Here is a 255,052-nt window from a genome sequence, read left to right on the forward strand (position 1 = left end):
AAGTGTGGGGAGGGGGGGAGGGCTCCAGCTGCAGGGTGCAGGCTCTGGGGTGGGACTGGGGATGAGGGGTTTGAGGTGCAGAAGGGGGCTCTGCCTCCGGGCTGGAGCCAAGGGGTTTGGAGTGCAGGAGTGGGCTCAGGGCTGGGGCAGGGGGTTGAGGTGTGGGAGGGGGTGCAGGCTCTGGCTGAGGGTGTGGGCTCTGGGGGTGTGGCCATGGATGGGGGGTTTGGGGTTTAGGAGGGTGTGGGCTCTGGGCTGGAGCCAAGGTGTTTGAAGTGCAGGAGGGGGTGCGGGGTCTGGGAGGGAGTTGTGTGGGAGGAGGTTCCGATCTGGAGCAGAGGGTTCGAGGTGCAGGGTCTGACTGGGCGGCGCTTACCTCAAGCGGCTCCCAGTTGGTGGTGCAGCAGGGCTAAGGCAGGCTCCCTGGCTCTGCACCGCTCCCGGAAGTGGATGGCATGTCCGGCCGCTAGGCGGAGAGACCAGGGGGCTCTGTGAGATGTGCACTGCCCACGCTCGCAGGATCCGGTCTCGCAGCTCCCATTGGCTGTGGTTTCCAGCCAATGAGAGATGTGGAACCAGCGCTGGGGGCGGGGATAGCATGTGGAGCTTCCCTGATCACCCCTGCACCTAGGGGCCGGACATGCCGTCCATTTCCGGGGAGCTGTGCAGGGCCAGGGCAAGCAGGGAGCCTGCCTTAGCCCCCCTGCGCCGCCAACCAGACTTTTAACCACCTGGTCAGCAGTGCTGACCAGAGCCGCCAGGGTCCCTTTTCGACCAGCCGTTCCAGTCAAAAACCAGATGCCTGGCAACCCTATGGGGGGTAGCCTTCCTCTGCAGCATTTCGATGCAGGTCAGTTGCAAGGATTACCTGGTTATCTCTCACTTAATCATTTCCCTGCCATTGCAGAGGCCTCAGGCACCTTGATTCTTCCTATTCTCTTTCAGTGGTACATGACAGTCTGATCTACTGTGGGCTGTAATACTTTGGTCTAGTTTCAGTTGCTAGGTTTAGTGTGCGGGTGCTGGGTAGTGTTGGTGACCTATGATACAGGATGTCAGACTAGATGACCTCACGATCCTTTCTGGCCTTAAACTCTGACAGAACAAAGTAAGAAGTTAGAATATGTAGTAGTTGCAATTGTGGGTCAGCCTTTTATTTTAGGTATGTCCAATTTGCTTACTGCTATATTATCTCACTCTGTTTATGGATATTCTAGCATAACGCAAAGTATAACACATTCTGCTGTATTTAGAAGACCATAGCACCATTCCTTCAATCAGTTAATACACAACTGAAACTAGAATCATAGAATCATAGAATATCAGGGTTGGAAGGGACCCCAGAAGGTCATCTAGTCCAACCCCCTGCTCGAAGCAGGACCAATTCCCAGTTAAATCATCCCAGCCAGGGCTTTGTCAAGCCTGACCTTAAAAACCTCTAAGGAAGGAGATTCTACCACCTCCCTAGGTAACGCATTCCAGTGTTTCACCACCCTCATAGTGAAAAAGTTTTTCCTAATATCCAACCTAAACCTCCCCCACTGCAACTTGAGACCATTACTCCTCGTTCTGTCATCTGCTACCATTGAGAACAGTCTAGAGCCATCCTCTTTGGAACCCCCTTTCAGGTAGTTGAAAGCAGCTATCAAATCCCCCCTCATTCTTCTCTTCTGCAGACTAAACAATCCCAGCTCCCTCAGCCTCTCCTCATAACTCATGTGTTCCAGACCCCTAATCATTTTAGTTGCCCTTCGCTGGACTCTCTCCAATTTATCCACATCCTTCTTGTAGTGTGGGGCCCAAAACTGGACACAGTACTCCAGATGAGGCCTCACCAATGTCGAATAGAGGGGAACGATCACGTCCCTCGATCTGCTCGCTATGCCCCTACTTATACATCCCAAAATGCCATTGGCCTTCTTGGCAACAAGGGCACACTGCTGATTCATATCCAGCTTCTCATCCACTGTCACCCCTAGGTCCTTTTCCGCAGAACTGCTGCCTAGCCATTCGGCCCCTAGTCTGTAGCGGTGCATTGGATTCTTCCTTCCTAAGTGCAGGACCCTGCACTTATCCTTATTGAACCTCATCAGATTTCTTTTGGCCCAATCCTCCAATTTGTCTAGGTCCTTCTGTATCCTATCCCTCCCCTCCAGCGTATCTACCACTCCTCCCAGTTTAGTATCATCCGCAAATTTGCTGAGAGTGCAATAAATAGAAATAAGGTTCTGAATGTAAGTATGCTAAGGAGGCATGTTCTCTATTAAACTGTATTATGGACACCTTTTGCAATGTTTAAGGACTCAATCTGACAAGATTCTGAGCACTCTGAGTGTTTTGATGGATCTGGGAAGGAGTACTCAGCATATTTTGGGACTTTTCACTTGTTTAAAGTTAATCACGTGCTTCAGTGCCTTACTAGATCAGGGCCAATGTGCTCCACACCTTGAAAGATCAAGCCCTAACGTGTTTGCGTCAATCTGAGCCCTCATGAAAGTGATATGACATCTCAGTATAATATTATGACACACACAAAACCACCTTCCTCCCCTCCACCCAAGAAAGAAAAAATCCAGAAGGAAAGTTTTGCAGTAAAATGTAGTGCTAAGTCAGAAAGCCAATCAAGAAGAGGAGGTGGGTTCTCTGCACATGAATGGGATCAAAAGATTGAAATCAAGGTAAAATGCATGCTCAGAAGAGAACGAAAAATAAAGTTTGGTGCAGGATGAAATATTCCATCACATTTCGTGCCCTGCTGCTGTAAAGATTAGCACCATGCTTGTGCTTTAGCTCATTGGGAAGGTGCCAAATATCACAACCTAATATGAGAACCCGTGGAAGCACTCATAGCAGTAACACACATCACTCTTCTCACTGAGGGTTCTGGTATCTCAGCATGTGTTAAATGAAGGTCCCGTTAGGTGGAATTCTTTAATTCTGTCTCCCCCCCCTGTTCTTCTATTCCAGCAGTCCCCAAACTTTTGAGGGTCATCGCCCCTGTTCCCTCTAAGTTGTGTGCATGTGCACACACACACAGATCCTAAACTCCATGCACACAGCAAAACACTGCACACACAACAATTTGCACAGAAGAAATTTTTGCGCACACGGCCTGTCAAAAATTAGAGGGAACATTGGTCATGGCCCCCCCTTACCCCTGTCCATGCCCCCCTGTCCCCCCAGAGCCAGAGCTGAGATTGGGGCCACAGCTTTGGGGTCAGGGGGGAATGGACAGGGTAAAGGGGCTGGGGCTGCAGCCAGAGGTGGGACTGGGGCTGGGAGTGGGGTCATGGCCGGGGGCTGAGGCTGGGGGCAGGAATGGAGCCACAGCCAGGCTGCAGTGTGGGCTGGCAGCCAGGCCGGCAGCCAAGTGTGGTTTCAGTCCCAGGCTTGCCCCCAGCCTCAGCCCCAGGCTGGCGACAGAGCTGTGGGCAGGGGCTGGCATGGGGCTAGGAACAGGGCCAGGAGCCAGGGACACAGCTGTGGGCAGAACCAGAGCACAGCTGGGGATGGAGAGGGGCTGGGTGGCACTCCCTCCTCACCTCCCCCCCATGGGGGCTGGCCTGGGCCCTGTTCTGCCCCCATGGATGTTCCTCCAACCTCCCTCCCCACCCAGGGGCGCGCCCCATAGTTTGGGGAGGTCTGTTCTATTCCTACATCTTCCTTCTATCAGTTGCCTGTTATGTTCAGATTTCCCTCTGAAATCAGCCATCTTGGCTCAATGTTCCATATTTTACTCCCTTTTATCCCACCTTTTGGTGATATATATCCCACATTAGTAAATCAGCTGGTTTAGAGAGAGTACGAGGATTACTTGCTATGTGTATCAAATGACGTTTTGTAGAGCCTTAGACTTTGATCCTTCCTCTGTAATGCTAGAGTCTAATGTCCCCATTTACACCACATGATTGAGTTACATTACAGCTGTTGGGAACACTGGGGCATGGCCACTAGGTAACTCGAGGGGATGGAAGACCACAAGTGTCGATGAAGCCCCCTCGCACTAGGCCCCGGTGTCCTTGGCCCCCCCCCCTCCTGCCTGGAGGCACTCGCAGCAGCTCTGTGTGCTAGGCCCAAGTGTCCTTGGCCCCCCCGCCTGGAGGCACACACAGCAGTTATGCTGAGAATCTGCAACAGTATGTTGCAGAGTCAGACTGCCTGAAACTAAGCAAGGCCAAACAGGGGAGATATGGAAGAACAATGCTGAATAAAGCAGCTTTATGTATAGTTTAACAAATGATACAGAGAATCAGGGAACTAGCTGGGAACTGGATTGGCTGGCTATATGGATACTTGGAGCAGCTTGCTATTGGATAAGTATGCTGGAAAAAAGGATGTATAAAAGCCTGTGTAACTTCCTGCTCTGTTGTACAGGATTTGAGATTCAAATCTCCCTGTACCTTTTTGAAGCTTCAAATAAACTTTTCTGCTTCTCCACCCCGTTGTGATTATTGGGTGTAGCACACCGGGTAACGAACCAACTCAAGCTGTTGTTCAGCCTCTCGGCACTGGGTGCCGGCAACAGCTTTTGGCGTCCCTGGGTGGGCTCGAGGCTGCAATTTAGCCTTGCCCGGACCCCTCCTGGAGGTCGAGGATTGCAGCGAGAACCGACGCCCAGCGCGCACCGGTGAGTTCATCGGGGGCCTCGGAGGAGACGCGATTTGATCGACCCCAGAGGGCACAACGGTGCAACGCACTCATATAGTGGAGAAGCTGTTGTGGACGGCGGTGAAGAACCGGTCCCTTAGACATGGGGGAGGAGCAGCTGCAGGCCACGGTGAAGAACCGGTCCCTTGGATAAGGTAGGATCCTTTTAAAATCCGGATTATATGCTCTGTTGGAACCTGGGGACGCCCAGAGTTACCCTGTAGGTATGGGACAGGGACAGAGCTCAGAGGTTAGGGCACGGTGTACGCCCCTAGAGTGCATTCTAGCAAACTGGAAGGTATTTGGTGCGGATCCGATGACTAAGAGCCAATTAAAACGATTCTGTACAGTTGACTGGCCTCAATATCAACTAGAGGACCAGGAGTGGTGGCCACCAGGAGGGTCAATTAATTACAACACGATCCTTCAGTTACTCCTGTTCTGTCAGAGAACAAGGAAATGGAATGAACATATGTATGCGCATTTGTTTCTGACTTTATGTACTCGACCAGATATTTCACAGCGCTGTAATCTGACTCCAACTGGTTTGGTAGCAGCTAATGTTAGTCCCCAGACCCCCACCCCCACTGTAATGGCAGAGCCGGTGTCCCCTTCGGCCCCTACACCCACACCTTGTAAGTCCCCAATGGTTGGCCTATACCCCTTAATCACTGAAACTAAAGTCACCCGGTCTGGATCAGACAGGCGTCCTGCCACAATTATGCAGGTTTATACTCATGTGCCCTTTAATCCTGTGGATTTGGCTGCTTTCAAAGCACAGGCAGGAGAGTTTTCCACCAACCCAAGCAGGTTTATATCAGTCTTTGAGGGGTGCCTCAGTAGTCACAAGCCGGACTGGGATGATTGTAACGTCCTCCTGCGAACCCTATTGTCTGAGGTTGAAAGACAACAGGTTGTGTCCAAGGCAAGGGAGGAGGCTCAGAGACGGTACGACCGGGATCGTATTAATGTCCCTGACCCGGATGCACAAGTCCCCCGAGCAGACCCCAGGTGGGATCCAAATGATCATGGGGATATGACCCGCCTTACCTCCTATAAGGAGTTGCTTTTGCATGGACTCCGTCACTCGGCTGTCCGACATAATAATTGGGCAAAGCCATATGAAGTAATGCAGGATTTAAAAGAAAGCCCAGGGGCCTTTCTACAGCGTATTCGGGACACCATTCGACAGAACACTAATGCAGACCCCGATGATCAGGCAACTGAGTCAATTATTAAGGGAATTTTTACGAGCAGAGCAGCCCCTGATATTAAGAGAAAGTTACAGAAAAAGGAGGATTTAATGGGTATGATCATGGCACAAATTTTAGAGACTGCAAACCGAGCTTATAGTCTGAGAGAGACAGAGAAGGAGAGAAAGCAAGTGAGATTGATGGTAACAGCGGTACAGGTCGGCACTAAGAGAAGTGGCCGGGGAGGAAGGGGCCGTGGACGCGACCGTCCGGGCCTGCAGGAGAGACGACTGGGTCGCAACCAGTGTGCCCTGTGTCGACAGGAGGGACACTGGAAAAATGAGTGCCCAAAGAGGAAAGAAAAGGGGGGTGCCCCTATGATGGCGATGGTGGAGCAGGAATAGGGGTGTCAGGGGAGACGGACCACCCTACCCCCGGAACCCCGAGTAAAGATGCGGGTGGGAAGCTCAGAAATAGATTTTTTAGTGGACTCTGGAGCGGCCCGAACTGCCGTAAATCAGCCTCTTCAGTTGCCAGTAGCAGATTCCCTTACTGTGGTGGGAGCCACAGGCAGGGACACCAAGTGCCCAGTGTATGCCCCAGCGGAATGTGCTTTGGGAGACAGGACTATATCCCACAAGCTGGTATACCTCCCTGAGTGTCCAACACCTCTGCTGGGACGGGATCTACTTTGTCGCCTCGGTGCCACCCTGCATTTTACTGAGGACGAAATAACCCTTACCTTACCCCCTGAGAATGCCTGGATCATGACCCTTGCAGTTGAGCCCTCAGCCATGCAAGCCCCAGAATGGAGCCCGTGGGAAGACCAGGTGTACCCCCTCGTGTGGGCATCAGGGATTCCAGGAAAGGCCACCCACCAGACCCCTATTACTATTCAGCTCATACCAGGGAAAGGCCCAGTGCAAGTAAAACAGTATCCAATCAAGAGGGAAGCCAGAGAAGGTTTACAGGAAACTATAGATCGATTCCTAATGTATGGTATTCTCCGGGAATGTCAGTCAGCCTGGAACACTCCCATTCTACCCGTACAGAAGCCTGATGGCACGTATCGGCTGGTACAGGACCTAAGGGCAGTCAATGAACGGGTTAAGACTCTGCATCCTCTTGTCCCTAACCCGTACACCTTATTGGCTTCTATAGGGGGACAGTATACCCATTTTTCAGTCCTTGATCTGAAAGATGCTTTCTTTACCATCCCAGTTGCCACCCCATCACAGGAGATCTTCTCCTTTGAGTGGGAGGACCGAAAAAGGGTTAAAAAGCAACTTTGCTGGACAGTGTTGGCCCAGGGATTTAAAAACTCTCCCACCCTTTTTGGCCAGGCTCTGGCCAGGGACCTACAGGAGTGGGATAATGAGGAGGCTCTCCTTCTGCAGTATGTAGATGATTTGTTAATTGCCACTGTGGGCCAAAAACCCTGTCTTAAAGCCACCGTGAGCCTCCTGAATTTTATTGGACTCCGGGGATATCGTGTAGCACGGAGTAAGGCTCAAATTGCCCTCCCAGAGGTACGGTACCTCGGGTTTCACATACGGCAAGGGGAGCGTCAGCTTTCAAGCGAAAGAAAGGAAGCTATCTGTCAAGTTCCTACCCCAAGTAACCGTAAGCGGCTCAGGGCATTTCTGGGTATGGCAGGCTTTTGCAGGATATGGATCCCAGAGTTTGGACTGTGGGCTAAACCCCTGTACGACTGTGTAAAAGGAGCAGATCATGACCCCTTCTATTGGACCCCAGAGGCTGACAGGGCATTTAAAATCCTGAAAAGAAAATTGATGGAAGCCCCGGCTCTGGGCCTGCCAGATCTCTCTAAGCTGTTTCAGTTGTATGTACATGAACGAAGGGGGGTGGCACTAGGAGTGCTTACACAGCTGTTAGGAGCATGGAAGCGTCCTGTGGCTTATTTTTCTAAGCAATTGGATCAGGTTACAAAGGGTTGGCCGGCATGTTTACGGGCAGTCGCAGCTACTGCCCTATTGCTTGAGGAAGCCGAGAAGCTAACATTGGGAGGGGTTATGCAAATCTATACTCCCCATATGGTCCGAGCCTTATTGGATGCAAAGGGAGGGCTTTGGCTCACCCAGGCTCGGATTGCTCGGTACCAGGCTAAGCTGTTAGAGAACTCTGAAGTCACCCTACAGCCTTGCCCCTCCCTTAACCCAGCCACTCTCTTGCCAGAAACAGAGGAACAGAAACATGACTGTTTAGAGATCATAGATGTCCAGTACTCCAGCCGTCCGGATTTAAAGGATGTACCCCTCCCAAATGCAGATTATGAGTGGTACACTGATGGTAGCAGTACTGTAATAGATGGGCAAAGGAGGGTGGGTTATGCTGTTGTGACCCTCCATGACACTGTGGAAGCTGAAGGTTTGCCTGCTGGGACCTCTGCCCAGCTTGCCGAACTAATAGCCCTGACCCGTGCACTTGAACTGTCAAAAGGAAAGCGGGTCAACATTTTTACTGATTCAAAGTATGCTTTTGGTGTGCTGCATGCTCATGCTGGCCTATGGAAGCAAAGGGGAATGCTGACAGCCCAAGGCTCCCCAGTCAAGTACGGGCCCCAAATCCTCCGGCTCCTAGAAGCCGTACAACTCCCCTTGGAAGTGGCGGTGGTACACTGTAAAGCCCATCAAAGGGAGGATCAAGATGTGGCCAGAGGTAACGCCCGGGCAGATAGAGAGGCTAAGCATGTTGCCACCCTGCCATCCCCTCAGGCTGAGAACGCCCATATGCATGCCCTTATCCCATCAGTAGAGGAGTTTCCAACCCCTCAGTACTCTGGGGAGGAGAGACAGCTAACTGACAAACTCGGTCTCTGGGAAAAGGAGGGATGGCTCCATTCCCCAGAAGGGAAGGTCCTCTTACCAAAGGGCCTAATCCGGCCAGTGCTGCAGAAACTACATCAAACCACTCATGCTGGCAGGGAAGCACTTATCCAGCTAATGGGAAAATACTTTATCACTTCCGGACTCCGACCCCTGGCTGCCCAGGTACAAGCGGACTGCTTAGTCTGCCAAAAGAATAACCCCCGACCGGGACATCCTGTGCCACCAGCTGCCCTAGAACCTACTCCGGGCCCCGGACAAGTGTGGCAAATAGACTTTACTGAGTTTCCCCGGACTCAAGGGTTCAAATAACTCCTTGTTATAGTGGATCGGTTCAGCGGATGGCCAGAAGCCTTCCCATGCCGTAACTGCACTGCCAGGACAGTGGCCCTCAAGTTTGTTAAGGAGCTCATTCCTCGCTTTGGACTCCCCCTGTGGATGGAATCTGACAACGGGACACACTTCACGTCAAAAATCATCCAAAGCATCTCACATGCCTTACGGATCCCCTGGAAACTCCATACGCCCTGGAGACCGCAAGCCAGTGGGGTAGTGGAGCGTACCAATCAGACCCTTAAACAACATCTCCCAAAAGTGTGCCAAAAAGCCTCACTGTGATGGCCTGATGCTTTGCCCCTCGTCCTACTCCGTATCCACGTTCTCCCAAAGGGTAGATTAGGGCTCAGTCCCTTTGAAATTATGTTTGGAAGGGCATGGCCCATGAATGGCACCCCGGTTCTGTCAGGGGAATGGGAGTTGGGTAATGTTTTTTTGTCACAGTATATGTGTTCCCTGTCTGCTGTTCTCTTGTCTCTTCACAGGTATACCAAGGATTCCCAGCCTCTCCCCTTGGACTCTCCCGTTCACTCCTTACAGCCCGGTGACTCTGTGCTTGTTCGCACCTGGAAAGACAAGCCTCTCCAGGAAAAGTGGAAAGGACCCTAAACCGTCCTGCTGATCTCCCATACAGCGGCAAAGATCGAGGGACACAAGAACTGGATCCATCACTCTCGTCTGAAGGCAGTACCTGCCCCCTCATCAGCAGAACAGTGGACCGTCCAACCTGCTGACTCCTCATCTAGTGACGATCTCGGGCTAAAGCTACTGTTTAAAAGACACAAATAGCGGGCACCTTAATGCTAAAATGGGCCCACCCAGGTACTGGAGACCCTGGGTTGGGAAGACTCTGGTAATAATTAATTGGGTAACATTGTTATTCTTTGTATTGGTATTTCCAAATTGTGCATATCGGGTGCATAACTCCTTTGTTTTGCTTGCGCACCATGTTGCTACTTTAACAAACCAGACTGATTGCTGGGTGTGTGCTCCGACTCCACTGTCCCCCAAAACGGGAATGCCCCTTGACATGCTGCCCTTGACCCTAGCAGAATTAGCCACCACCAAAGAGCAGGAAAGAACGGACTCACCGTTCTGGAACAAGACCTCTTTACAGCAAGCCACCTATCAGGACCAGGAGTATTCAGTTGCAGTACTCACTGAGGGAGTGTTATGTTTTACCCGAAACCAATCTGATCCCTATGGGCATCCTGTGGGAAAGAGCTCCTGTGTTATTACACAGTGGGCTGATGGGTATTGGATAAAGACCAACAGGGGAGGCCAACGGTGTGGGTGTAATGGTTCCTCCCCTTTTAGGGAAACACTTACAAATAATCTTACCACAAAAAAGGGGTTTGGAAATGTAACTTGCCGTCCAGTTAATATCTCCAATGTAGCAAGCCAATGGTGGGTTTGTAGTGGTCCCTATGGCGAGTGTAATTTGAACGGCACAATTAGAAATGCCCCCACTTGTACCCAATCAGGAGGATGGGATGCCCCCTAGGGGCATATGAACTGTTTGGAAAAGCAGCCTTAAATATCCCAGGAATCCCCTTAAGAAACAGTCCTTATTGGGCCCTACAGGGTCACTATTTTGTATGTGGCCGAAAGGCTTACAAGGTGCTGCCAGCCAACTGGACAGGTAGCTGTTATATAGCTCATGGAGTTCCTCATCTTTCCATAACTGCCACACTGCCCAAAGAAAAGATTAGAAATGCCCGAGACACCTCTGTTGAATCACGAGAAAAGACCCTGCGGCAACTGACTAAGGCATTGGCGGGCAATATGAAGAATCCCCTCACAACCGAGAAGCTGGTAGGGTGCTCTGTACTGGGAATAGCGCCACTGTTTACCGGGCCAGCCCTGGCATGCATAGGCCGCTATACTGTAAGGCTGCAGATGGTACTTGAGAAAGTGGCCTTAGAGTTAGAGGACTCGGTTAGTGATTTAGGGTCAGCAGTAAAAACATTAAATAAAGAGGTACAGCAGCTCAGGACGTTTTCCCTCCAAAACAGGCTGGCTTTGGACTATCTCTTGGCATCCCAAGGAGGGGTTTGTGCCCTTATCGGGCCCCGATGTTGTGTATATGTAAATGATAGCAGTTATGAGATCTATGAAAAGGTGGTACAGGCTGAGGCCCATGCCCGAGCCGGAGCACAGGTTGCCTATACTGCCCCAGAGAACGATTGGTTGCAAACCTTGTTTTCAGGCTGGGGTTTGTCATCTTGGCTTGGTGGTTTATTTAGCCTGCTATTGAAATTTCTCTTTCCTGTACTGCTTGTATTACTGGTATTATGCTGTGCGGTATCATGTGTCAGGGCCCTTTTGCAAAAGTTAATAAGTCATTCTCTTCAGGGCTATCACAAAGTGCTTATGCAAAGTCATATTGTAAAGAAATAAGTAGCCCAAGTGAGAAAACTCAGAGCCAAGGCTGTTGAGTGTTCTCAAAGGGGGGAGTTGTTGGGAACACTGGGGCATGGCCACTAGGTAACTCGAGGGGATGGAAGACCACAAGTGTCGATGAAGCCCCCTCGCACTAGGCCCCGGTGTCCTTGCCCCCCCCCCTCCTGCCTGGAGGCACTCGCAGCAGCTCTGTGTGCTAGGCCCAAGTGTCCTTGGCCCCCCCGCCTGGAGGCACACACAGCAGTTATGCTGAGAATCTGCAACAGTATGTTGCAGAGTCAGACTGCCTGAAACTAAGCAAGGCCAAACAGGGGAGATATGGAAGAACAATGCTGAATAAAGCAGCTTTATGTATAGTTTAACAAATGATACAGAGAATCAGGGAACTAGCTGGGAACTGGATTGGCTGGCTATATGGATACTTGGAGCAGCTTGCTATTGGATAAGTATGCTGGAAAAAAGGATGTATAAAAGCCTGTGTAACTTCCTGCTCTGTTGTACAGGATTTGAGATTCAAATCTCCCTGTACCTTTTTGAAGCTTCAAATAAACTTTTCTGCTTCTCCACCCCGTTGTGATTATTGGGTGTAGCACACCGGGTAACGAACCAACTCAAGCTGTTGTTCAGCCTCTCGGCACTGGGTGCCGGCAACACAGCTGATGGTATAACTTTAGATTTCTCTTCTAGATCAGATCTTTCTGTGTGGTACAGACAGTGATACCATTGGCTGTCATTAGTTTATAGGAAATAGTTGACAGAAGAGGGAACAGAACTCAGAAAAAAGGAGTCGTACATTATTATTAATATGAAAAACAACCTCTGGTTCCTATCAAAAATATTTTCCACGTTTTTGATAAAGGATACCTTTTTATTGCAGAGTGCAATTTTTATAATACCAATCCTTCAATGTCCTTCTGTGCCAATTCCAGGTATTGGATACAAGTCCTACTGATAAGTGAAGACAAAAACCACCAGCACTCTTGTGAATTCACTCCCAAAACAGCAGAGTCTGGCTCACTCCCCGATTGACTCGGCTTAGTTGTTATTCCATTTCCAGGAAATTAAGGGAGCTCTTTTGGCTTATCAGGTTAGATTGTGGGGTGTTACCCTTTTCTCTAATAAATGTTTTCCCTAACTCTTTCCTTTATTTTTAGGTTTTGAATAGGTTACTCTTGTAGTGAAGAGGTTGTTGTTATTTTTTAATTCTGCTCAGAGTAGTTTAAGACGTTTAAGGCCTTTTTACATTTGAACACTGTAAATATAGGGCCACTTTGGTATGGGGGGAAATAGGCACATACCTCTTTACCTCCATCGCAATCATTTGGACTAATGAGCATCCTGGAGGGGAAGAGTAGGAAAATGGTCAGTGTTTTACTGGCAAATAGAAGCTACGTCTTCTAAATGGAGACAGGTTTCAGAGTAACAGCCGTGTTAGTCTGTATTCGCAAAAAGAAAAGGAGGACTTGTGGCACCTTAGAGACTAACCAATTTATTAGAGCATAAGCTTTCGTGAGCTACAGCTCACTTCTTCAGATGCATATCGTGGAAACTGCAGCAGGCTTTATATATACACAGAGAATATGAAACAATACCTCCTCCCACCCCACTGTCCTGCTGGTAATAGCTTATCTAAAGTGATTTCCAGCACAAATCCAGGTTTTCTCACCCTCCACCCCCCCACACAAATTCACTCTCCTGCTGGTGATAGCCCATCCAAAGTGATAACTCTTTACACAATCCAGCTGTCCAAGATCAACTAGTGAGCAAGCAGCCTCCATTTGTGACCCTGCTTTCTCTTCATGGCCACAATATCCCATACAATCAACTAGGTGGCTCTGGTCACTGCTCTCCAGGAGAGCCCTGGATGATTGGTTGGGCAGCTAAAATCAAGAAGAAAGGCAACCCTGGCAGTTAGCAGGATGCCATTTTTTCTGGAATCTTAGAGCAGGGTGATAAATCAAGCCAAGAACTCTCTCTGTCTCAGGAGCCAAGTCCAATATTCAGGTCAACAAGGGGTTCCTTCCAGAGCATTTCATCATGAAACTGAAGATTGAAGTCATCTCCTTGATTCAATGAGTCTGAGAGCCTGGCTGGGTCTTCAAGTGCTGGGCTACATGGGGAGGTCTCTGGTGCGACTGCCCTGGGTATATGCAACCAGTCCTGCTTTGGCATCTCAGCCATTGTATCTCTTCAACCAAGCTCCACTGGCTCACCTTTCCTTGCCTCTAGAAATGAAGCCTGCTGTAATCTGTGGGTTACACGATGAGAATATTCACCAGGATTTGTCCTTCGATCTCTCTGGTCCACCATGATGGAAATGAACCTTTTGGAAGAGGAATCCATGTAGGTTACTAGGGGGTACAGGGCCATCGGTCTTGTCGTCAGAACAAACTTTGAAATTGAGCCTGTTTTCATTTCCTCCCCGAAGCCTCTTTCCTGACTGTTTGTCATCTTGAAATGAGAAACAACCTTTATGTGAAGAGGGGACTGCATATTAATCTGATAATACTGGCTTCAACAAAGATTTCTGAGCCTCACTGGGTTCAAAACTTTATTCTGTTCAGGATTCAAATGCTTCACTTTCTTTCAAGGCCAATTCCATGAAAGCAGTCTGTCTCTCAGGATGAGAAAGGGGGTGCTTCCCACCTAAAGTAGTATAAAGCATAATTCCATATAATTTCCATTAAAGACTTGTGGTGGCAGTTTCTGCTGGTGCCCCAATTGAAAGTTGGGTCCTGTATGCTGTACTCATTTGGCTATTCCGGATAGCCTGCGCCTGTTCTGGCCTTAGCCACTGCTGTTTTCGTTCTCACCCGGTGGACTGGCACAGTAGGATGTTGGAGAATACCAATTTCTTTTCTATTCATTTGTTTTCTTTATGTCCTTCTAGGCAAGCCAAGTTATCCCATCTGCTTTTTGTTTTGTTGTGTGATAGGATGTTTGCCCCACACAGGTGTGGAAGGGATTAACCCTGTCCTAGCCCCAGAGTGGAGGTGAGTCCTCCAAGCAGCCTAGAGAGGCTGCATGAGCCACAGGCAATCAGGGAAGGGCTGACAATCAGGGCCCAGTGGGCTTACATAAAAGAGGCTGCAGGGCCAGAGACTGGGAGTTGCTTCAGCGAGTCTAAGGAGCAAGGACTGTGTTCCTAGGGGGCTGCAGGAAGGTAACATCTTTGACAGCGCAGTTGCTGACATGGACTGGGGGAGTAGGAGGGAGCTCCTGGCTGGTTGCTGGGACTTGTGGGCTGGAGGCCTTGAGAAGGGGGGAAAGAAGGTGCTGGGGCTGTAGTGAAGTAGCCCAGAGAATTGAAGCAGCACTGGTGGAGAAGTTAAGGAGAGGAAGCAGGAGGCTACTATCTACAAAGTGCCTGGGTTGGACCCAGAGTGGTGGGTGGGATGTCCCCTCCTCTTGCCAGTGGGGAAGTGTCTGGACTATAGAACCAGGAGACACTCCCTCTCCCCTTCCCCCACCAGCGGGGAAACATGGATGGTGGCATGGCTGGAGGGCTGAGTCATGAAAAAGACATTGTAGTTCCTGGGCTGAAATGGATCTGCAGGTGAAGGCAGCAGGAAAGGCACCACACAGGAGAGGGCATGCTGATGACAGAGATCTAATCCCTGAGACAACCAGCAGGAGGCACTGCTCTGGTGAGTGAACCCTGTCACATGGTGGTAGACTTTGGCCCATCTTTTCCTGAAATATTGAATTAAAATTAATGGAATTTGTTTTGCTTGGGCAGTCTCTAAGGGTATGTCTAGACTACAAAAAAGTATGCACTTAGCTTGAGTTAGCTAACCCAGGTTAAAATAGCAGAGAAGATATGGCAACTTGGTTTTTAACTTGGGTTAGAGCACAGGTGGGCAAACTACGGTCTGCAGGCCACATGTAGTGTATTAAATTGCTCCCCATAGGAATGTGCTACTTATGGTGTACTACTTATGGCTGCCAGTCCTGGTGCTCTGAGTGGCATGGTAAGGGAGTGGGGAGCGGGGTGGTTGGATGGGGTGGAGGTTCTGGGGGTGGTGGTCAGGGGATGGGGAACAGGGGGGTTGGACAGGTATGGGAGTTCTGGGGGGCCTGTCAGGGGGCAGGGGTATAGATAAGGGTCAGGGCAGTCGGGGACAGGGAGCAGAGGGGGGTTGGGTGGGGTCCTGGGGGGGGGCAGTCAGGGGACAAGTAGCAGGGAGGGTTGAATGGGTTGGGGGTTCTGGGGGGGGCAGTCAGAGGGTGGAAAATGGGAGGGGGCGGATAGGGGGCGGGGGCCAGGCTGTGCGGGGAGGTTAGCTAATTCAGGTTAACTATCCCAAGTTAAAAGCACTTTTTTAAAAAAAAATTTCAGTGCAGACATACTCATGATCTGATTCAGCCAAACCTCCCTATAAAAAGGAATTACACTGTAAAGACTTTTTCTTTGTGCTGGTAGGAGAACCCTCTTGATCAGGATCGGCAAAGAGGGACTTGAAGAAACCAAATTATCAGGTAAGAAATTGCCATTCCTCAATTTGCAGGATTTCATTTTGGCAGTGAGCATGATATGATAGCTTAATTGAAAGAAATTTATCTTCTAATACAACTCCTGAAGCTCCTAATTTCACTAAAGCTAATTATAAATCTCTCTCTATAGCATTCAAGATAAAGGGATTTCAATGAGAGAATTTTCTCAAATTCCTTTTATCTGTCATTCTGCCAGCTATTTTTGCATGGTACTTCAAGACTTAGATGTTTGTTACTGTGCTGAGATTTACATATCAGCTTGAGAACTTTTCCTGAACACACAATACGGCCTAGTAAGTCATATGGTTTCTAATGATATATGCAAATGCTGAGGGCCAAATTGAGGTCGTTGCTTGGTTTGGCCTTGTGTATAAGAATAGGATTTGGCCCTGCATGAGTTTCATCTCTGGCACTAGCTAATGTCTGGAGGCAAACTGTCACAGGGTAAGCTAGCCCTTCAAGGGGATTGGGTTTCAGCTTCACCTGTGGTAGGCTTAGCCCCCTTCACCAGAAAGAGGAATTAATTCAAGCTTCATGTGATAGGAAGCATGTGACTAAAATCCAGGCCTGCTGAGGGGTGTGGATGCATCCTGAAGTCATTTAGGAGAGAGACTTCAAGGAGCTGGTATGTTTTCAGAAGAAAAACCTCAGCAGGGACAGGTCTAAGATCCCTGAGAGAGTGAGTCAGCCAGGAAGGCTGAGTGGAAGATTTGGGCTGTTTTGAGCCAAGCCTCTAAAATGGAAGGATTATTGAGAAAACACTTACAGTGTGAAATCTGATTAACTGGGGAAGAAAGATAAACTGAGGCAACAACCAGGCCTGAAGTCAGACTGGCCAAGTTGCTGCCAACAGACATACAGCTAGAACTTGTTTAGTAGGACTGAAAGGGAGAAAACTCGCAATAGTTTCAGTGGAGAAGATGCATCAGTATAAACAAAACCTTTGGGCCACAGAAGAGAGACCCACAGCTCTGATTATTTTTTTAATCTAAAAATAAGAATTATTTTTTTAATCTAAAAATAAGAAAATATTCATTCAATTCCAAGCACCTGGAACCTGCAGTGCCCCTCTCAACTCTTTCTCTGCCTCTTGCTTCTACAGGTCCCTTTCTTTAAAGCAGTGGTTCCCAAACTTGTTCCGTCACTTGTGCAGGGAAAGCCCATGGCAGGCTTTGTTTACCTGCCGCGTCCACAGGTTTGGCTGATCGTGGTTCCCACTGGCCGCCAAACCTGCGGGCGCAGCAGGTAAACAAACTGGCCTGGCCCACCAGCACAAGCAGCGAAACAAGTTTGGGAACCACTGCTCTAGAGCTGTTAATATACTGAAATATTTGCTGTAGAACCTGCAAACATTGTATTCAGTTTACAGAGGTTAAAACGTACATATTTTGTTGAGAACATTCCTGTATATGCCAGATCTGTTTCTATGAACCTAAAGTTAGTGGTACTGGGATGGGGACGTGCGGGAGTCTTGACCCCCCCACCCCACTACCTAATTCTAACCACTTCCTCCTTCGGGCTTTTTTCCGGTTGGGAATTTTTGTCTTTGATTTACTGATAAATAAAATCTGTCACTTCACAGAAGTATCACTATCCCTTTTTTGTTATCCGAGGACCAGATTTTCAAAGGCAAGTGTCATAAATATAAAGGGAAGGGTAAACCCCTTTGAAATCCCTCCTGGCCAGGGGAAAGCTCCTCTCACCTGTAAAGGTTAAGAAGCTAAAGGTAAACTCGCTGGCACCTGACCAAAATGACCAATGAGGAGACAAGATACTTTCAAAAGCTGGGAGGAGGGAGAGAAACAAAGGGTCTGTGTCTGTCTGTATGCTGCTCTTGCCAGGGACAGAACAGGAATGGAGTCTTAGAACTTTTAGTAAGTAATCTAGCTAGGTATGTGTTAGATTATGATTTCTTTAAATGGCTGAGAAAAGAATTGTGCTGAATAGAATAACTATTTCTGTCTGTGTATCTTTTTTGTAACTTAAGGTTTTGCCTAGAGGGGTTCTCTATGTTTTTGAATCTAATTACCCTGTAAGATATCTACCATCCTGATTTTACAGGGGGGATTTCTTTATTTCTATTTACTTCTATTTTTTATTAAAAGTCTTCTTGTAAAAAAACTGAATGCTTTTTCATTGTTCTCAGATCCAAGGGTTTGGGTCTGTGGTCACCTATGCAAATTGGTGAGGCTTTTTATCCAACATTTCCCAGGAAAAGGGGGGTGCAAGTGTTGGGAGGATTGTTCTTAAGATCCAAGGGTCTGGGTCTGTAGTCACCTAGGCAAATTGGTGAGGCTTTTTACCAAACCTTGTCCAGGAAGTGGGGTGCAAGGTTTTGGGAAGTATTTTGGGGGGAAGGACGCGTCCAAACAGCTCTTCCCCAGTAACCAGTATTAGTTTGGTGGTGGTAGCGGCCAGTCCAAGGACAACGGGTGTAATATTTTGTACCTTGGGGAAGTTTTGACCTAAGCTGGTAAAGCTAAGCTTAGGAAGTTTTTCATGCAGGTCCCCACATCTGTACCCTAGAGTTCAGAGTGGGGGAGGAACCTTGACAGCAAGTATATCCATTTTGTTAGCATATCTTTACATGCACACTTGTGCATGTGTGTTTAGTAAGGTGGCACGAATGTGTTGGGTGTGCTATGCTGTATGCTCAGTGATTGCTACCCCAGATATGGCTACATTAGAGGTGCTTTACAGCATACATATAAGTGGTATTAGAGTAAATGTCTGCAAAAATATGGATATACACTGAAATCTTATTATACTTAAAATTCTCTCATATTTAAAAATTTTAAAAATTGCCCCTACTAATTCCGAATGCCTATATGTAAATAGTGTAGGGTATTTATTCAAGTAAAAATATCCATACAATGGGATTGTTAATCAGCTCCCCTGTTTGTGTCACTCAGTTCATAATTACTCATTTCCATTTTCTTGATCTGTCTCTGACGCTCAAGGGAAAAATAAATCTGCTTTTTTGGGATTTAATCATTACATCCCACTCCCTTTTCTAAACATTTGAGCAATAAAGGTTTTGGTAATCATATACAATATGTAGTATGACTGTTCTCTTAGGGCAGTCGTTGGTATTCAAGTTTCATGACTAATATAAAACTTAGGCACAGCTGTTAGAATAGAAAGGTATGGCACCAAAAGTATAGACTGAAATACAGAAAAGCTGTGCCATTAGCTCCAAGTATCAAATTGAAAGTGCATTAGCAAATCATGACTTCATCAAAAGCATTAGTTAGTATTTACAGGAAGACAAGCATTAGATTGGCAAATGTGTCAGTGAAAATGAACAACTTTTATGTTTGCAGTGTTGTAGCTGTGTTGGGCCCAGGATGTTGGAGGGACAGAGTGGGTGAGGTAATACCTCTCCATGGACCAACTTGTTGGTGAGAGAGACAAGCTTTTGCACTTACACGGAGTTGTTCTTCAGGTCTGGGAAAGGTACTCACAATTAAAAAGAAGATTAATCTGTTCCACCTTACATTTAGCTGTGGCACTGTGGTATTACCTCACCCACCTTGTCTCTGTAATGAACACCTTTTAGTTATTTATGAAAGTCAAATGAAATGTTCTAGCAGAATCGAGCTCCAAGCATCTCTTCTAAAAGCCAAGTTGTAAATCTATAACATTCATCTCTAAATGATATGAGGGACCATTATCATTTTCATTTTTTACTTAAAGGAGGCATTGCAGAGTATTCGGTATTACTAATGTCTATCACAGCTGTCCGTCGTATCTGACGAGGATGTCTCTGCATCTAGTGTGTTCTCTACTAATGTTGATGTATAATTAAAACCACAGAAGGAGATCTATGTTCTTTCCTGTGGCTTTAATTATATATCACTAATGTTGGTCTATAATTAAACCATAGGCAAGAACATAAGCATCCTCATTAATCATATTGCCAAGTGTCATAGTTCTTTAAAAGATTATTTAAAATGATGCTGTGGTGGGTAAGTGCCCCACCCCCATACCAGATTGGGCTACAACAGGCCAGAGCGGCTGTGCAAGGCAGCAGCCAATCAGGGCCAGTATTACAGCCAGCCAATCAGGGCTAGGCTAGGCCCTATATAAAGGCTGCCCAGGAAGGGAGCAGGCAGTCTCTCCCAGGCCTTCAGAGGGTGAAGGTCTGCCTCCTGTGTGAGGAGACTAGCACCAGGGACAGCGCACTGCTGAGCAGGCAGGGGGAGCAGAAGGGAACTCCTGCCCAGTACCTGCCGGGCTGCGGACCCTGAGAAAAAGGGCCTAGCCAGTGCAAAGGGACCAAAGGGGAAATGGCCCAGGGAGAGAGACAAAGGGAGAGAAGGAGGGTAGGCAGGAAGGCTGCTGCCAAAGGGTACCTGGGTCGGGACCCAGAGTAGAGGGCGGGCCTGGGTCCCTCTCCCTTGCACTTCCACCTGGCCATTTGGAGTGGCCATCACGGACTGCACCAGACCCCTGCCAAAAGGGGTTAGACTTTGGGGCGTGGTTGGCCATTGTGGCTGGGGCGAAGAAAAGGACTGCTGATAACACCAAACCCCCAGAAGGGGGTGAGACCAGAGCAGTGGACACTGCCCTCTGAAGAGGACGCCAGGAGCAACACGGGTCGAGACACCAATCTAGGGTGAGAGACAGATGGGACACCCACCAGCAGAGGGTGCTCCATATGAACTGAGCTAATTTCCAGAGTGAATGGCAGGAGGCGCTGCGGTGGTGAGTCCCAACCCTGTCACAGATGCTCAATATTATTTTAAAATGATGCTCAGTGAGAACACTATTAAAAGGACACGCATGGTTTGCTGCTCTCTAACTCTTCTAGTTTTACTGTGGGTTGACTCAAGTTTGTGACCACAGGGTACTAGTCATCTCTCAATTTTTATTACTTTCTGTTTCTCCTCTGTCCCCAGCTCTACACACAATACTTACATAATCTTCCTATCTGCTTCCTGCAGTGCTAGCTGACGTTGGTTATGAACTCTCACTTGTAGCTAGCTGAGAACCTTCTCCAAGGCTGTTCTCACTGCTGCTTTGAAGTTTAGCTGTCATGGCATTGTCCCCCCTTCTGGGGACAAACTGCTTGTATGTCTGCAGCCCCTCTACTCTGCACCAAAAGTTAGGAGTTAGTGTTACTCCACCACTTGGATATTTCACACCGCAATTCAGGGCTGGTCTGCACTTAAATATTAGATGAACCTACCTACATTGCTCTGGGGTAGGCGGGGGTGAAAATGTACACCCCTGAGTGCCAGAGTTAAGCCAACCTAACTCCCAATGTAGACGTGGCTAAGTAGATGGAAGAATTCTTCCGTCAACCAAGCTACCGCTGCTTGGAGGTGTAGATTAGCTATAGTGATGAAAAAGACCCTTCCATCACTCTAGGAAGTGTCTACATTGTGGCACTAGAGGGGCACCGCTGCTGCCCTATAGTTGTGCCACTCTAGTGCCCATAGACGCTGCCACCGTCTCCAGCCAGTGTAGCAGTGGTTTTGCGACAGTCTCTTTGTTTGCCAAGTGATTTTTTTTTTCTTTCAGTTCGGTATAATTTATACACTGGTAGTTTTAACAACTTTGATTTAAGATAGCAAGAAAATGTTTGAGAAAATTGGCATCCATTTCAGTTAACCTTTTCCACTTTTGCCTGTGAATGAAAAAAAGCTAATAAGCGCTGTATCATATCTCGGGGGATTTCTTGTTTACAATTGTAGGGCTCGATTCTTCTCTCACTGCTGTAAATCAGGCATAATTTTAATGACACAGGTGTAAAACCAGTGTCAAGTCTGAAAAGAATCTGCCCCCGAGAGGAGTCAAGGAGGCCGTACTGAATCAGTATTGGGTTTAGATTAAAATATGGTCGATGCCAAGCCAGACCTAGGGTTGGGGCAAGCCAGTTTTGGAAGATCTTGGCCTGAAGCTGATGAAATATTGTAAGACCATATGAGCTTTTTTTAGATCCGAACAGGAGGTGGAACGAGGACCACTTCTGATTCTGGACCCAACCTAGGAAGCAGAACAATAAGGAGGATTTTGATGCAGGAATTTGAATTCAAAGCCTCCCAAATTAGGCTGGGGTGAGTGGTTGATCTGATGATCCAAGTCAGCCTCTGCCATCAGACCAGCTATTTATAAAAGCACTTAACAGAGGGAAATGGAGTAGAGCAATAACTTGAGAGTTTGTGATGCGTGTCCAGGAGTTGCAGCTCAGAACTTGAACCTTTTGTGCCCTCTCTGATTCTGGGCTGCTCTTGAGGCCAAGATGGTTCCCTAGGGGCTATTGTCTGTTCTGGCACGCCGCCTTCTGGACCATCCCCATAATGCTGCACACGTCCTGCCCTCCCCAACACACCCTTTATGCTGGGGTTTGTGAGGGGTTGTGCAGAGAGCACTCTTCCCCCTATTTCAGCTAACAGACTTGGATGGCCCTTGTCTGCTGCCACAGCAACTTATGGGGACCATAGCAGGGAGTGACAGTCCCATCTGGAGCACTTTGCAGAGTTGGGTTCTGCAATTGTCACCAGACAGGAGTGAAAACATATGTAAAACAGGAGTAAAGCAAAAAAGGCTGAAATGTAAATACATGAAAGGTACAAGTAAGTTTTTTCTTGCAGGCTAGTTACAATGAGGTGGGATTCACAGTGGTAGGAAGACAGATCCATGGAAGGAGAAGAGCATCTCCAATGGGAAATTGAAATGCCTCCACTTTGTGTTTTCAGTGCTCACCTCCCTCTCACATCCAATTTCTTGCTGCTATTAATAAAAATGGACAAAATCCATTTTTAAAATGTCACTTACTGTGGAAATATCTCCCGTCCTTTAAGTGGATAGGGGCAATAATGGGGCTGAAGCACTATCGGGATCTGTTGAAGAATTGTCTTTGCAGCTTACCAGGTCACATTCCCTTTCTCTGTTACTTCTGTATGTTAATGAATGTCTTTAGATTATGGCCCCTGTGACATCCATAGCAGTGACACCATTGAAACAGCCAAGATTTTTCTGAGGCTGTCCTTAGGGGCAGCGGGCAAGCATGGAGGAGAGGGATGCTAGGAGTTGTGACCGTGGCAGGAGGAACAGGGGGTAGGGGAAACAGACTGGCTGGCAGAGGAGGGGGTGTTCAGGACCAAGGGGACACAGAAGCAAAGGCAGGCTTAAGGATGGGGGGGAAAGGCTAGGGACCTACATGAGGAGGAAGGGGATCCAAGGGAAGGAAAGGACCAGAGATTGTGGAAGGTGTGGAGAAGGGACATAGAGCAGAAAAGAAACCACAAGGGAATTAGTTAAGAAATCAGAGCAGTGAATGGTGCTGTTAATGGGGGACAGCACTGAAGGAATGTCACGTCAAAGAGAATAAAGCTTTAAAGAAAGGGTAAGGCTTTTTCCCTGAAGAAATAGAGAGAAAAAAAGAATAAATGTTCAAAGGGAATGAAGAATTTAAGGCTGACAATCACAAAGAAGGAAGATCCCACAATGCCTCAGTAAGCTATTTCTGTTTTATTGAACATTTGTTTTATTCAGCATTCTACACCTCTGACTTAATGGCTGATTGGTTGTTTTCTTCCCTTGATTCAACCTGCTTTAAACCCCATATAGATCAGCCTCATTTTTCATTCTGAAAAGTTGACAGATTCCCCCACTGCTTACAGAGGAAAATCAAACTGAAATAGAGCTTTTGAATTGTACTTGTTCTTTTCTGTTGTAAAGGGCTTTTGAGATGCTCCTTGCAGTATGAGACCTCTTATTGTGGTGGCAACAACGGGCACCAGCTCTCCGCTGAGGCCCTGATCCTGCAGTTTGCTGTGGGCAGGTGGCCTGCCACACCCTCACAGAGCCCCATAGAAGGAAAAGGGATTCTGCATGGGCACAGCACAGTTCATGCCCCCAGGCAATGAATTGTAGGATTGGAGCCTAATTCTCACTTTGCTCATCTGACAATATGATCATTCTCAGATGCGTGTGGCCTCACCCTGCCTGCCAGCAAAGATGGAATAGCTGACTACTATGGAGAAGTCTAATATTACTAAAGCTTCACTACTCCTGCAAAATATACTACAGGAGAATACTTCCCGGCACACTGAACTGCAAGAGTAAATAATTCACTTAAAATGAATGAACAATTTACATTTTGCTGATACAGTTTGTTTTTGTATCATGTTTAATCCTTAAGTTGCCTCATCACTCCTTGGAGGGGCTGATCACTCCTGACTCCATTTTCTCCACTGGAAATTGAGCATGCTGGGTATCTTGAGGTATACAACACCCTACAGCAGGGTTTCTCAAACTTCATTGCACCACAACCCCCTTCTGACAACAAAAATTACTACACCTCCCCAGGAGCGGGGACTGAATCCTGGGCCTCACCGCCCCAGGTGGGGGGACAAAAGCCAAAGCCCAAGGGCTTCAGTCCCATGCAGGGGGCCTGTAACCTGATCCCCATACCCAGGGCTGAAGCCCATGAACTTGGGCTTTGGCCCCAGAACCAAGCAAGTCTAATGCCAGCCCTGGTGACCCCATTAAAATGGGGTCACGACTCTCAGTTTGAGAGCCACTGCCCTATAGGATTAAAGCCTTTCATGCATCTGATGAAGTGGGTTCTAGCCCACGAAAGCTTATGCCCAAATAAATTTGTTAGTCTCCAAGGTGCCACAAGGACTCCTCGTTGTTTTTGCTGATACAGACTAACACGGCTACCACTCTGAAACCTGTAGAAATCTAGTAATTGTCAATGGATCTTCCAACCATTGGTACAAATTAGCGATTGTCTACTGTAATTAAAGTCTCATTAGAAAGATTTGAGAAAAACATGGGGGAAGGGGGAAATGACACGATGTATTGTCTCATTATCCCTGTTTAATAATACTGGCCTATAGTGTGGTAAGTAATGAGACATTAAGTACAAAGGTGTGTGTAAAGTTTGTATGATGCGGTATATCTCCTGATAATGTGTAATGTCTGAGGTGATCTTGGTGGACATTATTTTTATTCTCATCTAAAATTATTTAAGAAACTCTTGGGTATTACACAATGCAGGGCCATTACTAAGTTTCTGGTGAACAGTGGGTTAATACCAGCTCAGCTTCACCCCCTGCCCTGGCACAAGTGCTTAAAGGAAGGTATCTAAGAATTGTTGCTTGGGAAACAGGGAAAATACCCCGGGACGATAGGGCTCCAGGCTCTGGCTTAAGCCCTAGATGGGAGATCTTGTCTGCTTTTAACTTACGGTTTTGGTTTGGGTTTTTTGGTACCAAATATTGCTTTGGGAGGGAAAACACTCCTGACTGCTTCCATAGTCTTCCCTCTGAGTCATCAGGTCAGTGCATATGTTAGCAACCCATGTTCAAAAGGTGGCTTTCTCCACCATTATGCAAGTGTATATGGTCCTAGCTGTGCTCAAAGGGAGTGGGGCCTGTAGGGAGACCTTGGCAACTCCTGTGTGCCCCATCTGACTATCTTGGGGGAAGAGGGGCTAGAGGGTGTGAAAATTGGCAGCCTTAATCTGGGCACTGTTTATGTGATCTTAGACTGAGCAGAGATGGGGTATGCTCTCCTTTACTGGCTCTGAAGGAGGCACAAGCAACCTGTGGCTGTTTCAAGTGGTTTGCGAATCTATAAGGTGAGATTTGGCCATCCTCATTCCTAATGAGGAGTACCTTACTCTGAGTAGCCTCATTGATTTGGGGCCAACTTATGGAGTAAAGCATTAGTCAGCATAAGGGTAGCAGTATCTTGCCCATGAGTGAGTTCCAAGGCACTGACACAATGTTCGTGGTGTCTGAGGTCATGTTGCTACAGGGGAATATTTAAATTCTTCTAAAAACTGTTGTACCTTCTTTGTCAACTTTTTTTTCCTATTAGGAATTTTAAGAAAAGCTTTCGCTCTTTTTGTTCAGAGGCATCACAAATCCAAGTCAAGTTTCCTCAAAAAGACACATTAGAGAAAATATCAGATCTGCTCCAGTCTAGGCTCAACGAAGTGAAATTAGTGCCGTACTCATCAAACTGATAAGAATGCCTTTTGCCAGGCCTAATGCAGGGAAAGCATGTACAATCTTTCTCCTTCCCCTCCATTTTGCTTGAATCACTCTTCTATTCCAGTCAGAGCATCTTCTGAGAGAGATTGAATATCATGCCAAATTTTGTAAGTGTGTACAGTGGTGCAAGTGGCATAATTATTTGGCTAGATCAAGGTCTGAGGCAGGTCTAACTTAGCAAGATATTCCTGCCTTCTGTGCATTGCTATGTACCCTATAAATTCTGGGGCATATGAGGGCCATGTTTGACACCTACCATATGGAGATTCAATGTAGAAACTCATTTCTGAGGAATACTTACTTTCATACACCCAAACACATAGAAATTCTATTTTGGCAATAGGATAGTGACCATGCAAGTTCTGCAATGCAGAAATAAACAACTTGAAAATCTAATTTAACAGTGGGTAGCAGCCTGCAGGCCATACTAGTTTTCCTAAGCACCGAATTAGATTTATGATTCAGTTTCTCCTGGACAACCACAATTAATGTTTAGACATAAGGTAATGGCCAGTTTCAAAAGGGAGCAATATGTCTATCTGTGTATCTCCTAAACCCAATGTCCAGAACATATACAGTCCTGCCTGACTTTCCACAACCTCCACTGTGAAACTTAAACCAAATGTTCCAGACATTCTCCTCTACAGTGATGAGCAGAATATAATGAGATGAGAATGGTTGTGATTTGCAGCTGGAATCAGTTGTTGAGAGATTTTTTGACCCCGATTCTCCCCTGCCTTAGGGCTCCTTTGCACTAAAGGCACACTAAATTGACATGGCTAGCCCCAGGAGTATTCCACATTCACACACCCCCACTATTGATCAGTGGCTAGCACTGGGGACATGATATGGGGAAACGGGCACCTCAGCAGGGCTTTGCTGTACCTCAGCAATCCCTGATTGCTGAAACAGCCCCTTGGTAACTAGCCTGGTGCACAGCAAGCCCAAATCTGGATAGTGCAGAGATGATTTAATGCCAGTCTGCATCCCAACCCCCTCCGAAGTTTCTCTGTGAAATTGCCTAGCCACAAGTAAAGATCTGGGCCTTTGTAACTCTTGTAATGTCACGGCTGACAGGCCCCAACTTTGGATCTCTCCTCATTAGAAAATAATGTGTTAATTTCTTATCACTGGGATGTTTTGAAACAATCACCCCTGAGGGCCCAGTACTGAAGTCTTTAAAGTGGCAACTCTTAGACTGTGCACTCTACCCAAAGCAAATGCAGGAGGCTGAGTTTGTTCTGAGAGGGAGGGGGATGTTTGTGTGTAAGGTGCAGTTCCCTGCTGCCTCTGCCCTTGGTGGCTGAGAAGGGACTGGAATTCTCCCCTTTTGGTTTCCATTCATTTCAATTTGCTGGCTGCTCATGATACAGTCCTTTGATACAGCTGTTTGGCCTATGTGAAATTAACATGTGTTCTCAGTCCAGTTCCTAGTGGACAGGTGCTCATATGCAGAAATCAACATAGCTCGCACTCATTGGCACCCTCATCTACAAGTCTCAGCTGTGAGGCCCACAAACTGGATGTGCCCGAGGACTCAAGTGCCCTGTCCTCCCCAGGGGTGGTGGTCTTAGGTCAGGATTGTGACACATCAGCAGGAGGCAGTGTGGGGAAGCTAACATGATTGCTGCCCTTGTTGTACCTGTTCTATGAATGAATATTTAATATTAAGCTGTATCCAGGATTCCTTACTCTAGCACTGGGTGAAAAGGCACATGTGTAATTTACCAGAGACTTTCTCTACCCTATCATTCTGACTACCACATCTATACATCCTGTTCAAACTTAGGGTATATCTACACTGCAGGCTTGCCATGTGTTTTTGCCCAAACCCCCTTACCATCCACACTCAAAGCCCTTAAATGCATGTGAGGATGTAGGATATGAGGCACATGCCACTCTGCAGTGTGGATGCTCTGAGGCGGCCTTGGCTAATACATGTCTGCCTTCGTGTGAGTCAGGTATAGTCTGGTGTGCAGATATACCCTGAATCTCCTTTGCCTCCCTGTGCTGCAGTGTGACATTTTGGGGTTTACCCAAGCCGGTAAAGGGTTCAGTCACCATCTGCCTTGTAACCCAGGGTGTCTTGTGGCTGTGCAGCTTTGGTCCAGCGCTCTGACCCCACCAGCAGCCCATAAACCCAACCCTGGCATATTTTTTTTACAAATATTACTGCAGTAGGGTGTGAATAGAGGGGCTCTTCGTGTCACATGCACAGTTAAGGACTCCTGTGTTACTTCTCCTTCCCCATCTGTCTGAAATTCCCTCCCATCTTCTAAGGCACTGACTCTTCCTTCTCTTCAGCCACTGACTTTCACTGACTAGTTTTACATGCTGGATGCAATATAAGGAAACCAGTCCTACTGAAGTGTATTGGCAAACAGGCTGTTTGTTTGATTGTTGTTTTATTTTGGTTCTTTAGTTCAGCATTAAGAACAATTTACCAAACCCTTCAAACTTTCTGAAAAGACTGACTCATGCTGGTGACTTAGAGGGATTACGTAATGGCTTGAGACAGCTGTATGCGCCAAATGTCTTTCTCCTGCATTCATTCGTTCCCTTATTCAGTCTTGATCATTTTCTCTGAAATTATTCAGAGGATGCTATAGTTAGCATATTTCATGTAGAACTGAAGACTCAATTAACTTGTTCCCTATAATTAGACAGAAAAGGAACACCTCTGAAAATAAATGGCCAAGAGATGGTGGCTTTATTTTATTTTTGTGGTATGTTACAAAACAAGTGGGTGGACAGTCAGACAGAACTGTGGCTATGGGGCCAGAGCTGCAAGTGGTGTAAATCCACATAACTCCATTGGTTTCAGGGGAGCTACACCAGCTGACATCAGCTGTGCATCTGTGGTGCAGTTGTGATAAGGGCGTAAAAATTATAATGATGATATCAGTGGAAGCCTCTTCTGGCAAGGAGTTCTACACCTGGAGTCCCGCCAATGCAAATGCTGCCTGCCAGCCTGATCATCTGAACTTTGGGTCTCTTGTTGCACTGTCCATGAATAGCTTTGGGACTGCTTTGGGCAGTCATGGCTGATAATGACGTCTGAGGTAACTAGGTCCCAATCCATTAAAGCAGAGATTTACAAATGATGCCCTTGGAGCATTTACTGAGGCCCCATGGGGAGCTGACTGGTCACAAGATACTGTTCTCCTCATTTTCAGGAGATTGATGTATTTTTAGCTTCTTTTAATACAGCCAAATACTTTCCTGATGTTACTTCTTCATGTACATGCCTAGGTGATCACAATTCAGAGACAATGCATCAATGAGACCAGCTCTATATTAAAATGTGGTCCACGCTGAAAATCTGCATTAATGGCTGCATAGAGTTAGGCCTAGTTTTCACTAGTAATTTTTGCTGGTATAATGTCATTTTTGACAACATCTTTATAATGGCAAAAGCCCTGGTGTAGACAGTTATACTGGCAAAAAAGTGCTTTTGCTGATATAGCTTATTTTTCTCAGGGAACTGGTATACGCTACACTGGTAAAAGCACTCTTCCCCCCTGCCCCCCAGTATAGATATACTGGCACAGCTATTCTGGCAAGCCCTTTCTAGTGTAGGCAAGGCCTAAGACTAGGTCACTGAAATATCTCTTGAAACGGATAAGGAGGCAATGGGATTTTCTAAACTTAGGTGTGGTGTATTCTCATTGGCTACTCTCCTCAGGTATCGGCCTCGTTGTGTTTCCTTCAATATCAGGTAGGAACAGTTGCAGTACCTGGAGTCTAACATGAAGGACAAAAGCATCACCACAGTGGCTAGGCCCTTCTCCTCCTTAAACAGGAGTGCAGCTTCCAGACCACTGGAAGATGCAGCATTACCAACCCTAAACATTCACAAATCGTGAGTCAGGAGATACACACTCATGAGATCAACTTAAAAATTGAGATAAAACCACAACAACAAAAAGCACATTTTTGGTTTCATTTTACTTGTAGTTTTTGAGCCTTTTGGGCAGTCTTGGGTCACAACTTCATTGTTTTGTTCACAATCACAAGAACTAGAAACATATTTTTCTAATTAATGATGATTCTCACATAATCACAGGAATCCAGGAGTTGGGACTTTTGTTTTTTTCCTTAATCACTACACGACTCGCAATACAATCACTAGAGTGGGCTACACTGAAGATGCATAAAGGAATGCCTTGCTACTGTACTAATCTGTACATCCAGGAACAGTGATGATTCAAGCATGGCCTGAGGCATCATGATTTTTAGTCATATGCCCTTAATCACTTTTGAGGTAAGAATATTGACATATTTCCCAAATGTTTTTTTCTCTTCCTACTAACATCTCTTCTCTGCCTTTCCTGGATTAAGTTTTGGAGTAAAAAATTCAAAAAGCAGATAAGCCACTTTTGAAAATTGGGGGGGGGCCTCTTAAATCACTTAGGAACTCTGAAACTTTTACTATTATCCACTGCATATCCAAATTCTCCCATGCTGTAGCATTTGTTTATGGCATCTGACAGACGGATCCTCAGCTGGTGCAAATTGGTGAGGGCTCCATTAGGAGCTGCTAGGAGCCTATGTGGAGAGTGGGAGTTAAAATGAAACCTTTCAAATCCACATCAGTTCTCATTTTGTTTGCACTAACCGGACCAAAGCAGATCTGTGGGGGCTTACTTCAAAGTGTAGTACATGTTTCTAAAATTTAGACATCTTTCTTGAAAAGAAATCCATAGCCACTTGTTTTGCCATTTGAGAAAGTAAAACATTGTTAAATATGGTTATTTACACTGGCCTTTCCAGGTATGTGTTGTCTTTCCCATTTTTCTAAAAGTCAAAAGATTGTGTGACAGCTGTTGCATCTAGAGGATGCTCTTGTCACTGCACTTCAGTATTTATTACTCAGCAGTACCATAACACATTGTTCTTTTCATCTTTAGTTTATTACTGCCTTTGGCTTATCACAGCTCTGCATATTGCATATTATAATCCATGTGTAAACCTCATGAATTTATAGAAATTGGAGCACCAGATGAGAGCTATGTCAGTAATCAGACTGGTCACCAATTTTACAGACTCAATTAAAAAGTTGCGAAAACAAAGGATGCACATAGGAAATTAGTTCACTGATTGTTGGTTTTTATTAAAAACCTGACAGCACTGCTATGTGCTTCTGTAGTGTATTCTAAACATACACTATGATCCTTGCCTATTCTTGCTCCGAGCACTCAGGGCAAGTCAACACTATGGTGCTACATCGGCACCGCTGAAGAATGTCTGGTAAAGATATGCTATGCCGATGGGAGAGCATCTGCTGACGACGTAGTGCCTGTGTGGACGGCACTTAGGTCGCTGTAACTTGCGTTGCTCGGGAGGGGTCTTTTTCACACACCCTGAGTGACGTAAGTTACATCCACTTAAGCGGTAGTGTAGACCAGCCCTGACTTATATCTCTGCCAGCAGCAAGGTCTCATCGATTTTGTTCTTTGCCTCTGCATTTCTGGAGTACATCTGACTACCCATGTTGGAGCAAAGGTTCATTTCTTAGTGTTGGCCTATGAATTTCAGGCTTTGACCCCAACCCTGTCCAATGTCCTGCATGGACAGACCTCACTGTGCAAGCAGAGCTCCAATGAATTGTGGATGTGGTGGTGCTAATGTTATAAGGATTCATTGTGAAGCGTAAAGACTGAGAGCTCTTGTACATTTGGTCTTCGCTAGGGTGACTGGAGGTGATTCACTCACTCCTATAAATGTCTAATGTTTCTCTTAATCTTAAAATGTTTCTCTTAATATTATCTGGTGGGATTAATTCTTCTGGAGGGGCTCCCTAGTATACACCAATTACTTGTACTTGGTAGATCAAGCAGAGATGGACCCTGGTGAGTAGAATTGATCAGTACCGCTAACATTAATAAAGCTATGATATTTGAGGCCCTTGAGACAGTCTGCAGCCTTTGGTAAGAAGAAACAGTGAGATTGAGGCTTTATTTCCCAAATTTATAGTGATGTGTGTTTTTATTCTAAAAGAGGTTTCATCTGACAGTCCTGAATGCCCAAAATACTTCTCTTTTAAAGAAGCTGGATTGCATGCTAAACAGTATATTAATGCACCTGTTAATGACTTGGTCTCTTTCACTTCTCCTTTCTTGTCTTCCCCCCCTCCCCAAATCCTGATTTCCATTCTCTGTTATATTGGCTTCTTTAACAGCAGTGGCTGGAGGGACAGATGCAAAAGGGCAAAGCTGTTTGAATTTTTAACACAATAAGAGCCAGTGTTTTCTTGCAAGAAAACAGCTTTGCATCCTGAAAACCAGAGTAATGAGGTAAGAGAATGGAAAGAGAGGGTATTATTGAGCCACAACTCTAAGGGGAGTGCTCAGGTGGTAGTTCTGTTCATCATAGTTCCTTTTCTTACAGCAGGCTGTACAGAGCTGCCTCCTACAGGTAGAAATTGAGACCAGTAGTGTACTCTGGGTTGGGATGGTGTGCAAATTTGCAAAAAACCCACACAATATACGGGTCTTATCTAGCAGTGACCTTGAGAATACTGTTGTTCTCCAGGAGACTAAACCATGAGCATCAGTGCAGTTAAGGCAGAAATGCTGAAGCCCTACACTGGTAGTCCAGCACAGAATTGTTTCCTATTTGATTGATGTGTGGTTGTTCTCTCACCTGGCAGTACTCGTGGCTCAAAGCTAATTCCAGTCAGATATCAGGGGCTAGACTGGATCAGTTCTGTATTTCCGAAAATAAGAGGTCAGTGGTCTTTCTCCCTCTTGGCAGGTCAGTGTTATGATTAAGGACTTCAGCTTCACAGAAGTGTTCACACTTTGGGGGAGAACTGTCAACAGCAGAAACATTTCTTTGCGTCTCTGAGACAGTGGTGGGATGTAGGGAAACCGCAAATGCAACTGTTTGTGGTAAGCTGGATGTACTATTCACAAATCTACTTGACTCAGGCCATGCAAGGTCTGGAATGGGGTATCCTGGAACTTGACAATACCCTAAGCAGGGAGACTAGTATGAGGCTATACCAGACCTTATAAGAGAGGAAACCACTTTGGGGAAGCCTGTTGCTGGAGAGGTACCAAAGGCTCCATGTAGGGCCCATTTTACCAGATTGAAAGATGGGCTGCAGCAGGGTTCTTGTCTGGTTTGGAAAGCCTGGAACACAAAGCATGGCAAGCTGGCCAGTGGTCAAGAGAGAGAGCGGGTGCTGCAGAATTTACAAAAGCTGCCCATGCTGATTCAGGACTGTGAAGCACTGGCAATGGAGGAGCTGCTGCACCCAGAATTATCCGGCCCTGGTTTGTAATTCCCGTCTGAATGATCAGTTGGTTTTTCCTCATCTGTGTAACGAGAGCTTCTGACAGCTAAGGTTGGTCCAGTATGTTCTCTAAACAGCTTTGCACATAATTGGTAATGACTTATTATGTATTCCAGGAATGTATTCAGGAGAACGAGCTGCCTCTCCACTGCTGCCAGAGAAAGGAGATCTGTAATTTAAGGAACTGGAGACCTAACTCTTTACCCAGCTCCAATTACAAGCTATCGTTAAACTCTAGCAAATTGTTAAAGCAGAAAAAGGTACACGCTCAGCAGCACCAGGTGATCCATCTTATTGCATTGTAAATCCAATTTTTGAGAAATTGTTTTTAATCCGACATGATTTAACTGTTTGCAGACTTCATAACATTAAGCTCCTTTCAGTACATCTGGAAAAAGCGCTTCTTGGGGTTGATCGGAACTCTTGGAACGGTACCAGTTTTTACCTCTTGTGTTACAGTACTGTAGCACAATGTAGGTAGCTTTAAAGATTAATAAAGGCCTCAGCCAGTGTCCACTGTCTCTAATGCATTTGTTGATAAGCCTCTCGGGTGAATTTTCTGTGCGAGGTAGGTCAATAGGCACATCTGCTTGTCAGGGTAATCATGTCACTTTTTTTAAAAAAATTTCCACAGACTGATATGCAGGCTCTTTACTTCTGTGCCTGTTTGCAGTCTATTCTGTCTGCCCAAACTGGGCTAAAAAGAATACCTTTTAGCAAGTTCTTGGCAGGGCGGCAGCTCGCCAGCTACTCCTCATGGCAATTGCTTGGGGTGTTCTTTGGGTGCGATCAGATTATGACTGAAAACTGGGAGGAGCCATGAAATGAAGATCTCATTGCAGAACTGTTGCTTGGGCTCTTTCAGAGGAAAACCTTTTAGCTAGTAATAGTTTGACAACTTCCATGTGGGGGCACAGTTGAGTGTATGTAGGCTGTCCTCGGGGGGGCTGCTGGGACATTACTCTTTTTGTAATGTTTATTACTGGTTAAAATCCACTTCACTGTGTTTGACATTGGCTAAAGGAAGACAGGAGTTGATTGATCAGGTTGCTAGGGTGGCAGCATTTCACGTGCAGTCTGCTCTGTTGTTGCATTTACACTCTCCTTTTGCTTTTTCTTTCCTCTGTCCTGCTGGGTGCTGATTTAAACACTTATTTCAGCGGGATAACAGTGGGTTGTATAGCAGGAATTTGCACCCTGTAAAATAGAATCTTCTAAATGCCTGGAAACGATTACAATGTCGTGTACTCAGGTTGAAAAGAGACCCTACAACACAACGGCCCATGGCATTCAGAGGAGCATTGTTTTTTACTTTTCTCTTGCCTTCTGGGGTTTCTTCCCTTAAAGTTTGTTGCTATTTTTACTAATGCTGGGTTAGCAAAGCTATCTCATGTGAATGACTTTGATCTTTTAGGTTGGAAGACTGGAGGAAATCATTGCTGTTCAGACAGGGATTAGATCTTTGTTTTCTGGATAAAATCCTCCACAGGCTACTCAGTTCTTCCAGCACATTTTCAAGGAGAATATTTTAGCAGAGAGAGGATGCTGTTTTTCCTTCATTGGTTCACTCTTCCTCAGTGGACGAGATTAATGTGCAACAATGGAGTGGAATTGTCTAGGGCACTAGCCAAGGACTACAGAGACCTGGGTTCAATTTCTTGCTCTGCCACAGACTCCCTGTGTGCCCTTGAGCAAGTCACTGTGGCCCAGATCCTCAATGAGAGAGGCGCCTAACTCTCATTGATTGCAGTGGGAGTTAGCCATCTAAATATCTTTGAGGATCTGGGGTTTAGTCTCTCTGTGGCTCAGTTCCCCACCTGTAAAATGGGACAAAAGCACTTCCTGACCTCACAGTGGGGTTATGAGGATAAATATATAAAGATGGTAACCGGGACTGTACACCCATCATAGAAGGGGAAGAAACAGTTTTGTGGCTGTATAATGTTGCAGCATTATATCCATTGCTTAAAGATTTCCTTACTACCATTTGGCGGACTTATTTGTCCCTGTATGATTCCATCTCCTGTCTGCAGAAAGCTGTTTAAAGCCACCTTTATCTGCACCCTCTCCCTGAACTGCACTGGGGGAGACCACACAGAATCTCAACCAGAATATTTCAGGTGTGTTTTTTTTCTGATTGTCCATGCCTCTTTCTTCCTTCATTCTGGAAGTTGTGTGTGTGTGTGTGTGTGTGTGTGTGTGTGCGTGGATACACACACATACTTTGTGCTTAGCCAATTCTGCACTTAGGATAAATTTGGCAGTTTTGCAATGGCAAAAGAAAAACTTAAGCAGGAGCTAAGGCATACAGGGTATATTTCATATGTAAATCATAACTAGAATGAACACAGAGTATGCATTTTATAAGTGTATAATTTAGAAACACTTCAGATGACCTTCCTGATTACAGACATATTGTCAATTGACTATATTCAACAATGTCTGATTTGTAGATCTGTTCTGTGTAGAAATTTAACTGCTTTTAAAATTTTAGGATGTTTTTTACATGCCTGTTTAAATCAAGGTGTCTTTCAAAGTGAAGTCTCTCTCAGAAGTGAGGGAGAGTGTCTGGAAAGGAAGAATGGGTGAGAAGGAGAGGAATGGTAGAGAGGAGACAGTGAATGTGGTTATGGAATGAATGGGGGCTGGGAGGGAGGGAATAAGTGATTGCAGGGGTTGATGGAATGAAAGGAGTGGGGGAAACTGCACTCATAGGCCTTGATTCAGGAAAGCACTTAAGCCTGTGCTTGAATGCTTTCATGAATAGGGATGTTTTCCTGAATTGCCTTTTAGTTTCAAACTCTTTCTGTAGCAGTTCTCTGTTTCTCTCCTAGGAGGAGAATAGAGGGGAGCATTGAATGACATTGTGCTATGTGGGGTTTTTACTCATGATTCCCTTCTTTATACATTTCCACATTTCACTCACTCTTTCTTTGATATCTGCTGAGCCAGATGTTGACTGCTCATTGAAAATGGTAACACTTAGCTCTTTCTTGAGAGGTACAGCTAATTCAGAACTCAGTGTGCTGTAGTTCAAGTAAGTTCCTTCCAATGAGCATCACCTCTTTCTCCACAATTTCATTTACAGTTATGTCTTCCAACTACTTACAGTAGTTTTCTTAGATCCTTCTGGTGCTCTTAGTCATCCTGCCTAGTTTTGACAAACCAAAATAATTCTGTATCTTGAGCAAATTGTATTACCTCACTCTTTATCATCACTTGCAGACCAGAAATAATATACTGAACATTGGTTCCAACACTGATCATTGGGGCATTTGGTTAATAACCTCTTTCTATACTGAGAACTAGTAATCTATTCCTTCTTTCTCCAAACTAGTTTTTAATTCATGACAGGACTTTACCTCTCACCCCTGGTTATCAAGTTTCCTATGTAGTCTCTTGAGAGGGACTTTATCAAAAGTTTGAAGGTCTAAATAAATTATATTCACATTTCTCCTTTATCCATTATTTTAATTTATTTTTAAAATAATTTTAATAGCTTAGACTTGATTTGCCATCATAAATGTTATGGTTGTTTCTCTATTCTAATATACTCATCTACCTGCCTTAGAAATGCATTATTTCTCCCAATGCTGAGGTCAGGCTCACAAGTCTATATGATTCAACAATTCACCTTGGCTCCTCTTTTAAAAGTGAGCATTTATATTTTCACCTTCCTCTGAGTCCTTCTAAATTACATAGTAAAAGGCCTGATCCAAAACCCTTTTCCACTGTTTTAACTTGGTTCTGGATCAGGACTGTAGTGAGAAATTTAGTTACTTCATTCTTTAGTTCTCGGAGAACTCTCTCCTATAACCTGCTCCCGGTGATGTAATGGAATTTAATCTCGCTAACGTTTGCATTACCTTTTTAAACACACACCTCTGACGGTGTGTCCCCTTCTTTACCTGTAAAAAAGTAACCTGTGTGTAGATATGGCCTCCCTCTCCCCTACCTTTGACTGGGGTGAAGAACAGTGCAAATAAATCATTTGGCTTTCCTTCTGTTTGTTTTTCCTCTTTGACTGTAAATGGAGGTGTTTTGAAGAACTTCACTATTTTTAAGATTTTAAAAATGCACTTGTTGTTGTTTTTCTGCATTCTTTAAATATGTACAAAGCAATGCATTGCAAATGTTTGCCCTGGGATTTAGTATAGCTGCACAATGGGATTGAGGAGGTTTAATGCTAGGGGAAGATTACATTTCCCATAGTTAAAGACTTTCCTGCGGGTAGTGGTTTGTTGTTTTTTTTTAAATGCTCATGTGGTTTCAAATGGTATCATTTGAGATTACCAAGTAATGATCGGGTTTCAAAAGCTTTCCACCCTTTGTCTAGGAGGTTGCAGAATGGCGAGGCCACTGTATATACTATTATGCCTGTAGGGAGGTGTGGCTGCACACATTCCAAGCAACCATTTGCCAGGTCCATGATTTGACTGGATTGGGGTGACCACATTGACCTGACTACATATGGGCTGCAGGTGAATGAGTCCCTTTCAAACCTGTAAGCAGTGACCTTTATCTTTGCTTGCTCACATACTGGACCAGTGGGAGGGATGCTTTTTTTTGTTTGTTTTTTTGCTTGCTTTACTCCTGTGTTAGCCTTGTCAGTCACTTGTGTCAAATTCTAGTAAAATGTGCCTGTTATGGAAAGGAAGGGATTAAAGAGCAGCTCCAGGTGACTCCACCCTGTTCCACATGCAAAGCTTGCACAGACTTGAGGAGTTCAGTAATGGTAAAGAATGGAGGTGGGATGACCTGCACTCTGAACTCCTGGGAAGGAGTCCCACAGGAGCTCTTGCTGCATGAAGCCTGGTGGTAGTGACTTTGCCAAGCCAACAAAGAAGGGTCCTGTGGCTGTCTGAAGGTTTATCTTTGTGTTCAGTTCTGTAAGATCTTTACCCACTGGAAAGAGAGAAGGTTGGGAGGAAGTGATCCAGAGAGGCAGCTGCATTGCACTCTAGGGTGTGGGACTTATTTGCTTACCAGTGGTCCCTGGACTGGAACTGGGTTCCCTACCAAACCCTCAGGAATGGTTGACTATGGAAGCCTAAGATTGGTGTGGGGAATATAGTTGAGGGAAGGCCCTGAAGCTAGAAGAGCGCAGATCATGAGACTGTGACCCAAGGTGAAGCCCAGGGTCCCTTGCCTAACCCAGAAGGCTATCCCATTGCTGGGCTCTTTACATGTACTCTGAATGAGGTGGACTTGAACACAGGACCTGGATGAAGGAGCAGATCTTTGCAGGGCCAGAGCAGCCATAAAAAGGGGAGTGCCTGGGAAGAGAAACGTCTGCCATGCCCTTGCCTGACCCCTGGGCAGTGCCAGCAGTGAGTATTCCCTTCACAGTACCATGTATACTTTTTCTCTCCTCCCCACCGATAAATGTGTTTCTATACAATTGGTGGTGTTTGCGGCTCTGCTGCTACAGCTTTCCTCCACGGAGGGACTCGGAGGCTCATCCCTCAGCAGCCAACACTGCTGCACAAATGGCATCTGCAGAGTAAAGCATGGATGGAGGTGTGCCTGTACAATGGCCCTGTTTTATATGGTATTGGGCCAGGGAAGGGCTTGGCTGAATTATCACCAATGGGAGGTCCAGCTTCCAGTTCCTGACTGTAGAGATGGTTTCTCCTTGAGGGTTGGGGACACAAGGAGTACTGGTGAAGTTTCAGCTGTTAACTATTTTGATCCTTTAGCATGAAGTGCCTAATCCAATATTCATGCTAGTGAAAATGAGGTAGGATCAGATCTAAAATAGGGAAAGAACAAGTTTTTAAATTACTTTAGACAAGTTAGATGTCTTCAAGTCACCAGGGCCTGATGAAATACATCCTAGAATAATCAAGAAGCTGACTGAGGAAATATCTGAGCCATTAGCAATTGTCTTTAAAAAGTTATGGAAGATAGGTGAGATTCCAGAGGACTAGAAAAGGGCAAATAGAGTAACTATATCTATAAAAAGGGAAATGAGGACAACCCAGGGAATTACAGACCAATCAGCTTAACTTCAATACCTGGAAAGATAATGGAGCAAATAATTAAGCAATCAATGTGCAGACACCTAAAAAATAATACATAACAGTCAGCATGGATTTGTCAAGAACAAATCATGTCAGACCAACCTAATACCTTTCTTTGACAGGGTAACAAGCCATGTGGATGGGGAGGGAAGAGGTAGATGTGGTATATCTTGACTTTGGTAAGGGTTTTGTTACTGTTTTACCTGACCGTCTCAGATCTAAACTAGGAAAATCTAACCTAGATGGAGCTACTATAAGGTGGGTGCATAACTGGTGGGAAAACATTCCCAGAGAGTAGTTGACTGTGAACCACTGATAAGCTGGAAGGGCATATCAACTGGGGTCTGCAGGGATCAATTCTGGGGTCTGTTTCTGTTAAATATCTTCATCAATGATTTAGATAATGGCATAAAGAGTACACTTATAAAGTGTATGGATGATACCAAGCTGGGAAGGGTTGCAAGTGCTTTGGAGGACAGGATTAAAATGCAAAATGATCTGGACAAACTGGAGAAATGGTCTGAAATAAATAGGATGAAATTCAATAAGGACAAATGCAAATGCACTTAGGAAGGTACAAACTGGAAAATGACTGGTAGTACTGCAGAAAGGGACTTGGGGGTCATAGTGGATCACAAGCTAAATATGAGTCAGTGAAACACTAACATTTTGGGATGTTTGGGGATCATTTTAGCAGGAGTGTTGTAAGCAAGACATAAGAATTAATTCTTCTGCTCTACTCTGCACTGATTAGGCCTCGGCTAGAATATTTGTGTCCTGTTTTGGGTGCCACATTTCAGGAAAGATGTGGACATATTGGAGAAAGTTGGAGAGCAAGAAAAATAATTAAAGGTCTAGAAAACACCACCTATGAGGGAAGATTGGAAAAAGTGGGTTTGTTTCAGCTGGAGAAGAGAAGACTGAGTGGGGACATAACAGTTTTCAAGTACAAAAAGGTTGTTAAAAGGAGGAGGGAGAAAAAATTGTTCTTAACCTGTGGCGATAGGACAAGAAGCAATGGGCTTAAGTTGCAGCAAGGGTGGTCAGGTTGGACATTAGGAAAAACTTAACTGTCAGGGTGGCCAAGCACTGGAATAAATCACCCTGGCAGGTTGTGGAATCGCCGTCATTCGAGACTTTCAGGAGTAGGTTAGACAAATTCCTGACAGGGATGGTCTAGATAATACTTAGTCCTGCCATGAGTGCAGGGGACTAGACTAGGTGACCTCTTGAGGTCCCTTCAGTCCTACAATTGTATGATTCATTGATGTCAAATGGTAGAGGGGTTTTCCCCATTATCTTTAGTGACTTTTGGACCAGCCTCTAAGGCCCAGATCCTCAAAGGTATTTAAGCTCATAACTGCTATTGATATTCATAGAATATCAGGGTTGGAAGGGATCTAAAGAGGTCATCTAGTCCAACCCCCTGCTCAAAGCAGCACCAATCCCCAATTTTTGTCCCAGATCCCTAAATAGCCCCCCCAAGGATTGAACTCAGAACCCTGGGTTTAGCAGGCCAACACTCAAACCACTGAGCTATCTTCTCCCCTCTTGCCTTTTAGGAGCTGGGCCTAAGTAACTGCCTGGAATTGTAATGCTAGTTTTTCCTCCCTTTTGCTGTATCTTGCCTTTGGCAACAAACTTTGCCTGGGGTAACTGACCTGTTCTGTGCAGTCAGGGTCAAGAAAGATTTGTACTTTTCCTATCCTCTGAGGTCTACAGCCAGGTGTTAAAATGGGAAATATGCCATTCTAGCTCACTTCTAAATCTTTTTAAAACTCAGCCCCTGAAGCTAATGGAAGACTTATAGGTGAGGTTTCTACAGGACAATAGCAGAATTCTGTCTATCTAACTTCACCTTTCCACCAAGGAAAAACTAACTGCAGCTTTCTGTTAATGCAGCAAGGTTCAGGCTGGACTGAAAGTGTTTCCTACCAGAACACTCCACTCATTTACTTAAGCTGTGGGCAACCTTTCCAGTTTGTTCTAGTTTGGTTCTTACATGGTGCTCTATGAGGGCTGGGTACAAATGTGGGGGTGGTGGAAAGATGTATTATCTTTTATTCAGGTGTTATGGTGTAGGTGGTGTGGCCTATGCATGCTGAGACTCCCTGTAATGCAGCCCTGGTATAAAGAGAAAGGGGGAAAATGTAAGTCAGAGTGCATCTTTTATTTAAAAAAATAAAATGGTGAGCTAGTGTGGGTGGAGGAAGGAAAGGAGTGTCGAAGTAGGGGTGTAGCTACATTGCCATCATAGAAGTCATCAGCACAGGCATGAATTCAACAGACCCAACCAGTCAGTAACCACCACAACTAACCAACAAAAATCAGGGAAACCGTGAGGACTGATCCAGTACAAATACCCACCCAGTTACTATGTACTGAGCTGTGGCTATTGCAGCAGTTCACTGTTTACCAGTAAGGATCAGACTTTGCATGTGCACGAGCCTGGAACAAATGCCAAGTACAGAGCCTTCAGCTGCTTCCTTATAGGGACTGGCTATACACCGCGCAGGGCAGAGGTAAGCAAGCATTCAGTGTCCTAGCACTTCTTCAGGATGAAGGGTAACCATAGAAGGTCTCCAGGCTGAACAACATCACGGTGCACTGACCAACACAAAGGGCAAGCCAGGAGTAGATGTGAGACATATGAGCAGCCCTCACCAACACACAACATGCAGCCTAGGCACTGACAGCATTAGCCAACCAACCATTTTCAGTGTTGCCAACGCCATGCGTACAAAAACCAGGATTTAGACCCCAAAATCATGAGATGGCTTAAATAACTGGATTTTAAAAATAATAAACGGGGGCAAGGGAAGGTATCTTTCTTCTCAGTTTTGAGGCTTCAGGATACTCTTAATTCATGTTTGCTGGCTCTTCTCTTTAACTCTGAGGGTTAAAAACTCCTTAAAACGAAAGCTGTGACTCCCACAAAATCACTTCATCCAGGTGCTAGGCTCTGAAGAAAAATGTCATCTTGTGACTTACCTGATTAAAATCACAAGAGCTAGCACCAGTGACTTCTCCACAGCACCTGTGAAGCCCAAGCATATAATAGAATATCAGGGTTGGAAGGGACCTCAGGAGGTCATCTAGTCCAACCCCCTGCTCAAAGCAGGACCAATCCCCAACTAAATCATCCCAGCCAGGGCTTTGTCAAGCCTGACCTTAAAAACCTCAAAGGAAGGAGATTCCACCACCTCCGTAGGTAATGCATTCTAGTGCTTCACCACCCTCTTTCAACACCGCTTTCCCACTTGCTGCCTTTGCAGATGCCCCCGGCTTGTGTGTGAAAATGTCATTCTTGTGGGTTTTATCAACCTGCGGAGCATCTTCCCTGACAGTCCTGGTAGTGAACCACACCCACTGATTTGGGCTACTAAGACACCATAGCAGCATCCCATTTCCAGTTTTACATGCTCCAGAGTATCTACTTTATATAGTGGGGGCTTGATTCTTTGCTCTCCCCCATTCAGTGTTAATCAGAAATAAGTCTATTAAAGTCTACAAGGTTACACTGGTATAGGAGAAAAGGATTAATTAGCTTAATTTACAGTGCTTGTACATATGATTTTTTTCAGCATTCTTTAGACCACTGCAGATCAAATGTACCCCTTTGGTGTAACACTATTGCTTTCACTGGGCACACATCAGCGATGAATCGGTCCCAGGCAATCAGTAAACCATCTCATTGTGGTTGTGCCTCTGAGCCCCAGTCAAGGAACAGGACCCCATGGTGCTAGGCCCTGTCCATTCACAGAACACAAAAATAGTCCTGGCCCCAAAGAGCTTACAAGTACATTTTCCATTTCTCATGTCTTTTAAAGGAATTGATATTGCATTTTATTTGAGACTCCTTCCTTAGGAATTGGCTCATTGCTTCCTACTTTCCAGGGGTAATGTCCAGACCATGAATGTGAAAAATTAATTTAAAATAATGGAGGCATCCACTGGTCTGGACAGACCCTCTCTATATATCAAAACATATGTGATAAAAATTAAATCTTCTCTTCGGTGGGGTTAACAACTTTTCTACTCAGTTTATATAGTTCCAGCTTTTGGAAGGGAGTTGCTGGGGTCAGAGTATAGTTCTGCGGGACTCCAGCAGAGGGAGTCTGAACGTGAAGAGGGAAAAAATCCTAGGCTGCCTCCTTTGTGGAGGAATCCGCAGGTCTAACCTATGGGAAAAGGCCAATCCAGCAGAAAGTGATTTTTCTCTTTCATTCACCTCCTTCCTCTTCATGTGATCGCTTCTGGTCAAGTTCCCTTCCCCTGCCCCTCCCTTGCCAAAATGGAAATTTCCAGGTTTCCCTCCCATTTTGTGTTAAAAAGCTGGGGGGCCAATCAGGTGATTTGCATGCGGGTAAGGGTTGGTGCAGCAGATGATCTGGTTGCTTGCCTCCACAGCTATAGACAAGCTGAAACGTCCATTGCAAACTTAGTAAGGCAAAGACAGAGTCCTCTTTTTCTTTTTTTTAAACTGGTATGAAATATTAGGCAAAGTTCATTGTTCTTGGAACAACATGGGTAAGCAGCAGGGCCAAAGGCATTGACACTGTGCCATAAGTGCTCGAGAGGGATAACTTGCACCCCAGAGACATTCAGCAGAAATGTAACAGGAGTATAATTGCACATTGACTTGCTAGAGAGCAGGGGGAATAAGTGAAGGAGGCCATGGCCAGGTGAAAGGAGGGACAGACAGATTAGGAAGATAGCCACATTCAGCAGTAGTGCAAATGGCTGGAAACATAACTGAGGGGGAGATGCAAACTAGTTTTACACAAGATCATGGAGCTACTTAGTCTGTAAACACAGCAGAGTGACTAGACACCTTACTGTGTCCAGCCATTTAACACAACAGTGTGGATGAGATGTTATCCTTCCCGGTTCTCAATGGTCACCAACACATACTGGAAAGTAAGGCTACCACTAGGTGGTTAAGATGAGACTCCCCAGGGAGGAGGAGGAGGAAAAGGAGTACTACTAGGGGAGGATGAACAGATTTCTGACAGTGAGCCTGGAGGGAGGCTATAAAAAAGGGTAACACGCAAAATGCTCCGACAATAAGCAGTGATGAAGCTGGTCACTTCACTGCTCACAAACCTCTGCCACTATTCAAACTGCCTAAGCCACCAGGACACTGCACTGAGTGTAGATGCTTTGCACAGGTGCATTTTTCTTTCTCTCGGTTGCCTAACTTACACTTGGCAGCGTAACATGCACCTGGCACACCATGCCTTTTTCTGTCTTTGGCCTACTTAGTAACACACAAGTCTGACAAAAATGAAAAATCTTAACATCTCATTGAGTAGGATACAGGAGAGGTAATTGTGTTAGGGTTGGAAAGGCTGGAAATCAAAAGGCAGACTCTTTCATTGGACTAACTGGACTTTAACTGTGTACTTTTGAGAATCAAAACCTGGGAAAGAGCAAGATAGATACACACAGGTAGTGTCAGGGTCTTAATTCAGACCATATAATTTAATTTGGAATTACATTAGATCAAAGGGAAAGTGAACAAGGAATATGTAGAATGAAGTTCCTCTTCTTAATAGCTCGGGAAGAATTACAGTGGCATACAGCTCTATCAACCAGAAGAGGAAAATCAAAGCATGAGGATAAAGTGAAGGTTGAGTGCACAAGACCGAGGAATATCTCCCCAGCTTTCCTTTCATTATTGTAAATGGGATGGTTTTGTGGTAACAGATCTATTTAAGAAGAAAAACACCAGTCTATATGTGTACCTGATTTTTGTGTGTCCACACAGTTTCCTCTGATGAACGATAGATACATCTAACTTTAATTTTGTGGTCTGAATTTACATACTGCCATTATATCTCCGTCTTCCCATATCTGGTGGAGATAACAATGTGATTCTTGAAAGCGTGTCCATTTAATGTTTATTTTAGTTAGTCCCACAAAAGGGATCACCTAAAATAGCTGTTCATTATTTGTCAAACTGTAGAGTAGAACAAAAGAAAAGGGAGGGATAGCTCAGTGGTTTGAGCATTGGCGTGCTAAACCCAGGGTTGAGAGTTCAATCCTTGAGGGCCATTTAGGGATCTAGGGCAAAAATTTGGGATTGGTTATGCTTTGAGCAGGGGGTTGGACTAGATGACCTCCTGAGGTCCCTTCCAACCCTGATATTCTATGACTCTGTGAAAAAGAGGCAGACATCTGAGCCCTCAAAGAGCTTTGTCTTGTCCAAGGTTATTGCTGTCCAGAGGGACCGATTTACACATGTAGGCCACATTCCTTCCTGGTAGAACTGCAGTAACATGAACCCCAGAGATGTGTTTGGTCCATGATGAATAAGAGAACATTAAATCTTGGTAAGAATATATGGAACTCTAAATATCCCTGCCTTTAAGACAGGCTGAAAATCAATATTTTAGACTGGAATTCAGTTTGTCTTTGTTTAGCGTTTGGCTTTGATTTATTTCTTATTGTAGAGCTCTGTAGATATCATGGGCACTTAATCACTTTGCAGCTGGAGGCCATCATAACTTCAGTGCAGTAATGGCAATCTTTAAAGGGGTATTGCCAACTTTAATATGCCCCAAAACTTATATTTGGGGGAAAAACAAGCTTTTATATGACCTAAAACCAATAGAAATCTTTACTCATTATTTTAAAATTCCAATTGTTTTCAGACCAATATACATTTCCTTGCAATGTTTGAAACCCATACACTGCAGCACTTGCAACCTAAAAGTAGAAAAATATAAATGAAAGTGAAACTGACGTCAGTGCTTTTCATTGGCCAAGAAATGTAAAAATTGGCCATAAAAAGTGACAAATTATTTGTCTCCTGTAAAGCATTATGAATTATAGTCTACGGTGATTTTAGTAGCATAGGTAAAATCTATATTGTGTTACAATATAGTTTTTCCGCTGCCTGTCTTTTTTTAAAGTGCCAGCATTCTCTGATGTATGTACTTCGAACAAATTCATAAGGTACATAGTACAGCGCTGCACGAGTTTTCCATTAAACTGCAGCCAAATAGTTAAGCTGTATTATTTGACATAAATATGATACTGAGTTGGGTCCCACACATTCATGTGGTCGACAGAGTTCCCCCCAAAACTAGGGGCACTGCCACGCTCTCTTTTTTTTTTTTGCCTGCATTGATTCCTGTCCCTGAAAACCTCTCCTCTCCCTCTATCCCTCTTTAACTTAAACCCCACTGCGATGGGGCACATTAAGCCCATTTTGTCAGCCTGCCTTTACTCTTCCCTAACAGCTTGGCACTGAACCCTGCAGGGCTGCACAGAGGTGTTTGAGGGCCCCAGGCAAAATCTGAAACTGAGCCCACCCACACCCTTCCAAAAAAAAAAAAAAATTAACACTGAGGGGGCTTGGAGAGCAAGCCTGCCACTCACTCACCCCATAGGGGCGGCTCCTGTCCTGTGGGGTTGGGCCTGCCTTCTCACTCTGGGTGGTGCGACCTGGCATATGGGGTCACAGGGCCTCTGGGGTTTGGCCCAGCTGCTCCTCCATCATGACAGAGGACAGTGGGGCAAATTTGAGTGAGTGGCATCAGGACCACCATGTGCTACATCGCAATGCCAGTAGGGCCCTCTCAAATGGGCCTTTTGCTTTCCCCCCGCATGCAGCCCTGGAACCTGGAATAGTGGCATATCTGAGCAGGAACTTTGTCCACTTACCACAATCATCCCAATTAAGGAAAATGCAAAGCTCAGAACATAAGTTGAAAGTAACTGATTTCTTGGTCAAAGAAAACTGAGTACAAACCCCCAGTTCTCTCTTCCAAGCCCGGGCGTAGCAAGTATTTACTTTGAAAATAAAAATTGTGTGCCATGGCACACACCTGCCTACATCCCTGGAAGCCTTGAGCTAACAATTTGGGAAAGATTTAGAGCACCCATTAAAGAGTACATAGAATCCGCCTAGCACTTCTAACCACGTTTGAAGCACCAAAAAAAAAAAAAAAAACCAACAAAAAAAAACTCATTAGTGATTCCCCTTGCTTCTTTTTCAATACAACTCAGCCAAGCATGTTAATTTTAGGGTGTTAATGGCTTTTTTTTCTGTGCGGGGGAGGTTGGATTTTTTTCTTAATTGAGTCTACTGCCTTTTAGAGAGCCCTACAACTCAGATTCCTTGTTGACCCAGCCGTTCTCAATCTGGAAGTTGAGGGAGCAGATCTTAACCTTAGCATCCAACATGTTCTTGTTGGCTAATGGAATATTTATGTCCTGTCACTAAAGACTCCAAGTATTTAATGCGAGGACTAGAAAAATGCAATGTGCAAGCAACTCCCCCTCCTTCCGAGGAGCCAGTAGCTGCAGCCGCCCCAGCGGAGGCGGGACTGGCTAAGGCTGTTCTTCGTTAGTGTACCGAGCGAAACCACAGGATGGGCAAGGACGGAGCCTGTTCGGGGAAAGGCAGACAGAAGTTAGATCTCTGCCTGAAACAGTGTAACAGGGGCTGGGGACCATTCCTGCCTCCTTTTAAGAATTAAGGTATAATCTTGACTCCTTCCCTTACGTTGCTCTTCTTTTCTAGCTCTGCATTGTACTTGTTGGTGTGCGCAGTAAGGTGGGGGTGCGATCCTTGCACGTGTTAACGGACATGGGTAATTCAGCGCATGGACCTTCCTGGTGTCCTCTGAACGTTCCGGGGCGTGTTTGTAAATGGATCTGCCTGGCAGCGTCTGGACAGCCCGGTCCTGTCCGCTCCGCTCCGCGGCTGGGACCGGAGCCCTGGCAGCTCGCGTGACACTTCTTGTCCGCGCCCTTGGGGGAGAGCCCGGTCCCCGCGAGTGTGCCGCCTGCTGGGGGCACGGTGACCGGCCTCCAGCGGGGGCTGCGCGGGAGGAAGGGCACCACACACGTGCCAGGGGTGCTCAGGTCTGCCTGTTACCCCATGGGCAGTAGGCATGCTCCGGCCACGGACAGACCGCCCCAGTGGTTGTGGAAACCGCCGTCTCTTGGCTCCGACAAAGGTGCAACAAAGTTCGGAGTCAGTTTGGTTCACTGAAATCCAGGCTGTGCAGCCTTCGGCGCCAGGCTGCTGGGGGCCCAGACCCAGCCAGCTGGGTGCTGAGCCCCAGAAGCGCTGGAACGAGGGGTGCCGCCGCACCCCCTGGCTTGAAGAGGTTTCTGTTATACACAGGGCTTGCGGGTTTGGTTCAATGGCGCTCAGCACCCCGGGCGTAGAAACTGATCCAGCACCTCTGCTGAGCACGGGGCTTTGCTGTGCTGCCGGGGGAGCCGGCCCACCCCGCACTTGTTTCCACTAAAGTGCCAGCTGCTGCTCAGAGAGGGGCTGGGAACCTGTCCCTCCGGTTGGCCCCCTGAGTGACAGCTCCCCACGCCGCTGGCAGCAGCGTATTGACCGCCCGCACCCCATCCTCTTTCTCCACCTGTCCGAGAGGCGCCTCTCGCTGACATCATGGAAACACCCGCCCTCCTCAGACTGGCCGGGAAGGCGGGCGCTAGCGCCTCCTTTGCGTGGCCCAGAGTAGAGGTTCTCGTTGGTCAGTCCAGCTGTCAATCAATGAGATGAAGCCCGCCAGCTCTGGAACCTCCCTTGGACTCAAGAGACCCGAAGAGCCGGTCCCACTGCTCCCCGCTCCAGCAGGCACCCAGGTGGAGCCGCTGAGTTTATGATTCTGGTTGCCATCCCCCGCCCACCTCCTTTTTTGCTGGCGCCTGTAGCGGCCGTTTGGGGAGAAGGGCTGAGCTGCTGGTGTCTGCCTGGGAGCTTCCATTAGCCCGGCTGCGGGCACGCGCTCAGGTAGGTGCCCGGCTCCCACCCCGCTGTGACCCTGCGGGGGGGTCAGGGACCCGGCTGGGGTTTGGCACCCCCGACCGCTGCCTGCCCTTGGGGCTCGGCGCCCTGGGAGTGAAGGGACCTTGTTCCCCTCCCCAGCCGGTTGGTGTCCCTGGGGTGGGTGCATTGCTGCCCCTGAGGGGGGTCTTCCTGGGGTGGGGGCTTGTTGCATCTTCTCCCGGGGATGTGAACTGGGGGGCTTCCAAGGGGCGTGGGATGTTGCTGCTAACTCCCGAGGAGCCCAACGCGCGGGGGATCAGTCGTACGGTACAGGTAAATGGGTCTGGTTAGATTTTCCCCCTTGCTCCGTGACACCCCCCCACCCCCACCCCCCAAAGCTGAAGAGCTGGCTTGGCTTACTGGGAAAAGAGGAGCTGTGCCTTTTGGGGTGTCCCCTGCCAGCCCGGAGAGAGAGTGAAGAGGCTGCGAAAATTGAAGAGGCACCAAGGAAACTTCGTAACAACGAAGTGGCTCTTAAAAACAACCACACACACACTTTTCAGTACGTGGCCGTTGGGAATTAAGGTTAGCTGGAGACTTGGGAGAAAAGAACTGGCTTGGGGGCGAGCTACTTATGCTCAGCCTTCATGTCGCTGCTTGGAAACCTTCGCCTTGCCAGAGCTATCAGCTGTCCTGTAAGTTTCAGTGCAAATGTCTGAAGAGGGTTTAGAGACTGTTCCCTCTTGTGAAATACAGCCAGTCGGGGAGAATAGTTCCTTTCTTCCTCTAATGTATGGGGAATCTTGACTTGAGATATAAACAAAACACATTACCATGTCAGTCGCTGTATATTCTGGCCCCTCTACTAACGTGTCCTAAAAAGAAATAGGATTTATATATCAGTCTAGTCATCTCTTGAAATTCATTGAGATCCTTAGATGTGCTGTTACAGTACGGAGTATTTATTTTGTTTTGATCACACAATTTTAAAAACAAATCTTGACCAGCTTTGAATTGTGCACCATTCAAGATTTTCATTATTTGTTGGGTTCATTGTGTTTTCTTTGTGGCATTGAAATAGACCTAATTGTAGATTAATTGATATATTAAGCATCTGTTTCTAAAACATAATCCTGTATCAATTACTAAGTCTTCAGGGTTGAGAGGTGAATTTCCCGGGAGTCTTCAGCAGGGAGCCACTGCAGATTTTCCCCTCTTGCTGTGTGCTTTGGAAAATATAACTGGAAGCCAGCTGGCTGCTAAATGTAACTTCAGAGATCTTGAGGATATTTCCAAGTTACTCACTCTCAGCTGATTCTGTGATTCTCTTTAGTAGTAAAAAAACAAAAGTTGCCATGATTTTTCTTCTCTCCTTGTCCACCTCTTTAAGGAAAAATAGGTTAATTAAATCCAATCACTTCAGTACAATTTCCAAACCTGTGTAATTTCCATCAGGACTTTGAGTCCAAATGAGTAAATGAGCATTTAAGTATTCTACTGCATGAAATCCATCTGGTACTCTCAGCTCTCACTTGCTGACTTTCAGTAGTTTAATATTGTGTACCATTTGGAATGGATATAGAAAAGACTATTTAACTACATCCATCTCTTCCTTGGGAGGTAATGTGTCTGGCTTCCCTGTCTTTCTCCCCCCGCCCCCTTCCCCTAATGATTGTGAGAGTGCTGTTCAGCCTTGACTTCCTTGAGAAGAAAGGATGTGGGTGGCTGTTTTGTTTGTTTGTTTTTATCTTTTCATTTTCATTTTCATTGATTAACCACATATTTTATAATGACAGGTTTCAGAGTAGTAGCTGTGTTAGTCTGTATCAGCAAAAACAACAAGGAGTACTTGTGGCACCTTAGAGACTGACAAATTTATTTGGGCATAAGCTTTCATGGGCTAAAACGAATGTAATGTAATGTAATTTTGACCCTACTGAATTTCAGAAGAGTATGCAGGTGTAATTAAGTATTTAAAGCATAAGAAATATTCAGGCAAACAGGAAACCATTCTAATTTCCATGATCTTTAATGTAATTATTGGGACCATCTCCTGGTTGAAAAATGTAACAATAATTAACAAATACACTTTAATCTTTTTTTAAAGTTCTTCCTAGAATAGGAAATAAATTAATGTAGTTCTTGTTAAATGAATTGGTTGAATGTTCTGTAATTAGATTTCACCAACCAAGTAGCAAGAGTAAACTCCACAAGCCCTATCACAGCCTTACCATGGAATCACAGACAGGCCCTTGGGGCACTTCAGTCTATCTTGCCACCCAGGTAAGCCTGCCTTTGTGGTAGCTGATCCTTGCACCAAAAATCACAATAATATTCAGGCTACTCCAAGTCCCAAAGGATGAGTCACTTATCTCAGGTCAATTGTGCCCCAAATCTCTCACCAGAGACAACTCTTGTAGCCAATACTGTAATTAACTAAAGATTTATTAACTGAGAAAAGAAATGAGTTATTTACAAGGTTAAAGCGGGTGACATGTACACACAAATGAGTTACAATCTTAAATTCCAAAAGATAACTTCTATAATAAGCAAACTCCATATATTCTCTAGGGCTAAACTGGGTAGTGTGGGGTGGTGTTTTTTTGTGCTTAGTAATTCTTCCCCTTTAGGATATGTCTACACTTCAATTAGACACCTGTGGCTGGCCCATGCCAGCTGACTTGGGCTAATGGGCTGTTTAATTATGGTGTAGACATTTGGGCTTGCTGGAACCAAGGCTGTGGGACCTTGCAAGGTGGGAGGGTCCCAGAGCTCAGGCTGCAACCCAAGTCTGCGTATCTACACTGCAATTAAATAGTCCCTTAGCCTGAGTCAGATGGCATGAGCCAGCTGCAGGTGTCTAATTGCAGTGTGGACATACACTTGTAGTCCAAGCAGCCAAAAAGAACCCAGTTTCTCCTTGTCAGAGATGTTTATCCATTTCTCCCCATAGTCCAAGCTGGTGTGATGAGTTTGTGAACCACTCTCTTCCTGGAGGGGCTGAAGAATGCAATTAACAAAGTCTTTGTTCTTTGACCCTCACATCTGCTTATTTGGTTTCAAAGGCCTTCTTGTTGGCCGGGGCCCTAAAGTTTTCTGGAGGAAGCCAGCATTTGCATTAGAAAAGGCTTCTCTTCTGTTTGAGTTCCACAGTTACAGAGGTTTACAATGCAAACACTCAATGTAACCTTATACCATGGGCTACCGAGGTTATAAGTGAGATCAGTAATGTGGCATCCTATAACACTAAACACATTCTTATCAATTTAACATCAATTCTAACAATGCACCGGGTCTGCTGATGTCACACGCTACTCCACAGGGAAGGTGGGCCTATTCGTGGAATAAACTATTACTCAGTGGTGCATGTGTGTGCTAGGGGCTGGTGCAGAATCAGGCTCAGAACAAGGAGGTCGCAGCTGAGAATTATGAGCTTACATACCAAAGACAGGAAACGCTGGTGAGACTTCAGGTGGGGTTTATTTAGTACAATGATTAACATATAGTTTTTGTGGTGCACTTTGCAAATGCAAACACTATATATAAATGCTAAATATTTGATATTTGTCTTCTCACTACAGCTTGAGCAGTTAAAAGCACAACTATAAATAAGAGTACATTTCATTCAGTAATGGGCCTCCCCTGCATACATTTGCTATATTATATGTACTTTTGTCGCATACCATCTAGAGAACAGATGAAAAGTTGCATTATTCTGGCATGCTTAGATTTCATGGATTCTAATGGCAAAAAATGAGTTCTCAGTTGCTACAGTGGTGTTAGCAGTTTATATATTAATTAGTGTTTTGAGTATCAAGGTTTCTGTTGGTTTGTAGCAATTAACCTTTTAGCTAAATTTCATCTTGCTGTGGTGGTCAGTTCAAAGGAATGCTATGATGAATACGGCTGCAGTAGGTTATAAAATTATGGCTAGCTTTTCTCTTAGAAGAGGCTTATTTACTTCACCTGGGGACACTGAAGCCAGTGGAAACTTTTGCCATGGTTTCAATGGCATTAGGATCTGATGTTGGTGAACATCTTAGTGGTAAAGGCCTGGAAACTCTGCAGTATAGTCATGCAGCAACAACACTCATACTACATATGGACTGTTAGCGTAAAGGGCCTTCTAATTAGATCCTCTTTCCCATTCACACACCTTCTCTATTCAGGGCTTTAGGGAAGGTGCCCCATCATGTGATTAATGCAGAATTAGATTGGATAAAACAGTAGCACATATTCTGTTGTGCAGGGACCCAGAATCCATGACTGTATCACAGATTGTGCTCTGTAATAAACATTCATTTTTAAATTAAAAGGTTTTTTCTTTGCAACAATTTTTTATCACATTTTGTTCATGCTTTAATTTGTCCTCTTCTGTAATCTGCAGATAGCATGAAATGGTAGCTCAGAAATGTGAAATGCATTTCAAAGTGATGTTAACTCTGAAATCTAAAGAGGACAAACTGAATGTCATTTAACTATTTCAATGTTGATCATTTTAGTTTCCTATTAATGTACTTATCCCAGAATTCCATGCTGCTTCTCATGCCTTCTCCGGTACCAACAACTCACGGGTGTCTCCTATGCACCTGCCAAAAGCTTCAGCTTCCCCTGATGGATTCTAGGATTGCAGTTGTGCAATATATTTTTGTGGTGGTTCTGGAAAATTAAAGATTTGGTGATAGCTTGTTAAATGTAACATAAAAATAACTTGGGGCTACAGTACTGATTGTTTCATATGTAATTCAACAAAATACTTGGCTTCATTTATATTAAAAAGCAGCTACAAAACTTCCAATCTCCTGCACCAGAGTAAAGGAGTACTTGTGGCACCTTAGAGACTAACCAATTTATTTGAGCATAAGTGAGCTGTAGCTCACGAAAGCTCATGCTCAAATAAATTGGTTAGTCTCTAAGGTGCCACAAGTACTCCTTTTCTTTTTGTGAATACAGACTAACACGGCTGTTACTCTGAAACCTGCACCAGAGTGGCACAGAATCTAGGGCCAGTTTGATATGGAGTTCACAGGGCCTTGACCACAGAGAACAATCCTGTATTGACAAAGAAAATGAGGTCACTTCCATATCTCGCTTCAGAGTCTGTAACTTGGCATTGGAGCTAATTTGTCTCTTACAAAATGTTACCGGACCAAAACTTTGCTGGTTTGGCACTTTCAGTCAGTTACATATATAACTGGCTGAAAGTGAGTGGGATATAATGTATATGGTTTGTTTTTATATACATCAACCCCTACTGGTATTTGGAAGGGGTACATTCTTCAGGTTGTGTGGATTTAGACTTGTGCAAGCTAATCATTTGTGGTGGAGGCATTTAAATCCTGACACACCACAAAGGTGCCTGGAAGTAAAGAGGAAGCTAAAATAATGAAACAATAGCCTCTCTGGGAGAGGAGGAAGGGTGTGTGTGAGTTAATATAGAAACAACTAAGAGAAATTTGGTTAAATTAACCCTGAGCACCTAGACTGACATACAAATCAACAAAAGTAAAAACTGGGATATTATGGTGATGAGTGTGCTATAAGTACCTGTACAGAACAGAAAATATGCCTCTTACCATTGGCCTGATCCTGAGAGATGCTGCATTTCCTTAACTCTTATTCATTCAGCTTCAGTTCGTAGTCTGCTACTCTTGAAGAGTTCTTGAAGCTGCTCATCTCTCTTTATATAAAGAAAAGGAGTACTTGTGGCACCTTAGAGACTAATCAATTTATTTGAGCATAAGTTTTCGTGAGCTACAGCTCACTACAGATGCTTATGCTCAAATAAATTGGTTAGTATCTAAGGTGCCATAAGTACTCCTTTTCTTTTTGCGAATACAGACTAACACACTTACAGGCTACTCTGTAATACAGACTTACAGGCTACTCTGAAACCTCTCTTTATATAAAATCTCTTACTTGTGATGTACTTAAGGTTGAGACATGAGTCAATGTTATACTTTTTGCAGCTTCTGAGTGCTACCATAATACTAATAATGAAAGTAAAGAGCTAGTGACTTGATCCAGTTTTAGTATTGCAGGTACTGTGCAAGCTTTACTGTGCAATTCTGCTAGTTCTCTTCAGATACAAAACCCCTACTACTCAATCCTAAGTCATTTCTTAAGAAATTCATATTCCCGTCAATTGTATATCTGTGGTGTGTACAGATGGAAACTAGAATAAGTCTGGAAGCTAACTTTCATTGAGATCTAAGGCATCACTTGAAATGGAGCAGCTAGCCCCATTGTGAATTTCTGGATTTCAAAGTAAATCTCATGTTCATTCATTTCAGTATCGTCTCAAAACCCTTGTGCTTTCAAGAATGGCTCAACACCTATGGAATCAGTAAAATCTAGATCTTAGTGTGCTGTTGATGAGCCATTCAAAGACTGTTGCATCTGTCTACACTTTTCTCGTAATGAATTATGACGTTGCTATTGACAGTAGAGGCAAGAGAGAGCATCTCTGACATCAGTAAAAAGAAAAGGAGTACTTGTGGCACCTTAGAGACTAACCAATTTATTTGAGCATGAGCTTTCGTGAGCTACAGCTCACTTCATCGGATGCATGCCGTGGAAACTGCAGCAGACTTTATTTATACACAGAGAATATGAAAAAATACCTCCTCCCACCCCACTGTCCTGCTGGTAATAGCTTATCTAAAGTGATCATCAGGTGGGCCAGGATTTGTGCTGGAAATGGCCCACCTGATGATCACTTTAGATAAGCTATTACCAGCAGGACAGTGGGGTGGGAGGAGGTATTTTTTCATATTCTCTGTGTATAAATAAAGTCTGCTGCAGTTTCCACGGCATGCATCCGATGAAGTGAGCTGTAGCTCACGAAAGCTCATGCTCAAATAAATTGGTTAGTCTCTAAGGTGCCACAAGTACTCCTTTTCTTTTTGCAAATACAGACTAACACGGCTGTTCCTCTGAAATCTGACATCAGTGTTTATTTTGAACCATTCATTCAAGTCTGTTTACCTTATCAACATGCCACACGCAGTTAAAAAGCCTAGCTGGTGGTGGGTTTTGTTGGCATACCATAACACTGCAAGATGTTGCTGAGTGAATCCTGATGGAGGCTGTCGAACATTTTCCTGAAATCTATGAAGTTGGTGTAGTTTTTGCCATTCAATGCGCTCTTCAAGGATTGTTCTTAGGGTGAAAATCTGGTCAACAATGAACTTCTGGGTTGCAGTCCAGTCTGATCATCCCTTTGCTTTGTCTCACCTACTTGCTTTATTCTGCCTAAGATGATACAACCGGAAATTTTACCTGTCACCTGAAAGGACTGTTATGCTTTGCCAGTTGTTGCAATTGCTTAGGTACCTTTCTTTGGTGACTTATTATAATGCAGTTTCCCCATTGTTCTGGAGCTTTTCCTCATCCCAGTTTCTATAAATGTGGTGGTGTTCTGACCTCAATCTGGTCTGTCATTTAAAAAAAAAAAATTAAAATTACTTTTTTTTTTTTTGCTTGTATTTGTTTAATTGCTGGTAGAGTTGTGTTAAGTTCCAGGACGTTACAGTTAATTATATGCTTTCCGTCATGCAAGCCCTACAACCGACCACACACAAAGCACACCCACACTGTCACTTCTCCCTTGACGTACATTTGTACACGGTTTGCTCAAACAATAGAGGCATCCAATGCAAACACAGACTCTTAACATCACATCAGCCACAAGTGGAGCCACATGTATGCATGAGACTTCGCTCATCTCTGCTTGTGCACACATCCCATGTGTCATTCCCATGAAGTGGGAACCTTTGAGTTTCCTTTCCCTCTTTCTTCTCTCCCCTGCTAGCTTCCTGAATGAAACGTCCCATGAGCCATTATGTTACAAAGGGTTGAGAATAGCAAAGAAAAGCAGGAGGCTCATATCTTGCTACAAGAAAGCTTGTTTAATAATCCGCCTTTTTAAAGTGCTGTGGATTTTATCTTCTGCTTCCCCATCACTTGTCTGTTGCACAGATGGGACTGGATTCTCATTTACCCAAAAGCCCTTTTACACTGTCTTGGCAGTATAAAGAAACCATAGAGTGAATGTAAATGTAATTTTTGCTACCAGGGCCTTCATGTAAATGTGAATCAGGCCCCTGGGACTATTCTTCCCAGAAAGATGGAAGCATTTTATTGTAGGTGGCTGGTTGGCTGAGTTCCTCCTTGAAATGACTTATTTTTAGTGCTACTGAGATTTTATTGTATTACAAGGCTTGAGGCATCCTTATATGTAATTAGTATTTCAATCTAAATAAATCTAGGAGCTGGACTGCACAGGGAAGAAGAAACCAAAGTGCATGCCCTGCGTACCGCTGTAGATAGTGGCAGGGTAGCAGGGGGTGTTTGCCTGAAACCAGATGTTTATCCTTGTGGAAAACTGAAGTGGGTTTTGCTGGCTCACTGATGCAGGTCCCTTATTACCCCGCTTAGATATCAGAGAGGTAGGTGTGACTCTCTAAGGGAGGGGTAGATCCAGCTGTGGGCAGACCAGACCTACTAGCGAACACAAGGAACGGCCAAGTCTGAGAAGAAAATTTTGAGCTGAAATATACTAACGGAGTAAAAATAACTTAATTTCAAACTCCTAGATAAGGCATTAGAACTTTACATGTGTGATATCTGTGCCTGTGTTCACTGCATTTCACAGCTAACATTTCTATATATTTGAATGACACCTTAAAGTCCTAAATTGAAATCCTGGTTCTGTTGAAGTTAATGGTAAAACTTCCATTGATTTTAGTGGTGCCAGGATTGCACCCTCGCATGAAACTTCTTGAAAATAAAAAATCTAGTAGCAGTCTCCTTTTTCTTTTGCGGAATACAGTATGTTAAGGGAAACGTCTGAAACATTTCCCCCTGTACTAAGTAACAATAACGTGTACAAGCTGGCTGCCTGCTACCATGGCTTCTGTATGTAACTCCTTGTGCACTGAAGAACCCTTATTGATCTTCCCTTCTAAAAGATCAAATTTCAAGTACTAGGACATCATTTGATGTTTTCTTATGCATCAAAAAAAAATGGTCAGGCTTTACAAAAGCTGCTTTCAATCTGAGTTGATTAGCTTGATTAGCTGTAACAGGAAAGAAGTACAACTTCCTATTTAAGATCTAGCTGTGCGTTCAGCTATCTTTTATTTTCAAACAAACAGCTCATTAATGTTTCATTGCAGTTGAATTGTAAGGTATTGTTAATATCCTGGTGTCGTCATGAGTTGAATTTTCCCATATTTGGAAGTAGTAGGCCACTTGCCTAAGACAACAGCTACTCTCCACTGCAGAGCTACAAGAAGGATAAAGTGGGTCTGTGATGAAAGATCTTCTGTGAAGATTCTTAACTAATGGTTCCACTTCACAGCCTTGATAACTTTGATATAACATCACTACAATAATGACCATTCATATTATGTTGCCATCCATATCTTGCAAAATGACCTTGCATTATTTATTTTCCCATGATTAGGTTATGGGGGAAGCATAAAACAGTCCTTTGTTTAATGCAGAAAGACAAATGTTTACCTTTGGTACTCTCAAGCTGAACTATTAAATGGTAGGTTTCAGAGTAGTAGCCGTGTTAGTCTGTATCTGCAAAAAGAACAGGAGGACTTGTGGCACCTTAGAGACTAACCCATTTATTTGAGCATGAGCTTTCGTGAGCTGCTTCCGATGAAGTGAGCTGTAGCTCACGAAAGCTTATGCTCAAATAAATGGGTTAGTCTCTAAGGTGCCACAAGTACTTATTAAATAGTTGTTGCATATGGAATGGCTATTCAGATTAATCTCAACTCACTGCAGAATAGAATGCCTGTTTCATTAGAGCTTTGGCTGAAAGCTTTTTTGTTTGTATCTTGCATGTTGGCAAGGATATAGTGCTGTTTTAGCATGGTCTGTTATCTGCTGACTTTATCACTAAGGTTGAACTCTGAAGGGAATTTCTTTCCTAGTATCATTGCTCAACAGTGGCAAAACTTGTTGCCACTTGCCCAACTATGAGACAATGTTTCTGAACTGCAGGAGGGAACATGTGGGCATATGTTGAGCACTATGCTTCACTTGTGCCTACATAACTAGAGACTAATTAGCTTCTGTATTTGTAGACTGATATTCCTGAAATGAGGGAGATGGGGAAGGCAGGAGCTAGGAATCAAAATGGAATATTTTTAGAACTGTTGTCTTCTGTTAAAATGTACTTTTCATATTGCTTGACTTCTTTCCACTTCCCCCCACGGCTCTGCCTCCCTCTGTAAGCATTCGCGTGTTCTGGCCTATCTAGATAACTGTATGGTTCTCTTTCCCACTATGTGGGTGCCTCAGCTGCTCCTGCACATAGCCCTTCCAGGAGCAACAACATGAAAATGACAATGTTTGTGGTACTAGGGAGCACGTTATAGACAACAGATACAAATCACGAGACGGGGATTAAAAAACAGTGCTAGTGATTGTGAGAAAAATCAAGTATTTCCCTGATGCCAGTGCTAAAATTGCCCTAGGGTATATGAGTAGATGTAAAGAAATGTGTATTACAATTAAGGCTTCTGATTTTTGGTTTTAACATATAAAACACCCACAAAACACAAACACACACAATGAAATCGGTGTTTATCCAATAAACCCTGGAAATGGTTACTTGTATCTAAGGGTTTGTCTACACAGTAGTAATGTGGACTACTGGGGTGTGATTTTTTTTTTATTATTATTTTTTTAAAGCACACTAACATGTTGTGCATTGATTGGTCCATGAAGACCCTGCTGGTGTGCACTAAAGGTTCACTAGTGCACTTGAACATAGTGCTGTTTGAAACAATAGTATGTTAAAGCACACTAGGGAACCTTACAACAAGATTACACATTACAATATGGACTACAGTAACGTATATAATATACGTAAATCATTACAATATATTAGATGAGCTCTGAAAGCCCCCAATTGTTTTACATCTACATAAAACTCAGTGCCTAAAAAATGAAATTAATAAACCCCCCAAAACAAGCCCTAATTATAATATGTATGAGGTTTAAAAAAAACTAATATGGAACTACAAATAAAAATAACTTTAGGACAGAACAGCAGTTTTAGATTTGAGACTTTACAATCTAAATTTATGACAGAAAATATCCGGTGACTGTATGGAAAGCATATGACCAATGAATCAAGGGACATTGCATTCATCCTACTGTATATTGTCAAGAGAAATGGACTGTATGGAGGTGCACAGAAGATCGTATATGGATATGACCTTCTAGTATATCAAACTGTTCCATTAGGAGTGGAAGGAAGAACTCATGTGATTTCTAGAGCAGTGACCTAATGAACATGGTGTAGCTATGACCATGTACGTGAACAGGGATGTAGAATTAATTGGCCCAAACTATCAACTAAACAAGACACCCAGATGATTGGGGGCAAGGTGGAAATAACTGTACACCTAGTTAGAGGGACTATTTTAATATGTGGGTTTTCTGAACTACAGTACATGCAAGCTATTCAATTCGATGGTAAGTTGTTTTTTTTGTTTTTTTTGTTTGTTTTGTTTTTCTTAAAAATGACCTATAAATTTTCCACAATGGCCTCAAAATGTAGTAATAGGTGCTGCTGGGGCTACAATTTAGTCATTCTTGTAAGAATATTAAGAAAAGGAACTGGACAGTGAACAACTTCTGGGATGTGTATGTATTATTGCTGGAAACATTAGATACATTTGTTTTGTTTTTTCCAGGAACAATTTTCTGAATAAGCTTAATATCAGTAGGCCTCAGCTACTGGAGGGTGACTTGTACATACTGGTGAAATTTAGGTTATTTTAACCTTGTAAAAAAATGAGGGGGCTTCTATAAAGTCTTAAGAATCATCCAGATTTCCAGATGCTTATCAAAGCCTATGGAGCTTGGACTCATAAGATTCATTTCCCCCACCCTCAGACTCATACTTGGAGGAGGAAGATAAATCCTTTCTGGTGTGTTCAGAGGCAGGACAGCAGATCAGTTTCTTCTTTCCTGGTGGGGGTTCCTCATCTTTAGAGCCCTGGTGGGTACAAAATTTGTATCTTCAGCTGATCTGCGATCCGCAAACATGGTCCATGGATATAAAGCTGAAATCCGCAGATTTGCAGGTCTCTACTCTTCTTTCTCGCCTGCTGAGATCCACCCGTTTCCTTCCTCAATGCGTACTCTTTTCCCCCCCCCTCCCAAAAATCTGTCATCTCTTTTCTCGCTTAGCCCTGGTCTACACTAGAACTTTAGGTCAAATTTAGCAGTGTTAAATCGAAGTAAACCTGCACCCGTCCACACGATGAAGCCCTTTATTTCGACTTAAAGGGCTCTTAAAATCGATTTCCTTACTCCACCCCTGACAAGTAGATTAGCGCTTAAATCGGCCTTGCCGGGTCGAATTTGGGATACTGTGGACACAATTCGACAGTACTGGCCTCTGGGAGCTATCCCAGAGTGCTCCATTGTGACCGCTCTGGACAGCACTCTCAACTCAGACGCACTGGCCAGGTAGACAGGAAAAGAACTGCGAACTTCTGAATCTCATTTCCTGTTTGGCCAGCGTGGCAAGCTGCAGGTGACCATGCAGAGCTCATCGGCAGAGGTGACCATGATGGAGTCCCAGAATTGCAAAAGAGCTCCAGCATGGACCGAACGGGAGGTACGGGATCTGATCGCTGTTTGGGGAGAGGAATCCGTGCTATTAGAACTCTGTTCCAGTTTTCGAAATGCCAAAACCTTTGTCAAAATCTCCCAGGGCATGAAGGCCGTAACAGGGACCTGAAGCAGTGCCACGTGAAACTTAAGGAGCTGAGGCAAGCCTACCAGAAAACCAGAAAGGCGAACGGCCGCTCCGGGTCAGAGCCCCAAACATGCCGCTTCTATGATGAGCTGCATGCCATTTTAGGGGGTTCAGCTACCACTACTCCAGCCGTATTGTTTGACTCCTTCAATGGAGATGGAGGCAACACGGAAGCAGGGTTTGGGGACAAAGAAGAAGATGATGAGGTTGTAGATAGCTCACAGCAAGCAAGCAGAGAAACCGGTTTTCCCGACAGCCAGGAACTGTTTCTCACCCTGGACCTGGAGCCAGTACCCCCTGAACCCACCCAAGGCTGCCTCCTGGACCTGGCAGGCGGAGAAGGGACCTCTGGTGAGTGTACCTTTTTAAAATACTGTACATGGTTTCAAAGCAAGCATGTGAAAGGATTAATTTGCCCTGGCATTCACGGCTCTCCTGCATGTACTCCCAAAGCCTTTGCAAAAGGTTTCTGGGAGGGCAGCCTTATTGCGTCCTCCATGCTAGGACGCTTTACCACTCCAGGCCAGTAACACGTACTCGGGAATCATTGTACAACAAAGCATTGCAGTGTATGTTTGCTGGTGTTCAAACAACATCCGTTCTTTGTCTCTGTGTTATCCTCAGGAGAGTGAGATATCATTCATAGTCACCTGGTTGAAATAGGGTGCTTTTCTTCAGGGGACACTCGGAGGAGCCTGTTCCTGCTGGGCTGTTTGCCTATGGCTGAACAGAAATGTTCCCCGCCGTTAGCCACGGGGAGGGGGGAGGGTTGAGGAGGTAGCCACGCGGTGGGGGGGGCAAAATGCGACCTTGTAATGAAAGCACATGTGCTATGTATGTAATGTTAACAGCAAGGTTTACCCGAAAGAGTGTAGCCACTGTTTTATAAAATGTGTCTTTTTAAATACCGCTGTCCCTTTTTTTTTTCTCCACCAGCTGCATGTGTTTCAATGATCACAGGATCTTCTCCTTCCCAGAGGCTAGTGAAGATTAGAAAGAAAAAAAAAATGCACTCGTGATGAAATGTTCTCTGAGCTCATGCTGTCCTCCCACACTGACAGAGCACAGACGAATGCGTGGAGGCAGACAATGTCAGAGTGCAGGAAAGCACAAAATGACCAGGAGGAGAGGTGGTGGGCTGAAGAGAGTAAGTGGCGGGCTGAAGACAGGGCTGAAGCGCAAATGTGGCGGCAGCGTGATGAGAGGAGGCAGGATTCAATGCTGAGGCTGCTGGAGGATCAAACCAGTATGCTCCAGTGTATGGTTGAGCTGCAGCAAAGGCAGGTGGAGCACAGACTGCTACTACAGCCCCTGTGTAACCAACCGCCCTCCTCCCCAAGATCCATAGCCTCCACACCCAGACGCCCAAGAACGCGGTGGGGGGGCCTCCGGCCGGCCAGCCAGCCACTCCACCACAGAGGATTGCCCAAAAAACAGAAGGCTGGCATTCAATAAATTTTAAAGTTGTAAACTTTTAAAGTGCTGTGTGGCATTTTCCTTCCCTCCTCCACCACCCCTCCTGGGCTACCTTGGTAGTTATCCCCCTATTTGTGTGATGAATGAATAAAGAATGCATGAATGTGCACATGCATAAAGAATGTGAAGCAACAATGACTTTATTGCCTCTGCAAGCGGTGATCGAAGGGAGGAGGAGAGGGTGGTTAGCTTACAGGGAAGTAGAGTGAACCAAGGGGCGGGGGGTTTCATAAAGGAGAAACAAACAGAACTTTCACACCATAGCCTGGCCAGTCATGAAACTGGTTTTCAAAGCTTCTCTGATGCGTACCGCGCCCTCCTGTGCTCTTCTAACCACCCTGGTGTCTGGCTGCGCGTAACCAGCAGCCAGGCGATTTGCCTCAACCTCCCACCCCGCCATAAACGTCTCCCCCTTACTCTCACAGATATTGTGGAGTGCACAGCAAGCAGTAATAACAGTGAGAATATTGGTTTCGCTGAGGTCTAAGCGAGTCAGTAAACTGCGCCAGCGCGCTTTTAAACGTCCAAATGCACATTCTACCACCATTCTGCACTTGCTCAGCCTGTAGTTGAACAGCTCCTGACTACTGTCCAGGCTGCCTGTGTATGGCTTCATGAGCCATGGCATTAAGGTGTAGGCTGGGTCCCCAAGGATAACTATAGGCATTTCAACATCCCCAACAGTTATTTTCTGGTCTAGGAATAAAGTCCCTTCCTGCAGCTTTTGAAACAGACCAGAGTTCCTGAAGATGCGAGCATCATGTACCTTTCCCGGCCATCCCATGTTGGTGAAACACCCCTTGTGATCCACCAGTGCTTGCAGCACTATTGAAAAGTTCCCCTTGCGGTTTATGTACTTGCCAGCTTGGTGCTCCGGTGCCAAGATAGGGATATGGGTTCCCTCTATGGCCCCACCACGGTTAGGGAATCCCATTGCAGCAAAGCCATCCACTATGACCTGCATGTTTTCCAGGGTCACTACCCTTGATATCAGCAGATCTTTGATTGCGTGGGCTACTTGCATCACAGCAGCCCCCACAGTAGATTTGCCCACTCCAAATTGATTCCCAACTGACCGGTAGCTGTCTGGCGTTGCAAGCTTCCACAGGGCTATCACCACTCGCTTCTCAACTGTGAGGGCTGCTCTCATCTTGGTATTCATGCGCTTCAGGGCAGGGGAAAGCAAGTCACAAAGTTCCATGAAAGTGCACTTACGCATGCGAAAGTTTACGCAGCCACTGGGAATCGTCCCAGACCCGCAACACTATGCGGTCCCACCAGTCTGTGCTTGTTTCCCGAGCCCAGAATCGGCGTCCCACAGCATGAACCTGCCCCATTAGCACCATGATGCATGCATTGGCAGGGCCCATGCTTTCAGAGAAATCTGTGTCCATGTCCTGATCACTCACGTGACCGCGCTGACGTCGCCTCCTCGCCCGGTATCGCTCTGCCAGGTTCTGGTGCTGCATATACTGCTGGATAATGCGTGTGGTGTTTAATGTGCTCCTAATTGCCAAAGTGAGCTGAGCGGCCTCCATGCTTGCCTTGGTATGGTGTCCGCACAGAAAAAAGGCACGGAACGATTGTCTGCCGTTGCTCTGATGGAGGGGCCACTGACGACATAGCTTACAGGGTTGGCTTCAGGGAGCTAAAATCAACAAAGGGGGTGGCTTTACATCAAGGAGTATTTCAGGCAGGACTTCACGGAGGGTTCCAATAAGAAATGGTGCACCTAAGTTATTGTTCTTATTGGAACAAGGAGGTTAGTCTGGCCTCTGATTGGTACATGGCTAGATGTACCTCGCTGCACCTTCTCTGAGTGACTGCAGTGTGACCTAGAGGAATGAGTCCCCTAGACAGGGGAAGGGGGAAAAGCAAATGAGTACAAAACAAATCTGGTCTATTTCTTGTTTTGATACACTCCATCTATCTTTTACATCTTTGGCTGGCAGCAGACGGTGCAGAAGTACTGCATGCCATCTACATCTCAGGGCTGCTCGGCAGAAGATGGTACAATACAACTGCTAGCCATCCTCATCTCTTGCCTGCCCGGCAGAAGATGATGCAATAGGACTTCTAGCAATCCATATCGCCTGCCTGCTCACCATAAGATGGTTCAATAGGACTGACTGCAGGACTAAAGAGAATGACTTGATCAAGTCACTCCAAATTTAGTCCCTGCACCCATGTCTGCCCAGGCGCTCCTGATCGACCTCACACAGGCGACCAGGAGCACTTCAGACATGACGATGACGGCTACCAGTCCTATTGCACCGTCTGCTGCCACAAGGCGATGGGTTGCTGCTACTGTGTAGCAATGCAGTACCGTGTTTGCCAGCACCCAGGAGACATACGGTGACAGTGAGCTGAGCGGGCTCCATGCTTGCCGTGGTATGGCGTCTGCACAGGTAACTCAGGAAAAAAGGCACGAAACGATTGTCTGCCCTTGCTTTCACGGAGGGAGGGAGGGAACGGGGGCCTGACGATATGTACCCAGAACCACCCGCGACAATGTTTTAGCCCCATCAGGCATTGGGATCTCAACCCAAAACTCTAATGGGCAGCGGAGACTACGGGAACTGTGGGATAGCTACCCACAGTGCAACGCTCTGGAAGTCGACTCTAGCCTCGGTACTGTGGAAGCACGCCGCCGAGTTAATGCACTTAGAGCATTTTCTGTGGGGACACACACACTCGAATATATAAAACCGATTTCTAAAAAAACTGACTTCTATAAATTCGACCTAATTTCGTAGTGTAGACATACCTTTAGATAGGAGGCAGGGAGTCTGAAGCTACCCACTCTGGTACTAGGTATGGGGAGGATGTAAGGTGCTTGGGAACTCAAGTCACTATACAAAGCATGCCACTGTCTGACTCTTCTCCATCCACTCCTTACTTAGCTGCTCTGCTCATATCTGATTGGTCTCTGCTATCAGAGAATGTAAGGCAGGGAGGAGAGTGGAAAGCCCTTGTCACCAGCCTCGCATTCACTCCTTGGCAGCATTATAGGCACACTTTAAAAGTGTGTTTCCTTATAATACACTGAACATCTATTATTTTAAAATATATATGAATACGCTGAAAAGGCCACTCCGCCTTGGCTGGGGCTGGTTTTAAAACCGGAATGACTCCTACCAAAACAGAGCAGTTTGTAAGAGTGTGAGGCAAGAAATTACAGTGTAGAACAGGGGTTCTCAACCTTTTCCTTTCTGAGGCTCCCGCAACCCGCTACAAAATCTCCAGGGTGGCGGGGGGGACGGGGACTTGGTGCTCCAGGCTGGGAGCAGTGCTTGGGCATAGGTATAGTTTGACTTGTATTTTTGGGGGGCAGGGGACAGAGGGGCTTGAGCAAGCTCTGCATGCCAGGGTCTGGGGAGGGAGTGCCACCTCTACCCCCGACTCACTTCAGCAGGCCACCCAGCCTGTCTGGGTTGTATGTGTGTGTAGGGGATGGTGCAACCAAAAATTATAACTCAAAGTAGGGTGCGGGGGCGCAGTTCAAAAAGTTTGAAAACAGCGCAGGGAGAGGGTTGCTAGGGGCTGTGTGTGGGCTGGGGCGTAGCTCAGGATACAGGGAAAGGGATAGCTAGGGGCTGTGCAGGAAGGGTGTACCTCCGGGTACAGGGAGAAGGGTAGCTAGGAGCTGTGTGCAGACAGGAGGGTAGCTCATGATACAGAGAGGGGGGTAGCTAGGGGCTGTGTCCCGGGAGGGTCCCCTCTTGCGGCTGCTGTTTCCCAAGGGCTCTGCCGGTCCTGGAGCAGGTCCTTCCTCCTGGGAGACTCTTACCAGCTGCCCAAGCAGTCAAAGAGGACTGGGAGCTGAGGAGCAGCCACAACCCTGGGCAGCAGCAGGAGACAGGGGGAATGCTACGGCTTCCTGCTCCATGGCACCAGGAAGTGCATTGCCTGGCTCTGGCTTCCCGCCTCCAACCTGGCCAGGGAGCAGGGCCTCCGGGGTTGGGAGAGAGGAGGAGAGGGGTGGAGCTGCTCTTGGGACTGCTCTGCTCTGGGTAAGGCACTGCGGTTTGGGGTGGCAATGCTCCCCATGCCCTCCAACTCCACCCATGTGCTCAAGGCTTCTGCCCTGGGAAGAGCATCAGGGCTGTGGGATTCAGCCCCATAACTTCTGGCTTTAGCCCCATGGGGGCCGACGCAGGGCTACGGACCCCTCGGTTGAGAACCACTGGTGTAGAAGGCGCCTACAGAGCCCATGAACTATATACTGATCCTTATTTTATGAAACTGTTTAAATATTTTAAGTAAACTATTAGGTCGCTGTCCTAGCTACTTGTAGTAATTTCCTTATTCAGAGAGTAAATTGAGGTAACAAAGTCCATCTAAACCAGTGCTTCTCAACCATGGGTTCTCAGAGGCCTTCCAGGGGGTACATCAACTCCTCTAGATATTTGCCTAGTTTTACAACAGGCTACATAAAAATCACTAGGGAAGTCAGTAGAAACTAAAATTTCATACGGACAATGACTTATCTGTACTGCTCTAGTATAGTATACACTGAAATGTAAGTACTATATTTATATTCCAATTGATTTATTTTATAATTATATGGTAAAATGAGAGAGGAAGAAATTTTTCAGTAATGTGCTGTGACACTTCCGTATTTTCATGTTTGATTTTGTAAGCAAGTAGTTTTTAAGTGAGGTGAAACTTGGGGATCTGCAAGACAAATCAGACTCCTGAAGGGGGTACAGTAGTCTGGAAAGGTTGAGAGCCACTGATCTTAACAACTTTAGTAGCCTTTTTATGCTCTAATGCAGAACTTTGCTTAAGTTCTCAGTGTGCCTCCTTGGCTTCCTTTTAAAGGGAAATTAAAGAATAAACAACATTCCTCTGAGTGTTTTGCCAGTCCAGTTTGTGGGTGGGGGAAGGGCCAGGGCAGTGAACAGAGTAAGTTGTAGCACCTTGGATCCACCTCTTCTTAATGCAAACATGCTGCTGTAACTATGTGTAATGCAGGTGACAGCTCTTTGAAAGCCACCTTCCTTCCTTTGCAACTCCCACATTAGTCCTTAAGGCAGATGATCACAACCCTATGACGTTGGCAAGGCTGCACTCTTAGGCACAGATCCATGTTTTTTCTCTGCTCCCGTGGCACTCAGCTAAAACTGTATGCAACTAAGCTTATGGAGCCCCCAATGAATGCCCATGCCCACCTTAGGTAGCTTTCCACCTTCTGTGAGTGGGGAACAAAGAGGGGAAACCCCAAAACAAGAGCAAAAGAACAAAAATAAGTTCAACATATGAAAGAAAAAGAGGTGGGTTGGTGAAATGGGAGAGAAAATAGGCAGTGGGGAGAAGTTGGTGACAACTGTGCAGCAACATGCATGCATGAGAGGAAATGGGGTACCTAACTGTCAGTTATTAGGGGTCTCCTTAAGAAAAACATTGGATGCCAGTGCATCTTGAAAAACAGAAGAGGTGTTGGTAGGGTATCTTGCTGTCTCACTTCAACTTTTATAATTTGCTTTTTTTTAATTACATGAGAAATGCTGAACCCATATATTGTTAGCTGACAGCTAGAAATAAATCTTCAGAGGTAGGTACTGGTTATGAATTCTTGAGATTTATCATTAAAACTGGAATTCGCAGATATCTTTGTTCCGTGCCATGAGACAAGAGTCTCTTTAGTGCTTTTGCATTAAGTCATAGAGAGGACGAATGGCTGACTAGGTTTGAAGAAGGATAGGTGTGCACGTTGCAGTGTAGACCAGCATTTTTCAAACTGTGGATCCTGCCCCAAAAGGGGATCCCAAGCCTGTTGTAGGGGTTGCGATATTGCCACCCTTACTTCCGTGCTGCCTTCAGAGCTGGGCTGGCAGAGAGCAGCGGCTGGGCACCCAGCTCTGAAGGCAGTGCAGAAATAAGGGTGGCATGGGTAGCACTAAATACTGACTTCTTGTAAATAGCTTATCTGCGGTGCAGTTCATGCAAACTACTTTAATGTGCAGTTTCTCTTAAAAATCAAGTCCACTGATGGCTTTGATACATAAGCCTTAGTGTGATTTTTAGAATGCACTTAGATCACTCCAGGTACCTGTTGAAGAATGTCTGCCTTTATTACTGTGCAGTGTTTAATTTTTAATGTTGACTTAGTTTTGTTGGGCTCCGTGGTGGACTTTTTTGCCCCAGAAATACTTTCAGGAATGTGCAGTTTCTGTGAAACTGGCACTGTAGATAAAAGCTTGATTGCTTTGTGGTTGTGAAATGGGCAATTGTGTTGCTGGTTCCTTTTTCTTTGGTACCAAACAATTCTTTTGTATCTCTTTCCTTGGCTGTGGTCACCCATGGGCAAACATACTTTATTTCTTAACTTCTTCTTCAATGACTCATATATTAAATTCTTCTGAAATCTCTCTTTGGAAACTTGTGAACTTGGCATACATATGTGTTTAATCTGTCGGCGACCCCTCAATTCAAAGATGACCTTTACCACAGATTTACATATGGTCTTGAGATGACTCAGGAGTCCGATCCTGGATCCACAGATCTGTCCGTAGTAGGCACAGACATTTTCTGGCAAGGCAGCTGCCTGCTGGGAGAAAATTTCTTCCTTCTCTCTGTCTTTTCAGCTTCTAGGGCCAGGCTCTTCTCCTCGAAGCAGGCCACTGCCTGATGGAGGATGTGGTGCCATTGAGGTCAGTTGGTGGCTTGCTCCTCCCAGCTTGTGATATACTTTGTGTGTCTTTGTAGCATTTCTTCTGACCACCATAGGATCTCAGACCATAGGTGAGCTGAGAGTAGAGGGCTTGTTTTGGGAGGTGAGATACAGGACTTAAGTGGCTACTTGTGTGGAATTCTTTCTTCCTAAAACTAAATAAAAAGGTGAAAAATTGTCTGCCATTCAGAGTTACAAAATGTTTGGAGGTGGATGCAGTCAAATTAGTTTGTATATTTCAGTGGAGATTCAGAAGTGCACTGCATTGCAATGGTATTCAAGAATTCAGTTTGTGTAAACGTGGATTATCAATTGGTCCAACAAAAAACAAGCAAAGTGATTTGTGGAAAGAACTTGCTGGGGTATTCAGGAGATGAAGAGCAAGCTCTATAGTCTTATCAGGCTGGTTGATATATCAACAGATAACTTGTATGTCACACAGGCATGTTCTGTGTTACAGGCTGAAGTTTTGGGGTCTTGCTTACAATGCCAAGAAGAGAGCAGAGGTTGGCTGAATGGAGGAAATGCGCTGTGTGCTGAGGTATCTGACCAAGGGTATATCTTCACTATGGAGTTAACTGCAGTGATGCAGACTTCAGTTACTCCTCTCCCGTTAGTGTCGCTCAAATGAGAATCACTCCACTGCAGGGCAACCCTCAAGTTGTTGTATCCACACTGGTGCTGCACTATTTGTGTGTGTTGCTAGGACTTCTGGGGCGTGTCCCATGGTTCTTTGTGCTGCAGTAAGCTAGGCTGTTCTATAAATTCTTTCCCAGTGAATTGTGGGAGAACTTGTCTGTTCTTTCTGGGTATATTGGCGAGGGGTAGGGGTGGATCGGAGAACTAGTTGCACTCAAGTGATGCTAGCCAGCATCCATGCTACAGAGCGGTTGTAGCATGCTAGCAGCTGAATAAGGCTATGTCTACACTAGCACTTTTGTCGGTAAAACTTTTGTTGGTCAAGGGTGTGGAAAAAACCACACTCCTGACAGACATAAATTTCACCGACAGAAGTGCTGGTGTGAACATAGCTCTCCTGCCGACATAACTACTGCCGCTTGTTGCGGGTAGTTTAGTTATGCTGACAGGAGAGCTCTCTCCTGTCGGCACAGAGCAGCGGTACAGCTGTGCCACTGTAAGGTTTTTAGTGTAGACATAGGCTAATGCTTGAGTAAGGCTATGCCCCCAATGGGCCAGTCAAAAAGAACCACCACATCCAAGTTCTAGGTTGTTGGGTGTGGGGAAGACTCAAATTAGGAGCAAAGCTCTAGTTATAACTCAAGTTAACTTTGCAATAAAGACAAGGTTGAACAGTCCTTCCTACGCAGATAGGTCTGCTCAGAAAGCCACCGCTGTAGGGCTGTGGAAAATTCTCCAATTTTGTTTTCTGTGGCTTTTAGTGAAGTGGGATTTTTGGTTTTTAGGCAGAAAAGCAGATTTTTGGAGAGCAAAATAGTGATGCTTTCTACCTGCAACTCCCTTCTATTCCCTTGACCCATGAAATTACTGTCTAAGGCCTGGGCCTTGTAGGCCATGCTAAAACTGCAATTGTTTTTGGTTTTCTTTGGGCTTAAGCCTCTCCCATTTTTTTTTCCTGGTTTGGTTTGGGGATGACTTACTAATGGCAGGGTAGGTGGGAAATCTTTCCTGCCAAAACCTAATTGCTCATTTGTTTTGTTTTAAAATAATCAGGCCAAAGTCTACATATTTTACTTTTTGGAAATTTGAACACTTTTGCTATACATGTTAATTCATCAAACACTTCTGTGGTAGAAGTGCATTAAAAGGTACTCTTCTGCATATGTCACTTTGCTGAGATCCATATTAGAGTCTCTAATGGAATGTATACAAAATATATCTCAATTATAGTTTGATAAATAGCCTGTTTCTAATCAGAATATTTTTGTTTTAATTTTTACAGATATAAATGGTACAAGGAGTTGAAGCTACAAGCTTCTTAGTTTCTCAAGAAGGAATTTTATTACCTAAACAGTGAGGGTATTTAACATAGGATAGTCTAATTTGTGTGTCATTTGGAAAAAATGCTAACCAATGGATTTAGAAGTGTCTGACTAATAAAATTTCTATGTCACGCTATTTCAGCCACCCCTACACATTGCAAGTTCCTGCAAGTGAAAAATGCTGGTGGTCTTTTGCTTTGTTAGCTATTTTAATTATTTAATCTTGTAAGGCAACACAAAACAATGAAAAAAAAAGTTTGGATTGATAACATTTTGTAACTGATTCTGTCATACATCACTTTTTTTTTAATCTACCTTTTTAAAACGTCCATCCCTGGTATTTAACTGCTGCTTTTTATCAAAAATATATTAAGAACTAATAAAGTGAAACAGCTAGTATAAAAATACCAAGGAGTCTAGCTTCACAGGCAGCTTATGACTCGGTAGTGGTAATTTCAGGAATATAATATAACAAATGGGAAAAGGGAGAAGTTGATAGCAATGGCTATACGTTAGCAGTTATGAAATGTAGACAACTGGTGCGAAAACCTAAAGTGTATGGGTTGATGACAATACGGTTTTTTTTTTAAAAGAACTCTTAGCCATCAGCAATGATGTAAGCCAATTACTAGACAGGGATGGTAATATCAATAATGATTCCTAAAAGGCAAAAGTGCTTAATAAATAAATATCTTCTTTAGTTTCTGTCAAAATAGAAACAGCAACTGCTAAAGCTAAATATTTTCAAGTCTGCTGGACTAGAGAAATGAAAAGATCTCTGAGCCATTGATGTTAATATTTAATACATCTTGGAATACTAGGGAAGTCCCAGAGGACAGGATAAAAGCGAATGTTGCTCTAAGAGTTACAAAGGGTAAATGGGATGACTCAGATAAATTGGCTAGCTTGATTTGATCCTGGGTAAAAGGCTGATATAGGATGGCAACGTTATTTTCTTCATGCAGGAAGCACTTTTAAGTTCTATGCTTAGACTAGATGATAATGGTCCCTTCTGGCCTTAAAATCTATGAATATAGTTGTAACCTAAAATTATTTATCATCTACCCAAGACCTTGTCAGAAAGGCTTTCATTACTCTACAGGTGTATCTCTGGGTATGTCTACACAGGAATAAAAAGCCCATGACTGACCTGAGTCAGCTGACTCAGGCTCTTGGGGTGAAAAATCTGTGTAGATGTTTGGGCTCAGGCTGGAGCCCAAGCTCTGGAACCCTGAGAGGGTGCAGCGTCCCAGAGCTCAGGCTCAAGACTGAATGTCTTCATAGATATTTTTTGCCCCACCAGCCCAAGTCAGCTGACCCAGGCCAGCCATGGCCATGCCGTGGGTCTTTTATCCCTTTGTAGACGTACCCAATGGTGCCACTCTTCAAGCCCCTAAAGCTACAAAATGTGATTGTCTTATCAACAGGGGGTAGCTTTAACTAAAGGTCAGAACTGAAAACCTTGGGTATATTTTAAGGTAACCAATTTAATAATAGGTGGCGGAGGTCAACATAGGTCACTTTTTTTCCTTTTCCTTCTTTCCTCTGTTTGCTAATATAACTCTGAAGCCATTGTACAGTGTCCTGGAGCCTTGGGGGTAGGGATGGCTTCCATTAAGAAATCCACTACTTATTTATTTTATTGACTTTAATCTCACTCCAGGCTAAAATTTCACGGTCTTCCATGGCAGCGCTCTGCTAATTTGGACCTTTGATGCGTTATGATTGGAGAGGGGATCTTAAAGATTCAGAATATGTTAAGAAAAGTCAGTAATGTACTTTCAGCCTTGGTAATGCCTTGAAAATGCAAACCAATCTTCATAAGGAAAAGAGCTAGAAGCTAGTTACATTTTTTTTTTTTAAATTAGAACTGACACTGATATTTGTAGATTTCCCCTTCCTCCTCCACCAGTCATAGTGGGTCACAGGCTTCATGGGACCCCAAAGGCCAGATGTGAGAATCAACTTTCCTTTTCTCCTCATATGTTATGTCTCTTTCTAGTCTAAAATCAGTTTAATGTGTGAGGTTGTCAGACTTTCCTGACGGGATTGCTTGAACTCAGAATGGCTAGAGAAAGTAGATGTTTAGATTCATTGCACTTGTGCAAGTAGAGGAGTGATCCAGTGTAAGTTCTTTGTTATGGTTGTGAATTCTCTCTCCAGACTTCAAGTAGAAACCAAGTTATTAGGGAGCCTAATTTCAGCCCAGAGGATGGACTTTGTTGCTCTGACAAGCTTTCATAAAGAAAGAAACTTCCTCAGACATACAGAGCTGGAGACAACTAGGCTTTAAATTTTCTCAACCATCAAAAATAGGCGAGGGGGGGAAAATCTTAGACATGGGGAGAACTTTCATTTTCTTTTGGGATGATGCATTATACTTATTGGTGCTGCCTAAAATGGAGGCCTGGGGTGGAGAGGAGGAATGAGCTTGTTCATAACCTTGGGGCACACGGTGTGTATTTTATGGTCTGCCAGTGGGAGGGAAATTGTTCAATTCCCACCCATGAAGGTATTGTCTAAGGTTCATTACTTCCCAGAGATGACTAGGAAGATATTGTGCATATAGATAGTGTTCTGGAATCTTTGAGAACAATAGCTCCATGTATCATCTTCTCATAAAAATGTATATACTTCTGTCTTGCTTTGCTAGTTTATTGCAGTGTTTGTCGTATTAACCAACAGTTCTGAAGCTCGGCAAATGAAAGAATAACAGACAAACTTTTCTGTGGTATGCTAAACCTGTAATTTTAATGTGTGTTTTGAGTTGTGAGCATGTGCAGGATTGTTAGCCCCTACTTGATCTGGCAGAGCTTATTTCACATTCTGTCCTCAATAGTTTCAGATAAGAGTAATGAAAAACATAAATATGTAGCAGGCCCCCAGCTATGCCAGTGATATTGCATCTTTCCTGGAAACTGCCCATCTAAAGAAAATATGACTTGTAACGTCTGAGAATTGAAAACAGACTCACAAGACAAAGAATAGCTGAAGGGGGTGGGGGGGGGGGAGGAAACCTAAATTGTGCATATATTTTGTTTCTAGAAGTAGCCAGAAATTTTCAATAATTTTATTAAAAAGAAAAGGAGTACTTGTGGCACCTTAGAGACTAACCAATTTATTTGAGCATGAGCTTTCGTGAGCTACAGCTCACTTCATCGGATGCATGCCGTGGAAACTGCAGCAGACTTTATTTATACACAGAGAATATGAAAAAATACCTCCTCCCACCCCACTGTCCTGCTGGTAATAGCTTATCTAAAGTGATCATCAGGTGAGCCATTTCCAGCACAAATCCAGGTTCTCTCACCCCCCTCCCAAAAACCACACACACAAACTCACTATCCTGCTGGTAATAGCTCATCCAAAGTGACCATTCTCCCTACAATGTGCATAATTAAGGTGGGCCATTTCCAGCACAAATCCAGGTTTTCTCACATCCCCCCCACCATTGGTTAGTCTCTAAGGTGCCACAAGTACTCCTTTTCTTTTTCCCACCTTAATTATGCACATTGTAGGGAGAATGGTCACTTTGGATGAGCTATTACCAGCAGGATAGTGAGTTTGTGTGTGTGGTTTTTGGGAGGGGGGTGAGGGGGTGAGAGAACCTGGATTTGTGCAGGAAATGGCCCAACTTTATTATCATGCACATTGTGTAAAGAGTTGTCACTTTGTATGGGCTATCACCAGCAGGAGAGTGAATTTGTGTGGGGGGGTGGAGGGTGAGAAAACCTGGATTTGTGCTAGAAATGGCCCACCTGATGATCACTTTAGATAAGCTATTACCAGCAGGACAGTGGGGTGGGAGGAGGTATTTTTTCATATTCTCTGTGTATAAATAAAGTCTGCTGCAGTTTCCACGGCATGCATCCGATGAAGTGAGCTGTAGCTCACGAAAGCTCATGCTCAAATAAATTGGTTAGTCTCTAAGGTGCCACAAGTACTCCTTTTCTTTTTGCGAATACAGACTAACACGGCTGTTACTCTGAAACCAATAATTTTATTGCTAGTTGTAGGAAAGGCATGTGAGGATTGCAAATATTATTTCTTATAATACTAAGAATTAATACTTAACTTTCCTATAGCATTTTCATCCATAGATCTCAAAGCACTTTACAAAGAAGGTTGGTATCATTATCCCCATTTTCTTCAGGAATTTGTGAGGACTGCCTCATTCTCAGCTGTCTGGCCTAAGGGAAATTGATGAGTAGGTGCTGGTTTTTTGTTCTCCATGCTTCCCTACTGTGATGTTCTATAGCTACACATTATTTTCTAAGGAGGATCTAATTAGCTAGAAATGACAGGTTTCAGAGTAACAGCCGTGTTAGTCTGTATTCGCAAAAAGAAAAGGAGTACTTGTGGCACCTTAGAGACTAACCAATTTATTTGAGCATGAGCTGTAGCTCACGAAAGCTTATGCTCAAATAAATTGGTTAGTCTCTAAGGTGCCACAAGTACTCCTTTTCTTTTAGCTAGAAATGGCTGCCTTGAGCTATTGACTCCCTTAAGGCTTGGCTCTCTCTCCAATGCGCTCGTAGTATCAGGTAGCCTGGAACTTTTATCTGATTAAGTATCAGGTATTCCTCATATTAAAAACTCTTCTCCAGGACTACAGCAAACAGGACACTTTTAGTATCTCAGACTCTCCAAGTTTGATGCACAGTATCAGACTTTCAACCTCTAAAGCAAGGACAATTCTCTTCTTTTTACACTGAGAATTCTCATCCCAAGAAGTGCACAGTGGTTTTTAGTAAGGCTGGAAAGCACAGGACTCAGTCTGGTATAAATGCATGCATACACACACACATGCTGTTTTAAAAACACTGGTTCAGCAAATTTTCATAGTAACTATATTAAGATAAAATTATAGTGTAAAATCAAATCAATTGACTACATGGGCCCACTGCCTTGTGCAATTGGAGACCTACTTTAAAGGCCAAGGCACTCTCTGACTCTTGGTCCAATAAAGCATAGTCATGTAGTGAGAATGACACACCTGGATTCTGTTGAGGGAAATGTCTGGGTGCTGCATGAGCTCTTTACCCTGACAGAAAGTTGCATTGGTCTAATGCCTTTTAATCAAGAATTTCAATGAACACCATTTAATAAAAAAGCTTCCCCCCACTATGAGGCAAGTAAATGGACTCATTTCACAGACTGGGGGGGAATGAACAGAGTGAGTGGTTTGTACCCAAGGTCACACAAGAAGTCTGTGACAGAGCCAGGGCCATCCCTAAGTCTTCTGCCCCCAGTTCTTTACCTTAAAGAAAAAAAATAGACTGGAAGAGGTCTGTTACGGTAGGGTCACTAATATCCTACCTTTAGCCTGTTTAAAAACAAAACAAAAAAAGGTCTAAATATTTTAATTCCTGAATTTGTAAATAAATGGCTGCAACTCTTCCATCAACACTTATTTCTCTTGACTGGTACTAACTAGAACAAGTGGCTAAGGTTTTTGTCTAGTGGGTAGTTTTAAATGTGTTTACTGCTGCTCTCAATGCCCATAATCCTGTGTAATTAATCAAGGCCATGACATTTTTTTTCTTGATCCTTCTGTATTAGGCTATAACAAACTAGTGCCTAGATTCAGGATGGATTGCAATTGGTCTAAACCCTCCCGTTTCAATGCCTTACAATTGTTCATACTCACAAGGTAGAGAGGAACAAAGAGCTTGTAACAGAGTCATTGTAACAGAAGCAGTAATTAACATAACTAAACACAATAGATCTATAAAGAATATGAGCCCTGTGTACTGCATTGCAAACTCTTGCAGTAAAGTTTGCGTGCAAGGAAAACTATGGAAAAGTAGTGTCTGATCATTTTAGAAGGAAGTTTTCTTGGCTGGCCTGCACTTTAGGAACAGGAGTAAGTTAACTTCTGGAAGCATTACAGTAGGACTTAAAAAGAAAAGGAGTACTTGTGGCACCTTAGAGACTAACCAATTTATTAGAGCATAAGCTTTCGTGAGAGCTGTAGCTCACGAAAGCTTATGCTCTAATAAATTGGTTAGTCTCTAAGGTGCCACAAGTACTCCTTTTCTTTTTGCGAATACAGACTAACACGGCTGTTACTCTGAAACCTACAGTAGGACTTGTGCAACATGGGATTCTTCACCACCTTTCCTAAAGGCTTTGGAGGAAGCCAAAGTTCTTCCCACTCAAAATTCTTCCACCTCTCACTGAAGTTGTGTATACCCTTTTATCTAGAGCTTATCCACTAATTCAGCCCCATGATTAGATAGACTTTGTGGTTAAAGAAGCCAGTAGTAACCTAGGCACTGTGATAATACAAATAGCAGCAACTTATGTTCCTTGTACCTCTGGTAATGCAAAGATGTCCTTATTTGCATGTGGTTGAACCCCAGTCTTCAATAAGTTCACATCCTAGTAAACATGGTAGACTCTACCCCGATATAACGCAGTCCTCGGGAAACAAAAAATCTCACCACATTATATTGAACTTGCTTTGCGCCCCCACCCCCCCCACCCCGTTCCGCATTCCCTGACCGCCCCCTCCAGAGACTCTCATCCCTAATCACTCCCAGGACACCCCCCCAACCCAACCCCCCTGCTCCCTGTCCCCTGACTGCTCCGACTAGAAGATCTCCTAAGGTCCCTTCTAACCCTGATATTCTATGATGTACGCATGTCTATAGTGTGTGTGTGAGTGTATATACACATAATTATAGAGGGAGCTGGTAGAAAACCGCTATAGTTAAATTACCTAATACTTTCCATTATAAATCCCTATCCACACCCCCTGCCCCCTGACAGGCACTCACCGACAGCGGCAGGAAGCAGAGCGACGCAGCCCCAGCCCGCTCCACTCTGCCTCCCCGCCGCGGCGCTCCACTTCCCGCCGCTGGTGAGTGCAGGGAGGTTGGGGAAAAGATGCCCCCCGTACTCACCTGCGGCGGGAAGCAGAGCGCCGCGCCTGGGAGCTGGCAGAGTGGAGCGGGCTGGGACCGGGCTGCTCCGCTTCCACCGCTGCCGGTGGGTGCGGGGGCATCCCTTCCCCCAAGCCTCCTCCCCCGAGTGACACGGCTGGGGCTGGGGTGAGGGAAGTGGAGCGGGCTGCTCCCAGCCCCCCAGCTAATCTCCCGGCCACCAAAAGTGCCCCCCCCCAGCTTCTGCCTCCCAGACCCGGGGTGGGGGGAGAGAGTCCCTGACCGTTCCCAAGACCCTCTGCCCCTTATCCAACCCCTCGGCCCCCTTAACATGCTGCTCAGAGCAGCGTTTGGGAGCTTTACCGTGTTGTATGCGAACCTGCCTTATGTCATCACATTATATTGGGGTAGAGGTGTACATTCTATCTTGTTTTATTAGAATGAATATTTACCCAACCCTTCCATGTTCTTTTAAATCTGCCGAGATTCTGAGGAGCTGCTTACAGCAGGTCTACACTTAAAACGCCACAGCAGTGCCACTGTAGTGCTTCAATGCAGACGCAACTACATCTGTGGGAGAGCTTCCCTCGTCTGCGTAATCAATCAACCGCTGTGAGAGGCAGTAGCTGTGCTGCCAGGAGAAGCCCTCCCATCAACTAGCACTGTCTATTCCGGGGGTTAGGTCGGTATAACTGTGTCGCTCAGGGGTGTGGCCTTTTTCACACCTCTGAGCGAAGCAGTTCTACTGATGTAAGTTTTTATAGTGTAGACCTGGCCTTATTTGTCTACCAAGAATGGATGGATTAGCAAAGAAGAGATTTGCCACTTTCTAGGTGTGTAGGTCTGAGAAAAATATCAACAATGAATAATTGTCACACTGGAATTTTCAGAAAAACGAGACCTCTTATTGGACTGTATAAGATATTTAAAGGAGTAAAGCAAACGTGGCTTAGATTTAGAAACAAGTGCAATTGCTAGATTTCCCCTTTCAGTTTTGTAGTGATGTTAAGTACTGCAGTGTGGAGACAAGGAACTGAAATTGTGGTCCTGGCATGGGAATTTAGTTGGTGAAGGAAATATATTTGGCTGTTCTCTAGTGACTCCCATTCTCTCTCCCTTTCATCCTCCAGGTAAATGTCATAAGTACTGTTGTCTCCCTTTAGGAACGGTCATATCCAGCTCCGCTTCCAGATGGAGGGTCACAGTAACAGGACTCGAGAGGCATTTGGGGGAGGAGATTGGGGTGCCAGCATCTATTCGGATTTCAGACGTATGGTATGGAAGCTCTCCTGCGTCTCTTCTGTTAACATGACAGACAGGGGAAAACAACAGGTCATTAAATATGCAAAAGCTCTAACAGTGTCACACAAATAAAAGAATGAGCCAGTTACTTGGTTTCCAAGAGTATATTATAATGGTGGAAACTATAGAAGGCTCTTACATAGGAGCTAGTTAGATCTCAGTGATATAAACTGGCATTGTTGCTTTTTGAGAGATCCAATGAGTACAATGAGTTTCCTTACAGAATGGTCATGAGTAAAGCCTTCTAGAACAATGGAAATGTAGATTATGGGGAAGTTTCTCTTACAGCAGTCTAATGGGCACAAGAATGATTTGTGGCATGCTTTCTCAGACATGTACAGGATATGTATGTAAATGCTCTGCACAATGAGTGAATGAAAATGTTTGTCTTAATTTGAAATGTGGGGCTATAGCATGGTGTGTTGCTTTAGAAAATTAGCAAGTGGAAAGGAGACCAGTTGTTTCTTTTGTGTGACCAAGTCTACATGTTTTATTTATTATATCTCCTAGAAATGCATTGTCTCTCTATTCCTCGTTTTTGTTTCTGAACCATGGACTACATCTGCAAAGTAATATTTTTTTTCTTTAAATTTGACACATCCAATCAGTAGTAGTGGATGCTGCACTTATTTTTATGGGAGTGGTTAGTGCATGGCTTTGAATGAAAATGAGCAAAGTCCTTTCAATCAGTAATTTTGAAACTTTTTTTGAGCTTCTAATCTATAAAATGTGAAAACGGTGTACTCCCCCCGCTCCCTCCCACCTTCTTTGTGCTGTACCTTACACCTGGATCATCTTTGCTTTCTTCCTTCAACTTCATTAATTCACATTTCACTCCATAAAACTCTCTGGCTCTGTTCTTGATCTAGTGCCTGGTCAGACCATTTAAAATGAAATAATAAAAATGAACATAAATAATTGTAAATAACTGCAGAGACAACAGGTGATCGCTCCTGAGCATGTATCTCCTTTCTATTGTGCAGTCTCCCTTTCCCTCGCTAACCAGCATGCACATTGTCATCTTTTGTGAAGATTTCTGCCTAGCCTAGGTTATGAACTTCTTAATGGAAGGGCAGTGACACAGGAACATAGAAATTATCATACTGGATCAGCCCAGTGCCCCATCTATTTCATGATCCTGTCTCTAGCAGTGGCCAATAACAGATGCTTCAGAAGAGTCCCTGTACTGGACAGTTACGGAATAACCTGTCCTTAGGAAAAGTTTCTTCCTAACCCTCCTTAGGTGGAGGCTGACTATATAATATTATATATTGTAATATACAATATTATAAATATTGTGGCAGCATCTAGAGGCCCCAGTTAGTATCAGTGTCGCATTGTGCTAGGCACTGTACACACATGTAAGAGAAGATTGTCCCTGCCACTAACCGCGTACAGTCTAAGTCAGTGGTGTGCAAACTTTTCCAGTTGTGCACAGCCAAGGCTTCCTCCACAGCAGAGCTGCGGGAGGAGCTGGGGCTAGAGGCAGGGAGGGAATGAAGGCAGAGCTGGATTGGGGGCAGAGCAGAGCTGGGATGGAGTGGGATTGGGGGTGAAGCTGGGCCTGGAAACGGACCAGGACTGGGGGGCTGAGCGGGGTTGGGGGCAGAGCAGGGCTGGAAGTGTGGTGCTCCCTCCCCACCCTCCGTAGGGTCTGTCCTGGGCACCCCTTCTCCCCCCCCACCCCCAAAAGTTACTCCATGCTCCTCTGGTAGGGCACCACCCCCTAGTGTAGGATAGTTACTGTTGATTTGGAAAGGGTTAACTGCACTTTGAATCAAACATTGTCAATGTTAATTCACACCTAGTTTCTTTATTGCCAGTATGAGTTATCCTGACCCTCTGACTTCATCCAGGTGCTACTACAAAAGTTCTCCTGTTGATTGGGTAGAACACAGCGTCATCTGGTAACCAAAAGCTGACCTAGAGGAACAGTAGTGTCAGCTTGTCTCTCTTGTAGGCTGGGGTAAGAGTGTGGCAGATCTGCAAGAACAATGTCCAGGGCCATAAAAATGTGAAAAATTGATACAGATGTTCAGTCGTTGTTGTCATCTTCCACACTAAGCTAATCAGTCAGCTGCAGCGTTCCTTTGCCATTTGGTCTGTTCCTGCACAGACGCTAGGACTGAGTCCAACATTGGAACAGACTTGATAGATGTTCAGTGAAATGTTCAAAGATGTTCAGACTCTTCAATGACAAAGTCTTAATTCATAAGTTAGTTGCCTTTTAGTTAAGCACTTGAAATATGTGCTACTTTCTCTGACCAGCATCATCTAATGTACGGTGACATTTAATTGTCTTTAGGCCCTGAGGAATGGGATTGAGTGCAAGACTTCAGTATTGCTTAGTTAAATGAAATTCTAGTCTTTGACCTAGAGACGGAGAACATAAATGTTTTTAATTTTTCATTTCAAAGGTTGGCTTTATTTGTGATCCAGCTAGGAGCCTTAACATGGTCTCCAGTTAGGATGTGGTTGTTATAACAGGGGACAAGATGCTTGCTGGAATTATTATTTATGCAGGGTATTCCTGCAACACTCATTTAACCATAAATTCCTTTATTAAACCCAAAGGCCAAATGATATTTATGCAATTGCTGTAAACATGCATAAAAAGCCTAAATCAATTTACTACATCCAAACAGTAACAAAACACTTATCTGCATTTGATCAAGATCTTTACAAATGGGTGAAACCCAGGGGTGCTTATACCCATATTGGCTTGCTCCAGTGTGGTCAGTCAGGTATTGGCAATGAATGCATTAAGAGTTTACTTTTTATATACCTTTCAACAAACAAGTGATGTCATTGCCAAGTACTGACCTCCGCTAAAAACCTGTTTGAGCCTGTTGACCCCTTTTTTCCAGACTTAATCCCAGATAAGATTTGCAACCTCCTTTCCTCCCTATCTCTTCTCCTCCTCCTCCTCCTCCTCGAGCAACAATTTTTCCTTTGCACCTGGGTTCAGAGGCCCTAATTTTTGAGATAACACTGCTATGTGGGATGGGCAGGACCATATTGGCTCATTTTAAGATGATTTTTTGTTTTATTTAAAATAATCTGCAGTTATCCCTGTTGATCAGAGGCCTTCTTTTTAGAAACCTCCCCATGTTTCATTATTCATTCTTTGAACCAGACCTTCCCCCTGCTTCATTCCTTCTGACCTTGTAACTGATTATTGAAGTACACCCTTGAAATTTTGAGATACAGGATGTTGATTTTGTCTCTGAAATATGTGAGTAAGACCTAGTGTTATACCAATAAAATAACAACCAGCAGGATCTTATTAAAGAGGAAAAGGCAAAATACCACATTTATTGTGAATACAGAAAGAATCATAGTAAGCAGTTAGTTATAGCTGTAACATTCCATTCAATCTCATTTATTTATTCACACACACACACACAGATTCTACAAGGTTGTTATTATAGTTACCAGCCTTAGAGTTGCTCATGCCAAGCCACTGGCCAGGTGGCCTGGACATGAGGAGGGAACAGGGCCTTGTCAGATGCTCATCTGATGCTCCTGGAAGTTGGTTTGCAGAATCAGACCCCAAAGTTCTCACTTTCTAGAGTCCATTTTTATAGGAATTTCTTCCTATGCCAGTCTGTGGGAATTGCTTCATCATGTGTTGCTGAATCAATCAGCAGATGGCACATTCCTGATGGCTCCGTGCTGCCAGATGTTATCTTGTTCTTTGGTTCTCCCATTCTTGAGGCTGTTGGGTGGATTCCAGTCTGCCCTCCGGGGGTCCTCGGGTTATTTCCACTTGACACCTTCTTCAGCCACCTCCCTGATCATTCAGTTATTATCCACACCAAGCATCCATCCACATATATCCTCTATCTCTATTTTAATCACAATTGTTAATACAACAAAAGGGTGGGGAGTCTCTGGGTGCTGTTTCTGTTGTTAGAGTATTGCTTTGAGTCTCTCTCTGTGTGAATTGCTTTGAGAACAGACTCTGTCTTAGAATGTACTAATGCAATTAGCAGCTTGCAAGTTTCACACAGAGGGAGAGAAACAGTACCAAAAACCAAGAGACCTCTTAATTAGTAATACCCTGGAATTTAAACTATGGGGAATCAAATTCATTTGTGATTTTAATACAGAACTTTTTTAATATGATCCAACACTAGCCTGTGCAAGATAGCTCTACAAAAGCTCAGATACAATGTCATTTGTTCATTGTATTTGAACTGTATGGTAGACAACTTCGAGACCTTAATATTTAACTCACTATCTAGGGGAGAAACCTATGTTCTTGCATAAGGACGTGAGGCCTGATTGTCCTTTTTCATTTACATCAGGGTAACTCCTTACTTAGATCAGTGTTGAAGGAAGGAAAACCAGGCCCATAGCATTTCTAGAATTGATTTTGCAATGTCCAAAATCTAAACATACTAACAAATGTTATCGCTCTCCTGGTGTAGACATAGCCAATCTGTGTGTATTCAGTTTCATTTACGGAGAGAGAGAAGGAGGAATGCTTGGTTTTTAAATGAACAGTAACTGGATTACTGTGCTCGATTTACTTTCCTATGCACGTTGTGTGGCATCCAACTAATGACAATTCTCGTGTGCTCGTTTGTGCAAGTGCTGCTAGCTTCTTAGATTTGCCTGGGAAGCATGGGGAAAGCGGTATGACCTCTCCCATGTGGGGAATGTAGCTAGCTGTGACACCCACCTGAAACGCTTCTGTATCCAGTGTTCTGGGCTACCTGTAGAAAAGAATTTCAAAAATTAGGTATTTGGGAGGGAGGAAAAATGAGGCTGATAGTAGACAGATTGGCCGTAACAGTTGAGAGACTATTAAAACCACGTGTGGAGTCCCCAGGCAAACAGGAAGACGGACCAATTTGTGGAATGAGGCATAGGCAGTAAGTTACAGCACTTACTGGACGCTGTTTATGCAATTCCAGTACACGGCCCTTCAGGGTAACTGAAGTGCAAGACCTGACTTAGGCTCTCTAAAAATCAGCTTGTTAAACACCACGAAGAATAAATGCAACTTTATTTCTAGTGTTTGGAAGCAAGAAAGAAATTCAGAGATGGATGGGAATTTGGGTGCCTACGAACATGGTATCATTTACAGCATATTAAAAATCCAAAGTGGGATAGAGAATGCAGTTCTTGGGTCAGAAGAGTATTTTAAACACAAACTGAAAACTGAGCTAGAATTAAGGGGAGATTCTCAAAACGTACAGAAGGCAGACAGGTGCCCAGCTCTCATGGAAAGTCACCAGGAGTTGGGCACTCAACTCCCTCCCATTCATGCCTTTGAACCACCCCCCCCCCCCCAAAAAAACCCACCCAAGCTAAAACCTAATTCTACAAAGATAAAAGTTCAGTGTGAAATACCAGAATCTCTCAGTCTAGGTATTTGGCAGAATACAACTATTTTTCCCTGCTCCTGAATCGTTCAGGTTACTATTATGTAAGCGGGGGGAATGGTCCCACTATTGGGGGGAACTTTCCTGGCTTCTGCACTACCCCGGTGAAGTGGGCTGGCAAAAGGATCTGAGTCTTCACTCCCACTTCCTTTACCCAGTGGCCTCCCTGCCCTTGAGGACTCCCCTTCCACTCTCCTGTCTGGCAGAGTCCTCGTAACTCCAACAAGGCTGGGCCCAGGATTCCTGGGGGCACTCGACCCCCAACCCTGTTGTGGTCACCTAGGACAGGGGCTAGGGTGTCCCCACTCCAGGATACTCTCTCTGCACTGGGCACTTCTGACCCACTGATTATTACATGCAATTTGAAGCAAATGCAAGTTATTTAATCCACAATTAATTTTCAAAAGAAAAAGGGGAAATGGGAAAGGTTAGAGGAAACACATCAACCCACTCTGTGGCAGGGAACATCACAAACAGTGTCTCTGGAATGTCAGGGCAGTTCAGTCTGTTCCTTGTAAGTCCCAGGCCTTCTTCTCAGGCCCTGGCTGTGCCGCAGGGATGCTGCGGGTTGGACACTTGCTCTGGTGGCGGCCACAGGCTCTAGGTGGCGGCCACAGGCTCTAGGTGGCAGGGCCCTTCTTCCCAGTGTTGCCCCCGCCCTGTCGGGGTTACCAATCCCTCTTCGAGTCTGGCCTGCAGAGCCTCCTGGCTGAGGCATCTCAGCTGCTCTGCCTCCAGCTCCCTGGGCTGCTTTTCTGGCCCCTCTGGCTCTGGTTGCTGCAGCTCTGCTCCCAGGACAGGGTCTGCTCTCTCTGGGCTGCTTTTCTGGTTTCTCTGGATCTGGCACAGTTCTGCTTCCCAGCTCAGCATGGGCCCCTGCTTTCTCCTTAGCTCGGCCCCACTCTGTCTGACCCAGGCAATTCCAGCTCACACGGAGGACGGGACCTCCCTGGCCTCCTGACTCCCTGATTAGCCTGCCCACCCTGTCATTCAGGCTGACCTGGAGCATTAGCCTCTCTCCATTGTTCCTGGGGACTGGCAGTCTCAGGGTCCTGATTCCCCATCGACCCTTCCCCTTTGAGTACTGGGAGCTAGCAACTAAAACACCCCCACTGAATGTTAGTAAGGGGGCAACAGTCCCTTACATATTATTGACAGAACTCAGTTTACTAAGATGGATCCAAATCAAAGGTACCGAATTGTGTCCTGCCGCAGTCTGTCTTTTTTTTATTATTAGCTTTTGTAAACTGCTGAAAGCAATGATAACCTGTTAACATGATGAAATGTCCTATATCTTAACTGTCTTCTTCCAGAAGTCACAGATGGAACTAGAGCAGAGGTTCTTACAACAAAATTTGGGTGGCCTCAGAATGCAGCCATCAACTCTTGCTGGTGGGCACTCTGACCCTGAGAAGTGGGGCCCCCACCAGCCCGAGCCGCCCTGCCCCAGGAAAGCTGGGTTAGGAGCTCACTGGCTGCCTGCAGAGTTCCAGGTGCCCTGTGCCCCAGCCAAGCTGCAGCTGCCTCTGCTGTGCCACACACACTGGCCCCATGTGTCTCCAGAGGCGCTGTCCAGAGCCACCTAGGAGACTGTGTGGTGCAGGGTGCAGATCCTTGCTGGCTGCACCAGTGCAAACACCAAGGCAGTGTATCCAAGAGCAACACCTGAGTGATTCAGGGCGGGGCCGCAGCTTTGCCTCCCCTCTCCCTAATCTCCGCCATCCTTTGAAGTCTGTCATGGCCGCAGTAAACTCTGCTGCTGGCTGCATGCGGTCACAGTGGCCGCCTTTGAGAAATGCTGAGCCGGAATGATGCAGGAGGCCTGTTGCTTGTGCTTTTCATCAATTTTATGGTCCAGCCTCCTGGCCACTGAATGATTTGGCAGGAGTTCTCTCATTACTTAATCTCTCCACCCTCAGCAGTTGGTATTGTAAACCCTCCCTTCTCAGGCTCTAAATCGCTGACCAATTTAGTAGTAGCAACAGCAGCCTGTCTGTTAATTCTCCAGATTAGGGCCAGCTTTAAAGCACAAAATGTCATTCTGACAAAGTTCTGGACGTACATGGCCTTTAGTTATCAGCAGAACTGCTTGGGCTGTAATTCTAGTCTAATTTAAGACCCTCTCCTCCTTCACATTGAAGTACACAGATACATTGAGCGTTCTTTGCTATGCATACTGTGCCCTTTCAACAGCCGCAAGCTGCTAACAGCAAAACTTGTTTGGTGTATGTCAGCTACAGAAATATGTCAAAGTGAACCTTTTTCCTCATCTTTAAGGAAAGCCTAGAGAGATGAACCAGGGATTCTTTTCCCTCATTCACAACAATAAAGCTTCTTTTCAGAGCAACCCTTATCTTGCAAATGAAGGAAGTGAAATCTGCTCAAACTCCTTCCAGTTTTGCTGATCTTAGTGGGTGGTGGCAAGTAGTAGTGAGGGAGTTGGTAATCGGAAATCTGAATTCAGTGGGACTCCCCACTCTTTCCTTTGCTGCAGCGACAAGCATATGACTTGCTTTCTTCAGTTTGAGCGGAGGTGGGAAGATCTACTGAAACTACAAATGCTGATTCATGTAACGTCTTCTAATGTAATCTTTTCAGCTATTGCTCATCTCTCAACATTTATATTTAAACAAGCTTCCTGCAGCAATGCTTGTCATTTTGGGATGATAAAAATAAAAGCTCAGCCATTTTGACATATTTTGTGATATCTTCCCAACACAGTACAATAAGATGTTGTTAAGCAGAAACTGAACTTGTCTTTTCAAAGACACTTAAGTTTCTTAAAGGAGAGCTTAGGGAGCCGAGTGGCTTTAACACTGGTGTTTTGAGTTCTGTTTACTTATGTTACTATTCAAAGTAATTTTCTCTTTACCTTTACTCTTCCGTATCTTTGTTTTGCTGCAAATGAAGTTTCATTTTTCCTTTTCACAATTAAGGATTTTTTGAATTGAATATACATTATATTTTAATGTTAATATCATATTGTTTAAAATAACAATCTCAAGAAATGCAAAGCTAAGGTTCCAACGGCACTGTTAAATTGTCTGCATTGCATGTGTATAATATCTATTCCTGACAAAGTCAGTGCTCGAGTTATGCATAAACTTAAGTGTTTGCTGGAGAGGAACCTTATCCCCCCCCCCCCCCCCTTAAATCAAGCAAAGGCAATAACCTTCCGTGGAAACTGTGTATGCAACAGGTTTCAAACTTCATGTTTGTCTGAAAAACTTGGGTCTGTGTTTAAACATTTCCCCCCCTTTCCTTCTACACACACTTCCATATATATATATATAATGCCAGAGAGATTTAACAAAACAAAAATTGCATGCACGCGCTCTGTCTCTCTCTCTCTCTTTGGTTTTGGGTTTTTTGTTTTTAATTACATAAATATCTCTTCAGCTAAAGACCAAGCATAGAAAACAATCACCGAACATGAATGTTTCAGAACATTGTCTCTAATAAAAAAAAAAAAGTTCTTCCTAGAATGGACACAATCAGCACCGGCTTAGAAATTTACTTTCAATGTTGATGTTTCCTCAACTTTACACCCTAGTCTTGTCATGTGTGGAATTATTTTTGTGCTTTTAGCTCTTTGCTTCTACTCAATAGGTCTTTTTGCCAAAGCACATTTTAATTAGTCAGATGGATTAGTACAAATAAAGGAAAATCTTTAAATTGGTCAGGATTAAAGCTTCGGAAAAGTCTAAAACCATAGGTGTAACTATCTTTGTGGCAACCATATTGATTATCTAGAAAGCCATCTTGCTTATTTCCCCCCACACACACTTGGAAAAATAGAAGGGAGGGAGGAAGAAAAAGAAAATGGTGGGACTTCCATTTTTTTGGCGGTGTTCAGAAGCAAGTTTAAAACAGGAATTGAACAAATTATGGAGGAAGGTTGCATTTGCTCTTCTGTATAATCTAAAAATAAACCCCAGATAACTGAGTTATAATAGAACCATAATTTTAAAACCGCCATGGAAATGCTAAGCAGCGAGAAAAATAGTAAACGGTGAATGAATTATAAAGTGTCCATGACAACTCTGTTGCTAGTCTTCTCAGTATTTCCATTCAGCGGTGACTGGAGCTAGAATTGAAGTGATAGAGCTCTCCCTAGCAGTAATAAGACAGATTGTTAAATTATAGTACTGACATGCCCGACTCAGTTGAGGTGCATTGTGAATTCTGTTTTAAACACAGTGCTGGTAACTCATTTTAGAGCCACTTCAATCTTAACTTCTAGAAATACCAGGAAATGAGGAATGCATCTGCAGCTTCTTCAATTACTTAAAGAAAAGGCAGTTATCCAGTAGCCTGCAATAACCTATACAGATCTTGATTCTGCAAAGCGAGCCACCAGTGCAGACCGTAGGCCTTCATGGAAACCCATAAAAGTTTCCATAGGAATAAGGATTTGTACCACTGGCTCCTCTTCCTGGAGTGGCACCATGGTTTGCATTTGAGTGCTATACTGTAGTTGGAAGGATTGACTCTTTGGGAATAAGGCAAGTCCATTAAGGCTCACGTACATCTTTCATATTCTGGTCTGTCTGCAATAGTGCTAAATTCATTATTAACTCAAATCCTTCCTTGTTGGCCAATTTCCTATTTACAATTTACAGACATCATAGATATTAAATTGACCTAGGTAAAAAAAATTTAGCTTCTCAAAATCATGGAATTTACTACCTTCAATATAAAAAGGAGTATCAGACTTAAATTTAAATTCTAATAATGCCCATCTTTTCAAATAGTGCATCCCCTTAGTGGGACTCCAAGGCATCCTGGAAAGGGCAGTGGAAGCGAAGGGTCCTTTTTCTTTTAAGTGAATCTCTTTAAATTACACTAACATTTTCCCAAATTCAGGAAAGGCAGGTCCTTCACTAACAGACAAAATTGAGTAAAATTTTCAAAGGCAGCTAATTCTCATTTTCAAAAGTAACTTTAGGCTCCCAAGTCACTTACATACTTTTGAACAGTTTTTTTTTTTAAAAACAGTACAGTATCACTTAATATAACCTTTGCTTAAACTAGAAACTTTATAACCAAGACTTCACAGACTTGTACATTACTGTAACTGTATCAGTGGGTAATCTTGTCACAAACCATGAAGAAAAGAGTGAAAGATCTGTTGGATCAATAAAATGGAATTGCCATCCATCTCCTTGCCTATTTTAGAAAAGTGAGTTTCAATCCTACGTGAGGTCGCAACAGCTGTTTAGAAGATTTTTTGAGACCGTGAAACCATTTTCCCTTTGTTTTACATCCTGCTTGTCATTAGGCAATTTGGTGTGCAGGAACGTGTTTATAATCTAGCTGGAACAGGTTCTGTGTTCTACTGCATAAAAACAGCCATTGTGACCTTTCCCTTCCCTTTAATGTCCAACTCTATGCTTAAGATCATATTTGCTCCATCAGGCAATATTTGTAAATTGAACATGTATATATGCAGTTCTATATTTTGTGGCTGTTTTGTTTTGCAGATTTTCCAGTGTTCTTACAAAATAAAGATGAGATGGTGACCAGGGCACTTAGTTCCTTTATCTAATAAATTACTATATTCATAGCACATTAATTTAATAGTACAGAATCTAGTAATCCTACAATCCAGCAAGAGGGTTCTTCATGGTTACAATGACAAAGAATCAGTCAAAAGCTATGTAATGGGTATAATTATGTTATTTCAGTTTATGAAACAGAATTTGAGGGATGTAAGCACACTAAAATAAAACTGATGAGTGGGAAAATTGATAGTGTGTGTGCGTGTGGTGGCTGGAAGGAAGGACCATAATTAGATAGGAGGAGGGGAAAATGTTTTCCTGTCGCCATTTGTTGTTGTCTGAGTGCTGTTGAATGGAGAATCCTATATTTATTCTGAAGTATGCTTCTGGGCAACTTCCCTCCATGCATAACTATACCAAAAACATGAGACCTCAATCCCACAAAAGCCTAAGCATATGCTTAACGTTAAGCATATGAAAAGTCCCTTGGAGTACAGTTGCATTGAGTTTAATGGGACTACTCTCATGCTTAAATTTAAGCATGTGCTTTGTGTGATTGGGGCCTTTGCAAAGAGTGTTTGTTTTTTGTTTGCACGCTGGCTCATTTCTCCGGGGCAAATGTTTTTGTAAACACAGTATTATTGCAATTTTCCCATGGCCCACTAATTTATGGGGGAGGGGGGAGAGAATTTTCAGATACAAGTTCAAGAGCTCTTTCAGACCATTTTTTGTCATGTTTATCTCGTTATTGTATATGAACTAGAGTTCTTAGAGGGTTGTGTTTTGTTTTTTTTAAACTTTCCTGGCATTAAGGGAATAGCTGTGGAACTTTTCACATACGAGTGCAGTTGATTGAAGTGGTGAGATCCTCCAGTAACTCCCTCACTCTGTGAGCAGAGCAAAGAGAGAATGAAGCCATGGCATATTGAGTTGTGGAGGATTAAATTATCTTCTGTAGATCAAAGGAAGACCTGTGTCTAGTTACCATGCTCATTGGTGGTGAGCTTTAAAACCCTAGGTGGTGATAGAACTTCTCAAAGAATGGAAAAATTAAAAATCTGCAAAAAGTGCAGTTTTTTTCCTAATTTATTTTAATTGAACCTCCATTTTCAAAAATTTCCTGTGATGTCCACTAGACAGGTATGTAGCAGAGTTCCAGTAGGAATTGGAAGAAAATACATTCTGCTTGACAGTATTTAATTCCTAGGATAGATAGCCCAGTCCTCTCAAACCTTCGTGTTCCTTCACTATTTCCAAATTATTGCCTCCAGAAGACAAGCTGGAAAAAGTAACCAATGCTCCTGAGTGATACCCAATATTACTGCTTGAGAGGGGTTCATTAGGCAAGTTACTGTAGGGTCCAGCACCCTTTTGTAAGTATGTGCACTTCCCTAAAGTGGCTGAAGCATCTCTGCTCTTGGCTTACCTTTAATAAACCCGGAACTATCTGTGTCATAATCACACCCTGTTGCTTTTTTTCCCCCTTTTCTCATTGCACGTCAGGATGTAGTCTTGGAATTTCAGAGAATTCCCCACCCCCTTTTTTTAAGGCTCTCCAGTGGGTTCTGATATGAAATGATAGAATCATAGGGTTAGAAGGGACCACAAGGATCATCTAGTCTAATGCTGCCAAGATGCAGGATCTGTTGTGTCTAAACCATCCAAGACAAATGGCTATCCAGCTTTTGTAAGCCTCCAGTAAAGGAGCTTCCATAACCTCCCTAGGCAGTCTATTCCATTGTCCATTGATAAAGAGACATTGATGCTTCCAGAGTTCTAGCAGCAGAAGTGACTTTGTCTCAGTTCACAGACACTACCAGCTTAAGATGCTGATTTATTTTGCTGGCATCTGCCATGTTACGTGGCCACGGGAAGGCATGCCACTGAACATCAAAGTTTAGGTATGTTTTCATCAGGCTGTGGGTATTGAAATAACCCTGTAGAAACAGGGCGAGAACTCATTTTTAGAAATCTGGGATGAGGGAGAGATTGCTGCTTTAAAACTTAGTTCTGTTCATTAGATACACTACTTCCATTATTTCCCAAGGCCTACTCCTTTTTAAACAGTAGGTGATGACTCCCCACCCCACCCCCCAAAAAAAAGCAGCCAGCCACTTCTGAAATCTGGAAGCTTAGTGGTAAACATTTTACATTTGTAACCCATCTCTGGGTTCTAATAATTAAGTATCATAAGTGATTGCTTCAGAGCGTTCTTACTGTAGATGAGGTGGGTGTATGCCCTAAAGAGTTACATCGTTTTCAGATGTGCTTTCCTCACTGAAAACTACACATTGTTCTCCTGTATGCTCCCTTATCTTCTGTTTCTTGCTGCTAGTAAGGCACTGCCTCTAGCTGAGGGTAAGAAATGCACTTTCTGCTGCAGCTGTCTTTGGTACCTCTGCATTAATTGGTTGCAAGGGAGTGCTTCAGAATAATTCTGTCTGGGTTCCCTATTTATGTAACAGCCTTGAATGCTGTATGTATCTTGTGTATCAGCTGTCAAGTGATGGTCTGGAGGCTTCTCTTGTGGAAGGCCACCAGAACACATTATAGTGCAATGTACTGCCTACCACTAGCCAAGAGTCTTAAAAAGGATATTTTAAACTCTTAAGGCCTAAGACTGGCTGGAGGTAACTTTGGTCATATTACTTAAATGTAGTTGAAAATGAAAACACGTTATCAATTGGATCATATGGCTAGTATGAGTGAGTTGATTAGATGTATGATACAGTCATTACAACTTGCAATTTTGTCTCGACAGCTTTTTTTCTTTATTTACAGATTAGTGCAAACTATATATGCAATATTTCACACATCTGTTGGATAAAAATTAATGCCTGTATAGTACATTCACAATTATCCTTGTCACACCATACATCGAATACTCAATTTCTGGGGTGGGCAGGAAGGAGGTAATTTAAATATTTTTAGGGAGTGCACATTGACTGACTTCCGAATATATGTAATATATGTAACATCTTGCTAATATGAAAGACTGAATCAACCCAAGGGTTAAGGAAACAGCAGAAATGCTTGTCTAGCTCCCCGAGAAGCTTGACATTAAGGAAAATATCAAAGAAAAATATGCCTCAGACTTATTCTAGTGCAATGTTCCTTAAATTCTAATTCTCCTGTTTCCTTTTGGATTAGAATAGGTACTGTCTTTTCTCATGGGTGATTAACTACAAGCATTATCCATCAGCTACCAAATGGTCTTTAAATGGTTTATGCTTTTTGAAGCTAGTTTGTAAATAACCTACTTAACTTTCTTCATTAAAATAGTGGTGCCTAGGTACTATGAAAGCCTGACCCAGGACTCAAGGAAGGGTTTAGGTAAGGGGAATAAATTTATATTGCAGTAGCTCTCAGGAGCCCCAGTCATGGACCAGAACCTCCTTGCTCTAGATACTGTACAAACACCTAACTAAAGAAGTCTCTGTCTCAGAGGTTACAATCTAAGTAAGCTCCAGTCAGGCTCTAGCTGAAACCTGTTTTGATGAATACAGCCTGTTTATTTTTTTAATTATGGGTTTTTTTTGTTTCCAGTGGAGTTTAATAAACTGGTACTTTAACCATCAGAAATGCTTCTACAAGCATTTTCTTCAAAAGGCAACCTAGAAACTTAACAGTATATACATACTACGATTTGTCTTTTCTCCTTCAAGACTGAATCTTGTAATCCCTTGGAAATACAGGTATCTTCTTCCAAAAAGACACTACCAATATTTCTCAGTTTGTATTCAATTCTTTTCTATATAGATGACTCTTACCTTTGGGGAACTATGTTAGGCTGTCAGATTAAAGCTGATGTTTTCATAGTTTTCTGTGACACTTTACAATTTAAATTTTTATATGGTGGAAAAGATGTTTAAACTAATTGACTTATTTTCCAGCACATAGACTAGGTAGATATGAAAGCACTTTAATTAGATTAACACTAACTTTCAGGGCAAAAATCTGGTTTGTTGGTTGTTTTTCATCTCCAATAACATTTATCCAACAAAATAATTTGAGAATTTTGTTTGCCAGCTAAATGTATTATTTTAAAATACCACCACACAGAAGACTGCTGACTTAATGTGCAAAGGTTAGTGCACTAGGAGTGCTGCAATGACTTCCATTGGTTATTTTTTTTTATTTTCCCCTGCCTTCCCTGTTCCTCCATTCATAAAGTGGATTTCAGTGACAGAAAACTTGCATCTTACTCTGTCTCCACATTTAAATGCTCACTATAGCACTTTTTACCCTAATTGCAGCTGGCTCAGAGTTAATTAGGGTAAAAAGTGCTATAGTGAGCATTTAAATGTGGAGACAGAGTAAGATGCAAGTTTTCTGTCACTGAAATCCACTTTATGAATGGAGGAACAGGGAAGGCAGGGGAAAATAAAAAAAAATAACCAATGGAAGTCATTGCAGCACTCCTAGTGCACTAACCTTTGCACATTGAGTCAGCAGTCTTCTGTGTGGTATTATTTTAAAATAATACATTTAGCTGGCAAACAAAATTCTCAAGTTATTTTGTTGGATAAATGTTATATTGGAGATGAAAAACAACCAACCTTCCCCTCCCCCCGGACTATTATCAGATGCCTGAGCCATCCAGTCTTGTGAGGACTTTGTTTTAATTTGACTTTAAAGAATGGTAGGGCTAAGTATCTCATTTAAATATAAGGTGAATTAGGTAAGAAAAATACTGTGGGTTAGATGAAAAAGGGGTATTTTGGTAGAAACTTTATAGTAAGTCTTCCATTAAGTTTCCTTAGAGGAAAATAAGTTTTTGATTTTCAAAAAGATCTTCTGATATCTAAATTCTGGTTTATAGCAGCACAGAAGATCTGGGGAAGACAGCACTGTATTAGGTTACGTTTGGACCTTATTTTAAACTAGCTTTTTCAAAAAGGAAGCTTGGATTCTTTAAAAATGTGTGCCTTAGGCCTCTCCATTTAGTAGGGTTGCTCTAATTCATCTGGCCTCTGAATGTATTTCAAACAAAACCAAATTAAACAAAATAAAAAAACCCTGCTCAGTGCACACTGAGACTAATGTACTACTGGAGTGTAAGCTGGCACAACTATTTATTTAAGGCAGTGATTTATTTAAGGCAATGGAGTCACATGCACTTACATCAGCAATAAATCTTCCTCCACTGTGTAGAAACTTCCTTACTTTTCTAAGCCCTTCCTCCTATCATGGAAATTCTTAGGCTGCTTTGTCCATGAGCAGTCAAGTATGAAGTGATACACAACTTGCACAATACTTTTTTTCCCCAGGTTTTGAAAAATATGACTGTCTCCTTTGTTGGGTGAAAAACCATTGCCATGGCAACCATTGCCAACACTGCAAGTCCGTCATTTGGGGTTTCCATCAAGTTTTTTTTTTTTTTTTACGCACACTGCAACCACCACTGTTATTAGACAAGTTATTAATTAATCTTCCTGCCATTCAGTCACAGAAGTGATATAGTTACCAATTTCTAACTCCAGGTACAGTTAGTCATGCCCACCTGTAAGTAGCTAAGTTTGCACAATTCTTCACTAAAAATGAAAGCAACTTCTGGAGCTGCAAATGTGCACTGTATCAAAATTCTCAAGGAACCTGGGAAGTTAATTGTGTTCTGGTTTTTCCCTTTTTGTGGGATATTTAGTTTCTCCACACCATTCACAAAGGTTCTGTTCTTTTCTAACTTTCTGAATTTCTTGTTTTTATGTAATAGCCTTGTTCAGGTATTTTTTTATATTTCTTGTGATGGGTTAGGACTCACCACCGCTGGCGCCTCCCACTGGTTGCTCCGGGAATTAGCTCTGTCCAGTCATTGAGCACCTTTTTCACATGGTGCCTTGCCCTTCATCCGCTCTGTTGCTTCGGGGACACTTGTTGCTCCCTGCTCAGCAGGGTCCTCTTCAGGACACTGCCCTCCGCCCATGCCCACTGCTCCGGTCCCACCTCCTCCCAGGAATTTGGTGTTACTAGCACTCCACAATCTGTACCTGTTGTAGTGGCCGGCTGCAGCCTGGAAGTCTAGCCCCTTATCGCAGGGACCAGCCACAGCCTGGATCAAGCCACGCTCCTCTTCAGCCAGGTGTAGCACAAGGGGAAGAGGGGGACCCAGGCCCCACGCTATTGAGGGTCCTTGGGTCGGGACCCATAGCAGCAGCCTCTCTGCCCTCCTTCTTTCCCCTTGCCCTGCTATTGTCCCTGGGCCACTTTCCCTTCGATCCTATGCCCCTGCCTGGCCTAGGCCGGCAGCCTCAGGTTTTCCTTGGTCAGAGCTCCCCAGCACTGCTCTGTCCAAGATGCTACCTTTCAGCCTAGGAGCCAGTCCTCCTCCTCCCTTAACCACCAAAGAGAGACTACCCACTCCCTTCCTGAGCAGCCTTTATATATGGCTAAGTCTGGCTCTGATTGGCTGTCTCTAACTCAGCCTCTAATTGGCTCCCTAGCAGGCCTTCTCTGATTGGCCGCCCACCTGCACCGCCTCCCTGGCCTGCTGAAGCCCCATCTAGGATAGGAATGGGGCAGTCACTCCACTACATTTATATATAAATAAATAATGCAATATGAACTTGCTCATGGTTTGGGATAATTTAATCTTTAAAGAGACGCTTGATGCTGCATTTGAACTGTGTTCTTTACAAGCAGTCAGATGGTATCATAACTTTCAAATGTCAGAGAGAAACAACAAGACAGTGGGCTCTAACTACTTGTTTTAAAATTATCCTAAAGCAGTTGTTCAGTTAATTTCTAATAACAAATAGTAGTGCAGTCCAACTACATAACCAAAGACTTTCTTATGAATTCTCATGTTTCCAAATAACGTGGACTATATCTGCTGCTCATGTGTTTTTGGTTTGTTTCTCTTAGGAATCTCCTTGGGGCTCCAAGGATGCCATTGGAATGCATATGGGTAAACAATGACTCTTGCCCATGTCTCTCCCATGTCTTCCAATACACTTGCTTAATTCCCTTCAGATGGTGTTCTAACTGAATAGACACAAAACAAACTGTCTCTGGGATCATGAGTGAAGAAAAAAGCTTGGGTATGTCCCAGAAAGTGTTGTCACCTTCAAGAAGTACCAGCAGCTGCTCCTCCAAACAGGGAAGTCGACAGGTAAAGTAAACTTCACTCACTCCTATTTGTTTGGGGGGGGGGGGGGGCGGGAATTCAAAGTATTAGGAGAAATGGTCCGTTCTAGTAACCTTGATGAACAAAATTATGTGTTTATGGGTCTGTTGTGCAGTTGTTTGATCTTTTTTCCTTTCTTTTTCCATTTTTCTTTTTTTTGCCAGTGGCAGCATCTTGTCTTCAGTCCAGTGAAATAAACAGATATTACTGAGTAGCAGATACCTATAACATTGGAAAGGGCAACCGGGAATTCAGTTAATGCCATGCTCTTGCTCTCTAGATGCAGTGTGCCTATAGCAGGGGTGGGCAAACTTTTTGGCCCGAGGGCCACATCTGGGTATGGAAATTGTATGGTGGGCCATGAATGCTTGTGAAATTGGGGGTTGGGATGCGAGAGAGGGTTCCTACTGGGGGTGCAGGCTCTAGGGTGGGGCCAGAAATGAGGAGTTCAGGGTGTGGGAGGGAACTCCGGCTGGGGGTGTGGGCTCTGGGGTGCAGGAGGGTGGGACCGAGGGGTTTGGAGGGTGGGAGGGGGATCAGGGCTGGGGCAAGGGATGGGGCACAGGAGGGGGTCAGGGTGCAGGCTCCATGTGGCACTTACCTCAAGCAGCTCCCGGAAGCAGCAGCATGTTGTCCCTCCAGCTCCTACGTGGAGGCATGGCCAGGAAGCTCTGCACACTGCCCCTTCCGCAGATGCCGCCCCTGCAGCTCCCATTGGCCCCATTTGCTGGCCAATGGGAGCTGCGGGGGGTGGAGCCCCCTGGTTGCCCCTCTGCATAGGAGCCAGACGGGGGACATGCTGCTTCCAGGAGCCACACAAAGCAAGACCAAGACCCTGCTCCCCAGCAGGAGCTTGAGGGCTGGAATAAAACATCTGAAGGGCCAGATGCAGCCCCCAGGCCGTAGTTTGCCCATCCCAACCTATAGTCTGCTGCTGAATGCTTGGCTTCTGTGGTTTGGTGCTTAGAACCCCTAAATCTCCTGTAGAAAAGGTCACCCCAGTGATAGCTGCCTACTCAAGCCTTCAGTGGCTTGTGTGTGTGTGTGTGTATTTCAGTTAGGAACATTCTTTATCTGCCTACGTTGCCAATATTGATACTGAAAATCTGCCCATGAGTGCAGATTGCTGCAGTGGCACTAGGGTGGCCAACTGTCTAATACACAAACCCAAACACCTGTGCCTCTTCTCCGAGGTCCCACCCCATGCACTTCATCCTCCCTCCCTCTGTCGCTTGCTCTCCCTGACCCTCACTTACTTTCATGGGGCAGGGGGTTGGGGGGACCTAAATGTGGCAATACTTCAACAAAAAAAACTTCAAAAACAGACTCCAACGAGAGACTGCTGAATTGGAATTAATTTGCAAATTGGATACAATTAACTTAGCCTTGAATAGAGACTGGGAGTGGATGGGTCATTACACAAAGTAAAACTATTTCCCCATGTTTATCCCCCCTACCCACCCCCCACTGTTCCTCAGATGTTCTTGTCAACTGCTGGAAGTGGCCCACCTTGATTATCACTACAAAAGGTTCCCACCCACCCCCCATCCCCCCGCTCTCCTGCTGGTAATAGCTCACCTTAAGTGATCACTCTCATTACAGTGTGTATGGTAACATCCATTGTTTCATGTTCTCTATGTATATAAATCTCCCCACTGTATTTTCCACTGAATGCATCCGATGAAGTGAGCTGTAGCTCACGAAAGTTTATGCTCGAATAAATTTGTTAGTCTATAAGGTACCACAAGTCCTCCTTTTCTTTTTGCGAATACAGACTAACATGGCTGCTACTCTGAAATCTGTCATTTGCTTTTAAGATACTTTTTTCTTTCAAGCATTCTTTTTTTTTTCATTATAAGGTTAACTTTAAAAAATTACAAGATATAAATGAAGTTTGTTCTTAGAGATAATGTCAAGCAAGCATTATTAGCACACAGGATTTCAGTTATAACTTAATAAGATTTACATGAGCATGGCTAAATCCCACTAAAAGTATATTGCATAGTAAAAGCATTCGTACATTTGCAGGCACAATTTCTGTAAGAACATGCACAATAAGACTTCAAAATAAATACCCACTGGCATGGCTCAGCTTTGCTGGCCAGAGCATTGGGGTAGAACTCACTATCCACCCACTCCATGCCTACCTTCTCTATGAGGATGGGGGGGTTGCGAGGGAGTTGGTGCTGTGTATTCTTACTCACGGTCTGGGTAGCCTTCACACAGGGATTTAGGGAAGGGAGTGTTTCTTATATGGGCATATAATCCAAGCTATAATCTAGCCCTGAGTGTGAAAAGATTACAAGTCTAGCACATGGAGCATACCTTCACCCTACAAACCTTTGTCTGGGTTGTCTTAGCCATCTAGCCTTCAACCAAGCCATGTTGTCTGTTAGGCACTGGCTAAATTGCTCAACCGCACCAACCAGGTCAGGTGAGATGGAGGTATAAAGCTGGATGCCAGTTGTATCCAGGAGGCACCACAATTCATATCTCCTCCTCATAAGAGTATGAGACCTAGTGATATACCATCTTCCTGATTTAATTAATACTTAGACCTTTCCTCTTCTAAAGAGTCTGATAAATGTAGTCAATCATCACAACACTCTAAATGGATATTATCCCGATTTCACATATGGGAAGCTGGAGCATGAAAGTTGAGTGACTTGCCCAAGACCTCGGAGAAAGTTAATGTCCGAGTCAGAAACAGAATTCAGCAGGTTTCTTTGGTAGAGGAGAACATTGGTAATTGGTAGAACATGTGACCATTAAAGCATGCTATCAGGCTGAGATATGGAGGAGGAATGCTGAAAGCTGGGGCCAATACTGCATTATACAGTTGAAATGCAGAATGCTTATTTCTTAGAAATGTATTGCTGAAGAGCATATGTTATCAAGTGTGGGTGGCAGTGAAATCTTTTCTGAAGGATTTTTTTTTAAATGTGGATTTGTAATTACTTATTGCCAGATATTTTTCTCCCCTTTTTGGGGGGGCAAATATAATAACTTAGTAGGCTTGACACTTAGAGTACAAGCTCTACCCAACTGCCCAATACAAGCAGGAGATCAGGAGGCCTTCTCTCAGTACAGTCTATTCCTGTCAGAAATGTAGTACTTTGAATTGAATTGGTGGACTTTCATCATCAGTTGTCAGAGTTCCCGGAAGTGAGCTTGTCTTGACTACTACGTTACTGGTGCTCATTGTTTAACTCCACAATGATGTTGGTGTGCCATAAATGACTGATTCTACACTAGACTGTACAAATCAAGATCTGTTTTGTGGAATATTTTAAATATTGTTTTGATTCTACACAAACACGGTCTTTCCCGTTTGGATATTTACCTGCTAATAACCAGTAGGTGGGAAATACAAGAAATATAAAATTTGACTAAGAAAGATGGCTTGATCACATGTAACTTTTAAAAGTTAATATGTTAAGTATGACTGTCAAGTGTTCATGAAATTCAAAAAATAATGCAATGTTATAGAAAATACTTCTTTTCTTTCTGTTGCATATGAAAAAAAGACACACTTTGGACCAAATAGTGCAGTATTCTACACATTGTAGATCAACTAAGAAGGAGGAGGCATGCTGCTAGATGACTTGCTGTTCATGTTTAAATAGAAATGTATTCTGTTCTCTAACTGTTTCAGTGCTAGTGAGGAGAGAGTAATCTCTATGTAGCTCAATTTAAATGGGTTCTGAAGTTGATTCTCCCAAAGAGAGGGAGGGAGCCCAGAAAAGAAAAGGAGTTATGAGTCTTCACAAAATCTGCTCATTCACCCTTTAACCTGATACTGATGCTGATGATAGCCACGCTGAAAGTTATGTGGTGGGTTTTTCTGGTAACTTGTGGGGGAGCAGAAATTTGTGAGGCTGGATTATATGGGGAGTTTCTATTTGGTACTGTCAATTGGATTTGACAGAATACACATCGCATTGTTAATTAATTGCCCTCTTCTCCCCAAACCCTTCTAACTGGTGAATAATTGCTGCGTTCCCATCCCTGCCACTGTCCAGACATCAGACAGGCATTTCCCTCCTTCCCCATCCGTAGAGACAACACCAATCCTTAAATGAAAGAGACTGGTTATTTTTACTAGGTATTTAGGTTTCTTCTCCATCACTGCAGAATTTAATTTGCTTAAATTACAGCATTTACATTGCTTGTTTTTCTAAAACAACTTTTTTTTTTTAACCAGGGTAGTTTTATGAAACTATAGGAACTAAAACCACACTAGCTGAGAGAAAAGGTCCAGCAGTGCTCCAGAGGGACAAATAGAGTACACTCCACTATTTTTATGAGAAGGAGCCCCAAAACTACAGCTTACAATTTCAGATCCTCTGTGGGAAGGTGAAGAATATTGTTTCTAATCATCTAGTATTCTCCCCTTCTTCCATTCCAGTGAGGAATTTATTCCCCCTCCTCCCTGCACGCACACCCATATGCCCCTTCCTGATCCGCTTCAGTCAGAACTGTCCTCTTTATTTTCTGCTATATCGAGACAGTGTTGGCCGGCCACCTCTTTCCCCTTTGCCTCAGGGTCTCTGCAGCTGATCTCATAGGACAGGACAGTCCTTTAATCAGATTAAGTGAAAAGAAACTGTTACAAAGCACAGGGGAGAAAGGGATCTTGGCAGACGTTTTGTGGAGCAGTGGGGTACGCGTTACCAGTTTCTCAAACTCAAGCAAGCAGGGAGTGCTACCACAAGTGCACTCGGGCCCCAGAGAAAGGGAAATTTATTTGGGACTGCGGTATTGTGCGACTGATGGAATAAGGGCACCTCCTGGGATCAGAGTATTTTAGTCTGATGTGATGTGACTGCTCCTTCTCACAAAGCAGCATATGGCACTGGTGACACTTATGTAAAGATCCCCGTGATGCAGACCAGAAATCGTTATGGCTTGAGAGATTGGTTCGAGTGGGGTTGCGGAACTTTCATTTTAGGACAGTCTTCCTTCCATCGCTAATCCTAGTGCCCTGTTTCTGGCAGCCTGAATACATTTGCAGCATGACCCTGAAAACACTGACAATTTAATCCCTTCCCAGGAAATGGGACTGACCTTCACCTTTAAGCCTCAGTAGCTGATGTGAAATGATTTCCATTTCCACACCTCCCATCCCCACCCCCGTAATGCAATATAATATTAGGCCATAATTTTAAATATATTTGAGGGAGGGAAAAACATCATTATCTTTTTCAAAGTTTAAAATTGACATACAAAATAAATAGTGTGGATGGGAAAGCAATACATTTGTGAAATAAGCAGATACAGTAAGGAAAGGCACTGAGAGCTATATTAAAATCTTGTACTAAAAAGAAAATTCAGTAACTTTTGCCAAAGTTATGAACCATAACAAATGCTTTAGTTGCTGCTGATGCAAAATCTTATCCTCCACGAAGCCACTTTCTATTTTTGGCACTTTAAAACATGCAGTACATCTGGCTGCATTTTATACTAGAAGGAAGTCTGGCTTCAACTATATTCAGGCATCGATCTGAGAGCCACTCAAACTCGTTACTTCATTCTTTTCTCCAGAAACAAAATATAGCCTTGAGGAGTTTCTGATGTGCTGTGTGGTAGAAAATCAGGGGTTTTTTATTTGATGAGTTAATTTAATGCCAGGTTACCAGACCTTGAGACCAAAGTCCTTCAGAACTGTTCCATGGCTGACCCAGACCGCAGCAGTGCAAATTTCTTCTGCTGACCTGCCTCAGCCCTTGGCCTTTGTTGTCACTGCTGTCAGAGATAATGGTTTTGCTCATTCTGTGTTGATGTTGGTCCACAAGGAAGTCAATTTTTGTTCTAACTGAAGTCGCTTTCTGCCGCAGCATTGCATTTTTGCATCCCCGCCAGTCTGGACCCGGACTGTGCTGCTGCTATTTACTTTTTTTTAATGTAATTGAGCTTCTCCAAACTTAACCTTAGTTTTGAGTCCCCAGCAGGGGTAAGAATCAGCAAGAGAACATGCTATAAATGCTGCCTGCAACTGTGAAGAAATCTTATGTTCCCGCTCTGATATTTCAGACAGATTAGAACAGAGAGACAGCCAGACTGATTTATTTGACTTCATTTTAAGATCATTGGCTGAGCAGACCTGTCTAACTGCAGTAGTTCCTTCGAGCAGCATACAACCATAGATCCTTTTTCTCTTTTTCTTTTTTTTTTTCTCAAGATGAGACAAGTTGTGGATAAATTGCAGGCCACATCAGCTCCGTTCTGTTCAGCGTGGTGTGCTCTTTAAGGGGCATAAGATTCAGATCAAGGGAAAATTGCATCTTCCAAAAGAAAAGGAGAGACCAAGGAAATCAAGGGTTCATCTGGGAGTTATTTGATTCCTGGACCTTCTACATGTCTGAGGTCTTTCATCGTTGCTCAAGTGTTGATTATTAATGCAGGACAAGAACCTGCTAGTGGCTGTGTGATCACCCACCTCTCACCCTAACCATTTGGGAACTATAGAAACTGCCTTTTCCTATTGCCACATATCTCTAGGGTGACCATATTTCCCTATGCTGAATACGGGACACCTGGTAAAATTACTCCTTCAAGCGAGTTCAACGACAATCGTACAAACATTCAAATTAACATTAAGTTGACTGAGCCTCTGTTAAAAAGAAATACTGGGTAGTTGGCTTCTTTTTATTTACCTTTTTACATGGGGAGGGTTGACACACACATACTCCCGCTGTGTGAGAGAGGAGTATGGGAGTGACCGACCAACCTGACCCTCCATGCCTGGCTGGGCCCCCGGACAGAGCTGCCTCTTCTGGTACCTGGCATCACGTCTTCCTGAGGTAACACATGGGGGGCATGCATGGTCACATGCCCCCCTGCCTGATTTCTGCCAGAATGTGGCCAGCAGCAGCCTTTCGGCACTGTGCAGGAGGGAAGGGATAGGAGCTGCTTCCAACTGCAGGGGAGGAAAAGTGGGGGTGGGGGGAAGGGATGACCTGGCCTGTGTCTTTGCAGAGCTCATCTCTCTCCCACTGCTCCGGTGTGGCTGGAAACAGCTTGTCCCTTCCTGCCTGCATAGTGTCAAAAGGCAATTAACACCTCCAGGTGGTTGCTGGCCCCACCAACATAATCCAGCCACCTCCTGTCCCCTGGTTACCGTGCAGGCAGGAAGGGGTTAAGCCCTCAGGATGCATGGTGGCACCAGGGCCCAGGGAGCCTCACTGCAGGGCAGTGCCTTAGCCAGGTTCTAATATCGGGGAACGAACACACAAAAAAAGGCACCATCCAACATATCAAATTACTAATTACATACTTTTAAATTCATTATACATATTTATTTTGTACTTAAAATAAAAACACAAGAATAATATTGTTTTACAAGTACATGTTTTGCATTTAAAATATAAAAACAGTTTTACAGTATGACATCTATTTATATTGTATATAAAATCAAAACATAATAAAAACGTGTTGTTTACTTATTTTATATTTCAAAGATAAGATCAAAACAATATGATCTATGAAGCAACTACAACAGCCTCTTTCGTCTAAGCTTCATTCTAGCAAAGTTATCTATTACTTTATAATAATCTATTTCAGTAGCCAATTGTCTTTCAACGGAGAGTAAAGCAAACCCAGACAATCTATCTTCACCCATTGTAGAGCGCAGATAGGACTTCATAAGTTTGTTGGCTAAAGGATCATTCCGCCAACTGCTCTACTTATTGGCAAGGTCAGAAAAATGTGGGACAATCTCGAAAGGTTAGGATAAATGGAACACATCATTGGCGATCATGAATTTCAGTACACTGTTGATGGTGAGTTTCTCGTCGACGCTTGACTTTACCCTACTGCTAGTGCTCATTATCTCTTTGTACATGTCTTTAAATGAAAGAAACTCTTCCACAATTTTGGTTTGACTGTCGATCACATCTGAGTATGTCTGCCAAAAATTCTAATTTGTTCACATTATCCTCTTTGTCAAAATGCTTTGGATCTAAACCACTAAATTTGGCAGCCACATTTTTAAACTGCTTGAATCTTTTACTCGTGCTATTTATAATAGAATCTAAGGACACTAAGTAGGATTCTGAATTTCTCCCGGGCATCAGATATTCCTTCTTCATCCTCTGCAATTTCCTCATGGAATCTTTTTCTCTCTTACATATTCTGTGCTGCTTATATTCCGTAGTAATATCACATTTTTGAGCCAACTCAGTGGCTTCATTTTCAATCTGCTTGAATTCAGATTCAAATTCACTTTGAATGTTTTGCATATCATTTTAAAAAATCTGAAGCAAATGAGAAGCTGTTACCAGATCTAGACTACTTTTCTGTAAATATGTGGATAAATGGAAAGCCTTCTCTAGCACTTTACTCCAGAATATAAGAACAACTAAGAATTCGTAAGTATCGACTGTTGCCAGAATACCCTTTGCCTCAGTGAGCTGTTTAGGCGTACGGTTTATCTCACCATCCACAATTCTTTGCAGGGCAATTACTAGTGCTGGAAAATTTTGCAAGACTGCCTCTACTGCTGACTTTCTAGACGCCCATTTGGTATCACAAAGTTTCTTTAGAGTTAATGCAAAAGATTTGATAAGATTGCATTGTTCTTCTTTTAGTAAACTGCCAGGAAAAAGAAATATACAGACTTTCTAGAGTTCCAAAAAACAACCGAGTTTGAATATTGGAGCTTAATGCATCAATCAGAATTAAATTAAAAGTATGCGCACAGCAGTGTGTAAAGAGTGCATTTGGAGCAATTTCCCGTATGCTAGTTTGGAGACCTGATATTTCACCCGACATGTGCTTGCTCCATTATAAGACTGACCATAACACATAGTTATTGATAGCCCCAAGTTTTTGATTGCTGAAAGAAGAATGTTGAAAAAATCTTCAGCACTTGCTCCAGGTAATTCGCTGAATTGTATAAATCGTTCCACTGCATCACCGTTTACTGTTCCATATCATAAGGATAAAGAAAATTGATCAGTAGAGTCAACAATTAAGGCAAAGTACTTTGATTTCAGCTACTATCTTTGATAGAAGTTCGGCTGATAAGGACTGTATCAGATCATTTTATGTGTCAGGACTGAGATGTTGCATTTCGATCACTCAGTAATAAATGTTGTTCCAGTAATGTATCATTTTTAGCCAACAGCTTAATAAGTTCCAAAAAATTGCCGTCATTTGTACTTGGGGAACCTAAATCTCGATACTTGCGATGACCGCGGAATGCCAATCCCTGAATTCCCAAAAAGAGAACTGCATCTATAATACGTCATAAAATCATCCTATTTTTTCTATCTCTTTCCTTTCCGCTGTTAGAAGACCAGCCAAGACTGTTCTATCATTGAACAAATGGAATTTGGTAAGGAAAAGTTCTTTCTCTTTTTTTTTATGACTTTCACTTTTTTCATGATTTTCAGTTTTGTGCATACCTTTAGCAAAATTCTTGCAACCAGTTTTTGGATCACTTCAAGCATCCGACCGATTTGCAAAAAGCCAACAAGCAAAACAAATCATAGTGTTTGCTCTTGGTGAATAAACCAGCCAGTGCCGGTCAATTGTACGAACACTTGTTTTTGTTTGTACCAAGTTGCACTGAAATGACGTCCAGCTTCATCTTTTGGAAAATTGTCAAAATTGTCTTTAAGTCCTGGCTGATAAGGGCCTAACTCAAGCAGAGCACGTACTAGATCAGGTGTTACAGGTGTGTCACAAAACAAGTGTGGATCTGTTGGGTATTCCCTGTGTGTGTCAACGATAGCACGGAGTCTTATTGTGTCATTCTTGTCCTCTGCATGATAGTCTGCTGAAGTAATCAGGTCTTCTGAGGACTCTACTTCCACTACCTGTGTAGCCGCAGCAGCCCGGATGCTGTAAGCAGCTCCTAGGTTGAAGGTAGGTACTAACAAGTCTTCAGAGGGTTTTACCTCTGGTGAAGCTGCAATGGCCAGGGCACTGTCTCCAGCTCCTGGGCTGAAGGTAGGTAGCAAGTCTTCAGAATGTTCCACCTCTGGTGCAAAAGACGTCGTGGGTGTGTCGAATGAAAAGTAGGCCTCCAACCTCACATATTTTGATGATTCTTTTACTCGATTTGCATCTTCCTTCATCTTCTTTCTGTCCCACCCGGATAGTTTCTTCTTAGTGCACTTATCCATCCCTTATCAGAAACAAATAAAATAAATATGAACAATATACGATTGTTTTAAAATGTGATTTATTTAAAAAACTGTCCACACAGCAGCCAGGTCAATTTCACAGCTCTATGAAATGGACGCCCGTCAAATTGGGTCGCAAAGTTGAAAAGGCACCACTTCATTCAAAACTAGAGGAGAAGCGAAAACAATCCACACACTAAGAAGTAATCAAACAGACTGAACTATTTGAAATTATCCAAAGGGTTCAGCATTTCTTTACACTGCAGGAAACAATTCTTAGGAGTATGCACAGTTGTGTGGGTGCCTGGGTGAGTGAGTGTACATGTCAACCGATTTAAAAAAGCACTGACAAAAGGGCAAAGACAAAATGTTTAAAAAAAAAAATTGTGGGCCTCTTGGCTCTTGCAAGGGATTCACGTGTTACAAGACTGATGCTGGAGTGGTAAAGTGTTACAGATATACAGACAACATTTCTACCACATTTGATTATGGGATGGAAGCTTGTCCAGAAGAAAATGAGACCGCTCAAAAATTACTTGGAGGTACCTGTATCGGAATGTGCTCTTTCGTCGGCGTTCTTTTGTCAGCACATTTTTTTGTCCTGCATCACACAGGCGCCAACTTTCCTTGGTGCCGGTGGGTGCTCGTGCCCCTGCCCTGCCCTGACTCCGCCCCCTCCCTGCCCCTATTGGACCCCTCCCCAAATCCCTGCCCTGGCCCTGCCTCATTCCCCCTCCTCCCCCACCCCCGGCTTGCCGCACGAATCGTAAGCGCTGGGAGTCAGGGGGAGAAGCAGAAGGCGGCGGTGCAGTCAGGGGAGGAGGTGGAGCGGAGACGGAGGTGAGCTGGGTGAGGGGGCAGAGCAGGGACTGGGGAGCTGCCGGTGGGTGCTCAGCACCCACCAGTTTTTCCTCATGGGTGCTCCAGCCCTGGAGTCGGCGCCTAAGGTGCCACTTTTGGAGAATGTGCTCAGTGGGAGCGGCTGCTTCCCCCTCCGCCCCCCCTGAGCTACATTACTGCTGCAGGGGCTTCAGCGAACCCAGCCAGAGAGGTGACTCAGCAGGGGAGGCTGCCTAGGGGATGGAGCAGCCCCGTGTTCCATGGAGACAGGACCCGGGGGAGGGGCGGGGCAGGTGGGTGGTGAAGAGGGTGCTAAGCCCCTGGCTTGGGAGCTGCTGTGGAGCCTGCAGGTTCAGGGTGTGAACAGGCTGGAAATCGCTCCCCGCCCCCGACCATGCCAGAGCTTAGCTGAGGGGCGGAGAGGCTTCTCCGTGCCAGCACTGTGCGGGGCTTTGGCATGTGCAGGGCTTGCCTCCTCCTGGCCAGTGCCCCAGGCCCAGCCAAAGGCAGTGGGGGAAGGAAGGGGGCTGCAGGCCAGGCTGTTAGTAAGCTGGATGCTCCGACCAGGGGCTGGTTCTCTGCACAGTGCTGGGAGCGAGAAGCGTCCCATTGTAGGGAATATGGAGGAGCAGCAGTTCTGGAGGTAAAGCAGGGAGAGAAGAGCAAGAGGGGGAGCATGTAAAGGGTTGATGGGTGGGCAGCAGCTGCCACCTGCCCACACTCGCCAGCCACTGGAGCATGCAGCCAGTGCCAGCCAGAAACAGGACAGGGGCAGGGCCCTGCTGGCTGAGAGCCGGTACACAGTGGGGGCTGCGCTGACAGACTGGCAGAGGGAGCGGCTGGCTCCATGTGCTGCATCTTCACACTACCACCAGCCTTGCATACCCACCCCCATTGTCGGCCACTGGACATGCCCCCCACTCCTCCCCCAGCCACTTGCTGCTGGTGGGCGAGTGGTTGGCGAGCAGGGATCCAGCTAGCGGCAGGACCCGCCAGTCCTGATGAGGGGGAGACAGCAAGTACGGGACAATTTGTCTGTTTTTAAGAAAAAGTCGGGACACCTGCAAAAGGGCTTAAATACGGGACTGTCCCTTTAAAAACCAGACATCCAGTCATCCTACATATCTCTGAAAGTTCAAACAAGAAGTCTTGTGACCTTAAAAGCATTTTCTTGTGTTTTGCCAATCCAGATTCCTATTGGAGCTGATGCCAGCTCCGACTGTTGTTCAGATTTGGAGAAATATGAGATCTGAGAAGACCCCTCTCCTGATCTCAGCTTTTCAATCACCCTGACCCCGAAGAGCATGGCAAGAAGCGTGTGCTATTCCTCAATGCATTTACTTGAGCTATTGCAAACAAGTTTATGCCTCCAAATTGATGCATTTTGATGAGCCTTCTTTCTAGTCTTTCCTCATCACCTCATGTGCCCCCATCTGCTATGACCCTCTCGTCACCTGTGGACTCCACTTCTTTGTAACCTTCCCCCTATACAAGTGTCCTGATTCCCCTGTGCTCAGGTGTTTTCCAACCTGGAAATTGGATAGTATTCTGAGGAAAAGATTAGACATGAGCTCTATTATGCTCTGATCCTTTTCAATATGTTCTTGTTGGTTGAGAGGAGTGCAGATTTAACTATGAATAACTAATTTGAAATAAGGTTCAGCTTCTCTCCCACCCATCCCAAGTGAAGGTGTTTGTGGTTTGCTAAAGAGCTTATGTGAACATGCTTGGTTTGTTTTCTTCTATGACCATTAGATCAGTAGAAAGTACTGTAAATCTCCTGCACTTAGGAAATTATTTGCCTTCCAAAAGATTGAAGACCTTTCTATCAGATCTATTCTCTGCTTATGCTTAACAAAAATGCACAAGGACTGAACCCAGATGATCAAGGACTTCCTCAAACTTGTCAAAAAAACAAATGATCTGTAGTGTACTAAGAAGGCTCCATGTTCAGTAGTTCAGTTCTTATTGGATTTATTCTTTTTCATTATAGGCTGTGATGTTGGGTGCTGCTATCAAGTATGTTTGGGCTAAAGCAGTGGGCGACAGTTGCTATGTATAATGCTTGCTTGGGAATTTTTTTCTCTGAAGGGAGTAATTTAATTGATGGGGAAGCCAATACAACTCTTAAGCAGTTGGCTCATTCCAAGGATAAAAATCTGTAGAAATACCAAGTACATTTTCAGTCTTTTAGCTACATTGGTAGGCTCTCCAGCCAAGGAAGACTTCAGTTAAATCCAGCAGCTTTTCTCTAGGTTTTTTTTCTTGAGCACCAAATTCGAAAGCAACCCTTGTCAAGCTAAGCTTAGTGGAAAATTCTTCCTTAACAAGGAAATTTATCCATTAACCTTTTGCAACGGTTAGTATAATTGTGACATTTTAACGTATTCCCGTTACTTAACTAATGTAATTGAAAATCACTGGTTTCCTGTTGAAAACAGCACTTGCTGTCAACTACTGTACTTGCATTCTGTTGTGTGCAGTGTTTCAGTTTACACTGCATAACTGTATGCTTTAGTCAGATTACAGTGCTGAAGCTAGAATGAAATTAAATGATTGAACACTTCTGTAAAGCATGTCCACTTCTCTGATATATGATGCGGACAGCTTGGAGCTACTCCAGTGATGCAAAGATGTTGTTTAGGTTTAGGACTAGTCTCTAAAACTTGGGTGGTGCAGTGTGAGGCTGGACTTCCTTATGCCCAGCTGCCAGAACAGCCTTTTCAGGCCAGACTAGCATCCAGATGGTGCCAGGATTACATAGCACTGCTTTCTTCTGGGGTGGCACCTGGGGCTCTTTGACAACGTCTCTGTGAGTCACTTTCTGTTTTTAGCCTGAGAAACTTACTGAAAAATCCTGGATGAGGTCAGAACGTTTTTGGGCAGAATGATGACGACATGAAAGAAGCCTTGACTTTTTTCCAAACCAAGTGTAGCAGCACTTCACTGGGCAAAAGAACCTTCAAGACTAAGTAGGGAAGACGTAGTCTATGTTAAATCATAGTCTCCAGCTTCATAGCCTCATACAGCATTTGCTGAGTTTCCTGGGAGCTGCTTCCTAATATCATGCTTCTTCAATGATTTAAAATGGCTGGGATTATGTGAGAGTCAATAGACCCCAATAGACTCCAACCCCTTAGAGGTTGGAGTATTCCATCCTGCGTCACCATGGAGGCAGTTTCATTATAGACTCAATCACCTTTAGTATAGAAAGGATGGTGGAACATACACTTTCTTTGGCTTTAAAGAGTATACATTAATACATGTTGTTGGGATTCCCTCGGAGACCTACCTACACACACCGCGAAAAACCCACAACACCTTTATTTATGAAATTATAGCCTGCTTTAGTTTTTGCATATATCTCTAGCAGTAAATAGTCAACTAAGGCCATGGTTCTCAACCAAGGGTACCCCCTGGAAGACCTCTGCATATGCATACATCAACTCCTCTAGATATTTGTCTAGTTTTACAACAGGCTACATAAAAAGCACTAACTAAGTCAGTACAAACTCAAATTTCATACATACAATGAATTGTTTATACTGCTCTATATTCTAGACACTGAAATGTAAGTACAGTATATATATTCCAATTGATTTATTTTATAATTATACAGTAAAAATGAGAAAGTAAGCAATTTTTCAGTCATAATGTGCTGAGACACTTTTTTGTATTTTTATGTCTGATTTTGTAAGCAAGTACTTTGTAAGTGAGGTGAAACTTGGGGTATGCAAGACCAATCAGATTCCTGAAAGCGGTACAGTAGTCTGGAAAGGTTGAGAACCACTGAACTAGGGGCTAGCTTGATTGATTGATGGGAGGCCCTATGCCTCAGGGGTACCCATCTAAGGCCTAGTTACCTCTCTGCTTGGATCCTTGCTCCAGAGGAGAAGGGTAGTAATTTGCTGTGATCCTCAACCAGAAGCAAACTACAATGTCCACTACTCTGGCTCACTTTTGGCTGGTTCATTGGAGGACAGAGCCAAGAGTTCATCAATTCACCAACTACTCCATGTCCACCTGCTCTGTGTGTCGTGATTAAAGGTCCAGGTAACTTACTTAGAAGTGTAAGGGGGCAGAGAGCCTCCTGTGGATGTATAGTTCAAGCTACAATCTAGCCCAAATGAGGAAAGATTAAAAGGATAGAACATGGAGCATAACTTCTGATTTCTAGTAAGGAAAACCATGTTTTTATAAGTCTTATTATAAATAATACTTAAGTGATCAGTTAAAAATATTGCAGATTGGAAGGGGTGAGGAAAATATTCTTCTATAACACAGCCAAAAAAGGAGGCATAACCAACAAAGGGCAACATGCAAAACTTTTCCTATAATAGGAATTTAAATTAGGGAAACTGGACATTTAGCTCATCTTTGGTTTGTGGAATCCCATTGTGAGTTAAATATTGTGTTGTGTTATGAGACCTGATTAGTGCCACCCTTCTAACTCTTGTGGACTGTTGTTTAGTGCTGGGGAATATTGATTCTCAGTGCAGGAAACTGTTCTGAAGTGCAAGGCAGGGAAAATAGAGGAACAAATTGAGGAATCCTCACCAGGGACACAAGTAAATGGGGGAATAATTTTGCTTAAACTGTTTATGGAATGCCTGCTTTGTGGTATCTTGCTATTCTACATCATTACTTTATTAATGAATATATTGCTTTACCTAGCTTCCCAAGGATTGTGGGGAGTGGATTATTGTACCTAGACACTTGTATTTACTGTAGCTCCCATGTCAACTAACGTTGCACAAAATGAAGGATTGATGTGCCTCTATATTTGTTGACCTCTTGTCTCTATGTGCTGGTCTAGTTTGGCTCTACCGAAGGGGCAGTGTGATGGTTCAGACTAAACTCTTGTTGGGTGTTCTAGATATAAAAATCTTTTGCAAACCAGAATTGTTTGAACACCGAATAAATAGAGGAATGCAACAAATACCATTTTAGAATTTTTTTGTAAAGATTTCTTGGATCAAGGAAGTGCTGTGTGACCCCTCTGCATGTTACTGCTTTGTATAATTTAAGTAGGGAAGCCAGGTACCTAAAATATTCCCCTTCCTGCTGTCATTTGGTAGGGCCAGTGTATTCCATTACAGTAGTGTTCCAAATCATTAAAAGCCAGAAGGTAAAGGTAAGATTATCTAGATTTTTTTCCCTCCCTCTTTTCCTCCCTCATCCTCCCCCTCCACTCCTGCTAAATATGTGGCTATGACACAAAGATCATGTATGTACTACTGTGAAAAATAAATTTCCCCCTATATATAGAATATTTTTCACATCAACACCTAACCAATAAAATAAAATAAATTGTCTGGTCCAATGATAGTTGAACCAAAGTCACTACTTTTATAGGAGGATACCTCTGGTCAGAAATCTGGGAAGTTGTTATACTTTCATTAACATTTTTCTATAAATAAAAAATCATGAACAAAAATCGTAGAATCAGCAGCAGCTCTGTTCCTACCTGTATGTCAGATTACTTCAAGGTCACTCCTTTAGGACTGTCATGCAGAAGAAGAAAACGTTTTCTGTTGGCATTTTCATTTAGGTTTTCCTCCTTTGCTCCTGCCTCTTGCATGTCTCAGTACTTGAGTTGCTCATCTAGCTTTGGGTTTGTTGGTTGGTTGGTTGGTTTTTTTGGGCGGGAGAGGGGAGGACCTTGAGTTGCTCACGTGTGCTGAAAAACATGCCAGAAATCTAGGTTTTTATGGTCTGCTTTACAGGCAATGATGCACTAAGGAGATCTTTTTCAGTAAGAGTTGTTTTTACCCATATTAATATAAAGGTTTTATACTAAACTGTGGTGTCTCCTGTGGCTATGTACTATATGTAAATAATCCTGGTAGGCACATACATTCAATGAGACATGGTGTCAGAAAAATTGCACTTCTTTTACTTTGTGTTGTCTCTCTCAAGGTGAGACTCTGGTCTCACTGGGTTTTATTCAGAGAAATGTTTTCATTCTGTTCCTTTATTTAAAAAAAAAAAGCAGGTTTGGATTTTGTGTTTTAATAGGACAGCTGGGAAGTTGTAGAAGGACTGCGAGGAGTCATGAATTATACTCAGGAACCACAGAAACAGGAAGGCTACCTGCTGAAAAAGAGGAAATGGCCTCTGAAAGGCTGGCACAAGGTAGGAAAGAAGTGTGTATCTTAGGGTTAGTTGCTATTTAAACTTAACTCACTTGGTGTGTTGTCCTTTGTTGAAAAGTTAACAGCAGAAGATGCCCTTTTAGTGGAATATATTGTATCATTTCCTGCTCTGCTATAAAAGGTTTCTTTGCACTTCTGATTACAGAGATACTTCTTCTTGGACAGAGGAATTTTGAAGTATGCCAAGTGTCAAGCTGATGTAAGTTGTGTCTCTCCCTCGATTTTGTGGTATTTCATATGAATACCAGGACTTGGGTCATGTTGTGAAAAGGAAAGATAGATTTTGAATTTCTAAACTACAAGATGAATTAAAAATATTGGTCCTGCCAATCAGTGCATCTCTTCTCCTACCCTGCCTCAGGCATTAATGCTAATTTTCTATATAAAATCTTTCTTTGCAGGTAGAAAGAGAGAAGCTGCATGGCTGCATTGATGTTGGACTTTCAGTGATGTCTGTAAAGAAATCAACAAAATGTATAGATTTGGATACAGAAGAATACATATACCATCTAAAGGTAATTCTTCAAGGCAATCGTATTCTGTATCTTACCAATCAAATTGTAAAAATATTAAAACATTGTGATGTACCTAGTGATCTCTGTGTGTGTGTGTGTTGTTGGCCTCTTAATAAAGGGTGCTGGAAATGTAGGTTAACTTGAAGGAAAAACGTTTTAAATTCTGCAGCAGTTGTCAAATTTGGCAAAACTTTATAGTTTGCTGAGAAGCAGTTGATCTCCTTTATTTTGCTGTAGTTCAGTTTCTGGAATTTGTAATTTCTTTAAAATCTCTCTAACTTTAAATTTTGTCAAACACAAAGTCTCATTGTTGGCAGCAATTTTTTATACTTAAATTAGGTACTCCTTTTTGTGAGATGAATACGTTGGGGGGGGGCGGGGGGGAGGAAATGGACCAGAGTAATTAGATGCTGCTGTTGTGCCCTCTGGCATCTTTTCCATTATGTGAGCGTACTTGCACTTATCTAATCTATTAATAGGACATAATTAAGAAGGAATGTATTTATTTTATCTGTGGACTATATTCTGTCGTTTTAAAGTTGTAAGTTTATCTTTTTTTTTTTTTTTTTTAAACTTAAAAGCAAATAAGTTTGGAAGTAAAACTGAAAACATATATACATATACACACACAACTATGGCATGTGCAAAGATTTAATGCTGCCATGCTTCTGTGAGTCTAAGTTGAGCCTGTCTTCTAGATGACAGGCTTACAAGACTTGTATTTAAGTTCACACTATCAGGCCCTATTTAGTAAGGTACACCTTTTTAGGATAGCACTTAAGCGTGTGCTTAAGTCCTATTGAAGTCAGTGAGACTTAAGCATGTGTGTCAGTGTTGCCCTGAATAGGGATGGACTCAAACATTTGTTTGTGCTTTCCTGAATTGGGGCCTTACAGAGAGACTTCAGCTAACATAGTTTTCCTCTTAAACTGCTCCATGAATTTTTTTCTATGTTGTATTCAGGCAAGTGATGAGTACTATTTAACAGGCACACTTTATTGACGCTTTGTCAAGAATTCAGAACCCTTTGTGGCCACCTTATAAGAAATAAGAAAAAATAAGATCTAGTTTTGTCTAGTAATTTAAGGTTGAACCATGACTCCCTATCATATAACTTAACTATTTTCTGTAGGTGAAATCTCAGGAACTGTTTGACGAATGGGTAGCAAAACTGCGTCACCACAGACTGTATCGTCAAAATGAAATTGCCATGTTTCCACATGATATCAATAATCATTTCTTCCCCGCGTCCTCTACCGCAGACTCTGTACCTGGTGTGTTCGACTCTGTCTCAGGTAGAAAGGTAATGATGAGCTTTCATCAAGGATTAATGTAGCTTGAGTTCCTCTACCAAACCAAAAACTTAATTACGGTCTTTCACAAACTGATAAAGATTTGGTGTAAGATGTAAACAGTAAAATGGTCTAAGGCAGGTGGTCTCAACCTTTTTCTTTCTGAGGCTCTTCCCCCCCCGCCACCCCCCACCAACACACTATAAAAACTCCACAGCCCACCTGTCCCACAACAACTGGCTTTCTGCATATAAAAGCCAGGGCTGGTTTTAGGGGGTAGCAAGCAAGGCAATTGCCTGTGGCCCCCATGCCACAAGGGCCCCTGCGAAGCTAAGTTGGTCAGGCTTTGGCTTCAGCCCCAGATGGCGGGGCTCAGGGCCCCAGGCTTCAGCCCCATGTAGTGGGGCTTTGGCTTTCTGCCGTGGGCCCAAGTGACTGGCCATGCTTGATGGACCCCCTGGAGCCTGCTCAAGGGGCCCCGGAGCCTTGGTTGAGAACCACTGCTATAGAATACTGTACAGTTATCCTGTGTTTTTAAAATATCATTGTTTAAAGTTGTATTAAAATTTAATTTTATTTTGCTTCATTTAAACAGTAACAAGGCCAGTATCGGAAAAGTTATAATCTTTTTATGGTTGCATAATAAATATCTTTGGTACACATGAGTTTTGCTGTCAGAATGGGAAAAGTAACTCTAGATTTTTACTTAAATTTAAGCTTTGTCCATTCATGCTAAAGTGGTGAAAATGTGTGGTTAATGGTTTAATGGTTTAACATTAAAATTTAGATACTTTATGAAATTATTTGCTATAAGAACTACAAAACATTAGCAATCCAATATTATAAGTAATTAGGCTTCCTTTAAAAAGGTGCAGTGATGATAAAACTGTAAATCATAAATTTGCCAGTGTGTTTAATTGACATGAAATTTTCTTCAAGATGAGTTGTTCACACAGATTCTAGTCTTACCATGCATGCACCCCATGTGCACGAGTTTGGATTCTTTTGGCCAGCCGCAGCAATTGGGGCCACGCCTGCACCATAGATATCCTTGTGCTAACCACCCCATACGCACACGCTCCTGTGGGAATAAAGGGCAGAATGGGTCTTTTGGTTCCTTTTTTACCGCCTGTGGCAGCAAGTCAAAACTCCTGCAGTGTTTGCCTACTTTTCTGTATACTGTGCTAGCGTTAATTAGCTAGTACTCTCGCTAATTATTTACTAGTTGGTTATTGCCCACTTCTTTTTTTTTTTTTTTTTAAACAAATATCAGTTTAGGCTAGATGCACCCATCCTACCAATATAGCAGAAGCTTTAAGACCTGTAAATGCCGGGTACTTCTGGTGCCTAATCTGCCTAGGATAGGGACATGTAGAGCATTTTGGGGGAGTATGTCACTCTTTCTCTAGCTACACTCGGAAAACTAGAAAAGTCCATCTGAGCTGTTCCACCTTGAGAGCCTGATGCTCTCCTCCTGGGACACTGAAGGAAGTTCGGAACTGGACCATAGTCATCTGGGCGGCCCCTTTCTATTAGTGCACCGGTGAGCCAAGATTCTAATCTGCGCTCCCAGACCACTACTTCTTAGAGGCTTTGTTTGCTATTCCAGCATTAACAACTTCTGATGGGCAGAAAAGAGCACCACTGCGGGGCCAAGATAGGTGCAGGTCACCTTCACCCTAGCAAGCAGAGACAGAAGAACCATCAAACTTCTGGCTTGGCTTGGTTTAGGCTCAAGTTTAGGCTCAATCTCCCAAAGCCCAAAAGCATAACCAGGCCTCTTGAAGTACCCTAGTACCAATTACCAAGACAGCATCAGCAGTAGTCCCAGAGTCTATGGACCTCTGTCTCTCTCTCTACCAGTCCTTCGGCATCAATCTCAACACTGGGTATCTTGGTATCCAGAGCCTTGGCACAGTGTGTCTCAGTACCCTGAGTCCTGGTACCTATTGCCTCCATACCAGTCATCTCAAAAGAGTGTTCCCCAGTACTAGCTATTTTGGTACCCAAAGCATACACTGTACCCAAGTGACTTAACCGTGAGCCCAATACCCGAGTCACCCCTCCTTAAAAGATTGAAGGTGGTGATATTCAAGCCACCAGCTTCTGAGTATCAGTTTATCAGGTTAAGAAAGTATTTGCAGTGGGGTGGGCAGCCATACTCTAGAAAGCCTGCATCTTTTACTGTCTCCAGAGCTAGATCCTCCTCCCCAAAGAGGTAATATAGGTCATTCCAGCCATGCCATCTGGTGCGGTCTCAAATATTGGTAAGGCAAGAGTTGGAAAGTGAGGAAGAGCATTAGCTGCAAGGAGGAAAATCATCTCGTCTTCCGTGCCATCTTCGCATCCTCCCCAGATGGGGCAGTGAATTCTGCAATGTCTTCCTCAGTGGATGACTTCAGGGTGTTCCAGGAACATGGCAAAGACCCTGGGTATACTACTTGAAGTGGTACAGGAGAAACGATATCAACTCATGGACATCTAATACCTTTCCACACCTGGCAGGCTCACCAGGCCCACAAAATGAGGGACTATTGGAGCCTGAAACACACCCAAGTGAGCCAATAGATCATTTTCAGATACTACCTCCTTTCCAGGGAATTTAGATATTTCTGTTCAGAGCCAGTACTGGGTTTGCTTGTAGTGGCCACTGTCCAGGAAACATAAAAACAGGGACCTCCCAAATGAATACCCTGAGAGAAGACCCCAAATAAATTGGACCTCTTTAGGTGTCAGAGATACTCCTCAGTCAGCTTCCAGATGCATATAACTAATTATCAGGCCCTCCTCTCCAAGTATGGGATCTAGCTTATAGATAAGCTTCCAAAAGCACATCAAGAGAAGATGAAGGACCTTTTGCTGAAGGACCAATTGACAGACTGTGCTGAACACATTTAACATATGTAATATGGCCACATTGGTGGCAATGAGTAGGTCTTCCTGGCTGTAGTCTGTAGGGATCCCCTGGAAGGCCTAAACAACAATTGATGACCTTGCATTGGCGGATAGTGAATCTCTTAATTCTAGGATGGATGAGGCCCTCCGTTCCCTGAGACTTGAGGACAACTCTGTTCTTGAGACTGGAACACAGCAGCCCAAAGAAGGAAGCAAACATGTCAACAATTGTCCTTCAAGCAGTGCTTCTCTGCCTAGTGCTGTTGTCAGCCCCAGAGGACCTCAAAAACACAAGAAAGATGTAGCTGAAACAGGAGAAGTAGAAGTTCCACTAGAGATGAGACTCTGCCCTTCTCTCTGCTTCTGCACATGCTGTGATGTCCACCAGGCAGCAGGTCTGATGCCAACTTCAAGAGCCCAACAGAATTATCTGGAATCTTTGCCAAAGGGGGGTAAAAAAGGAAATTGCATCTTATTTTTGGAAAGCCTGGACTGGATCACCTTGGGCTGGTGGCTCCTAGAGATTGCGAAAAAGGGATCTTTCCAGTTCCAAACCCTTCCTACCCTTTATCCCCACCCCATCAATTTTCAGGGACCTGTCTCACAAGATACTGTTAAAGCAAGAAGTGGACTGCCTTCTACAACTGGGAGCAGTGAAGGAGGTACCTTCAGGGACAGGGGGTCTATTTCTATTATTTTTTCTTCCCAAAGAAGAAAGGGGGTGTCTCAGACCTTTAATGTCTGAACGAAGTAATTTTGTTTCAAGTTCAGGATGGTGACTTCCCTCATCAGAGCCTCAAGACTGGTTTGCAGCTCTTGACCAGCAAGACACCTAATCATCCAGCCCACAGGTAATTGCTCAGAGTCTTGGTAGGAACACAGTAGAGTATCCTGCCCTTTGGTCTTTCCACAACACCAAGGGCATTACCCAAATGCTTGGCAGTTGTGGCTGTTCATCTAAGGAGACAAGGAATCCAGGTTTGCCCACATCTTAACTGTCTGATCCAAGAAAGATCACACCAACAGGTGACCAACTTGAATCCAAGTAACCTTAAAGCTCTTTACCTTATTGAGTCTCAAAGTCAACAGAGCGAAATCCACACTGACTCAGACTCCAAGCGTAGCGTTCATAGGAGCAGTGTGAGATTCCAGGTCAATGAGCTTACCTTCCCAGCTTCAAGCGCACACATGAGCATCCATGAGAACTTACCTGGGATTTATGGCCTCATGAACCTAAATGATATAGTTTGCCAGACTTCACCTCCACTCCATACAAGAGTGGCTGAAATCAATGTATCTACAGCAGGCATCACATAGACATAATGGTCCCACAAGAAGCCCTCTTGTCATTAAACTGGTGGAAAGACCCTCTTCATGTGTGCAACCCCTTTGCATCTCTACCCAGTGAGACTGTGAGGATGGACACCCTGGGGAGCTTATCTAGATCACCAATCCCCCACTACAATAACCTTGCAACCTCCCCTCCACACACACACACACACCCCTCTTTAGGTCAGGACCCCTTCAGTTACAACACTGAAATTTCAGATTTAAATAGCTGAAATCATGAAATTTACTATTTTAAAAATCCTATGACCATGAAATTGACCAAAATGGACTGTGAATTTGATAGGGCCCTAATTATGACAACAGACAAGGGGAAGCAAGAATGTCTTTGCTCAGTAAGGAGGGCATGCAGCTCTGGAGTTGGTGCATTTTGAATCAAATTGCACCATTGGCTGTGTACCTTCCCAGCCTTCAGAACAGCTTGGCAGATCAACTAGGCAGACAGTTCTCAGACAACTAGTGGTACAGTACATCTTTCACAAGTAGGGATTCCCAGAAGTAGATGTTTGCCCAGACCATGACAAGTGTTAGGCATTCTGTTTCAGAGCGGGGGCGTCAGCTCAATGGCCCGTGACAGATGCTTTTTTCACCCCTGGACACTGGGACCGATCTATGCTTTTCTGCTGATCCCCACGATACAGAGGATTCTTCAGAACTAAGGCAAAAGGCAGGACTGAGGATTAGGATAGCCCTGGCATGAGCCAGGCAGTTCTGGTATTTGGATCTGATGAATCTCTCAACATAGCCACCAAGCACATGACTTGCTGTGGCTGACATGGTCTCACCGAATAATAGTCAGATCCGGCATCCAGACCCAACCTCCTTACATCTGGTAGCCTCGAAAGAAGCTGCCCAGCTGGAGTTCAGAACAATCTGATCCACAGCAGAAAAGCCTCCGCTGGACTTATTTAAAGCAAAGTGGAGGAGGTATTCCAGTTGGACATTTCAGCACCCGCTTTCTCTCCTGACAACACCCATTTCAGCAATTATGGACCATCTATTAGCCCTGAAACAAGTTTGACTTTCTATCAGCTCCATGCAGCAGCAATAGCTGCACTTACAATATGACCCTGAATAGGAGTGTATATTCCCACCCTACAGTGGTAGGGTTCCTTAAGAACCCTCATTCATGTATTTCTCCCAGTTCAGGAGCTCCCTCCCCCTTGGGACCTCAATATACTATTAGCAGGCTTGTTGGATTCTCCCCTCCCCTTCCCCCTTGAGCCAAAGCTATTTCAGAATTCTGGGTGAACCTATTCACTCATCTCCCAGTATTCTTCCCCAGGCCTCGCTCCACCTCCAGGGAAGCAAAACTTCACCCACTTGATGGAGTGAAGGGCACTGTTTCTTTACAGTGATGGGACAAAGCCATACAGAAACATACCTAGACTGTTTGTAGCCTTTGTAGAGAGGGTCCTTTCAGGCTAGGTAAGTGGGTCTCCAACTGCATAAGGCCGTGTTATGAGTTAGCCAGGCTAGAGCCAGCCCCCTAAGCACATTAGAGCTCATTTCACTAGAGCTCGTGCAGACTCTGCTGCCTGCTTGAAGAATATCCCTATTTCTGAAATCTGTAAGGCAGCTACAGGAAACGCAGTCCACATCTTTAAAAGACGCTATTCTTTTGTAGCTGTGTCCAGATGGAATTCCTGCTTTGGTAGGGATATCTTGCACTCACTTGTTTAGGTAGCACTCCTACTACCCACCTCTGAGCAGAGACAACTGCTTCCTATGGACGATCACTCAAAAGAATGGTTACTTACCTTAGAGTACCTGTGGGCCTTTGAGATGTGTTGTCTGTATGGATTCCACGAACTGCCCTCCTTCCCCGCTGCTACAGAAACCTACTCCTCTGGGATTCTGTATTGGCAAAGAAACTGAAGGATGGTTGGATCCACTCCACCCTTTATGCACACGGGTGGGGAAAATGCAAGGATATCTAAGGCATGGAGGCTCCCCCAACGGACACTGCTGCCTGAAAGAATCTGATCACATGCATAGCAAGAGTGGAACCTGTGTGAATAACGCTACTTGAAGAACCAGAGGTACAGTAATGTAACTTTATTTTTAATATGAAATACTTTAGTGTACTGCCAATTTATTAACCCAGCTTTGAAGTCAGTGGAGGCATGCCAGTTTACACCAGCTGAAGATTTGGCCCATGGGCAATGTTCTATGCTACACATTGTAACAACTTGTAGAATGTTTGCATTCTAAGAGTTAACGTTCTCTTTGCGAGTCAGTGTGTCCAGCTAGATGGAGCTATAAAGGCGTTTGCTTCCTTTCCTGCCTCTTTTTTGGCAACTTCTCTTCCACCCCCCTCACTCCCCCAATTTGTATATGAATTGTAGGGCAAAAGTAAGTTTCACATTATGAATTTTGGAGAAGTAAATGTGGAATGTGTGTACAAAGTTGTTCTAAATTGTACATCTTTATAAACTCCATCTGTACATTCCAGAAGGTGGGTAACATGTTTAATACATATGGATGGTTACAGCTTTCTGCAGTGATTTTAACGAACTAGAGCAGCTGTATGGCTGAGCAACCAAACATTAATTAATGATAAAGTTACTAATTGATATTTACTGTCTTGGTTCTGACTAAACAAGCTGTATTTAATACAGTTATTCTAATGTCAGTATATAAAACCAATAGTATCAATAGATATAGTGTATTCAGTTTTCTTCCCACTCCATAAGTAAAAAGGACTAAAGAAAGGCAACAAGCTTATTACTATAGAGGGATAGAAGAGACTTTCATATGAAGATGGATTTAAGGCTTGTATTGCTTGGTTTAGAGAGGAGCTGAGCAAGAGGAAACATGAAAGAAGAGTATAAAATAGGTGATAGAGATTATCTAGGCCCTTCCAATTAACCTTTCTCATAATACTAGAATAAAGGGGACACACAATGAAATTGCAAAGGAAGCAATTTAAAATGGATTTTAAAAGAAATGTTTTATGAAACTTCTAAATTAGCCTGGGGAACTTGTTCCTGCAAGAGTCTACTGAGGGTAAAAAGCTTACTGGGACCCAAAAAAGGCTTAGGCACTTGTATAAATAAGAAGTTCCTCTGTAGTTATTCTAGATAGGATAAGAGTATTATCAACCAACCACCAACTCATTTTAGTGTTAGGAAGAAACTTCCCCCATAAGCGTGTTACTGCATAATTGGCCTTTATGGGGGATTTACATGTTCTGAGGCATGTGATACTGGTTGCCGTTGGAGACCAGTAATAGAATAGCAGACTACATCAGCTATTGGTGGATATAGCATGGTAATTCTTATGCAGCAGAGGCATATAGTCAAAAGGATACTAAGGACTATCATTCAAGATCCTCATAATTGAGTCAGACCAATGGTCCATCTAGGCCAGTATCCTGTCTTCTGACAGTGGCCAATGCCAGGTGCTTCAAAGGTAATGTAAAAGGTAATTCATTGAGTAATCCATTCCCTGTTCAGAGGTTAGAGATGCCCAGAGCATGGGGCTGCATCCCTGACCGTCTTGGCTAATAGCTATCGATGGACCTATCTTCCATGAACTTATCGAATTCTTTTTTGAACCATATTATAGCTTCTCAGCATCCCCTGGCAATAAATTCCACAGGTTGACTGTGTGGTGTGAAGAAGTACTACTTTGGTTTTTAAACCTGCTGCTTATCAATTTCATTGGGTGACCCCTGGTTCTTTCCTTATTCAATTTCTCCACGCCAGTTACAATTTTATAGACCTTTATGACATCCACACTTAGTCATCTCTTTTCCAAGCTGAAAAGTCCAAGTCTTTATAATCTCTCCACATATGGAAGTTGTTCAATACCTTTAATCATAGGAATATGAACATTAGTCAGCTCTTCAGATAACATCTGGTGAAATTTGCCCCTTTCTTTAAAATCTTCCTAACATTTAAACTATTTGTGGTTTGTTCCTTGTTTTGCTGAGTCGGAAATGGGGAGAACATTAAAGGCAGATGATGTGCTATTCAATTTACTACTCTGACATAACTGGTTTCAAGTGTTTAAACCTTTTTAAATCTACTTTTTAGCAAACCTAGTTCTTGTTGGGTTTTTCTTCTGTATTTGGCTTTCTGTTGCTAGTAGCTGCTAGTCAGCTCACTCCCTTATTCAGATTTTCACATATCTATAAGGGGTGGTATTAAATAAAAAATGTGCATATCTTTGTTGACTCATATATTTGTGACACCTTTGGTGCATATAATCTTCACCAGCTTCTGAACCTGGTCCTTTGCATCTGGATGCCATAATGTATCTTCACCACAATAATAGATTGTCTTTGTATTAATCATTCATTTCTGTTTCTTTGGAACAGGCAGACAGCATGACAAACCAGAACTCATTGCGAATTGGAAGTAGCTTACAGTTTTCCTGTCCAAGTAGTGAGTCCAAGATTCCACCTTGGCTGCAGTCTTCTGAGGATATGGAAAAATGCTCAAAAGGTTATGTTATTTGAAGGAACTTCAAACTATTGGGTTATTTCAGATTTCCTGACTGTACCTGGAATTGACTGACTCTGTAAGGGCTGTCCTCGTGTAGTGTTTACGTCTGAAAATGATGGTGGTAGCTTTTTTTTTAAGTGAATGATGTCCACATTTATAGGAATAGTCATTTTCGAGTACTTCCATTTCTGGGCAGCCAACATGAGACCTCTTAAAGAGGCCTGACTTTTTCAGAAAGTTTTGGGCATCAATCTTCCGATGATCAGGCTTTGAGGTGTCTCAAACGAGGCACCCAGAAATTGAAGCATCCAAAATTACTAGCCATTTTTGAAAATCTGGGCCTTCGTGGACATCACAAGTGCCAGCCATATTTACAGTCCAAGAGCTTGAGGTTCTTTTGAAGTTATTTCCCTGTAGAACAAAAATACATCAGGAGCAGTTTAAGCTTGCCCAATCAATATGCCTCTATCCTGACCTAGAAGGACCCACATCTAGGGGTGAGAAGATAGTACAGTCTCCAAGCCTGTGGCATCATTGCCCTCTCCATTAAGGGGGCTGACTAATGCCAAACTGTGGTAACAATCTTTGTGCTGCTGACACCAATCTGTTACAAACTAGACTGCAAAGACAAGGTGAATCAAAGTAAGACTTTAACTCTGAGGTGGGCAAACAACGGCCCACAGGCCACATCTGGCCCACAGGACCGTTCTGCCCGGCCCTTGAGCTCCCAGCCGGGGAGGCTAGCCCCCAGTCCCTCCCCTGCTGTCCCCCTTCCCCCGCAGCCTCAGCTCACCGTGCCACCAGCGCTCTGGGCTGCAAGCTCCTGCCAGGCAGCGCGGCTGCCAGTCCTCATAGAATCATAGAATATTGGGGTTGGAAGGGACCTCAGGAGGTCATCTAGTCCAACCCCCTGCTCGAAGCAGGACCAATCCCCAACTAAATCATCCCAGCCAGGGCTTTGTCAAGCCTGACCTTAAAAACTTCTAAGGAAGGAGATTCTACCACCTCCCTAGGTAACGCATTCCAGTGTTTCACCACCCTCCTAGTGAAAACGTTTTTCCTAATATCCAACCTAAATCTCCCTCGCTGCAACTTGAGACCATTACTCCTTGTTCTGTCATCTGCTACCACTGAGAACAGTCTAGATCCATCCTCTTTGGAACCCCCTCTCAGGTAGTTGAAAGCAGCTATCAAATCCCCATTCTGAGTGGCATGGTAAGGGGGTGGGGCGTGGGGGGGGTTGGATGAGGGGCAGGGATTCCCGGGGGGCAGTCAGGGGACAGGGGTGTGGATGGGGTCGAGGCAGTCAGGGAGCAGGAGGGGTTGGATAGGGCTGGGAGGTCCCAGGAGGGGGCAGTCAGGGAGGGTTGGATGGGTTGGAGGTTCTGAGGGGGGCAGATGGGGGTGGGGGCCAGGCTGTTTGGGGAGGCACAGCCTTCCCTACCCGGCCTGCCATACAGTTTTGGAACCCCAATGTGGCCCTGGGGCCAAAAAGTTTGCCCACCCCTACTTTAACTGCATGTAAAAAATTACATCCCATGTCTCCATTTCTTGGGAGAAACTGGAAGTATTTTCTCTTTCAAAACAGATCTCTCGTATTGTCACACATATTTAATGGAAATGAGCCAGCTGTTACAGAGCATGGAAGTTCTCCACAGGACATGTTCAGCACCTGCTATAAATGCCATGCAGGTCAGTTGTGAAAATTATTACGTCAGGGAAGTGGGAGGGGTGTCAAGGTGTTGTTTCTTCTTAGCAGTATTGTTTTATGACACCTACCATTATTCTTGTTCCCTGTGTTGTTAAAAGGGGGTACCTTTTGAAAGTCCAAAAAAGGAAAAAAGAATTCACAGGAGGTGGCGGCCTAGAGTTATTGGGAAAGATGCTAAAGGAATGTTGCAGGTAACTGGAACAGCCTCTTTCCTGCCCTAACCCAACTTTCTCAAAATACTAACCTGCTTATTGATCCTTTCTTGCTCTATCGCTTTTAAGGACATTTGAATCCTTCTAAATGAAGTAATATGTAAGATTGGATTTCACAGTGACTGACATCCATAGCAAAAATCCCATTGATTTAAAAGTGGCCAAGATTTCACACACGGTCTCAACTGACCCTCTGTTTCTGGGCACAGAAGCCATTGCAAATCTTACAGTGCTGTTTAACTATCTGTTTACCTAATGGCTTCCAGAAATCATGTTGTTGGGGAGTAATAAGTTTAAACCATGGTACAACAATATTCTCTCCAGCACTCCCCAGACCAAAAATAATGTTTCCACTAAATTTTTGCCAAATCTCCAAGTTTGAAACCTTTGAGCATGTTCTTTCCTATTCTTTGGTTTGCCAAATGTACTATCCATGCAAAAAACCATTGCTGATCAACAGCAGTTCTTCCCATGCTGTTGTCTAAGGCCTGATTGTACATTGTCTGCAATGTAAATGTAAAACTTTGTCTTGTCATATTTTACCAATTGTAAATGTCCTCCATGTAGGTACCTACAGTATTTTCTGCCCCCATGCGACTGCATGCTTCCAATCCTAATTTATCTACAATAGATTTTGGGGAAGAGAAAAATTACTCTGATGGCTCTGAAACATCAGAATTTTCTAAAATGCAAGAAGACTTGTGTCACGTTGCACATAAAGGTGAGTGAGATTCTATGTGTTTCTTGTATGGCTATGTGAAGTGTCAGCTAAAATAATAATGTGATACCTGAGCCTGGCTTATGTGAAAATAAGTCCTGGATAACGTCACTTCCCATCCCCCTGCTTCCCAGGATGTGACAGGCACTGAAATGCGGTGGGCTCAGGTCATCAAAATAGTAGCTTAACTGTTGAATTATTTTCTTTTCTTCAGAATTTTAGATTTGGAGCCAGAGTACAGTCTGAGCCCTGTCCAAGTCCAGAAAATGTTGTGGTTTCACAGTTAGAGCCCTGTGCAATGCAAAATGTGGATCCCACATCTGATCTGCAATCTGTGGCTATAAAGTGAATATCTGCAGATTTGCAGGGCTCTACATGTAATACATAAATTGAAACTCATTTTGTGTATACTTTTTTTAAAAGTTGATTCTTTTTAAATAGACTTCAGTTTTCCTTTAGCTGCTTTTCAGTTCATAGTACACTCCAGTGGTCTCTTTTCAAGGGCAGAACCCCATCAAACCCAGAGACCTCAGAGTAATAAGCCAGTTTGAATGGAATTGTTGGAATTTCCACTCCCCGTTGAATGATGGCGGCCTGCCTTTCCACCCAGTTTTGTGTGTAATCACTCAAGACTCTGTTATCCTGGGAAGAAGCAGTTGTTCTAAAATCAGTTTCTATAAATGCAGCAGTATATTGCTCCTGTGTGTGTGAGCGAGAGAGTGCCAACTCTCTCGCTCATGTGCGTGTTTTCTCTCGCTTGCGTGTGCACACACACAGTAGGCATTCAGGATGGTTTCAGTATTTCAGAGCTAACATTTGTTTGTGATGCAAAGGTTGCTATGGTAGTAACCTATTTTTAGTGAATACCGAAGAGTAAAATCTCATGGTAAGCAACCACTAGTTCAAGCTGCCACTGAACAGCCGTCTCTGCAAAAGCTCTTTTTTCCATAGCTATGCTTTGCTAACATGAAATAGCCAGCCAGCCAGTCTTTCTCTCTCTCTCTTTTCTCCCCCCACATCCCCACCCCACCATCTACTGTCACACCCTAGCAGTATCTTTTTATTTGGAGGGTGGGGGGAGTAAGGAGAGTCCTAGTAAATAAGGCTGTTATGAACAGGAAATAAAATGACTTTTTTTTTTTGAAGCATTCCACCATTCTCAGTGGTTTGAGCATTGGCTTGCTAAAGCCAGGGTTGTGAGTTCAATCCTTGAGGTGGCCATTTGGGTCAAAAATTGGGGATTGGTCCTGCTTTGAGCAGGGGGTTGGACTAGATGACCTCCTGAGGTCCCTTCCAACCCTGATATTCTATGATTCTGTGATTAATAAGGACATCTCACAGAAAACCCACTTTCGCTGGCTATGCAGCAATGTTATCATAAACATTCCTCATTTGTTTTTCCCCTGTGGTGGAGGTATGTTTTAGATACTGTACTTACATAAGTGAACTCTCTTACCATTGAGCTTTGCAAAATCACATGTGGTCAAAATTAGATGTTTTTTTTTTTTTTAAAATGCAGTAGCACCAAATAAGATGTTTTAAGAATCTTCTTCCTTGAGATAATCATGGCAGAAATATTGCTCTCTTAGAAATGAAAATATACATCATGGCTATAGGCTTTACGCTAGAAACCCAAGTGCAATACCTATTTTTTGCTGGGGTGATTGTTGGCTCAGTGTCATTTAATGCCCTTTTGTGAAGGGTATATAATAATTTCTTAATGCTGCTTTATTTCGCGCTGCCTCATCTATACTTCTGAAATAGGAAAATAATATTTTGAATGGAGGAGAGGTTTGTTTTATCTTTTGTGAATTAAACAAAATGTAGCATTTAAAAGGCATAGTCTCTTTAATAAGTCTAAATATGTGCTGATACATCTCCTGGAGAGTAGAGAGAGAGTTTTTTTTTAAGGCATATATTATGTAGTTGGAGATCAGACATGTCGTCATTTCAAAATTAAGAATTTGGGCAGTGAGAGTAAAATCAGCCTTTAGTTTCACATCTGAAGTAATATTTTTTTGAGAGATTACACAAATACACATTCTAGAATGTTATCTAAAATGGTTCTGCCCCTCTGACTCTGAGTATATTCTCAAATAATATTTGAGGAGAGAAGAGTTCCTGTGGGAACTGCACTTGTAAAACTAGCTACAGGTGATATACTTGTCTTTCTGGTGCATTTCTCTAAAACATTTGAGAATGGTATAATGAATAAAAGCTGAGAACCAGAGCATGATGATGACTTACAATGCGGCATTTTAGCATAAGAGCTCAAGAATAGTTCCTACTCCTCGGGGAGTTTAGATACACCAGCTCACATATTTAACTCAATCCCCAGGTGGGTCGGTAGAGGGCCCGTCTATTTTTCCATCTGCCAGAGGTAATCTCAGCTTACCAGTCAAGGTCTGGAATGTGGCCAAAGAGCTAGTACACTTCTCGGTCTGCCCTGCCTGTCTTGCTTTCCCATATCTGGTTCCAAATGTCTACTGGCAGCCACCCTGAACTGTGCCTCAGTTTCCCCAGGTTTGATCCGTCCATTTCATCTGTAGTCTTGGTCACAGCCACCCTGAGCTAAGCCTCAGTTTTCCTAAACTTGGGCTTCAACTTCAGGTGGTGCCTTGGATGCAGCCAACTTTGACCTGTCCCTCAGTTCCCTCCAAAGGTGGTCCTCAGTTATGGCTGTAATCTAAGCCACAGCTGCCCTGAGATGTGCCTCCATTTCCCCAAGAGTGGTGTCAGTTATGGGTGGAGTCTTTGGCCACTGCCACACTGAGCTGTACCTCAGTTTCGCCAGTTTTTGTCACTGGCAGAGATGCTCACCATACTGCATGCCCCCTCCTTGCAGGGGAAGCACTGTGTCCTTTGGCCCTGTCCCTAAGCTCCTTCTCTGAGTTGGATCAAAAGTGTTTTTGATCTGTAGTATTCTGCCTGCTGGGGAGACCCCCCCCCCACCCTCCAGGCATTCACTGTGCAGTGATGGGGAGAGCCCAGGCAGCCACCCAACCGGTCCCCTCTGCGGTATGGGGAGCCACTCAGTGGCACACCCATTGCCCACTCTGTGGTATGGGGACCTTGGTCAGTACCCACCACTGCAAGAGGCCACTCACCTTTCCTACTCTCGCTCAGCCTGCCCTCCCCCACTGCACATGCTCTCATGTATGGATGAGGAAAACCCTCCGCCAAAGGAAAACAGCCGCCCTTCTCTGGGTCCTGCAGCTGCCTGTCACTGCTGCTACTGCCCTGTCCGACTGTGGTGTGATCCTGAGGTGACTTCAGCCAGTCCTCCACTGGGACCCTGCTGGTCACCCTGAGGCTCCTCTGGACCCCCAACGCCACATGGTGGGGCCCTGGCAGGCTCCTCTGCCGCCTCCTTGTTGCAGCTGCTACTGATGGGCGATTGAGAGCCTTGTGGTGTCCCCCTTACTGACTAGGAGGGGGAGGTCCCCTTCCTCCTGTGCCTCTGCACCCCCCACTGCCTGGGGTACCCTAGCTCTGCATCCTGTCTCATATGTTTAGGGATCCTCACCCCTCCCAGGCCAATTTGAGGTCCCCCATGTGCTGGGTGGGGAGGATTCCCCACCCGCCCAATCTCACCATGCTGCTGCGTCTGGAATTGATGCTGTTGCTTCCAGCTTGATCCTGGTAAAAGGGCTTTTCTGAGGCTGCATGGGGTATAAATCACCCCATTGAAGGGCGGGGGTCTTAAAAGGGCCAGCACCCCTTTTCTTGACAGCCAGGCAATGACTGCCCACATGGAGGCTGTGCGGCACACATTGTAATACTTCCATTAGGAAATGCAGAATGGCTACGTACAACTTAATGCAGTATTGAAGAAGGCTCATCACCCATGAGTCTTGTAGTTGTTGTATCCTATTAGGTTGACTACAACTTGCTGTTTGATGTTAAAATCCGATGCACCATCTGAGGCACACTGCGCATACGCTAAGAAGATTGCTCTGGTAATCTCATGAGGGTTGGAAATCAGATTTTGCACAGTGCTGTTAGAACACTACAGTCCATTTCTTTTAGACATGTGATAAATTATTCCTCTGCTCTTAGTAACCACTGTAAAATTGTGAGTGGGATTTCATAAATGGCTTCCGTAAGCTTTGCACTGCATATGGCACAAAAAGTAATTAGGAGTATGACTAGAGTATCTTCTCTACATCGTAACTATAGGCAAAGATTTTCAAGTTGGGCACCTAAAATCACTAGTTTCTTTTGTAAATCTTGAGTGCAAGTCTCTGGGACCCAGTACCTGAGTCTGATCCCTTGGTTTTAACTCAAAAGACTCACTGACAGCATAGACAGAGCTGGCTGTACAGCACTATAGGTTTCCTCCCAGTAGGGGCTGAGCACACAGCATTCCCTTTTGATGGTTACTGGGAATTGTGAATTCCCTTTTATGATCAAGCCCCTTTAGGGCTTTTCTTCACTGCAGAGTAAACCTGGGCTCTTACTCGTGTGTTGCCCCAACATCTCTCCCATCCACACATACAAACCTCTAATCTGAGTTGGTGTTTTACACCCCGGCTAACTGGTCCATCCAGTGGTATAGGCTAAAGCCTGGGTTAAGCTTTCACTTGGGATGGTAACCTGTCCACTTTCAGTGAGGACACAGGCTAAGCCAGTCAGGGACTGATTTTTCTCCAGTGCCTCCCACAATTTCCCCCATATACCCAGAAGGACAGACAAATTTTCCCGCGATTCACTGAGCAGTTCAACTTACTGCAGCGCTCAGAACCATGGGATGTGTGCCCAGAAGTCCCAGTGATACATACAGGTGAGTGCAGCACCAGTCTTGACTCAGTAACTTTGCAATATGATCACTCACACCTGAGCTAGGCTGCCCAAGATAACTCTGGGTGCCGACTGCCCAAGATAACTCTGCAGTGAAGACATACTCTTGATAGAACTAGTTGCTTTCCTCTCCATTTACCTTTTCATTTGGCTCTGTCATCCTCACTTCTCACAAATCTTAAGCCCCCATCTACTCTGTGAGCATGTGAATGTATTGTTGCCAACTCTCAGTTATGTGCAAGTCTCATGATATTTGGTCCTACCCCTAAATCTGCAGCTCCTGGAATCAAGTGAATAAGAAAGTACTGTATGAGAATTTCAGCAAAGTTTCTAGCCAACATTGTTGAAGAAAAGCTTGAAAAAAAATGAACCCATGTACCCCCAAAATCTCAAAAACCAGAAAGAAAATGAAAGGATTCCAGAATGTATTACTACTTGAAGTTTTATGCTTTTTAAGCTGATCTCATGAAATTTTTGGGGCCTGACTCATGATTTGTGAACACTTGAGGTTAGCAACACAGAGGTAGGAATGGAAATAGAAGTGTGAAGTTTGCAGAGTATGCAAGTTACCTACTAAACAAATTCAATATCTTGTTGTTTGTTCCATTTAGTTCTTGTAACTTAAATGTAAATATCCCCACACAGATAGATACAGCATGGCCCAAAACCACAGAGCCCTGTTCATGAGCAAACTATTAGCCTATGCACAGTTGGATTGCTTCCCCTGTGAATCAGTTAGCACAGGTTAGCATGTCTCCTTGATTTTTCACTGGAAACGTTACTTATTCAAGGAATGCAGGATAGATCCTCAAGTGTTTGGAGGCTAAAACCATACTGAGGAAGGGAAGCAAGTTAATGTAGCACGTGCAGTTATAATGCTACCATTTATAATAAAGAATCAAAATACTTTGACTCTGAAAATACAGGAGCACAGAGCATTTGTCATATAATAAATACTTAATTTGCAATATTGTGGAAATTGCAGATCCCTCAATATTCAGCTTCTACCCAGGCAATTTTGCCAGCCGTGTGGCTGATGGCGGGAACCCTGGACATCCCAGGCAGCTGGCGGCCAGGGCTCCCATTGTCAACCCCATACAGTGACTGTAATATAGTTTCAGCAAAATGTCTGGTTATCAAAAAATTTAGCAGACATAACATAACACTTGAGGGTTTATATTGTTCCAGCAAATTTGTCTTTTAAAAAAAAGTGTGTCTTCTCTGGCTTTTCCAAATTACCACAATTAATAAAGATCCATTATTACTTTACTTTTTCTATGTCTTGTCCATAACTCAGCAGCAATTATTTGACAATCATCCGCGATCAAAGTAGGGCCTTTATAAGGAGCATTTTTCCTAGTAAAAATCCAGGTCTTAACCTTGGGTAACCTTGCCTATCTTTAGTGCTCTGTCCCCACAAGTCTTATTTCTGTCACTGTATATTAAGCTGCATTGAAATGTTGTTTCACAACTGGTGGCATTTTTCTAACTGTCTACTTTTAAAAAAAATTATTTTAGCTTACGTCACCTTAAAGTCGGCTTTTAGTACAATCTCCGTTGAAAGAGAGAAACTGAAGCAGCTGCTGGAACATGATGCAGCCTCATCTCCATCTGCACAAATAGCTGGGTTGAAGAATGCCTTATCATCCGTAAGTAATATGTCGAGTTCAGTGAAATTCAGAGGGATTGGTTATAACAGTTCATAAGATCTCTCATTCTTCTGTATCTTGGGTTATATATCTTATTAACACTAAAGCAAACAGACTATGTATATGGTGTTTCATATAATCTGCTTATTCCAAACCTTGGAGGTGCGGATGTGCCCCTCAAATTAACAGGACAGTACTGTGCAGAGTTAATCTATCAATCATGTATTTTATTAAGTATTGGAAATACTCTGTTGAATCAGAGCTGCTGTTTGACAGTGATCCAGAGTTACTATTTTCTCTAATTTGGTGCTTCGTACTATACTAACAGTACAAATGGCTGTTGGAAACTGCATAACCCGATGGATCATAGCTGTGAAATTATTCATAATCCTAGCTGTGAAATTATGAAGCCGTGTGGCATTATAAACAGAACGGTCAGAGAACAGATTCTAATTTTAAAATTTCTATTTTATTTTTACCACCAAGGTGTGGGGAGGTTTGTATTACAGCAGTCAGGCATTGGACAACATGCTTTGGCCTAAAGTCATTTCTTGGGCGGCTGAAACCTTTGGCTGCCCCTGCTAAACGAATCGAAATGTAACTAAAAACAGTAGTTCTGCTTTCGCTAATGCTTGTTCATAGTTTTGCATTGATCAACTTTTTTCACTGGATTCTGGTGAAGAAAAGACTGCTATAAAATACAATCCCTGGTCTGGCACCAGCTTAGTCTCAGCAGTCAATTTGAGATTGATTTTGAGATTCCCACTCCCAAGACTGTTGGTGATCAAACTCCCGAGATTCACATTGGTTGATCTTCAGAGAGGGGAGAGTTGTCATTGCCTCCCTCTTAGATTGTAACTTATCTTGCAATCTTCTGGTTGGAGGCGGTGGGGACTCTGCTGTGGGTGAACTGATATAACTTGGTGCACAGCTAGAGTTAGCATAGGTGGTAACTCCATAAGCAGAGATTCTGGAAAGCGAATGGTAAAGAGTTTCTAGCTCATAGCATCTCTACTAGTTCAACTTCTAGCTGCCTCCTCTCTCCACAGAAATCAGAGGCAACTGAAGCTTCTTGCATGCCAGCTGTGTTCATTTGACCACACCTTTCTGTTTGCTTCCCATGAGGCCTGCTTCTGAGAACTAGATAGGTCACAGCTGTACAAGCTGTCATTTTCCAAAGTTATTTTCTTACTACTTTTAAATCAGTAAGGGGAAAAAAATGCTTAGTTTAGGCTCTCTGCACAGAGTGGACAGTCAGTTAGTTGAGTGTGTAACCTTTTCCCAAAAGGCTAAATATTGATCTTCAGATGCTTCCTCTTGGATTCCCCGTGAAAAACTCTCTGCCAGCTCCCATCCCCATCTGTTGCATAATAGGACTAAAAAAAGGGAACGCCACACTGAAAAGAGTGCTCCGTCTGTGAAGCTCTACACTCCTCAGCTCAGAATCCACTGTGAGACCTGTTCTCAGCCTGTAAAGCTAGAGACAGTGATAGTGCAGCAGTAACCTGATCATCCCATGCAGCAGGGAATGTTCAGGAAGAAGCCAGGAGCTTTCTTTGCTGGCATTTGGAAGGGTGGATGTACATCAAGAGTGCAGCAGTTATGATCCAAGTACCAAAACTCTTCCTGGCTAAGATCTGCTTCTTTTTAAATAGAGCTCCAGTCAAAATCCCCACAGTCCTTACCAAGATGTTTAAAGGATTTCTGGGCAGCCTGAGTTAAGTGCTCAGAGTAGCAGGCTGTGAAGGTGATCAGGAAGATTTAAAGAGAGAGAAATCATTCTACTACTTTCTTCCTGGCTCTGGAGAGAGGGAGGCTGAAAGACAAACTCATTCCTATCTTATCCTGTAAAAGGCACTCCGCTCACAAACAAAAGGTACTCTCTCTTGCTGAGAAGGCAATAATCCTGTCCTTCACAAACAAACCAAGAGCAGTAAATAATCAAAGACAAATCCCTCTCCTTAGGCTGAACGCTACAGGAAGGAGAACATTCTGCAGCAGACCATAAAAATCAGGAACAGGATACATAGGAGGGTGTCAGTTTTTTCTTTCTTTCCATTGCTTATGTAATACTGTAGATTAGTAATAACTAGTGCTGTTCATCTAGCTAGTTGAAGGGGAAAGATAAATACCTACCTTCTGAATTGAAACTCATTGATTCTTGGTGGTGTGTATGTTGTTTTCCCTCCTCCATCATTTCCTCCCCCTCCCCCCTGCCCCAATATAATCATGAATAGATCAGAGGAGGCATTTCTTTGGGAGAGGGGGAAGATGAGTAAACAAGATCAAGAAAAAAAAATCTGGTTCAGATCCTGAAAGAAGACTCAGTGATGGCTTCTGTAGCTGGGGCCTTGGTGCTCCCATCAGAAGGTGATTTTTCTTTCTAGTAAACATACTCAAAGAAGAACTGAAAATATGTTTAAGGACTCTGAGGCCTTCATCATCAAATATTGACACCTACTTGCTTCATGAGAGTGATGTTGTACTGGTGCAATCATTTAAAAAATACAGACCTCTCATCAACCCAGAGGATTTTTTTGTCCTTTTATGGATAATGTCAGTGTCCACATTTTTCATAAGACACTAAATATATATGCAATGTTTTTCACCCCCAGGGCTGTGGTCTGCAAAACAGTGGTTAGGGGAGGCTACCTCGGCTGAGACCATGGAAATCGGAGGGACTCACTCAAAAAGCCAATAATTATGCATCCGATGAAGTGAGCTGTAGCTCACGAAAGCTCATGCTCAAATTGGTTAGTCTCTAAGGTGCCACAAGTACTCCTTTTCTTTTTGCGAATAATTATTCCTGTAAGCTTGCAGATGAAAGGTGGTTTGTCTGGTGGTCATTTCCATAATAGGGTTGTCAGGAATCCATCTGCACCTCTTCCTGGCTGAGAGCTGGCTCTTTTCAGTATATCTCCAGGAAAAACTGGAGAAAGTGTTGGCAGGGAATATAGAAACATGCAAATGATCTTTTGTCAAATTATTCTAAGAGCCAGAGGAAATATTTCAAACCCAGTTACAGTAAGCAGTCCTTTGGCTGTATTCCTAGCAGAGATTTCCCCCAGAAGATATATGGTATCCAATAATGAAAATTCTGGAACAAGAACACCGGAGGCTGACCTTGTCTTTCCCCCTCCTCCTCCTCCTCCTGACTAAAAAATCCTGCACAGTAACCGGAGAAGATGACTGAGGCTGAACACAGAATTGAGGGTATTTCTCTTCTTTGTGATCCAGCTGGTCAGCTTCAACAATAAACACCTGGGTCTGAGAAATTTTGTGGCAAGGATATGTGATAGTCCTCCTCCCAGCTCCCTCTCCATACTTCACTCAGCCCTGACAAGCATCAGACCTTCCAAAAGATAGATGGCCTATACTTCACTCAGGGCCATAGAACCCATCTGACCAGAAGAGTCTCCTGGCACTGCTCCACCTTCTTCATATGGGAAGAGACCCAGGAGAGTGATGGTTATACTAAACCCCCAGTACCTTATTAAATGGATAAAGAAATCCACATTCAAAATAGGAAACTGCAAGATCAGCAGTAACTGCAAAATCTCCAGAGACTATAACTGGCAGAAGCATTTCTGGTTCTCAGGGGCGGTCATTATGAGATTGTGTTTCTCATACAGATTAGACCTATACCTGGACAAACCCCAAAAGGCTTCATGAAGCTACTGAGGGGCAGACAGTAATGAATTTATGCCAGAGCAGAGCTCCTGTACCTCTGTTTGCTGCATCAGTTATGAATATAAAAAAATTGTTTGAGCCCCAGCACCTCTTCCATTACAAATTAAGCACTAGTGGCAGTCATTATTAAGCTAGGTTGTCAGGCCCCCTGCTCTATCAATTCCAGGATGAACCAAATCTCTTCAAGAATCCAGGGAACCAACAGCCAAAGCCTTAATTGTTCTCTAGGAGTACTGTATCCACCCAAACCTGAAGAAGGGACACTAAAAGAGACTGTCCAGCCTCAGAATGGAAATAGACACCACAGGACGCTTATAATACTTACAAACCAAGAGAGAAAGGGATAATCAGACTCCAGAATAGATCATGCAGATTCCCCAAAAGACCAGTTCTCAGACATTCAGACATGTCTCAAAATTTTGGGATCTGTGATGATGCAAGTTTCTTTTATACACCATTGCAATCATCTCTGTGCATCCGGTTCTCAGATGGATCACAGCCTGTTCAATCAGGTGAGTATCAGCCACCAGGGTTGAGAGGTCTCAGGCAACGGCACATATATGCAGAGGCCACCTAGCTATGCATGTCTACATTCACCATACATTATGCAACTGATGTACAGTCTTCCACATATGAAAGCAAGAGTGTCCAAGAGGCAGTCCATACATACGCTCCTTAAAATGACTTTAGTTTTTGGGTTGCACTATTATTTAGATTATATGCTTTTATCTGAGCCTGCCCTATCTTATTACTTATAGTTTGTTATTCCCTAGACATTTCAGGTCTAGTGGAAATGCTAAGAGCTAGAATTGAATGTTCTTAGCTGAAAACTTCCTTTCTGGGGAATGGTGTGTCCACTAGTCCGTCACGCCCACTTAGATTACACTGTAGACTTCACATTTTATCCAGCATCGATGCTGCCTTTGTAACCTCTCAAAACTAATTTTATATAGTTATTTAAATATGTTCTATATGCAGTTTAAGGGAAAGTTTATTTCCAAGTTATCAAGTTTATTAGTGAAGTTGTTTAAAGATTTTTGTGTTGTAAATTCAGCTTCAGAAGCACTTATTTGGGAACTAAACAGGGCCTTGGCCAAAAAGTTATGGCTTCCGGGTATTGAGTTTCAACGGCATCCAGTTTCTGCAGTGAAAGTACACACTCAAAAGTCAGGACTTAATGAAGGCTCTATTACCAGAAGGGTAAATATCGGGAAGGAAACGTTTCATAGTGCCTCTGCAAATCTTCTAATGTTTAATGTTTCCTTCCTAAAATTAACAACTCATCTTGTTTATGAAATGATGAGGGAATATTTGTCAGGGTCTTAGGCACCTGATATAAGGGGTTTGTTTGTTTTTTGTTTCATCCTGACTGAAACAAGTGAACTCACCTCCCCGTCTGTCTTACTTCAGTATTTAAAAACTACCCACTCATGTTTAAATGTAAAGAAAACATTCCCATTTGGTACAGTGTCGTCATGCTATATATAAGTGGTTTCTTTTCATAATAGATCACCTTTGTATTATTTTTTTATTATTATTATTATTTGAAGAGATATCTGCTTCTGAAATGGAGTATAGAATGGGGCATTCCGTTATCACTGGTATGGAGAAATTTGTGTTTTAACTGTTAGTGAAAACTAATTTCAAAAATTAAAAATATATATAATTTCAAAATGTTTAGTAATAAAATATTTGCACTAAACAAAGTCTCACAATATCTTTCTCAGTTTGAGGGAGACAGAGCTAGTCCCATTAACTTCATAATTCTGTTTGATCTTGCGCAAACTACATGAACAAAACCTAATGTTGTTGAATTTAGGTGTTAAAATATGAAAAGTGCCTTTCCTCACTTTCACTTCTGTTCCCCAGTGTTCCAGCCACTCTGCCAATGGAACTGTCCCTCTGCCATCACTAGAGTTCTTGGAGAAACACGCTTGGCCTCTGGTGCATAAGGGTTGTCCTGTGCTCTCTAACACTGCTTGCTCCATCCTTGCCCAAGTAGCATAGTGTTTATAACCCACAGGTTCTGATGCAGCAGAAAGAAGTGGATTTGGGGCAGTTTTAGAGTAGCAAAGCCAATCATATGGCTGCTCTGGGGATTACTTTTAGGGAAAGTGCCAGTAGTCTGGATGTGCTGTCAGTGATGCAGTGGCAAGCGAAGGGAAGTGTTTTATGTCAGGCTGAAAGGAAAATGCATGTTTCTAATTGCACAGCTTTATAGTTCTGGGGGAAATAGTTTGAATTAACAGGCATGATTAGACAGGATAAGTTGTAGAAGGGGATAGAGGAAAAGACCCATAAACTTTAAAAAACCAGCGTATAGCCTCTGGTGGCCTAAGATTTCCCATAGAATCATAGAATATCAGGGTTGGAAGGGACTTCAGGAGGTCATCTAGTCCAACCCTCTGCTCAAAGCAGGACCAATCCCTAATTTTTGCCCCAGATTCCTAAATGGCCCACTCAAGGATTGAACTCACACCCCTGGGTTTAGCAGGCCAATGCTCAAACCACTGAGCTATCCCTCCCATCTCCCCATGGTGTTTATTTGAAGTCTCCCTTCCCTCTTCCCTGCCCCCCGCCCCCAAATACTCATGTTTGAGAGAGGAGCAATGTCTGAAGCATTTGTGATATACTAAATGCAGGACCAATAACAGGTCATGTATCTAGTGACCTTTTTTTCTTTTTTCTGCTTCATTCAAAGTTTTCTTCTGCTCCTTTTGCACAATGAAGCCACTGTCTACATTAGCTAAGAAAACTTTATAGCCACAATACTTTTTGTTAAATGTTCCAGGCCATAGCACAAAACACAGATCTTAAAGACCGGTTACGCAGAATACATGCCGAGTCTATGCTCCTTGATTCAGCAACTAATGCAAAATCAAGTCCCAGTTTGGTGAAGGTGGGTATGGATTTCCTGTTTCAGTGGTGTCTGTTGCTACAAACCCTTACACTTCGACTGTTGCATAGCTGCGTACTGTCTTGTTCCTCTGTTCCCCATGCAGTGAGTTGTATTAGCAAAAGGAGCTCCTCTTCCCTCATGCGTGTGGCTCACATGATGTTGCATTGTGCAGTATTAATTTAGAACAGTTTTTCTAAACACTTCCATTGCTTTTTGCTGGCAGGTCCTTTGTTCTCCTTCTGTTACTTGCCCCTTGCCTTAGGCATGAGCAAAGTCACCCCATCATTCTATCTGGCATTATTTTCTCTCAACGCTGTCTGTTCTCCTTGATCATTCTTATGTTCCCTAGTTGCTACTGTCACCCGTATAGCAGCTTTAACACAGAACCCAAGTAATTGAAGAAGGGGAAGGGTAACTTTACTGTAAAATACATTAAGTATTGTACTTTGGGTGTATTTTGTTCTATTGAATTTGGTTTGACTCCTTGTTAGTACAGAACATCAGCTGCCAGGGTGTTTCACTCAGGGCTAGTTATATTTTTAGATAAGTGCTAATAACTTGCAAAAATAGGTCATTCTTCTAGTTAAAAAAAAAAAAAAGCAATGGAAAAATGAGATATATGAACAGTTTTAGCAATTCAGTTTTCCTTGTATGTAGCTAGGATGTCCCCTACATGTCTCAAATGTCACTTATAAATAAAAAAGTTACCCCTTGAAGGAAAGAGAGAGAGAGAGTGTGCGTGTGTGTTCATGTTCTGTTTCTGGTGGATTTCCTAAACGTTAAATCAAAGAAACTTCTGTAGCAATTGTATAGTAAACGTTTCATTAGAAGTTGAATGGGAGATTTCATTTTGTTTCATGTCCTCTGTAAAGTATTAGTTAATTTCCTTTATTTAAAAAAAAATAAATTATTCATTTATTCAGTTAGTTCAACTGTCTTGGTATAATGTACCATTTGAGCTAGATTTTGGTCACACTTGTAGATTTTAAAGTGTAATTGATTGTGCTAGTGGTCTTTGCTTTTTATCCCCTTGAGAATTTGAACAATGTTTCAAAAATGTATAACAGATCTTCTGGATGTTAGCTTATCTCAGACCAACTCCTAGTCTTGAAAAGATTTTCTTATTAATACATAAAAGGCCTTGCCATGACAATGGGTCAGTGCTGAAGCAATGTATATACCATGCAGTACATGCCTAAATTCATAAAGAAAAAAACCTTTAATGTTTCATTCACAAACTGTCCATAACTTGGCTCAGGATTTATCTTCGTTAGCTCAAGGACCAAGGCACTTACACTGGACCTGTTTCATTCTAGTTAAATGTGTTCTGGAAGACTGTTAGAGCAGTGTACTCTAGAGCAGTGGGAGTGGTGAGAAAGAGAAAGGGCCACTATACAAAATTTGATTTAAGTACACTCAAGGATACTATTACTTTGCCATTCCAAGCTTCCTGTGTCATTTTTCAGGGTAAATCTAATTTATTTGGAGGGTGCTAATTGATTTTATCATGTTGAAAAGTATTGAATTTTCACAGGATGGGCAACTTTATTCATCCTAACTCTCTTGATGCCAGAAATTGGCAGGATGTCTTTCTTAAGCTCGGGTTGCACTCTGGCCATGGTTATACTCCAGAAATATACTACTTATTTTTACTTTGACTGTATGATGTCACAGGGCTTTGACTCAGCGACAGCTTCTCTCTGTTCTCTACACTCTCCGGTGTAATCATGGCACTTTGGTAACAAATTATGATGATAGACCCTGTAGAAATCAAACCAGTGTGTGGGAGGGGGCAAACCTAGTTCAAGATTTAGGGTAAAAGTTTAGTTTGTCCATATAGCAGCTCATGACTTTACTTTATTGCTCATCTTGGAGTCTTATGAAGTAAAGAAGAGAAAATAAAACTCCCACATAGTAAATTGTAAGAAACTACCAGATTCTCAGATGGGACTAATTAGTTATACGCAATCCCAGGAACAAGAGTTCTCCTGTAAGATTTAGATTATTAGATACCTTCCTCCTCCTGACAAAGAAGAAGATTATGAAGCTTTAAATATTGTGAAGTCATACCTTTTTTTTTCTTTTCTTCTTCTGTTTTATCACAATTTGTATAAGAAAAATCAGTGCTGTTTTTGGTATGTTAGTTCACTGATCTTGTACAGAATTTCATAGTACAGTAGAATCTTATTGACTGGCATAAGCTCCCATGGAAATGCACCTCAATTAAGCAATCCTCCAAATTCATCAGAGCATCACGGATATATGGCACTAGTGCACTTCACTTCCTTAAAGCATTGCTTTAAAAATATAAAGCACTAAAACAGTCTATTAAATGTAAGAGATTTGATTATTAGAACAAAATAGGGAGGCTGCAGAATGAAAACTTTATGCTGTTAAACACCTGGAAACTATTGCAAATATGTCTGCAAATAACACTGGGCTAGCTAGTGCTTTTTATCCTCAAAAGGAGGATCAGCTCAAAAGAAACAAACAAAGAATGGGGAGTTAGTGAACTATGGCAGGGAAGTTTGGGTAAGCAGGACAGGGTTTGTAGCTGGAAACAGATTTGGCATCATATGAAGAGGAGTGGAACCACCTCAAAAGATCATGGATTGTGGGGGTGGAAGAGGTTTGTGGACAAGGAAGATGGGGTGCAGGAAGGGAAGAAAGGAGAATGAGAAGTGGTGGTGGACCCCTGAAGTGCAGGTGGCAATCCAAAATAAGGAAGTGGTGCATAAAGAAAGAGAAACAAAACATAGAATATCAGGGTTGGAAGGGACAGCAAGAGGTCATCTAGTCCAACCCCCTGCTCAAAGCAGGACCAATCCCCAATTTTTGCCCCAGATCCCTAAATGGGCTCCCTCAAGGATTGAACTCACAACCCTGGGTTTAGCAGGCCAATGAGCAAACCATTGAGCTATGCCTCCCTCCGTCTGTTGCTCCCTGTAAAATGAGCTTGTAAACAACCCACAGTTGGCTGGCAAAAAGACTACTATAGCATTACAAAAATGAGACTCAGAGGGAAGGAAGATGGTGCTGCAACACCATTTGTAAATGATGACTAGAGGAGACTGCTAGTAACACCCGAACAAGCAAAGGAGAGGTGGAAACAATACTCTGAGTCTTTCTGAAATGAGGCGAACCCCTTTCAGGTGGAGTTGCCCGCATCTGAGCCTAATGTGGTGCTTGAGCCTGACATAACGGAGGGAGAGGTGAGAAATGCAGTCTGGAAAATGAAGAATGGTAAAGCAGTGGGATGTGATGAGGTGACCGTGGACCTGGTGAAAGTCTTGGGTTAGAGAGAGGCATAAAATAGATGAGCAGAGTGACTAAAACGGACTGGTAAGACCAGAGATTCCCCCAAGATTGGTGCAAGTCTATCTTGATCCCAGTACATAAGAAGGGAAGCATCTGTGAATGTGGAAACTATTAAGAATTAAAGTTACTGTTGCCTGGGATGATGGTACTGGAACATATCTTAGATGCTAGGATTAGAAGATGGTGGAAGCCATCCCCATATAAGAACAGTTCAGCTTCAGGAAAGGATGAGTAACCACAGATACCACAGATGTTTGTCATTCCGCAATTGATAGAGAAGGGACTAGAGTACCAACAGGATCGCTCCTGGGCTTCTATAGACCTAGAAAAGGCACCTTCTAAAGTGGACAGAAGGATACTCATACCAGTGCTGAGGAAATATGGAGTTTCTCATAATTTAATAACTATGGTGCGTGCACTGTGTAGATTACCCAACATGATCCAAACATGTTTTGGAGCGAGCTCCTTTTGAAGTGAAAGTTGGACTGCATCGGGGGTTGACCCTCAGTCCTCTCCTGTTTACCATATTGATGGATGACATCAGCAAAAACATCCCAGTGGGAAAAAGTGAGAAGCTACTTTATGCATGGTATGACCAGCTAAGCGGTCATACTAGTTTCCATCCCATGCCTAAGACTGAAGTCACTTGGGTCAGTAAAGTGCCACAGGGAAACTGGATATAAAGTTTAATGGAGTACCATTAAACCAGTCTGGCCAATTCAAGTAGCTTGGCGGCTGTGTTAAGGAGATGGCAAGCCTGAACGTGAGATACAATCCAGACTGGAGAGTGCTGGGAGTATGTGAAATAACATCTCAGGGGTCGTGAATGACAAGCACATGCCACTGAGACTAAAAGCCTAATTGTATAGAACTATGGTGTGCCGTGCAGTGCTACGTGATTCAGAAGCATGGGTTCAGGGCCAATATCTACAGGTGTTTGAAATGAGATGTTTTCACGCAATAAAGACAGGTTTCAGAATAACAGCCGTGTTAGTCTGTATTCGCAAAAAGAAAAAGAGTACTTGTGGCACTATAGAGACTAACCAATTTATTTGAGCATAAGCTTTCGTGAGCTACAGCTCACTTCATCACCTACTACAGGACAGGCCTAACAAAGAAAATAACAGAACGCCACTAGCCGTCACCTTCAGCCCCCAACTAAAACCCCTCCAACACATTATTAAGGATCTACAACCTATCCTGAAGGATGGCCCAACACTCTCACAAATCTTGGGAGATAGGCCAGTCCTTACTTACAGACAGCCCCCCAACCCGAAGCAAATACTCACCAGCACCCACATACCACACAACAAAACCACTAACCCAGGAACCTATCCTTGCAACAAAGCCCGTTGCCAACTGTGCCCACATATCTATTCAGGGGACACCATCACAGGGCCTAATAACATCAGCCACACGTCCACCAATGTGATATATGCCATCATGTGCCAGCAATGCCCCTCTGCCATGTACATTGGTCAAACTGGATGGTCTCTATGTAAAAGAATAAATGGACACAAATCAGATGTCAAGAATTATAACATTCATAAATCAGTCGGAGAACACTTCAATCTCTCTGGTCACGTGATTACAGACATGAAAGTTGCGATATTACCACAAAAACTTCAAAACCAGACTCCCAGCGAGAGACTGTTGAATTGGAATTCATTTGCAAATTGGATACAATTAACTTAGGCTTGAATAGAGACTGGGAGTGGCTAAGTCATTATGCAAGGTAACCTATTTCCCCTTGTTTTTTCCTACCCTCTCCCACCCCCCCAGACGTTCTTGTTAAACCCTGGATTTGTGCTGGAAATGGCCCACCTTGATTATCATACACATTGTAAGGAGAGTGATCACTTTAGATAAGCTATTACCAGCAGGAGAGTGGGGTGGGGGGAGAGAAAACCTTTTGTAGTGGTAAAACACCCATTTTTTCATGCTTTGTGTGTGTAAAAAAATCTTCTATACTTTCCACAATATGCATCCAATGAAGTGAGCTGTAGCTCACGAAAGCTTATGCTCAAATAAATTGGTTAGTCTCTAAGGTGTCACAAGTACGCAATAAAGAGTCACACAAAGAGAGAGATTGACTTCCATTCTAATGCTTTCATTTTGCAAAGTCTGTGATGTGGCTGGCAAAATCTAGGAAGCACAACTTTGCTGGTTTGGATACATATAGATGTGAATGAAGAGGGCCTGGGGAAGATAACATAGCAGGAGAGGGAAGTAGGAAAAGAGACCCTGAGGAAGCAATGGTTGAATTGCATCAAAGAAGGTGGTAAGCAAGTGGACATTGGTGTTGCCTTGGTCAGACGAAGGTGGTAGATGCTTGCAACACAACGCTGCCCCGGATGATGGAATAAGGGGAAGATGTGAGCTATTTATCGTGTGCTCAGTCACTAAAACTCATTGCACTGAGTGTGTTCCCTGACAGTTACCTAAGCAGGGGCAGCCATTTATTAGGCTACCAGTTAGTTAAGTATGTTCTTCTATATTGGATCTTACAGTTAACATAGGCATATGCAGAATGAAACTGGAGGGCAGTAACGTGCTCAGCAAGCCACCTTGTCCTTCTCCCCAGGAGCTGTGGAGGTGTTAAAGAACAAGGACGCTTGTTCCTACCCACTTCTTAATGTTGAATGCTGTAGCTTCACTGCCCAAAAGGTAACAGCAGATAATTTGGAACCCATAACTAAGATGAGAATTGTAGAGTGTCCATTTACAAATCAAATATTGGCCTGGCCTACTATGCTTTTTAGGTGGTATACTAGGCCTCTTGTAAAATGGCAGCATAGGAGAGTTTGTCTACAAAATTGAAAGAGGAGGCTGAGGGTGGAGGAATTCCATCTGTCCTGTATTGGGCTTGTTGGTTCTATAGCATGTACCGGTACTGTGTTGCTGGCATCAAGTACCTACTACAATTACCACAACACATTGTGTACAATTAGATAAGAGCTCAACAATAAAATGGAAAAAATCCACCAAAAGTCATCTCTCCAAATTATAATCTGGAAAGCAACTCAAGGGGTTGCCCGGCTATAGCTGGGAATTGCACTTTTATCACGCTGAATAACTATTTCTCTCATCTACACAGGGTCCTCATCAGCCTACGTCTGTCATGTATTTATCCTCCCACCACCCCTGTGGGTTTGGGGATTTTACAGAGGGGGAATTGAGGCACAGAGAGAGGAGGTAACTTACCCAAAAAGACTGTGGCAGACAGGGTCTCCCAAAGCCCGTGCTAATGCCCAAACCTCTGAACACCCTTCCAATGAATGTGAGCTTGGACAGGGCAAATTGTAGCGCTAAGGGCTTGCTGGTGAGCTGAACCCCCCTGCAGGGCCCTGAGATATCTTCCAGGGAACTAGATTTGAGGAGCTGGCCGTTTAGTGGACCCAGGCCCCATTCAGCCTCATCTCCCCCTGGCCATGAGCAACTCCTTGAAGAAACCTCATGTACCAAGAGTGTTGGAGCAAAGGGTGCTCTCCCTTGACTATCCATTCCACATCTCTGGGTGAAGATCAAAGGGGAAAGAAACGGGGATCTTGTGATAGGGGGGTCTACTACAGACCACCAAATCAGGAGGGCAGAGGTGGATGAGGTCATTTCTGGAACAAATAACAGAAATATCCCAAAGCCTGGTAGTAATGGGGGACATTAACCACCCAGACGGCTCTTGGAAAAGGTAACAGAGCAAAACACAAAATCTCTAACGGCTTCTTTCAGAAGGTGGAGGAAGGAACTGGAGGACAGAAATTTTAGACTTGATTCTCACGCAGGAGTTTGTTCATCTGAAGGTCAGAAACAGTTTGGGTGAATGCGATCATGAAATGATCGATTACTCAATTCTCAGGAGAGGAAGTTCTCAAGTTGCAGTGTGGGAGATTTAGTTTGGATATTAGGAAAAACTTTTTCACTAGGAGGGTGGTGAAGCACTGGAATGCGTTACCTAGGGAGGTGATGGAATCTCCTTCCTTAAAAGTTTTTAAGGTCAGGCTTGACAAAGCCCTGGCTGGGATGATTTAATTGGGGATCGGTCCTGCTTTGAGCAGGGGGTTGGACTAGATGACCTCCTGAGGTCCCTTCCAACCCTGATATTCTATGATTTTATGATTCTATGATTTTTCCCTCTCTATACCCAGTAGATAGTCCAAAATAATGAGTCTCTTGGTGCTTCTCCTGCCATCACTAGCCTGCCAACAGCGTCACTGTGCCAAGTACACAAAGACTGTTTAAGACTTGCTGTGGTCTTAAATCCCCATTATAATGTATAAACTCAGCTATGAATCCCACAGCAAAGGCTATTTCCTTTAAGTAACCTTGGTAATATGATATTCTTCATTAACAGGGGGTGCTGCACATGAGGACTGGGTGCAGTACTACTGCTGCATAAGTGGCCTAGCAGCAGGAAGATAGCTAGGAAAGGAAGACCTTCATTTAGAATACTCTTTGGCTCCTGTAAATCTTTGTATGCCAATTCAATGAACATCTTGTGTTTTAAACAAGGCTTGGGAGGAAATAAATGACAAATTTGCAGAGGCTAGGGGAGAGTCTTACATTTAGTGCCATATCCATTACAATCAGCCAGGAGTTTTGGGGGATGATGGCCTACATCCTACAGATGGAGATGCTGACATATGGCTACAATACATTCAGGCGTGGATTGGGCAGGGGTTGTGATACTGACCTGCATGACTGGGTGGGGCTAGTTGCTGGCACCCCCTGTGGCTTTTCTAGTGCAGTTAAGAGAATCAAATGAGGCGTTCCCAGAAGTAAAAGTCTTGGGATTTTGGTGATAGACCTTGGGCTCATGTAATAGGGTGAGACCTTGTGGGCTGAGGTCCCCACCTTGCTGCAAAGTCCCTCCCCCTTGTGGTGGGGAGGCTGCTAGGACTCTAAGAGAGCCGCCTCCTTGGTGGGAGGGAGGAGAGGGGAGGCTGAGGAGAGAGCTGCCCCATGTTGTGGGTTATATGGTAAGGAGCCCTGTAACCCTGCACTGGAACCAATTAAGTGCCTGCTATAGAAGAGTCTGTGTGATGTGTGGCTGATGCCCCTCCCCTGTGTTAAAGTTTAATAAAAGTTGTGGCCTGCCGCTTAATTCCATGCATATGTCTGTTCCCATTTTGCTGTTGTGTCCACATCAATAAACGGAGTTTTTGTAGTTGCTTTCCTTTCATGGGGAAACTATGTACACGCATGCATTTAGCTCAACGGATCACTTGACTGTTACAACATTTTAAGAGCTGTTCTTGAAAAAAAGATGCATACGCAAGAGCAGTAACTGATTCTGCAAACTACACATTACTGAGCTTCACTTTGTCATTTGTGTGTCTGATTCTTCTGCACTTTGCTGCTTGTCCCCTCTTTGAAATGCATGCTTGCTACAGTAAACTGTGCAGGGCGCATGCATTCATCTGTGGCAACGTTTAAGCCCTCTCTCTGAGTCGTATATCTGTTGGTTTGTACGTACATGTACACTTTGCTACTTACCATACTTTTCCCTAAAAGCCTTTTATTTATTTTAAACAGGAAAATTCAAGAGAAAGAAGCAGAAGCCTGGTTCACCAGCTCTCCAGTGAAAGTAGGCTGTCTGTCACGGACTCTCTCTCAGAGTTTTTTGATGCTCAAGAAGTCCTGCTGTCTGCAAGTTCTTCAGAAAACGAGGTCTGAGCACAAATATCAGAATATCTCTCTGATGTACCGTATTTCAACATATTTAACCTTTTATCTTTTTTGCGTGGTAATTGCAAACTTGCTGATCTACTACAAATGAAATATTTTGGAGGATTTCAACGTCACATACACTTAATTGTTTGCTACTCTCTTAAAAAAATAAAACAGTTAAAAAGTATGTACGGGAGGTGGCTGAAGAGGGAGAACAGGCAACGTAGCTTGCACACCTGATTTTAAAATAAATATAAGGAATGTATTTTTGCAGCATCTGTCCTGAGTCATCCTACAGGAGCTGCAAGAAATTTTATCAAACTATTGTGTATTTGTACGTTTTTTTTCTTGCGGCACCTGTAGGTTGACCTATGGCAGATGCTACTGCAGCATGCAATTTTAAACTTTGTTTTCTATTTCTTGAAATATAAGAAAGTCTTATAAGTCTTTAAGTTTTATAAGCTTTTTGGAATTTCATGAAAGGCCAATCTCTAATTTTTCAGGATCAAAGAAAACAAGTTTTATATTCAATAAAATAATAATTGAGTAATGATTTATGAAATCCTTTTAGTGATGGATCTGTGATCTGTACACCTATTTGTATTGTTAGGCTTACCTGTTGCTTCTATGCAGCACAGAAACACAGAGAAAACAATACAGATCTCTTTAAATGACGGATCTTTTTTCCGTTAATTTCACAAAGCATCATAACAGTTGTCAGGAGTAGCATAATGCAAACTTATTTATATTATTTCCTTCCCCTGCCCACCAGGTATCCGATGATGACTCATATGCCAGTGATATAAGTGATAACATCTCAGAGGATAACCTAAGTAACGACATTGAGAATGAAAGGCAAACTTTGGGTAAGATTGGTGATTTGTTGTATCCTATTCTGAGAAGAGGCATTTTCTTACCAGAAATCACTCTGGTATCACAGATTTCAAGACGTAGACATTGGCTAGTTTTTGCTTTCCTTTTAAGATTTGAACTGTTTTTGGAGTGGTGTTTTTGTTGTTTGGATACTCTTAGTGCAGTCAATTGTGCTCTGATCATTTTAAGGTGGGAGGGTTGCTGTGTATCAGCATAGACACTTGTCTGCTGTCTGTCACCTCTCTGCAGAGACCTGCAGCTGCTCCCAAGCTTCTTTCCATGACCTTGGGACCCTATGGAGTAGCTAACCCCAGGTCCTATCTCTTCACTAAAAGGTAGATATTTTCTCATCACTCTGGATCTTCAATACAAACTTGTACCCTTAGATACCATTCAAATCCACAGAATAGTTACGGTTAACAAAATGCAGCTTATTTAAAGAAATGTAAGAATAACTCTACACTGATAGGCCTGGTGTATGACCATAGTACTTTCCTCCTCTTGGTTTTGTCTACACTAGCACTTGTCAGCAAAACCTTTGTCAGAAAGTGGTGTGAGAAAACACAACCCTGACTGACATGAGCATCTCCTGCCAACATAGCTATCGCCCCTCTTTGGGGGTGGTTTAATTAGGCCAGCAGGAGAGCTTTCTACTCCCGGCATAGAGTGGCTACACAGGAGACCTTACACCAACGCAGCTGCAGCGGTACAGATGTGCCGCTCTAAGGTCTGTAGTGCAGATGTAGTCTTTGTGTTTAGGGCTGTCGATTAATCGCAGTTAACCCACACTATTAACTAAAAAAAAATTTAATTGTGATTAATCGCAGTTTTAATCGCACTGTTAAACAATAGAATACAATTGAAATTTATTAAATATCTTGATGTTTTTCTACATTTTCACATATATTTTATTCTGTGTTGTAATCAAATTGTATATTTTTATTACAAATATTTGCACTGTAAAAATGATAAACAAAAGAAATGGTATTTTTCAATTCACCTCATACAAGTACTGTAGTGCAATCTTTGTTGTGAAAGTGCAATTTACAAATATAGATTTTTTTTTTGTTTGTTTTTTGGTTACATAACTGCACTCAAAAACAAAACAATGTAAAACTTCAGAGCCTACAAGTCCACTCAGTCCTACTTCTTGTTCAGGCAATTACTAAGAGAAACAAGTTTGTTTGCATTTGTAGGAGATAATGCTGTCCTCTTCTTATTTACAATGTCACCAGAAAGTGAGAAATGCCATTTGCATGGCACTTTTGTAGCTGGCATTGCAAGGTACTTATGTACCAGATATGCTAAACATTTGTATGCCCCTTCATGTTTCGACCTCCATTCCAGAGGATATGCTTCCATGCTGATGAGGCTCATTAAAAAAAATGTGTTAATTAAATTTGTGACTGAATTCCTTGGGGGAGAATTGTATGTCCCTTGCTCTGTTTTACCCACATTCAGCCGTATATTTCGTGTTCTAGCAGTCTCAGATGATGACCCAGCACATGCTGTTCATTTTAAGGACCCTTTCACTACAGATTTCACAAAACGCAAAGAAGGTATCAATGTGAGATTTCTAAAGATAGCTACAGCACTCGACTCAAGACTTAAAAATCTGAAGTACCATCAAAAATCGGAGAGGGATGAGGTGTGAAGCATGCTTTCAGAAGTCTTAAAAGAACAACACTCCAATGTGAAAACTACAGAATCTGAACCACCAAAAAAGAAAATCAACCTTTTGCTGGTGGCATCTGACTGAGATAATGAAAATGAGCATGCATCAGTCTGCACTGCTTTGGATGGTTATCGAGCAGAATCCGTCATCAGCATGGACGCATGTCCACTGGAATGGTGGTTGAAGCATGAAAGGACATAGGAATCTTTAGCGCATCTGGCACGTAAATATCTTGCGACGACGGCTGCAACAGTACCATGAGAATGCCTGTTGTCATTTTCAGGTAACATTGTAAACAAAAGGCGGGCATCATTATCTCCTGCAAATGTAAACAAGCTTGTTTGTCTGAGCGATTGGCTGAACAAGAAGTAGGACTGAGTGGATTTGCAAGCTCTAAAATTTTGCATTGTTTTATTTTTGGATTTTGAGTGTTTTTTATACATAATTCTACATTTGTAAGCTCAACTTTCATGATAAAGAGATAGCACTTCAGTACTCATATTAGGTGAATTGAAAAATACTATTTGTTTTTTACAGTGCAAATACTTGTAATCAAAAATAAATATAAAGTGAGCACTGTACACTTTGTATTCTGTTATATTGATTTCAATTACATTTGAAAACAGAAAACATCCAAAAATATTGAAATAAATGGTATTCTATTGTTTAACAGTGTGATTAATCGTGAAATTAATTGTGATTAACAGTGCGATTAATTGTGATTTAATTTTTTTAATCACTTGACAGCCCTAATTGTGTTCATTTAAATATCTTGCTGATTGCATGGGGACCTTGCATTTTTCATTCAAAATGATTATTCTTTTTAAAAAAGAGAATGGGAAGAAATACATAAAACCAACATCATATAAATATGCTTTTCTCTTTTCCTGGACTATGGAAAGCTGCACTAAGGAGTTATTTGGTTACAAGGGTTAGAGGCTGGAACTATAACTTTCGTATTAGAAGTTCTGTGCATGCCGAGTTCCTGGTTCCCTGTTCTCCCTCTGCCACTTCAGCTTAAATCAAGATTGGATGTCTTTCTAGAAGATACGCTTTTAGCTGAACCAGAAGTTATAGGATTGATACAAGAATCATTTGGTGAAATTCAGTGGCCTATGTTCTGCAGGAGCTCAGACTAGCTGATCATAATTGTCCCATCTGCTCTTAAAATCTAGCTCTCAAGACAGCTCAGCATGTCCGTGATCTTCCACACTGTGTAGCAAGACCATCTGTTACAGCTCTAGGAAACCATCACCAAATTTTTCAAATGTACACTCCTAAAGTTAGACACTGAAAGAAGCTTCCTGATTATTACAGGTGCTCAACACCCACAACTCTAAATGAAACCAGCGACCACTGAAAAATCTGCACTTCTGGAAATAGAACATTGTATGTAGGCACCCAAAGTATGGATGTAAGTGCCTAACTGAAAAAGCTAGCCTTGGTGTCAAGCCTCCATTAGCATGGTTAGACTATACATCTGCTGTTTATCTCGGATTATGTATGCCCTGATGTATTTACAGCTGTTGATATTGCTTTTAATAGGCCACATCTTTGGTGACTTCCATGGAGCTACAACAACTTACACCAGCTGAGGATGTAGCCCAAACTATTTAGTTCAGTTGATTAGTCCTTGCTATGCAATCTGAGGGTTTCAAAGGGTGTGACAGCATCCCATTTCAAAGAGCTGTTTTGAACCAGAATACATTTTTATCACTTTTGTTGCCTTTTCAAAGGAGATCTCCTCCCTGCTGGGGTCTAGGAAAACAGCTTCCTTTTGGGCTGAGTCTCTTTCTTTTTTTTTTTTTTGGATGTTAATTGTCTTCCTCCCCCATGGGAAGGTCTGAGTCAACCTCTTTCTGAAAGGGAAGTCATTCAAGTATGTTAATTGTTTTCTTACCCCAGGTGGGCTCTCAAGTTCAGGATGCTTTCAGTCTTTTATGCAAACTAGCATTATGACAGATTGCATGTAGGCAGGAAAATAATGTGCAATAAATTATAATTCACCTATTCTGTGTTGTTTGTCATAGCTACCATGCAGGGATGAGAGTTCAAACTCTTAGTCCTTCATTCTTGGGTAATCAGTGTCTGGGAGAACCGCAGAGGCAGAGCGCTCTGGGCAGCGCTGTGACTGTGTGCATTGGCAACTTTCTGGAAGTTCACTGGTGCCCTTAAAACAGTGCTGGCAAAGTTGGCAGCAATAGCGTAGCCCAGCCAGGTGCCACTTTTCTACAGTGTCATTTTGGCATGGTCTAAGCAGAGTTAGACAATGTAATGTAGATGGCCACTATATTTTTACCACCCTCTCACCATTGCAGGCACCAGTGGAGTTTTACTGGTGTTAGTACAAAGTGGGGAACTTTTTAAAAATGGACAAACTCTATCTTCATGGGCAATGCTTTGCAGGAAAGTGTAGACAGACTATGGAGGCAGTCGTATCCATCCCTCTGAGTGAGACGTGGCCTTGAAGACTCATGTGGGGAAGACAACATGGAAAAGGAGGAAATGATGTACTGAGGCAGCACCCAAATGTACCAGGATCAGAGATGGGCGCTGTAGAAACAAATAGACGCTGTTCAGGGTGATTGATTGAAAATAAGCTGGTGAGATAGTGGGAGGGGTGAGAGGAGAATATACCTGATGATGGTTTAGACAAATAGGGTGAGGATATAGCTAATCCAAGTATTCTACTCAGGCCAGTTCATGTTGTGACACACTCTCTGGGCTAAGGCTTATCCCTGTGGTGTGGTTTTTATTTAAAATCTATCTCAAGTCATTTACTATAAAACTTGGAACTATTTATCGTGCCCAGATTGCTCTGACACCCCAACACAGAGCTCAGCCGTTCTCTTGGATGTGTGAGTTATCCTTTTGAATGTCAAGTAAACTCATAGTCCTCCTGTGACCTTCTCCAGCACATAGGTGTGTCGTGAAGCTAAATTCAGTAATGTTTGTGAGGTATTTGGGTACTCTGATGAGCATCATGGAAAAGCCTGCCAACAAATATCTGGTGTTTGCCTCCAGCAACAGATTTTTCCTGATATGAGGAGTCTATTAATTCAGTATAAAGAGATGAAGGAGGAGGTGTTTTCACACTTGGGTTCTGGAAAGCACATTTTTGTCTTCTAAAAAGAATGTCCGCTTAATTGAAGATCTGTCAGGAAGGCGTTTTTTTGTTACTTAAATGTACATGAATCAGTCTCTTGTAAAACAAGATAGATATCATATGTGCTCTTTAGAGGTGTAACTTCTAAGAGCCTGTGGATATGTCTGCACTGCACTAAAACACCCGTGTCTGGGCTATACCAAGTGACTCGTACTTGCAGGGCTTGAGTTGCGGGGCTATAAAATTGCAGTATAGACATTCAGACTCAGGGATTCTCCCTTCTCCTGGGGTCCCATAGTCTGGGATCCAGCCTGAGCCCAAATGTCTACATTGTAATTTTATAGCACTGCAGGCCGAGCCCCATGACCCAAGTCAGCTGACATGGGCCAGCTGCAAGTGTTTTATTGCAGTGTAGACCTACTCTTTTAGGCTTTTACAGAGCATTTCAAGGGATTCTTTTCAAGCATTTATGCTTCATATATATCTGCATAAAACTTGCTTGGTTTAAAATCTTGTTTTAAATGATCAGTGTACAGCAGATATCTTCAAACCACAAGTCAATATTTGAGTCACATGGGGAGCGAAGCTTTGTCTGAAGGATAAGGAAATTGCTGATGCTTTAATACATCCATAATGTTTTCAAAAGAGATGATACTGTAAGAAAACAATGAATTGCTTAATGTGCTTCTGGCATTTCCTTCCAGATTGCATTGCTGAAAGTGGGTTGGAAAGCCATTCCAAGCGGAGAACGTGTTTGCCGGCTCCGTGTCCTAATACCAGTAACATCAGCCTGTGGAATATCCTGAGAAACAATATAGGGAAGGATCTCTCCAAGGTGGCCATGCCTGTTGAGTTAAATGAGCCACTTAACACTCTTCAGCGACTTTGTGAAGAACTGGAATACAGCGAACTACTGGATAAAGCAGCACGTACCCCGAATTCATTTGAAAGGATGGTAAAAAAAAACAAACATACCTTTCCAATTCTGAGCAACATGAGATGTAACCGAAACAGAACACAATGGATTTTCTTAAGCCTAAGAGAGCAGAAAGTACTTTTTCATTTCTTGTGCTTACAGCACAGAGGGGCAGGTTTTTAAAAGAAAACATAACTAGCTCCTGTGATCTGTGTTTGACATAATTTCCATTGTCCTAACAGAGTAGCCATTCTTAGGTATCTGATTCTCCTGCAAATTTAGTTAAGGGAGAAGCTTAGTTCTGGTCTGTATTGCCTGTCTTCTCTCTCAAAGGTTTAAAATGTGATTTTTTTTGTTTTGTTGTGGAACTAATATGTTTTGTTAGGGGGCTTATTCCTTCATCCACTTACTTCCCTGGTCCTTCTCACATGAACAGAGAGCAACAATACCCAAAGTCCAAAGGTGCAAACAATTCGATGTTTATTGGGGTGAACTTCCAGCAAGCATGATTCCAGTTTCCTTCCTTAGTGTCCCCCTTCCCAGCTCTGACACTACAGAACCTTATGTGTGTCCCTGTTCCCATTTCCACCTTTAGCTAAACATGATTTCAATTTCCCCACCCCTGTTCCCAATTCCCACCCACTTCCTGATTGACTGACTGCAGACTATATAGTAAAACTTGAGTTCTGCTTAGCTATACCTTAACCAATCATTTTACTGAAATTTAACTAACCAATCCTAACATATTGTAACATGATTATGTAACCAATTATATCCCACCACCTTAATTAGTTTACACCCAGCAAAATTAATTATACAGCAGACAGGAACAATCACAGAACCAGACAGAGATTATACAGACAAACAATAGCAAAGTGGGAACTATAATGACAAAACAATACAGAAGTGAGGGTTTTATATCCCAGCTATGGATAAGTGAGTTCTTGCCAGACAGGATGCTATCAAACTAAGTTTCCTTTTTCATTTTCTAGGCACTTCCCTTTCTCTGGAGGCGATAGGCACTATCAGGACAGGATTGTATTCCTAACAGCCCAATAGCACCTTCTTTCAATGTGACTAGTTTGGAATGTGAGGAGGTGACCGTTCGCTTCCCGGCTTATGTCTGCCTCTGTTGCTTAGCCAAAGGCCTTTGCCTAAGAACAGGGCCTCAGACTGTCACAGTAAGAGAAGGACCTTACACTGGCAGACAGTGATTTTGATTCTTTCTTTTATACCTCTAACTAGCCAAGTGATAAGAATACACCTAAATTCTTAGAGCCTTTACAGACAGGCCTGAATATCTATATCCTAACATGCTTCACTGATTAACACAAATGGCACAATATCTATTCTGCTTTCACAACATTTTGTAAGTGCATGGGGGGACACAGAGATGACCTGTGCCTGCCAATTAGTGGGGGAGAGGTGCAGAGTGAGGGCAGCCAGCTTCAGCAGTAGAAGTCCAGCTGCAAATCAGGAGGTGGGCCTGTGATCCCGCATATTCCCGCCCACACACACATGCGTCCCCTGGAGGGGGGGAGAACACGTCCCGGGTCTTCCAACAAAATGTTAACTACAACAGTATTAACAGAATGAGCTACCTTTTTTTAAATCAGATTTTTTGTGTAAAGCTTTTTGAGTCACCATCAAATATTTGCGATCTCAAACTGGGCAAGAGATGTGTATTTGGTCAAAACACAAATGCCCTTTTGAAGTGAAATTTTTGAAGAGCCATTTCTCCTTTACTTATCGCCAAGACGGGACTTCACGTTTCTTCATTTCCTGGGCTAACCACCTAACTCAGCACTGCTGGGCGGGCTGGCTAGGGTGTGCATTTGCTATCGGAAAGACAGAACTTTGAATTCAGAACTTGGCAGGTAAGGGAGGGAGAAATGGATTTCAATCATACCTTGTTTCTAAGTGTAATCTCATATTAATATTTTAAGTCTATAATTATATTCTAATTGGTTTAAAATCCCTTATTAGCATTTTTAATGTTTTGGAACTAATGCTTTGCAGTTTCCCTTGAAGTGAATAAACACTTCAGCTCAATGGCTTTCATGATGAAGTGTCACTGTTCTCTTCTGTATTCAAACAATCCTGAACAGAAAGTTTTAAATTCTGTATAACAAAAACTTAATCCCACTTTTAAGATCCTACCTCATTTCTGCTGATTCTGCTAGAGGTATACTTGAGTCTGTGTCAAAGTAAGTAATGTCTTAAGGTCAATTATCAATAGACATTATTTTCTCTCTTCTTTTTGCTCGAGAATGTGTATTAAAAAAGGAAATAAGTAATTGCCTTTTTAGAAGGAAATAAAAACAAGACAATTTTTTTTTGATCCTTAGTTGTCAGGGAAATTACATTCGGGAACAGAAATAGGGAATTCTCCAGCATGAGAACCCCCAAACCAGGGTTAATGTTAATGAATGTCCTGAAATCCCACTACCTTGTAGTCTACTTCTGAGTGTTTCATTTATGGATTAAGGTACTGAGATTTGAGAGGGAGCACATCTACAACACAGTCTAGGGCTTTCCCAAGGAAAGGAAAAGGGGAGGGAGTTTCCTTGGAAGAAGGCAGTGAAGGAAAGGAGAGATGAATCAAGGTCCACAGGATAACTTCCAAATTTTCATTCCTCGGACTTTTCAGTTCTGCAGAGGTGCTAATAACTATCGGGGGGGGGGGGCGGGGGGATTTGTATCTGCCACCTATTGTAAAGGAAACTGGCAAGATAAAGATTAGCACACAATAGACAAATGGCAGGGCAAACTGGCTGCGTCACTTATGTCGGCAAAATGTATGTTGCTATGGGGTGTGAATATTCCACACACACACACCCCCCCCCGAGCGGCGTAAGTGGTAGTGTGCACTTCTCCCGCCAACATAGCTATTGCTGCTCATTGGGGGTGGTTTAATTATGTTTACTGGAGACCTCTCTCCCATTGGCATAGAGTGACTACACAAGCTTTGCTACTGTCAGCTCTCTAGTATAGACATAGCCTTAATGACCCCACACAGAAACCTAAGTAGACCAGTAAACTGTTGCCTTAGAGATATGAGCCCCTTCCCCATGTTTTAGGGGTGGGGGACAAAGGATATGGTTTCATAAGTCTAGGGACCACAGGTGTGCAGTTAATGTTTTGAGACATTTTCTAATATAAAATTTGAAATTGCTTTTTAAGCAGTTTCTCGTTTACTGGTTTCTGTTCTTTGGAATGGCATTTTGTTTAAAGTAATTTTTTTAGAAGTACCGTTTTTATGTACATTTTAAATTGGTGTCAAATTCTGAGTTGCTTTAACAGCTTTTTTTTTTACTGGACCAACTTCTGTTGGTGGAGGGGACAAGCTTTTGAACTTCAGAGCTCTTTCTCTGCTCTGGAGAAGATGACAAGGTGAGACAGATTGTTAAGAATTAAGGGTCCACATGTTGTAGAAGACTCCTTAAAATGAAGTGGGTATGTAGCACATCTGCAGTCCTAGGCCATAAAATGAGCCATAAAAGCAGTGTCTCTGTTAAGCCCATGATTTTTAATGTCTAGCATAGTTATTAAATTAATTTCCCAGGCTTGTCTTTTGAAGATGTCATGTAGGTTTCCTTTTGAAGATGAGAATTGAGAGGTCAGATATACGGTGTACCACATCCAGTGCATCAAATGCCCCAACAACTATATGGGTGAAACCAGATAATCACTATGCTTTCAAAAGAACGTGTACAGCAAAATGATAAGACAAAAACACCCTATCACCCATAGACTAATACTTTTCACAAAGCGATCACTCCATATCTGACCTCTCAATCCTCGAAATCTTGTCCCTTCCACCGACAGAAGTTGGTCCAGTAAAAGATATTACCTTACCCACTTTGGTAACATGGTCTGTGTAGACATAATCAGAGGATGTTGTGAAGGCCAAGACTATGACAAAGTTCAAAAAAGAACTAGATAAATTCATGGATCCATCAATGACTATTAGCCAGGATGGGCAGGGATGGTGTCCCTAACCTCTGTTTGCCAGAAGCTGGGAATAGAAGACAGGGAATGGATCACTTGATGATGACCTGTTCTGTTCATTCCCTCAAGGCCACCTGGTATTGGCCACTGTCAGAAGACAGGATACTGGGCTAGATGGAGTTTTGGTCTGACCCCGTACAGCCGTTCTTATGTTCTTACACATGTTCTTGCAGTTGCGTCGCTGTAAGGTTTCCTGTGTAGCTGCTCTATGCCAGTGGGAGAAATCTCTCACACCGGCATAATTAAACCACCTCCAACGAGTGGTGGTAGATATGTCAGTGGTGGGATACTCTTTCACTGACATAGCTCAGTCTACAGCGGCGCTTTTGTCAGTTGGGGTATTTTTTCACACCCCTGACCAACCAAAGTTTTGCTGACAAAAGTGCTGGTATAGACATAGCCTTTGTGTGTCTCATAGTCTGGGACCAACAGGGCTGCAACACTGCAGACTAACAGCTCAAGTATTCTTTGATCCAGCATTTGGAGTTCACAGACTGCATGTGTGTGTGTCTCTCTCTCTGTCCATTTTTGGGGTGTGCCTCTGATTTCATTTTTTCCTGCATAGTTGTGAAAGGAGAAATTGAAGTACGTTTTAATCTTTTATGAATTTGGATCCTTCCTATTTTTAATAAAGGCCTTGAAATGACTCTGCAAACTGAGTCACACCTCAATGCTCATGTTAAAGGTTGGCTTGCAATAAGCCACACATTTGCAAACTGCAGAAGAATGTAGTATCTGGCATCTGTATGAGGCCTCTCTTTTGTCTATATAATGAAAACAGTTAATGACCAATTAAGCAAAATCCTGTTTATTCTCAGGTGTACGTGGCTGCTTTTGCAGTATCTGCATATGCATCCAGTTACTACAGGGCTGGGAGTAAGCCATTTAATCCGGTGCTTGGAGAAACCTATGAATGTGTCCGGGAAGATAAGGGCTTCCAATTTTTTTCAGAACAGGTACTGTATATTGTGCCTTTTAACTGTCCCACTAGTCACTTAATAGACTGTTTAATTCTGTATACATGGCAGCAGTCCTCTGGGGCTCCCCACAGAATGTGGGCATAAGTCATATATAGCATCTTCAGAAGACATTGCAGAATTATAAGCTATAGAGATCACTGCACTATCTGCTAAAATGTAGCTACCTCTGGGGTGAAACATGGTAACAGCCATTATAGAAGTGCTAACATTACACACCAGTTTACGGCCACAAAGCAAAGAATAACAGCTTATCTACTTGAAGTAACAGAAGAACTTCCCTGGGCAAAAGCCAATTGCCTATATTGAAAACTGGCCTGGACTAGGGCACGTATTCATATTCCTGTGAAAAGTTTCATGTGATCTTTAACAATCAGTAATACTCCAGACCTTGTTATTGCATTTCAGCATGGTGCCCCCGCATACTGCAATAAACCAACTGTCCAACCAGCAACTTTCTGTAGCATCCTGGGTTGTCTTCAGGTACTGGCTGGGTCCTTACTCTATAAGATCAGGGATCTCCCCTCATGTAGTTGTAGGCCATATACAGCTAGGCAAAGAGTCTGAGTATTTCTGCAAATAATCTCCAGACAGGAAGATGACTAAAGTATAGGAAATATAATACCAGGTTAAAAACAGGGCTCTACCAAAAGCAGGTGGGGTTATTGAAGCACTAAATTAAAAGGGGTGGGGGGGAATTTTGGTTACTATGGTATTCACTGAAGTAACAGGTTAAAAACTGTTTCAGCTCATCTAGACATGATAAAAAGGCATGGGGGAAAAACTGTGCCTATTGTAGGACTTTGGTCACAGGTAACCCTAAATTAGAATCCATTAAGAAACAAGTTTTTTCTTAAACTGTAAAGGCAGAACCTGGAACAATAGATCTTAAGCAGGTGACCAAAAAAAGTGCTATGTAATCTTAACCTAGCCCCAGGAAATGAGTCACAGGCATTACTGAGATGGAAATATGGGAATGGGTAGGGCAAGTATCAGGTTTAAAATTCCATTAGTGTTCCTGGTTCTCCAGTTTTATGGTGATGAAAACCATTGATTTGTGAAAATTGCACTGGCATAAAACCGACCTAGAGTAAGGAAGTGGTGAATCAGGCCCGCTGTTGCAATGTCACAGTAATTTCAGTTAATGTGGAAAGATTTGCCCTGCTACCCTGTATAAAGCATATGGTTGCCAACTCTCCAGGATTGTCCTGGAGTCCCCAGGAATTAAAGATTGTCATGTGATGAAACCTCCAGAATACATCCAACCAAAACTGGCAACCCTAATAAAGCAAATAATAAAAACACTAACTTGTTTGTTCTAACTTGTTAGGAATCTAAGAACCATCATGGAGGCTTCTATTATCCTACAGACACACACCACTATGTGCATATGTTCAATAAAAATGAAAGGTAATACAGTGAATTTACTGGCAAGAGGGTGAGGGAGCTGTTGGCAGGTACAGAGAAATACAGAAAGAACACAACATGCAGCAAGCAGGGCAGCCAACTTCTTGTCAGATCTATTTAGATTGAAATTTCTTTGGGGCAGGGATTGTCGTTTACCAGGCATCTGCCAGCACCTAGTTGTGGCCTCTAAGTGTTACTATAATACAGATAATAAATGAGAATAATTCTGCTCTGTTACCAGTGTAAATATTTAGCCCATAGAGTATATTTTAGAAACTAGGGTGAATGCAGTGCCATCTGAGAAGGAGACTATCACCCCAATGTGGGTTAGGACAGTGCTAAAGGTTAGCTGTATATTAGACTCACCACAATACATTAAAGGATATTCAATAAGGACATGAATGCCTTTACAGAAAAAACAGAAGGATTTAATAAGGAATAAGAGAAATTATAACGGAGGAGAAAATAAATTGCATTATTTACATGTCCAGCTAAAACAGAAATGTGACTCCAAGTAGCATGCATTTACTCTTGACAGAAAATAAATTTCTTTGTCTCATTCCTGTTACTTGTCTGGCACTGAATGTCTGTCATTTAACACAGTTCCTGCTCACAGCTATCAAGAAATGAATGTGAATGTGATTGCTGCTGCTTCTACCCTGTGTGGTTGCTTTACCACACTCCTCTTCTTTCTTTCTCTGCAACGTCAAATTTATTTATTTTACAACCCTGGCTTTATTTGGCGGTTGCCCTAATTCAGATCTACGCAACTACACAAGCCCAATTCTGAGGAAATGCTGTGGTTGAGGTTTTCTGCTGGGAAGAACAAGTGCAGAAGACCGCATATTGTAGCAGCTATTGTCAGAAGATGGGGTTATGTGGTCTGATTTTTCCCAGAGGTGCTGAGCAGCACCAGTTTCCAATGAAGTTAATGGGATTTTTGGGTATCCGCAGCTTTAAAAATGAGGCCAACTTTCCCTTTACTCTGCTTACACCAGAGGTGAACTTGATCCTTTGTTTTTGCACATCTGTTTGTGGCTACTGTTAATACATTCATGGGTCCTCAGGCCATATGTAATTACCACATGAGTGACACTGTGCAACATATGCAGTTAATAGTTCACCCAACCCACAAAAGTCACAGGTCTTTTCTTTGTAATATTTGCTTGAAATCCCACTTTCCACAACCCTTTTTAATCATCAGTGGTTATCGGTTTATTCTACTAGCTCCCCTTGAGGACAAAATTATGAAAGGAAAATGAGGCATTTAAACTGTAAAATTCAAACATGAAAAAATGTAAGCAGATTCTAATGAACTTGTTAATGTTAATGCATTTTTTCCCTTCTTCCAACTAGGTCAGTCATCACCCACCAATATCTGCATGTCATGCTGAATCTGTGAATTTTGCTTTTTGGCAAGGTAATTCTTTAGTTTATCATTAACTGCTGTCATTTTCATAGTAGCTTCATTTTATGTCTAACATTAAACATCCAGACGAACAATAAAGGCAGGCCTCCCCAGCTGTTCAGTAATATTAGAACTGCTCTAGGCAATCTCAGCCCCTAGACTATGGCATGCCTGTTATAACATTTGTGAAATCATTCCTGAATAATAATGAATGGTATTTCACCAGTACAAACGTCTGCATTTCTAAAACAACCTGGAAATGTTGTTCTGTAGCTTAAATAAAGCACTGGAAAAGTTGCATCTCAAGTTTAGAAAAAAATTAAAAATGTGATTAGAACTAGAAAACTAGGGCCTGGTCTGATTCATTTGCAGGATTTACCACATTTTAATTCCACTCCCACCTCGACTTCCACCCAAGAGATTTGGACAAGACAATGGAGAAACCTATGTACCATTTTTTAAAACTGAAACCATAAGGAGAAAAGGAAATCATTACAACATGACAGGCATTTGTGTGGTTTGACTGTTTAGCCCCTGTCTTGGGATTCCCAATTTTTCCAAAAAAACATGGGTGCAAAGACCTTGCCTGCTTCACAACTATGGCAAAGTCATGGGACCTAGTTACAACAGGGTTTTCCCTTGACCAATATACTTAGTCTAAGAAATAGAGTAGATGGAACCTAACCATGTCCCCATAACTGAGTTAAACCCTTTGAACTTGAGAGGTTTGACAATGCATGACATATCTGGGCTACTTTAAGTCTGTCTTTTAATTGTATTGTCTGACTTCAGTATAGTTATTACACCTGTGGCCATATTTAAAATAATTGGGGCTCTTACTAGTCTGTGTTTTCCTCTTTCCAATGTATTCCTCTTCCTTGCAAATAAATACAAGACAAGAGTCCTTTATTCTTGACCTGAAATAGCTAATGGTTAAAAGTTCAGGCAAAAGAGCCAGACAATGTACAGGGAAGACTGGATAGTATCATCATGGCAAGGAAGAAACTGTCTAATAAAATTGAAGACACTGATACACATGGCTGGTTTTGTGTTTGTTTTTTTAAAATACCATCTCTGGCTATGATAACATCTTGTGCATTGTGAGAACAAAATGCTCCTCCAGAAAGAATCTGGCCTTGTAAGTGAGAATCTAAAGTTTCCTTTTGGGTGCCTGAGGAGCCAGAACCAGGGCACACGTAGTTCATTAAAAGGTGGTCGGATGAGCTGTTAGAGAACTCTGACAACGCTTTGATTTTTGCTAGGAGAATGCTGGGGCTAAGGCTGCCACCTCTTCCCACAGGACAGTCCCCATCATTTGTGCAACTCTAAGCATCAAGAAATTTAATCCTAAAGCAGCTAGTGTGTGAGGAAAGTTCTTCGTATGATGTGAATGTTTCCCAATCCTGCATCCTTCTTTGTTAAAAGGAGGGAACTTTGGTCTAGTCCAGGGTTTGCTGAGCCTGGCAAGGCTGTCCGGATGGAGTATTTTAGGCTCTCTAAATTTAAGAGGCTCCTTTCCTCTTGAGAGAGCTGTGGTTCCTGGAATTCGATCATTCGTGTGTTTTGGAGGAACTGGATGCTGAGTGACAGTTTTTGTGGGGGTCTTCTGAAGAATATTCCTCTTTCTGCTCCTCCGTCCCCACCCAACCCTACCTTGCCTTTTCTATTGTGACTCTGTCCTCTAAGCTGGCTCTGATGCGTCTTTCTCATTCATGAGGTCATTAAAACTCTGTGAGGCAGGAGAGTGGGTTCTGGCCGTGCTGTTTATTCTGGTAACCATTTTTTTCCACATTGTGAAACTGAAACTTTTGGTTGCCTATTCCACTGTCACATGTTAAGGAGACTTTGATAAACACTGGTCTCTCTATTCTTCTAAAGCACCTACCATCGCAGCATCTGTGCTTTGACTTCCAGTTAACTCCTCATTTGGTACAAATGTTATCCAAACTTTCTGGATTTTCATGCTACATTTTTCTTGAGATGTTTCCAATATACTGATCTTTAAATATGACAGCCTAACTACATAAGAGACCATAAAGCATCTCATAACTATCTGTACAGTACCTTAACACTTAAACTTTGTGAGAGGTCTGTGTACCATTGACATGTCTGTTATATGGCAGCACTTCAGGTAATGTTGATCTTCTACTTATTATGTGATACGAAGTTGTGACAGGGTTCCCGGGGTGCAATCTAGACTGTGGACTGCTGAGCCCTCTGTCCCACCAACCTGAGGTATCCCTAGGGTTGCCAGGTGCCTGGTTTTTGACTGGAGTCCCCAATTTCAATTTCCTTGAAATATGAGCTTTGCTTTTGGAGATGGCCTCGTTCTAATAAAATATTGAGTGTGAATGAAGTATATGTTATCTAGGAATTGTTCATTCCAATTCCATTCATTTGAACAAAATCGGATAAAGAATATTATCATTTTCTTCTGCTTCTGGCTTTGACTTTCTGGTTGACATGTTAGACATGCATCCCTTGGAAAAATGAGAAACTATATGGAGCTTTGCAGGTCAATAGCTGAAACTTTGCTTAGGATCTCAAACACTTTATTACATAAGGCTTTTTCAAAATAATTCCTCTCAGAAATTGTTTTATTGACCTGTGTTTACTACTAAATGTGTCCATGTTTTTCTGTTTCAGATGTGAGATGGAAAAACAAATTCTGGGGAAAGTCCATGGAAATCGTTCCAATTGGTACAACACATGTAACTCTGCCAGCGTGAGTGCTGCATCAACATATTACTATCCACAGACAAAGCAGGGCTGCATTTACAAAATAGAACCACAACTACAGTATGGTAGTATACCTCTCAGAGCCTTTGCTATTGGTTTAAAGTCTAAAATCCTTTAGCAGTTCTTCTGTCCATACACAGTTAGAATTGTTTTACAAATACTTAGAAAATTAATTTATCCTTTTTTTAAGAGAAGGCTGCAGGCTTCATACTTGTGGTATATGGGGGTCACGGACTCTTTTCTTTCTTTGGCTACATTAACTGCCCTTAATAATGAGAGCGCTCCTTGGGTCAGGGACTCTGTTCTGTGTTTTCTACAGTGCCTAACACAATGATCCTGGTCCTTACTGGGCCCTACTGCAATATAAGTAATTACTATTAATAATAAATAGCAAAAGCAGCATATTCTTTTGTGTGAAATCAACAGCTAACGTGATGAATTACACAACTTCAGTGCTTAATAAATATCCTTTGATTAAAAAGAAAAGAAATAAACAAGGTGTTCCTGTGCTGCTGTGGCACAGAGTATTCATTACTAGATCGAAAGATTAAAACTCCTTGGTAGAATCTGGCCTATTTCAATCTTTTGTTGCAAAACACAGGTCTAAAGTTTGAGCAGCGTTCCATTTAAATCTGCTATTTCCTAAACAATAAAATTGAATTAACCTGCCATTTAAAAGCTCTGGCTAGACAGACAAAACTTGTATGCATCTACAGATTAAACAAAACATGTATTCATTAGCTGGCAATGCTTATGCTACATCAGGTTCCTTTCTGGGCTCAGGGGGTGGTGAAGTAAGAAGAGGAGCTTTATCATGAAGAGATGATTGAGTCCACATTTATTAGTTTATTCCTGTTAAAGTTGACTCTGCACTGTGTGGTACACCAAGAAGAACATACATAGATCTGTGAAATACAACCCACAAAAGTTAAAGGCTAAAATCATTCTCACTAATTGTTCTTCATTACCTGAATTCATGAGCAAAATGATGTTGCTCCCTACCCTCGTTCCATATATTTTGCTTTGTTGGTGCAAAACAGCCCCAGTGAAGGGTCATTTGAGTGGCTGCCTCCTCCTTTGTTCTCGTTGTAATTTAAAAGGTATCCTTGATACTGAAGGTCCTTTAACTTTGCTGTCCCGGCTAGTCTGCTTGTCCCCTGTTTTGCTGAATTGGCACCTTTTGGAAGCAGTGACTCTTTTCTGAGTCCTAGAATTATTGACTCAGTAGAGCACTGGACTCTAAGACCTATAGAAATAAAATACTTCTTCAGACTAAGATTTTCAAGGTGAGAGAGAACAGAGGAGGAGTTGAAAAGACTGGGGCAAAAAGGAAGGAATTGATTCGCCAAGCACCATTCCCACTTTCTCTGGTTTCTATAGAAGCAGCAATAGCCTTTTTTCTATCTGGATATCTACTGTAAGACTTAAAGGTGGGGTTCCTCACACTTGCCCCAACACTATTCCTTGAGAAATATTCACAAGTGTACTCCTACCAACTTCCTCTCTCCACTCTGCCTCTCTACACCCGGTCTCTGTGTACTTTCTTTCCTCTTCTTCATGTCTTCTTTGTCTTTTGATGTCCTAGATTTCCTTTGCAACACAACTTGTAAAATCTGTGAACACAATTTTATCTATATCTATATCAGTAAATGTTCATGATGCAGGTACACTGTGCCGCATGGGTCCCTGTCCCAAAAACTTCGGTTCTAAAGACAATCCTGTATAATGTCATGTAAAGCAAACTCATGACCATGCATCACACTCACTGAAATGATTAATGGAATAGGTGGGTTTATAGAGAGATTTGGAGGAAAGGGAAGGAGTTTGGGCAAATATTAGATAAAGAAGCATAGTGTAATGGTTAAAGCACAGGATTGGAAATCAAGATAACTGGGTAGTAATCCTAGTTCTTCTATCCACTTTGAATGATTTGAGGCACGTCACTTAAAATGCATTTCTAGTCTGAAAAGCGATTGCATAAAATGGTATTCTGGAGTTCTAGGTTTGAGTCTCAATGGTTCTGTCTCAAATTTACTCAGTGCAGAATTTTTAAAATATTTTTACCAGCTGTAAACTCAGCCTGGTATCTGAGAGCCCAGTTGCGGTTAAGTCTTCATTGATGCTATTGAGATCATGATATGGCCCTCAGATACTTTATTACCGGTGATGATACTGGTACATGAAAGAACAAGATAATTCAGCTTGACTTTCAGATCTCAGGTTGTGTTTACAGATCTGGAGTAAGTTTACATCTTAATTGGAACTTCCAAATTCTTTGCAGTCATTGACTAAAACTGAAAATCTGTTCTACGGATACAGGTGTGTCAACTCCTTTCTCCGCTCCTTGATTATCAGTGTACTAGCTTGCTGTAATGAATGGAGTACATGAAGGTTTGTGTACACTGCATTGGGTAAAGATATGTCACTCTGTAATAGTAGAAGGCTGGGATTCTCCTCACATTTTTGAGGGTAAATAGAGAGCGTACATGGTGTTCCATTCCACAGAGGGAGGATAAGTGAAATAAATTAGGTTTCAGAGTAGCAGCCGTGTTAGTCTGTATCTGCAAAAAGAAAAGGAGTACTTGTGGCACCTTAGAGACTAACAAATTTATTTGAGCATAACCTTTTGTGAGCTACAGCTCAAATAAATTTGTTAGTCTGTAAGGTGCCACAAGTACTCCTTTTCTTTTTGTGAAATAAATTAGACTTTCTGCCTCCTAGTGGAATCGTGGATTTGGAAATGCTGGTGTTTCTGGACTGTACATGAAAAATAGGGGATGATACATTGTGGTCTCTTGTAGAAAGTCTGAATTGGGGAGGGAGAAATCTGTAGATGGAGGGTAAGAGGCAAGATATCAGTGGTTTGGGGCTGGTGAACTGGAAGATGGTCTGCGGGCCCTGTGCAGTTTGCAGGCAATGATCCCTATGAAAACAGTGTTCAATGTAGTGTTGGGTGCAGGAAGGTTTCTATAGGTAGAAGATTGGCAGAATTAAAGTTGGTTTGGGAATGTGCAATGTGGTATTTTTAATATGCATATATATTGGAGACCATAAGAACTGAGAGGATATTTGAACACTTATCAACCTTCCTTTAATTGTTCATTTTCAGACATTGTTAAATGTTCATTGTTTTTAAAAATGGACAGTTTGCTTGGAATATAGATGTTAATGTTATATAATTACCTTGTTAGTTTATTTTATTAATATTTTTTCCTTTTGCTCTTGCTCTAGTATGCAACTGCCTCTTCAGGAACTAATTAAGTCTGTGTTGTTATGCTCTTACCTAGAGCACAAACTCACTTGTGCAGTGAAGTGCATTGAAGTCAATAGATTCCCCTTGACTTCAGCGGACTTTCAGTCAGGCCCTAGATGTTGGTGAGGGACTGTGAACAGTGGACACTTAACAAAATGGGCATAGATTCATAGATACTAAGGTCAGAAGGGACCATTATGATCATCTAGTCCGACCTCCTGCACAATGCAGACCACAGAATCTCACCCACCCACTCCTGCGAAAAACCTCTCACCTATGTCTGAGCTATTGAAGTCCTCAAATCGTGGTTTAAAGACTTCAAGGAGCAGAGAATCCTCCAGCACGTGACCCGTGTCCCATGCTACAGAAGAAGGCGAAAAACCTCCAGGGCCTCTTCCAATCTGCCCTGGAGGAAAATTCCTTCCTGACCCCAAATATGGTGATCAGCTAAACCCTGAGCATATGGGCAAGATTCACCAGCCAGATACCCAGGAAAGAAAGTAGTAACTCGGATCCCACCCCATCTAACATCCCATCACAGGCTATTGGGCCTATTTACCATGAATATTTAAAGATCAATTAACTACCAAAATCATGTTATCCCATCATACCATCTCCTCCATAAACTTATCGAGTTTAATCTTAAAGCCAGGTAGGTCTTTTGCCCCCACTGCTTCCCTTGGAAGGCTATTCCAAAACTTCACTCCTCTGATGGTTAGAAACCTTCATCTAATTTCAAGTCTAAACTTCCCAATGACCAGTTTATATCCATTTGTTTTTGTGTCCACATTGGTACTGAGCTTAAATAATTCTTCTCCCACCCTGGTATTTATCTCTCTGATATATTTATAGAGAGCAATCATATCTCCCCTTAGCCTTCTTTTAGTTAGGCTACACAAGCCAAGCTCCTTGAGTCTCCTTTCATAAGACAGGTTTTCTATTTCTCGGATCATCCTAGTAGCCCTTCTCTGTACCTGTTCCGGTTTGAATGTTTAAATGTCCAGTTCTTAAACATGGGAGACCAGAACTGCACACAGTATTCCAGGTGAGGTCTCACCGGTGCCTTGTATAACGGTACTAAAACCTCCTTATCTCTACTGGAAATACCTCGTCTGATGCATCCCAAGACCGCATTAGCTTTTTTCACGGCCATATCACATTGGCGACTCATAGTCATCCTATGATCAACTAATACTCCAAGGTCCTTCTCCTCCTCCGTTACTTGTAATTGATGCATCCCCAGCTTATAACTAAAATTCTTGTTGTTAATCCCTAAATGCATTACACTTCTCACTATTAAATTTCATTCTATTACTATTACTCCAGTTTACAAGGTCATCCAGATCCTCCTGTATGATATCCCTGTCCTTCTCTAAATTGTCAGTACCTCCCAGTTTTGTATCATCCGCAAACTTTATTAGCACACTCCTACCTTTTGTGCCGAGGTCAGTAATAAAAAGACTAAATAAGATTGGTCCCAAAACTGATCCCTGAGGAACTCCACTGGTAACCTCCCTCCCTCCAGCCTGACAGTTCACCTTTCAGTAGGACCCGCTGTAGTCTCCCCGTTAACCAATTCCTTATCCACCTTTCAATTTTCATATTGATCCCTATCTTTCCAATTTAACTAGTAATTCCACATGTGGCACGGTATCAAACACCTTACTGAAATCTAGGTAAATTAGATCCACTGCATTTCCTTTGTCTAAAAAAATCTGTTACTTTCTCAAAGGAGGAGATCAGGTTGGTTTGGCACGGTCTACCTTTTGTAAAACCATGTTGTATTTTGTCCCATTTACCATTGACCTCAATGTCCTTAACTACTTTCTCCTTCAAAAATTTTTCCAAGACCTTGCATACTACAGATGTCAAGCTAACAGGCATGTAGTTACCCGAATCACCTTTTTTCCCTTTCTTAAAAATAGGAACTATGTTAGCAATTCTCCAGTCATACGGTACGACCCCTGAGTTTACAGATTCATTAAAAATTCTTGCTAATGGCCTTGCAATTTCATGTGCCAATTCCTTTAATATTCTTGGATGAAGATTATCTGGGCCCTCCAATTCAGTCCCATTAAGCTGTTCGAGTTTCACTTCTACCTCAGATATGGTAATATCTACCTCCATATCCTCATTCCTATTTGTCATGCTACCATTTTCCTTAAGATCCTCTTTAGCTTTATTAAAGACTGAGGCAAAGTATTTGTTTAGATATTGGGCCATGCCTAGATTATTCTTGCCCTCCACTCCATCCTCAGTCCATCCCACATCTTCTTTCTTTGTTTTCTTCTTATTTATACGGCTATAGAACCTTTTACTATTGGTTTTAATTCCCTTTGCAAGGTCCAACTCTACTTGACTTTTAGCCTGTCTCACTTTATCCCTACGTGTTCTGACCTCAATAAGGTAGCTTTCCTTGCAGATCCCTCCCATCTTCCACTCCCTGTATGCTTTCTGCTTTTTCTTAATCACCTCTCTGAGATGCTTGCTCATCCAGCTTGGTCTACAACTCCTACCTATGAATTTTTTCCCCTTTCTTGGGATGCAGGCTTCCGATAGCATCTGCAGCTTTGATTTAAAGTAATCCCAGGCCTCCTCTGCCTTTAGGTCCATAAATTCTTCAGTCCAATCCACTTCCCTAACTAATTTCCTTAATTTTTGAAAGTCAGCCCTTTTGAAATCAAAAACCCTAGTTACAGATTTATTTTTGTTAATCCTTCCATTTAATTTGAACTGAATTAGCTCATGATCACTTGAACCAAGATTGTCCCCTACAACCATTTCTTCTATGAGGTCCTCACTACTCACCAAAACCAAATCTAAAATGGCATCCCCTCTTGTCGGTTCAGCAACTACTTGATGAAGGAATCCATCAGCTATCGCATCTAGGAAAATCTGAGCCCTATTATTATTACTGGTTTCAGAGGAACAGCCGTGTTAGTCTGTATTCGCAAAAAGAAAAGGAGTACTTGTGGCACCTTAGAGACTAACCAATTTATTTGAGCATGAGCTTTCGTGAGCTACAGCTCACTTCATCAGATGAAGTGAGCTGTAGCTCACGAAAGCTCATGCTCAAATAAATTGGTTAGTCTCTAAGGTGCCACAAGTACTCCTTTTCTTTTTATTATTATTACTAGCACTCGTCCTCCAGTCTATACCTGGGAAGTTAGTCTCCCATGATCACACAGTTTCCATTAGTATTTACTTCATTAAAAACATTGAAGAGGGCTCTATCCATATCCAAATTAGATCCCGGCGGTCTATAGCACACCCCAAGCACTATCCTAGGGGAGGCTCTAATAGTTTTCTTCCCCAATGTGATTTTTGCCCAGACGAACTCTGTCTTATCCATTCCATCGCTTCTTATTTCTTTACATTCTACCTCATCATTGATATACAATGCTACTCCACCACCTTTACCTTTATTTCTGTCTTTCCTAAACAGCACATACCCTTCAATACCTGTAGCCCAGTCATGACGACTATTCCACCATGTTTCTGTTATCCCTGTAATATCTGGATTCACTTCCTGCACCAGTAGCTCTAGTTCCTCCATTCTGTTCCCTAGGCTCCTCGCATTGGTGTACAAACATCTTCATTTTTGCTGTTTGGCCTCGCTCACATTCTGTACCTGATTAGGCATGGACATTCTACACCCAGTATGACCTATTAGACTGGTATCCACACTGCCCTTCCTCCTTATATACATTCTCCTACCTACGGCTGTATCCTTTCTTACTTCGTTTTCTTCCCTCTCAATGCTAAAATCCAGTGTGGCAATTACCTGGACATCTCCCAACCATCTCCCCCAAATTCCTAGTTTTAAAGCTCTCTTAATCAGTTGTGCCAGCCTCCATCCTAGAAGTCTATTTCCTTCCCTACTCAGATGAAGTCCATTCCGAGAGAACTGTCCTCTGTCCATGAATGCCTCCCAGTGGCCATACATCCCAAAGCCCTCCTTATAGCACCACTGCCTAAGTCATCTGTTGATCGTCATAATCTTGTCACACCTTTGTTGCCCTTCTCTCTAGGAACAGGCAGAATCCCACTAAAGATTACCTGAGCCTCAATTTCCTTAAGCGTCTTCCCCAGCCTAGCATAGTCTCCCTTAATACTTTCCAGCGAGAATCTAGCTGTATCATTTGTTCCCACATGAAGGATAATTAGGGGATTCTTTCCTGCTCCCTTTAGGATCCTTTTCAACTTCAGGTCTACATGCCGTATCTTAGCACCTGGAAGACAGCACACCCTTCTATTCTCTGGATCAGCTCTGGTTACAGGCCTGTCTATTCTTCTCAATAAGGAGTCCCCATTCACATAGACCTGCCTTTTCCTTGTGATGGTGCTATTCTCCAGTCTATCCCCTGTTCCCTCTGGCTACAAGTTCTTTCCATTCCTATTCTCCCTTGTAATCCTCTTCAACCCATCCTGTATCCTCCTGGGGCTCATATTTGGTGTAATCTCCATTGACTCGTCCCCTTTTCTGATAGGACTAGCCGCTCTTCTCTTCTTCCTTGCCCTTCCACCTTCAGTGACTACCTGCTGAGTCCCTTCTTCATTTTCCAACTGTGCAAACCTGTTCTTGAGCTCTATTTCTCCTTCACTAGCCCGTCTTTTCCTCTGCCTGGTTCTTTTAGTCACATGCTTCCACTGACCACTTTCCTCACCCAGTCTCCCCTCAGAATTCCTTAGTCCTGCTTCCATCTGCAAGTCTGAGCTTTTCCCTTCAGGTACCTCATGCCTTTGCTCCATAATCTGCTCGAACCCCTTTCTAAACTCAACCAAACTTTCCACCTGCATCTCCAGACCTCGGATCTTTTCCTCCATCAGCTCTATCAGACAGCATTTCATGCAGACAAAACTCTTACGACGTACCCCCTCCAGGATCAAGTACATACCGCAGCTTCCACATCCAGTCATCTTCATTGTGTCTTCCTCTACATGAGTCACTCCCACTGCTGCCTCTGTATCTGTCATAGCCTTCCCACCTAAATCCTGTTAATCTGGGAAACACAAACCACACCAAAACACCACCACCCGCAGCAAAAACAAACCCCAAACAAGCACCACAATACAAACTCCCACTGAAACTCCCCTGTTTACAGCTCTGTTTGCTAGCTTCTGTGCCATTAATGCTTCTTCCCTTAATCAATTGTTATATGCAATACGAGCACTGTTTTTTTAACTTTGGATGAGCTAAGAGAACTAACTGAATTCAGTGCTATGGTTTACACCAGAAGTTTACACCAGCAAAGGCTTTTCAGGGAAATTGATTTTCTTGCTGGGTCATTGTGCTTGCCCCGCAGGGAGGGAAAGGGGAAAGGGAGAGAAGACTCATTTAACATTTTTGAATAAGAAAATTCCTCCATTAGTCATTGTTATGAGTTCATTGGTTATTTTAGGGATGGCATCATTCACCTCTTTATCTTGCTTCAAGTTTCAGAGACCATTTTGAGTGGAATAAGGTGACTTCTTGTATCCATAACATCTTAAGTGGGCAAAGATGGATTGAACACTACGGCGAGATCATCATCAAAAACCTGAATGACGACACTTGTCTCTGCAAACTGACTTTCATAAAGGTGTGACTTTCACTCACCGCAGTGGTGTTAATACTTTTTCTGATGAGCACTGCTGTAAGGAGGATGCTATATAGTAGAGCCATGCCCAGCAGGGTACTCTTGTTCCTTGGGCTGCTTATGAATCACATTTTCCCTTTGATCTAATTGTAATTGACACAGGTGCGTTGGAGATTTTTGTCCATCAGGGGGAGAACCGAACTCTAAAAGAATTGCATTTCATTCGGGAGGGCCAGGCAGAAAGTAAAAGTTGCTGCTTGGTGTGAGGAGACTCCTGATGTATGGAAAGAAACCACCAGGGTCGGGGAAGAGTGGGAACTTTCCAGCTGCCTCTGACTAAAGACAGGCACTAGGTATCCACTAGTGGTGACTCCCCACATGCCTCTCACTAAGCCCCTGTGGGGCAGTCTGTTCTGTTTGCTTTCAAGTTGTCTTTTACCAGCAGCTGTAGATCTGGCACTTACAGGCCAAGTGCCTAACAAGACTCCAGCTGAGCAGCCAGCACTCTGCTTCTCCCTTTTGTGTACCCAAAGCACTAGCTGGGCTGTTGTGTAAGGCGTGTGCTTCAGTAGGAGGCATGAAGTACTCCTGACCATGCAATTTAAAGTTATATCAGCAGTGGGTTAAAATGGCTTCTTGGAAGCACATGGCAACTAGAAACCCAGCAAGGCATCTGTTGACTAGGCTGGTTGCTACCTGACTGAGACTTTTGCATATCATATTGAGATACTTGCCTAAATCCTGGTTCTCCTTATCTAAGTTTCTTGGCGCAAGTATTTGTTTCATCCCTTCCATCCACATGGTAAGTGCTGTTGCATGCACCATGCATCTGCAACAGGAGAAAATAAACTACTGTAAAACATCCTTTGAAATTTCATTTTTGTGTTCATTTGTTCCCATGAGTATTATGACAGGTTTCAGAGTAGCAGCCGTGTTAGTCTGTATTCGCAAAAAGAAAAGGAGTACTTGTGGCACCTTAGAGACTAACTAATTTATTTGAGCATAAGCTTTCGTGAGCTACAGCTCACTTCATCGGATGCATACTGTGGAAAGTATTCTCAGTATGCATCCAATGAAGTGAGCTGTAGCTCACGAAAGCTCATGCTCAAATAAATTGGTTAGTCTCTAAGGTGCCACAAGTACTCCTTTTCTTTTTAGAGACTAACCAATTTATTTGAGCATAAGCTTTCATGAGCTACAGCTCACTTCATCGGATGCCTTAGTCTCTAAGGTGCCACTAGTACTCCTTTTCTTTTTTCATGATTATTATGTCACTTTCTAGGTAACACTGAAATGATTTTCAAATGCTTATTTTTAACTGAAAAATTACAAAGGCATTGTATACAGTCCGTGTTTGGAACTGAGATTTTAAAGTTTGAGATGTATTGCAAATCTTAAGTATTCTGCATTGTAAACTGGCTAAAAGTGGAACTGTTTCTCTGAGCATCAATCTCTCAAATTTGCAGAAGTGAAGGAGTTTAGATAAACAGGCCATGGATCTGACCCATCTCTGGTTCTGCCTTGGGATTTGTAAAATCAAAGTCCAGTCCCTGCTTTACCTTTCTCTGCTTAACTTTGCCCTTTAAAAAAATGGAACTTTCAGAGATTTTTATAAACATTTAAAGGGGTTTTGCAAGTCAACTAGTTAAAATTACTGGGGGTTGCTTGATGTCTGTAACACTGTGTAGTGTAGATGAAAATGAATGGATGTGTGTCCCAGATCTTACATATAGCTATTCTTTAAGAAAAAGCACCCTCAGATGAGTCCTACAACAATAACATATCTAAATGGCAAAATAGTTCATACTTCCAAATTTGCAGCAATGTTGTTTCTGTTCATTTTAACTATAGGCAAAATATTGGAATCCTAATATGCATGAGATTGAAGGCAGTGTCATGGACAGAGATGGGAAAGTAGTGCATCGGCTTTTTGGGAAATGGCACGAGAGTATATATTGTGGAACCCCGTCTTCACCAACCTGCATATGGCGAGCAAGTTAGTAACCAGTATAATCAACACTTGTGCAGAATTTAAGTTTGCTTGAGAATGAATTTACCCCTATGTTCATACCTCATCTCACGCTACATGTTAGGTCCAGGTTTATTATTATTGTACACAGATTTGCTCTTCTGCTTGTAATGTGTAAAACTTAAATCTGAAAAGCTAAATTGTATAATTAGATTTCTCAAATATTACTTCTGGTAAAGAAACTAATCATGGATTTTTTTTTTCTTTCTGCACTATATTCCCCTTATTTTGGGTCTCAATTCCACATTTGGGCAAGTATAGGTGTTAGGGGTTTATTTCTAAAAAATAAAAGGGATGTTTTTAAGTTTCTGAAGATGTTTAGTGGATGCTTGTTCTTAGAAATTAAAGATGGGCCCAAAAAGTTCAGTACTGCAATCTGATTCAAATATGAACTCCCACAAAGTTAGGTGGTTTGCACCCATCTCTCTCCAAAATGGTATCAAGCTGTGAAGTCATGCCCTTCTGCAATATGTAATGTATTCATTTTTTATTTATTTTGACTGAGATTCCAAGAAGCTATTTGGGGTGGTATGAGCTTTAAAGCCTTAACATATTAAAATAGCAGAACTTCATTAAAAAAAAAAGATAAAAGCCTAATTTGCACTCTTTATACGTGTTTCTTTTTAGATCCCATGCCTAAAGATTATGAACAGTGTTATGGATTTACACAGTTTGCATTAGAGTTAAATGAACTGGACCCACAGACTAGGCCATTCCTACCACCTACTGACACACGATTTAGGCCAGACCAAAGGTAACATGTTCTGCATATATATTCCTTATTCTTTATGTATTTTTATGTCTGATTTTGTAAGTAAGTAGTTTTTAAGTGAGGTGAAACTTGGGGGTACGCAAGACAAATCAGACTCCTGAAAGGGGTACAGTAGTTTGGAAAGGTTGAGAGCCACTGGTCTAGTTCATCCTCCAGAGCTCAGGCAGGATTAAGTATACCTACACCATCTTTCACAGGTGTTTTCCTAACCTATTTTTAAAAACCTCCAGTGTTGGGGATCCCACAACCTCCTTAGGTAACCTATTCCAGAGCTTAACTACCCTTATAGTTCGAAAGTTTTTCCTAATACCTAACTTAAATTGCTCTAGCTGAAAACTAAGCTGATTACTACAGCTATTCTGTGGCCATGGAGAACAGTTGGTCACTATCTGTTTTAGAACAACCTTTTACATATTTGAATTATCATGTTCCTCTTCAGTCTTCTCTTATCTAGACTAAACATGCCCAATTTTTTCAACCTTTCCTCAGACAACTGTGATTTCTAAACCTTTTATCATTTTTGTTACTCTCCTCTGGACTCTCTCCAGTTTATTCACATCCTCCTTAAAGTATGGTGCTAAAACTGGACACAGTACCTCAGCAAAGGCCTCACCATTGAGGAGAGTGGGGTGGGGAGGGGAAATTACCTCCTGCATCTTAGATATGACACTCCCAGTAATAAATCCAGAATGACATTTGCCTTTTCATAACAGTATCACATTGTTCACTCATATTCAGTTTGAGAGAGACAAGATAGGTGAGGTAATCTCTTATTGGACCAACTTCTGTTGGTGGAAGGGACAAACTTTTGAGCTTCTCAGAGTTTTCCTTCAGGTCTGGGGAAGGTAACCAGAGTGCCTGAGCTAAATATAACAAGTTGACAGATTGTTAAGCGTAAGGGGTTCACACATGCTGTGGGAGACCACTTAAAATGAAGTAGGCAATTAAGGGTTAGCAGTCAGGGTGTTATACATTTGTTGTAAGGAGACAGTATCTCTAAGTCCATGACTTTTAGAGTCTAGTGGAGTTAGGAATTTAAACTCCCAGGCTTGTCTTTTGAAGGTGTTCTCTAGGATGAGAATTGACAGATCAGATATGGAGTGATCACTTTGTGAAAAGTATTCACCCCCGGGTGTTATGGTGTTTTGTCTTTTATCACATTTCTGTATGAGTGTCTGGTTTCACCCACACAGTTGTTGGGGCATTTGATGCACTGGATGAGTTACACCACGTGTTGTGATAAGCATGTGTAGGACCCATGGTTATTGAACAGAGTGTTGGGCAGGGGGATACTGATCATCATTAAGGCTACGATTTAGTCATGTGTATTTTCAGTAAAAGTCATGAACAATAACCAAAATGTCACAGCCAGTGACTTGTCTATGACTTTTACTAAAAATACCCCTAACTAAACCTTAGGTGCTATGGGAGGGGGCTCCTGGACTGATGCCCCGGGACAGTGCCTGGGACCAGTTGCCTGGGGCTGCCAGAGCAGCGGCCGATACGGCTGGCCCCAGGGCTACCCCAAGTGCCTTCCGAGACTTCCATGAAAGGCTCGCAGCCTTAATCATCGTAGCAGTGGAGATATGTCTGCAGGTTTTGCATCTATTGTTCTGGCAGGATCTGGTGCCACTTCCAGTTAATGTGTCCTGGCCTGTGGGGAGCTTGCTTCTGATGATGATCTTGGCAAGATTAGGTGGTGGTTTGAAGGATGGAATATGGGGATCAGGAAAGATTTCTTTCAGTATGTGGTCCCCATCAAGTATGGATTGTAATTCTTTGACACCACCCCACAATGGAACCCCTATGGGGTAGGTGACAGCTAGGGCTGTGTTCTCAGTGAGGTGTTTTTTTCTGTATTGAAGCAGATGCTCCTAGTGTATTTGGGTGGCCCATTCCATGATGCGATTTACTTCTCTGGCAGAGTGTCCTTGTTTGGTGAAAGCAGTTTTAAGTGTGTTTAGGTGTGTATCCTGGACTTTCTCTCTGGAGCATATTCTGTGGTATCTTTGAGCCTGGCTGTAGAAACCAATTTCTTGGTGTTGCTGGATCTGTGGAGGTAAGTGTGGTGATCAGTGGGTTTCTTGTATGTAGTTGTTCTTAGGATTCCGTTGTTGAAGATGATGCTGGTGTGGGAATGTTCTAGAGAGTGTTTGATGGATGGGCGGTGATTGTTGAAGATGTGGTGGAAATCCATATTCAATTTGTGATCCCTATAACCCCCTGATCCTTTTCCGCAATACTGCTGTCTACCCATTTATTTCATTTTTTTTTATTTATGCATTGGATTTTTCCTCCCTAACTATGGTCCTTTGCACTTGTCTTTATTGAATGTAATCTAAATTCTAATCCTGTCCTCCAAAGTGCTTGCAACCTCTCCCGGTTTGATGCATCACTTTCTTTTTATGTGAATGAAAAATCTTGCTCTGCTGATTTTAATTGTTCACAATAGCTGAACTACAAACTGCAGGATCTTAGAGTTCAGATTCTGAAACTTTGAGTCAATGAGAGGGCATTGCAAAAACAAAGAGCGGAAGCACCAATAATCTTTGGCTCTTATACCATTGCTGTACTATAGGTTTCTAGAGGAAGGGAATATTGAAGGAGCTGAAATGCAAAAGCAAAGGATTGAACAGTTGCAGAGAGAACGGCGAAAGATTCTAGAAGAAAACAACCTGGAGCATCAACCTAGATTTTTCAGGTACTATGTAAACAATGGCAAATACTGTAATTTAGTGAAGTTTTTGCGTCACAGCACTGGCTTTGTACCACCATGGGGCAGAGGGTGAGTATTTCCATAAGTCAACTTTTACAACCATGTTTTTTTGGAACCTGGCCATATAAACTTGCTTCAGACTTAGATTAGTAGCCAAGGAACAAACATACCCTTCCCCATGACATCCCTAAACTTTTTTTGTTTGTATTTGTAATCCCGGAAAACAAATCTCAGTTGGCAGCCTCCATACCAAGGCTGCAGATTGAATTTGCCTGGGGAATGAACTTGTCTTTTCATCCCTTCGAGTAAGAGTTAAGACACACAGTTGAAGTGGAAGGATTAAGCTTGGCACCTGGTCTGTGTAAGCCCTCTCTGCATAGCCCTCCCAATGAAGTCGACAGGAATTCCATGTGCAGCAGGTTTGTTTCCTGGGCTAGCAATCTGACACTTTACGCAAGCAATGAAGTCACTTCCATCATTTGAATGTGTTTTGCCTATATAAGGGGGGAGAGAGAAACCTTGCATTCATAACATAAAATGGCTAACACAGGCTTTGGCGACTACAAGTTTAAAAGTGAATGTTGGAGAGAACATTGCACTTACCTGCCATGTCCTTGGTTCAGGATCTAGTAAGAAGGTTGGAGCCAGATTCAGAGTAGAACAGATATCTATTGAGACAAAAGGCCTGGGGATTCATGAGGAATTAATTCTTTGCAGTGGAGGTAGGTGTCTTACTTTTAGAGGGAGAATTTGTGAGAGAAATGTAGGAACATTTCCAATGTACGTATAAAGAGGTGACTAAAATACATTCCTTGTGTGTATGAGGAGTGGGGATGAGTTAACCCCTGATTAGTAGTTATAACTGATATTGGGTAAACTCGGATGGTAACTTGATGATTTTGACGAAAGGGAAGCAAGCTTTGCCTCCAGCGGGCTAACCAGTCAGTGTAGCAGGTAAGAGACCCAAGTACTGTTTAATTGTGCATTCCCCCAGATCCTTTATTATGAAGAAATTGTTGATCTATTCAATATTCCCCAAAGGCAGATTGCAGGAGGGAATGCCCCTTGATTTGGAGAAACAAAATTTGGTTAAATATTGGGTAAGATGGAACATATGTAAAATGTATATTGGTAGAAGTGTAATTATGAGGGTAGTGAGCTCTAACAGAGAGCCAGGGCAGGTCAACATGAAGGTAGAGTTACTCTAAGAGTATGTGGGGCATGTGCTTTGGTTTAAATTAATAGGGTAAAATCTCTAGCAAGGCTGTTACCCAAACCTTAGTTCAGATATGGATTTACAGGGTTTACCTTTGATTACTTGGATTTTCTCTCTTCTAAAATGAGTAAACCTGGCTTTATTTAAAATAATTTTAGAGTAAATGGCTGTTGCCATTGCATAAATGCTCTACATTAGATTAAAGTTCGATTGTAATCTTCTCAAAGCAGGACCTGTCTATACGTACAGTGCCTAACTCCATGGGCCCTGACCCTTGATTGAGGCCTCTATGCACTGCCACCGTAAAAATAACTGCCATAAGCCATTCCTGGAGTGAAGTTAAAGACAGGTCCAGATTCAGACAGTCATAGTGTGGACAAAAGTAATATCGTGGATCATTTAGGAAAACCATTCTCACAAGGGTTTCCAGGAAGTTGGCTGTGAACCTTGAGGCAAGGGAGAAGCCTAGAGCCTGATTTTAAAAAGTACTGAGCGCTCACCATTCCAGCAGAAGTCAAAGCAAACTGTGGGTGCTTACCACCTCTGAAAATCGGACAACTCAAGACCTAAACGGGGGTGGCAGGACCAAGAAACCAAAGGGCAGCAAAAGTACAAAGTTCAGCTATACATTCAGGAAATCATTTAATCTTTTGACAGGAAATCCACAGATGACTCCTGGGTGAGCAATGGAACATACATGGATCTTAGAAAAGACCCTGGTTTTTCCAAACTGGACAATCCTGTTCTCTGGTGAGAGAGGACCTTAGAAGATGCTCATCTGTGTTTCTCTGATTTATGTGTGTGTACAGCTTCATACATTAAGTGTACCTTCTAGAATTGTGCTTCATTTAGAATTTGACATATATATTTTCTTCATTTGATTTCTTTACTATTTGATTGTTACCATGATTGTCTGAATGTATAAAAAAACTGGTTTTATAAACTATTTAATAAAATAAACATTATTGAATGTTAATGGCTGGGGAGGGGAGAAAAAGAAGCTTTAACACTACTTTTCCAAAAGTTAATAATGCAAATTCAGATTTAATGTATGCCTTATTGAATTACAAAGGAGAAAATATCAGCCTCTCCTGGCTGTGCTAAGAAACATGAATGGAAGCCATGGTTACATGAACTTTAAGTGGGCTACCAAGGTTGGAAAGACAGCTTTTAATTACTGAAACAAAGCGAGTCTGCTGGTGCTGGAGTCTGAGTAACCTTTTTATTTTTTTCTGTAGAGATTAAATAAATTCCTGTTTTTATTTGCTTGTCACTAGCCTATTTAAAAAGGTAATAGTGAGCTTGTATTTGTGGTTCTACTGCCTTACTTAGACAATTGTACCCTGCTACATGTAACACTAGAAGATCAGGAATCACCACCAAATCTTCTCACCCAGAATCTTCAAATTTACAGCCCCAAAAAGGGTTTGGTTAATGCTTGAGCACTGACGGGATGAAAGAAGATTTTTCTCTCTTTTCCAGTAAGTAAAATAGACATAGAGCACAAAATTTTCTGCTTCCGTAGCTGGACTTCTTTTATTTACCTGAAAAAATCAAACAGGGATACTTTTTAAAAACTTAGTAAAGTAAATTATTGTGTTAAAGTAACAGACGTTTTCTTAAATACATTTTTGATATATTCTACCTCTTATTATAAGCAGCATATTTAAGATCTTGTATTAAAAAAAAAAAAGACCATCTGCCTTATAATTATATGTATGGAATCTTTGATCTTCCTTTAACTGCTTGTTGTGTTCAGATAAATATTTAAGTGTCTTGCACTAAATTGGTTTTATCTCTTTTCTGTACTCTTTGTACATATAGGTAGTATTTTCATGCAGATCAAAAGTATGTCTATCAAACCACAGCAGAAAATAGATGTAAAATTGCACATTTGAGTGGAGGTGGTGGGGTGTTCCCTCTTCCCTCAAAATCAAAGTAATACAGTAGCACATGTAGCAAAACAAATTGTACTCTCAAAGCAATTTACATTCCTGGCCATACTAGAACCCAAGCCTGATCCACATTTTCTAGGTCTGTTGCATGCAAACCTTTTGCGAGACTCTCTGTGGTAACAACACTGAAAGGTTTCCACTGTGCAAAAAAAAGAAAAAGTAAATTATTAGTGGAGGTTTTGAGATTGTACAAATTAAAACACAAGTGAGTCAAAAGTTGTTGCTATGTTTAACCAGTTTATTATTGGTGCAAGTTGCAGCTAGGGGAGATGAAGACTTAAGAGAGATCAAAAGCTTTGAAAAACTTCCAATTTACTGTGTGCTGATGCGGTCTTAAAGAAAACCCTTTAAATATTAGATCTCTTTACTGCAAGTTTATTGTATCATGTATAACATTAAACAAGTGCTATAAAAGTTGCATTTTAAAACTGTTCTGTGATGTCAGTTAAATTTATTATTTAATTTTGCCCGGTAACACCTTTACAATTCCACTTCACTGATTTCGTAGCCACAGCTGCTACCTTAGGAGTTTAACTCACTTTGCAAATCAGCCTTTCTCTCATTTGCACAATGTTACTTAAGCATTGTTCTCTTTTATTTAATCTGGCCTTTAAAGATGCAGGACACACTAATTGTTTAAAGTCAGCAATTTTAAATAATACATGCTCAGCGTGAGACAGGTGAAATCTGGACTTTCTGACTCAACAGGAAAACTGATCCACTGGGCATAGTTGGAGTGTTTTGAGAGAGAGTTGTGGGAATTGCACAGTCCGATCCGTTGTTGCATCTCCATCTTAGTTTATTTTCTCATAAAAGCTGTCTGAAGAATTAATTGCTACTTCAAGATCAGAGGGGGGATGTGGGGGGGGGTCACGTGCCCCCCAGATTGGTTACTTGGCTTGTACTGAGCTTGCTCACATGGAATGAGCATGCTCAGTAACACTGCTGAAGTCTGCGGCCCTCACTTTGCCCCCCTTCCCCCACTCTCAGCAGGCCCAGGTCATCTCTATGTTCTAGTTGTCCCTGCCGTCAGTAGTTACCAGGCATTCTAAATAGAATCTTTCCATCACTATTATTTTCCCACAAAATTAACTTTAAAAAAGAAAATTCTCAAGGAAAATTTGAGGAAGGGACTAAGGTGGTATTTAAGTGTTTGTGTCACAATTAGCAAGTGTCACCATTGCTGTCAGATGTGACCATTATTATACCTTCTGCATGCTGTCTGTTTTTTTTTTTCCTCCAAATCTGTGTAATATGCTTAATTCATTAATAATCAGAAGCTGGCTCAAGAACTGTAAGTTAATGGAGTCCAAAGCAGCAGGCTGTTGCCAACTCTCACAATTTTATCATGAGTCGGTTGAGGAATATTTCTAGCTCTCATGATTGTGAGAAAAGCTTGCAAACACGAGCTCCTAAAAACTCAGACTCCAGAAGGCAAATTAAACCCAAATGTGTATCTCATGATTTTCTAAGATAATCTCATGATTGGGGGAGGGGGAGTTTGACTCATTATTTTTGAGCACTGTGAGTTGGCAATACTGTTTTGGGATATTTGTGACCATTTAAAATCTTTAAAACTTTTCTTATTACATACCCCCTTCCAGATATACCAGCTGCCTGCATACCCCTACCCTTCTCATCACTGATATTTTGTGTGTTCTTCTTAAAACAACCTGTCTTTAGCCATTTGTCCCTATTTCACTGTTGCGTACAGATATAGTGCAACGTATACAACCAAGGGGGGGTGAGGGGAACCCTAAATTCTGAGCTCAATTAGACTGGACAGTTGCTAGACAACTGAACCCATGCTGTACAGTGATTAGAGGTGAGGGTTCTGTGTATCTCTCTTCTCACTGGTACATCTTGAAGTAAATTAACTACCGTATTATATATAACAAATTCCCACAGAGTTTTAAAGCTTTGTCTGACTAGCCTATTATGAAAATGCAATAAAATAAGAAAATCCACCAATTTCTCCCATGTACCACCCCCCAGAGATGTTTCATGTACCCCAGGGGTAAGCCTACTACAGTTTGGGACCCCCTGGATAATTTAGGACCTAAGCTAATGCAAAAATGCATTTTTACCAATGACTCGGTACACAGGCCTAATCCTTCACTCCTCTTTCAGGCAAAACTCCTAGATCAGGAAGATGGGTTAATTTTGTACTACTCCAGTTCTTATACTGTGGTACCAAAGGAATCCAGAATATTTCTTGTATATCGAAGTAAAACAATTGCACCTGGCAGTCCCTTCTCATTGTATGCTTCCCAGGTTTGCAGCATGAATATTAACTATTGGGAAAGGTAAAGCTACTGAGAAAGTTAGAGCTGTGGTGTTTCTCTTACACCACATTTCCACTGCTAGCTGACGCTAGTTGTTGATCCTTTAGTTAATTACAAATAGGTTCAGATGTGGAAGAAAAATGCCTTGAAAACATTCTGTGTGTGCACACAAACCCATTCATAGCCCATATGTGTAAGCAATTACTCATGGCAAGATGAACATGCAGTTCACACCAGCCTGCTGAAGTATAGTGTAGCTTTTCTTTTTAATGACTAAATAAATAACATTTTGTTTAATTTAGATTTCTGTGTAGTCACACTTTCTCCCTGCATACTGAGAACAAAATATTGTGTTTTCCTTTCATATTGTCCATTTTTCAAAAAAACTGCATTGAAATAAAAAGGCCCTGACATCCGCCCACAAAACCAAGGAAGCTGTTAAAATAGACATGCATCTTTAAAATAAATGAAGAGCAAGTATCATTGCTACCATCCTCTATTCTGGGGCGTTAGCTGGTCTTGCGCATCTTATGAGCTATAGCCAGGGATTCTGGCTTTCTGTTTTAACTCATGCAACTATCTGAAGCTACCTCTTCTGGTGGTGTTATTTTAAACATGAACGCTGAAAAGAACTGATTCAGTCGCCTAATTTGTTCATGAGAAATTAGGAGCTGTCATGACTTCAATTTTACCGACTTTTCAGTGTTAATAGATAAGAGCAGACTCCTGAACTAAAACACTGTAACTGGGAGGAAAATTTGAGTGAACATAGGGAAGCATGCCTTTGGATTTTCTAAAAAATTGTAGTAACAGACATTTTGAAATGAGTCAATTTGTGCAAAACAAACACTGAATTTCAGAAACGTGGTAAACGTAAAGCCAAAATCTCTAATTATAATACTTGCAGAATTTCAGGAGTGAGGTTTTAACTCTGTCCATTTTGCTGTTGTTGGTTTATTAGACTTTAAATAGTTTTTCTTCACACGCACACCTTTCGGTATGTAATTATTTTAGGGGAATTAAACAGTAGTATAGCTTATATAGGACAACCTTTTTGGAAGTGTAAAATTTGAATTAATTTTTTAAGAAGCAATTCACATACGCTGCCAATCTTTACAGAAAGTCAAATCACTGACATGTCCAAGCATCTGCAATCAGAGTTTGTTGAAGGGTAAACCAGTTTTGACATCTATAGCCTCTTCTGCAGAGAGAATATTTCTTCATTTCAGTTTATTCAACTAGTTCAGTTCAATGACTAGGTCATTCACAGTTACGAAACCAAGAGGGAGTTGAAAAAGCAGAAAGCTTGTGTTCCTCTTCCAAGCTTTGAATAAAAGACTGGGTGTGAGAGGATGAGAACTATTAGTTCTAAAATCTTGAAGGGCCTCATGAACTGAAACAATCCATTCAATTCATTAGCTACTGCTACTTCTATTTAATAATTCAGTTGGTTTAAAATGCAAAAGATGATTTGATAACCTTCTTGATAAGAAAGTTTGTATCTAGCAGATAAGAGTGTTGTTTAACTATTTTGTGTAAAAAAAAAAAAAAAAAATTAAAAATGCTCTTTTGGTGCATTTTAAATTGAATTTTAATTTGTATGCAAATAGACCTTGGCACAAATCACAAGTAAAAAAATCTAGTAAGTAAAATATGCATAATACAAAAATGTACAAGTTAAGAATTGGAATAAATGTGAGTTAAGCTATGTAATTGCTTAAATGTGTATAGATATAGCATAACTATAGTAGAGCTCTAAATTTAATGTGAGTCTATATTTAGTTGCAGATGAACACATTTTAATGGTTATTAAACCATGAGAATCCACCTTTCTTTAGGAAAATAAAAAGTACAAATGCAAACAAGATTAAAATGGATTATCTATTTAAATAATAAAAATGTATTTGAAAGTGTGATTTAAAATTGGCGATTTCGATCACTTCAATCTAAATCAATCCACACTACTATTCTTGGTAAGCAGAATCTCATTAAAATCTGTTGAAATTTTGACCAGAGCAGATCTTAGCATTTTTTTGGGTGGGCCTGTGAAACACCTGGTTGCTTCTCAAGATGTAACCAACTCCCATCTGAACTGACCTGAAGATGTGGGAGAAGGTTGCTAAGATGGTTCTTTGGGAGATATATACCGGACTTAGTGGACTAACTTACATTAAAAGGGTTGGTAGTGGGGAGGAACACTTTCAGTTCCTCTAAACGTGGCTTTCTGCTGCGGAAGTGGCTCCCGGCTGCTCGTGTTGGAGCTCTGTTTATGGGCACTGCACTCCACACGGGGGGGGTGATTCCCCGGCTTGTGTACACATACTTGCACTAGCTCTTACCGAACTAGCATGTGTGTACACAGCCGTGTAGCCACGGCAGCACAGGTGGCGGCAGGGGAGCAAGTACCGAGCTACCAGTTTGAGGCAGGTTTGTACTCGGTCTGGCTAAGCCTCCGCTGCTGCTGTCTGTGCTACCGTGGCCACACAACTGTTTACCCTGGTGCCATCTCGATGAGCACTGTGCAAGCATAGGTACACACGCAGGGTAGTCACATCCCTAATGCCTAGTGCAGCTGGAGCTAGAGCTGCCAACACTTTAAAAAAAAAAAAAAAAAAAAAAGTTGCCAGAGGCAATCATCCAAATGAATTCGAGACCAGAGGACTGCTAGGTTCCTCAGCTCCTGAAAGATGTCGTGTCTCTTCTACTGGAATTTAGCATGGCTGTCTTACCGCCAGTTGGAAAACTTCCAACTTCAGACCAGACTGCAAAAGCATCTGTTAAACTTTTTGCTGAAACTATTTTGAAACTAGAGTTAGAAACTATTTTGTTTCCCATATTGGGACAGAGGCGAGGGAGTGGCTGCAGGGTTTCACAAGTCCTAAAGCTCTTCTCTAGTTTTTACCTAATAGAGTATTGCTACAGTGTTTGAGAAGCCTTCCCATTGCACCCCCAGCCAGTTTTTCTGCTCCTGGAGTTGTTCCAACGTGCAGCAGGATTTTTCAACAATGCTACACCCCAGTCTATCCTTCTGTCCCCTTTTAATGTTTAAATTGTGATTCATGTTTTTATTTTAATGAGTGCAAATAAAGACCAGATAAACACTGGTATAGTCCTAAATTATTGAATGTTAATTTCACAATTTACAGCCATATACATTAACACACACTTTATGTGTATACATAGTGGGTATAGCATGATTGCCATTATAAAAAGACACTTGCCAACTGTGGCCATAGGTTTCTAGTCTCAGTATCTCAAATACTACTGTGCAAGCAAATGCTGACTTTTTAAGGATGACTATTTAAGCTGAGATGTACTGCTGGACGGGAGTAAGATTAAAGAATGATCCACTGGAGGCAGGTACATAGCCCTGTATTGATTTAACAGTGTTAACTATATAAAAAATGTTCAGGCAGTGCTTTCAACATCCCCCAACAAAATAGACTCCTTTAATTTGTTTATGGCTCTTGATAAGCTATCAGCTGGACTTCATTCACACTTGTATGTGGCACCCTAGAATTTCAACAGCTTATTTTTCATCGGAATAGCCTTTGTCACGTAGCATGTTGTTCCTTGGTTGTTACCCAGCAAATACCTTCAGGTTGGACAATAGAGCAACAAGAACTGAACTGGAAAAACAATCTTCCTGGAAGCAAATAATTAATGTAGTTTTTGCTGGTTTTCTGAGTTAAATTTTTATTTTTTAAACAAAACCTGTAAATCAGCAGCATGGATGTAGTATAGGTTTATATTTATTTATAGGTACTCTTACTGGGTACTCTTATAAATCAGTCTGGTTTTGAGGGGAGTGAAAAACTTGGCAAACAAATGGCACATGTAAACCAACCATTTTGTTTAGGGTTATTCTAACAAGTTTGTGAACTAAGACTCTGCCAACTCGGTTTCTCTATAGGCACGTCACAAGATGTGCAACTTCAGCATGTCACGATACATCCAGCTTGTTTGGGTTTCTCCATATCTTCCATAAAGACTAAGTAGCACCACCCTGCTTTATATGCTGTATTATAATGTTGATGGGCTCGTACTTATGTCTCACTCATATTGTGATCTAAGAAAGGGCTGGTCTATACTAACACTGTAAGTCTATCTAAGTTATGCTAGTTCAGTTATGTACATTATGTAACCGAAGTCGACATAACTTAGGGCAGTGTAGACACTGCTGTAAGTCAACCTATGTCGACAGGAGAGCGCTCTCTCATCGACACAGCTTCCGCCCTTCGAGGAGGTGGACTGCAGACGTCAACGGGAGAGTGCTCGCCCGTCATCGACTTGTGGATGGGGGGAAGCGGTAGATGTGGTCTATCTTGACTTCAGTAAAGCTTTTGAAACTGTCTCGTATGACCTTCTCGTGAACAAACTAGGAAAATGCAACCTAGATGGAGCTACTATAAGGTGGATGCAAAACTGGTTGGAAAACAGTTCCCAGAGAGTAGTTATCAGTTGTTCAGTCATGCTCGAAGGGTATAACGAGTGGGGTCCCCTAGGGATCGGTTCTGGGTCTGGTTCTGTTCAATATTTTCATCAATGATTTAGATAATGGCATAGAGAGTACACTTATAAAGTTTGCGGACAATACCAAGCTGCGAGGGGTTGCAAGTGCTTTGGAGGGTAGGATTAAAATTAAAAATGATTTGGACAAACTAGAGAAAGTCTTAAGTAAACAGGATGAAATTCAATAAGGACAAATACAAAGTACTCTACTTAGGAAGGAACAAGAAGTTGCACACATACAAAATGGGAAATGACTACCTAGGAAGGAGTACTGCGGAAAGGGATCTGGGAGTCATAGTGGACCACAAGCTAAATGAGTCAACAGTGTAACACGGTTGCGAAAAAAAGCAAACATCATTCTGGGATGTATTAGCAGGAGTGTTGTAAGCAAGGCCCGGGAAGTCATTCTTCTGCTCTACTCCATGCTGATTAGGCCTCAACTGGAGTATTGTGTCCAGTTCTGGGCACCACATTTGCAGGGGTGGGAAGAGGCGGGGCAGGGGCAGCTTTCCTGGCTAGCTCAGTTGGCTGGGGGATCGGGCTGGCCACTGGAGCAGCACGCAGCTGCATAGGGCACCAGGAAATTTGGAGCAATTTGGTGCCCCAAATTTCCTGGTTCCCAATGCAGCTGCGTAGTTTGTATATGGGTAAGGATGGCCCTTGTGTCAATTTAGTTGGTAGTGTAGACATGGCCAAAGAGACAAAAAATACAATTGTCTGTTACACAATTTAGTTTCTCTCTGCCGCCTCTTCTGCCTGGACACCCATCCCTATCCCAGTGTACCAGTGGAAAACTCTCTCTCTCTCGCTCTCTCCATTCAAAATCCTCCCCAAAACTCACTACTCAAAGGCCCACAAATGCTGTCACGTTAGTAAATGCTAAGCCCACTGTACTATTTTAAACCAAGTAAGCTATGTTTAAAGGCCTGCTTCTGACCATCTCCCTTACCTTGAGTATTTCCTTACTTCTAGAGTAGTTGCAAAATCAATGTACTATCCAGAAATGAGTAAGGTATTGTTCAGGGTGAGTAAGGGTGGCAGAAATCGATCCTAAATTAGCACCATCCTCTGATCTGCATTCTTGTGTTATCTGTTTAGGGGATAAGCTCCTCAGGGCAGGGACTCTACCTTCTTTTGTTAACCCAGAAAGGGTATTCAACAGGGAGCTACCGAATTTAGCTACCAGCCCCCTGTCCTACAGACTCATACTTCTCCTGCATCTGTCACTGGGGGTGATATTCATGGGAATAACACAAAGCAAACAGGATATAAAATACAAACAAGGTCAAATTTATTAAACAGGACTCCCAACTAAATAACAGTTCACATTGACGGGTAACACAAAGCACTCGGTTGTTAATTCAACAGATTGGCCTTAAACCAAGGTCCCCAAACAAACATAAGATAGGCATACAACTAATTCAGGTAAGTCAGTACATCACTGGATTACAGGCTATCATGGACAGGGAACACACACACAGATCCAGGGCCACAGCAGGTCACCAACAACATCAGGAACCAAAGACCACATGACACAGGATTCAGGAGTGGACACACTCAGGATCAGAAACAGGAATGGCAGGTAGATCTTCTTTTGTTGACAAGTAGTCTTTGCTAGGACACCCTAAATACTGGACTGCCAACAGGACTGACAGTCTCTGGCACTGGATACACAAATTTTTTAAGCCCTCTTGTTACTGGGCAGATTACCTAGGTCACATGGCACCATCTTTCCCACCTTAACTGAAAAGGGCACCAACTGGCCCAACAAGAAGTGGTACCAAGATGGTGGACAAACCACAATGTAAACAAAATGATGATTTTTAAAAATTCTCTCTACACCTTAGGCCTTGTCTGTACTACCGGGATAAGTGGACCTAAATTATGCTACTCCAGCTACGTGAATACCTTAGCTGGAGTCAACATAGCTTAGGTCGACTTACTGCAGTGTCTTCACTGTGCTGCGTCGATGGGAGACGCGCTCCCATTGACTTACCTTACTCCTCTTGCTCTGGTGGAGTACCGGAGTTGACCGAATCTAAATTTAAAATCGAAATCACATTTAGAGTGCTCTGCCATTGATTTAGCGGGTCTTCACTAGACCTGCTTTATCGATCGCAGCAGCCTCAATCCCTGGTAAGTGTAGACATGGCCCTAGTTTTGTACAGCTTCGGCTATGTTGCTCATGCTTAACAAATAATCAATACACAGTGCCAAATCCCGCTTTGAGAAGTACATCCAGTATCTCCAGATTAACCTTACTGAAGTCAACTGAAGTTATCTGGGATTCACAACCATATAAATGAAAGCAGAATTTGGCCCATAATACAAACTGATGAAAGCCAGCTCCTCGACAGAATTTGGCTCCTATTGCAATTACTAGGGGCTAGTGGTACTATTGGAAAGATGAGTGAAGTTAAAATGGAATGTAAATAGATTTCTCAGCCATCAATAACTCTGCTATTCTCAGTACCGTCCAGGCTGCTACTGAGGGCAATCCTCCACTGAGTAAGGTCTTAAGCTAACAAGCGGTTACAAAGTCCCAGATCATCAAAAGTAAGTAGGCTCCCTCTTCCATTGAAACCTTTGCGGATCTGAGCCAAAATGTTAACTAGCTTTCCTGTTAAAACTTAATAAATGCCTAAACGTATCACCAATTGCATTATTGTATGTTGCAGCTGTTATAAACAATTCCTGCAGCTTCTAATTTTGAGAACAATAAAACAAGTTTAGTTGAACCCAGATGTAAACAGTTGTCATGTATTAAAGATTATTTCAAATGGTTATTTTTATACAAATTCTTTCCATACTTGTTACTGTTTTGAGCTTTGTACAATTTTGTTTTACATGAGAACTTTTGGGAGTTGATCTACAAGAGAGGGGGAGCTTTCTCAGTTCTGCTGAGTTCAGTGGGAGTTGAGCATACTCGGAATCTCTCAGGATCATGTCCTTTCTTGGTTTTTTTTGCTAGTTCCTATGTTTCGAAAAGTGTATTGTGTATGTCTGAGCTATTACAAATATTATACTGTTAAAAAAATTAAAAGATGTATTTGATTTTCAGTGGGGCACTAGACTGGACACTATTCAAGGAAGGTATTTTATTCATTACAGTTATCACGACTGTCTATTTTGAAGACACTACTTCCATAGTCAGAATCATTTCTGTCCTCTTCATTTGCTGTAAAAATACTGGATCATTCTACTGTGTAATTTATGGCTTGTTTTCTCTCTCTAACCAGATTAGCTAGATGTTAATAAATATTACATATGAAAGGTCACAGAACATCCTCATTTTTGTTCAGATTTATTTTAGCTGTCATTTATACAGACGCCAACAATTCTATCTGCTGTAATGCCTTATGATTTTATACTTTCCAAAATCGACAGGCTGGAAGTACTCTCGTCTGGTGGAGCTGATGCATCCCTTCCACAATCCCCCTAGGACTTAACTTTGCCATTCCCCAGCAAGGTCTAGGTTGACTGTTTACCCTTATCTGCATACATTATAAAACACAACATCATGGATATTATGCTGAGGAGGGGATGGAAGAAAAATCACAGAATACATACATTTACACCAAAGAGAAACTTAATCTTAATGAGAATGATCAATAGAAAAATGCACAGCCCAGAAATATGCTATAACACAGCTAGAGAGACCACAGTCTTCACATTCTATCGGCAACAAAACCTTTAAACATAAAACTAGTACTTATGGCTGCAGAGAGAACATGAATGTGAACCAGTACAGTGCTTTCTTCTTGAGTCCACACACAGATACTGAATCAATAGCACTATGGTGGAAATCTTGCCCTTCCTTTTATGGGTGCAGGGGTCCTGAGATGTAGTTTGGTTGCACAGGGGATGGGTGGAATGGGATGTGGCAAGCCCATACAGATGGAATATACTCTGATCAGCCCGGAGCACAGCTCTGCTCCATTTCCTACACCTGCTTGTAGAGAGGGCTTTGGGGGCATGCCATGGTAGAGCTGGGAGAGTGTGATCACTGAATTCACTACCATAACATTACAGTGATTTCACTCTGCAGAACAAGCATAGGAGCCCAAGGTAAGTATGGCTACAGTGAGTGAGAATTCTTTCCTGCTAGTTCCCTTAGGGAAATCCAGCCACTTTGGCCACATGCTGGATTGAGGATTTGGCCTTATGTCAGTGAACTACCCCTGGTTCATATCAGTGAGGTGTTAACATCTTCATGATCATTTAAATGGTAGCTATTTCATTGCTGATTATGTTGATAGAAACATCAGCTAATGTACTAGAGCCAGTGTGGCTGGAGGAATTGTAAAGAACATTTCACAGAAGCAAATGTTTTTTTATAAAATATTTGATTGGGGGGGTGAGAGCAGCAGGATCTTCAAAGCTCAAGAGGAATAGGGAGCAGAGACTGAAGACCTAAGGGGAAAGGAAGATGTGGGAGAAGAGATGAGGGGAGGGAGTAGAGAAATGTGACAATTTGAGGAGGAAGATGAAAGTGGGGTTTTTTTTTAAGAATACAAAAGACAAACATGCAGATAACTTACTAGACTAGACAATGTATTAATGTGTTGTATGTGTATTGAGTTAATGGGCATTAAAAATGTCAGACTTCACAAAACATTTCCACATAGCCTATAGGATTAAATTCTGCAGCTTGTGGTACAGTTTCTACAGATTGCCAATGGCCATCATAATAGACCAAGCATCAGCAGCGTACATAAACACCACAATACACAGTTCCTACTTCTTAGGAGCTTCCAGTCTAAACTGGACACAACACTTTCATGAGCCACATTTGCTGTACTTACGCTATATTCTCCAAGTGTCCTACAGTACTCTCCATTTTAAAAGTCAGCTTTTGCTACACGATGACTTGAGATGCTCCTATTACTGCCACTAAATAGAAGGATACATTTTGACATTCGAGATACTCTAGCTCTGTATAAGGAAAAGGAGTACTTGTGGCACCTTAGAGACTAACCAATTTATTTGAGCATAAGCTTTCATGAGCTACAGCTCACTTCATCGGATGAAGTGCATCGGATGAAGTGCATCTGATGAAGTGAGCTGTAGCTCACGAAAGCTTATGCTCAAATAAATTGGCTAGTCTCTAAGGTGCCACAAGTCCTCCTTTTCTTTTTGCAAATACAGACTAACACGGCTGTTACTCTGAAACCTAGCTCTGTATAGGAGCTCTTTGCAAATGTTAAGTTTTTAATAAAATCATTTTAAGTTTCCCATCTTGCAAATGCTTATGTCCATGCTTAATTTAAAACACATGACTTAGTTCCATTGGGTTATGCATGTGCACAAGAATTGTTAGGACCAGGGCCTGTCTGTAAATCAGGTCAAGTAGAAAGCCTGGATGCTGTAATATATCACTATTTGGTGTATGCTTCTGACTTTTTCCCTGGTATCTGCAACACGACTCTTTATTTGTTACTGAGAAGAACTAGTTCCTAATATTGTGGGTCAGAATCTCAAATTATATAAAACAGCATAGCTGCATTGAACTCAATGGAACTGTGCTGATTTACACCTGAGGATTTGGCCCCTTGAATTTGTCAATGTAATTTTTACAATTTTTGGAAAAACAAAACAGTTAATACCTAGAATAGAAGAACTTGTACATAGAGTAATTTACACCAGATGAAGTTCTGGTCTGTACCTCCACAGACTTCAACAGTGATTCAACTTCTTGTAACTTGTTGAGACATTACTTTCTCTTATTAAGCCTTATTTGAAATGCTTCCTGTAATTCCATCTTAACTTCTGTTGCCCCAAGGCCAACGAGAGTCCTCAGAAAAGAATTATATTTGCATAATTAACAATACTTTTCTTTTACCAAAAATTGAGTTAGAGGTATCACCAAACATATCATTACTGGAATATTTAAAAATGGCATGAAAAGATTTGATCTTGAGCAAAAGACTGCACTAGAAACTAGTTTAAAAAGAAGTATTACAATAGGTGGCTTGAAACTTATTTTTCTCTTTGTTTCTTGTCAGAACATCACTGCAATGTCTGGAATTTTGGAAGGATTACATAGATTTATCACTAGACAGGATTCTGTCTAACAGCTAACAGAGAGAAGTGATTTACCATTGTGAAATGGTGCCAGACACAAAAGTAAACAGTGGTGGTCAAACTGAAGATGGAGTGAAGTCAAGAGATCATCCTTCTTGTATTCAATGTATGCTACTTACCCATTAGTCAAACAAATCTTCTGGAAGCAGCTAAAGATAGAATTGTTAAATAGCTTTGAAAAAGACAGCATTTTCTTAAAGGTTTTAAAATTCTGATCTTAATCCTGCAATCCTTCCTCAGGCAAAGCCCCCACAGATTCCAACGGAGGCTTTGGCCAAGTAAGGACTATCTGAGGAGGCCAATAACAAGTGTAATTTATTTTTAAAGGAAAATAAAATTATATAGTGATCTGATTTAGTTCTGTATATATCAAAACATGGCAAACCCACTCCCTTCTCTGTCCTAAACTGCTACCTAGCCTTCTTTCAGAAAATAAACAAAATCCAGACTTTTGTGCCTGCCAGATTAAATGTTGGGGCAGGGAGGACAAAAGGAGGCTAGCAGAAGATGGATGCTCATTTCCTAGTTAGCCACTGCAGTGCTTGTCCAAAAAAAGTTGACTGCTTCAGTGTGTTTAAGCGATAGAAACTCTGCCTCAAACAAACTCATTCTGTTTGTCCTATTGTACAGTGAGGGTCTTTTGTTCAGGGATACTTGAAAGGAGTTCAACTATCTTTATTCAGAAAATAATTTAAACCTTCCGTGACAGGGTGCTGAGCAGAAAGACTGCAGAATCAGCCCCCTGCCACGCCAGCCCCATTTAGGTGAATAAATTGGAGCTGGCTGGAAGGAACATTGCCCTAATTGGGGAATGAGAGCCAGCTGCCAGCCCAATTAGCCCAGGGCTATATAAGAGGCTGGGAAGAAGGATGCTTGTCTAGCTGGCTGGCTGGCGTGCCCGCCCAGGTTCAGACACCAGGAACCCAGAGCTATGAATGCTGTATGGTGATGAAGGTGGTGGGAGCATAAACTTGTAAATAAAAGCACCAGTGGTTTCAGAACCCAAGGGTCTCTAAGTGACTTTATCTGAGCCTAGCAGAGGCAGGAGCCAGGAGAGCTCTGTTACACCTCCTTCCAACCAAATTTGCAGCTGGTAAAAGAGGCCCTGATAGTAATTAATCAGTTTTGCACAGCTCTTTGAATATGTAAAGTACTCCAGAAATGCTATGTTATTACTTTTTCATTAATACTGGGCTGACAAGGGTGCACACAAATGACAGTGTTTACCCACGACTTTGAAATGACAAGGAAAAAAAGGACATATAAAATTCATGGAAATTAAGTATGTGGGCAGGAAGTGCTGGTAAAGAGAACAAGGGAGCACTCACTTTGCCTGTACTAGTTAACCATTTGTTCCTGTTAGCTTAACACTGGCTAGCAGGACACAACTTGTCTTCCCCCTCAGTCAAAGGCTGCGTCACTCCTCTCCTGATGCACATCCAGTAATTCCTGGAGGGCCGTGGCTCTGCCTCATCAGTCCAGGCTTAGACCTGTTCCATGGAAGGTAGTATGTCTCCAACCACTGCAAAGTGAAAAGGCCACAGCCACCCATAAGAAAGCCATTGATGGAGGCTACTTGCATCACCTTCTTCAGCAGCCATTCATCTGCTTACCTTCCAACCTACCCCTCCATTCAGCTCTGCAGAAAGCTCAAAAGGAGAGAGGAGCTGGGGAGCATTTGTTTGAATCCTGTGACTGAACGCCCAGCTTACACTGTAAACTCTTTGAGGAGGGACTCTCTCTTTGCTCTAGGCTTGTATAGTGTCTAGGTACCACTGCAATAGAAATAGGCTAGGCAGAATTAGATTTTTTTTTATAATTGACTGTTTTTAAGCACATTCTTATCAATTTAAATTTTCACAGTCATGCAAAATGCTGGGTTTTAAGGATTTTTTATTTTTATTTATTTAAATTTTCACCGTTTGAGGAAATTATGTGGGGGGTGGGTTTATCCGACTATGAGGGGAGTAAGACAATTGTTTAATGACAGTAAAGTTAAAGCTGTATAACCATTAAACAAACTGTCAACATCACGTGAAAATACACAAAGTAAATTGATTTGCATCAAACTCTAATAAGTGCTCAGGAAGCATTTTTCTTACTTGGCTTATCTATACATTTCAATTAGCAATGGCAGTATTTTTTCCTGGCTTCTGTGTAGGGTAAAATTGAGATTACTGACATTTACCAATAAAAATGTTATCTGTTCAAACCTAAATATAAATAGTAATAATTATCTGGAATGGGGCAGTTTTGGCCATTTCCACTATTCCACTGGCATACTGAGGTGGTTGTTAAATCTCCCCCCATCTGCTTCCTCACAGGTAGCCTCTTTGGTTTCCAATTTAGGCCCTGTGTATTTGTTCATCATACCTGGTATCTAATTTCCCACACAATTGGCAACCCCTGTAATTTTCAGCAATATGCCCCCAGTGTTGCCAGCTCTTCTTACTTTATAGCAAGTCTCACAATATTTGGTGTGTGAAGCCCCAGCTCCTGGAATCATGTAATTATGCAAGAATCTCAACTTTGATATAAAAGGAAACAATAAGTGAGTTATTGTTGAGAAGAAAAGCTTGAAAACTTGATCCAAGTGCCCCCTAAAGCCTCAGAACCAGATGACATTTATTTCAAATCCCATGATTTTTTTAGGATGATGCTTGATTTTCAAACATTTGAGGTTGGTAAGTCTGTGTCCCATATCTCTGTGCTGCAATTATCAGCTTATGAACTTTTACACTTTAGACACTAGGTGTCATCAGAGCACATGCCAATTCTGCAGTGACAAGGAAGAATTGGTTGTGGTCTGTGTAGAAAAGAGACTGAGGAAGATGAGAGAGAGCGAAAGAAAGGATTTTATTGAAGAAAATGGGAGAAGGAGAAAATATGACACAAAGAATGAAAATGGGGAAGGGAAAGGGAGAGAAAAGAATCGAGTAACATAAATGTTATAACAAAATAATTATGTAATAACCTACTCTGTGTTGTTATAATCATATTATTAAACAATTATAGTGCAGGAGCACCTAAAGGCCACAACCAGGTTCCGCCCCATTGTGCTAGATATTATACAAATACATAATTGTAACAGTCATTGCACCAAAGAACACAGAGTCCCAAAGATATATTGGTGGTGAAATATAAATATGAATGGCCTGATTTTCAGACATGCTGAGCACCCACAACTCCAGTTGGAGTTAACAGCTTGGATTCTCAGCACTTTTGGAAATCAAACCCTAATATTTCTTATTCTAGTATAGTCTGTCATTTACTTCATAAACTATGCGAAGGCAATCTCCTAAATATATAAGACTGAAGAAGAAAGGAAAAAGTAATTGCTTATAATCTTTAGAGATACTGTCAAGAAGTTTGGTTCCAAATTTTAATCTAGTATATTTGCAAAAATTCTTATCTTCTGGTGTGGAATATTTAAATACTTTGGATTTTTTTTACATTTATGTAGGACCTACATAAAAATGTTTTGTGCTCTTTTCTATTGTCTTCATAGCTATTCCTTTTGCTTTATTTATGTTAAAATCCTATATCTTGGACAATGCAGCTTTCAGGTGGTCCTTAATAAACATTAAAAAGACCAGATGGTTCTTAATAAGGTATTATTTAAGCAACCTTGGAAGTAGGCAAGAAACATTATCCATACCTAACCCTTAATTTACCACTGTTACACAGGAAATAAAGAGGACATTTCTATGTTTTATATTTAGTCCATGTTTTATGGTTTTAGTATCACTTAGCTACTGAAGGATTGAGTTTACCAGACCTATTATCACATATGCTTTCCATTATATTATATGAGAGGCACAGCTGGATGGTTCCTAAAGCAACCCGCAAGCAAAACACTATGCCACTTACTAGGAAGGAACCATCTTCTTTCTGCCACATTTGATCAATCTCCTTCAATCATCTGATCTAAGAACCATCATATTTTTGGGTCTTCAAGAGTAGATCTTTAAAAAGGTCTGGCAATCTCAAAATCCCATCTCTAATCCTCTCCAACCTTTCCTTGAGGAAGAGGAAAAAAAGTTTTAGCAATGATATGTGGGAGTCCAACAACATAATGTACTTCTCAGCTATAACTAAATATTGTAACTTCTTTCTCAAAGCCAAGTTCAACACCTCAGACACAAGCGGTGATTTCTGCATTACATTGAAATCAACTAACAAAACTATACTGAAGTACATTCATCTGTCTATCTAGGCTCCTTTATGTCCATCATCACCATAGTATCCAAGTGCCTTCCGCTTGAAAAGATTTGTAAACAATTCTCTTTCCCTTCTCCTCCTCCTGTAAGGGAGCCAATAAGCACATAAGCAAATTTGTCAAAATAGCTCCTAAATGTCTTCTGCCTCTAACCTCCTTCATTGGCTTTTTAACCACGGTGTCTGTGAGACATACAGTACAACTAACAGCAATGGTGGGAAATTTTTTCAAAAAAATCTTAGATTCTTCCTAGTAAACAAAACAAGCAAGGTTTGGGGGTTCTTTGTTTTTTAATGAAAAACTATTCTGATATTTTTCATATGAAATGAAAAAGCCAAATCGGGGGAGGGAGGGGCACCCAATTGCTCATTTCTTTGTTGGTTATCTTTAAACAGGAAATTTGCTCCACAAAACAGCCTTAAATTCTAAATAAAAACCCAAAAGGTCCCCCGTCTTTCTACTTCATCCCACTTCCCCGAAGGAATCTAGACCAGTGGAGCCTTCTCCAGCCACTTTGATGGCTGAAGAGGCCTGAAATGGAACCACAAACTTTGCAAGATTTTTTAAACTCTTATTAGAAAGAAATCATGCAACATATATATATTAATTATTCTCTAATAGGCACAGATGCAGATGGAAAGACCTCTGAATGACCATTAATAGGACTTTTATTCAGTACATATTAATACATGCACATAATTAAAGGATTGAAGAGAAGTACAAGTCAGGCCATAGATCTACAGTACTGACTATTTTCTGTCTAAGCAATTTCCCTTTGCAGAAAATTTTGTCCTTACATCAGTGATTGAAAAATAAATCAGTGTGATACTATTATATAAAATAAAAATATAAGCTGTAGCATTAATCAGTTCAAGGAAACAATCTTTCTACAATACTGACACCTGGTGGCTTTTAAATCTTATTTACTCTCTTACCATAGTTCAGACACAATGTGAGAGGATTCTCACACCAAGGCATTTGAGGAACATCTTAACACTTTTGAATTTTTCACTTCAGACTTCTCTGCCTGCATATTGTATGGGTCACTATTTACAGGTGAAGTGTACTTTCCATTGGTGAAATTTTGGGATGTAACTTTTTCAGTTCTTGATCAGCTTGCTTCATTTTGTCTCCTTTTTTGTTTGTTTGTTTGTTTGTTTGATTTTTGTTTTTCATTTGGGTGATGTAACCGATTGGGTTCCATCCCTGTCCTTTGCTGAATGTTGTTCTACCCTGTGCCACACTGACCACACGTTTACAGTTTTGTTCTGGTTCAGCTACTAGTGCCTTTCTTTCATGCAGCTCTATACAATGGACTTCAAGCGTCTGCTGTTGGTGTCCAGCACCTTCAAGAAGTTCAGAATGTGGCAAGGAGATTCTTACACAGGCTACTCTGATAGTCTGTATTTCCTCAGCGCCTTGGCCACTGTGTTGGCTTCCTGTTCACCAGTGAAGTAATTTCATAAGAATGACCACACTGGGTCAGACTAATGATCCATCTAGCACAGTATCTGGTTTTCCGACAGTGGCCTGTGCCAGGTGCTTCAGAAGGCATGAAAAGAACAAGGCATTTATTGAATTATCCATCCCCTGTCGTTCAGCCCCAGCTTCTGGCACTCAGAGGCTTAGTAACACCCAAAGCATCCCTGGTTGCATCCCTGACCATCTTGGGTAATAGCCATTGATAGACTTATTCCCCATGAACTTGTCTAATTTTTTTTTAACCCATTTATACTTTTGGCCTTCACAACATCCGCTGGCAAGGAGTTCCACAGGTTGACTGTGCATTGTGTGAAGAAATACTTCCTTATGTTAGTTTTAACCCTGCTGCCTATTAATTTCATTAGGTGACCTGTGGTTCTTGTGTTATGGAAAGGGGTAAAATAATACTTCCTTATTTACTTCCTACATACCAGTCATGATTGTGTAGAGCTCTATCACATCTCTGTTTAGTCCTCTCTTGTCTGAGATGAACAGTCCCAGTATTTTTAATCCCTCTTTGTATGGAAGCTGTTCCATGCCCCAATCATTTTTGTTATCCTTCTCCATACTTTTTCCAATTCTAACATATTGTTTTTTGAGATGGGGTGACCAAATTGCATGCAGTATTCAAGGTGTGGGTATAGCATGGATTTCTGTAGTGTCATCATATTTTCTGTCTTCTTATATTTCCTTCTGGTAATGGTTCCTAACACGGTTAGCTTTTTGTCTGCTGCTGCATATCAAGCAGATGTGTTCAGAGAACTATCCACAATGATTCAAAGATCTCTCTCTTCCTTCTATCAGTTTCAACTGCCCTACATGTCTGAACATCACCTATTTATATTCTGACTGAAGTACGAGTGATTACTCATCTGCCACAGGCATCCTTCCATATTCAGTGTTCCAGGGGTCAGGTTTGCCACCAGTGTATAATGTGTGAAAACTAATAGAATTGTATGGTTTTGAGGTATCATCATTCTGATACCTCGACCTAAATAACTGTCTCTTCCAACCACAGTGAGTGTATCTCAAAACTGTCAGGATTCCTGCCATGCTGCAAATTGGATAAATGACAGCTGGCTAAACTTAAACATTGGTAAGATGGAAATATCACTGGGGGAGTGAGGAGGATTTCACTTGTTCAGTAGAGCGCCTGACTATCAATAAGAGACACCCCAAGCTGGCTGACAAGAGTCACAATTTGTGGATACTTTTTTTTCCCTATTGACGTTTCCACAGTGATCCATTTCACTGACATCTTGGCTGGATTTCTCAAATGAGCTTCACTAGGCACTTCCATGTACAATGACTCAGAGGTTGTAACTGCAAAGAGTCCAAACTATGAGAACGGATGACACCTGTGGGTGGCTAGTGGGGGAGATTCTTACTGTCATCTGCAAGACTTGGTGACTCTGCAGCTGTGGCCTGATCCTGAAAGACTTTGAGCACTTGCGCTGAAGTAAGAGAGAGCTGTGGGTGCTGAGGATTAGGCTCTATTTTAAGGGGTAGGCTATGGTAGGGATTTTTGTTTTTTCTGTCTTTGTTTTTATATTATTAGGCCGTGTTGCCTTTATAAAAGTTTGTCATTAGTTTTTGTTTTGTAACTTTTCACACTGTTTTTTTTTTAACTGTAACTAACTAAAAAGTAAGTATTATTGAGTCATTAAGGGTATTAATGAGGGCTATTAAGGGATGGAATGTCAGATCTAAACCTCACTAAAATGCATAGGAGAAGCTGAGACATTTGGTAGGATGGAATGAAAAACTGGGAATAGGCCTGCTTTAAAAAAAAAAAAAAAAGGAACTGTTACCAGGGTCTGTTAGTTAATTTAAGGTCATCTGACTTTGAGCTTCTTTTTGTTCCAAAGCCCAATCTTGGGCCTATTAACACCTAGTGATTTGACATTTTTGTCATTATGGCCGAGATCCTCAAAGGAATTAGGTATTAGGAATTAGGTACCTAACTCCTATTGATTTCAATGGGAGCCTAAATACCTGGATCTGGGCCCATTTCACTGCAGCCTAGAACTCCTGCCCCCAGACTCTCAAGGAAGCTACCTGTTGTGTGGTGTGATTCATGTGAAAAAGGCATCTCTGATTTCTATGCAAAGGTGCACATTCCTTGAAAAAATGACTTCCTTCTGTTTCTGCAGCCCGGTGTAAAAGCCAAATATATTTCTTTTGAATCAGACCTTTGATGTCTTTAAGAGCAAAGTTAGGAACAGAGCTACATTTAAAGATCATTTAAAGATCTTATAAGTATATGTATATGTGTATAAGTATATGTGTATGGTGTCATACAAATAGTTTCACAGTGTATTTCATAAATCCCCCCGCTCCATTTTATATGTTTTTTTATTCACTTGCATCTTGTTTTATACCATGTGGCTTCAGATATGGGACTAGATTGGGGATTGGACCTACATTTATGTTAGGAAATTAATGTTTCTCTTAATTCTTATGAAAGGTATCAGTTGGATTGCACTGGAGACTGAACCAGGAAAGTAAGTAGCAGAACAGGCTTCCCCAAGCCATCCTGACAAAACGTGCCTCCAGCATGTTATGGAAGGACTACATCTCAGAATAGGAGGGTAATTCAGTCCCCATGAGTCATTCAGTCCTTGGACTCTGCTAAGTCTGACAAAAATGCCAATTGTATTTGTGATAACATCTTTTGAGTTGTAGACAACCTGGAGAACTGGGGTAGATGCCAACAAATTCATTTTATATGGGCAACTGAACCTCCAGCAGATTTTTGGTCACTAGTGACATGAGCCAGATTTGAATAGGTGACTTAGGCTTTGTCCTCACTGATGACACAAAGGTGGTGTGTTTTTTGTTTGTCTGTTTATTTTTACAGCAAGGTAACTAACACATAATAGTTATCTCACTGTAAAATCTTCAGTGGAGACAAGGACTTATAGTGTTTATCAGGAGGTAGCTAGGTGACGTCAGTATTATGCACCCTGCCTTTGGCAGACCTTGCTTCATCTACTTAATAATAACATTAAAGTGCCTTGTCTCCGCTGTGGTTTCACAGTGGGATAGCTCATACACATTAGTTATTATCCCTAAACAAAAACACACCTACAAGTGCCTTGTATCCACTTTGGATTTTACAGCGAGATACTAATTAACTTGCTGTAAAAACACCACCTTTGTGTCAGTGAAGATAAAGCCTTAGAGGCAATTCTATCCCCAGAATTATCCAATACAATTATCTATACTATGTGAATAATTATGTTTACCATCCTTATTAAAGAACACTAAGAGTTATAGACAAAAAGCACTAAAGTGCAAAACATTACATTTTGTGTACGTGTGTAAAGCCTCATGTTAACATGGCACTTTCTTAATTTGGTGGAAGCACCTTTCATGTTAATTTAAGTTACAAACACAGTTATATTGTTTCCTGAATGGCAAGGAATGAAAATAATAGGGCTGTCGAGCAATTAAAAAATTAATTGTGATTAATCGCACTGTTAAACAATAATAGAATACCATTCATTTCATAGCATGATAGAATCATAGAAGATTAAGGTTGGAAGAGACCTCAGGAAATCATCTTTTCCAACCCCCTGCTCAAAGCAGGACCAACCCCAACTAAATCATTCCAGCCAGGGCTTTGTCAAGCCAGGCCTTAAAAACCTCTAAGGATGGAGATTCCACCACCCCCCTAGGGAACCAATTCCAGTGCTTCACCAGCCTCCCAGTGAAACTGTTTTTCCTAATATCCTCCCCCACTGCAACTTGAGACCATTGCTCCTTGGTCTGTCATCTGACAAACAGCCGAGCTCTATCCTCTTTGGAACCCCCCTTCAAGTAGTTGAAGGCTATCAAATCCCCCCTCACTCTTCTCCTCAGCAGACTAAATAAGCCCAGTTCCCTCAGCCTCTCCTAAGAAATCATGTGCCCCAGCCCCCTCCTAATTTTCATTGCCCTCTGGGTCTTCACTAGACCCGCTAAATCAACACCCACTGCATGGATTGCTGCTGCATGGATCTCCCCACAGTGAAGACAAGTCCCTAACTGCATCTACAGTGGGTGGTTAGGTCAATCTAACTTTGTCAAACAAGGCCTGAAATCTTTCAGAGCCTTGAGAATTGTAGGTAGGTTAATGACAGGTTTAAGGTAGCTTAATGTAATTTTTAGACCAGGCCTTAGGCCCGAACCTGCAAACACTTCCTCCTGCGCTTAACTCTAGGGGTTACGCCAATAATAAAGTTTCACATGAGCATGTTTGCAGGACTGGGGCCTTACTGATCTGGCGGAACTGCTACCTTCCCTCCATTGCCTGGGTGTTCACACTAGGGTTGTCAATTCTGGTTGGAGGTATTCCTGGAGGATTCATCACATGACATAATCTTTCATTAAAGATTAATCTTTCAATCCTGGAGCTGGGTTGGCAACACCAGTTCACAGGGTGCCTTCTTCGCAGTGTCTCTGCAGACTGTCACTCACCACAGCTGTGGAATTGTGGGCCGCTGAGACACTCCACCCCAGCGTGGCAGCCAAAGTCGCTGGTTTTGCATGTTCTGGGCACTCAGACTCTAGACTCCCAAGGGCTTCCCGGCTGCGCGGAAAGAAACCATGATGGGAAGGGCAGTTTCAGCCTCTTCTGCAGCTGGTGTTTCCCCTCCAGCTTCAGCTGCTCGCTTTGCCACTGACCCCGGCGAGAAGCGTCCTTGTGTGCCCGCCCTTCCTCTCCCGCAGAGCGTGCTGCCTGCCGCGGGTCTCTTCGCACCCCCCCCCCCCCGCAGCCAGGGAGCCACCCCCGTCCCAGGTGTGTGCGTGCTCGCAGCTGATAATACCCCCCCCCCCTCCGCGGCCAACCTAGTTACTACTTTCCAGCCGCGCTGCCGAGGCCCGGCAAACTCAGCTCAGCAGTGAGGCGGTGCTGGGCGGCGCGCGGCTGCGGGCGCCAGTCAATGGGCTAGAGAGCGCGGCGAGCATCCGTCCCCCGCGGGGCAGGCTGCGGCGGGGTGAGCCACGGGCGTGCTGGTGAGTACGAGCCGAGCGCGCCGCGGTGGCGGCCCCGGCACGCCGGGAAGGCGAAGGGGAGACGCCAGCTCTGGGGAGGGGAGCCGCTGCCCCGCGTCCTCCCTCCCTTCCTCCCTCCTCCCGCTGCGGGCGCCCGCCCCAGGGGCCCTCGCCCTCCCGCTCTCTCCCTTTGTTCTCCTCGCCCCGGTCCCCGTCGGGGTCCCCGTGCGCGCCAAGCGCTGGCTGCTTTTAGCGGGGCTTTAGTGACATCGGTGCCAGGTCGTGCCTGGATGCCCTGAGGGTGATTGCAGGCGGGCTTGGGTCAGTCTGGCTAACCACGGGTGTGTGTATCCACGCCCCGGGGTTACAACTGCAAGCTGCTGTGTAGACACACCCTAAGGCCTAAGTATGGCTTGGGGGGGGGGCTTAGGGGTGTGTGTTTGTGGTTTTTTTTTTAACTGAAATAGTTATAAAGAGACCTTACACCACAGATTCCTCTGCCCCTACAGGGATGAAGTGTACTAGCATAAGCAATTTAATCCAGTGCAAACTGGGTCCCTGCTAGGATTTCTTTTTTACTGCTTTAATTATTGGTTTCAGAGTAACAGCTGTGTTAGTCTGTATTCGCAAAAAGAAAAGGAGGACTTGTGGCACCTTAGAGACTAACCAATTTATTAGAGCATAAGCTTTCGTGAGCTACAGCTCACTCAGTACAACGCTGTAGACTAGCCCTTAGAGGCAAAGGCTGTAGTTCATCAGAATTGGAAACAATCATCTTTTCAGTGCTGCTAAATAATGTGCATGTGATTGCAGGGAGGAGGGCCTGAAATTAACTCGTTTGAGGACTGAATAACTGCATGAACTTTTTCCGAAGCCTGAATGGACTATTGTGATGACCCAGTCTGACCTGTGTAACACAGGCTCTAGAACAGGGGTGGGCAAACTTTTTGGCCTGAGGGACACATCAGGGTTGCGAAACAGTATGGAGGACTAGGTAGGGAAGGCTGTGCCTCTGCAAACAGCCTGGCCCCTGCCCCCTGACTGCCCCCCCCCCAGAGCCTCCAACCCCCCCTGCTCCTTGTCCCCTGACTACCCCCTTCCGGGGACCCCCTGCCCCTAACTGCCCCCCCAGGCAACCCCTATCCAACCCTCCCTCTCCCCTGACTGTCCCGACCCCTGTCCACACCCCTGACAGGCCTATCCAACCCTCTCCCCGCTCCCATGCCTATCCAACCTCCCCCCCTGCTCCCTGTCCCCTGGGAACGCTGTACTTAACTGCCCGCCCTGGAACCCCACCCCCTATACAACCCCCCCCCCCAAAAACCTCTGCCCTATCCAACTGTCCCCTGGGGCCTCCTGCCCCTTATCCAAACCCCCTTACCCTTACCATGCCACTCAGAGTGGCAGGACAGGCTTATTTGAAAGACTGGGAGGTGGGCGGGCGCAAGCCGTGCTACCCGCATGGCGGCATTGCTGTAGCAGAGGGGAGACAGCGGGGGAGGGGCCAGGGGTGAGCCTCCCTGGCCGGGAGCTCAGGAGCCAGGCAGAACAGTCCTGTGGGCCGCATGTGGCCCGCGGGCTGTAATTTGCCCACCCCTGCCCTAGAACTTCCCTAAAATAATTCCCACACTAACCTTTTGGCGTTTGCTTTTATGGTTTTTAAACATTTAAGTTGTCCAGAAAAATAAGGCAATGAAAATAAGTTCCAAATTTTGCTATAACAGGGTAATAAAATTTACATGCTACTTGTTGCCGCCTACTCTCTTTACATGTCTCTCAGTATAGACTCAGGCCTCATTAGAATTCAAAGGATATCTCCTCTGGTGCAGTTCTTCACTAAATATAAAGTCTAATAGCTCTTTGGACTGTCAAGCTACTTGTTCAGACTTGTTTGGTATATAAGGACCCTCCTATGAAGTATTTATGTACAACTTGAATTTGTAATCAATGTTCTAACATTCTGTAGTATTGCTCTCATCCTCCACATCTGCCTTCCTCCTCATATTGCCTAAGGCTTTGAGCAATTTTGTTCTTTAGTCAAAACTGATTTTTTTTTAAATTACATTTTAATATACTGACAAATGGGAAATACTGTGGTCAGTTTGGATGAGCTATTACCAGCAGGAGAGTGAGTTTGTGTGTGTATGGGGGTGGGGGGGATGTGAGAAAACCTGGATTTGTGCAGGAAATAGCCCAACTTGATTGTCATGCACATTGTGTAAAGAGTTGTCACTTTGGATGGGCTATCACCAGCAGGAGAGTGAATTTGTGTGGGGGGGTGGAGGGTGAGAAAACCTGGATTTGTGCTGGAAATGGCCCACCTGATGATCACTTTAGATAAGCTATTACCAGCAGGACAGTGGGGTGGGAGGAGGTATTGGTTCATATTCTCTGTGTATATATAAAGTCTGCTGCAGTTTCCACGATATGCATCTGATGAAGTGAGCTGTAGCTCACGAAAGCTTATGCTCTAATAAATTGGTTAGTCTCTAAGGTGCCACAAGTACTCCTTTTCTTTTTGGGAAATACTGACTAACTTTCATGAAACTTCCTGTTTTGCTGTCCAGAGTAAAATGTACTCACTTTCACAATCCTCTTTGTCCCTTGTAAAAATGTTCCTGTAGAATTAATATTCCTAAATACAGATTACTGGAGTAATGTTCCTAAACATATAGCTATGGAATTGCAATAAATGTATGCAAATATTATGAAGCACAGGGAGATGTTTATTTAACTAGATCAGGGGCTCTCAAGCTGGGAGTTGGGACCCTTCAGGGGGTTGGAAGATTATTATATGTGGGGTCGCAAGCTGTCAGCCTGCAGCCCAAACCCTGCTTTGCATCCAGCAGTTATAATGGTGTTACATTAAAAACACTTTTTGATATATTTGGGGTGAGGGGTGTCGCACTCAGAGGCTTGCTATGTGAAAGGGGTCACAGTACAAAAGTTTGAGAACACTGAACTAGATCGTTTGTTTGTTTTTTATTTATTTGTACTATTATGGCACCTACAAGCCCTAGATATGGACCAGAACCCCACTGTGATAGGCACTGCACAAATACAGGGGGAAAAAAAGACAATCTCTACTCCAAAGAATAATGAGGTGTCCATCATGGGGGGGGGGAGGGTGGGAATGAGTTTAGCTGACATGTTTTTCCTCTGCATCTTTTTAGTGATGTTCTTATTAAACACTGTCCCCTCCCCGTCCCACATGCAAACTCATTTTAAAGGCTTAGCTCAAGTCCCCAGTCAAGCAAACAAAACACCCCTCCTCTTCTCTGCTGGTTTCTTTCATCAGTTTGCAATAATTTGTTTCATTTAGGCATGGGGGGAATAGCTTTCCCTCTAGTTCTGTCAATCCAAGCCCTGGTCTAACATAAACCTCCAAAGCAAGAAAATTCAAAGGTAATGTCCTCTCAACAACACTTAGCGCCCTGCCCATCCGCCAGCACACCTGAAGTTTTTTAGGAAACCCGGTCCAACATTGTTTTACCATTGAGACTAGAAGTGTCCCTTTGAAACAATTCTATCTGAATGGAAGTCTGTGAAAAGGTATATAGGATTAGTTGGCATCAAGTTCAAGGAGACAATAATATTTCTATGAGCAATAGGTTTAAAATTTGAATTGAAAAAACAAGGTAACTCCTTCATGTAGCAGAAACTAATCTTAACCGAAAGCTGTTCTAGATTCTTCCTTTGAGATTCAGGTTAATCTAGAGATTTCTGACATTCCTAGAAGATGAGGCTGCTGTAGAGTAGACTGAGGTAAATGATGTGTCATTTTTAGGCTCCATTTCTGCAATTGTATATGTGTGAATGGTGAACCTCCTTTCTGCATTAATCTCTTTGAAGTCAGTGGCCCTCTTCATATGTAGAAGGGTCTGCCCATGCAGACCGGATAACTCGTTATTCTGAAATGGAGTCAAAGGATATGCAAACCACAGGTGTATGCGTGTACTGAGAGGGGGGAGGATAAGAAGCCATTGGATATTTAGAAACCGGTAACAGATACTTTAGCAGGGAGTGAGAATTTCTCTGGTATTCCTCCTCCACTGCAAATAATTTGTCAGGTTAGTTCCAGAAGTCAACTTCACCGTAGTAGAATTCTGTGGGGGAAACCCTGCCTGTTGGTGGTTGAGGTTCTTCCCTTCCAAATATAAATGGAGTTGAACGATTGTATTTTACAATGTTCTGGAAATGCGTTCCATACTTGTACATATGCATGTCATTGAGCCTAAATGATGCGAGTGGGAGTTTGAAAATGCAAGAATCTGAACAAATTTAGAGCTAAGGAATTGATCCACCAGCCACTGAAGTTAGTGGAAATATTCCCATTGGACACTGGACTGTGCCCCAAGTACATTGCAATAGCAGATTATAATGAAAGTGCTGAGAGACCTTTAGGTAAAATGTTGTTTGACTTTAAAACATTGTAAAATTCCTTCCATTTTTTGTGTAGTCAGGAAGTACCTTTTACTAAACTTGCTTAAATACAGAACTAAGAGTAGGCCACAGGGGTCTCATGAGAAAATACCTGAACGTCAATTGGTTAACATTGTGTGAAGTATTATCTGAAATGGAATTTTGGGAGTTAACGGAACGGCAAGTTTCTGTCTTTAAAGATATTTTCTTCTTTCCCTCTATTTAATAATGAAACGAGCTCTATGGCCAAGCTCCCCTCAGTATTTTTTTTTTTCTGTCTCTTCTGTCAATATGCACCAATGTTCACTGAGTGTCTGTCCTTGCTTTGAAGTCTGTCCTCCCCTATCGTGGTTTGCACCTCTAATTGACAGATCTAATATCTGTGTGGAACAGAACAGATAATTAACGAAGAATGTATGAATATACAGCTTCAAAGAAAAGAAATGGACAGATAAGACACTTTACATTTCAACTTGAACTCTTCAGTCTTCGCAGTCAGATTTAAAAGAACACTGTCAAGTTAAAAATATTTCATTCTGAAAATATTTCACTTAATTGTTGGTACAAGTAACACGTAGGCATATAAAATCAGAGATGGGAGAAAAATATTTTCCTCAGTTTATGAACTTTATGTAGTCATTTTCACTGTTTCCTCTATATGGTTCCTCTTTTAGAAGAATCTTTGAAATACACTGACTTAGGTAGAGGAAGGCCATTAAACAAAAAGTGATACTAATACGGACATTCTCATGTTAACTCTCTAAAACTCTAAGCTTCTTTAAAGGGGACAACTAAGCACTGATACTTTCCAATTGTACTTTTAAAGCGGATTTGTTCTTTCAGATATTAAACGATTCCACAAGATGTTTGCGAAAGCAACAAAAAATTTTGTGAGAGAGACTGACTGTGGCGGTGACTTGATCCCTGTATCCCGCTTGAATGACTCAGATAAATTACAGCTTCTCAACTTAGTAACAAAGAAGAAGAAATTGTGGTGCTGGCAGAAACCAAAGTACCATTTCTTGACAGTTACGCTGAATGATGTGCTTACTGAAGACAAACCTATAAAACCAGGTAAAACTATACTTGTATGACATTACAGTAGATAAGAATGCAAAGTACAATCTGTTCTAACCATTATTAACTAAAGTTCTTATAGCATGTTACTGTAGGGTTTCTTTTGGCTCTGAAATATTCAGCACTTTTAAATATGAGATGGTTTGATCTTTTCTATGCTTGACTTGTCATTTAGCTAATAACAATACTAATAAAATGTTAGTTAAAAAGTGAAATGTCTTGCCCAGTGGGAGTAGTGTGATTGAATGCTGGAGACTCCAAATGACAGTGTTGTTAAATGTTATTATTTTATGGCTTGACATTCTGAAGAGCTCTTTCAGAGTCAGTGTCAGGCTCCAGTGTGTGGTAATACTGTGCTGTCATAGTGCACTCTAGATGAGAGCGCACTGCGATATGCTCAGCAGTTACCCCTTGCCATTCCACAGGTGAGGTGAGCTGCATCTCCTAATCCTCAAGCCCTGGGGCAAATGATGAATTTGGGGCAAATCAGTCTTGACGGCTGTCTGACCTTTTATAATACATATTTAAAAACTGTTTGTTTCCGATGCTTAATCAGCTGATGTGGGAAAAAAAGGTTTTATATTGATCCCCAAAACAGAAACAGCGCAGGTAGCAGGAATGCAAGCTTTCCCACAGGTCCCCACCAATATTTATCAACCCTGACTTGGAAAGTCCAGCTCCAGTTGCATACAGAGGAGAGCTCAGTCTTCCTGCCTGTTTATTCCTTGTCATCTCTGCCAAAATTGAAGACATTTGGTCACAGGTGACTAAACCTAGATTTGATTGAGTGACCAGCAAGTGAAGGAGTCTGGGCCTGATTCTGATACCGGTTATACTGGTTTATACTAATGTGTACCAATGAAAATCTACTGGTGGTAGCAACAGTGGAAGCATTTGTGTAGACAGGGCTCAGGCATTTTTATCCCCATGTTGTCGTCTCCTGTGTGGAGTGTCTGTACTTGTGTTTCCTCAAGTTGTGTTACTCAATGGTGGGAACCACTGCTAGGCCAACATTCGAAAGGTAATAGCATAGCCAAGATCAGTATCTCTCGGCAGACATGCTATCCAACATAAACAAGTAATCTGAAGTGATCTATGTTTATAACTTGCACATTACAGTTCCCAATTTTGAGTTCTGTGCCTAAAGTGTGTTATATTTTTGGCATTAAAGGCCATGATCCAAAGCCCATTAGATCAATGGGAGTCTTTCCATTGGCTTCAGTGGACCTTGACTCAGGCCCATGATGATACAAACCAAGATAATGGAAAATAAAAAGCTGAAAATATAGGTAGTTGAGTTGTGTATGTATTCTGTGTATGGCAGGAAAAAATCTCTAGGGTACTTTATAAAACTCTCATAGGATTTGAACTCAGTACTGTAAACATCATACATTTCCTTAAAATGCCAAAATGAAAAATAGTGTAAATTGGGGGGGAAAAGATGGAACAAACAAAAATAAGGGTTGTAGGCCAGTTAACTCTTCTGTGTGACTTTATTTACCTGTTCATATTTTCCACAGGCTTCTGTTTCAGGATCTATTGTTTTCAAGTCTGCATTAGTCATTTTTTATTGTGGGCTTGTTTTTGTTTTGTTTTTTTCTTTTCCAAGTTGTTGTTGAGTCTGACTTTGTGAAATATGAGGGGAAGTTTGAAGACTTTGTCAGAGGAAGTATTGAAACTTCATTTGGAAAGATCAACCTGGGTGCTGGAGGAAAAGGCTTTGTAGAAAGCCAGTCTTCGTTTGGAAACCTAAAAAAGCAGGAGGCTGATTTGCAGCAGCTTATGAAAGACCTCAAGGGAAGGTATGAGTTTTAATTTTGCCATCCATGTAAAGCTTAAAAAGGAATAATGAACATGTGAAATATATCTTCAAGTGGCTTATTTTTATGCTGAATTTACACGTTGAACTTGGAGCCAAATCCTCCCTCTGTGGGGCTCTGTGTGGGTGCAGGGATCTGTTTGTTTTGGTGGTTAGTGCAGGACTGGAGCCTGAGTTTAGACAGGTTGTAACCAGTGGGAGTAACAAACCACGGGAGAGGAAAAGGGAATGCCAAAGATATGGACTAGAATCAGGCAGTTTCTTGGATTTTAAGTCTTGTGTAAGGAGTGTGTAGATCTTGATGGATCCAGTAAGAATACTTTTAATGTATATTGGTTGTTTACAAGCTAGAACGTTTTGAGGATTTTCTTCACCAGACGTCTAGGGCAAATACTCATGGAAACCAAACTTCAAATACCCAGTATTCTAGTAAGCAAGCTTTAAAATCTGCTCTCTGAGTGTTCAAGCTAGTAAAACTTGATTGTTCAAATTTAATAGGAGTGAAATACAAAAGGGGAGCAATATGTCAGTGAAAATTCATTTAAATATTAAATGAATAATCAAAGAAAACATTTTACAGCACTTTCCTATCACTAATACAAACTATCCCTTATAACCTGAGGAAAAATAGACTTCTGAAGTCAGGGGCTTAGTTCCATAAGATACGGAGCACCTCCTGACAATCTCTGCGTGCCCCTAAATCCCATATAAGGGCATCATACTACAATGAGTTGCCCATGGACAGACCCCCTTTGTGGAACCCAACTTACTTCAGTGGGAATTTTGTGCACTTTTGCCTTATAGGATTGGGGCATGAATCATATGGGAGTCAAGGGTACTCAGCATTTGGTAGAATCAAGCCCTTAATCTGTTTGGATTCAATGCAACATACTTTAACAACCGTTGCTAATGCTTTGATGATGAGAGGTGGCAGGTGTAGAAATGAGATGGAGGAATTAGTTTTTTCGCTAGCTGCATGATAGTTGTCCAAAGCAGTGTAAATTTCCTTTAAACAGATCCTCTAAAAGTAATCAATTTCTCACAGTAAGGATTGCCTGCTGTTCTGCTTGTCAAAGCCTTTACAAACAGCCATTGAAAGGCACCTTGTTACTTTCTTAGTAAATTTCCTGATTAAAAACATAAATATCCTAGCAAATGTGTGTGCCATGATTCAAAAATGAATTTATATGTAGTATAAAGGGGGGAAAAACTCTTAAGATCTAGAGTAGTTGTCATGACAGTGACACACTAAGTCATGCCTAGTATCCCCTGGAAAAGATGAATTTTGAAAAAGCTAGTTAGCTGCTCCATTAGAATAGGCAACTCTCCCATAGCAAATGGAAATGTACTGAAGTTAATCCAATGTCTGTGGGCTCACAATCTTCACAGTAATTAAACCGCATTTACAAACATTATCTGTATTCCACTCGGGATGGTCATAAGGTATACACCAATCTATGAATACCTAAAATGAAAATTAAGATCCCAATGATTTGTATCATGTTTGTAACTGTAGTGTATTAAATTCATACAAGCCCTAATCTAGCAAAAATATATTTGGCTTCTGAAGTGTGGGAACGCACATGGGACTGCAGAATCCTTGGTTTGTTAGACTCAAACCAATTATTGAGGCCCTTAATTTTCTGAAGGTAATATGCACTGTATCTGAGTCTCACTGGATTGTTTATGCAGATTTTGCACTGGAAGTATGCCAGCACAATATGCCTGCATTGCACCCAAGCATCTGGCTCATTTTCTCTAGAAATGACACTTCATAACTTAATGCTTATGATACAAAATATATTGCCAATATTCCAGCCAGTCCTAGTTTCACTGGGAGTTGGGAGATTACAGAACAAGATTAACAAGATTAATTTGCAGTTTTTCTGTGTCCCTGGTCATAAGCAGTATGGCCCTTAGAATTTACCATGCTGAGGCAGTTCTTTAAAATTGAAATTTCCTGTATTTGTATTTTAGTTGTTTCATGATGTGCCACAAATTTTTCTCCAGCATCTACCTATTATCTTACTCATAGAACATTATGTGATAATATTAAACACTGGTGAGCTTGAAACTGAGGGTTTGATTTTAAGCAATATATTATCAAGGGAGCGTAATTACTTGATTTCACCTAATGAAATGACTTATCCAGGGTTTGTTGGATCTATAATTATTCTGTTCATTTTTAATGTGTGTCCTAACTGTTCCTTTGCAAAAATGCAGTGCTTATTTTGCATTACTTGAATTGTGATATAATTCAGAAGTTTAAATAAAGTTTAAAAAAGAATTTGTCCTCCATGTACATAATACATGATACTGTCCTGCGTGGTGTAAAATCAGCTTCCCTCCACTTATACGTACCTTCTAAAGGAGAACCATAGTAAAGCTCAGAATTAAATTACAAAAAACCTATGGTGTATCCCCTTTTTTAGCAAGGATTTAACAACTGAATGGTGTGATGTAAGGTCCTGCATAAATAAAATTTCATTACTTTTTTACAAAATATGCCCTACAACATCTGTTAACCTAATATGAAGTATCAAAAATAATTAAAATTAAAACTCTTGTCAAATACATGAACAAAGTGCATTTTGTGATACATTATCCTTGCTCTTTTTTGCTGTGTTTGCTGAACTAAGTTGCTATTTCACAAAATGCAGTAATTCACTGTCTTGCAGCTGCTTAGAGTGAATAAATGAGGCTCTACTACTAATCAATTTGTTAGAAAATAAGCTCAAGAATAATTGTTTTGTTTTATACCATCATAGAAGTGTAGGAGTGGAAGGGACCTCAGTAGGTCATCTAGTCCAATCTCCTGCACTCAAGACAGGACTAAATAGTGCTAGACAGTCTCTGACAGGTGTTTGGAGGTTTTTAAGAACAGATTAGACAATGAGGGAGATTGTTCCAGTGATTAATTGCCCCAGTGATTAATTGCCCTGACAGGAAGTTTTTCCTAATGTCCAACCTACCCCCCCACCCCCACCCCCCGCTTCAATTCAAGCCCACTGCTTCTTGTCCGATCCTCAGAGACTAACAAGAACAATTTTTCACCCTCCTCTTTGTAACAATCTTTTATGTACTTGAAAACTGTTATCATGTGCCCTCTGTCTTCTCTTCTCCAGGCTAAACAAACCTCCCTCCCTGCCCCCATCTTTCCTCATAGGTCATGTTTTCTAGACTTTTAATCATTTTTGTTGCTTTTCTCTGGACTTTCTCCAATTTGTCCACATCTTTCCTGAAATGTGGCACCCAGAACTGGACACAATACTCCAGCTGAGGCCTAATCGGTGTGGAGTAGAGTGGAAGAATTACTTGCTTCCAGCTCTCCTCCTAATACATCCCAGAATGATGTCTGCTTTTTTTTTTTTTTTTTCAATAGTGTTACACTGTTGACTCATATTTAGCTTGTGACCCACTATAACCTGCAGATCCCTTTCTGCAGTACTCCTCTCTATGCAATCATTTCCCATTTTGTATATATGCAATTCCTTCCTAAGTGGAGTACTTTGCATTTCATCCTATTTACATTTGGACAAACTGGAGAAATGGTCTGATTTTGAATTTTAACCCTATCCTTCAAAGCACTCACAACCACTCCTAGTGTGGTATCGTCCGCAAACTTTATATATGTTCTCTCCATGTCATTATCTAAATCAGGGACCAGTAACCTTTGGCATGCAGCTCTTCAGGGAAATCCGCTGGTGGGCCAAGATGGTTTGTTTATCTGCAGCGTCCAACGGTTCAGCCGATCGCAGCTCCCACTGGCGGCAGTTTGCCATGCCAGGCCAATAGGGGCTGTGGGAAGTGGCAGCCAGCACTTCCCTTGGCCTGCGCCATTTCCCACAGCCCCTATTGGCCTGGCACAGCAAAGTTCTTTAAAATGGAGCCAGTGGGACCTGTGATTGGCCGAACCTGCGGACGCTGCAGGTAAACACACTGGCCCGGCCCATCAGCAGATTTCCCTGACAGGCCACATGCCAAAGGTTTCTGATCCCTGCTCTAAATCATTTATGAAGATATTGAACAGAACCGGGCCCAAATTGAAATATGTTCTGGTATATTCCAACTTAAAATTCACGTTATTATTGCTTATGCAGTGAGTTAATTAGCCAGATTTATTTATATATGCCTAAACTGAGTAATGGTGGGAGTTTTATTGCTGTTAATCTTGTCCTTCTTTCCCCTCCCTATTATTTGTTCCCCTCATTTGTCAAGTAATGCATGAAATTAAATTGTAATCTCATCAAGGCAGGGACCATGTGTTTGTATTTGTTCTTTAAAGCACCTAAGGGGTTTTTGAGCACTGTTGGAAATACTTAGACTGGTAAGATACCTCCACCGGTTATCTGTTCAATGTAGATTTCAATCAGTAGTATTATATGGCTTAAGTGAACTCATAAAACGTCACCACTCAGAATTGCATACAATCAGGTGAGGGGGAATAGAGTACAGGAAGTTGGAAAGAAAATTCTGGAGCAGTGTCCCCCTTTTGAACTCAGTCATAAGTCTTTTAGTACTCTCAGGGAAGATGTGGCATAGAGTAATTGTCTGGTGTCTCTGTAAGGGAACTGTGAAATACTGTATTTAAGGACAGGTTTCAGAGTAGCAGCCGTGTTAGTCTGTATTCGCAAAAAGAAAAGGCGGACTTGTGGCACCTTAGAGACTAACCAATTTATTTGAGCATAAGCTTCCATCAGCTACAGCTCACTTCATCGCAAAGTGAGCTGTAGCTCACAGAAACTTATGCTCAAATAAATTGAAGGATATTATAGTAAGTATTGTGTTATGGTGTGATGGTAAGTAATCAGTCAGAAAACTGATATTTTAAATGGCTTAATAAAGGAAATAATATGGAACTGTTTAGTGGAATGTGACAGTGGATTAGACTGGTGTTCTCTGCTGTCTGAGACCTGGCTACAGACTTTTGTTCTGAGAAGGAATAAAGCTTTACAAGAGTTGACCTTGTAAAGTAGGAGGTAGTATGTGAATAGAAGAAATAGGCTGTTGTGTTTTATAAGTGAGGTAGAGAAGATTGAACCGACTAGCACTTTTCTGTTGAGTAGGTCCGAGAAATGCATTTTACAATGTGAAGAAGTAGGTGCATTTCTTTTCAGGGGGAATGTCGCATACATTTGATTGGTGCAGCTAGAAACCAGTTCACGTGTGGAAATGGTTCTTCAGCAGCGTAGTTGAGTTTTAAAGTGGTGAGCAGAAATATGTGGTGCTAGGAGATAGGCACACTCACTGATGGGCAACGTCCTAAGGGCCCAACATTGCAAGCCCTCTCTTTGTTTAGAAAGCCCAGCAAATAGCTGAGTACTTAGCATAAAAGTTTGCAGGTTAAGGCCTTTCATCTTTTTCCCCTGGAAAATCTAGGTAGGATTGGATGGAAGAGTGGTCCTAGCCCGCCTGAGGAAACTCTGGCCGCTGGGGACCTGAGGAGGCTACTCAGCTGGTGGCTCTAGGTTTGTTTCTCTAGATTTGTGATCCTTTACCTATTAGAATGCAGTAGTGCCAGATGCTGGGCTGCTTGTATCCGCCTGTCGTGCTCCTTCCTTTTATTGGCTCCTCTCTTTTTCTCTTTGCTGCCTCTGTTCTGCAGCAGAGAGAGAGAGTACTCAGTGCACCTATTTACCCTTTCTTATAATACAAGAAGAGAACTTCCAATAAAATTGAAAGACAGTAGGCATAATCCTGCTCCCATGGTAAGTCAATTGGAGTTTTGCTGTTGACTTCATTGGGGGCAGGATCAGCCCAAGTGAGTTTAAAATTGATAAAAGGAAGCTTTTATTACACAATGTATAACTAAATCATAAAAGCTTTCATTTCATCTTGTAACTTACAAAAACACATACAGAATTAAAAGTAAATATATCTGTGATTTGAGGTATCCAGCATTTCAAATGTTTTATAATGTTTCCTTTGTAAAGCATTTCAGCTCACCTTTAAAGAGTTTGAAAGGAATGCAGTGGAGCGATAGGAAGTTAACCCAGATCGATGATGATGCTGTAAAATAGAATGTGAAAGATTAGAGTGATATGTTGGTTACCATAAATAAGAGCATTTTAAAATATGACTTTTGAAATAGAGACTAACAAATTTATTTGAGCATAAGCTTTCATGAGCTACAGCTCACTTCATCGGATGAAGTGAGCTGTAGGTCACGAAAGTTTATGCTCAAATAAATTGGTTAGTCTCTAAGGTGCCACAAGTCCTCCTTTTCTTTTTGCAGATACAGACTAACACGGCTGCTACTCTGAAACCTGTTGAAATAAAAACTGCAGCTCCATTTGTGTGCATCCTCAGTCATTTTAATGTAGCCCTTCCTGCATCTCATGGTAACTATGCTCATAGTACAAGGCAAAGGAAAACTGAGTGAATGAGATGTCTTAGGCTTGGCCTATACTACAGAGTTAGGTTGACATAGGCAGCTTATGTTGACCTGTGTCAGTGTCTACACTACAGCCTTCAGCCTTGCTCCCACCGATGTAAGTGCTGTGCTACACCGACATAACTCCACCTCCATGAGAGGTGTAGGGCTTACCTCTGTGTAGTTAGGGTGATATGAACCTGTGTTTCTTACATCAACTGGTGGCTATCTTGTCAATTTCATGGCTCCCCAGCCCTGAAATTGACAAGAAAGTTAGCTGCTGTCAGGTCTCCACTCCAAGACAGGCTTGGGCTGCCACTCAGGCTCCACACCAGGAGCCCTGCTGCCCCCCAGGGTCCTGGGACTCCAGGTGCAGATCTCACAGTCTAAGGCAAGAGGCTCCTAGCGGGGAGCTGTGTGGAACAGAGAGCCTTGGCTCTCTTTTTTTTTTTTTTTTTTTTCTCTCTTTCTCTCTCCGCCCCCCCCACCCCCCACACACACTTCCCCTCTTCAGTCACTGTGTTGTCCTTAAAAGACTCATTTCAGGATTAATTATTACCATTATATATATATGTTCATATTAAAGTCAGTGAGGACAGGAGGGAGGCCGCTAGTGTACAGGGACCATATTCAGGAAAGCATTTAGTGTATGTCCTGTTGGAGTCAATGGAATTGAGACTTGAGAATAGGAGGCTTCAGTTTTGACACAGGACTCTTAAATGGTTAGCTGTACTCCAGAGTCAAAAGGTATAAGAGGGTTTAGGCCAGATTAACTCCATTGCAATAGATGAAACTGAACTCTGAAGGGCCATTTATTTTTAACAAAATTTAAGCAGGTTTTGAAGTACTTCTTGAGTTAGTACTATTTCTGGTACCAAATTAATCTGGTTGTATTTTTCTACATTCTCATTTCTTTTCCTATAACTGGATAGAATGGAGGATGTCCTATAACTTTGTAACCACCTAAAATAGGCACAAAATAGGTGGAATGAAAACAAGAGAGCATGGGGGAAAGGTTCTAGTGTTGCATCCCTGTTGGTCCGTATGTTGCCTATTGCAAGTTCTTTGAAGCATGGACCCATCTTGCTGTATATCTTCAAGATGCCTAGCACACTTCTGAATACTGCATAAAGCTTAATTATAGTAATAATATGGAAAGTGTAATCTCTGTTAGTTACTATGCTGCTCAGTAGCCCCAGTTTTGCATGTCGGTGGGAGTTTCCAAGAACACTGTTGTTTGTGACCATTTGAAAATTCTTGGATTTCAAAGAGCCTGACCTTTCAGATATAAAACTAAGCTTTACAAAAAAAAAAATCTCAGGAATGTTTGGGTACATTGTTATAACGATTATTACATTGCTTTGATATATTTTGTTCCTCATCTGCACAATTTTTAGGGTTTTTAGACCATTCTTTCTGAATGACTGAGCTTTCACAGAAACAGAGGTTTCTAAATTCCACACTGATCAAAAATTGTCTGACAGTATGGTGTGTTTCATTTTTTTTGAGGGAGGGGGTGGGTTAGTTTTTTGTTTTTAAAGAACCAACCTGACTTAAATCTGATGTTGTGCTGTCTGTGTAACGTCTGAAGCTCCAGAAACTGGGGTGTCTAAACTTTTTTAATTCCTAAAAAAAAAGAGCTAGAGATGTATTGATTTAAATGAATCTGATGCAGAACGTGTCTCTTGTATTCTATTTTCTGGGAATGATAGTTTAACCCGTCTGAATACCCCATTTACAGTAGAATGGAGAAGAAAAGATTAAATAACTCCTGCCAAGGATGGCAATCTTTTAATCTTCTAGCTATCTTGCTAGCTAGAACTGTCTGTTAATAGAAGGTATGACCCCTCTTTTAGGAACCTCAGATGAGTATTTTGAAAAAGGTTGGTATAATTAACACATTTTAGTTGATGGAATACAGTTAAAAGTTCCTTTAACTTCACTGACAGGATTGAATCCTGTCAATCATAGACCCCAGAAGATGTGGTAATGAAGTATGTAATCCATTTCTTAGAAAAATTTTGTGGTTTCTTGACATTTTTAGGGCATGATTCTGGTACCCTTTCTCATGTTGAATAGCATCTTACTTCAGGAGTGACTTCAGTGGGACTTAAGGACATGCTTAAGTGCTTTGTTGAGTTGGGATGATTTGCTAAATTGGGGACATAATAAGGTGCTACTCAACATGAGTAAAGGGGGCAGAATCGCTCCCCCCTCTTCATTTCCCCACCCCGCCATCTTTTGAATGTGACAGTTCTGGTAACTGATTTTTTTTTTTTTTTTAATGTATCCTTGACCTTTGCAGGTGCATTGGAACTGACACAGGGAATAACACTGAGGTAACCTTTTAGTCCATGCAAGGGCTTTAAGCTAAACAAATTCATGCTAGAAATCCTGCATTTTTAACCATGAGGGGTAATTAACGATTGAAACAACTTCCTAGGGATAGGGGGGATTCTCCATTTCTTGAACTTCTTTAAGTCAAGACTGGATTTTTTTCTAAAAGATGGATGCTATCACTGAAATAAATTTATGGACTAAATAGTTTATTGGGTGAAGGTCTATGACTTGTGTTATGCAGGAGGTCAGACTGGATGATTTTAACAGTCTCTTCTGTCCTTAAAATCTATTAAATGTTATCTACTTCTACCATGTAAAGTACTTGGTTAGTTGTGACCCCAGTTTACCAGCCATGAGTCTGACTAGACACTAAAATGGATTTATTAATAGCAAGATTAGAAAACGGAGGTAATTATTATAGGTGGGGTTGGGAAAATGTCGTCTTATTAAGGTTGCCTGATATGTCCTATTATAAGACCTGTTTTCAGTTGTTTATAACATTGCCAAACTTTAGCTGATTCGTCTGAAATTTTCCACTTTGAAGGTCTGTCTCAAGCAGAATTTTTTTTAACATTTTTTAGCCAAAACAGTTGCATTGTTTCTGAGAACAACGCTAGGGAAAAAAATCTTGTTTTGCCCATTTTAAAAAAATTCTGGTGTCCTTTTCTTTGAAAACTGTAGTTGGCCCCATGCTTTGGAGCAGGGACTTGAAATTTGCAGGAGGGTGATCTTTGTGTCAGGGATGTGCCTTTTGCTATCCCCTGATAAAACTACCCAAGTTACAAGCTTTTGAAAAATTGCAGTTCACACATGGTCAGTCAAGACTTGCTAGAGCATTCCAGCTAAAATCGTGGAAGATTCTGTCCTCACTGAGCATGCTTGAACCTCTTGCAGCTACTGGTGTTGACCAGACTGTACATGTACTGTCCCCATAGAATGACAGAACATGGTCCAGCCCAGGGCTACAGAGGCCAAAGCTGGACTTCCCCTATAATGGCTGCTCCGTGCCACAGTGGAGCCAGTCTCTCCTATGCTCTCAATGATACCTCACCCCTGCTGGCACCCAGACAGAGAAAGCTGTCTGATCAAATGCAGAGGGGATAAAAAACAGAGCAGGGAGGAAGGAAAAGGAGTAGATTGGGACAAGGAGATTTTTGGAACTGGGAGCTGGGACTGGGAGGCAAATTAATTCTGGTATTTTCTAGCGTTTGAGTGCTTGACTTTGCAGCCTTAATTTTCTTCTAATAATTTCAAATTACACCCAAAAAACATTGGCTAGTAGACAAGGGTGTGAGATAGGCATCCTTAGGTATGCCACTGGATGGACCACAAATATATATATATATATTTTGGTACTTACTGCAGTCCTTATTTGGGAATTGGCTATTATGTGGCTCAGTGACTTCAATGGGGCTATGCTTGTTAGTCAGCAATAGATTGAAGCTAGTGGGGCAGAGTCTCATCTGGTGTAAATTGTCATAGCTCTGTTGAAGTCCATGACAACTGACCCACCAGCTGAGGATATGCCCTTATGTTTGCAAGATCGGTTTATTTATTTTGAAATCACAAAGGAGTCTTAAATTTGTCTGAAGTTATTTGGCTTTTATTTAAACAAATAAAAATAACTAAATAGCCTTTTTGCTGGAAATGAACCAAGAATTCACTAAATATGGTGGGATTTAAATTGTTCCAAACAGATCATTAGAGTCTTGCTGCTACCAGATAACAAAAGAGAACATAATAATTTGAGGAGGATACTCATACTGAAACCATTTATACTTTACAATAAAAGCTTCTTACAAAGATTGCTGGGCATACAATTAAGAAGAATGTTTTATCAGCTGCAGTGTTTATGCTATTAATATCCTTTTTTTTTAAATTTCAGAACAATAAATCTAAACAATAATTTACTGCAACAAGTGCTAGGAAGAAAACATGAGGTACTATGTATCTTGACAGAAAAGATCGTAACAACTCAAAAGTGTTTGGTGTCTGAACATATTCAGACGGAAGAAAAATATGGTGGCGTGGTGGGACTCCGTACAAAAATTGTAAAGGTAAAAAAACAAAACAACCCACCAACCATGCAGCGCGCACACAAATATTTCTTCAACGTCATTAGATGCCTTAAAAACCTCAGTTATGGTATTAAAAAAACAATAACTGAGAAAATTTCCACTTTTTTTTCCTCCTGATTTTGGACAAACCATATTATAACTGACCATATCCTGCCCTTGATTTATTAATTGATCGAATAGATCTGTTTCTTCTTACTGCTAGAGCTAAGCACATAACTGGCAATGAGCATGTTATCTAATTAATTTAGCTCTTTCTCCTCCATATGAATTTTCTGAGAACAGATCACTTTCTTCATATGTATTCATTATTTTTAAGTATTTGGCAATTTTTGTCTATTTTAAACTGTATCCATTGCAAATGGTTCTCCACAAGTATTAGATACATTGTTTAGTTGTCACTGATTGGTAGAGTTCCCTAGTTGGATGAGCGTGCAAGCTCTTTTGGGGTGAATCTAGAACCTGGTTTCCATGAATACTCTTGGCATGTGATTCAGTTTTTGTGAACATTCATGCCCACGACATATGATAACACAAATGTTAAAGAAACAGCACTTTAAAGGGGCAAGAGCACAGCTGAAGCCAATTCATGTAAAAATTCAAGTGACTATTTAGAAACCAGATTTTGCCCTGTCACCCAGCTCCACAGAGTATGAGGATCCTCATTGTTTGACCGTTTTCTTCAGGTGCGTTCAATGTGCTTCTGAAATAACTAACAAACTGAGGCAAAATCATCAGAACTACCAACAAATCCCCACTGTAGGGGCACTTCCACTGACCTAAAGCTGGCAAAGGTACCTGCTTTACCAGTTCTTGTGCACCTGGTTGTAAAGAGGATGGGGATGAGCAGGAGGGGTGTCAGGATGGGAGGGCAGAGCAGCAGTATGACAAAGCAAGGACCAGTTTTTTCCCCTGACTTCATGGGACTTTACACCAGGAGCATAAGTGAAAGCTAACCCCTGCACACACTGGGGCTGGAAGCTGAGGGTTGAGGTGCTGCTCTTGTCTCTTACCACTGGGCTGAGCTCAGGCCCAGAGAGCTTTGTTAAGATAAATGTTCAGACCTCTAATATCACATGTGATCTTGATTTGGGCACAGTGGAGAATTGAGCTAATGCTTTTCCTAATCTAATTTTTGTTACCCTGAAGTTCATTTTGTGTGCAAGCTGCTCTGTAGTTGAATCAAATAAACAGTGGATGAATCTGTCCCCCAGGTTTCAGTGAGCGAAAATGGGAATGTGAGAAAGGATTCCAATGTGGTCTTAGAGATTCCTGCTCCCACCACTATTGCCTATGGCATAACTGAACTGTATATAAAGCGTGATGGTCAGTTCGGTAAGTACAATGCCCGTTTTCTTTTGCATGTAGCTCTGCTATGGAAAAGAGCTACCTCCTCAAGTAAAGCCTTTCATTCACCTGCAGGCTTACAGCACCTGGTTCTTGATTGCCCCTGCATCTTGCATAGTCGTTTACACCAGTGCAAAATGGGCATAAAATGTTGCTACCATTTTTATTTAGTAGCATTTTATACACTCTTCACACTCACTTTTCATTAGTATAAATAACTGCATAAGATGCAGGGCAACAGTCACAGTATTGCCTGTCTGTACAAAATTTTATTAGAAAAAATGAAGAAATAAAGTGTGACGCTTGTAGTTCATGAGCTTTACTGATTTTACATTCAAATGAATATAGATCAGCTCAGAAAAAGACTGTAAAAATTTCCTTGCCATGTTCAGTCTTTGTCTCTTGGTTACTTCAGATCAGATTCACTCAGATTACAAGTAAAAATACATTGGGGTTGGAGATTTTGGTTTGTTTTGCTGGGTTTTTTGGTTTGTTTTGTAACTCCCTGCTCTGGACAGTCCATCTGGGCTCTTCCTTGTGTATCATAACTACAAATCCCAGACCCACGTGAGGTTACAGAGGATAATGTGCAAGAAGGAAAGAACCCAGGGTGAGTGTGCAGTGCAGGCAGTTAGAAAAGTTAGCGCATCCGAGATGAACTGTCGATGTCCTTAACGTGCAATTGAGATGTAAACCTACAATGCATCTCATTTGGGTCTGTTACAGGAGATGATGGCCAGCTGGAATCTGGACTGACTTTTTAATCTCCTGATGATGAGTTTGTAGGACTGGCAGGAATAATAATAATAATAAAAAAAAATTGTAAACAAAATGTATTTGACCTAAAGTCATCGAGACACGATGAACAGGAAAATTCCATAAGGCCGTGCATTTTATAGTCGCTTTTCAGAACTGAACTGCATTTCCCAGTTAACTACACTACGCTGAATCAGGTCTTAATAAGACATCAGGCCAACGATGTGTATTGAAATATTATTTAGTAAAAGTTTGTGGCTGGGAATCTCTCCCTGGGAATATCCTGTGTTCTGTCAGCTAGTTAGTGTGTGCATGCATTCATTGATCCGTATTCTCATGTGTTTCTTCACTGCTGCCTGACCCTATTTTCATTTTAATTATCTAGTCTTTCTCTCTTCATAAACAACATATGTCTCATGTTGACTTTATTTGTTGGACTTCATAAACAACATATGTCTAGTGTCTTTTTTTTTTTTTTTTAAATTTTAGTTTGTTGCAATAATCATCCATCCCTTCCCTTCCTTTCAGTGGGCAGGGAAACCAGTGGGACTAACTGCAGAGTAAGGTACTCTTCAGCAAGAGTAAGAGTGGAATTAATATCTGCTTAAGAATATAAGAATTGCCATACTGGATAAGATCAGAGGTCCATCTAGTCCAGTGTCCTGCCTCTGATAGTGGCCAGCTCCAGCTGCTTCGGAGGAAGATGGAAGAATCTCCATAATGGATAATTATCGAATAACCTTCACATGAGTCTTGTTTGTTCTCATTTCTGTCAGTGGTTGGCTTATGCCCTAAGGCATGAGAGTTTAGTCTCTCTCTATCTCTCCTCCTCTCTGTATATACACTCTCTAACATGGCTAGGGAGGGTCTTAGCTATAAAAATGTCTAATCCTTTTTTGAATCCTGCTGAACCCTTTAGCACAGTGATTTTTGTGTGTCTGTGTTCTACAGGTTAATTATGCACTGAATATAAAAACACTCCCTTTTAAAGGGTTGAATTTTTTTCCCTTTTGATTTCATTTTGTCCCCTTGGTTTTGTGTTACGACAGCGGATAAATAGTAGCACCTGGCTGATTTTGCTTTGTACCATTCATTGTTTTATATACCTTTGACATGTCTCCCCTTAATAATCTTAGTGTCTCTGCGTCTCATCATTTTCATTGCCCATCTCTGGATCTCTTCAGTTCTTGTCACCTTATCTCAAACATGCTGGCAGAAACAGATGACTGTGTTCTAGGAGAGGGTGCACCAATGATGTTATATAGTGGCATTACGATATTTTGACTTTCCAATCCTCTCTGCCCTCACCCCCACCTCTATAAAGAGTCATGCAAACTTAATGTGCTATAAAAATAATGAACGATAGTAACAATACAAACTTTCATAGACTTGTTTGCTTTTGAATCCAGATCTGTTATGGGATTTGACAGTTGTGACTGCCTCACTTATTTTCACATGATGCTGTGTATGTATTTCAGTCACTGGCCTCATTCTCCCATAAAGGGCAGTTGGGTTTTTTGTTGTGTGTTTCTTTTTTTTTTTTTAGTGATAGCTTCTCCCTTCAGGTGTGCGTATGTAAATCACTCTAACAGTAATGGGAGTAACACAAGCATACTGAGACAAGACTATACTCCTTAGTCAGTAATGCCTTGGCTGCTGCCCTTGCTGGGAAAGGCTTTTATTTGTTTTAATCTCTTTCTGTTCCTCTTTAAGTTGTTTTACAGGTGACAGCAGCTTTCTGAAAGATTGCTTTTTTTCCCCTTCCTTCTGTAGCAGAGATTTTTTTTCCCCCTCACCCTTTGAAATACCTGTTTACTTTTGGACTTTCTTCTTTGTCACATACTACTTTAAAACTGACTGACTTACTTTTTTTAGTCTACCCATTTGTTTTGCTACAAAATGCCATGGATGGTATATGGTTCAATATCTTTTTGGGCCATTAAATTTTGTAATAACATACAGGGTCTTGGATTATTTCACATATATTATTCTTTTGGGCATGGCCTAGTGGTCTGAGCATAGGTCTGGAAGTTACAAACTTGTACATTCTAATCCTGGCTCTGACAGTGGCTCCCTTTGTGTCCTTAATTTCTGCCTTGGTTTCCCCATCTGTAAAATGAAACTTGCCTAACTCTCAGGGTAGTTACTGTTTGTGAAGAACTGTAAAGCTGGACATTGTTGGGTAGACAGTACTCTGTTACTAGCGATAGTCTTCCATATGATGAGCCAGATTGTGCCCTCTGAATTGAGTAGAGAAGGGATCCTCCACACACAAATGTCCCCTCTCTTTCACAGAAGGGTGGATCAGTGCCTTCTGTGGCATTGCTCCCACCTCCTTTCCAGTAGCCCACATAGAAATCTGGCTGGGGGCAAGGAAGTGGCAGCCCCACATTGGGTGGGGTAGAGGATGTACATCAGCCCATCGTGAACTGACCGAGACTAGACTGGAAATGTAATGCAGCTCGAAGCTGTATTTCCTTTCCCATGGAGTCTCCTCCACAGTGGGTGTCTCCCTTGAAGGGTAGTCCTGGAAGCATCCATGGCCAGAGGAAGACCCTAGTGATGCGACTCTGTGGGAGCCAGGCTGCTACTGAGCTAGCATGGACCTGGCCTCTCACTGATCTATGGGGCTTAGGGATGGACCTTCAGCCTTCCAAAAGCCAGGCAGCCCCATAGAAGAACCAGGGCAAAGCTCTGAGGGATGCTCATGGAGTTTTCTGACTTGTAGCTCTTTCACAGGGGTTTCCTGCAGGAAGGGGTGATCTGGCCCACTGTATATAACATCTAGTAGTTTATAGATAATGTGAGAAATATATAGATTCTTCCCTCATATATAATATGCAGGTTTTAATTGTCCATGAGGAGCATTGTTCTAATTTAGCAGATTGCTTCTTTTCTTGGTATTTGCTGAACGGATTATTAAATGCATCCACAAAATCTTGTCTCGCGTTCTGTAGTTAGTACCTGTTTCCATTTACATCAAGGCAGATCTGTGCACAGTACTGTTCTAAATAAGCAACAACATATAATGTACGTAGTTCATGTAGACAGTGACTGTTAGCCATTTTTTTCCATCTACAAGAAATCAGTTACATAGCCTTCCTGAGTGCATGTTTCTAATGTCTACATTGAAAGTTCTAGCATTAATATTTGCTTCTGTCCACTCATGTGGTTTTATTTATTTATTCACTTGTGTTTCTAATTACAGAATTCTGTCTGCTAAATGAGCAAGAAGGAGGTTTTGAAAGAGAAAACACAGAAGGCTCATCTTATCCATATTCTTTACCATTTAGAGACTCTTCCTTTCTATATCAGCCAGACGCTGTGGATAGTGACAGGCACTCTGGAGACAGAAACATCATTCCCAGCGATGCGTCCTTAAGTGTACTGAAACAAGGTATTACCAGAAACGCTTTATTTGATTACACTACAGAGTCTTAAGCAAGATAACAGAAGGAGGTATTCTTGCAGAATAGTACATAGAAATTATGCTGTCCTGTTTTAATAGCCTCTAGCAATAACTCCTTGGTGATCACTTAGAAAAAAATTGGAAGATATTGTACTTCTGGAATGAATGTATGAAGGGAATGGGAGTAAGTTGTTTCTCTCCTAGGAACATATTGTTACCCTTTGTCATAAATATAACCTTGTACAGTTTTGGTTTTACATCCATTTTATTATATCCCTGCTAAACTGCACAAGATTAATAATTTATGTTGGCACTGAAAAATGTTCATTGAGAATATTTGACACATGATGTGAAAACATTCTCTTAGTAAAGCTTCTCAGGGAAGGTTATTTGACATCTCCAGAAATACAAAGCAGTTTTTTCTTTATGAACCTCTCTGAGTTATGAGAAACCTTGAAAAAATCAGAGTTGAACACTAGGACTAAACTCAGATGTGAGCTAAATGGCAGTGCAAATTACATGTTGGTAAATTAAGTGGCTAGGGAGTGGAAAGGTACAGTTGTACCAAAACAACAAACAGGAAGGAGTAAGAAGGTCTAAAATAAAGGAGGCCCCATCCCTCTTTTATATTGCCTCCAGTAGTCCTGCCTTTACACCCACTTCCCCATACCAAGGTGTAATTTACCAGTTATGTCACCTCTGAATTTGGCCCTGAGTTCAGTTTAGTCAATAATTTATGACCAAAATAGCCATTTTATTGCACTAGAATAAATCCTATTCTTCTCTAGTGTAGACTTGCTTAAGAGAACTTCTCTTTGTAGGGATAATGGGTTTGTTTTTTTGTGTGGGAAGGACTCTGTGTTGCACTGTTATTTCTTAATACCCTCTGTGCCTGTCTTACTTAAAGAATTGTCATTCTGTTTCTTTGATTAACCTACCCTATTTATTGAAATGCTTTTATATTGGAATAATTTGGGGAAGGTGTTTGACCTCCTTCCCCCTTTTCCTCCCATCATGATGTTCTAGTATTTGTATAATTATTTGGTTGACCCATATGGAGAGACACTACCTAGAGTAAAATTATTGTTTTTCAATGTCTTATAATTATTGATGTGAAACAGGCATCTTTAAAGATCATGTGTTTGTTTGACAAGTGTTACATTAGGCTTTAAAAGTAACATCCGGCATCTTCAGGGATTAAATAAAAAAAAATCCCAAACCCTATATTTCTGTTGACTGGAACTCACTGCTGGAATATTGATTTCCTACTCATAAAACATCTTGGCTTAATACCACGTTTGCACTGCAGGAAAAGGAATCTAATAAACTGTAGTTGAGTTTATAAACTACATACTGTAATAGGTTAAATATTATGTAAAACATAAAACGTATGTTTTTTGGTCAAAGGAGAGAGGTGTAAAGCTGGTGATGATGAAATATATGAGGACAGTAAAATAGTGTTACTATCTGAGTTTTTAATTTGAAGTATGAACAATATCATCAGCCTTAGTTATTCATGATGTTTTACCATAATATGAAGCAGTTCAGGAATAAAATATTCTGGTTGAGAAGTAAGACTACCTGGTTCTAAAAATGAACATCCTACTGGGAATCATGAACAGCTTTCATGTGAAAAACAGTATTAAAATATTGAAATCTTAAAACTGAATATTGATGCCTAATAACAGTATTTATTTTCTCTCAGTTTGCACTGACACTTCATTAATTTGCAAGGGTCACTAGTAAAACACACCTGTAACCAAATGTGTCCTACATTTCATTGTGAATTCTAGAGATTAGTGATTACAGAATTTTAGTTGCATATACTGGCATTTGTAAGAGTCATGAGTTTAACATTGTGTTTCTTTCTTGAAAAGATCTGTTGCTATTAAAGATGCAGTTCCAACCCTTTGTGAAGCTTCCAGAAGACAAGCAAGGAGCTTTAAATAAAATATTTTATGAGCTCTTGCATCATGAAGAAATTGTGATTGCACTGGAGGAGGTGGTAAGATGATGGAACTTTTTTTTTTCTAAAAATAATAGAGCTAACACGTCCCTCTATTCAAACACGACTTTTATAAGTATTCTTTAACAAGTTTTGTTGACTTCAGTGGGAGGAAGATCAGGGTTTGTTTCTCTGTCTAGTTTAAAATGTGAGAACCTAATAACGTATCTTTTTTTTTTTTTCCTCTTTCCAGTTAGATAGTATTTTCACAGGAGAAGAGCCGGATTTTACAGACCTGAAGGAGTTGAAACCTCCACAGCAGCAAAACATAACCGACTTCTTGCAGCTGGTTGGGTACAGTTTACAGAATGAGCTGTTGCAGAAAGACCAGCTTCATTATAAGGGCCTCTTCTCAGCTGCTCACATCCTGATCAGTGCAGTGGCAGGTACAATGGAGATAATTGCAGCTTTCCCACTTAGAAACTCCTCTTTTGTGTACAGCATGAATTTTTATTTTGTAGGTAAATTGCAACAGCTGGGTAGCTTCAGTACCTATAGTGATTTCTGTTTCAGTTTTATGGGGCTAGGGTGGATAGAGAAGAAAGCACTTTGTGGTTCAGGCTAAGAATTAAATTCAAACCCCTTTCACTACATATTTTACAAGTAAAATTTAACGTTCCCTGGAAATCCTTTGATTTGAGCTTCCATTGAAGCCAGACCTTTTCACTCAGTTTTGTAAATGATTTACTGTTCTTGTGCATCCGAATCCTTCATATCTAGTGTCTCAGGGTTGCACTGTAGGTGCTGGCTTCCTTGTATTTGCTGAATACGTGGCTTATGTTGAAGTACAAACCATATTTAGCAAAAATACTTTAATATGTAGATCTGTAATTAGAGGGTTTTTATGCTGCCACAGAAAAAGGAAATTAAACATAAATGTAAATGAATGCCACCCTCACAATGAAATTGGCACTACAGTGTTAATTAAAAGCCACCTGCAAATCCAACTTTCTTTCTCATAAAAATCTTCGTTCCATTAAGTCAGGTGTTGAGAGGAAGTGAAGTGTTATATTGGGTAACCATGTAGCACTGTACAGTGGAAGGTCAGTTTCTATGCAACTACATAGCACCAGTTTATGAAAGATAAGAGACCTTTTGAAAGCATGACCCAGTGCAGAGATTCAAAAGCAATTGAAACAAAACAGACCTGTTGATGTACTGATACTTTTTATAGTCTGACAAGTAATGTACAGTTCATCAGATGTAACCTGGCTCTGGACATAATATCTAGATCTGACATTCATGTATACCTGAAGCAGTATCCGTAACCAGAAAGCTGCTTTGTAGCTGTTTTCCACTGGGAATTATAACGATATGGATTATACAGCATGTCTCTCATATTAATGTTGGGGCAAAGACCCTGTCTTCCTTTAAGCCCAAATCCTCTGTCCAGCACCCAGACCTAATACCATGCCTGGCACTAGGATAGGCAGGAGACAAGGAGAGAGAAATTCTCCCACCCATGCTGGAAAGCTGCCTTTACCACCCAAAGGCTTACATGGCCCTCCTAGCTCCACCCCCTGCCAACCTACTTGCACCGCCCGATATGCTGCCGCTAGGTTCACACGGAGAGTGTACACACTTAGTGCAGCTCCTAGCATCCGTTTCCTCCCCCACGTAGACTTAAAGGCTGTAAGGCCAGAAGGGGCCATCACGATCATCTAGTCCAGGGGCTGGCAAACTTTTTGGCCTGAGGGCCGCATCGGGTTTCCAAAATTGTACGGAGGGCTGTTTAGGGGAGGCGGCGTGCCCCCAAACAGCACACGCCCTGCCCCCCCCACAACTCCCCTGACCAAACCCTTATCCAAACCCTTCCCCCCCCGAACCATGCTGCCTGGAGCACTGGTGGCTGGGAATGCTACAGCTGCACTCCCATGCACCACAGAGCACCGGGTCAGGCCGGGCTCTGCAGCTGCACTGCCCCAGGAGCTCATAGCCCCCCCCACTGCCCAGAGCACTGTGCCGGCGGTGCAGTGAGCTGGGGCTACAGGGGAGGGGGAACAGTGGGGGAGGGGCCAGGGGCTAGCCTCCCAGGCCAGGAGCTCAGGGGCTGGGCTGGAGGATCCTGCAGGCCATAGTTTGCCCACCTCCTGATCTATGGCCTGGAATGTGCAGGGGGTCAGACTAGAACCTCGCCTGCCCACTCGCTCCTATAATAGAATCATAACCTCTGAGTTACTGAAATCCTCAAATTATGATTTCAAGACTTCAAGTTACAGAGAATCCACCATTTGCACTAGTTGAGACCTGCAAGTGACCTGTGACCCATGCTGCAGAGGAAGGGGGGGGGGGGGGGGGCAAAAAACCCAGGGTCTCTGCCAATTGGACCTGGGGAAAAATTCCTTCCTGACCCCAAATATGGCAATCAGTTAGACCCTGCGTATGTTAGCAAGAATTTTATGTAGTAACTCCAAGCCCTCCCCATCTAGTGTCCCATCACTGGCCATTGGAGATATTTGCTGCTAGCAGTCGCAGATCAGCTACATGCCATTGTAGGCAGTCCCATCATAACAACCCCTTCGTAAACTTATCAAGCTCAGTCTTGAAGCCAGTTAGGTTTTTTGCCCCCATTGCGCCGCTTGGAAGGCGGCTTCTGCTGCCTGGAGAGCTTGTACACACACAAGGAAGGGGCTAGATTTGGCTCTTATGGATGTACAGCACAAAGCACACTGACAGTGCTCAATAAAACACACAATAGTCTTCAGTGGTGGGTTTGTGTTGGTCTCCAGAGCACTTTATACTAATCAGGACAGCACTGAAGAGAAGCAGTGGGGCTGTCACTGCCCAGCAATGGAATTTCATAACTGTGTGTGTGTAGGCTTAGCTTGTTCATATACATCCCTACAGGCTACTTTTTAGCAACCAGCCTGCTTTAGAGATCATGGAAACTTAACTCTTCTTCTTATATCTCCTTCCACAGAATTGTCCGACTACACGCTGGCTCTGCTGCGTGCTTGCTGTGATATACAAATAGTCCCTATCCTGTGTTGTTTGGTAAGTAATCCAAAAGGGAGTGGACTGCCTTAGTGTTCAGAGGTCAGTCCTAGTGACTGTAAGGAGTCTGTAGGCTCTGGCTGATTGTATCTGTCATTAAATAAAGGAGAGGTCAGAATATGCTACAAATTACATCAGTAGGCATTGATTAAGCCTAGTCACCATCTGGTCCAGTGTTTTAAAATGACAAACAGTGCAGCTAGTTTAAACCAAAACTGGATTTCTTCCTTCTGACACGTTGTGGCATGTAGAAAACTAAATGAAATGTGAAGCAAGAGAAAATAGGAACTTTGGTTCAAGTGTCAAAGGTCACAATTTTATTTTACTAAACATCTAATTAGACCACTTCATAAACCAAAAACCTGCAGTGGGCATCAGAGGTAGGAATTGCATTGTGAAAACAGTAATATGTAGGCAGTGATAGGTTTGAAGTGCAGAAGCTCTGAGCCTGCCTGTTACAATACTTTGTTAGAGGTTGTGAGGAGAGGGGTGGGAGTTCTCAGTTGCTCTAGGTTCTGTTGGGTTCAGTGACCAAACTTTGGTAGGGAGCTATAGGCAGGCTTGTGAAGAACAAGGATCAGAGTGGAAAGTCAGCTAGGGGAAGAGGAGCTGAACTTGCCATCTGGAAGCAGAATGACTGGTGTCGGGGAGGGATCAGAGGCCTGCAGAGGAAGGATAGGTAGCTGAGGTTGTAGGATAGGCTGGAGTGCTCTTGGCCATGGACCACTCTGTCCCACTACACAACCATGCATGTAGGAACCCTGAGCTTTGAACTTCTTTGGAAGTCCTCTGGCCAGCTGAAACTGTCACAACGCCCCCTCGATTGCTGGTCCAGGGGCTTACGTTGATAGTGGCCAGAAAAGATGTGGGTCTCATCCTTTCTATCTATCGGAGCAATGGCAGTCTCTATAGGGCACTGGGGGCTAAGGATTACATATGGAAATAGTAGCCCCCACAGTGAGGACCTGAGCAAGAGGCTTCACTCAGCTGCTTTGAGGAAAAGGTTTGCAGTTAAAGCATCACTTTCCTTTGACACCAAGCCCCTACTTTAAGTGAGTGTTGGGGCAAAACGAGCGCCTCCATTGTCGGTGCCAGTCTGAGATATCTTGGGCCTGATTTTTTTAGATTTGCCAAGCACCCCAAACTCCCAAGGAAGTCACCAGGAGCAGCAGGGTGTCAGCTCCTTTGAAAGCCAGGCTCATGTTGTCTCAAATTGGACACCAAAAACGGAGGCATCTAAAATTAGTGGACGCTTTTGAGAATGTCTGTGTGAGCTTAAGTCTTGATTCAGTCTGAATGGAATCACACTTGTTAATCTTTACTCTACCTAAATGTATCTTTTGGCAGCAAGACAATATATTTTCTCGTTTTTCCAGAACCTGAGTCCCCTGAGTTTTACTGCAGAGAGCAAAGATCTATGATGTCAGAAACTGTACTCTATGAAAATAGCTTTAACCTCTTTCTGTCTATATAAACACAGCCTAATGTCGCTTCAGCTGATGGCACTTTGACACTGAGAGATCCTGCCCTGGCCCCCCTGACTGACACAGGAAGATTTCACATAGTGCAAAGGCTGTTTGCCCTGTCAAACATCAACCTTGAAATGATGGAGTCTTCAATGAAAGCTGTAACCATGAAAGAACCTAGCTTTTTCCCATTCATTCTTTATATTGCCTTGTATGGATTTTATGCCTTAGGTGGGACCATCTGAGGAAAAAAGAAAAACCTAGAATAATAGCTGAACATACTGCACTAATAAATGCCAGATCTGCCGTGCTATAGAACCCTGCAAATTTTGCACTCATGTGCCTGGGAGACAACTGCAAATCACTGAATTTTGTAACCAAGTGGGTGAGTAAATGAACATGAAAAATACAAGGGCACTGCATCCCAGCATGGTCATTGTTCATTTAGGGCCTGGGCCTGCAGAGTGCCCTCAAGTGCTACTCAACTCGGCACCTTGCAAAATCAGGCATTTATTTTGTCAGTAGTAGTTTAGATTGATTTATGGCAATACTCCACAGTATAGCAAATACTCCATGTCTCTCATTTACTTTCCTAAAACTAATCGAATTAGTGATTAGACCTCACTACAGCATCTTTACCGATCACTTTTTTGTGCAAGTTTCAGCAGCATGCGATGTTTGTTACACCCTAAACTCTCGCTTAAAAATGTAATGATTCCTTTTGAGGTGTATGTATGTACTTCACTCTGGTTCAGTCCAGACAAACACTTGTTCTACCCTTCTGACCTCTTCAGTGTGGTGATTTTTTTAATAAAAGTAAAGTATTTGTTCTCAGTGCATTACTTTGCTATCTGTCCTCTTTAATCCTAATTGGGGTGTTTTCCTCCTCGTGTGAATGGTGATAAAATATCACTGCTCTAAAAATAAAAATATCACTGCTCTAAAAATACAGTGCAAATAATTGTAAATGTTGGTTTGGGAAGATTTCAGTTAAAAGACTGAGGGTCATGTTCTTATACTGCGTGTAGTGGATCGTAAAGTGAACAAAGGCAGCATTGTGGAAGTGTGCCTAGGCGGGAAGAATGGTTCAGTATCTAGGGTGCTAACCTGGGATTAAGGAGATTGGGGTTCAATTCCCTGCTCCCTTCCTCTGTGATTTTAAACATGTCATTTAGGGCCAGATTATCAAAGATATTTAGGTGACTAAAAGTACAGATTGACACCAAGGGATTTACAAGCTAAGATTGCAATGGCCGTTAAGGTGCCTAAACTGCTTTGGAGCTTTTGGAAATCCCATTAGGTGCCTATCTGCATCTTTGGGCACCTAAATACCTTTAAAATCTGGTCCCCGGGCTCTAAGCCTCCATTCCCCATCTGTAAAACAGGAGATAATAGCACTGCCTTACCTCACAGGATGCAGGGAGGATACATACATAAAGATTGTGAGGTGCTCAACTTCTATGGTGGCAAAGGCCACATAATTCCTTTACTAGACACACACTGTCTGTCCGATGAAGTCAGCTCACTTAAGCTTATGCTCAAATTTGTTAGTCTCTAAGGTGCCCCAAGTACTCCTTTTCTTTTTCCAAATACAGACTAACACAGCTGCTACTCTGAAACCTGACACTGTCTATCGTTTACTGTAGTCATGTGTTAATTTGTAAGTGGGGAAAGTGGAGTCCCTTTGTCTAATAATAATTAACCTACTTTGCTGTTTAACTGCCAACCACTAACTCTTTGAAAGCATTTTCATTGTAACAGTGTAAATTATCAACTGTTTGAATTTAACATTTGATCTGAAAACAGAACCATAACTTACTTCTCATTTTGTTCCGTTGTGTTTATACATTATGGACATAGTCAGTCTCTTGGGCATAATACATCACCCCACACATGAGCAATTAGAGTCCCTGGCACATTTGACTGAAATAATTTTGGGATAAGCCTGCATACAGTATTTTGCTCAAGGACTTCAGTGACAGGGTTAGACTAATGGATTTTTATGAGGGCTGAATTCCCCCTTCCCTAGGCTTCAGAGGCTGAGCTGCACTCTGAGCAGTGGATTCAATGCCCTGTCGACACAGCTACTTTTAGTGCAAGGCTTATTGACCCGGCTGGGTCCAAAATGCTGTGTAGGCATACCCAGAGTAGAATGGCCACAGATCTGCTCCAGAGCGGAAGGAGGTTTCTACCCCTGTCTGTTGGTGAATAGAGGGAAATATGGCTAGAGACTTGCATAAACTTTCTACCCAGAATTCTTCCATGGATGTGTCAGGAGCCACCATACTAGTACACAAACTCAGAATTGCTGGGCTAATGGAACAGAAAGGAGAGTAGGAAATGGCTTTTACCTTGGAGCAAGGACTATTTCTGTTTTAAGGGTCCTGTATGGTACTGATTACCTGCCACTGCCGTCATGTGCCTTCTTTAGGAAGACTCTTCAAAGGAAGATGAAACGGGACAACAGCACAGTTGAATGAACTTGTGTGAGGCTCCTCCCACACAGCCCATAACTAAAGCTCAAGTCAATATAGCTAGGGTAGCGGGTGACATCTTCCGACAGGACCAAGCACAAATTCCCAAAGGGCTGGAGGCAGGCATGCCCACATTCATCTCAGGACTTTGGACAGCTGCTTCTGGGAGCTGCACAAAGCAAGGGCAGGCAGGGAGCCTCCCTTAGCCCCAGTGGGCTGCTGACCAGACTTTTAATGGCCCAGTCAGCTGTGCTGTCCAGACCCCGCAGGGTCCCTTTCTGGACAAAAACCAGATGCCTGCAACCCTACCTACCTCCAATTGCCCTCCCTTCCAACAGCCCCTCTGCACTGCTTTGACTCCCTCCTCCCAAACCCCCCAGCAGTGGTCTTTTGATGTTTCCCCCTATTTACCCCTCAACTACCAGTAGTGCCACTTGAGGCCTCAAGCAGGGGTGAAGGCCACACCATGCAGTTCCTTGCTCCTGGAACAGTTGGATCAGCTCCATGAGCTAGGGCCTCTATAACCTAGGATGTTGTGACAAATCAAGTGGTGGCCTGGAGTCTGGGTGTGGGAGGCCTTACAAGTTGTGATCCTGCAACAAAACCATGACCTGCTTCTGTGCACCACCTTGCTCCCTCCTCACTAGCAGGCTGGACTGGGCCCTTTGCTATGGCTCAATGCTTGGGATCAAGCCATCCTGGCTTTACTCTGCCTTGGGCACTACTGGGAGAGAGTGGTGCAGTTTGGGCTCCTGGGTGGGGCCTGCACAGGGAAAAAGCCTGGCAGAGAAAACACTATTCCCAGGGCACCAGCTCCTCAGCAGTGTCCCTCCCCCACAGTGACAGCTCCTCCTTGCCCCATGGCACCCTCCCCAGATGCAGCACCTGTCCTCTCCACCCACAGCCAGCACCCCCTCCTCCATTGCCCCCCCTGCCCACCGAGGCAGCTACCCAGCACATCCATGGGTGGCAGGTGAGCTGCTGGCTCAGGGAGGCTAGCCCTGGTCCAGCCCTGCCCCTCCTTCCCCTGCCGGAGTCCAGAGCCACACACAGCCCTAGGGCTGTCAGCCCTGGCCCCCTTCCCCCCAAGCATAGGGTGGGCAGCCTCAGCACTGGCAGCCACCCTAGTCCCAGCCCCATCACGCTTCCATGAAGACAAGCAACCAGCCTGCCTGGGCTGGGGCCAAGGGGGAAGGGCGGCTTCCGGGCAGAGCATGGGCAGGGTCACACTGGGCTGTTTGGGAAGGCACAGCCTCTTCCAGCCTACGATACATGCCGCCCATGGGCACCTCCTGCCCTAACAAGCAGCATGTGGGCAGCCCCACCCCTGCCAGCCAGCAGCTGCCCAAGCTCCTCTGTCATGTGCTATGGGGTCTAGGAGGAGCCCCACCAGCTAGGCGCCGTACAGCCTCTGAGGTGGCAGCAGCACGAGCAGCTGGGGGATCAACTTTTACTGAGTGAGTTGGGGGAGGGGGGCACCTCTCTCCAGCTGTGTGTGACACCTGCCAACTACCCCATGCACCACCTCTTCCCCCACCCTGCTCTGCTCTCCCCCCCCCCCGAGCCACCATCCTGCCCCTGTGCCACCCAACCCTCATGTGTACCTTCCTCCTTCCATGGGTCCTGCTCCTCTCCCCTAGGGCTGGGAACACCCCCCCCCCCCCCCGGCAAACTTGACATGGCCAATGTCCTTCCCCTGCTTGTTCTTCAGGACACCACCCAGGAGGGCCAATGGCCCACCTTCCCAAACTACGATACCATCTCCCCTATAACAAGATGGCGCTAGACACCCTGCTGCCTAGATGCAGGCGTCCCAGTAGTAGGCCAGCTTGCTACACATGCATGTTGAGGCTCCCACCCAGGGGCCCTGCTGCTGGGGTGTGAGATTTCCACAGGCCCAGCTTGAGCTGGAAGGATGGTGCCAGGTTTCCTCTGGCAGAAGGAACAATAGTAGCCTTGCCTCCTAGGTGGTGCCATGGGGGGGGGGGGAAGGCAGTGCTGGCTCAGTTGAAGGGTGCCATGGGGGGAGAGGTGCTGGGGGGGGCAGGGCGTGCTCTGCTGGCTCAGGGTGGGGGATTGATGTGGGGGGCTGTGCAGGAAAGAAGGCCTGGCAGTGGCAACACTGCCCAGGCACCACCATCCCCTATGGCACTGGGAGGGATGTTGGTGTGTGGGAGAGGGAGGTGCTCGGGGGGGGGGGGGCATTGGCTCTGAGTGTGTGGGTGGGAGGTGCTGGCTCTTGGTGGGCGATGCCATGGAGGCAGGAGGTGCTGGCTTTGAGTGGGGGGTGTGTGCCATGGGGCAGGGAGGTGCTGGGTGGGCAGTGCCATGGGTGAGGGGGGAAATGCCAAGGAGCTGGCTCTGAGGGTGCCGGTTCGGGGATGGTGGTGCCCACAGTGTTGCCACTGCCAGGCCTATTTTCCTGCACAGGTCCCCAAGCCAGCAGCCCCCTGAATCTCAAAGATGGACATGGGTGAAACACTGGTCACAGTCAGAAGCCCTTGCCGCACCACTGCCACTTCCCTGAAGCCCCCCCTCCCCATCACTCACTCTCCCCCACCCTGACTCAAGACTGGAGTAGGGGGTTGGGATGCGAGGGGGGGGGTGGGGTGAGGGCTCCAGCTGGGAAGATTTGTGTGAAGAGGCTCCACAAGTGCAGGATGAGTAGAGGTGGGGCTGCTGGGGGCACACATGGGTTATTTGAGAGTGTGGGCGGGGTGTGGTGTGGTGGTTAGAACTGGTGCAGTCATGAGGAGGCAAAGTTGATGGGCTGAAGACTGGGGCACATGTAAGGGCTTGAACACCATTCATGAGGGGCACAGATTTACATGGGGCTTTGTAATTAATTGCTAGGCAAGGAAATAGGCAGATGCGGTGGCAGTGGGGGAGGGGGCCCATGGCCTTCATGGGAATTTTGGGGACACCATCTACAAATTTGTGTCATTTGACCTCAGCTGGGTCTTCCCGTAAGACAGGGGTAGGCAAACCTTTTGGCCCAAGGGCCACATCTGGATATGCAAATTGTATGGTTGGCCATGAATGCTCATGAAATTGGGGGTTGGGGTATGGGAGGGGGTGAGGGCTCCAGCTAGGGTTGTGGGCTCTGGGGTAGGGCCAGGAATGAATTCAGGGTGCAGGAGGAGGATCAGGGCTGGGGCAAGGGGTTGGGGGGACAAAGGCTCCAGCAGGGGTGTGGGCTCTGGGGTTAAGAAGGGTGGGAGGGGGATCAGGGCTGGGGCAAGGAGTTGGGGCATAGGAGGGGGTCAGAGAGTGCAGGCTTTGGGTGGCACTTACCTCAAGCATCTCCGGGAAGTAGCAGCATGTCCCCCCTCCAGCTCTTACGCAGAAGCGCGGCCAGGTGGCTCTGTGTGCTGCCCCATCCGCAGGCAGGGGCAGCATATGGAGCCCCTTAGCAGCCCCTACATGTAGGAGCTAGAGGGAGGATGTGCCACTGCTTCTGGGAGCTGCACAGAGCAAGCCCCCGACCGCACTCCCAAGCAGGAGCTCAAGGGCTGGTTTAAAACATCTGAAGGGCAGGATGTGCCCCCTGGGCCATAGTTTGCCCACCCCGCCCTAAGAGCTCCTGCACTGGGGGCAAAACACATTTTTCACTGTGAATTTGAGAGATGTAGTAGCACTGTAATTGTCCCACCCACACTGGGGATGGGCACTAGGAGCTCAAGAGGATAGTGTGTTTCGGTCTAGCATCTTTAAAAAAAAAAAAAAAGATTTTGAGGCTAATTTCATAATGCTTCAGAGGGAGAGATCTAATCCCCCCCCCCCTCCCCTAAGGTTGGAAATACTGCTGTGTCACTGCAGCAGGGCCCCTCCCCTTGTAACTATCCTACGGCCAAGAGGAGACAAGAGCTGCTAGAGCAGTGGAAGGGAGGGGAAGCAGCAGCCACGGGGTGACCAGGACCCCCGCGGTGAAAGCTAAGGAAGCAGAAGAAGAGCAGTGCAGCTCATGGCTACCATAACTGCTCCTGCTTTTCCAACTGTCTCTTGACAACTAGTGACAAAGGGGCAACTGCTCCCTGCCTTAATACACATGACATGTGCCTATAGGTAAATGGGTAACAGGTGCCAGTGGCTGGCGCTCATTTAGTCCTGTGCAAAACCGAGGAACAAAACACATGCACTGCACTTGGCTTCCTCTGTGAAGCCCTCCATCAGTTGCAAAGAAGAGCTCCAAGGGGAAAAGGTCGGGATCTTCCCTGTAGCTCTGCTAGGATATGCCTCAAGGAAAGGTGGAAATGTGCCCGCCCCCCTATTGACTCCCCCTCTTCAGCAGGCACAGCCACCCACTTGAGTGATGGGGAGCCTGGAGCCCCTTCCCTTGTTAGGGATCATTCTGAGGGAAGCAGCTCCAGGAGAAGCAGCAGCAGTGGGATTTTGAAGTCCCTTCTGCTGCCAGCTGTTCCTTTTACAAGTGCTAATAAAGAGGGTTGAAGGAAGGTTGGACGGACGGAGACAGGAGCAGCAGAATGAAGCCGGGGTGTTCTGTAGCAGCTCCCAAACAGCAGGGCTGGCTCCCGAGCCAAAGTTTTAGGATTTGTCTAGATTAATAGGTAAGGTATAATGTGTTTGTGGTAGCTAAAATAGATTTGGCACTCACCTTGGCTGTAACTCAAGCAATTTAGCATGCTACAGGCAATGTGCTTGTCTAGACTATGCTTTCAAAACACATCAGCACATTAGTGAACAGGTGCAAATATCACACCTTAAATTCTAGTCTAGACAAGGCTGCAGCCCCTTGGATTGGATTGGAGGCAGAAGTCCAATGCCCACCTGTAAACTGCTCCTTCCTGCACCCGTGTGGGGAATCAGAAGGAAGGGAGTAGCTGAGAGGGAGGGGTTGCTGAAAGAGGGGTTGGACTGGGAGTTGTCCTAAGAAGCCTGCAGTTCTGTCTCTCTTCCTCCTCCTCCAGGTCCCCTGCTCTGTTTGGGGGGCGGGTAGAAAGGAGCGGTGTTTCTCTGCCGAGGTTTCTTCCCACTCCCCAGCTGAAAGAGCGGTAGGCAGAGCAGGACTGAGAGGATCTCCCTTAGCCAACAACCGCTCTCAGGGCCCTTCAATGTTCTCGGTTAGGTTTGGAGAAGTTGGGGAGAAAGCTGTTAACTGAGTGCAGCTTTGACCCACTCTGCTTGCAGCAGGCTGGGAGCTCTGTGACTCAGGAAAAGCATAGATAACAGCTCCTCCCGTTGCATATGAAGGGAGTAGCTGGGGGAGGTTGTGTGAGGGATGCTGCAGGAAGCATGGGAAGGTGAAGGAACAGACAGGGCAGTCATCACCTGGCAACCAATCAAAAGACTGGCTTATGAGTTGCTGCAGAGGAGGAGGGAGGGGAGCATTCCAGGAGGACTTTGCTGTGCTCCAGCTGCTACTCTCCCCCTCTCCTGGTGCTGTCCTTTGGGTGGGGTTCCATTTGGAAAGCTGGCTTTCATGGCAGCCACGGGTTTCAGTGGGAGCAGCATTTCATTGCACTGGGTGCTTGCCCTCCACAGCAGAAGCAAAGCGTTCCACATCTTTTCTTCAAGGATCACAGAACACAGACTTAGCAAACCACTTTCTCTATCCTTTGTGCCACCTCTTGCTCTGGCCACACCAAGAGATGCAGCCCCACTGTTCCAAAGCCTTCCTGCCTACGGATGAATGACCTGAAGTAGGCCAATGTGTCTGCCACCCTTTCACATCACGTTTGGGTCACTTTGGATCTTTCTGAAACACTCCTTAAGTCCTGAACAAAGCTGACTAAGGTCAGTAGAACCTTGCAGGGACTTCAGTTCACACAAGGATAAGGTTTACTCTGGACACATGTATGATTCATTTCTAGGTGTTAATGGAGGCCCTTGTAATTGAGCCTGTCTTGCACTCTTAACAGAGCTGTAATTAGTAGCTCTCTTCCTTTCCCTTTCACCCTAACAAGGGAGATGGAAGGTACAAGAAGAGAGGGTGGGATCTGGCATTGAAGAAGTCTCACAAGAATAGCTAACAGCTGTAGTCACTGGAGAACATACAGCTGCTGCTGCCACCGTCTTCCTGCCTCCTCCAACTCTTCAAGACACAGACCTAAGAGAATGCAAGCCAGCTTTCATCTTTTCTGTTCTGCGGATAGACCCTTTTTAGAGATTAGGTATAGGACTCTTTCGTAGACCATGGCCTGCAGGCCTCCAGTGCTGAGGCTACAGCTAGAACTAGAGGTTGAGGGCATGTTCTTCCCAAGTTTTCTTTGGTTATACCAACAGCTGAGGCAGCAGCTTCCTGCCCCTGCCCCCCCCCCCCCCCCCACACACACACTTTCCTGTACGAATAGCTAACCCAGAACTGATGCTGAGCCAGATTTGTGGCCTTGTGCAGCAAATGGGTAAGCTCCTACGGCCAGATTTCTAGTGGTATTTAGGCACCTAAAGATTCAGATAGGGCATTTTGAAAAGCTGAGTAGGTGCCGAACTCCCAGTTTAGTCTCCTCCATGCACCATTATCCATCATTTCTTCTAAGGACAAAATACTTCATTGGATAAGGCAGAGCTTAGTACCATCAATTTCAAGAGTCAAGGCTTAGACAAAAAGAACAGGAGGACTTGTGGCACCTTAGAGACTAACCAATTTATTAGAGCATCAGCTTTCGTGGGCTACAGCCCACTTCATCGGATGCCTCAATACCTCAACAAACAGCAAGAAGTTCCAGGCTTAGAAGGGATGAAGAAAAATGATAAAAGACAAAAACACCCTATCACCTGTGGGTGAACACTTTTCACAAAGTGATCACTATATTGGTCCTCATTCTCAAAGGAAACCTACTCAATGCTTTCAAAAGACGAGCCTGGGAACTTAAATTCATAACTTTGCTAGACACTGAAAATCATAGTCTTAAAGAACTAGATTTATGGCTTAATACAACAATCTGTAACCTACTATTGCCCCCGTTCCCCATTTTTGTCCTATCACTACAGGAGTGTTAACAGGCCACTTCACCTTGAATGGTTTCAGAGTAGCAGCCGTGTTAGTCTGTATTCGCAAAAAGAAAAGGAGTACTTGTGGCACCTTAGAGACTAACCAATTTATTAGAGCATAAGCTTTCGTGAGCTACAGCTCTGAGGAAGTGAGCTGTAGCTCACGAAAGCTTATGCTCTAATAAATTGGTTAGTCTCTAAGGTGCCACAAGTACTCCTTTTCTTTTCACCTTGAATGGTTCCTTAGAGTATGTGCTAAGTACTTGTACTAAACTATCTGTTTGACCCGGTATTTAGTAGTGGCACTCTGAGTACCTTTCCCAGTCCTGAGGAAGAGCTCTGAGTAGCTGGAAAGCTAGTCTCTCTCACCAACAGAAGTTGATCCAATAAAAAAAATCTCACCCACCTTGTCTCTGTATAATCCTAAAAAATAAACTATACTTGAGGCAGGCAGTTTTGAAGCCCAAAACTCTGAAGCCACAGAGAAAACTGAGGCTTTATTAAATGTTTCATGGAGGAGCCCAACTACAGGCACTAAGGCACCAGTGTTCCCAAAACACAGACACTGAAGCACCAAGGCAAGGTGACAACTCACCAAAACCCTGACAGGAGATGGAACAACAGAGTACTGCAAATACAGGCGCTGGCAAGGCCAGGCCAAGGCAAACTGAGAAAAGTGCCTAAAAAATCTTGACCAGAGACTGCTCCTGGTGGAAGACGAGACGAGTTCCTTCACTAAGGAAGAAACTTCCAATAGTTTTGTTGCCTAAGAACAGTGGTTAGAGCCCTGAGTGGTGCACACAACCACTAGTAGCAGGGAAAGGATGAGGGTCACTTGCAAAGTTCTACCTTTCTTTGTGCTGTAAAGAGCACAAGAATTTAAGTGTGTAGGTTTCCTTTGAGCATGAGGACTGAGAAGTCAGATATAGTGATCATTTTGTGAAAAAAGTGTTCACCCGCAGGTGATAGGGTGTTTTTGTGCTGTAAGAGCACAACAGCCAGAAGACCTGCCAAAACACAATCTCTAGAGCGGAAAAAAAAATGTTTCCATTGGCATATATGGAAGGAATAGAATGGTTTTCCCAAAAAATTTAGAATAGATTGTGGTGTTACACAAGCACCAAAGTGCTTCTGGATATCCAAGGACCCAGGGTATTTCCCCCATAGATATTTTTAAACTTAAAGCATACATCCCACCAATATAGTCTCCACTGTATGACTCTTTCAAGTTAAATTACCTTATTGGAAAGTTGCCTGTTGGCCTCCCAGAGAGAGTTTTGGATAGGCCATGTCTAAACTAGTTTCTCATATAAATTTTCAGTGGAAGTGTTAAGAGGCAAACTTTAGGACCACTGCTACTATTTTAGACACAAAACAGAGAAACTTTAAAATATCTGTTTGATGAAAGAGGTTCAAGCCATTTCTGTAGAACATAAGACTTTCATTTCATTTTTACATCTGGCCTTTTTCCTTGTCCACTTCTGAGAACAGTACCATACTTCACATGGAGTGAATGTTAAAACTGATTTTTAGTAACTAAGGAAAACTACTACATTTATGTGCTTCGGGCTCAAACTGGCAATCTGATCCTTGAGGATAGACCTGAGTCCATGTGTAACCCCTTTGACTTTAATGAGATTCAGCCCTGGCAGAAAGATTAACTGGTGCTGATCAGATCACAGAGCCTTGGTTTGTATGATGTCTGCCAGAAGACTGTAGCAGAATTTCTAGGTATACTGATTAAGTGCCTTGGTTGACAGACAGTCCACTTGCAATACCAGAGGAATTTTTGCACTTAAGAGAATAAGATGGCTCTAGTTAGGGATTTATTGAGGTAGGATCTAATGCAGAGATTGGCAAACTATGGCCCGTGGGCCACATCCGGGCCGCGGGACTGTCCTACCCAGCTCCATAGCTCCTGGCCTGGGAGGCTAGCCCCCAGCCCCTCCCCCGCAGCCATGCGGGCAGCACTCTGGGCAGCGTGCTCATGCAGGGCAGCGCGCTCATGCAGGGCAGCGCGACAGCATGAGCACTCTGGGCAGCGTGCTCATGCAGGGCAGCGCGACAGCATGTCTGGCTCCAGCCAGGTGGCACAGCTGCCAGACATGCTGCTCAGAGCAGCATGGTAATGGGGCCAGGGATGGGGGGGTTGGATAAGGGGATCCCAGGGGGCAGTCAGGGGACAGGGAGCAGGGGATCCGGAGTAATACTACTACTAAGGGGGTTGGAAGTGGGAGCGGTTGGATAGGGGGCGGGAGCCAGGCCATTTGGGGAGGCACAGCCTTCCTTATCCAGCCCTCCATTTCGCACCCTGTTGTGGCCCTCGGGCCAAAAAGTTTGCCCACTCCTGATCTAATGTGTAGTGTGGTCTAATCTTGTCAACTTTACTATTTGGTTAAGAGTCACAGTATAGCAAACATGAAAAAAAGACTACATTTTCCCCAATATTAAATCTTTATTTTATTATATACAAAAATATTTTGTTGCGAATTAACAGAATTTCACATATTTGTACATTATTTTTATGCTGGACTATGCATGACATGAAAAAGATGACTGTGTAAAAGACAACATGATAATGAGAGGAGATCTTAGAATACAAAATGATTAAAAACGTAGTCCGACATGTCAGCTGATTTTATCCACGTAAAGATATAATACTAACAGGTCCCATTTGTTGGACCTGTTCCATATATCGTGTTTCTTAGGCAAAAGTTTAGTTGCTAAGTTATTTTCACAGTCTTAGTTAATGTGGCAACGACAAGGTTTTCTTAGTTTTGTTTTTTGCACTGCTGAGACCTGTATACATCAGAAGAGAACAATTTTTAAAACTCACAAGTACCAAGTCTAGTTTTAAAATTTAATAAGCTACACAAAAAGCATGCATGTTAACATCCAAAAGAAAAAGCCACTTGTGAAAACACGCAAGGTAAGTCAAATCTTAATTCAAGGGGACAGAGACATATTTAATATAAATGTAAATCAAAGTTTAATTTGACCAAAATCTTGAATTTCTTAGCACAATCCCTGACAAAAACTCCAGAGTTTAGACTCCTTCAGTAATAGTGGGTACCCTTACTGTACCACAATATATAGAAACATTATACATAGGAAGTGTAAGATTTGTGGGAGAAGGGCATACTCAACATGCATTTTTAAAAGTCAAGAAAAAGTCTATGGAAGTAATATTTTGTACATCATGAACACAGTGTGATGTCCTGGACTGTGTTTTGAAACACCTGTTCAAAACTGCACTGTACCGGCCAATATACTGCCATCCAACGAAACCCAGTGTTAAGAGGAATCTTGTGACCCCTTATTTGAGAGGTGAGATAGTACAGAAAAGCCACTTGGGTTCTGGAGAAAGCTTTATTATTCTTCATGTTCTAGAGAAGGGTATCTTATGGAGCAATATTTAGGTCAGCCTTACAGGTGCCCAACTATCTTGTCCTTGAGTTTGGATAACAGCTGCAGAGTCTCATTAAAAAGAAAGTAGTACAGGCGAAAGTGTCCCCATAGCCAATGTAACTCTTTCATGCTTGAGGACCCAATCTTATCTTAGCAGCAAAGGAAGGGGAATCCACACCCATGAGCATGAAAGTTGAAAATTATGAGTACCAAAAGTCTTTCCTTCTAATGTACATGTATGATTTCACATTTATTTCAGAGTAGAATTTACCCCATAGAATAGAAATACTGCCAACTACAAAAGTAATTAACTGTTTATAGGTGGGTTTACTTAACAGAAATGGAACTACTTACTCTACAGAATGCCTTTAGTCAAGATGCTTTTCATATTTTATACAGTTAAACTAGAACTTGAATAGAAATACAACATACTGCGAACGACATAAAAGACAACATATTGCAAATAATTTCTTACAGACAACACCCACTGACTTACTTGGGAATTCTCTATGCTGAAAAATGGTGATGGACATGTTAACCACTACTCCTGTTATGAACTAATGTACCAAAATATCCCTTTTAAAAACAAGTAGGACCTGACTTTTTCTACACTGAATTTGGAGATATAAATTATACTTAATCTCTCCAGGATTTAATGAATGGGGCAGAGTTCTAATTGCAGAAGCATGAACCTGCCTTTGAACACATGCATGTATGTTCCCCACTGGGTTTCTCAACTGGTGCATTTTGAGGCAAAAACCCCTATGGACCACACTAAGTTTAGAATCTAGCCTCATATCTGTATCACAGTAGTGCCTAGAGGCACCACCTGAGCTGGGGACTGTATTGCAGTAGGCATTATGTAGACACAGTGAGAAACAAACAGTCTTGTTTCTGAAAGCTTACAGCCTAAATAAGCAAGACAAAGTGTGGAGGGGAAACAGAGGCACAGAGAGTGGATCTGACATAGGCAAGGTTATACATCAGATCAAGGGCAGAGCTGGAAAAAGAACCCAGGTCTCCTGATTGCCAGTCTAGTGCCCAACCCACCAGATCCACATTGTCTTTGCTGTAGCTAAAATAAGGAACGGTATGGACACACAAACTTTAAAAAGGACACCCAGCCAGGCATTTTTCATATTTCATAAAACATTTTTCTATTTCATATTTGCATCATCTGGAAACCTAGGACAGCTCTTGAGTGCTGAGCATCAGGCATTTTGTAAAATGAAAGCACTGAAGTTTGATTTTAAAAGACATAATTAGGATAGCATGTAAGGAGCCAGTAAAGTAGGTCAAATTTTGAGCCTTCACAATCCTTGACAGTCTTTTTAAGCACAGACATTCAAAGTTAAGGTTGACTTGCCATCCTGTTCCTCTCAATTCTTGCACCTCAATACACACAGAAATTCTGATCTGAGAATACTGCACAAGGCAAAAAATAATACTGTATTGCCCACAAGGCTGAGTTTCCTTGCCGGTGTCAATTTATGATACTGCTCTAATTTCACATCTTTTATTTTATATTTACTAAACATTTTAAAAGCCCTTCATAAAATATATATAAGTTGACAGGTTCTATTATGGTTTACCACACTGAACCTTAAACAGACTATTGTGGGCTTGTCACAATATTTAGAAACTTAAGTTGAATCAATAACGTAACTTTTAAAGAATAGAGCTATTATGAACTAATCGGTTATGCACCCAAAGTATTTGCATTAAAGTTTAGTTTGGTGTTTACTTAAATTAGTTTACGAAACAGGGAGGATTGATTTATATCGAAGTGATTTAAATCAGCAATCAGGAACCCTTTATTTAAAAAATCAATTTTAATTGTGTTTTGCATGTGTACTTTTTAGTTATTTTCTCTAAAGAAAGGTTGATTCTTATTCGTTGGTAACCATGAAAACATGTTGATTTGCAACTAAATATAGCCTTTACACTAAACTGGTGTGTTTGTTTTGCTAATCAGGAGGATACATTATATCTATACATATTTATTTAAGCAATTATGTAGCTTAACATACATTTATTCAGATACTTAATTTTAAAATCTTTTATTATGTTAGAAAACGGTGAATGATGCATTTCTTATTTACTAGATGATTATTTTACTTATGATTTGTTTCAAGATGTATTTGGATGGATATTCTAATTCAATTAAAGATGCACAAAACCAGCTTTTTAAAAATATTAAACTACCTTAAATGTGCTACACGCCTAAGAAAAAAGTTGATCAAAATATGTTTTGCATTTAAAATTAAAATTGAACTGATAGTTTCTGGTCACTTTGTTCAAGATTTTAGAACTAGTAGATCTCATCCTGACACCTAGTCTTTATTCCTAGGTTGGAAGAGGAAAACAACCTTTCCACCTGGTTTCTTAATTATGAATGAACTAGTAACTGAATTGAACTAGTTGAATAAACTGAAATAAAATAAAATATTGCTTCTGCACCTGCAGAAGAGGCTACTGCTGTCAAAACTGCTGTGTTAGCCCTTAAACAGACTTTGATTCCAGGTGCTTCACCAGTGATTACTACCAGCTCAGTAGTTTGATTTTCTTTAAAAGTTGGCAGCAAAAATTGATCATTTATTATTTTTGTATTTAATTTAAATTATTTTAATAGATAAGTTTGACAACCTATGCTAAGGTCTATTTCAAATTTAAATAGATATTTTAAAAATAAACCTGCATTTAATTTAAATTAAAAAATCCAATTTTTTCTTTTTAATCTTTTAAAAGAAAGCATCAATTTTTTTCCATCCTGCCATGGAATAATTTGTGGTTCATGACATTCTGATTGCATTCTAGCAAAAAGCTAGCGTTCACAGGATGAACCCAATATTTCCTCTGTAACTCTATAGATACACACACAACATTTTATGGTACCTCATGAACTGCTTAATATAGATAGAAGTTACAGATACAGAATAAATTTTTAGAGTGAGCAAACGTATATTAATAATCACCACCATCCAGGTAGAGATATATGTGCCAGTTTTCAATATATCTCATATGCAGGAATATTTCCTTTGGATTAAGTCTTGGTACATAATATGATTGTGTACATGAACATTTTTTGTTTTACTATCCATGCATGCACACATTCACTTCCCAGCTATTTGACCATTATGAAGATAAAAGTAAACTAATATATTCATGTACCTTACAAATTTAGCAGCATCTCTAACATATATCCCTATGGTTAGTCAGCATAAAGTTTAGCTACTTTACTTTTCAGTGTCCAGGAAAAAGTGAGCAAGTGCTTAATACTCAGAAGAAGAACCAAACACAAAAGTGATTTCTGGACAATAGGAAATGTTATAACTTTAAACCCCCAAAATACTATTAACAACAATATAGTACATGCTATGAGAAATATTTTTATTTGTTCAAGCTTAATGCATTCATAGCATCTCTTCATTACTTGTATATTATGCAGTTCAGTCTAACTTGTGGATCTTCTAGCCCAGTGGTTCTCAATCAGGGGTATGCAGAGGTCTTTCGGGGGTATGTCAGCTCATCTAGATAT

General features: G+C 42.8%; 2 protein-coding genes across 13 annotated transcripts; both read left to right on the plus strand.

Annotated features, from left to right (window-relative positions):
* The first annotated feature begins 47,607 nt into the window (after positions 1-47,607).
* On the plus strand, positions 47,608-185,849 carry OSBPL3 (oxysterol binding protein like 3). Of its 10 annotated transcripts, none has more exons than XM_073333694.2 (23): positions 47,608-47,748; positions 97,854-98,100; positions 115,104-115,220; positions 115,386-115,439; positions 115,642-115,755; positions 116,888-117,058; positions 125,614-125,740; positions 127,329-127,432; positions 127,550-127,642; positions 128,231-128,384; positions 134,700-134,830; positions 141,312-141,419; positions 150,270-150,404; positions 151,177-151,270; positions 156,763-157,013; positions 161,804-161,941; positions 164,726-164,789; positions 167,424-167,502; positions 176,207-176,351; positions 178,200-178,344; positions 179,005-179,131; positions 181,728-181,850; positions 183,739-185,849. In XM_073333694.2, exons 2-23 carry the CDS (start codon positions 98,008-98,010, stop codon positions 183,833-183,835), a joined length of 2,664 nt encoding a protein of 887 aa, XP_073189795.1. In that variant the 5' UTR covers positions 47,608-47,748; positions 97,854-98,007; the 3' UTR covers positions 183,836-185,849. The 10 variants fall into 10 exon arrangements, with proteins under 10 accessions (XP_073189795.1, XP_073189797.1, XP_073189804.1 ...); XM_073333696.1 differs by having other exon boundaries at positions 97,962-98,100; XM_073333695.2 differs by lacking the exon at positions 47,608-47,748 and adding an exon at positions 48,809-49,024.
* Positions 185,850-208,119: 22,270 nt separating this feature from the next.
* On the plus strand, positions 208,120-239,454 carry GSDME (gasdermin E). 3 transcript variants are annotated; one of them, XM_073329535.2, is made up of 10 exons: positions 208,120-208,401; positions 213,864-214,094; positions 215,707-215,899; positions 226,515-226,686; positions 227,919-228,039; positions 232,016-232,204; positions 234,094-234,221; positions 234,415-234,607; positions 237,142-237,215; positions 238,592-238,788. In XM_073329535.2, exons 1-10 carry the CDS (start codon positions 208,209-208,211, stop codon positions 238,634-238,636), a joined length of 1,539 nt encoding a protein of 512 aa, XP_073185636.1. In that variant the 5' UTR covers positions 208,120-208,208; the 3' UTR covers positions 238,637-238,788. The 3 variants fall into 3 exon arrangements, with proteins under 3 accessions (XP_073185636.1, XP_073185635.1, XP_073185637.1); XM_073329534.2 differs by having other exon boundaries at positions 208,123-208,401; positions 238,696-239,454; XM_073329536.2 differs by lacking the exon at positions 208,120-208,401 and adding an exon at positions 208,420-208,619 and having other exon boundaries at positions 238,696-239,454.
* Positions 239,455-255,052: the final 15,598 nt, after the last annotated feature.

Source organism: Lepidochelys kempii, chromosome 2 (genome assembly GCF_965140285.1).
Source record: "Lepidochelys kempii isolate rLepKem1 chromosome 2, rLepKem1.hap1, whole genome shotgun sequence".
Classification (NCBI taxonomy): domain Eukaryota; kingdom Metazoa; phylum Chordata; order Testudines; family Cheloniidae; genus Lepidochelys; species Lepidochelys kempii.

Coding starts and splice junctions, on each gene's coding strand:
- OSBPL3 (XM_073333694.2), top strand. CDS start 98,008: ATGAGTGAAGAAAAAAGCTTGGGTATGTCCCAGAAAGTGTTGTCACCT. Junction 134,831..141,311: donor TGAAGAATGCCTTATCATCC/GTAAGTAATATG, acceptor TAAATGTTCCAG/GCCATAGCACAAAACACAGA. Junction 141,420..150,269: donor CAAGTCCCAGTTTGGTGAAG/GTGGGTATGGAT, acceptor TATTTTAAACAG/GAAAATTCAAGAGAAAGAAG.
- GSDME (XM_073329534.2), top strand. CDS start 208,209: ATGATGGGAAGGGCAGTTTCAGCCTCTTCTGCAGCTGGTGTTTCCCCT. Junction 226,687..227,918: donor TCCGTACAAAAATTGTAAAG/GTAAAAAAACAA, acceptor TCTGTCCCCCAG/GTTTCAGTGAGCGAAAATGG. Junction 234,222..234,414: donor TGATTGCACTGGAGGAGGTG/GTAAGATGATGG, acceptor TCCTCTTTCCAG/TTAGATAGTATTTTCACAGG.